The following is a 233861-nucleotide window of genomic DNA, read 5'->3' as shown; positions in this document are numbered from 1 at the left end:
TCACTAATTACATCTACACGTTTCTCCCAGTGGTGATCTAGTTTTCTTATTCTGTCATTGAAGAAGTCTAGCAGTCTTTCCTTGATCCAAGACATCACTCTGTCCTTCAGTTCATCAACCATGGTGAAATGATAACCCTTAACATCCCTATTTAATTGTGGAAAGAAGTGAAAATCACAGGACGTCAATTCTAGTGAGTACAGAGGATGTGAAGTACATTCAAATTCACAAGATTCTTGTAAATTTTAAACTTCACAAGAGCCATGATGATTAAACTTTGTCAATGCATGGCTGAGCATTATTATGATGTTGCATTTTTTTCCTGGGCGTACAACAGTGTTGTTATCAGTGACCGAACAAGACATTTATACAGTAAATAAATAAATATTCAAAATTAACAATTAAATGCTAAAACCCACAATATAAAAACACACCAAAAATGGAAAATGTCTATGATGTGTGCTAAAAGCAACATAAAACCACAATCAAATATTTCATTAATAATCTAAATAAAAATAAATAAATTACCATCTTCCATACACCTTATGGTATAAATAGCTTAAACTCACAGAGATGTTACTCCATCTTCAGGGATTTTCAGGTATGTTAATTTAATCAATAACAGTTTTTAAAATTAAACTGTTATGTTTATATAGTTGGTTGTCAAACACGACTTTACTGTCTTATTCATACAGGAATTAATTTTATTCTTGACGACCAACTATTATAAATATATAACAGTTTAATTTTAAAAACGATTATTGATTTGAATTTAAATTAACATCCCTGAAGATTGAGCAACAGCTCCAAAAGTACTAGGATTTACACTTTTTAAATTGTTGGCAAGTAGAAATTTAATTTATACAGCTTAAACTTACTATAGTAAAAATCAAATATTTGAATACAAAACGAACAGCCCTAAGAAATTGTAAAGCATTCGATAACACTGTCTCATTGCGTCCCAACATATTTTGGAAGTTAGCCCCTAGTTTAAACTACTGACACAATGCCGCCTAGCAGACACAATCCACAGGTATGTGGTGTACAGTCAGTTGGCAGTAGCAGCAAACACAAGTGGGTGCATCAGTTTTAGTCATCCGATATACATAAGCGAGCCTAGTATGCCCTATTCACAAATGGCATGAGTCAATGAGTTTTAGAATGTTAGTAGTAGGGAAATGAAACTATAACATGGCAAAACCTGTCGCTATGTGGAACATTTTGTTTTCCCATTACAATCCAGAGTACAATAAATTTCATCCATCACGTGTGCAAAAACAATATCATAAAGACTTATTTTGTACATTTTATTCTTCAAGCAGTAATTAAGTATCAAGTTCACCCCTTATATAACAGCTTAAAAAATTTCAGTATGACCGCATTTACCCAGGGAAACTGAAAATTTTGCTAGCCATAACTGATAATAAAGCATTTTTGAATGTATGTTTTTTTTCCTTACTTTAAGCTCTAGAACCAATTCCCAAATTATTTCCCTCTTCTCCTGAATCCCTCTGTGTGTGTATATATATATATATATATATATATATATATATACATGCATGTATGTGTGTGTGTACATATTGTATATATAAATTATATTCAACTTGATTCACCCAAGTACAGAATTGGATAAAATAAAATGACTCACCTTATTTTTCATACAATCTCCACAAAAGCACTTTTGTGACAACCTGCATCTTCATTTGTAGATTTTTTATAAAATATTTAGTGTTAAATTACATATTAAACTCAAAATTAAAGCATATAAAAAAATTAAAATATAAAAATTTTAAAGTAAGGTTAAAAAAATTTTTAAAGGAAGTATAAGAATGTTAAAATTATTAAAATTAAAAATGACGTATAAAAATATGATGTTAAGTATTATAAAATAAAATAAGATATAATATACTACATGTGTTTGGTCAGTCAATACTACAGTAATGAACAATTAATTAATTGTTTATAAAATATAATTATCTTAAAAAGTGCTGCTATCCTCAAACTCTGTAAATTGTTAAATCCCCTCCTATATTTATATAATATTTCTCCACAACATCTAGATTTTTATTATTATTTTTTAAATTTCCTTTCTCAATTTCCAAATTAGTGTCAATAACAGAAATAGAATGTTTATTAATGAGGTGCAGCAACATTAGATAAACCAATTTTTTTTTTTTATAGTGTCTAAAAGATTCAAGAAATTTGACTTTAAAAGATCTACTAGTCTTACCTATGTAAACATCACATAATCAACATTTTATTTTATAAATCCCAAATAAATTATACAAATTAAATGAATTAGCCTTTTTTATTGTTTTTTAAACGTTTTATTGTATGGTTATTTGTTTTATATGCATGTTTAAATTTATTATTATCATACACTTTAGTTATATTTTAAATATTCTAAATAAATGTTATCAATTTTCTGATATTTATTGGTTCTAAAGTTATTGTACTGTTAATTTGTTACATTTGTTTTTTACATATATATTTCATTTCAATTAATTCAATATATCCATTATGAATTTCAATCTGTTTTATATTATTTATTTCTGCATTTAATTTATTTTTATTATTTTGTGTGTAACTGATCACTCTATTAATCATATTTGTATATGTGTTAATCTAATGATACCAAGAATAATTTGATTTTCTATGGATTGAAGTTTATTGGCAGTGGGTTTCCTATATACTGAAGTGATAATTTGATTATTTTTATTAATTTAAATACTAACATCTAGGTAATTTATTGTTCTATTTATATCTATTTCAAAAGTATATTTAAATCTTTATAATATGAAATGAGTTTATTTAAAATTATGAGGGTTCATTATATATAATCAGATTATAAACAACAAAAACATCAACATAACAGATCCATAATGACACATGTATGATAAATGCTATGAATTATTTTATTTTCAAAATCTTATAAGTAAATTTCAGACATGATAGCTGACAAAGGAAATCCCATCGGCAAGGTATTTTCCTGAGTGTAACACTTGTCATTAAATTTAAAGTAATTTTGTTGGCATATATTCCTTATAATAATGAAGACCCTAAATTATCAATAAATTTAGGGTCTTTATGATTGTATATTAATATTATTTATTATGTGAATTGTTTTGTCAATAGGTATGCTAGGATACAAGTTACTTACATCAAAACTTACCATCCTAGTATTATCTCCAATTGTTAAGTTCAACTGGTTCAAAAGGGTATAATCTAGTATGATATCTTAAATTATTGTTACGATTAAAAATATTTTGGTATTTTGATATACCGAAATATTTTTTTTAATTTATCAGTAGGGTAGTTTATTTCTCTAAAATTATTTTCTATTAAACTTGGGTCTTGAAAAGATCGACTTTAGAAAAATAACATGTACATATATCTGCAAGTAATCCCTTTAAAAAAAATTTAATGACAGAGTTAACATTATAAAATGAAATCACATTTGTACTTCACTACTTGAAGAAATTAGAAATTTAAAAAATATAACCGTGTTAAAAATTCTAATACCACTGACAAAAAAAGAAAAGTATTGATTCTAATTTTATGTAATAACATAAGTTAACCAAATTATAGAAGCCTTATACACTATGACAGATCTTTTTCCACCCTCCTTTGTAAAATTCTAGCTCTCTCCCCACTCTATAACATGTCAATACTCCCCTTTTTTTGTAAATCCATTTAAATGTTACGTACAGCTACATATATCTTATTCTTTTCATGTTATTTCATTATTAAGTTCTTTTGTTAATTAAAAAATTAAAAACATAGTGGTGTAATTAAATAGTGTTATTCCTTTTTTAAGTAAATTTAATTTAAAAATAAAAACTTAAATCATTTAATAATGGAAGTGATATTAGATTGTTTTTTTGATAAGGTGTTTTCAGACTTAGATCGTGGTTGTTTAATGGCTAGATATAAAAGAAAACAAATGGTCGATTATTTTAGTACAGTAATCGGTGGTTGTTGTAAAGGTGAAGAAGGTTGTAATCCGCAATTAGGATGTAAAAAAGCAGTACAAGCTGCAATAAATTTTCATAATGCAACAAGAGATAATAACGGTGAAGTATGTTTATTAGGTAAATATCATAATATATTATACGTAGCGGCAAAATTATGTTATGATTTTAAATTAGAAGATAATGAAACGGTCGTAAATTTATTAAAAAATATATTTGTATGCGAACGAACATTTGAACGTTTAATGATCGGTGCTATATTTGGTACAAGAGTAACGCATTTAATATCAGGTTGGAAAAGCGATTTTAATGATCGTAAAGAATGTTTAAATGCAATCGAATATTTTTTAGATCATGCGGCAAAAGCAAAATTAATGTTTAATATAAGAGGTGAATTAAAATGTATGGCCGAAGTACCTATGGAATCATACAGTCGAGCAACTCCAGCAAAAGTTTGTATACAAGCAGGACAATCGGATGTATTATCATTATTATTAAAATACGGATCAGTACCGCATGAAAAACCAGATCACTGTGGTTTACAATTATTATTACGTCATTTACAAACATTAGCGGAAGAAGATATAGAAAAACCATTACCAATAGAACTTTTAAATTGTCTAAATATTTATATAAAAGGTCTTCCAAGAGTACCAAAAATTATAGAAGATCCCACAAGGGACGATGAACCGATTGTAGTCCATGCTGCAATTTTATCAGCTGTACCTTATGACAGAACCGGTTATTATCCACCAGATTTAAAACATCTTTGTCGATGTGTAATAAGACATAAATTAGCAATTAATGGACAACTTCCGTATGGTGCAATGCATCTTAATTTACCACCATCATTACAAGATTACATTAATCTTGAAGAGATCAAATAATAATTAAATTAATATTATTTATATATATATATATATATATATATATATATATATATATATATATTTTAATTTTTCACTGCATTATTTATCAATTTTATTTTACTTTTAAAAAGATATATTACTAATATTAATAAATAATAATATCAAAATGTTTAAGCATTTTTTTCATTTTCTTCTATTTTTACATCTCTCTTCTATTTTCTTCTCATTTTACATATGCATTATTATAAGTATATATTATTAATAAATAAGAATATAAATGAAGAATTACGTAATGACTAAGTTATTAAAAGATATCAATGATTTTTCAATAATTTAAATCGGTCAATATTCTTCAGTTTAAATGAGTTGCAAGATAAAAAGTATCATTATTTTTTACGCATATACAGTTTTATGATTTTTTATTTCATAAAGGAAGTTATTTTGGTAGTACCATAGCAAGTAGAATTCAGATAACATTTGTCGAAGATTTTTTAAACAAATAATTAAATGGTCGCAAGGGTGATTTTCAAGTTTTTTTTTGTTAAAATTTTTATAATGTAATAATACATAAGTACGAAAGTGGCCAAAAACCGCTTTGATATTCAAATTATTTTCAAATAATTTTGTAAGTAAATACTACAAACATTCCAGACAGCCTTTTTCACTATTGACAGTAATCTGTTACTGTTATTTTAATCATTACTCATTTTTATAAATGACAATTTTTCACAAGTATTTGTAGTCTTACCCATATCTTAAAAATAATAAAAAAATTAAAAAAACAAAGCTTTATTAAAAAAATAAATAAATAGAAATAAATTCGTGAAACATACTGAAAAATTTTAAATAATCTGTCTCCATTATTCAGAATTTGACTTCTTGGTGTCATCTTCAAATAAAAGGTTGGTAAATTAGTTGTTTTTAATTTGATGTAGACTAAAAAAATTTGTAACTTAAACAAACTGTAGTAATTTCTTGATATTTCTACATATGAAGTACAAACCTTACAAAAATTTTTTTTTAAATATTTAAAACACAGATACAGCGAACAAAAGAACACACATTTAAATTTTAGAGGGGGGATTGAATGTTTTAAATATTTTTTGTGCTTTTATTTTAGATTACAAATTTCCTAACGTCTTCCTCTAAAATACCTCTGAAGAAAACTGAAATTTGTTTTTTCGCAATATAATCCCACACTCTTAACAAATTCTGAATAAAAATTAATATGATTAATGCCCCATGTATAGCCAAATTTGCAGAAAATCAGTTTGGTTAATCCTGATATATAAAGCCAAAAACAACACAAAACACATATGTTTTTTGATCCAGCTGAACTAATTGACTGTAAAATGATACCCCATTTTTGAGATGATCACAATACTTTTCTATAGAGCTATTCTAGCTATGTTTGCAAGAAGGTAAAATATTATAAATCTGACTTTTAAAATGTATACTAAAAAAATATTACTTTTTCTAATCTTTCTTCTTAAATTTTTACTTTTAGAAGTCAGCTTAAAAACAAAATAATTAGCAAAAATTAATTAATATCTAATTTCTCACAAACCTAAAGAAATTTAAGTAAGAATTAAAATTACAGTGAATTTTTAAAAACTACAATAATTTTTTTAGTTACTTTGTAATATTACATTTTTATAGCCCAAAACGTACAAAAAAAATAATCATTGTATAAAAAAGCTTTAAAGAACTTAAGAGGAAAAGAGTAAGAGATTTGCTACTGAGAATAAACTACAGCTCTCTGAAATACACAAATATATATTACTTTGCTAAGTTTTCATATCAACTTTCAAAAACTTTTAATTTGAAATACAATCAATATCTGAATGATATCAAGCTACACATCTTTACACTATAATCCAATACTAAACACTTACAGTGACATAAAATTAAAAATATATTCAAATCATCTATGTTGACAACGTAATATTGTTTAAAATCATCCATTTAAATTACCTTTTTGGGAGGGAATGCAACAGGACTACTTAGGGAATTTTCTCCACAAAATAGAAAAAATAAAATAAAACAATTTTTTATTAAAGTGAAAAATAGGCTTGAACAAGCACTTGACTTTTTAAAAAAATTAAGTCGGTTAAAAATGATAAGATTTTTATTCAGTTTCAACTTATCAACATCAACATTATTATCAATCATTTCTAGTAAGATGTTACCAAAAACATAGCACAAGTTTTCAACTCTTATTAAAAAATCTTTGTAAATTCCAAAATTGAAGGTGAATAGATTTTTTTTAACTATTAAGTTTTTCAAAAATACCGACAAGTTTTAATGTGTATAAATTTTTTATTGGTTTAACAAATAAATCTACAACTTTTTTTTTATTATTGTCTTTTAATAAAAAAAGAAATTCATAAATCAACAAGAAAATAAATCAGAAATAACATATCAGTAAAAAATTTTAATTTCTGTTACTGAGAAAGGAATTAAATTTAAATATGTAAAAAAAAAAAAAACACAAAAGTTCAGCTTTGCACCATTTTCAATCTTTTACAACCTATTTTAAAAGAATACAACTAGTTCTATCAAAAAGTACGGAATGCAGTTTAGAGAAATTGTTTTTAAAACTCACTTATAAGTATCTACTGATTTATTTTGATATTTTGTGAAAATAAAAAAATATATATTTTGCCTTCAATTTCTTTTTGTTTCAATATACATTTGTATAATATTTTCCCACCATAAATTTTGTCAGAAAATTTTGTAGCTGCCTAAGTGAAGATCTTTGCTTGAATGATGTATAACATATATTCAAACCAAAGGTTTCTATAAAAATTATCAAAATTATTGCACATCTCATTCTGCCAAGCTGTTACTATCACTTATAATACTGTCTCTTGACTCTTGCACTGATATTCACACTAATTTTCAAGCAAATAAAAAATTATCTAAGATGAGACTAAGTATTTTTTTGTTTTTTTTTGTTTCTGTAGTAATTAACATAATCACGGATTCATTAATATTGATTCAAATGAAATATGAATTAGATCTACAAATATGTTTACCCAAAAAATTATACTGTGTAACAAAGATTAATTTCACAAATACAAGTATAATTTTTAAACAAAGGATGAAATAAAAAAACTCAAATTTCTCAAGCTGACTGATTTTTTTTTTATTCAATGTGGTACCTCTATCTCCACAAATATAAATCCATTCAGAAGCTATTTGGGAAAATAAAAAATATGAGATTAAAAAAAGATTAAACAATAGATTTTAAAGAGTCGATTGGTAAAGTAGTTTAGATCAGCTGTCTCACATTTGATTCCTTACTAGGGTTTCACAATTTTCACTTACTTTTTTATTGTAATTATCATGATGAAAAAAAAATATATATATATATAATTTATTTAAATTAAATTTTTTGTAGTTCATATCTCCTCTGTATGTAAAATCTAGCTAATTATATAAAATTTATTCAGTCACTACAAAGTATAGAATTAGAGAACATCTTACGTTACCTTTTTGCATTAAAGCGCTTTCAGACATAAGCCGATCTTCAGTAATGTTTTTTTTTAAATTTTACTTTTTTACATTTACACAATAGATAATATGAAACTTTAAAATTTATAGAACAAATATTTGTTGTAAGTAAAAAAAAAAATTTCTTTTTAAATTTAAAACGTTATAATATTAAAATTCCCTTTAACAAGCTATATGTATATATATATATATATATATATATATATATATGTTAATACAGTACTGTAATAATTATTTAATTTACTTAAAATTCCTTATACCAACTTAAATAATATTTTGTAAGAATGTTCCCATCAAATTCTGTCTACAGATTCATTAGGCTGAATTTACGTTTATATATATAAAAAATGTCTAAAATTTCTAATTTTTTATTATTACTTTCGTATTCAATGTTTACTTTTTCAATTATTTCTAAATTATTTTCCAAACAAGTTATATTATGTTTGTTAATTATTAAATAATGGTCTGCTACATTCGAAAAACCTATTTTTTAATTTTTAAATAAAACATTTAAAATATGATAATAATAAAATGCAATAATTGTGAAAAATATATATTGGACAAACAAATTGGATTTTTAAAGAACGTCAGAAAATAAATTAAAAAATCAATAAATTACTGCATTAACAAACAGATAGTAGCTTGTTAAAGGGAATTTTAATATTATAATATTTTAAATTAAACATTTTTTTTTTTTTTTTTACTGACTGAGCAAATATTTGTTATAATAAATTTTAAGTATCATGCTATCTATTGTGTAAATGTAAAAAAAGTAAAATTTAAAAAAATCATTATTGACGATGGGCTTATGTTCAAAAATGCTTTAATGAAATAAAAAAAGTAAGGTAAGAATGTTCTTTAATTTTGTATTTTGTGGAGTGGCTAAATAAGTTTTATATTATACAATTAATCTATATTATCATTATAATATAAAACAAAAGCATACCCAAGATTCTAACAAAAAAATATTCTAAGAATATGCCTGACAACATATTTTTAAACATATTTTAAAAAGCAAACATATTTAACGCATTTTTAAAAGCAAAGTTTACATTTTAAATTTCAGTTTTTTGCTGCTGAATATATGTTTAACATTGATTAATAAATAAATTTAAAATGGTAGTTGAATTGCCAAATCAAATATAATAATAAAAATCAAAGTGCAACAACCTCTTTCTTTTTTTTGTCTGTATTAAAAATAAACTTCAAGAAATAACAAAATTTGTTCACAAGGACATACAATTATTTTTAATAAAACTAACACTACTACTTAAAAAAAAAAAAAAAAAAAAAAATAATAAATAAAAATCTGAATCATTTGTACAAATAATTATTATTAAAACTATGCTATACAATTATTTCATACTCATGTACATAATACAATCAATTAAACCCATACATGCAGACATACATACGCACATAAAATACAAAAAAAGAATAAAATAGTTAATCCAGTAGTTGCAGAGTATTTAATTTTTCCCAACTGTAAAAACCAGCTCTTACTTGACGTCCACCAAAGAATCTTCCATTTAGATCAACAACAGCTGATGCATTAAAAAAAAATACAAAAAAAGAATATATTATTAAATTATAGAATTATTTATTTAATACTTTAAACTTTAAACACCATTATATTCTTTCTCAATAAAAATAAGCAATAATATATCCTAACGTAATTTTTCATTGTGATGTTAATTAGGCAATTCTTACGTGCAAAGAATTTTTTATGTTCAATTATTATTATTATTATTATTATTATTAATGAGACATGCAATCCTTTCCTATCACAATATTGCCATTTATAAAGTATGAAAGAATTTTAACAAGAAAAAAGTGAATTTTAACAAATAAAAATTCTAATTATGCATTGGATACATGTAAACTAGTGGTTCTAATTAAGCTTCTTTTTTTAACATCCATAATCAAACAACAAATTTCCCCTCCAGTGAAGAATTAGGCTAAGAAGTTTATCAGTAAATTGAATACTTTCATATGACACAATTTTGGAAATCTGTGATAGATGTTCTTTTGAAAACCTGTGCCAGTTTTAATCTGGCTCTTGAATTCTGAAGCAAAATCAATTTTTGACACAGCTGCCAGTAGTTGGTGAGGCAAAATTAATGAACATCAATATGTTGTATCCACCATGGCAGAAGTATCCATTTACCCTGAAATATTGAGGGCAGAATGTGTGCCCAAAATTTTGAGGCCTTCAAGTCACCTTAGTTGCATGCATGCAGGTAGATCCAAAATCACTGTTGTCTGAAATTTTATTTTAAAAAATTGCAAAACATACTGTACATATGTAATTTAATATAAGAAGAGTTAAGCAGTGATTTGCTGGTACCTTTTAGTACTTAAAATGTTAAAACTGGGAATGACTGAATCTGAAAATTTCTTTATTTTCCTCTCATCTTACTACAAATAATTTGAAAGAAGATCTTTGAAAACCTTTTTTTAGTTGCATAATGAATAAACCCAGGCCTAAATATCCATTTTAAGTAATTATTGTACTTTTTAAATAGAAAATATGTAAAGAATGTTTTTATCACATAAGATAATCTTTAAAGCAACTTCTCATGGAAATATACATGAACCTTCATCATTCAAAACAATACAGTAGATTATAAATAAAAAGAAATGATACAAACCTGTGCTTGGCTTTTGGGTTTTACTTAATATTCCTATATTGTACTGCCGTAGTGTACAAAAACTGGTCATGCTGATGATTTTACAACTACATGCATACTTAACAGAACCAATAAGAATTTTTTTCGATTTACTTAAACTGGTAGCACTGACTAAAATTACCTTACTATCAGACAAAGTTATTACTATGCTGACAAAATTAATAACAATGAGTTTTAAAAATTAAAAGCACGACCAGTAAATTATTATATATGGGTATTTTGTATAATCAGAACAATTATAATGCTCAAATATTCACCTAAGCAATTCAAATTTGTTATTACATCTATATTAAGCGTATAATCTGAAAATATCGAAAATAGGTCTAATCCACAGCTTTATTTCCATATCCTGGATTTGTGTATTTGCCATGAAATACCACAAATTATAATCAAATTTGACTGTATTGTTAATAATTATAAATTCTATCTACTACATTAACTTTTATTTTTACCTTTTATGGCAGATTCGATTCTTTTGAATTCTACAAATATTCTAACAGCTTCTTCTGGAGCTGTATCTGGTAATTCATAAATAATAACTTGTACTACATCACCATATTTTGTATTACATTCATCTTTAACTTCAGGTTCCAAATCTTGGTCAACCTCACCAGGTCCAACCATATTCTAAAAAAAAACATATACATACATATATATATATATATATATATATATATATATATATATTAAATAATTCATCATGTTGACCATTGTGCTACTAAAATTTAATATTAAATGAAATTTAAATCATCAAAATACACTAAATAAGTAAGTTAAACTTATCCAATTAATTGCAAAAATCAATTTTAAAATAAAATTGTTTTTATAATTTGTGAATATTATTTTAATGTAATTATAGAATTAAATACCAACTGAAGATGCAGGATCCAGTGAAAATTAATTCTTGGAATTAATAAAGGTAAGTTTAACTTACCTATTTACTGAGTTTCAGTGGTTTAAATTTAATTATATATATATATATATATATACATATATATATAATAGTAATTTTATTTTTAAAAATCCTAAATTAGAATAAACAATATAGTGTAGCATAAAAAGAAAACCCAATATTCGTAACACAAAAAAAATTATGTAACACCATGTCATAAACAAGTTAGTAACACATGAAACATTTTGTGCAGCAAAATCCCTTGTGATTCCAAAACACTACAGCTATCTATCATCTTTTGGCTTCAACAGTACCAGCTTACATTTTTTAAAATAGCCCACCCAAATTTCTGGTACAATCACTGAGCACAGTTTCTTGTAAATTATTACCACCACACAATTGTCTATGTATCTCAGCAACAGTCTATGCTTCCATGTGCAAAAAATTAATTACACCATGCATAAAAAATTTCACATTTTATTGACTGCTGTTTTTACCACCACTGAACAGAGTGAATGTAAAACAAGTTTATAACAAGATTACAGATAGCTGGTAGGCTACTCAGAATATGCCATCAGGTCTGCTTATATCAACTGGTTTATTTTCAACAGCCAATTGTGAATCAATTTTGTAAAGGCCTCGTATAGTTTTTAATATAATCTTGACTTAAGACATCTGATTATCACATTCACTATGGTGTTTTTGTTTCCAACTTATTTAACTAACCTTCCTAAATAATCTCTTTTTTTCATGAAATTGTATGATGAGGGATTGCTATATGTAAAAAAAAAAACACTTACAAAAAATAGTCCAATAGAAAAAAAAAACAGCATCACATAAATATAAATGATCTGTTCCTTGCAAGAACCCCAGTAAGTAACTTTGTTCTCTCTTTGTTCTCTGGGGTTACACCAAACCGTATTGAAATTAAACTTCTTTTATCTATTTTATTAAAAAATATTTAACATTTTACGAAGTTAATTAATAATAACCAATTTTTGAAGTCATCATTTTCACAAAATCACTTAAATAATAAAAAAAGATTAGTAATTATTACAATAATTCTACACAACATAAAATTAATAAAAAAAATTCAGAAATAAGTTCAAAAATAAACACATGAAACTGTATTTGAAATCTGAGAATAGAGAAGAGGAAAGTAATTTTTGTCAGAAACAAAAGAAATTATATATTCTGACGAAACTAAGATGTAATATAAAAGAATAAAATGCTTTTACAAATACAATGAAAAATACTAAAAATAAATAAAATATGGAAAAACATATTTTAAATTCTCAAAAATGTATTTTAATATAAAGTGTATTTTTTAAAACAAAATATTGCAAAAAACTACAGAAACTTATAAATTACTGTTGCTCAATGTATAATGCACCCTCAGTAAGAACTAACAACCAATAAACAAAAACCCTATTATACATATGGACCCACTTATCAAACCAAAAAAATACACACAAAGCAACAATAAATATTGATATAAATTAAAGATAATACAAACCCTAAGAAGAACAACTTTTGATGGACATTTCATAATTTCAGTAATACTAGGTTCTGGTCCAGAGCCTCCAGATCTTGGTGAATTTACTTGTGATGCGGGAGGAGGTGTACCAATTGTAGCTGGCGGAGGTGGTGGCATCATTTCTTTTTCATGTATAATACGACCGCCTCGTTTTGATGTCTTTTCTACCTGTAACGCCATTGATATACCTTGTTCCTTTTTACCAAGACCTTGACCCTCCTACAAAGAAAAATGAAAACTAAAAATTATTGTACTATAGATAATACAATAAAAAAACAAAAATGCAATATCTTAACAGTTAAAATAGCGTGTATAAAGTTTTTTTTAAATTGCATTTTAATATAATTCCTTAAACAGTTTCAAAAGCATATAAGTATATAATTATTAATAAATAATTTTTACAAAATTAAAAGCAAAACGCTACAATTTAATGTGTAAATGTAAAAAAAAAAAAAAAAGAATTATTAAAAAAAACATCACTGAAGATGGGCGTAAACCTGAAAACATTATGGGTGAAAAATTAAAGGCAAGAGTGTTCTCTAATTCTATACTTTGTGGAGGCTGAAAAAATATATTATATATATATATATATATATATATATATATATATATATATATATAAGTATTTATATTTTTTAATATTAGGAGCAGATACCTAACTTTAGTGTTTCCTGAAATCAAAATGGATCAATTTAAAGCATAATAAATTTTAATCAAACATATTTTTGTATACTCACCCGAACCTTTATATATATTAATTTTTTTAATATATTAACTGTTTCTCTAGAGCACATTCTTTTCTTCAAGATTTTACAAAAAAACTAATAGAATTTCATGTATGATACAAACATATACAGTCTAATGTCAATTCTATGCACAAAATGGAGATTAGTTTGTATCATCAACAGCACTAAGGTTATATTTTTAAAACCTTAACATACAAATAATAAACTTGAGGTATTTATGTGTAAGACAGTGACGGGAGACACCTAAATTTGCCCTATTTTTAAAGTACTGTTAATTATTGTATTTAGTTTCCTTTTGTTAATTATTAAGTTGCATATAATTTGTATATTTAACCTCATCTAATTAATGAAGTCAAATTAGACAAGGTTAGTGGTGAATGAAGCGAGCATAGGTTATATTTAGTTATGTTGATTCTGTGCACTGAGAAACCGTATGTATATCAGCATAATCTACAGTCACTAACCTCATCTAATTAACATTAAATACACAACTTATTAATAACTATAGTTATATTTAAACTAATTACAATAACTAACATACAAAATAGCAACAGAAAGAGCGAAAAACAGCACTACTTAAAACAGACGCAAATAGAGTGATTCCCCCTATTAATATGCAAGCACCAAAACCCATAAACTGATTGGTAATTTAATCAATTAAGATTAACAGTAACAAATAAAATATCAAGATATCGAACAAAATTCTTTAGTACTGCTAATAATTTTTGACAATTGCATTCTATATCATATCATACAAACAACTGAAAAATCAACAGTCCGGGAATAAATTTGAACTAGCTAAATTAGAACAACAGTCACTTATTTTTTTATTAAATGACTTTCACAATTTGCAAACTAGCTACACAAAATTAAATAGTTACATTGTGAATCTAGATGTGGCATAAGTTACAGGATAAAATACAAAAATTTCTTTATGATCCAAATCTTTTACCCATCAAACGATTAGGTTAAAATGGTTTATTAAATTCCAATTCTAGTACAATTGATTGAATTTTATGGTGAAACCAATACAGTCTCTCATTCTGCCCAGATTATAGATAGGACTGAATTAACTTTGAATGAAGAGTACCAATCTTTTAGGAAAAGATTCTGTGTTCTTTCTTTAATAAATTCTCTAACAAATTAACACTTAATTCAAATACTTAAAACTGTACCTTAAAACCATATTTAGCCATTATTTTGGCAGCAACTGAAGCACCATAAACTTTAGGTGCTGCTGCTGTTGTTGATGACGATGACGATGATGAAGATGATGATGATGGTGATGATGATACAGTATCGACTGAAGGCGATGTCGATGTTGGTTCTTGTAATGAAGGCGGAGGAGCTATTGCTGCACCAGTAATTCTAGGACGATCAACAGCAGCTGCTGCTACTGTTTCTTCTTCTTCACTATCACTATCTTTACGTCCAGCAAAACCACTTTTTCTCAACTGTCGATCATCTGGAGGCTCAAATCGTGTACTAAACATAAAATTGTCATCAGTTACAATCAGAATTTTACAAAAATTATACAAGCTGGGCCAAAGGAATGGAGATTTCTTTTCAATTTTGGAAAGACTGTAGGTGGTTTAAGTATATCTACCACCTAGTAGCTATAAAATTGTATTACAAAACTTGTGTCCGCAATCAAATTGTTCACATGGAATTTCATAGACATTTAAATCATTTTGCCATGCTCCTGTCCCAACTGCTCATTCATAGTTTGGGTATTTCCCAAACTATGAATTGTGAAGAAACATCCTCAGCACAAAGAAGTGTACTTGCCAAGGTTAAACAGCCCTAACTGCAAATGTTGAAACTTGTTTTGCAGAATCCAACACAATTCATTAATGACACAAGTCATTCCAGATCATTTATAATATTGTATACCAAGTCTGGGAAGAATATTATCAAATGATTCAAATTTTTACCAAAAAAATTGCAGTTTGTTCAAAAAACTGAAGCCTCAGGACTTGAGAAATCATGAAAATTTTTGTTGAGTTAGATAAAGCTGAAAATTAACAAAATTTTCTTCTCAATCTGTAGAAGTTAACTGAACTAAATATTTACTTAAATGGTTTTGTTAATGAACAAAATTTCTGATACTTTGTTAGGATATTCAAAAAAGCTTCAGGAGCAAGCTTTCAGTTTGATGTTATATCTCATTCCAGACCATCATTGGGTTATATTTCTTTGAAAATGAGAATGTTCATGCAACAACTGTTACTCCCAACTTGATAAATTTATAAAACAATCAAGACTTTTTTTTAAATTTAAACAGATAAATAAGAAATATTTATCTAAAATATTCTGAGACATATGCTATGCACAAACAATTAAAAAAAGAAAAAAAAGAAAATCACAATAATATTTAACTTACTTATCTCTTGATCTCTGCCTTTCTTCCCTTCTCCTTTTCCTTTCTTCATCTTCTCTTTCCTTTTCTCTTTCTCTTATTTCTCTTAAATCTACAAAACAAATATTCATTTAATTTACTATTAAATTATTGTTACATTATCCACTACAAAAAGGTATTGGCTTTGAAGATATACACAAGAAACATATGGAAAGTAATATTCATTTTACAATAAGACAATAACAAAAAGAGTCATATATTATTCATAACAAATACAGTTGTATAAAGTTAAATGTATGATCTATACTTATGTAAACCAAAAGTACAGCACTTTTCTAACAATCATGAGATTCTCTGTAGTTTTAATGAAAATTCTTCACTACAAAAATACCTTGAAAAAATATAATTCAATGTCATAAACCATTTTGGATAACTTAAGAACTGTAACAGTAATTTTAATAAATACCATACAAAAAACAACCATTCGAAAGCATTTTAAAATACTTAAATGGCAGATAAATTTCTGTTATATACATTAATTCTCATCTATATAATATCTAAATGAAGTTGTGGAATGTTGGAAATGCACTCTTATCAAGAAACCAGACAAAACCTCCACATAGCTTTATGAAATTTTCTCTAATTACTACAAGTTTTTTTTTCAAATAAATTTCAATATAAAACAAAATCAAAAAATAATTATGTCTTTTTAATATAAAACTTAATTTATTCCATTAAATTCAATACGACTTTATTTCTTCTAAAAAATATACAATTCTTTAAAGCAAATGACTGGCTGCATATGTTTCATTACATATGCAAAACAGATTAACAATAATAATTAATATAATAAAATAAAATATAAATGCTTGGAACAAAAATTATTAACTTTACTGATATTACAACAAAAAATAAAATATTTAAAACAAAAACTACTGTGACCATTTCTAATTTTTTCAATTTTCATTGTAAAAAAATTTATTCTGAAAACTTTAAATGTTTTTTTTTTTCTTAAACTACATGCCTTATGCCTTATACTAGTTCTCTATATAATCTCCATATGAATTAAGACATTTATCATAGCGATACACCAGCTTCAATATACCCTCATCATAATCTGCTGCTGCCAGTCCATTTACTCACTGATTAATAACAGCTTTTTTAAGTTCATCGTCACCCACAAACTGCTTACAGCTCAAAAATTCTTTCAATTTCCCAAACAAGCATGGCAGTCCAAATGGCTGTGGCTTGACCTTTGTCGGCCTGGTTAGTGATTAAGGATGATGCCATTCACTTAACTGCCGTTTTCTCTCTGGCGTGTAATACGAAATTCATGTTTCATTGCCGGTAACAATTGAATTAAGGAACTCATCACCTTTTTCTGTGTAGCGCATCAAAAATTCCAAAGCAGATCCCATTTGGATTTTTTGTGACATTCTGTTAAGACGTGCGGCACCCAACGTGCACAAACCTTTCTGAAGCCTAAATGGTCATTAACAATGAGACCAATAACAGCTCTGAAACATCAGGAAAAAGAAGGGCCAGGTCAGAAATTATTGAGTGACGATCTTTTCTGATTTCATCATCGACGTGTTTCAACAAGTCCCCGGTGATTAATGAGGGCCTACCCGACCGTTCTTCATCATGCACATTTATTCTGTTATTTCTAAACCTTTTACACCATTTTTGGACGTTTCTTTCATTCATTACATTATTACCATACAGAGCAACCAAATGCCTATTAATTTCAGCCGGCTTAACGTTGAACCGCCTAAAACATATGACTCCACATATTTCACAGTCGGCGGCAACATCGATTTTCCTATCCATTTTATAATGTAATAAGTCAAAAGTAATCAAAAATACTACAACATGACAACTTACAGACATCAATGCAGTGTGTACATTACTAGTGTGGCCATGAACAATACAGGTTCGCCAACCTTAAGGAGAGAAATTTCTCAGCGATCTTTACTTTAGAGATATCCCTCATCATTATATCAGATAGATCATTGATAGAACTAAACTTCTGATACACTTTATGAATTTAAAAAAATTACAATTGCACCATACTTGTTAACTGCACAAAAAACCACTGTCTTTCTAGCTTAAAGTCACACCTTACTTTATTTACTACAAACTTTGTAAGTATGAGTAAAACATATTAAAAAACATATACAGTACAACAGAATCACACCAAACCAAAAATAATTATTGTTAATTTGTATTATAAACTTTACTTTTATCAAAATTAATAAGATAATATTTTAAAAAATGAATTATAATTCATTTTTATTCCCTTTAATTTAAGTCCCCAAAGTACAAGTCTGCCCATTTTTTGTAAGTACTAAATTATTAAAAAACATCAATTAAAAGCCATTTGATAAGATTATTACAACTTAGAAAAAGACAAATTTAATGATACTCTTAAAAATGTATCACAAAACAAAAACGTATCTTTGAAGAATATTTCAAGATATAAGTCTTACAATTTTAATTTTAACTTACATATATCTTTAAACAATTTTCACAACTTAACTTGATATAACATTTACAAAATATAGTTTAAGTTATATGTCAATGTAACTCTTCAAAGACAGCCTTTTTTTCACTAAATTTTTCCTTTTCAACATACATCCAATGTAATATTTTAATTATTTTTTATTAATAAGCACTTACCTTATACTAGTTTGGTATTTTAAACATAACTGAATTACTTCTAATTTTTAAAATATAGTTGGACAAGTGTTTCAATAATAAAATTTCACAACTGAAATTAATTATAATATTAAAAAAGCTAAGTAGATACGTTGATAATTGTCTTTTTAAGTATTGGGAAATTCAAAAACTATTGAAAGAAATTCGCAGCAAGGATCAAGGAAATTATATACCTACAATGATATAGGTAGGTTATGATAAGTAGGTTCCTGAAGTTTTTTCTTTTTTTTTATGTTGGATGATGAAAAGTGTCAAATAATTCTGACAATTTTTTTTTTAAATTGCTGATATAGTTCACAATTTTGTTTTTTTTTTCAAATTGTCACAAACCAAATGTAATTTCTACAAAAACCAAGACAAGTAATATATCTATATCATGAAGATCCATACAACTGTTTTGGAGATACATAGGCATAAATAGTCAAATACACTATCCTAATTTGTCGTGAATATAAAAGTTTTTAAGATTTGAATAAACAAAGAGCTATTATCCTACAATATAATATCTACATATCTACAAACAAATACAATACTCCACCACAAGTAAACCAAAAAACAATTATGCAATTTTGCATACAAGCTGAAAAAGAAATAACTATAAATACAAAAAAGGATTTTTCTAAGTCGCAAGGGACTGTAATACAGTTGAGACAAATAACAACTATGGTAGACTTCCACCACACAGAAAAAAAGATTAAGTACAAATAATTTTTTATAAACGTTAAAAAATACATAGACTTTGTGATCAAAAAATTAAAAAAACATCTTAATTTTTATCAAAAAGGATTTACTTATTCTTCTGTATTGATATTGTCTCCTTCAAAGTAGTCCTCCAGAAAAGCAAACACACTTATGCCAGTTAACTTCAAGCTACACACTTATGTTTCTTCCAATCCTCAGAACATCAAAACATTTGTGTAAAGCATTTTCTGGTACAGCTTTAGAATCACACAGTGATTTTTTTTTATTATTTCATTTATCACCACAAATAATTGTCTTTTTAATGTTCACTTAATCAGTGGGAAAAATAGAAAAAATAACAGGATGCCATGTCTAAAAAAATCATGATTATAACATCAATATGGTATTATTTTTGGGTAAAATTATTATAAACTAATAGTGAAGTGGGAACTGGAGTGTTATCAGCTCCTGAGTTCACTCGGCTCTGTACAATACACACAACACCTGATGGTTCACTTGGCTGCGTCTATATTATATAAGCTGGCTCTGCATTAGAATCAGTCAGTTTTCTTCCAATAGCCTTCATGGACTCAATGTAACATTACATATAAAATTACAAAAAAATAATAAATATGTTACATATTTAAATAAAAATAATTAAATATAAATTACAAAGGTTTATTTATTCATTAACCAGCAATGGATTACAATAATTACATCTAATCAAGGTACAACACCAAGATGACGATTATTTGACATGTGCAAAATTCAAGAATTGTTTGCCCAAATTTATGATAATTTTCTTTGGATTGCTTCACATAAAATATGTAAAACTGCTAATAGTGTTTGTTGATCATACGATCTTATGGTAAGAATTAATAAAGAAAGGATGACACCATTGTAATTGAAAAAACAATAACAAAAAACTTAACATTTGATTGAACTTGGTGTGTTTTGTTTTGGTCTTGCTTCTTTAGGAAGCGTTTATCAGATGACTGAACCTTTGTTTCAATATTTTAATCATACATCCCATATTTTGTCACTGTTATGTCAGTTAATGATAGTTCTACAATGTTTTTGCGATGTTGCTTTTGTTGAAAATTCAAGTTTTTAAATAAATTTTCCTGCTAATCATTTCATACCCAAAATGTCAATCAAAATTGTTTTACAAGACCCCCATAAGAGATTACTACACTTCTGCAACTCTAATTGTGATTTGATGATTAGTGAACACAATATCCTTTATTTTATCTACATTTTCATCAGCTAGTGATATTTAAGGACATTAAGACTTTTTGTCATGTTCAACATCTTCATAGCACCTTGAAACTGTTTATACCATTTGTAATCCTTGGTGTCAACATAACATCCTCATCAAAACCCTAACTAATAATATCTTCACTACTTTACTGTACTTTTAATGCAAAATTTCACAAAAAATTAAATTTAGAGTAAATAAAGTGGATTACTTAGGAGTAAAGTATTTATTAAATATTTCGAGAAATAAAAAAATGGAGAATTTCACTGAACCAGTTACATGACTGATAAATAAAATAAACTGTCCTATATGTAAAATTAAATAATAAGTAAAAATAATCCTTGCATAACACAATAGTTAATAAAATTTTTAAATACCTTTAACAACTTTTTCATAATCATTTGGCCACATTGGATCATATTCAACGCCATCAAAGTTCCAATCTAAATCCTTTGCAGTAATATTACCCTGGTGACCAAATCCATAATTTCCACCTCGACCATCCTTTAGGTAATTTAAGATAAAATTATTCACATCTATTTAAACTGACTTTTTTTTTTAGTTAAAATATGTTATTTTTTGCATTACTAGAATAAAATTTCTTAAGTAACTACATCTTAGAAACAGTAACTGAAGAATTATTACCTGCACTAGCAAACATCTTTTGCTAATCTTACAATATATTTCAAAAGAATATTTTTATTGATGTTTAAACCGTTCCATCGCATATATGCATACATTTCATGCTGCTTCTAGTTGAGTTTAAGTAATAAAATTTCTCTTACTTGTTCACTTCTTAAGAAAGTACATAATGATACACTTAAAATTGGAACTTACTATAGAAGAAAATAAAAAAAATTTTCTGACTATCATATACAGTCTAATTATACCTTTTAATCTATCAAAAACAAATTTAATCCAAATGAAAATCACTTTTTATGCAAACAGTAAAATCTCAGACATTCAGACTTCTCAAAACTGAGTACACTCATAATCAGAAATAATAAAAATAAAAAATATAATAACAATATTTTGTAATATCTGTTTCCTTTTGTGCTTTAGTAAGAATGAAAATTGGTAATATAAACTTTCACTTTCTCATAAAAACAAACACAAAATTCAATATGGTTTTATTATTTTAAAAACTTTAAAAATTGTCAGAAAATATCATTAAATACAAAAAAAATGTACTATAGTGTATAAGCTGTGTCCATATAGGGAATAAACATACCTAATTTATCATCAACTTGACAAGTTTGTTATAAGGTTTGTCATTTATTTATAGGCGTACAATAAAATATGAATCCTTATCAGAGTTTTGTATTGTTTTTATATATTTTTAATAAACTATAATGGATTTAATGATAAAAATTCATTTTGTTTAAAGTTATTTTAAATACTGTAGGTTAAGTTTGACATAAGTTTATAACATTTTTTTTTTATGAAAAATGTTATTTTAAAACAGTCAGTCAAAGAATATAAGTGGATGATAACTTGCTAAAATTTATCCACATCTTCAAATTTACATTTAAAATTAAGCAAAGTAAAACACAAATAAAATATAAAAAATATAACCATGGTTTGTAATACTTTTGAACTCCATGATAAAAAAGAAATTCTTTAGCTTTATTTTCCAAAGTGAAGGTTAACCTAAACTAAACTGCGAACATGAATTATGGTTAAATATAACAAGATATGGAAATACTTAAATTATTACTTTCTAAAATATTATTTCTTTTAAACAGAACTAAAACTTATGTAAGGTATAAAATAAATACGTAGCTTTTCATTCATGAATTATCAAATAAGCTCAAAACTTGTTTGAAAAATTTCATAGAAATTTTCTATATTTTGTTCTAATTACAACCACATAACAAGAAAAAAATTACATCCATCAGGAAATATGGTAACATCAATCAGGCAGTAAACAGTTTTTAAGTTAACATATTTTACCTCTACCTAGTAACAAAATAATACTCTTCCAATAATCTAGAAATCCTCAATATTAATGCATTACAACAAATTGTAATAACATACCTTAGGAAATGGGAATGAACTGTTAGAATTAGAGTCATCGTCATCCTTTTTTGATTTTAAATCTATAACTGGAGCTAATGTATTCGCTTTACGAATCTGTTCTCGTCTTGGCTGCAAAAAAAAACACAGAATAAATAAAACAAAATATCAAAATTGTATTAATAATAATTAACAAACTAGCAATTTATCAGGTTAGAAATTTGGATTTCCACATTCGCCAAATACATGTATAGACGTAATAATTATAAACATAACACCTTAATAACAGCATATTATAATTAAAAAAAAAAAAACGGTGCAGCTGAGGGGCAATTACAAAGTATTAAAAACAAGCAACTTAAATATAAGTTCATAAGTAATCTAAATGTTTACCACTTTAAGCGAAAAACTATCTCACCTGAGTCTGTGAAGCTTTTTTAAGTTGCAACTGTGATTGAAAAAGTTTTATTCCAGACGACCATCCTGCTACATGATCCGATTTCTGCTTTATGGCATCAAAGTCGTCATATAACGACATTTTGAACTGTGAATAATACAATTACTTAAAACGTAACCTCAAATAGTAAACACCACATTTGCTGTAACATGCTGACCAACATCATAATATACATAACCGTTAGCATCCAAAAGATTTTTAAAAGTACGTTATTATTGTACGTAACAAAACTTTAAAAATACGTGTTGTAATAGATGAGAAATGTGTTTTCAGTAAGGATAGATAAAATTGTTTTATCACATAATATTCAATTTAAAAAAGTAAATACTAATTGAAATATAAAATTCGACCACCCAATAAAAATATTAACTCTCGAATATAAATTTTTACTTATAATGCAGAGTATTTCACTTTTAACTCGAGAATAAACAATAAATACATAATTATATAAATGTTTTATTTTCATAACAGTCATATATGGCACCTCTAGCGCAATAACAATTGTTTCTTATTCTCATAAAAACTCTAATTGTGCCACAGCTTGTATAGTTGTAATTGTAAATAATAGTAATTATACCAATAAATGTTTGCTGCACTGTGTTAAACTACGATGGATGCTGTACATTAGCAATTGTTTCACAACATAACCTAGTTTGGAACATTACGATCAGTTGATAAACTATTTAAAGATTTTTTACTTTGATAGGGCTTTAGATTTATTATACTGATTATCATGGCAAGTTTTTTGTTAAGTGAAGGTGAAAAAATGTTTATTCTACATGGTGTTGAGGTAGTTTTTTTTCAAAAAAGTTATCCCTAAAATGTATTAGTTTTATATCAGACCATCAAAAATAACCAAAGAAATATAGACACTGATATCTAAAATTACAATTTTTCCAGTATTAAAATTAATTCGTTATCCATGTTTGTTATATTTTGTATGGTTATTTAAATTTCAACTACATATACATTAAGGTTAAAATGCAACGAAAGTTTTATGGTGTGTTTTATAACATCATTGTACATGAAGATAAAGTTATCAAAACTTACTTTTGCACGCAAACCAGCTACACTTTTAATGCATAATATTTTATTTAAGATAAATGTTCAAACTCTTAAATTAATATATATGTATTACATTTATTAGCAGTTTTCTTGCCTTTTTTCAAATAACATAAATTTATAAAATTTGTTCTTTTGTTGTAATTTGTTATTTTGTTCTGTTCAAGTATCATAATGTTATCCTTTCTCATTGCCATCTATATTGGATTATAAGAATTTTTTATTATTAATAAACTTGGGTTAAATTTTTCAGGATGATTTTAGAAGTGATGGTCGTTCTCTGCGTGATTATAGACCTATGGAATTGGAAACCAACATTGTTAGTCATGCAAGTGGTTCAGCACGTTTAAGACTTGCAAACACAGATATTTTAGTTGGAATCAAAACAGAAATTGATGTTCCTTATCCAGAAACTCCTCATCTAGGAAAAATAGAATTTTTTGTTGATTGGTAGGAGAAAAAATACTTAATATTAAATAATCTAATATAATTTTCTATCACTAAATTTAAAAAGATACAGTATCATTGTAAGAGATTTTATTTTTTACAACCAAAATTTTATTTCGAGACAGCAATCATTTGGTTTGATTCCATTAAACATTTATCTGTTAATTTAATCTAAGCAAAATGTACAGTAAAAATACTGAGGAACGATTTTTTTTTTTATTTATTATGTAAACAAAATATTAATTTTTTACTTACATTCTTCAAATAATGTAAGAGATGCTTTGTGGAATTGATAGTTGAAGAATTGTAACTAGATTATATGGTGATGTTAAGTTACATTATAATGAAATAAAATAATTATTGTACAAATAGGTTTTATTCTCACTAAACTTATCTAATAGTAAACAAACCATTATTTATCAGAAATGTTAGAAAGTAATAATACCAATACATCCATTCAGTATTAATAATAACAATATCCAGCACTTAGTACATTATGTCAGCAGTTGTGTTTTACTGGTAGACAGCATCATTTTTTTTTTTTTTAATTTATAATAATTATAAATAATGAAATATTGCAGTATGAAAGCACTGACCACATCATTCTGCATTATATTTATATTTATCCGTGATCTACAGTATAAAATAGCTAAAAAATCTCCATAATTAGTACCTGTTGTTTAAATTAATACTTGTGATGGTAGCATATTCTTGTTCCACTTCCAACATTTATTTATACAAATAGCATTCATTTATGTAATGTATATGTGACATCTTATTTCATTTCAAAGTGTACATCATTGAACAATGTATAAATGCCAGATTTTACTTTAAAAAATTTACTGTCAGCTGATTAATGTTGCTTGCAGTACAGTAAAAAAAAAAAAGTTGGAAGGCAGAGGTAGATTTCACCAGTGGTAAGTAGATGATAAAAAAGATTTCCTCCTTAAAGTTAAGAAAAACTTAAGATTTACTCAATACAACAATGGTTGCATGTGAAAAATTTCACATGTTTAGCATATGACAAGCCCATCTTCAGTTCCACCAAAATTTTGGTCATCCCTTGCCGTACAGTTGGTCATATCAAAAATTGTTTCAGACAAAACTTTTAGGTAATGTTTAGAGGACTAAAAACCACTTTAAATCGATTCGATACTGTGCCTATTAAGGGAGGAGTTATGATATTTTTTTGTCTTTGAAACCCCATTTCCACCCCCTGGGCCAATGGTTGGTGATATAAAAAAACTACTCAGATAAGTTTTAGGCACTTATCCAAAGAATAGTAGGAACTTTAAACGAATTCAATATTTTACTTAAGAAAGTTATAGTAATATTTTGTTTTTTGAAAACCCCCATTACCATCCCAATGGTTTGATTTTGCTCATTAACAAACTCGATTGAGATTTTGGGTTGTTGTATTTTATGTGTCAGTTTAAAAATGATTGACGCAAAATTACAGCAGTTATCATGTCCACAAGAATAAATATATTTATATATATAAAATATATATATAAACTGTTGAACTGACAGTGTTTTTGGGGTCTGGGGGATTTGAAACTGAAAGATATGTCAAAATTTTCCAGAAGTCAAATCATTGTACCTATTACAATAGGTAGCTTTCTTATGAAATCTACCTAAAAGTTTATGAATTGCCTTTTCTATTGAGGGTTATGTTAGTTCATATGGTTGCTAATCTATTGATAAGTTATATCAGTATTTAGCAAATACATAGTAATACAAGGAAATCTGTTCAGTAAATATCATTATTGTAGAATGTTAGTTATGGAATTTGAAAATGCAAAATTTTTTTATAAACACTTCCAAAAATATTGCCAACAACATGCTAGTGAAGAAATACTTTATACCACTTACTGCTCCATTCAGCGTAACATTTCTGGAGTATTCATTTTGTCTCCAACTTGACATCAATGGATTCTTTGCTTGAATCAACTGAAAAGCAAATTATAAAAAGATACTGATTAAGAAAATTATAGAGGAAAAATTAGCTGAAAGAAGGTTTCAGGAATGTTGTCAAAAACATTATCAGTATTGTAAAAAGAAATTATTGGAGGGAAATATAACGTATAACTTTTTAATGTGCATAATTTATGTAAAATGTAGGGACACTTTTTCGAAGTTACCCTGTAAAAATCTTATACTTCTTGCAGGTATTTTTATTAACAACTCTAGTACATCTAAACTCATTGTTACACAACATTATAAAGATAATTTAAATGTTTGGCTTTACTCCCTCACTTAAACAACTCCCATCCCACATTTCAAAATCTAATTAACAGAGCCGTACAAGATTAAATAATCTTGTCGTTATTCATAATTTGAAAACAAAATGACCATTAATTTATCAATTATATTCCCAAGTTATTTACTCTTGGTTAAAAACATTATGATCACAAACTTTAAATAATTTCTGCAAATATAAAATACATCTCAAGCTTAAGGACTTATGTTAGATTTACAGTAAAGTCATTTCTCTTATTTTTATTACAGTTCAGCAAATGCAACTCCAGCATTTGAAGGAAGAGGAGGTGAAGAATTGGGTTTAGAGATCAGTAACGGTTTAAGTCAAGGATACAATTCATTTTTATTAGAACAGTTGTGTATATTTAAAGGACAACAGTGTTGGAAATTATATGTCGATATTTTAATATTAGAATGCGGTGGTAATTTATATGATGCTATTTCATTAGCTGTAAAAGCAGCATTACATTCAACGCAAGTACCAAGCGTATCAGGAACACTATTAGATGGTGGTACTGTTGATCTAATATTATCAGATGATCCATTTAATTCTCAGAAATTAGATGTTTCTAAAGCACCTGTTATGGTCACACTTTGTAAGGTAAATATAGTACTGTTAATTTTTATTATTAAATAAAATAAGTATTACAAAGAATAATTAATGAATCGGCACGTATATATATATATATATAAAAGAATGCACTGATATTAGCTTAAAATTCAAGACTGTGGAGCCAGTCTTAATGATTCTTTTGTCAATTTTTTTACTAAGTTTTGAGGCTGGTGGGAATTTATTTAGATAATTCTGATTTTAGATGAACAAGAAGATTTAAACAGCAAGTGTCATATTTTAGTATCACTTAGCTTATAATAATAATATTTTGGTTCCTGACTAAATCATTTCTTTAAAAGATAGGTATATATTTTCAGTGAGTGAAATATAGAAAAAAAGGATTTAATTTTATTCTGGTATTTATTTTATTGAAATTAGGTAATGTTCTAAAAATATACAACTTTAGAAAATTGGGTTATGTTATTATTTTCATAAATAGCTAATTGACAATTTTTTTTTCAAATACTGTTATACAGTTCCCATTTCAATCAAAGTTAAATCTGATAATGTTAGAATACATTTTATTCTTGTATTATCATTCATTGACTTTGTGTAGAACTAAAACAGAAATCTTATCTGTAATAAAAAAATTAATTCAGTTGATAATAAACATGTAAAATAAATAGTGTAATGGAAGCTACTCATTGTTTTCCGTACAGCAGAAGGAAAATATACATAGAAATATTCAGTTAATTCATATCTGTTTATCCAGTTACAATTATCATAAAATTTAATAAATTTATTAATTCTTAGATTGCTGATCCTGCCTTGCAGAACCACATAATAAAAAAATGTATAAGTAGTATTATATAAATTGATAGAAATAAATGTATTCATTTTTAATTTTATTAACTACTGAATAAATTTTACTAATTTCATTGCTATTCTGTAGGATTCTGAAAGTCTCTTTGTATCAATCATTTCAAGTGAGATATTTCAAATATACACAAAAATTTATTCTGTATAATTAGACAAAACAAAAAATGATATTTATTATAATTAGTTTATAACTTAAAAATAAATAACATATATTTTATGACTTTAAAATGAAAGTACAAATAAAATGTCAAAATTCAATTTTTAGCTAGATTAAGGGAGAAATTCATAGTCATAATAAAATTAAAATATTTTTTATTATTTTTTTTTTTATGTAAAACTCACTTTAACCATTTTAAAGAATTTGTTTTTGTTCTAATTAATTTTATTTCTAAAATCCACTTTAATCACAATTTTTTTTAAAATTATTTTTAATCAACATAAAAAAATCATGTGTAATAACATGACAAATAAATAAAAACTAAAAAGCAAAGAACATAATATGAAAGACACACATTAGTTTTTTTTCAGTGTAGTTAACTGTATTGTTTTTTTTTTTTAATAGATCGGCGACAATTTTGTTGTAGATCCAACAGCAGAAGAAGAAATGTGTAGTGTTGCTAGTATGGTTGTATCTGTATTAGAAGATGGTTTTGTAACTTCAGCCTTTAAAACTGGTTCTGGATCTGTACATCCTGAAACTTTAAAAGATACATTAAAGGTATTTTAAAAATAATATTTTAGAATCCTCTTGATTTTTATCAAAATTTAAAAAAGAGTATGTATGGTTTGAGTCACGGATTGTTTTCACTAATCTTTGTTTCTTTTTCTCCCTGTTATCCCCTTTATAATCCCTTTCTATTGTGTGTTTTTTTTTTTTTTTTATATATATATATATATATATCACTATTGCAAAATTATTATTTTTATTCAGTTTTGTGTGTGTGAGTGTGTATGTGTGCACGCGCACAGATAGTAGCACTGTATGGAAAAGAAACATGGACCATTGGGAGGAAAAATAATGGAAAAAAGACTAGAAGTTCTAGACATGTAAACACGAAGAAGATAAATTGAAAAGAAAAGAGAAGAACAAGAAAAATTGAAAAAGAAAAAAGAAGTTAAAAAGTGAAAAACAGAGTAATATAATTAAAGTAATAAAACCAGAAAAAGAAACCGTATAGAGTAGGGCTTAAAAAAAGAGCAGTGACTGAAAGAGACTGAGTGATTACTAGGGATGAGCAGGTAATTTTCCTGCATGTATTCAAAGTGAATGGTATATTATACATAAAGAAACTAAAAATATATCTTAATGACTTTAATCGGATAAATAATGTATTTATTTATTTGTTATTTCTTTTAATATTTATGGATTAAATTTTAAAACAAGATTTGCATTACTTTTCATACAAAACAGGTCAAAGTCACCTACCTATCCCTGGATTTATTGTAAACGGCAAAATTAGTATCTAATATGAATAAAACCACGTTTTTTAATATCAGATTTCCTTTAGTTAATTTACCTGCAGTTTGGTTAGCTATATGCATTTATGTACATTTTTAAATTTTCCCCCTAAAATCACAGAGTTAATTACTGATGTTTAATTTATAAATTTTTCTTATTTAATTTTATAAAACTGTACACTTTTGTGCATTTGTAGAATATTAATGCTTGTTTTGTTGGCTCTAACTATTTTGCTTTTTCTATGTTTAAAATAACTCTAATATATTATTTTACTGAAATTAATGTTTTTAGCATTCATATTATTCCTCTAAATTATATTTAAATTTTATTAAATAAACCACCTAGTACAGAATATTGAGAAAAGACAAATCTTACCTTAATTATCTCAATATTCTGCACTAGTGATTTATTTAATAGAATTTAAATATTCTCTCATATTCCTAAATTCAGACTAATTAATTTGATTTCTAAATATTCATTAAAGAAGAATTTAGGAAAAAATATTTTGATTTGCAAAATGATATTATTTAAAATTTTTTTACATATCCAATTAAATTTACTGTTTTATACATATAAATAAATAGTAAATAACACGAAGGTTCTTGTGGTAGAAGAGAAAGATTAGAAGAAAGAAGAAGATATACTGGAAGAAAGATAGAAAGAAAGATTTATTTTTTTTAAATTAAATATAGGTTTTGTTAATCTGCACTCAAAAGTAGTCTAGCTTATTTGTGGGAGAGAACAGTCAATTTTTTTGGCTAAATTTGTGGTATTTTTTAATAGAAAGTATTCCTAGGTCACACAAATTTGAAAACTTTTTAAACAGTATGTTGCTCTTCTTTACCATGCTATTTATTTAACACTATTCTAAATGAAAACTTTTGTATTACGTAATTTTTATTTTAATACAGTATAGCATATAAGAATAATTTAATATCATCAACAAATACTTTAGAATCAGTTTATTTATCTTATTTCTATCAGCTAAATTACATAATCATGCCTTTTGTTTTAAGAAATGAATTTTATAATACGTAAAAAATGCCAACCTCTATCAGGATCTAGAACCTTCAGGATGAAAAGTAGATATGCTTCCATTCTGACATGAAATCAGTAAAGATGGAATTTAATTTAATTTAACAGTATAACATAAGTAAAACAAACTTAAAATACATAATTCATATAAGACAAGTTTGTGTAGACTAATATATTTTCTGAAGTGAGGTGGTTAATGTATATAAATCAATGTGTATTTTTTAATTCTATTATTTTGTTACAGATTGGAAAAACTATTGGTGATACGTTAAATAAAGAATTAAATAAAGTTTTACTAGCAGAAAAAGAGTTGGGTACTAAACGACAACTTTTTGGTTTTCTCAGATAATTATGTTTTTTCATTGTATTTATAAAAATTCATTCCAGATTATTTTTTTAATTTTTTAATGTACTGATTAAATAAATATGTTTTGTTCATTTAATATAGTGTTTTTTATTTCTTATTTTATCTTTTTTCTTATTTTTTACTGTAAACTTAACTTGATTCATTAGTTTATTTCTTGCACTATTCCTCTGAATTCCTTATTAGCTTATTAGACTCCATTTTATAAATTTGAAATTCCATTTCACTTGTATCAAGCTAAATATCTGACAGTTTGTTTAAACTGGATAAACTTTCCTCTCACTGGATTATTCTGAATAATTCATTAATTTGGATCATGTGCTAGAATACATCACAAATTACTTAGGTGTATGAAATTTTTTACAACCTTAGATAACGAAAGTATATTACACAATATTATTAGTAGAAAGAACTACTTCCTGTTAATTAAGTTGTACAGTTAAGAATGTTTCATAAAAAATAAAAAAGCTTTGCTTTTCGTGTACTGAAAAAGGAAATATATATCCCAACTTTAAAACTTTCATCAGTATTACATTTCAATGATGTTGATTAAATATTAGACAATTTAAAATTGAAAATATGTTTAAATATTATTTGTCAATATAAACAATGTACAGCAGAAATTTTTACGTGACAATTTCCAATATCATTTCATATTTCAAACAACAACAAAATAGGATTAAATACAAATTATATCAATGCAGTTTTATTTTACTAGAATAAATAAATCTAATAATTTTAGGATTAACATAGTGTCTGAATTTAATGTAAAAAAAATTTTTTTTATTTGACTTTATTAGATATCTTTTGCCATTTGTCTGACTAGATGGTTTATTTTTTTAATACTAATCAGAAACATAGATCAAATATTAGAAAGTCCTGGACTATACTTTACAGTAACTGCATTTTACAACAAAGCTGTATGGAATTTTAAAAGCAATTAATTGTAAACAGTGTTGTATATTGTTTAATCAGTATATTTAATTCTCTATAATCTTACGTTATCACCAGTCTGCTAGAACTGATAAATTTGTTAATGTATTTAAATAAAATTTTCTATGTACCTCAGTTGAATCTATGAAAACTAGAAAAGTGCTCAATCAGGCTTTTTTAACTGATTCCTTTAGACAAAAAAAAATCATAGTACTTACTGCCACATCATACAAAACTATTGGTTAGAATCAAGAATACAAATACATTAAAATAGTATCTGATAATGAAGTGTAACTATCTGCAAATGAAATATTTAATATACTTCATTACACTTGTAATTTATAAATGTGATCACATAATTTTTTTCAAAATTGTACTAAACCTTTATGACAAATTAATTACTTGATAGAATTGTAGATAATATTTCTGATACATTGATTTAACTTATATTGGTATCATTTAAAAGAATAAATATATCATTAGATTAAATGCAGAATTTTGAGACTGGTGTAATGTTAATACAGGATAAAGATTACTCAGGTCAGCCAACCACCAACAAAATAATGGAAAATGTAGAAAAAATTTGGGAATCCATCTGTAAGACCATTATGGTCTTACAGATAAATTCCAACTTTGATTATAACCAGCTTTGTACGGTTATAATCTACCAGTCAACGTTTACACCTTGGCTTTTTCCTTATTAGAAGCTCCAGTTTGTTGAAATGTTCTACAAACTTCAAAAGATTGCTAATGACAATCCAGACTTCATCTTAGAAACAAGGTTAATATTTCAAAAGAGTGCTGTGTTTTTTAAATAATATAAGATTGTATATATTTTTTTTTTTAATTTGTGAGAAAATTTTCCAATACCACCTCATGTTTTGCATCTTGAATATATTTTTACTCTGTTAAATTGTCTTACAAATTTTACATAAGTTAACTTAAACCTATTTTTTGAGATTAACTAAGCATAGCTATGCATCCATGCTCTTTCAGTGAATGCATTAAATTATATTCAAATATTGTTAATTAGAAAGTAACAAAATAAAAACATATCTCAAATATTTTACTTTATTTTTTTATTTTATTCATTTTTTTTCTTCACTTATAATATTACAATTATTATTTACAGATGAGAATCACTAAAAGATATCATGAATAAAAACAATTGGAGTAATAAAAAAAAATATTTTATCCATGATTAGTTCGATGTAATAATAAAATACATACTACATCTATTTAAATAAATGTAAATAATAAAAATAAAAAAGGTGATCAGAAAGTCATGCATTGCAAATAACCTAAAAGTAATATTAGGTTTTATGACTTTTTGATCACCCTTGATTGATAAAAAGATGAAAGGTTAGGTATTTTCCTTACACCTTATAAAAAATAAAATAAACTTAAAAACTTAAAATTGATTTATAAATAATAGAATATAAATTAATCTTATAGGATTTGTTTTATTTTCTTCAGTAATGCATAAACAATTTTTCTTTTTTAATAAAACTTAATTTATAGATATGTATAAAGAAAAAACAAGAGAATAATTAATATTCTACATCAAATATAATTTTTCTGTTAAATTGCTTTTTTATTATTATTATCACATCATTGTTCAAGCTCTTCATCAAGGCAAAATTGCCTTGAAGAAGAGAAAACTCAAACCAATAGATCATACTGAAAAATAAAAATTGCTAGTTTTTTTTAGGTTAACTCTCAATCAAATATTATTAAATACGAAATCGTGATTGAAATAAAAGAAAATTATTAGGCAATTTTCAGAAAATTACCTCCTGTAAAATAGTATTGTAAAGGAAGGTTATAATGATATTAGCCAAAGTCATGCTTAATTAATTAATATCTTAAGTTCACCAAAGTTTAAAGTTTGCTTCTTTTGAATTTATATTAATGTAAGGTGTTGATGTATAATAGTGATTAATGAACAGTTGATGCCATTTAATTAAACAAAAACACCAAAAATGTACATCTATTGTAAAGTATTTTAAACCACCAAAATACGAAGTGTAAGTTCATTACCTATTATTATCATCAAAAACATTTTTCTTTAGAAGTGTTGCTCTATATATAAATATACTGCATATATATATATATATAATCCAACAAAATTAATACAAATATTCAATTCAAAACCTATGTATTACTCTGAACACAGTTAAAATTTGGTAACTCTGACTATTAAGGAGAAAGGTCATTACAAACTACTAAAATTATTAATTAGTGAAACTGAGACACTCAGTGGACAATCTTTGTCCAAAATGTAAGAGAAAGCAAGTAAAGCAAGTTATTTAATGCAACTCAAAACTGATTAACTCTTATTCTAGCAATGAATATAGAAACAAGTTTAACACAAAACTTATCAAAAGCAGGGATGTGCAATTACTTATAATATTAACACAACAAAAAAAAAATACTGGACCTATAACCAAAATTCAGTTGAACTTTAAAACTTTTAAGTTGAAATTTCTCTTAATAAAATTTTATATTCAACGTATAGCAATACTTATTTTAGTCAAAATAAACCTTGAAGAAAAAACAAATAAAAATATCATTTATTTATTACTGCACTAAAAAAAAAAAATTCACTTAAAATATTCACTAATTCTTATAACTTGACAATTATATTTGAATTACTGTAATAAAAGATAACTATAGCATTGTTATAACAAATAAAATTTTAACTTCAGGCATCAATTACAATTACTCAGTCTTTTCTTTTTTTATGAGAAATGAATCTTATAGCATGTGAAATAATACCGAGCTTGATCAGTAATCAGATTTAGAATCTTCCAGATGAAAGATAGAGGTACTTGCCATTCCACCACACAAATCGGTACATGATGCATAATTTTTAAAACGTGTAAGTAAATAATACCAAATTTTTGTCTTAATTCCCTGACTAAACTCAATAATTTCCAAAAATTTTTTTAATTCAAAATAAGATTGAAATGTTTATATTTTTCTTCACAGTCTATATCAAATGTCTCACAAATTTAGATTCTAAACCAAATTAAGAAAGGAAAATTTTAATCTGAAGTCACAAGGATTTTACTGTAGTAGTTGTGTTTTCCACCAAATGTCAAAATAATAACATATATTGCTGAAAAAATATAGAATGGCTAGTTGTAACCATTACAATCTATCAACAAATTTCTATTACATAAAAATCCAGCCAGTTATAAATTACAATAATTTAATTTATCTCATTTATTGTTATTTTTAGAATCGTTTATTAACCAATGTTTTCAGAATTAAATTTACAACGCTGAACAAATTAAAAAAGCTTGTAAAACCAAACAGTTAAATATTTATATGATAAATCCTGTAACTTAAAATATTACAACTGTTAGTAAAAAGGACGAAACCAGATTTAATGTAAGAGCAATACAAGTAAAGTATTCTGGAAATCAGTGAATGTAAGTCAAATGAAAAAATGTTTGATAATAGAATTTAGAGTATTTCTGCTAAAATAAGCTACAATTAAATATTATTTCACAGGTTTAAGTTTGATAAAAAAAATAAAATAAAATGAAACAGACCACAAAGCCAGCAAAATTAAAGGTAATAAAAATATAGAAGTAATGTTCTTTTATACCTAATCAATATCCTTTACACTTTCAACAGGTGTTGAAATAATTTAACAAAGAGAATTTATGCACATTATTTAAGATCAGGTTTTAAATTAATTTTTAACATCCAGTATTTTTGTAAAGTATTACTTATATGACAATGTTTGAACCATTTGTCAATAGTAGGATTTATCTACTAGAGATATCAGCATAATGGACTCTGTTAAAAAATAATTAAACCATTTATCTATGAAAATATGAAGAAGTATAGCATACTTATTAATTTTAAAAAATAACTGCATAATACCCTCTACTTTGTTCTTAATGATAAGTTTTTTAATTAAGAAATTACTTTCTGTATAATAATACAAGCAAATTTTTAAATTGTATGAGAAATAAATATTTCCAATGTCACTTTCCTATTAGATTGATGGCATACAGAAGCACTGAAGGGTACTCGCTTTGACCTTTTAATTTGATATTAACGGACTTTTATGTGAAGGGTACTCTAAAGTTATATGCAATTCTCGTGATTTATAGAAAAGGAAGCATACTGAAAGTTATAAGACATAAAATTGACAATGGTTAATGCTCATATTATGGTAAAAACAATATAGCATATTTCTTGCTTTACTATACATAATTATCAGCAATGTATGTTCATCATTTTGAACATTTTTAACTTTTGGATAACCAGAATAATAACCATACAATTTATTTGTTAAGATATAGGCTAACAAATTATTTGCACAGGTTTTATTACAATATTTTATACATACAGAAATTAAGATTACAACAAGAAATAATTCAAAAAACTACAAGATTCAAATAATAATAAATTAGCAAACTAGGAATGTATCATTTAATTCTTTAAATGATACATTCTTCTGAATAAAGAGAAAACAGTAGAAATATGAGTAAATTACAGAAAGAGCTAATAATAGCTAATAATGATAATAATAAAAACCATAACAAGGATCACAGTGGTAAAAGAAATTGATTTTTATCAAAATAAAAGTACAAGAAAATAATAAAGTAAATAAATTATCTCATTCTACAAAAACAAAAAATGAGATTTAAAGAAACACCTTATCAAATGCTGTTTCAGAAAAATATAACATTTATTACGAAACCTAACCATTAAATACAATGATTTACAGCATTTCAGTGTAGTGAGAAACTACATATTTATATATAATGATGAATGAAGGAAATACAGCATTTTAAATATTACATCATTCCAGAACTGGGCAGTGGAGTTGCATGATCGTCCATAACAAATTTCAAGATAATAAAACAGAAATAATTTCAGTAATTTCTAAATTCTAAATAAAAAAAAAACAGTTGATTTTTGTGTAACTATAGAATTAAATACCAACTGAAGAAGTGGGACCTGCAAAAATCGATTCTTGGTATTAGTTTGGTAAGTTTAACCTATCTGTTAACCGTGTTTTGGTGGTTTAAATTTTCATTTAATACTAAATTTAATTAGCACAGGTGTCAGTATGTTAATGAATAATTTGAATTTTCAAAAAAAATAAAAAAATAAATATATATATATACAAACTAGCATAACCGGAAATGCTTCGCTATTGCTAGACTTGAGTATATATATAGATTAAATGAACACAATTGAAAGTTTGATAAAACATTAACAAAATGAATATTATGGGACTTCACAAAATGTAACCTTTCCCTTTTACCCTTTTCTCTTCCTCTATTCCCTTTGCCCCCTTTTCCCATTTTAATTTTTACCATATCAATTTTCCCTTTCCCCAATTTCCTGTTTATATTTTCCCCCATTTTCCCTTTTCCACCCATTCCCCATTTCCTTTTCCCGTTTTTCTTTTTTTCATTTTCCTCTTCCTCCCTTATACATTTTTGATTTTTCCTTTTCTGATTTTACCCTTTCTCCCCTTTTCCCCCCTCACGTAAATCGGTCCAGTAGTTTTTTAGTCTATAGCAAACATACATAATGGAAACATTGAATTGGAATCATAAAATATTTAGTATAGCATGTGTTGATTTTATGTCCAACAGATAGCACTGTTTTTCAAAAAAAGCATGTTTTTACCTGTCACAGGTGTGACATCTTAGGTATATAAATAGTAAGTATATAAAAACATAAAACGTATTTGAATGCAATGTTGTGTCAAAATTTCAAAGCAATCAGTGAAGAACTTTTGGAAATTTAAGATATTTAACTAACAAACTTTTACATTTTTATTAATACAGATATAAAAACTACTTTTTAATGTAGTAATTAATACTTAAAAAATTTTAAATGGCTCAATTTTTTAATTAATCAAAATTTTTCTACAAAGATCTTTTGTAGTTAAATGGCTCCTTCCTTTACAATATACTGTTGTTGAGACAACTGTTCTGTATAAATTAGTACGTTTTTGAAGTATGTCAAGTGTTACATTCTATCTATGTTGTGTTTGTTTATTTAATATGCTTTTCTCCCCAATTTTGGTTCCAATTTCATATTGTTTGAACATACAAAAAATTGTATTAGTATTATGTAATATAAGTAATATATTAATAGTTATTTACAAAAAATATTATTAAAAGAACAAAGAACAAAGTAATGATATATATATATATATATATCATTACACACTTAAGGGATTCCATATATTTTTAAAAATGGTGTTGTTAGAATACCTCGCAAAGTTAGGTCCTGATAACTAGCTTCAAAAAACAATTAACGAAATAAAAGATTACCGTTAATCTGAAAATGAATCATTAATTCATTTTAAACTTTTATCACAATTCATCGTTGTTGTTCAATGTATTTATAATATAATCATTCTTTTCTGTTAAGAATCTTTTTAATATTATACTAATTTTATTCATTGAGTTTATTCCTCAAAATACAGATCTAAAAATAAAATAATAAAAATAAAAAAAATAAAGCATATGTCGAATTTAACTAAGTATATATAACTTTTAAATTAAAAAATATTGGTCAGAAAAATTATTAATATATTTGAAAATATTTTATTTTAGAATTCAATACTTTAAATTTTTATGAAACAAAAATAAATATATTAGTTTACATTCACATTTATAAACTGTAACTAAAAATTTAAGAAATACATATCCAAATGTACATATAAATTATTACTATTTTATTATATTACTATTAATGCACCACTTCCATATAATTTAAGACATATAGAAATGGCACGACAATATATTACACAATATATATATATATATTATATTAAAAAAATAAACATTATTGTATAAAATTAAAATAAAATGAATTATTATTTTTAATAATTAGTAAAAATAATAATAAAAAAATAAAAAATCACAGGTTAACGTAATTATGATGTAATAACATAAATAAAATTTATATATATATACTTTTTTTAAAATATATACATCATTCGTCTTAACATTACAATAATTACTACATACATCCAATCACCTTAATTTTATTATATATATATATTTTAAAATAAAATAATAATTAATATTATTATGATAATTACATAAATTAATTTATATGGTAATTTAAATTATAATACATAACCAAATTTATATTAACTAAAATTATTAAAAAAAATCATTGCACGTACATTCGATGTGATAAAATATTTTATTTTGTAATTAAAATTCGAGATAGAAATTAAATACTAATGAAAATATATATTTATATAATACAATATTAATCGTAAACTATTATAAAATAACAACAATGTATTTAAAATAAATTTATGAACAAAAATTAAATTAAATAATTACTAACAATTATAATTAAATATTTATAGAATAAAATCATCTATTATATACAAAAAACTTTATCGTATCCTGGTACATTTAAGTGTATATTCAATACACATATACCAATATATGCATTTACATCCTATGCGGCAAAAATAACTGAAAAATCAGCTGTTCAAACACCTAACCTATTTTTATCAATGTAACATTACTAGTACAATATCTTCCTTTGACAACATCTTAATTAGTGATGTTTTTCAACACTATTATTATTTCTAATTCAACTATTTACTATACATTTTAATGCTATTTTCAGAAACATCATGTATTAATTACATTAAATATAATTTGATTTCTTATATTATCGAATGTAGAAATTTTAGTACCATGTTTGTTTAATAGGTTGTTCCAATTTCACTTACAATATTACATTATAAAATAAATATTTTGTTAATATTTATTTCGTACAAATTACAATTTATTAATCAGTTCATTTAAACAAAAAATAAAATATTATAGCTAGTACTGTAAATTTATTTTACGTTACTATTAAAGCCTATTCATTGCTGTAATGTTTTAGTTTTCATGAGTAATAAACAATACATCAGACTAGGACCACTTTGAAGAATTAAATTGTTCAAGAATTAGTTGGATTTAAAATAATTTAATTATGTTTGTTATTTTACATTAAGTTGATAGGCCCACTTTAAATTACTAAAGCAATTAAATTATATCTTTAGAAAGAATCAGTCATTCTTCAACTATAAATAAACTATATAATTTGTTTTTTCATCACAAGTATAATTTTAAACCAGATGAGGAGGATCCAGTAATATAACATCAAGAAAATGGAACTGTTTGGAGTAATTTAAATTAGAATTAATTTAATAAAGTTAATGAACCCTTAATTTTTTAAAGAAAGGTTGAAAAAACAAATAACATAATACTCGTTGGAAAAAAGCAGCTTATTTTGTTTATAACAATTTGTGTATCAGAACTTGATATATGTATTAATTTGAATTATTCTTCACCAAACCTGTTTCTTTGCCATAATGTTAACAGAATTTCAATTTATTTAAATATTATAACTGAGACTATAAATCAGTGAACAAGAGTTAATATACAATTAAAAACCTAATTCTCCTTCAAATTAGCTTTTGTGATAAGAATATTGTCACTGAGAAAATTAAAACTTACTATTAGAAAATTGTAGTTTTTCTTTTTAGTTTTATATAGTTAATTTTATGTTTAATTTATCAATTTTCAAAATGGTCCCACCAAATTTGTAAACATATATAACAATTAAGACAACCTAATTTTATTCACGTAATAAAAGCATGTATGCTATTTTTTATTTGACAATCTCCCTGTAGTACAGTGCAAGTACAATCAGTATAACTGCTTTATTTGGATAAATGATAAACTTTGTTACATTATATTTATTAAATATATGTGAATTTCTTTATACCATATTAATTCATAAATTTTAAAAGCAAATATTTTAACAACTGCGAAGGATTACAAACTTACGTCAACTTGCTTCTTCATGGCAATCAATAGAATATATAATAACTCATTCATAGGATAATAAATAAATTTTCTTGATTATCAGGATAAAAATAATATTTGAATTATCCTATTTCTGAACATAGAAAATTTATTACCAGATTTGTTTTAAAATTATTCTAATTTCTCTTACTGTATTCTGCTAATATAAAATAAATCTTTTGTTAACATATTTCATAAACTTCAATTTACAAGATACTATTTTTGTCATTCTTCACAGTTAAAATAATAAGTCTAATTACTTTAATAATATCCAAAAAATAATGGCAATTAAAGTATACATAGTAAATATTTTATTTAATGAATGCTTTATTTCTTACTATCTGTTTTTACAAAACAGATAGTAAGAATATTCATAAAGATAATTTATTAAAAAATAAATCTGTTTATCTTTTTTCGTTAGCATTACACATTTCTAAATTAATCTAGATTATATGAAAACTTTATTTTGCAGTATAATAAGTTAATCTTTAAATAATAATTAACACAAATTATTGATTCATTCATATTTATAATAATGGACAGACTACTGAAATTCCAAGTTGTGCTCACTTTAAGTAATCATCAAAATAAAGAAAGAAGGGGAAGGTGAAAGAGGACCTTGAACCTTTTCAAATTTTAAAAAAAAGTCCAGTTTTAGCTGATTTTATTATTATTATTATTTAAAGTCGACAAAGTAACTACTATTTTAATGTAATCATACCAATTCAAATTTGTTGAAAATTACATAATTTCTGTTAAATAAAAAAAAGAAAACAAATCCATTATTATAATTTGTTTATTTATTTGTTAAAAGCCTTAAATTCATGCCTCATAATTAAATAAAGAAATAATTCATATAAGGTTACAGAGACGTAAACTAGGAATAAACTTTTATAAGAGAAAGTCAATGAAAAACAATTAAAGGTTTCGATTATAGACAAGACTATAAACTAACTTGATCTACTCCCATCTCTGACTTCTCTCTCAGAGTTGATTATTTCCTTTGCTCTTACTTTCCAAAGAGAGAAGATTTATTCCTTCCTTCCTTAGATGAATGTCAAGAAAATTAGTCAACTACAGCTTCTTTTTCATCTGTGACATCATGTTGGTAGGCATGTTGGCATGATGACTTTTCGATAGCTAGTAGAATAGTTGCATCTTTATTATAAATCTGTGGGATGTAACTTCCCAAATATCCTCTCAAGGCATCATAAAAACGATTTGAAACTTAAGAACCAAGCTTGGTAAAGCCAAATCTGTTATCTCTTAAAAATATAATCTAATTGCTTAAAACAAAGTACATATATCATCTAAGTAGTTTACAATAACGATTTAGATTATTAATTGTGGTAAAAAAAACAGTAGTGCAAAAAAGCAAGTTTTAGAAGACCAGTTAAACTGAAGTAATTTCTTAATGTGTGTGTATATATATATGTTTTTTTTTCATTACTGCATTATGAATTACACTCAATGAAAAAAATTAAAAATGTTAATGAAAAAGATAAATTTGAAATTAGTGGAAAAATGTAATAAGATTTTGGTGGAAAAATTAACTGGAGAATATTTTCCTTAAATGAATCACATATTTTGAAAATTGTGCACACCAATATGATTTGAACATTTTTTACCATATGAATAATGCAAAGCTTGAATGGAATTCAAACCCAAGTCTTTCTAGATAAAAGGCTATGGTGCTACTGCCCTGCAGCAAAGTCAAGGTCAGTTAGGAAGGAATTCTTCATCATTACAATAGCTGATATTTATTTTCATAAAATAGCTAATATTATTTTTCAGCAGAATAGTACTTGGTTAAAGGTAAAGTATGGTAATTGAAATCGATTTTCGTCTTGTACCTTTTCTTTTAGTGACGATGAAGAAATGTAACAAAGTTATCTTAAAGTTACACAAAGACTTGCTCTTACATAAATCAATATAAATATAAATAAATAAATCAACATGAAGATTTTTATCAGGAAATAAAAAAGTTGATAATAGATTTTGATATATTAGACTACGCAGATGATAATGTGTATAAGTTGTCTTAAATTAATGAGAATAAGGATAAGCATCAGTGAGGTGATGCGAGAGTTCATAGGCATTACAAGTAAAGCTTTATTTCAATTCCGTAGAAAATTATAATCAAAAAAAGAAGGATAAGTTGATAATTAGAAAAATTAAAGTGATTAAGAAGTATGCTGTTGAGAATTAGATAATCATCAAAGGATTAGGTATTTAAGTTAAAAGAGAAGATAAATCATATGAGCCTGATCAAGAGCCATATAATCATTAAGTTTACTATATAGATAAAAATAAGAAAGCGCTTTAGCTTGAGGATAATACTGATTAGGATTATATGTACATATGGTATAAGAATATTTGTTTGAATTGTTTATCTATCTCATATGTACAGCATAGCTAACGATACAATATTTATTTTAACAAGCTATAGTCCATTTAAAGTGAATTTTACTTTGGCTTGAACCTAAAGGTTCAAGAAACCTTCAAGATTTCCCTGTTCAATTGAATGTAAGGATGTACCTTTAGTAAAAGCAAGTAGAGAGAAATTTCAAAATCAGTTTCAAAATTCTATAGACAGAAGACTTTTTATCTTAGTTTTCGCTAAAACAACCTTATGATTATTAAAGAGTATTTGGATAGATTATATTATTTTTAGTGTGGGAGAAGCTGAAAAAAGAATTTTGTATCTACTTATGTAAGTACATGTACTTTCTCATTTAAAATTTATTAGTTCTTTCTTTGTTGTAAAATGAATCTAAGAATATTATATGAATAATTGTACTCAGTTTAATTCATTTTTGATTATAATATTGTAATATATTACCCGCATTACAAAACAACATATTAAATTAAAATTATTTACTAAACTAAAGAAGTTCTTTTACATATTATAAAAAAGTTTTCTTTAATCCATATAAGTATAAAATCTTTTGACATAACAAAAATATTTGTAATCAAGACAGCATGAAGCTCTTGTACCCAAGTAGAGATTAAAAATAGTTACTGTATTTTTTGCAGATGGCATAATATATTTATTATAAAATACACATATGTTTATGAATTTTTAACTTTTTTTTATTAATATTCTTCTGTAAGTATTATAAACAGTATTTTTCTGATCACTGAAGAACTCTATTACCAATTATATAATAATGATTAATATAAAAAAAAATTACAACATAATGTAATTAAATAATTTATTCAAGAACGCATAAGCAGCAAACGGATTAGAATTTATAAATTGAAAAGATGTAACTTTTGTACATTCACAATATTCTAACAATCACAAAATCTGCATTCAAATTTTCTGATAACAAATTGATGATTAACATATGAGCTTGTCATTATTTTATTTTAATTTTAAAATAACTGAATATAATACATACTTAAGAATTTATCACAGTATAAATACAAGGATATCATAAATTCCTCTGAAAGATGTTAGACAATGTAATAATAATTTACCACTGAATAGCATCTTTGTTTTTTAATTTATAAGCTAACTATTGATCAAAGTTACAATTGTAACAAAAACTATTTACTATTTATTGTATGTCATAATAAAGAACCATCATGATTCAAATGGCAGTGTATGACTGTAGTAATTATATTTCTGTTAAATTAAATAACAAAAGTCATTTTTATTGATTAAAAAAAAAAAAATCAAAGTAATTTATTATTATTGCTATGTTGTTGTATCCTCAGTTTTTATTACATGCGATGATCCTGATGTATTTATCGCTGATTCATTTGAATTTGATTCTGTTTTTGAATTTTCTTGATGTGTCCACATATTTAATTGTAATTTCATATCTTGTTGATTGTTGATATTATTATTATTATTACTGGATAATAAATTAGAGCTGCTTTTGCTTAAATCTGTAGGTTGAACATCATCGTTGTTATCACACTCTTTTGGTTCATTTTTTATATACAACTGTTGTTGTTGTTGTTGCTGTTGCTGTTGTTGTTGAGGAATTTGTTGTCTTAATAATGACATGTTTTTAATACTTCTTAATTCACTAGGGTTCCGAAGAAATCTATATAAAAAAAGGAAATAGAGAAAAAGTTAGATATTAAAAAATATTGATTATAATAAACTAAATTATATAATTCTCTTTTCTTTAAAAAATTATAGTCTGTATAGTTACCCATAACTGTACAATAATGGTATAATAATTATATAATACAATTCATTAATTTCTGTTTCAAATTCAGAAATGGAAAACATCAATTTCCATTTGTGTTACTGTCAAAAGATAATATTGTATTTTTAATTAAGTAAAAATAGTTATGCACAACAGATTTGTACATGTTTGACTGTACCCATGCAGCCAATTACAAAGTTCTTAAAAATCAACAATTATAGAGTAAGAGTCAGTAATTTTATTTATCTATTTGATTTTATATATATATTTTTTTATAGCTGTTTTGTAGTGTGACTGAATTTAATTTCTCCATTATACAATTTAACAAATAATGAGACAGTTTGATGAAAAAATAAATATCATTTAAGTATCAATGCAATTCAAAAGCATACACATATGCAATAGCACATGATTACACTAATCATGTTATGAAAGGCAGTATCATGTTGTTTTACTGTTTTACATTAACAGTATTGTACAAGCAACAAATATAATCAAAATCAATTTCAAACTAACAAAAAGTGCATCTGAGACTGTGCAATTGATATATCAAATAAGTTGTACACGATATCATAAAAAATAACAAAGCAAAAACTACTCGGAATTATTTAAAATTTGAATATAAAATATAGGATACATTCAACTACCTTGATCATCTCCATCAGAAGCAACCCCTCTGAGAGTTGAACACATCCTCCATGCTTCCTTTCTTACCAACCACCTACCAACTGGACTCCATCTCATCATCTCAGAAATCTTTCATTCCTCATCTATGTTGAATTGATGAGTTAGAAACTTCATTTCATAATCCTGTATTTTGGTGATGCCCCTTCATTTCATAACTGACAATTCTGTCGCATACGTAATGAAACAATACTTACATATTCTCCGCAATAGCTCATTCCATGCTTCTCTGAAATTTTTCTTCACACATCCAGTTTATGTTTGAACATTTTTCTTTTATCATTCCATCTCTAATGTTTTTGGCCACCTTCCTCAGTATATCATCCAAAACAGCAATGAATAGCAAAGATGAGACTGCACTAACATATTTCAGAGTATATCTCTGTTTTAATTATACAACCTGAATTTTTTTCTCCTACCTTTACACAATTAACATTTCTTTCAAACATCTGCTTAACTGTTTCTACAGTTTTTCCTCCTATTCCCTTTCTTTTTAATGTCTTCCATACTTTTATAAGTATGACATCAACTTTCCAGAAATGACATCAACAAATCCTTTCATTACTCATAAAGGTTTTCTTAAAGTTGTCTTACTGTAAATACAATATCAATGTCAGAAACCATCCTATTCTTTGAGCCTTCCTTCTATTCTTGCTTGAATCCTGCTCCCCAGTATTTTTATAAATAATTTCATGCAATAACACACTTGTTGAAACTATCCTTTCAAACTCTCTCTTGGGAAAGAATTCTAAATTCCTTGTAATCACAATGAAAATGCCTACATATTATACAATTCTGACTGAATCAGTTGATTTCATCTATGATAGTTTTCTAAAGTAAATATTATATAAACCTTTCTATAAATCTTAGCTTGCCTATTAGAGTAGTATGACGACTTAGTTAAAAAAATACTTACTGATAACAGTGACGTTCTCCCTGAACCTTTCTTAAAATATTTACTCTATAATAATAACGTAATGCTCTAGACATTTTATCATAATTCATTGACAGATGATTTTTTTGTATGCCCCAAAGTTTTGCCAAACCAGGAGGATCTACTATCTTAAACACACCAACTTCTCTGTTTTTCCATGCAATATATGCAGTATATCGTTGTTGAGAATCATTCAGTAATTGTTGAAGAAAATCCCATAATAGTCTGCCATCTGTAACAGTATGTTCAGAATTATATTTAATATTCTATTTTATTATAGTTCAGATGAAGTAAAACAGTTAAAATGCTAAACAGTGTTCATTTGATTAATATTAAGTTGAAAGTTTTTAAAAAGTGGATTTTTAAATAAGTAGAAGATGAGTTATTCCTTTAGGAGTCACCTTTTGAGAACTATGGAGATCTTGAGGAAAAATAGACAAACAAAAGTAAGAGCTGGAAAGTATCTATTCATTTTAGGTAAAACATCCTCTCTCAAGTAATTTTCCTTCACTTAAGGGAGTAAAAAAAGGATGCAAACCAATTTTTCAAAACAGGCATCGTGCTTTAGTAGAATTGTAGTCCCAAAACTTATCAGGAGTGTTTAATCAATGATACAATGATAATTACTTTAAATTTAATAATTTTCTTTAAAACCACACCTGCAAGGGTAAAACAAGTTTATTTCGTAATCTTCACTCTTCTGAATTTAATATGATAGAAACCTAAAATTTATCACTCATTACGACTCCTATATTCTATTAAGATACATCTAGGTTTCTTCTTTTAAAACTTCCATAACAGGGTGAAGAACATTAAAAGTAAATTTTATATTCTGTATTCCAACTGTCAAATAAACTAACAGTTGGTTCAAAACATAAATTTAACAACATCTGGGAAAGATTGGATTCCACTTTTATCACAAAAAGGGTGAAATAGAATATCTGGACAATATTTCTAATACTTGAATAAAAATTAAGCAGTTTTATAAAGTTCTTTATAAACTTATTTACAGAATTTCCTTAAACCATTAATAAAAAGATAGAACTGGATAAAAGAGCTTATTATTTCTAGAATATATTCTAAAAGTGCTGGAAATGTAACAAAAAGCATCAAGTGAAATACAAAACTTTAACATCAAATATCTTCATTCAGTTCATGTATACCATTCACATGAAATTTCAAATTGATTTTATTAAAACAAAGTTGTATATTTATTTCTAAGTACAAACACTTTTTTGCTCAAAAGGGCAAAAACATAAAAAAACACTCCTATTTGAACATATAGAAAAGGTTTTTCATTAAGTAAATTTGTCAATTTTCAACATTATTTTAATAATACTACATTAAATATGTATTTTTAAAATACTTCACAGATTTTTCTTTCAGTAGTTTTTTGTACTGACTTAGTATAATTAAGAAAATATATGGGATTTCCAAATATAAAAGGAAAAAAATTAGTAAACCTTGAATAATTCATTGAAATATATTTATGTTTTAGTTCATGGAAGTATATATAAGACTTATCTTTGAACCTTTATTCTTTTTATTTTTTAACGTATTATTTTTCTTTAATAACTAATTTCTAGTTAACATATATACATATTGTATATATTTCTTTTAATATGACCTTGCAGAAACAAAAGTAGCAGTACCTAACCTAACTGTTTTATTATTATTATTACAATATATATTACATACAGTTGTACATAACTGTAAGCAACTGCATTGCGATTTTTGCTTAAAATTTCATGATAGGTCAAGGTTAAATTCTTACATATCATCTAATAATTCCAACTGATTTAATTTATTTTTCTCCTCCCTATGAATTTAACATATCCTGTATTCCATAAGAAGTATTAGCAAATATTTATTTGTTTAAATATTTAAACAAAGCAAATAATGAATTTTGTTCCTAATTGTTTAAAAATAACCACTGCTGGTAATGAAGTACAAAAAGATACAATCTCATCTGTTTTTATACCTTGATGATTAATAAAAATTACAACAGGAACAAAAATTTTTTACCTTAATTCATGATTATACAAAAAATTCAGTCTGGTACTGAGATATTATTGTCTTAAACTAGACATCTTAATCCTTCCTAATATAACATAATTTTTATTCACTTGCTTGAGACTTGGACCAAAAAAATTATTATTTTCCATATCTGGATGGTTGAATGATAATTTATTCTTAAATCCTAACAATGTTTACATTCCAGTTTATATTCTTAATAAATTATTGCAGCAAAGCCAATCATAGAATGTAAATAATTAATGTAATAAAAAAAATTTAAACAATTATCAGAAATAATTAAAATGTGAAAAAACCATTATTACTTGAATTCGTTTCTGTTATTGGTTCAGACAAATTAAACTGTGCCACTTTTTGTACTGGTGAATGTGGTGGTGTATTAGTAGATGCTGAATTTTGTTTCAATACTGAAGTTGGTGATAAATCATTTCTTCTATATACTGGTGAACTTGGAACTGGTGAATGTCCATATGAATTTGGAGAATGTTCTGATGGACTGTGTATATCTGATTCGTAATCAGTTCTGAGCATGTTATGAGCTGTAAAAAAAGAAAAGAAAACTATATAATTACATCAAGATATAGTTTTTTTTAAATATTAGTTTTATCTGATATAAATAAATTATGATCCAAAACAATAGTGATGTTCAAATATTTAAAATGAATACTACAATAAGGATGATAAAAAAAGCACAGACAGATCTTTAAAATGCATACCTTGCTTATTTAACGTTATAGGAAATATAATAAATTCGAAAATAATAGAACTGAATATTTGATTGAAATTGCGACAGATGTAGATAACTTTAAACTTGCATTAAAAAAAACTAAATATGTAGTTTCAAATATTTTATTAGACCAGATACATAATATTTGTAGAATAAAACTTTAAAGGAATTATTTTATAAAATTAAAATTCTTTTCAAATATTTAGTATCATGAAAAAAGATTATTAACTGTCAGACTTTAAAAAAGATGTAATGACTTACCACATCTAAAGAAAAGTTTATATACCTAATGTTACATTACTTCAGTGATCTGCAGAAACTAGTTTATTAAAAGCTGTTTCATTTCTTCAGTTTTCTAACCAATTGTTTCACAATCAGCTTTAAAAGACACTCCTCTAAATCTGAAAAAATGTAACCTCATGGAAACAAAGAACCTACCCCATATGGAAAAAGAACAAAATATTATTTACAAAAGAATCTAAATAAATTAATAAATAATTAAAAACAATAAATTTAATTATTAATAAAATTTATTAAGCGAAAAATGAAGATACTTGTAGGAAGGTTAGAAAGTTATAGGAAAAGAAAAGTAAAAAAAAAAAAAAAATTAATAAATCGTAAAATAAAAAAATTTAAACCTATAGTAAAACTAACATTTTAACTGAATTTACTGGTAAGCGATAAGAAAAAAAAATAAAAAAGAATTAATATAAGGAAAAAATCTCAGGTGAATTACACTATAAACATAAAACCACATGAAGATAGAAAAATCAACCCCTAGCAATCTGCATCATGAATAATTTTTCAGGACAAAAAATATTAAAATATACTGAAAGAGTTATGAAATATTTATACTTTTCCTGAAAATTTAGTTTAAATAAGGAAAACACTATTTGATACCAGAATATGAACATTTTTAGGTTTTCTATCAAATATGTAGGGAATCTTGGAGAGCTGCATTAAACCAGTCAAATGACTGAAGACAAAAAAAAAAACAACAAATAAGTTATGTATAGGTTTCTCAAATTTCCCATTTTATATATAATCTGAAATAATGCCACATTATAATATATATATATATATATATATATATATATATAGATATGAAAGAATTGGGAATTTCCCTGACTGACCTACAGAATAAAACTGGAAAAATTACAAAGCTAAAAGATAAAAGTATTAGATTTAAACAAAAGACAGACAAACGACAAAATACAACGAAGAGGGTGTTTACGGATGAAGAAAAGAAAGCAAGATCTGAACGGATGAAGAAATACTGGGCAGCTTGAAAGAGTAAAATAACACGCTTTTCTCAGAAAAGATCCAACTAAAATTGACTTAAGTGGTCCCATGTTGGCCGTAAAAGCATAATAATAATAATATATATGTACACTGAATTTTATTTTAGACTGTTCTTTTTCCTCATGAATACTTTTCTATTATAAAATTATTACTTTTAACTTCTAAGGGCAAAAACGATTAGAAATATAATTTGAATTAAAGGATCATCTATAAACATAAACTCCAAAACATGTTTTTATTCAAACAACAGCAACATAGCTTATTGTACATAGCTTCAATAAATACTAATGACAACAATAATAATATTTTGACTGGTTTGATGCACCTCTCAATTCCTTTCTATTTTGTTCCAATCTCCTCTTAATCACAACAAATCTCTTTAAGTTCCACATCATCAGTAACCTTACTGGTTACTGATGATCTAATTTTTAATTTCTGCAACTCTTTAAATCCCCTACATATCCTTGTTTAACTAAATCTACTAACTCTCTATATATGTGCTTTTTTATAAGAATTCATCTTTTTTTTTTTTGTAATTCAACATTGCAAAACTTCTTTATTTTATATTGTATAAATCTAACTAATTTTTAATGTTCTATTGTTACACAGTATCTAATCTTTGTTTTTATGGTTTTATTGTTTTATAAATGTATATAACTCTCCACATCACACAAATGTTATTAAGAAAGAGAATTATCTTAAACTTTTGCCGATAATTTAGTGAAAATTGCCTACAGGTGATAAAATGGATTCATATTTTTTTCTAACTAAAAAACAGATATATTTAAATTTTATCAATGTTATACAAACTAATTTTAAGAAATTCAGGTTTAGTTATACAAAACAATAAGCAAACCTAACTTTATAAAATTTGTAGTTACTTTTCCCCTTTACAGACTGGTTAAAGAGGAGTGGAGACTGTTTGAACTGTCATTTATTTCTGAATGCCAGACAATTTCAAAGACGGTCCTTTAGGTATTCTTAAACCATTTTGGATAAATGTTTCACTTCTAGAGGAAACGCTATTTTTATTTCTACATATATTTAATCTAATCAGTAACATTTATGGATAAAAATGCCACTCATTTTCTGAGTAGGCTAAGCGTCCATTCATTAACAAGTTTAAGGAGGGTTCTTACACATTCCTAGCGTTTTCCTTTTTTTTTTCTTAATGAATTAATTCACCACAAAAGCTTTGAAGCTTGTTTATGGGAATATAGAAATTGAATTATGTAGCAAATGAAAAATTCTATGCCTTACTGGAATTTGAACCCAGGACCCCTCATGAAAGGCTGAGATGATACAATTCTGCCATGGAGATCGACATACTTATTATTTATCTCATACCACAAATTCCTCTGATTGCCCTTTCACATAACCTAACCCTTTTCATTATCTTTGACTCTGTCTTTCTTTTTTTTAATGTTATTTTTCAACAGTAAGGTTTTAAATTAAGGATGTGACAGTCAGAGAATCCTTGTTGTATGTACAAGGGAGAGGGTATCCAGTAACCAAGTTACACATTCCCTCTCAGATGGATGTGCAATTGACCTCACATCCTCTGTGCATGTCTTTCTAGTCTGAAAGTTCTACTAATCCCTCCTAAAATGTAAATAATTGTGAGTCGGATCCTAGTGACAATATTAAAAATAACAATCATAATAATACAAAATATTTCTAATTATTTTTTCCACTATTTTCTCTTCAAGAAAATTGTTTCATTAATGAACAAAGAGAATTAATATTTAAAATAATATTATTTTAGTAATATATTTTAATTTCATTAAATCATACAATTTTTCAACATTATAAATATTTGTCCAAGTGATGTAAATGCCAGTATAAAATTAACCTTCATTTGTCTGAGTGATTGTGTTGTGGTTATTTACTAACGTGTTTTCTAATTTTTATGAACTTATGCATTGATATTCCTTACTATTATAAAGAAATATGTGTGTGTAAATTTTATATAAAATCTTCTATTTCAAAATGATGCCAGTATTCTTCTTATATAGGATGTAATGAAGAGATATGATGTGGAAGAAGATGCCATCGCTACAAATATAATGAACATCTGGTCTCCCTTCTACTCCTGACATCATCCATTATTCTAATTTATGTCTCAGTGGCTACATAAGATAATTCACTTGCTTCACATTTTATTTCATCTTTAACCTAAAATTTGTTGTCAATACCAAGCTGTTTTTACTGCACAACATCATGCCATCTCAGAACTTTTACACTGGTTTTCAGATTAAAAAAAATGACGTATAATAGAGGTATATAGTAGAGGTAATAGGTATAATAGAGGTAATATAATAGAGCCTCAGCAGTCATCAGTCAATGATATTTAATATTCTAGAAAAATAATAATTGTATTTTCCAGTTTTAAATCCTCACAAATCATTTACAATTGACAACTATTCCATTTAATGCTTTATTTTTAAGGGCACATTACAATGGAATAAAATTTGTTAAGAGTTGAATTTATTCAGTAAAGAAATAAGTAACCACATTATTAAGTTTCAAAAAATGAAATTGGCAGCATTGTTGCTGAACTTTCCCAATAATATAAATGCATAGAAATTATATAAATGCGTAGAAATTAAAATATAATCCTTAACTTAGTTATTAATTTGAAAATTATTTTTAACTTTTATGACTGTAAACAATATCTATTTTATTATTTACTCAGAAAAAAAAATAATATTGTATAATAATTTGTAAAACAAAATCTAAAATTAGTAAAATCTCAATTTTGTTCAAAGGCTTTCATAAAAAAATTCTTAAAAACAATAATTTGAAATATTTTTCAAAAATATAATTAAAAACATTTTAAAATTTAATCTGAAGATTTTTCTACTCTCAAAACAACATCTCATTTAGAAAAAATATAATGAAACAAAAATTTCAACCTTTTTAGCTGAAAGAGTAAAAAAATTAAAAATTTTACAGAATTCTTTCTGGAAGTAAGAATTATTAACCCTAAAAGTCTGCTGAGATTTAAATAATGTTTGCTCTTTATTTGACTTAATATTTACAAAATATATTTTTAAAATAAAAATGTAACAGTTTGTTAATCCTGAATTTTTGATAAAGATAGAAAATTTTCCCCGACCTGATAATAAATATTTTAGAATAAAATGAAAAGTATTAAGTTCATAAGATTAAACAGATAAATTATATGAATAACATTTTTAGGGTTAGAGGTAAGTTTTGACAAATCATTTTTTTTTAAAGACCCAATTCTATTAAATCCAATGATGTTTTTGATATTATATTTTTTGACCTAGAAGAATAAAAATGTAGAAGCAACACGTTTTTTTTTACACAAAAAAAAATCTGATAAAATATTGCATGAATTTCTAAGTACAATTTATAAGTATAACTTGATGAAAGTACAAATCTTATAGAATAAAATATAATTTTTATGAAAGTAATGAAAAAATCTTTTTATTTTGGGTCCTGAATATAATGTAGGTATCAAAGCTATGTTAATTTTGATAGCCCTTTAAGTGACATAAAAAAAGTTTAAATAAAAATTAAAAGACTTAAGAGCCAAAAAACAAAAATCAGATTATATATTTTTTAGACATGGGGAATAAATTTTAAGAAACTTTTTTAAAAATATTTGTATATAGGTTAAGCTTAATAAATTTGATTAAATAAAGTTTTCTCTAAAATAAAAGAGTAACTTTGTAAAACTTTGTAAAAGGAAAAGAACAATTTCAAAAAGCTTTTCTGGATATTAGTTCTATGGTTTATAATTTTTTAAAAATTAATGATAATCTATAAATGAAATATAAACACTCAATTTTTTTTTTAAAATACCAAAAACAGAAAAAAGAAAAGAACAAAAACATGCAGTTCAATTTTAAGAGGTGGGATTGATTTTTGAAAAAACATTTTTGGATTATTTATCTATGCATTGTAGGTAACGAATAAAGTTTTCTCTAAAATGCCTTTTAAGAAAATTAAAATTAGTTTTTTCATGATATCCCTTCATCCCTCTTAACAAATTATGGAAAAAATTAACATGATCAACGCTCCATATATTGAAATATTTAAGACAAATTTTAAAAAAATCAAATGTTCAGTCCTAATAAATAAGACCAAAAGCAGTGTGACATACATTCATACATGTTGGTTTGGTCTAGGTGAACATGTTAGACCCTAAAGCCCATCGGGCCGGTCTCGTGGTTAACTCATCATTGCAAATCAGCTGATTTTGAAGTCGAGAGTTCTAAGGTTCAAATCCTAGTAAAGGTAGGATTCCTACTTTTATACAGATCTTTACACTCATACATATCATTTACACTCATACATATCATCCTCTAAGTTAATACCTTATGATGGTTTCGGAAGCTAAACAGAAAAAGAGTTAGACCCTAAAACGTAAAGATTTGCGAAAAACCCTATACTCCATTTTTGACATGATCACCATACTCTCCCCTTTAATATAGCTATTCTAGCTATATTCTAGATGTTCTAGAACATCCTATATATATATATATATATATATATATATATATATATATATATATATATATATATATATATATATATATATACAGTCATAGGGAAAGTAAAAGATATTTACTTAAAATTTTGACCTATTTAATTGTATAAAATACATACCCTTATTTTACAATATTTTATACAACAAGGGATGAAATGGTAATAAAAATTAATTAAAAAAAGAGAGATCATAACAATAAAAAACAGTATTTATTTTAGTTAAAACTACTTCTGAAAATCATTTGTGCATTGGGAAAAAAACTGGAAAACTAATTTTTAAAATAGCTAAACTAAAACTTAATGTCAGCTCCATAAGAAAAACATATTTTCTGATGTTTTATTTAATTCATAATAATCATTTTTCTTCTACAATGTTATTATTGACATTACAAAACTTTTTTTTTTAATAATGCTGTCGTTATGTATTATAAAACCTTTCAGTATTAATAAAAGAAAAAATTTAGAATTTATTAATAACATAAAGAAAAAATATTTAAAATACTTACAGTACTGATGAGGATTCTCATGATTTGGGCTCACAGATTGTGGTGCAGGGCTGACAGTCACTTGAGGTACAATAGAAGCAATGGTAACTGATTTATTAGAAACTTGACTCGATTTAGAATTAGAACTTGGTAAATTATTATTATTTATATTACAGTTATTATTGTTATTATTATTATTAGACACACTTGATTTACCATTAGGTACCGCACTAAGCGTAACAGAAAAACTAACAGGTGGTGGAGGAGGAGGTGGAGCTGATTGTGGAGGAGGTGGGTGTGGTTGATGGTGAGGGTGTGGTGGAACATTTGCTAAATGTGGTGATGTACCTAAAGGAGAACCCGGAATAGAATCTGTTGTAAGAATCGGAGGCCAGTGATGTCGTGGGAAATGTGCTGTTAACGGACTATGATTGATTTCATGTAACGATGAATCACGAACTAACATTTGAAGTACATTATGAAGAACATCTCCGGAACCTGGACTACGTTCGGCTAAGTCAGCTTTTGTTAATAAACATAAAGCTTTACCTAAAACAAATAGAAAATAGTTTATTATTAATAAATTCTTTAATTATTTGATAGACATATTATTATAACGTATAATCAAAAGCCCAATATTTTAAAAGAAAATTTCTCTTTTTGGAATTTTTAAGTACAGTAGAAATCTGTTTAACCAGATCAAAAAATAGGTTAAAGAGAGGTATTTATGATATAAATTCAGAAAATGTATAATTAAACAGTGAACAAAATACATCTGTAATTTGTTTCTTTACATTTCTAACCTGAAAACATTTTCTTTTGTTTCCAGGTTTGAAATGTAAACATATTCACAGTTAATTTGCTCTAAACAGATTTGGTTGACTGTATTTGTGATTATTTTTACAATATAACAATGTAATGTGTGTAGCTTTCCTTCACCATTTAAAGCGATCTATTACATTTTTTGATTGATTGATCAGTTTAAAAGTATCTAGTGCAACTTTCTTAATACAGGGTCAATAATCAGCTACATCCCAATCAGTTGTTCAATTAGTATTATCATCAATTCAAATGGGATCAGTGTGGTCATCCTTGTATATATGCATACTTTTCTTAATTTATTAGTCTAACACATTTTACCAATTTGTTAATTTTATTTTATTTTGTTGTTATAATATAGTTAGTTTAATCTGTAATTTATTATAAATCAGTGATTATAGGCAAAAAACAACATATTTGTATTTCAGTCAAGAAGAAGATTATACAACATTTTTCAAAGTTAACGGAGAACGTTTTTAAAAAAGATTTTGCATCCAATTTAAACATCAGAACATTATCAATATAAGACTATAAAATCTAAAGAAAATTAAGTCGACATTCAATAAAAATATTCAGTTAATTAATATTTTAACAGAAAACATTAAAATTAATTAAATATGAACAATGAAATAAATCCATTTATGTTTATTTTTTATTAAACAATAAAAGCAATTTATTATACTTTTAGGATTAATTTTTCACGATAAATCTAAGTTAATAGTATTGATTTTTAATTATAATATTATATTGTGTATGATTAAATAGATGGAAAGCACATTATAGCATAAAAAAATTTATTGATTGAAAAATGGTCCTAACAGTTTATCAAGCAACTGTTGGATGACATAGCAAGTATAAACACTAATGGACATAGCATATCGTGATATGAATATCTTTTCAAGAAGTAGTAAAAATAAGTTAATTACCTCTAATAGAGAATAGCTTAATTTTTAAATCCCGCCGTTTACTGTAAAGGAAGAATAATCTGCTTTTGGATATAAATTAAGTAGAGAGAGTTACTATTATAGGTTGCAGTAATATGTGAACCTGTAGAAACTCCTTTAATGCTTATTGGAAATTAAACAAAAATCTGAGAACAATCAAAAATATTTTGTAAATCACTCATACTTTTGAATTATAGATGTCAAATAAGTGGCTGGTTATACAAAAAGAATTTAAGCACAGTTTAATGGAGAGTTTAACAGGTACAGTTATGAATCATTATGACCTGGATATTTAGTTATTATTATAATTGTATAAATAATAATTTTTAATGCAGCGCTTATTAATTATGTAACTTAATTTTTCATGGTTTTTTCCAAAAGGTACGCTAACCTGGAAATTGATCAGCACACAAAATTCTAGTTAAATGGAGTTCTACTTCATGAACTGAAGCCAAACAGATTACTATTATTTAAATTTTATGTTAAGCATAAATGTAACATGCTTTAAAAAATATAATGGATATAACATTTGATGGAGTAAAAAAAAAAATATATAAAAATATATTGTTAATTGACTAACACGTACCATTCATTTGAAACTTCTCCATATTAAATTGAGGTAAATCAAATTCATATTGACACCATTGAAGAAATGAAGCAACACTTTCTCTTGACCACTGGCGGGGATCAGTCCCTGAAACAAAAAATAAAACCAAAAATATATTTAAAAAATTGGTTAACATGGATATTTTAATATTGTATTTTAGAAGGCAGTTTTATTACACAGGCCTCCAGCCATATGCTTACTGTATTGTAATCAACCAGGAAACAACAAATTTTTAAAATATATAAAAAAACAATATCATCTAACATAATCTTTATTATTATTATTATTTTTTTTTTTAATAATATCAAGAGAATATTTTATTCAAATAAATTTAAAAAAAATTAATAAATATTCATTCTGATTGATACATAAAATACATTATACAGACCAGATCAGACAAGAATATATAAGCTAAGCTGCTCCACAGATAAATAAGGCAACTGCTCTAGAATTTGCATAGATGGATTAAGGGAAACTTTGGTAAAACCTTGATCAGACCAGAATAACAAAATACACAATCATAAAATAAAAAATAGAGGTGATTTAAGTTTATATTAACAATTTAATAACATTAAAAAATGTTAAAGTAAATACATGAAGGTACTATGTATTAAAAAAAAAACTACAACATAAATACAAACAAGAAAATAAACAAGAAATAAATATTAAAAAAACACAACTGCCGAAAAGAAACATTGCTAACAAATACTGTTCTTTTTGATCTGTTTTGGTTCCATCTGATTTTGTATTATAGCAGTAAATATCCCGTTTGAATTTTGAAAATCAGAAGATTGGTTGCGAAGACATAAAACGTTTCTGAAGAACCGTCATCTGTTAAATCGAAAAAAGTGCACCTGATGCATGCCAAAAAGTTAGCCTTCAACCTACTAACAAATACCTCATTTGAATTTTCAAATTTGGAAGATTGTTTGCAGAGATATTCTAAGAGCACACCATTGCACTTCCCAAAACAGCACCTCAGGGGCACCCTGTTTGTTACCAGTTGATGGTGATGATTGGTCTAGCTCCTCGCATGAGGTGCTTGCATCACCTCATCACTAGCCTCACACGTAATCCCCGTGGGAAAACACATTATTATTAAACAGAATTTTTTTAAATCCATTTATATTATTTTGTTTTATTTAATGTAAATTTAATTCTATTATTTTTTTAATATTATTCATTCGATTGATTCTAATAATTTAGTTCAAACTCAGCTGAAACAGTGATAGAGGTTTACAGTACACAGTTCATTAATTCAATTCATTAAAGTTTGTGCTTCAACCGGAAAATCTCCACTACTCTATACATATACATACTTATATAGCATATGACACTTCCAGTAACATAAGGATTTCAAGACGGGATCATACATATAAATTGATTCAGCTGTTGAGCTGCTTCAGTGGAACAAACATACACCCTAAATACATTACACTCACTCCTTTTTGGGCAGCCGTGTAAAAATACTATTTTCTTGAACTACAGGTGCCAAACAATGATCTGACATTCGATTTTTATCTTGTAAACTGTGACTGACTTTTGAGGGTGTGCCAAGAGATGTTATTATACTTCAGGCAGGAGTATGTATATATAGGCATAATAAAATTTTAATATTGATGAACAATTTTATAAAGTGACTTCAAAACAAAAATAATTATAAAAATTAATTTAACGAGTAAATAGAGGGATCTTGAGAATAATGAATTGTTAATATTAGATTATGTTGACTGCATACAGTAAAGATTAAACCATTCCATTATCAGCTATGTTACTGGTAGTAATTTATAATTAATTTTATTGCCAATTTAGTTAATTTTTTAAAATTTTAATTTATGTTTATATTTTATAATTTTTTTTTTTGATGATGGGGAACTTCTTGAGAGCATAATGCATATCCTTATTTCTCATTATACTACATCTGGCGATCCAGTATGCATTTTAATACATATTATAACTATTTCCAATACAGTGATATATGATGTTGATAAATTAATTTATGGAAACATGTGCATTCATGAAGACCTTAATACTATAAAATATTGAACACAAACAAATAGATATAACAGAACACTCACTCATACACTCCAAAAGAAAAGAAATAAAAATATAAATAAATCCAACAAAAAAATACACCACATTAACATACATATAAACATTCTAGGAACAATCTTTTTTTTTAAATTGGATACATTAATATTTAGAATAACAATTAAAAATGTATCATTATATACAGACACAATCACCAGGTAAGTACAATATCACAGGAACGTATGATAAACTATTCTGAATGAATGATATATTACGTTGGTCAAACAGGATGTGTTTTTAATGAAAAGTACAATTAAATAATAGCCCAACACAGCAACACAGAGTCAAAATTTGCTAATTGTCACATAAATAAAATTCCACCTACATTAACGATAACCTTTATATTCTACAGATATAAAAAACACATCACACATCTACATTTGGAATGAACACTCGCAAATATATTTTGAAATCTAATTGCAAATTCATAAATCAAATTATTAATTCATAAAAAAAACAAATTATTTAATCATAAATAAATTAATTATCAATTAAAATCTTTTAAAATCAATTAAAATTGTTATAACGTAAACTTACATATTGTCAAGTCCATCTCTTCCTAAATACTTCAGGTAATATCATCAAAAGTTCTAATTTTATACATAAATCTGATTGAAAACTATACTAAATTTTAGAATTTAATCAATATTTCAGATATTTAGAAATATAAAAAGTGTTACCATTTTGAACACCTAATGTTTTCATTATTATTTTTCCAACTGCATAATAAGTAAAATGGAGAAAAAAACATTTATTCCTTTCTAATTGTTTAAAATTATAATTATTTATAACAGAATTAACATAATTTGGCCAATTGATAGAATTCTTTTCATGATTTTTACCAGACTGAATTTATTTTTTAATTTTCCCAGCAGTTATTGTAATGAAAGTAGTACCTTCCATCTTTTCAGTTTCCTTAAAGTAAAAGGTTCACAAGTACCTTTATACATTTTTACATTAATCACAAATCATCAAAATTAGAATTTTATAGCGTATGAAAATGCCATGCCTGACTGGGATTCAAACCTGAAATTTCCAGATGAAAGGCCGAGAATTAACATTGCACCATGGAGATTGGCGATTACTCAAATAGATCTTCGATATTTCATTAAAATGTCCTTTTATTCTGGATTATAGTGTAGCATTAATTGAGTCACAAAATGAGTTAGGCTATTATTATTTTGAGTCATAATTTGTTTATTTTTCAGTTTTTATTAGTTGATTTATCCTTTTTAATACAATTCTTATCTCACTTATGTACAAAAGAATTGAAATTAGACAAATAGGCTGCATCTTTGATTTAAATATGAATATTTAGCTTAAGTATGTCACGACACTCAATATGTGTATCTTAAAGAAGGTTTGTTATCAAGAGATTTTTTTTAAGTTACAAGAGTTGGATTTTAAGACAAATGGGTTCTCTGATATGTCTAACTTTTCCACTGAGTCCAGAACATTGACTGACATCAACTTCATCCAAAACCTTACCTTTTAACAAATATATTGACATGATTTTTTTATTACAACCTGATATGTATCATCAAACAAAATAATTAAACTTTTAAATCATTCAGAATTCTTAGACCTTTCAACACTATAGCACCAAGTTTGTCTGTATTCATTTATTGCAGAATGAAATTATTTGTGTGCTTTTTTACCTCAACTATTTCTTTGATCAGATTGTCTTTTAGTTTTTTCCCCAGCCAGCACATGTGTCTCCCTCTGGAAAGGGGAGCGCACTGCTTCCTCCAAACACTAGGGCCCCCGGAAGGTGTATTCCTGTTAGGCTGAAAGGTGCTAGCACCAACAGGACTTCAGGAGACGGACTGAGAAGGAATCACATCAGGAGTACGAAGCTCATTTGCGCCTAGACTCCCATGATCAGCCCTGTCAATTATTTCTCACCAGTCTAAAGGACCAGAATACCAACTTTGTCTATACATAAAACAAGAAAAATCTATAACTGCCTCTAAATAAATAATGTCCCGCTCAATAAATGAAAGACACAGCAGAAAGGGACATTTGTCCAGGCTCTGTGAACAGTAGGGAGACAATAAACTCCCACTATCCTTGCGTTCCATTCCATTCTGTTCTTTTAGTTTTCAGCATCAATAATCAGTTTCATTGTTTTACAACTTTTCTTCTTTCAATTAATTCAAAATTTTATCTTTACCAGCCTCACAATCATCATATGAAATTCAAAACTCTTCTAAAATATAACATTTTTACAATCAATCTTCATTAAAAATAAATTAAAAACTTCATTCCATTCATGAAATAAAAATAAACAAACAGAAACGCTACATGAAAGTATTATACATAATAATTTAATAATAGCCATGCATTATTTTTAATAGCCTATGATAATATTTATTAATAAAAAGTTAGAAAAAATACACTTTTAAATAGGAAAATTTCAATGACAACTAAACACTGAAAGCATAATGCTGAATACCAATTGATTCAATGTGTTGTTAATGATATAAAAAGAAAAAATATTTTACTATGGAAAAAGTTACATCATAATTTAGAATTTAAGTATTTTTGTGATGTTGTAAGTTTCTTTTAAATTCAGGATCAGATTTAATCGATTAAGGTAAACTGACAATAAATTAATTCTCTTTTACATTAATAATCAATAAGTCTAATGGAAACCGCAGATGTTGGTGAAACATAATAAAAACATAATAGAATTACCATATATGTATAATTTAAATTTCATTTGGTATGACTCATTTATTTTTATCTATAGACTTCTGAGATTAATTATATTTATGAATTATTCATAACCAAAAGCACATCAATCCATGTAGGAATATTTCTTTAATAGTGCAGAACAAAGAAATAAAAACTATAAAAAATAAACGTGTCATGTTTTTATAACTTTTCATTATTAATTTGAACTTCTACCTATTTTCTTTGTTTGTTAAACGAATTAAATTCTACAATTTAATTGAAGTGTATATAGAAATATTATATTACAGTAGTCAAGAATAAATTTGAAAACTGATCAAATTAATGCAAGAGTAATTTTTCATATCACTGAGAATTAAATTTATTACATGTAATTAGAATTTAATAATTAGATTAAACTTACAACATTAAATAGTTTCAATAACTCAAGTTTGCACTTTTTATTTATTTATTAGTATGGCCTTGTATATAAGTATACAATGTTCATTTCAATTATACCGCTTTTAAAACTCTGAAACTGTAAGAGTTAAATAAAACTTTAAATGAAAAACTTCACTAATTTTCCCTGAGCATTAAAAATACAGATTTGGGATTCTCCAAACCGCTTCCATTTTTCCAACATGGCTGCCAAATTTATTTTTCCTAAGTAAATTCATAAATTCAAGAGCTACACTGAATTTCCAGTTGAACATATATATGCTGAAATTCTTGACCTAGGTTGATTTAAGTAAAAATATCAGTAAAAAAGTTTTAAAACTGTTTTCTCCTGAAACTGCTAAAAAGAATAGGGGTTGCTATTTTAAAAAGAATTAAGTTGGCTGCAATATAGAGACGTGGAAATGAATTGAAGAATACCAATACTGTATTTTTAATGCTTAAGAGGAAAATAAGTAAAGTTCTGTTTTATTTATTTTTTAAGTTTTTAGAATTTTTCAGTACAGGGACGTATACAGCTCAAAACAGAAGGGGGGATAACTTTCTGAATTTAACTTCTTTCATGGTAGAAACTTCTTTCATGGAAATGTCACATGTGGCATTCGCATCAGTGGCATTTTGACTGCAAGACGTCTTGAGGCTTATTAAAGATAACTTCTGGTAAAGTCCCTAAGGGCTAAGTACAGAAGGGATGGTGTAGGGGATTGGATCCATCACACGGCAGGTGTCTTCGCCTTCAGGATCAAGATTTTAATTATTATTATTATTTTTAATGTAACTACACTTTTAAAAATTTAAATAAAAGCACCAGACACACGTTTCACTTTTAAAACTAAACTGTTGCAAACCCTTATGCGTGTTTTATACTGCTGAGAGCATACGTGTTCAAACGGATCATATACAAGTTCGAACATTACGCACTCACAGTGAATATTACGCAAGGAGACTAAATTACAAGAAGCACGTACATATCACGCTGGTTACTGTAAATTGCTCATGTTTATACACTTCTTACATGCATGTTCATACCTGTCGCTATCAATGCAGATAAGTAGTTTTAACTAGGTTTCATTGGGGGGGAGGTTGCAAATATTATATACTTGGTAAATACCTTTTGGAATATTCCTGTCATATTGTGAAATGAGAATGACGAGACTCTTCTAGAAAACTGTTGCTGCAATTAAGATGGCGCCGGCATGTAACAGTAATTCTTAAATCTTTTCATAGATGGTGTGAATGTAATTACATAGCTTCTTTTAAAATTTTGTTTAATTTTTTGATTTTTAAATGTTTTTTTTTAACATTTGTTATATATATTTTTTCCTTCTTGGAAGGGAGGACAGCTGCCCCCCTTGTTGTTAATATTGTTAAAAACCTGATAACTAGTAAAAAGAAATTTCTGAAATAGGTATTTCTCAAGAATCTTCTCAAATCTGGTTTTTAGAGTAAAGTGAAGAACAAATAGGTTTTCCATTACCTTCACTTGAACCAAATTTATAAAGCACTATATCAGGCATTCCAAGATTACCAAAACACAAATAATAATCAGCTTACTAGCGAAAACCCTCATTTGGTTCATCACAGGAAGTACCGGAATAATAAACATCATTACTCAAAGAGAAAAGAATTCTGATCAGTGAACTTGCAACTCAGAAATATTAAATTCTTAAGAAAGTCTGGAATGTTAGTATGAAATAATAAATTATAAGAACAGAAGGTCCTTTATTACTGATTATACAGTGTGGTGAGTCACACAGTTTCATGGAAAAAGAAATAAATAAATATATATATATATATATATATATATATATTCAAAGAGCAACTTAAACACTTATTATAACCATCAAATACAAGTTGATCAGGTAAGGAGCAAATTTTAATTTCCAAATATAGTTTAAAATGCAACATTATAATAAAACCCACTTCGATAATCTGCTCAAACAGCTGCACCCTTTCACCTTATTTTATTATTACGTTTGTAGTTAATCAGATTACAAAACAAAAAGAACCAAACTTAAATGTGGTAAATTTCAGAATATAAAATACTGACTTCTGATTGTATCTAATATAAAAGAAATTTTAAAAATAAATCAAAATCTTTTCAATTCTTTTAAAAGCTACTGAAAATTCTCCAACTCTTCATAAAATTATAAATTTTGTTATTATTTTAATTTTAATTTTTCTGTTTATAAAGAGTAAGAAACATATTACTGAAAAAAGTATAATCATACAACATACAAATATTAAGCATTTAAATTTTCTAATTTTTAAAATACAAAACAGTATGATTTCCAAATGTGCTTTTTAGCCCATCAGGCTAGTCTAGCGGTAAACTCGTCACCATTAACCAATTGTTTAACAGATGATTTTCGAAGTCAAAGTTTTTGGGAATCAAATCCTAGAAAAAGTTAGTTACTTTTATAGAGATTTGAATACTAGACCGTGGATACAGGTGTACTTTGGTGGTTGGGGCTTAATTAACCATATATCTCAGGAATGGTCAGCATGAGTTTGTGTAAGACTACACCACATTTACATGTTCACATACCATCTTCAACTCTCGGGTCATGGGGGGGGGGGTGTGCTTATTGTTCACTAGTTGAATAGATTGCACAACGTACTCATTAGGAATAACAATAATAAAAATATGTTTTTTAGAAAATATAGAAATTTTCTTAAATAATTAAATAACTCTCAAATATTTTTTTTATTTTATATAAATAATAATATTATTATTACCGGATATACCCTAATAAAAATTCTTGTTACGAAGCTAGAACAATATATAAATACATATAATTAAAAAAAGAATAAAAATAAATAAATTTAAGAAAACAGTGAAGCAAAAAATAAGAACGTAACATAATCAGGAAAAACAAAATATCAGGAAAAATGAGGTTAAGTAAGAAAAGAAGCAGGAAGTGCATAAACGTGTAGGAGGTGTGGGAAGACGAGAGAAGGGGAAATGATTCAGGCGAGTTATGTTATGTATTGAATTAAAAAGTTACGTAATAAATAAATAATACATAACATTTCTAACGTTCGCGTATAACGCAATTTCCTTAATTACCTATACCATATATAGTTAATAAGTATTTATATAAAATACAATTTCGGTTATGTATATGTATGCTAATTTGCGCGCGCACGTGCGTGTGTGTATGTATTCATGCACGTAACAGAGTACTAGTGTATAAAAAATATTTTCATGCAAAAATTTAGTTAACAATTACCGGTAAATTTAATGCGTAATGTAGGTTATTGCTTTAATTAAAAGTTTTTTTTTTTTTTTGTAAAACTGAAATGAAAATAAATTTCACAGTAAAATGTGTTACAATTTTTATTTGTAGCATCTTACAATTTATAAAATATCAACCGAGTACATAGTTATAAACTGAAAAATATGTTTTTTTTAACATAACAAGTGAATACTTGTTATATTATTATATATCGATATAACGTATATATATCGATATATATGCGAAATATATATCGAAACTTTGGGAAAATTTAGTACTTTTTAACCAGATCCGGATTTCCTGACGAAAATCGCAAATATCTCGAAAACGGTCAGTCCTAGTCCTAGCGCTCTGAAAAATTTTTTCGACCCCCTACCCGACAACTTCCAGTAGTACCCGACGGATAATATTTCCAAGTGCCCCCGGGGCGCCGTTCGTAAATTGAGGATGGAGCCACCCTAATATCTCGGCAACCGCTCGTCCGATTTTCGCGATTCAAACGGCGTATGTATCAGCAGGTCGAGCGCTAACTGTTTAACGCATCGGGTACACTCTTGATCGACCGGATTTTGGTTATCCGGAAATTAAATCGTCTAGCCCTATATTTTGATTGCACTCATTCACCGTAAAACGTACCGATCCGATCTTTCGCTAAATACGCTCAAACCTGTGCGCTAGCAAAGCCGTTGAGTATAAAATTATTAAGACTACAAAGTAAAAAAATAGAAAATGTATAAAAAAAGATTTTTAAAACACCAGGAAACTGGACACCAGTCCAGTCAGAATGAGTATTTCACTCCCGTACCTGTGAAATAAGTTTTTTGTTGAAAATCACAAAATGGCCTTCAGAAGGAAAACAAAGTAAAATAGGACTTATGTCGATATGAACGTTTTTGCTCATTTTGGTGTCCTAAATCAGCTCCTGGAGTTCGGCGAATACGTTTCCGAACACATATATATTTACGAGTTTGTATATATATATATATTTTTTAATTTTAAGTTTTATTTCATATCGGTCAACGAGAAGTGTTAAACAATTAAAATTTTTCTCTTTGTATTAAATGTTTACATCAGTTTCAAATTGGGATGTACTTAATATTTCTATATGATTAAACAAAAAAGATTTTTGTTAAATTACAAACGGTAAATTATTTTTGGTAATACGAGTAAAGTTAGCAAAATACTTTTACTTTTCTAAATAAATAAAATATTTTCAAAATATTATATTATATTAACAATTAAGATTAAAAATAACTTACTAAATAAAATTTAATTAACAATTAATCTATTTTCTGATAAAAACTATAAAGTATTGTTAGGTTATACCTGGCCGCGGGCACTGCGCTCCCGTATCTGATGGCGTCCGCAGGTAGTAAGTATAAGGGGTATGCATGTGTGCCTGGTTAGTTTATGATGTAAGTTTGCTGTAATGATATTATGATGTAATGTTTTTGATTTACGAGTATAATTTTTTTTATGATGTTTATATTGTTGTTTTCTTGAGTTTTTCTTCCTTGTATTTTTTTTATATATTGTGTGACTTTTAGCTTTGTATGTAGTTTCATAATCTGTTTTCTATATGTTGATGTATCATGTTTGCTATTGGTTTGCTGTGACTGATGTGTTTGGTTGATATTCCTATTACGATGCGATTACACTATGAGTGTGTGAGTGGGCATGTAACCCCCTTCCAGAAGGAATGCTTCGCTAGCGGTTCCAAGAAGGGTGGTAGCCAGGAGTGGAGGTTTAGTCGGTAGTGCGCAGGCTTACATACGCATATTAATAACATCTTGCGGCACCTGTTAGCAAGCCCGACACTGCTTAGGCGTCCGTAAATGGGATTCCCCTCCACTTTAACAAAAAAAAATAAAGCCAGATGGTAACAATAATTGTTATTTTGGCTTCTCTTATTTATCGGAAATTATAATTCTAGTCGAAAAACAATACACAGTAAAACAACGTATCACATCGTTAACGCATAGATACATCATTACATATCATCGTATTGCGTAATTCTGAGAAAGATAAAATTCGCAGATATTGTAATCTTTTCCTGCTCGGATAATGGATTTAAGGAATAAATAAATTCACAGCGGTAAATAACTTCAAGGAAAACGAGTCTATAAGAGATGTATATACGTATGTCTAAGCGTGCTCGTGAAGTTGAAAGTATTATTGTATTTCGTAAGAGTGACGCTGAAGACAAATAAAAAATTCCACGATGTTTGAAAAGAGGCACTGTAAAGACTAAAATATTCAGTCGATACAAGAACTGAAGCCGGTAGGTGATAGGAAGTATTGTAAAATTATTGAATCGATGCTTGAAAACAAAGCAGTCTATAATTAATTTTGTAAGAAGATTCTTTTCAATGATAAAGCCTGTTTTAAAACAAGGCAATTAATCCACAAAGTACCACTATTTGGTTTAGTTTATGGATTTTCGAGGACCTAATTTTTTGAAAACGATAATAAGCGCGCTTAAGGTAAACAAGTACCTTACTACCGTATGTTGTTAAATTAATTTTTTCTGTCCGGTTAATTATATATATATATATATGTATAGTATATGTATACGTATGTATATATATGTATAGTATTTGACTAAATTATATGATTTTTAACGATTAGTGATTCCATTAAGACAGAGCGACCCCCAAAAAACTTGGAAAACGTTCAAAAACAGAATTCTTTCACGAAATGGTGAAGTCAACCGACCTAAATATCATCGATTTTATATCACCAGATTATTTCTTTGTGCTTACGTGAAAAATAAGTTACATATAAATAATCGAAAAACAGTTCATTAGCTCAAAAATAAGGTATGATGTCTAATTCATATGATTAAACCCAAAGGCGGCTCTTAGCTAAAATTAGTGGGGGTGTTGCTCCAGAAAATGCTTTTTCTGGGCCTTTCAAGGCCGTGGTTAAAGTTTTATATAAAATAAAAGAACCGAAAAAAAATTAATCAAACAGAATAGCTGAAAGCAGAACAATACTCTAATTCTACACTTTATCACATTCAAGAATGCGGTACACTTTTTAAGCACATTGCGCTTAAAAACCGTATTCTGTTTAACCGAATAAATAATAAAATGTCAATACAGATAATATTTTTTAGAATTATTTGTTAATAACTTAATAAAATGTTCGCTTAAAAACACTATAGACCAACGGTGCTTAATTTAAATTTCTACGTACAAAGAAACAAATTAATAATTAGTTTTTACCAATTTCTTTCTATTTCGCCCTTCCAGCGTGTTTTTTGACAGATTTGGCGATCAAAGAGCCCTTGCTGTCCGCCATCTTCTGATTACTACTGTAATCAGAAGATGGCTTCATATTCCTTTCGCCGACTAAACTAGAAAAGGGAACGAACGAGGAACGTTTCATACACACGTGCGGAGTAAAAAAAAAATACCTTCCACCAGCACGCAAGGGTTGGCACTGCGGGAGCGACAGTGCTCTCTCTACCTCGCAGTCTCGCGTGCAGCTTCCTATGTGTGCATGCGCACAACTGCTAAACACCATGCTGCTAGAACTGTGAAGCGCACACTTCCATACAAAGAGTTTTTGGGGGATGGCTACTCACATTAAGTTCAAGGATTATATATTGTGCAAGTATAAAGAAAAAAGGACTCATATTAAATGTTATCGATAATATCAAATGTAAATAAGGGGTGCTGCAGTTCCACAGCGCCTATACGCGAGCCGTCACTGATTAAACCATAATTATGTTCTGAGGTAATTGAAATTGTCGATAAAAAATGTCTTTGAGTAGAAATGGCCGAGGTGTCCATTCGCCAAAATTTGTTTTTTTACATAATTCTAATCGGTCAATCTATTGGCTGAAATAATTTTTTTTAAATTTATTACATTAAAAGTAAGTTCAAATAGTTTTTAAAACAAAATACAAACCTAAAGTACTAGGTAATTGATATCTCAGATCCATTTGAGAAGGTACTGTTGATAATGGATATCTCCACAATAAATCCGAACGGAAACTTAATCTTCCCACCCCAGCGGCGGTGGTCGCAGGCAAAACTTCCATTCTAAAACAGACAAAACAGTAATTTTATTTTATTTTATTTAATAGTATATATAAATAAATAAAAATATAATTTATATTTAAAAAAAGACAGATCAAAATACAATTTTTAAAAGATCTAAAAAAAAATCTGTTAGGCTAAATATTATTACATTACTCCACCGACCTCCGTGGTGTAAAGGTAGTACCTTTATTTTTCATTCGAAAGGTTCTGGCTTCGAATCCCGGTCAGACATGGCATTTTCATGATCATATCATCAATTCTATCAAATCTATAATAAAGTAATTATAATTTTGTGTCTCTTTTCCTTTTTGAATAAAAAAAAGTTACGGTTGAGTAATTTCATTTATATACCGGTGATTCAGAAGGGAAATAATTTGGAAACTGATTCTAGAGATTGAAATAAAGAAAAGACGTTGATATAAAACATATGTCTGAAAACGCTTTCTTATAAAGTTAGGGCTAGCAAAACATTTCGCCCGGAATTCAGTTCCCCCGGTGAAATGAGGTCGTAATGAAATTTTTACAGCGTTATATTCCGGGGGGGGGGGAGGGGATATTTTTTGACCTGAAAGATCAAATAGAACAGATTACTGAACTGTATCTCCCATAGTTTTCTTCTTATCCAACATAAATCGGTGAACGAAAAACAAGTTTTTTTTTTAGGTTTGAAGTACAATAAGTTTAAATTAATTTTGTTTAACGTTGCTCGTTGGTATGTGTAATATATAGAATTATAATTTATAAACGATTAGGCGTAGGATGTTGAAATTTTGGATTTAGGGCTGTTGTAACATCTAGTTGTGCACTTACCCATGTGACTGCAATCGACTGGACCAAAAGTGTACAAAAAAGACCAAAATCCAAAATATTTGAATTTTGGACTTTTTCAACCGCAGTAATAAGCTTTCCTTTTCAACGTTATATCATAAGTTGGACTTATTTTCATCAACCAGAGTTACAACCAAAAGAAAATTCATGAAATATTGGGATATTATAAGGGGAAGTCACATCGGTTCGAATCAGACTTCATCTCCTTTTTCTTACTTTTTTTCTAATTTAAATATATTGATTTATTAATAAATTATCTACCTCATTGTAAAAAAATGTTTACGATAAATAAAAATTTAATAATAAAAATAAAAAATTATATATGAAAAGATATCAGAAGTTATTAATGAAATAAAGTTTTATTACTGTTCATTTAAAAAAAATGTGCAAATGTAATTTAATAGGCGTACAAGTAAGTCATCTGATGTCCACATCAGATTTGGTGAAACATCTGATTATTCGTTGTTATTTTCATTTTGTTGATGGTTACATCATAATAATTTAAAAAAACATAGTATTAGATACATATAAGAATTACATTTATTTAAAGAGTAATAAAGGAACTTTTACTCTAGCCTAATATTTCTGGTAAGATTGTTAAATTAATAATTGTATAAATATTTAATGTTAATAAAAACTAATATTTTAACAGTTGTCTAACTGTCCACTTTATTAAAGAATTGGAGGATCGTACCTCGCTTTCAAATGCAATAAGTTTAAATGAAGTACAACAAAAATATGTATATGTAAATTAATAGGCGTACAAGGAAGTTATGTGGTGTCCACATCAGTTTTTTCATTCAGGTATTTAAAATGCAATTTTTTTCGGATGCTTCAAGTTGCGATGATATTAATTTTACCCAATAGCAGAGGTCTTGGTTGTTTACTGTTACTTCATAGTGTCGTGGTCTCTACAACAGATTATCCATATATATTAATGACCTTGCTTGGCTCACTCAATTAAGTTACACATTTGTTAATTAATTTACTCTAATTAGTTGATACTTTTTTCTCTCTTAATCGATTAATTTTTTTTATCGTTTAATTAAACTCATTAATTAAATAATTATTAAAATACATAATTGTATAAAATTATTTATAAAAATATAGACAAATGAATAAAATATTTATGGTAAATACAATAACGCAATAGTGTAATTCAAGATGTTAAGAAGTATACAAAGGAGGTGTATGACGTCACAACTCACTACGCTGATTAACAATTTCCGGCCAATTGCAGGAGGTTGTCGTAACATCATCCGGCAAAATTACACCCGGCCGGAAACAATCATATAAATAATAACAATAAAATAACATAACATCAACAAGTATACTGTTTAACAAAAGAAAATACAAAATTTAATTTACAACTGTTAACTTAGTTTTACTTTAAGAAATTTTTTGCTCTTAAATTTTTATTGTATTTTACGATAACATTTTGTACTTCAGTTTTTATTGTTATGACCTATTTAAACTAAATTATCTAAGTAGAAAAGAAAAGGGGTCATATTATGCCTCTTAATTCTTGTTTTTATTTGTATATTGTATTAAGTCGAAAAATTTGAACCATTTTGATAATATCGGAGTTGCCCCGATAATTATTAATTATTTATCAAAGAACTTAAAATATTTTATAAATTAATTAATTATTATTGTCGTGTTCGACGTCTATTCATGTTTTCTTTTCTCTTTCAAGCTCTCTTTTAAGCAGATTAAATACTTAATTTTTTATTAAATTTTACTATGTTTTGTTATTTTTAAAGAACGCCATTTTTTTTTTTTTATGAACTGTTACACCGACATTATTACGTTTAGTATGGCTCGACAACCAATTAATAGGCCCTTTAATACCAGAACAACGTTCACGGGGAGAAATTATTTGCAAATTTTAACCAATGAATTTTTTAGAGCGCTTGATAATTTCAATATACAATATTTTTTAGAGCGAAACGAATTTAAATATACTAGCGATTTGATGGAATACCAACACATTTCACGAATGAAGTAAGACAATTCTTAGTTGAAAAGTTTACTGGTAAATGGGTTGGATGTTGAAGATCAGTAAATTGGCCATTCGATCACCCCCTTAGATAAAATACAAGGTATATAAGAAAAATATAGTCACATGTGATAAATTGATCGCTCGCATCATCAATGTTGCTGCCCTCATCGAGAAACGCAAAGATATTATTATGTTGGCGACAGAAAATGTTACGAAACAAGTCGAAAAAATGGATCGAAGCCGATGCTGAAATGTTCGAACATTTATTGTAAATTAATATAGTATAAACTACAGTGAATATCTTTTTTAAAGGAAATTAAAATTATTTTAATTTTTAAAAGGTCTAAATTTATTGTACTAAAAAAACTTTTAAAATTTATGACAATTTTTTTATTAAAGTATTGTTTTTAATAATAAAAGTTGATTTTAGGTAGATTTCATAAGAAAGCTATCTATTGTAATGATTCGACTTACGGAAAATTTCGACATATCTTATATATATATATATATATATATATATATATATATATTTCATTTTCTTGTGGACATAACCGCCGTAATTTTGCGCCATCACTTTCAAATTGTTCCTTAAGAATAACTCGTCTCAAAATCTCGGTCGAGTTTGTTAACGGCCAAAAATCGGACCATGGGGTGGAAATGGAAGGGCTTATTCGAAAAAAATAAAATATCGCTATAACTTTCTTCTTGAGTAAAATATCAATTTCGTTTTAAGTTCCTACTATTTTTTTGGATAAGGGTCTAAAACTTACGTAAGTAAAGGTTTTTGATATCACCGACCATTGGCTTAGCGGGTTGAAAAAATGGGGTTTTAAAGACAAAAAATATCCTACCTCCCTTAACAAGCACAGTATCGAATCGGTTTAAAGTGGTTATTAGTCTTCTAAAGATTACCTAAAACTTTTGTCTAAAACAATATTTGATATGACAAGGGATGACCAAAATGGAATTGTAAGAAGATGGGGCTTATCGTATGGTAAACATGTGAAACTCTTTTCGCATGCAACCATGTCGTATTGAGTAAATTTGAAATTTTTCTTAACTTTAAGGTGGAGACCATTATTATCCCCTACTTAGCACAGGTGAAATCTACCTCCGCCTTGCGGAGTACCGAAAGAGATTTAAATTTTTTTTTTCTTAGGCTTTATTACATCATTTTTCTAATAATAATTTCTCTACAAGTTTTCCTAATAGAATTTATACATTTACTAGTCATTTAACAAAGTTATTGTATATAGAATTACAATTTATAAAACCGCTTACCAACATTTATCAGTATTAATACAAGTTCTAGCGCTTTCAGAAAATTATTTCCATCTTCAGGAACGTACGGTTGTTAGTTATGTATGTAAAATAATATTTACTTCACATATTAATTAAGTTACTTGTATAAATATAACAACTGATCGTCAAAATGATTAAAATTCGATCGACTATTAAAAATGATAAATTGCTATATTTATACAAGTATTGTTTTAATTATATAACTTAATTAATACGAGAAGTAAATATTATTACATACATAACTAACTACCGTACTTTCCTGAAGATGAAAATAATTTTCTAAGAGCGTTAGAACGTGTATTACTACTGATAATTGTTGGTAAGCGGTTTTATAAATTATAATTCTATATATTACACATACCAACGGGCAATGTTAAACAAAATTAATCTAAAGTTATTGTATTTCAAACCTAAAAAAAAAAACTTGTTTTTCGTACCGATTTACGTTGGATAGCAAGAAAACTATGGGAGACACAGTTCAGTGATCTATTCTGTTTGATCTTTCAGGTCAAAAAATATAATCATGAAGTTTACCTCTCCCTTATATAACGTTTTAAAAATTTCAGTATGACCTCATTTAACCGGGGGAACTTAAATCCAGGCGAAATATACAGTCTTGTACAGACTCAGGCCGACCATTCCTAAGACGTGTAGTTAATTGAACCCCAACCACCAAATTATACCGCTATCCACTATCTAACATTCAAATCCGTATAAAAGCAACTAACCATTACAAGGATTTCAACCTGAGAACCTTTGAATTCGTAACCAGCAGTTAAACAACTGATTTGTAAACTAATGTCTGAGTTATTCATTAGATATAATTTTAAATATTATAAATTATAAATTTAAAAAAAAAAAATAAATCTATTATTTTCCTAAGTCAATCATCATGTTAAAATTGTATTTGTTCATTAATCATATTTTTTTAATAAAAAGACTACTCATTGAGCATCAAAAAGGACTGAATTTATGACAAAATTGTTACCGGGAAACCGATTCCCAGATATTTTGAAGTACGTTTCGTAGATGATTACGTATATGTTTTTAATTCTCAACTGATGGGAGTTTTTTTTTTTAGATAAAACTTTTGATAGAGATAGTTGTCATTTGTTTTATTTTGATGGCATTTTTTTTTTCATTTCAGATCAGTGAGCGTTGGCAAATGATCATGAAAAACTGACGCCGCAACAACGTTTACAAATTGCGGATATATTTCCAAAACCAATGTTCTATTCGCCAAACTTATATAGAACTTCGTCATTTTTATAGTGCACATAATCGTCCATCAGAGCAAATTATTCGTCGAACCTTTGATAAATTTCGAAAAACATTTACTCTGGTCAATGAAAAACCAACAAAAAGACAAAGATCTGTAACTACAGACGAAAATATCGTTGCTGTCAGTAATATTTTTCAAGAAGATCCGAATGTGTCCATCCACTATATGGAAAATTTTACGTTAAAATCTTGGTGTACACCCATACAAGATGTAATTGGTGTAAGAAGTGAAGCCTCAAGTCTACAATAAGCGTCGTTTGTTTGGTGAATGGTACCTAACTCAAGTGGAAACCGATAAGATAGTAAGACATATCCTCAGGAAATATACAAGACTCAACTGCATCCTGTAAAATGCACCGTATGGTGCGGGTTACATACTGGAGGCATCGTCGGTGCTTATTTCTTTAAAAATGAGGTTGGAGCGCATGCTACTATCAATGGAGATCGTTACAGATCAATGATCAGTGATGTATTTGTTTAAAAATTTGCACGACATCGACCTGCAACAGTTTTGGTTTCAACTGCTACCGAAACAATCGATTAATTGAAACAATAATCTAACGACAAAATTATTTCACGAAATGGTCCACTAATTGACCTCCAAGATCATGTGACCTAACGCCTGTGGATTATTTTCTTTAGGGATATATAGCGTCTCTGGTTTATGCTGATAAACCAGCAACAATTGACACTTTGGAAGCAAACGTAACTCGTGTTATTAACGAAATACGACTTCAATTACTTGAAAATGTCGTTCAAAATTGGACTGATCGAATCCGGTTAATCAAAGTTAGTCGTGGTGGACATATGCCGGGAATTATTTTCAAAAATTAAATGTTTTTTCAGATAAAAACAAAATTGGCTTCAAGCTTATCTTTTTATGTGTTTTATTTCAATTCAAAGTTCTATCACTCTAAAAAAAAAAACACCCATTAGATATAACAATAGTTTGTGGAAAATATTTTTTTTTCTTTTTTTTCTTATAAAATGAAAATCACTGGAGCAATGATAATACATTCGATAGAAAAGTTATAGAAAATTGCAAAACCTGTAAAATGAGACAATGCGTTTTGATTCAAAATTTAAAAACGATTTGTTAACAGGCTCACAAGACATAAAGATGGATCACGGAGAATGTTTTCCACTTTATTTTGCTTTATAGTTTTTTTTATAATTTAAACTTAAGTTGTTCTGGAGCTTTTTGTAAGCCGGTACAGATACTCAATAAATAAACATCTGAAGAAAAAGCAGTTTTCTAGCAACATATAATTAGCTAAGCTGGTCCACACAAAATTATGTCTTAGTTATCAAAAAGAATCCTGAGATAACGCCTTTGTTCCGGTCAATTTATCTCGATGTACGATCTTTCTGTAAATACAGGATGATTCAAAGAAACGAGAAATTTTGAAAGTTTTATTGGTAGCCGTGGGCGATTGGTACCACTAGATAAGTGGCGCCAGCCTCTCTAACCTAATCTGCCATCTAGTTGTCATGGATCCTTGGAGTTGTGCGCAACGAGCATAGCATTTGCTATCAAAGCGTTTTACAAAAACAATGACAGTGTGGAGGGAGCGCGTAGAGAATTTCGTCGTCATTTTAATCTGGGACGGCACGATCGTGTTCCATCAGCACATGCAATTAAAACACGGATATCTAATTTTGAGGAAACCGGTTCGGCAATGAAAAAGAATCCTCCAGGCCGTGAGCGAACGGCCCGTACATCACAGAATGTTCAAACTTTACAAGATACTGTCACACGAAGTCCACATCGGTCAATCCCTCGTCTCTCAGCATCTTTACAGTTGCATAGTTCAAGTGTTAGAAGAATGTTAGTGAAGGACTTCCATCCATACAAGTTGCAGATCGTCCAGGAACTGAAACCGAACGATGCAGTTGTGCGAGCACAATTCTGTAATGTAATGCTTCAGGAGATAAATGATAACGAAGAGTTTGTTCACGAACTGTGGATGTCAGACGAAGCGCATTTCCACCTCAGTGGATTTGTTAACAAGCAAAATTTCAGATACCGGGCACAAGAAAATCCTACGCAGCTACACCAGCGTCCGTTGCACAGCCAGAAAGTGACCGTGTGGTGTGCTATGTCATTTTACGGTGTTATAAGCCCTTATTTTTTTGAGGATGACAACGGTCTTGCGATTAGTGACGTCGGCTCGTTACGTAGCCGTGCTTGAAACCTTTGTTGTGGAACAACAAAAGATTTCCACCGGATTCTTAACACAGCCTGGTTTCGACAAGACGGAGCAACGTCACGTACTGCACGAATATCGATGGCAGCTGTACGCCGATTGTTTCGTTTCACGAAACGGTGACATTAGATGGCCTCCCAGATCGCCTGATCTCTCAGCTTGCGATTATTTTTTGCGAGGTCACCTTAAAAGCAAAGCGTTCCACAGTAGACCTGCTACAACGGAAGAACTGAAGGCAAAGATCCGAGAAGCGATTGCGGAAATTTCAGTCGAGATGTTACGACAAACCGTGAACAATTTAACGAAGAGACTTCGTGAGTGTTTACGTAGAAGAGGAGGTCACCTGGCAGATGTCATCTTTAAAAAATAAACTAAAATGTATGTATCCTAAAATGGCAACATTTGTACAATTATATGAAATAAAATTCATTTTCTAAAAAAAAATTTTCATTAACGTTATTTAATTTTTTTAATTTCCCGTTTCTTTGAATCATCCTGTATATCATCCTTTTTTCACCATTCCTTGCTTTTCCTATTATTCTTGATCCTTTTTTCCCCTGGTAGTTTTCTTTAGGGTTTTGCTAGAAGTCCTTGTTAAGGATACCTCTGATTAATTACATTTTTGCTATCTTAACAGGAGGATGTCTCTGATAATAGACTTGCACAGTGGATACATAAAAAACCCAACTGAAGACTTAACTGCTCATATAATAAAGCGAGCCCTCGTAATTTATTGTAATATAATAACCAGGTATCGATTAAAATTGTTGGCCTTAATCCTAAAAGTAACATTACTTTTATGACAATTATTTCAAAAAAATCTTACTTTTAAAACACCTAACCTTTTTTGAGTAAAAAACAAATAAATATTTTATTTATTCTTTTCTATAGATGTCTTAATGTAATTTAATAAAAATCGACTGGAAAATGTAGGGTCATCCGTCGCTTTTTTTTAATAAAAAACCTACATATTCAAAACGGAATGAAAAAAAAATGTAATCTATAATTGTTATAAACATAAATTTATAACTAAAATTACATGAAAAAGAACTTAAGATTGGTCATTGACCGGTTAAGGAACAGATGAAGGTTAATTCTCCGAACTCTTCCAACGATTCTCCTCTATTCAGGAACCGCAAGAGAGGAAATACCGACTGGTTTGAAGGAATTAATACTAAAGAGAAAAAAGGTAAAGAATACACGCGCACGCACACACACGTACACGTACAAGGAGAAAGAGAGAGAGTGAGAGAAATGTGTAAGGTTTAAGGGCGATGAAGTAAATCTATTGGGTTGCTCATTTCTTGTTACATACTACATACACAAGCATGCGCCCACAACACACACACACAAATGATCAACCAGTTACCGTCATACCATAGGTATTTCCTCTTTTAGAATATCCACGCATTTATAATAACACCTACTACAGAACAAGGCATCTTCGTTTTGTTATATTCATTTAATATAATTATTAGAAAATAAAAATGACTATGGGGCACTGCTTGACCTTTTTATTTAAATTTTGAAAAACCCTATAAAAATACTGCTCGTAAAAAAAATACGATTCATAATAAACGCAAAGGCGATATACCTGAAAATTAACGGAAGTGGACCTAAGTTTGTATGGTGAACGGAAATACAGAATATTTGTTTATCCTAATATTTCAATTAAGTTTCTTAATTTTTAAAATGAAAATATTTTTAATATCAGAGTGACATCAATATTTGTATATAATTATACTATAAAAATGTTATATATAATAATGATAATGGTAAAAGAGCTTACAACAAAGTTTTAATATTTTCAGGAATCGGTTAGTTATACAGTAGAAAAATAATGAAACATGAAAATAAACCATAAAAGGTTTTAAAAAATTCAAAAAAAATATTTTTAAACTTTTGGGGATGGGTTTCCCACCCAATATTGTCCCAAAGTATTTATTGCCGATCACAGGAAGACAAGAAAAAAAATTGGTTAAAAAATATGCAAAAGGATAATTTTTCCGATTTTTTGCAGAAGAGGAAATTTTGGGGCAAATTTCCCCTTCTGCCCCTTTTTTCCCAAAAAATTTTACCAATTTTTTGTTTAAAACGGTAAAATGTACGCATGTATTTAGCTTAATATAAAGTGAGTTACGTATCAAAATTTTGATAAAATTTACTCCAAAAAAACAATCTACTAACCTCCTCGAAATATAGACCCGAAAATCTTACCGACAAATTGCTCCCCATATACACGAGTACCGGTACAACATTTCATCAATATCTTTTTATCCAATAAAAGTTATTAAGCTTCAAACACGCCAATACAATTTTTACACCCGCTTTTTTTGGGGACCCTGGATCATGAAACTTCCATATATGGAAAAAAATTCATACCCTATATTTTTCTTATCGATCTCTATTTCTCGACGTTTCATGACCTAAGGACCCCGACCAGCTAAAAAACGTAGGGTGGTAATGTTTGTAAGTGTATTGGAGTGTTTGAAGCTTAATACCTTTTATCTGGATAAACTGATTCTGATGAAATTTTGCTCAGAATTGTATATATGAGGCTATTTGTGAAAATTTGGGATTGAATAACGTCAGAGAATGGGATAGACAGTTTCTTTGGGGTCAATTTTCTCAAAATTTTGCAAACATAACCCCACTTTATATTAAGTTACGTACATGCGTGCATAATTATCTTACAATTTAAAAAAGATTTTCCCCCAAATTCTCCCTTTTCCAAAAATCAAAAAGCTATCTATTTATTTATGGTGCATATTTCTTAACTGAATTTTTTTGTCTTTCTAAGCATAGCAGTAGTGCAAGGGGTCAAAAAAAACATTTTGGAAGAATATTGGAGGTAGGGAGCCGATCAAAGTTTAAAAATACCAATTTACGTACAAAGAAGTATTGTTTGTAATCACGAAAAATTCAGATTTCAACGAAAATATACATTTTGACCATCCCTGAATCCATTTTGACCAGTTTCGGTGTGACGTCTGTATCTCGCATAACTAAAAAACGATTAGCCGTATAATGTTGAAATTTTTTATTTAGGACTGTTGTAACATCTAGTTGTGCACCTCCCCTTTTGACTGCAATCAACTGGACCAAAAATTTGAATTTTGGACTTTTTCTTAACTGCAGTAATAAACCCTCAATGAGAAATTTTCAACGATATATTATAAGCGGTGTACTTATTTCCATTAGTTCCGGAGTTATAGCCAAATGAAATTTTAATTAATGAAGTATTTGGATCTTACAAGGGGAAGGCACATCGATTCGAATCCGACTTCATATACACATATTTTTTATTTTTAACTTTTTTTTTAATTGAAATATATTGATTTATTAATTAATTACTAACCTCTGATTGTAAAAAAAGTTTTACAATAAATAATAATTCAATAATGACAAAAATATATGAAAAAATGAAACAAAAAATATGTAATTTAATAGGCTTACAAGGAAGTCATGTAGTGTCCACATAAAATTTTTGAAAATCTAAAACAATTGTTTAATTTATTAAAATTTTTAATAATAATCATAATAATATAATTTCATCATAATTCAACGCCACAATAAAAAAAAATCTTATGCAACTTTTTATTGGTCGTACATTTTTTCAGCAGAATCTTTTTTAATTTCTTTCATTAAGCATAGTAAATGTAAATAAATCACATAAATTTCTTGGGAGGTGATTTTGAAGACGAGAAAGCAGAAAATTAAGAAATATCACTTTTTTGAAATTTTTTCATATATCATTATTTTTCCATTACTCAAAAATAAATAAATAACCAATGCCAGAAAAGTATAACAACTTTGTTAGTATTTTTTTTTAAATTACTTTAAATTATAATCAGCTTGACTAAAAATCCCAGTTTACAACATTATTATATTTCATATCACGATAAAACAGCTATTTATTCGGAATTTTTTTCGTCAAAATTAAAACTTTTTTATAAATAGTATTGAAACCCAGTTTATTATTAACAATTTTTTTTAAGTCAGAGACTTAAAAATATTTAGGATAATTTTTTTCCTACCTCCAGGAACCAGACCCCCAATTAAGCATGAACACGGTTCCGGGAAGTGCCTTTGTCTCTAGTCGCCAGACGAGGGAAACGCCAGGCCCGGCTATGCCGTTCCCGACCTGCATCACCCAGCAACCGGGGCTCGGTCCTTTGTGCTTCGGGGACACCCCCAGAGGGACGGCCCCGCCGGGACTAAGTCTTTTAGCTCAGGGGCTCGAGAGTCCCCGCACTTCACACCACCGTCCACACGTGCAAGCACGGGCTAACGGTAGTTCCGTACAGAGCTGTCCCTCACCCCCTCGTTTTCCGATATTCCAGTTGCAGTATTCCCGTCACAGTGTCGAAGTCCACTGATCTTCGTAACATTGTTCCAACGATGGTCCCGACCTCGAGACGCCGGCAGTACAGTACAGCGTTCCTCGTCCCACCGCGGGCACTGGAATATCACGTGTTCCGGCGTGTCTAGCTCCCGATAGTGCGGGCAGAAGGGGTCTTCAGCTCTTCTTCGTCGATACAGGTATGAACGAAAGACCCCATGGCCGGTCAGAAATTGTGTCAGCCAGAATCCAAGTTCGCCAAACTTCCTCTCGGCCCACGGCTCAATGTGCGCGATCAAACCATGCGTCCACCTCCCTTTCGTGGATGCATCCCACCTGGCTTGCCAATCTCTGTAGATAGTTGTGTAGGCATTGTTTTTAGACACTCAGATTTAGGATAATTTATGAATAAATTTCTCAACTTATGATATTAGAGGCGGAGTTAAGCACACCCTTAGAAGAGACAAAATAAAAATTTTAAATTGCAGTAACCGGTTTACGACAAATTTTGAAAAATAATAAAAATGGTGTAAAGAAAACGTAGTTACGATTTTAATTAAATATAAAATATAAAAAAGTGTTAATTACAGGAAAAAAATAAAAATTTATAAGATTTTCAAAATTATTTTCACTCTGGTATGGAAATCTCATTATTCTTAATGGGTATGTTACTTTCAGAAGTAATTCGTATTTTACTTCAAGTAGCCTACAATTGTTTTAATTATCGCGCCAAAAATCGTTTTTTAAATAATTTTTTCTTCTTTTCTTATTTCTGTGATCCATAAATTAGAAATTATTTACAATTATTAAGCAATTAAGTATTAAGTATACTTAATTATTAAGTATTAAGCAATTATTTAATAACTCTGAGTGACTATTACAGAGACTATTCAAAATAATAATATTAGATACACATATATTTCAAAAGAATATTTTTTAAATTAAATTTTAAAACGATATACAAAGAAAAACTGAAAAGTATTCAGATTTTTTGAAATCGTATAATTTAGTAATACTTTCAAGCCACAATAGTGTTTTAATTAATGAACGCTCAATGAACTGATAATAAAGAAACCAAAGTTGAAGCAATTTTCTTTTTTTTTGAACGACAATTCAGTTTAACACAATAGTGTATATGTGTGTGTGTGCGCGCGCGCGCAGCTTCCAGTATAAGACTGATTGTTTAATTTTAAGTATTATTAAGATGGTAAAAAGTCTTTACGATGTTTTAATAAATAATTTTTGTTTTAATTGCAGGAGACAAAGTTCATTTTTATCAGATATTCTAAATTAATTTTACTTATATATATGTATATATATATATATATATATATATATATAAACATAACATAGCCCATCAAAATTACAACAATCTGAGTAGTATATTTTCTAAATTAAAATCGCCGATAGAAAAAAATCAAGCCAACGTAGTATAGAGCATTCCATGTAAAGATTTTAATTCTGTGTGCAATTGGACAAACATCTCAATACCTTAAAAAAAGAATAGAAGCCCGTAAATATAGAAAAAAGGAAGTGACAGCGCTCACAAAACATACAATAGAACACAAACATTCGTTTGATTTCAACAGCACCAAAATATTAGACAAAGAACAAAATACACATAAAAGGACCACTCTAGAAATGATATACATCAAGGAAAATAAAAAAACGTTGAATAATAGAACGGACATAGCCGGATTAAGCAACATATATGTTAATTTAATTTTTTTTTAAATCGTTTATTTATATAAAGAAATTAATGTTTAATGTTTGTAATTTTAGAAAAAAAAGTGCATTGTAAAGGTTTCAATACACAGGAAATAGCAATCACGTAATATAAAGATACATATAATTAATTATCTGAAGATAAGAAGTGTGAATAAGGGATCTATTGCAATAAGGCTGGGGACAAAACATTGTTATCTAGGATGGGTAGATCAGTTAATTTCTTAGTATGCAAGAGAATTCATTACGATGGGTATTGTCACCTGAAGAAGCTTAGAGAAATTCAAGTGAAACGTAGTGAATTTAATTTGTAAGTTAGTATAGTTGATTGGTTAACCCAAGAAATTAATAAAGATAACACTCTTAAGTAAAATATTATTTAATTCTATCAATCAAGAGGAAAATAAACTTAAATAAATTGCATTTAAGTTAATATAAATACACACACAAAAAAAAAAACAGCTTTTCTCCAGAATTTCTTTCTTCACATGAAAAATGTTATATAATTTAGCAATTTAGCACAAAAGTGGGTATGTATGTACATATAATTAATTTTTTCCATTATTTTTCATCGTATTTAACTGAAAGAATCTGTTTCATTAATTTCTAATTGTAGAATTTAAAAACACTATTTAAAAAACGCGTTATTGACGCACGCATCTCAGTTTAATTAATTTTTTTTAAATAACTGAAATATTATTAAAAATATTTTATAACATAAAGATTTTATAATCTACAAAATATTTTCCTTATATTATAATTATTAAAAAATGTGTTTATGTATATACATATAAATATATATATATATATATATATATATATAAAATCTGACGATAACGTTAACTTCAAAAACAGGTTCTTGTTGTATTTTGAAATGTGTTAAACATTAATTAACCTCACGATTTCTAGTGAAGACGTAGCAAAAGCAGTAATTTTTTTAACGTTATATAACACAATCATTTTTTTAATGATTAATTAACCCAAGCTTGAACCTTATGCCGTGGGAATATGAAATTGAAATTTGGTAGTGGATAAAAATATTATGCCGTATCGGAATTTGAACCTGGAATCTTCGGACAAAAGGCCAAACGCTAGCATTCCCCCGCAGAGAACGGCAAAGTAAATAATAAATATGTTATCAAAAAAAGCTTATTTAGCTTAAATATATATATAAAATTTAGCCATAGTCGTGTCCGATCCTTGGCGATTCCAATTCCTTGGAATTTCCTGGCAGGTATTACGGGTGGCTTGCAATTGCCTTTCCAAAGTAGTTAACTGAAACCCAGCCACCAAAAAACAACGGTATCCACAACCTGGAACTCGAATCCAAAGCAACAAGGACTCGAACCTTAGAACTCTCGACTTCAAAAATCAGCTGATTTTGGGATGACGAGTTTACCCGTTAGACTAACCCGGCGGATTATACATATTCAATAAAGTTATCTACCCTGAGGCAGTTCCTTCCTGTCTATTTTCTTTTATTTCTAGCTAAACGTTCGAGTTCTTGATTTATCTCATTTCCTTCTTAGTCTGTATATAATTTTAATCTTCTCCGGTCGGTTTCTGTAATATTATATTAACGTTTAAATCGAACATTTTATAACGCAATCGGATGTAAAAAGGGAAATTCAGTTAGGTATAAGAAATATAATTTTTTTAACAAAAAGAAGTAATGATGATGTTAATGTAGCTATACTCTCGACCACGTCTAATCCAATGATTAATTTGTAACTAATTAATTTATTTATATCCATTTTATTTATATATAAAAAATAAATGAATTCATGCCTTAATAATAAATTTTACCTCGAAAAAATGTCTAATCTTGAAAAAATAATAATTCTCTGGTTGACCAACCAAGCTTTATAATTTTATTACATAAAGATAAAATTATTTTTAAAAGCATATTTAAAAAAGAAAATCATCAATTATATTTACTTAGTAAAAGATTAAAAAATATAATAAACTGACCCCTGAATACGATTACCAGCAGAGATTTATCAATATTTCATCATCCGAATAAAGTCCTTTAATTATTCGCCATGATTTTTTATAAATAACCGACTGCAAAACTCAGGATAAATTGATTCCTGGAAATAAGAAAAAACTTATTTTTATATCCTTGTTTTAATATATAGAACTATTCAGATTATAAACTAAATAAATAATTTAGATAAATTAAAAAATATTATTCTGTAAATGAATAATTATCTAATTTAATATACCATGAAAAAAATATAAAATTTTTTTTGGGATTATTTATATATCCATTTTAGGTATCGCATTTTCTTTCATAAAGTTTTCTTTAAAATGCTCTGAAGAAAATCAAATTGTTTTTTCGCTATATCCCCCCTGCCCATTATGAATTAAAAAATAATAATAATATGATCAATGTCCCATACATAGAAATATTTGAACCAAATTTGAAGGAAATCTATTCAGGAAATCTTGGGATATAAAATCAAAAGTAGTGCGATACACATACATATATTTTTTTGGTCTAAATGAACTAATTGACCATAAATTGTAAAATGTGAAAAAACCCCGATATCCCATTTTTGAATCGATCACGGTACTTTACCGGTTCATATAGCTTTTCTAGTTATATTCGCTAGGAAATTAATATACCAAAATAGGGAATTTGTAAAAACGGGCTTTTAATAAATAAAAAAAGGGATTAAAACTTTTAAAAAATGTACGTCTCACATTCATTCTTTTACAACCTTTTTAGAAAATATGGTACAACTGTTTTAAAAATCAAGTGGAGAGTTCCAGCGTTCAAGTCCTAGTACGGTCAGTTATTTTTACACGGATTTGAATACTACATCGTGGATACCGATGTTCTTTGGTGGTTGGGTTTCAATTAACCACACACCTGAGGAATGGTCGAACTGAGAATATACAAGACTACACTTCATCATATATACACTCATACACATCATTCTCTGAAGTATTATGTGAAAGGTAATTACCGGAGGCTAAACAGAAAAAAGAAAAGTAAAACTAACTAGCCCTTAATTTGGAACTGATATTAAAACATCAACCTTTAAGAGGATTTTTTAAATCGGTTTTATTACAATCGATTAATTCATTAATAAGTCAACAAAAAACCATTCCGTTATGAAATAGACTAAAAAATAAAAAAAACCCATTAGAAAATATTGCAATTTTAAAAAGATTCTAACTTGATAAAAATATGAAAAAGTATATATAGAAACAACTTTAAATAATTGCCACCGAGTTTGATCTGCAACTCTAGAGTAACGATTTTAGAATAAAAGAAAATAATTTATATTTATTTATAAGTTTTCCAACAAATTTCCTTAAATTTTTCCATGAAGTTTTATCACACAAGATATAGCGTTCACAAACAATGTAAGAAACTTTCAGGACATGTTCACGGGTAAAAATAAAAAAGAAAGTTCATATAAACATAAATAACGGAAATACTTCTTTATCGAGTGCTGGCTGGCGATAGATTTCACCACGATTTCTGTACCTTGTGTAAAATTAAGCCATATTACAATTTTTGGGACCCAAATTAAGGGATATATTAAATGATTTTATATAAAATCTGTCCGGAAAAATTGAAAATAAAATAAGTCCTAACTGTATTTTTAGTAGTTTGCGAGAAATCTGGAATAAAAGAAAAAAGAATTTGAGTCGAAAAACACACTATTTTCTTTGGCGTAAAATAACTGTAAAATGGATAATAAATACCTAAAAAAATCTAGTTAAACAAAACTTATAGAAAATTTGATTTTGAGGAAGTTAAATGGTACGAATAAAATCCAAAGAAATTAATACAAACGTAAGAATTTCGAAGAATTTAAAAAAAGTGTGGTAACTTTTAACTAAATAAAGACAGTTTTAGATAAAACAAGAGATAAATATTAAAAACTAAAAATTACGACTGTGAAAAAAAAAACATGGCTGCTTAATATAATTTAAAAATTAAACAGCGGGTGACAATTTTGTATATAGTATAATTCTTTTTCACATTTTTATATTTAAACAACATATATATATATATATATATATATATTTAATTGTTACTAATTCATAAGATTTTTTGTTAAATTTGTTTTGTTTTTTTTTGTCTTCAGTCATTTGACTGGTTTGATGCAGCTCTCCAAGATTCCCTATCTAGTGCTAGTCGTTTCATTTCAGTATACCCTCTACATCCTACATCCCTAACAATTTGTTTTACATATTCCAAACGTGGCCTGCCTACACAATTTTTTACTTCTATCTGTCCTTTCAATATTAAAGCGACTATTCCAGGATGCCTTAGTATGTGGCCTATAAGTCTGTCTCTTCTTTTAACTATATTTTTCCAAACGCTTCTTTCTTCATCTATTTGCCGCAATACCTCTTCATTTGTCACTTTATCCACCCATCTGATTTTTAACATTCTCCTATAGCACCACATATCAAAAGCTTCTAATCTTTTCTTCTCAGATATTCCGATCGTCTAAGTTTCACTTCCATATAAAGCGACACTCCAAACATACACTTTCAAAAATCTTTTCCTGACATTTAAATTAATTTTTGATGTAAACAAATTATATTTCTTACTGAAGGCTCGTTTAGCTTGTGCTATTCGGCATTTTATATCGCTCCTGCTTCGTCCATCTTTAGTAATTAAATTTGTTATTAATAAAAAATGATTTTTTTGTTTTTAATAGGCTTTATTTAATAAATTTTCAAGAAAAAGAGTTTCTACACGTTTTGATAATAACATTTACGAATTTATTAGTCATTTAACTAATTTATTATACTTCAAACCTAAACAAATGTTTTTCGTCACCGAATATTTCTGTTTTACATTAGATATTATGAAAAGTACGGAAAATACCGTTCTGGGACCTGTTAAATTCAAATTTTCAGGTCAAAACACAAGAAACCATCAATGTTACACCTAATATATTGAAATTTCACCGGGGAAACTGAAATCCGCGAGAATCTTTTCGCTAGTCGTGACTCGATAACAAAGCATTTTCGGACACATGCTTGAATAAACTGTTTTCCTTACTTCAAGCTTTGGAATCAGTTTCTACATTATTTCCCTTCCTTTTAAATCACCTGCTATATATTTATATATATATATATATATATATATTATATTATTATTATGCTTTTACGGCCAACATGGGACCACTTAAGTCAATTTTAGTTGGATCTTTTCTGAGAAAAGCGTGTTATTTTACTCTTCCGAGCTACCCAGTATTTCTTCATCCGTTCAGATCTTGCTTTATTTTCTTCATCCGTAAACACCCTCTTCGTTGTATTTTGTCGTTCGTCTGTCTTTTGTTTAAATCTAATGCTTTTGTCTTTTAGCTTTATAATTTTTCCAGTTTTATTCTGTAGGTCAGTCAGGGAAATTCCCAATTCTTTCATATCTTCTCTAATTTCTTTGATCCATCCTACTTCTAGCGGTCGGAACCAGAGCTTTTCAATGATATTTCTTGACGGTCTTGTTTCCGGTGTCCTTATGAGATGACCAAAGAAAGAGATTCTTTTTTTCCGCGTAGTATCAGTAACAGGCTCTATTTCTCGATACACCACCTCATTTGGCACAATCCACCATCGGCCTTTTTTTTGGTGTTTTTTATCGATACACGTTCTGACAATTCTCCTCTCTATTTTCAGAATTTTTTCAATTCGGTTTTTCTGAGTGATTTTGAAAAGGGTCTCGCTTCCGTAGGTGACTTCTGGCTGAACTACAGTTTTATAATGTTTAAGTTTTGTTTTAGCAGAAAGGCATTTTTTGTTATATGTTGACCGAGTTAATTTTTGGGATTTAATCATTTTATTTGTCCTGTTTTGCCATGTCACTTTTTCATTTAAATTATAAGTTATTATTTCCCCTAGATATTTAAATTGTTTTACTATTTTAATTTGCTGATTGTTTACCGTAATGCGCTCTATTACCAGAGGATCTATGGCCATTAGTTCAGTTTTTTCGAAAGAGATATGAAGCTCTATCTTTTGTGCTAGGTTTTGAAGGCTCATGATTTGTGTTTTGGCTTCTTGAATATTATTTGCTAAAAGAGCGAGGTCATCTGCAAATCCTAGGCAATTTAGTGTGATGGAGTTTTTCTTAGTACCCATTTTTATATTTTTGGGATTTATTTCGTACCATTTTCTCATGACATATATATATATATATATATATATATAGCCTATGACACTCCCGGTAACACACATCTAACTCAGTTCAGCCGTTAAGCTGCTACGGTGGAACAAACATACATACATATATATATATATATATATATATATATATATATATATATATATATATATATATATATATATATTATATTATATTATATATCATATATATCATATATTATATATATAAAATATTATATTTTATATATATACATATACATACACCCTCTCAAAAACGATTAGCCGTCGGATGTTGAAATTTGGGATTTAGGACTGTTGTAACCCTAATCAAATTAGTGAATCAATTTATTTCAGTTATAGTGAATCAATTTCACATATAACTTCTGATTTTTTCATATTTTCTTTTTGTTATTATTGATTTATTATTTATTGTAACTTTTTTTATAATCATAGGTTAATAATAATTAATAAATCAATATATTTAAATTAAAAAAAAAAGGTTAAAAAAAGGAAATGAATTCGAATTCGCACCGATGTGCCTTCCCCTTGTAAGATCAAAATATTTCATTAAAATTTTATTTGACTGTAACTTTGAAACCAATGAAAGTAGGTACCATTTATGTAATATGGTTGAAAAACTCTCAATTAGGGCTTATTACTGCAGTTAAGAAAAAGTCCAAAATCCAAATTTTTTGAATTCTTTTTTTGGGTGTTTTTCACTTGTTTCGACGTGAAATGCCGAAACAAGTCAAAATGGATATTTCCGTTGAAATCTGAAAACCGAAATTTTTCGCGATCACAATGCTTCCTATACTTCGTACAAGTAAGTAAAAATTGTTAATTACGAAAATGTATTTCGATATTTTTTTTTTAATCAATTCTTAAAAGGGTAAAATTGATTAAAAAAATTTATATTACAAAACTGCTGGAATAATTTAAGTTGTCCGTAATATATATATATATATATATATATATATATATATATATATACGAGGTGCAACAATAAAGTATTGAGACTGATTTTTCTTTGCAAGATATGGCAACCCTGCAGTTTGCGTAGGCACAACATCTTTGACCTCGGTCTATAAGCTACTTCTAGTCCAAGCGGCACATTGATGCAACTGCTCAGTCGTGAGTGGTGCTGTAATAAGTGAACACGTGTTTGTATCTCTCGTCACAGAAATGAAACCGCAAAATATTGCGCGACGGTATGCCATTTCTTTTTTCGTCAAATCGGGTGAAAACGCGACGGCAACTTACGGTAAGCTTCAGAAGGCTTTCGGAGAGGAGGTTATGTCAAGAGCTCAAGTTTTTCGGCGGCATAAAATTTTTAGCGAAGGCAGAACGAATGTTGAAGATGAAGACCGCAGTGGACGACTACCAACGTCACGGACAGGTGTCAACTTGACCAGGGTGCTTGAAATAGTACTATATGATCGAAGATTATCCGTGAAAATGAGCGCAGAAGAACTCAACATCGATCGAGAAACGGTTCGTCTAATATTAACTGAAGATCTTGGTACGAGAAAGATTTGTGCAAAAATGGTCCCCAAAAATCTCACACAACAACAGCGAGAAACACGGAAAAATGTGGCAGCCGATCTGTTAGAGCAAACGGAAATCGATCCAGATTTGTTGAGCCGTGTTATCACCGGTGATGAAGGTTGGTTTTTTCAATACGATCCAGAGACAAAACGGCAAAGTTCGCGATGGTGCTCAAAAGGATCACCCAGACCAAAAAAAGCTCGCATGTCAAAGTCAAAAGTGAAAAGCACACTTGTGTGCTTCTTCGATTCCACGGGAATTTTTCATAAAGGGTGGGTGCCTCTTGGACAAACAGTTAACCAATATTTCTACAAAGAAATTTTAGAGAGAATTCGTAAACGAGTTCTTCGTGTCCGCGCCAACATCGCTGATAATTTTATTCTGCATCACGATAATGCGCCATCCCATATGGCTTTGTCAGTACAGCAATTTTTAACCTCAAAACAAATTTCAGTACTACCATAGCCACCTTATTCACCAAATATCGCTCCGTGCGACCTTTTTCTATTTCCAAGAGTCAAAATGCCGGTCAAGGGACACCGTTTTCAAACAACACAAGATGTCCAAAAAGCTGTGATGAGGGTCTTGGAGGATATTACAGAAGATGAGTTCCAGAAATGTTACCATCAATGGCAGAAGCGCTGGAATAAGTGCGTGCAGTCAGAGAGCAACTACTTTGAAGGAGACAACACTAAACACGACTAAAACGGTAAGCAACATTTTTTTTTCACATCAGTCTCATTACTTTATTGTCGCACCTCGTATATATATATATATATATATATATATATATATATATATATATATATATATATATATATAATATAAATATGTTTCTTAACATGGCGTTGAAATATTTATTTCTAAAACGGATTTTAGAAAAAAATAAGTGTAAATTACTTTTATTTTAAATATTTAAGCATAAAAAATTAAATCCATACTAGAATTAAATATCTGTCTATGCGAAAAACAAGTACTTCAACTAACATCGATCATTTTTTTTTTCAATCAGAGTCTTACGGTTATATTACAAGAAATATTCATTGTATCGAAATATAATCTAAAAAAAAAACTGCATACATTTACATGTATACGAGAACTTGTGTAAATCTTCACTCCAATCGTTTTTTTACAGTTTCCTTTTTTCCCATTTTTTACAAAAAGAATAAATAACAAAAATAATTTAAAACGTTTGTCAAAATGTACAAAAAAATAAGGGCTACACGGGAAACTGTACTTCATTTAGGATGTTAGGGAGAATGCATAACTAAAACTTTCAAGGCAGCCCAAATTAAAAAAGTAATTTACCGTCCGTCCATCATAATGAAAATTCTTTGGATTTTTTTTTTTTTTTAATAATAATAAAAAAGAGAAAAACGATCTTATTAACAGTGATGAAATTAACATCAATAAAATAAATTCAACATACATTTTGTGCGTATTGCTCGCGTTCATTGTTCAGTAAAATAATTTACAAAAAAAATAAAGTTAATGTAAAGCAAAAGTCTAAAATAGAATACAAATAAAATTATAGAATACAAATAATAAATAGAATACAAATTTTTACTATTTATTCAGTTATTAATATGTATTTAAATTTATAAACACTGTTATTTACCATTCCAGTTAAATTCTATACTTACTAAATCAGTATGTAAAACTAATATTCTGGTAGGAAATATTTCCTGCAGAATTGTAATTACTAAATCATAAATAACTGTGATTTTAGAACGGATTTAAAAATCTAAATCTATGATTAATCATAAAAGATATATCTTCTACAATTAGACTTAAAAACGTTAACTGAAACTGAAATAAAAAGAAAAGTTTGTGCTTCAGGAATTAACAAAATGTTTTAAAAAAATAGTGCAATTTTTTTTTTTAATTTCTAGATTTTTAAGATTGATGAAAAATTAAAAAAATAGATTACAAATCTTTAATTTGACAACTTAAAAAATATGAAATTTATGAACTAAAAAAAAGAAAATTATTTAATATTTTACTGTACGTTGGTTTTATTTTTTTAGGTTTTTTTTAGATATACAAAAACAATTGCTAAAATTTTTTTAAAAATTTGAAAAATGTAAACTGAGAAACGAGTGGTATATTAATTACAAAACAAAGAAAATCAATTTTTATAAAGAACCTAATACAGTGTGAAGTAAGGGTTTTGGAATGTAAAAGCGGTTGTCTCTGTCTTTAAGAATTGAATTTTCTTTCATTTTCAAACTTAAAACACATAAATTATATTAATTTATATATATATATTATTGTATAATATTAAATACTAGGCAATAATAGTGACAATAAAAAAATCTGATGTGGACACCACATGACTTCCTTTTACGCCTATTAAATTACACATGCACAATTTTAAAATGAAAAGTACATAAAATTTTATTTCATTAATAACGTCTGATATTTTTCATACCTTTTTTTATTGTTATTATTAAATTATTATTTATAGTAAAATTTATTTTTCAATCAGAAGTATTAATAATAAATCAATATACTTAAATTAAAGAAAAAAACTTAAAAAAATATATGTATATGAAGTCGGATTTGAATCGATGTGCCTCCCCGTGTAAAATTCAAATATTTCATTAATTAAAATTTCATTTGGCCATAACTCTGGAACCAATGAAAGTAAGTACCACTTATGATATATCGTTGAAAAGCTCTCAATAAGGACTAAATACTGGAGTTAAGAAAAAGTCCAAAATCCAATTTTGTTGGATTTTTGGACACCTTTGATCCAGTCGGTTGCAATCAATAAGGGAGGTGCATAACTAGATGTTAAAACAGTCCTAAATCCAAGATTTCAACATCCTACGGCTAACCGATTTTTATTTATGCGAGATACATACGTGTAGATGTGACGCCAGAACTAGTCAAAATGGATTCAGGGATGGTCGAAATAGATATTTCTGTTGAAATCTGAAAATCGTAATTTTTCCCGATCGCAATACTTTCTTTATTTCGTACAAGGAAGTAAAAAATAAAAATAATATTTTTAAATATTTACGTACACGATAAATTTTTTCGTTTTTAAATCTTCCGTTTATATTATATAGAAAACATGGGACTAATAGAGAAACAGTAAAAAAAAGAATCATCAAACTAGGTCTATTTGATGAGGTGTATGGTTTGAACATACGTCAGAAAAAACATGAATGTGTCGAATTGATGTCTGCCAACATTTATTTAAATCAATTAAAAATGTTATAAAATGTGAGACCTAGTGTTGAAATTACTTATAAATGATATACCAAATTAAAAAAAAAAAAATACAAAATAATAAAAGCTGAAAATTTTATTCTGTTTATTATAACTTTACTTCTTTTTGGTACTAAATAGTCACAAAAATTAGCATTATGATAAAAGAAATTCAGACAATTATCTATTATACATAAGCATAATAGATAGACAAAAGTATTACAACCTGCTGTTTAATATCATTATAAAGCTGTTTCAGACAGATACGAAAACCTTTTATGATGTTTTATTGGTAAATTTTTTTTGACGTTTCAGATGGGATTAAGTTTACTTTTAGAAAGGGGTAATTTAAAATTTTAGACAGCAACACATCCGTTGAGAATCTAGTTACATTTGTAATATGTAAATTTAATTTTTCATTTAAAAAATTTGTTGAATTTATTACGGTAGAAACTTTTTACTGTGGAGTAATGTTCTCTACAAAAAACAAAAGCTGACTAAGTTGTAGGACTTTCCGGTCACACGGCTAAAGCCGCGTTCCGAGAAAGTCCAACTGTGGATTATTTCTGATGCACGGCTTACATACACAGCTTAATTTAAAATATTTATCATTTTATTTAAATACAATATTTTTTCGTTTATTTAATTTAACAATTCTAACTAAAGCGCCCGCTCATTCCGTATTTAATTCGCACGGGTGCGGCGGTACAAGCGGCGACGATCGGCACTAACTAAACTAATGTAATTTCATAACTTACATAGAACAAATTTCGCTTGTGCGGTCGACCCGGCGATCGAATTCGAGACTCAGCTAGACCGAATTATTTATTTACACTTTAAATATTATTCATTTATTTAATTCTACCGCTCACCAGTGACGTCACAACATAGCAGTCGACTACAAAATCATTTTTGGGGGTGGGGATGCGATTTTGCAAAATATTTTTGTTGAAAATAATGTTATTATTTAAACGTTAACGAACGTGTCTAAGAAAGATTTGCTCTACAGTCTCGTCCCCTTGACCTTTTAAGCTGAAAATTTAATGACATCAATGTCCCACATATATAGAAATAATCTGATCAAGTTCGGTCAAAATCGGTCCGGTTTTTCAAGAGATATAAGGTAATTTAGAGGTTAACACCGAACACACACACGCACATATGAACATTAACACTTGGAAAATTTCGATCCGGTTTTTTGGGATCTTTAATGGGTCAAAATGCCACGATCCGGTGAAAATCGCATATGCTCAAATTTGTTCGATTACAATACTTTCCCGTCTAGAGCTATAGCTCTGCAATAGCGCTATTTAGACAGGAAAGTAAAAATCATCCAAACAGGATAAATAATAATAAAACTTGAAAATAATATTAAAAAAAAAATTACCTACAGATTGATCGAAGTATTTTCACTTACGTTGTTGATCAACATTTTCATACCCATTAATATTTCTAGTAAAAATACGTTGCATGTAACTACAAAAAATTAAATTCACTGTACACCTAATTAAAATTAGTCCATAATTGAAAAAAAAAATTAAAACATTAATTAGACTAATGGAGAACAAAATGTATAACATTTTAAGTACGATTATAAATACAATTAATAATAAAAATAATTATACATTTTCTAACCTTAAATTTTATTAGAATTAATTAATTATTGCGTAAAATAATGAAGAGATAAACTAGATAAGTCGAAAATAATTTTAAAAAAACTAAAAATATATATATATTAAAAAAAAGAGAAAAAAAAACAATAAGTTACTCAGTTGTCACTTCCTGCATTATCGATTAGTATAATAACTATAACGCTATAGCTTTAAAACACTACTGACTGTGTCTTCCGGGTTTGGCAGCTTGAAGGCCAGCACTGTATTTCTTGTATTGTACAGTACAGTCCGTATTAAATATAACTAGACCTCTCTTCATCCGTTTTTTTTCTTTTAAATAAATTTAATAGTTATAATACAATCAAGTTATCCTTATATATATATATATATATATAAAGTACCTTCAAATTTAACTAAATTATTGTTTAAAAAACATTTAAAAAATAACAATTCAGTCATCCATTATGTAAAAAAACTCATTAATAATTAATACAGAATAAATTATTTATTACAACTAAATAAGTTATGATTTATTCAAATGAATGCTTATCCAAATTTTTATAATTCGAATATTTTATTATTTTTTCATTTTAATATTATTATTACGAGCGTAACAAATACTACTTATAATATTTCTTCAATTTTTTTACCCTAGACCCACATCAATAATATAATTATTTAAAATAACACGTGTAAACGTAGAGAGAATTATAATAAAAAATATATATTTATATTTTGTTTTTACATAAATAACGTAAGATTATAAAGCAAAATTCATATCGTTCTGAAAATGTTTTCAAGTATTATTAAAAATTTTGGATATTAATAAATTAAAAATAGCAGTAAATCATTATTTCATAACCTTTTTTATGAAGTAGATAAAATTTACAGCGTTTTAAAAATTTCGAATTTAATTTCTTTTTCTTTCGATTATAAAAAAATTATAAATATTTATAGGAATAACCTGTATTTAAATGAAACTCAAGAAACTAAAAATAAAATCATCCTCAAGTACTTCTATATTTTTTTTAAAAAATATCTTAGATTTTAATGAATAAAAAAATCGTAAAAAAATAAAAAGGAAAAAGGATTAACAAGCTATAGAGTTTTAAAATAAAAGAACTTATACGCATAACGTTTTTACTTGTACGAATTAGAGGAAATATTGAGATCGAGAAAAATTTCGGTTTTCAGATTTCAACGGAAATATTAATTTTGACTAGTTTCGGCGTGACGTCTGTACGTACTTACGTATGTATCTTGAATAACTCAAAAAACGACTACCCGTAGGATGTTGAAATTTTGGATTTAGGACTGCTGTAACATCTAGTTGCGCAGCTCCCATTGTATTGCAATCGACTGGACTAAAAGTGTCCGAAATCCAAAAAATTGGATTTTGGACTTTTTCTTAACTATAGTAATAAGCCCTCATCGAGAGCTTTTTAACGATGTTTCATAAGTGGTACTTATTTTCATCGGTTCCAGGGTTACAGCCAAATAAAATTTTAATCAATAAAATATTTGGATCTTACAAGGGGAAGGGACATCGATTCGAATTCGACTTCACTTCTTTTTTTTGTAACTTTTTTTTATAATTTAAATATATTGATTTATTAATAATTATTAACCTTCAATAGTAAAAAAGTTTTACGATAAATAATAATTCAATAATAAAGATAAAAAAAAACATGAAACATTAGAAGTTATTAATGAAACAAAATTTTATGTACTGTACTTCATTTAAAAAAAATGTAAATATGTAATTTAATAGGCGTACAAGGAAGTCGTGAGGTATCCACATCAGATTTTTTTTTTTTTTTATTTGGACATGCTTCCGGTTTAACAAATATATAGATTCAACAACTAATAAGAGAATTAATTAATATTTTTTAAACACTGCATCAAATTCGAAATAAATTTACGAATTTAATCCTTCTATGATTAAATGATTAATTATTCTGATAAATAGGCTCGTTCAATCGTTTATTTGATGAGGATAGTTCAAGTGTGAAGAATTTGTAATTTCTTACTATCACTGAAAAAAAAAAAAAATATATATATATATTACATGTAATTATAATAATACATATATAAAATATATAATAATATATGAGTAACTGCTCGTATAATAAATATAATGATATACAGATTTAAATAAACAAAATTGTGTTACAATGGAAACAATATCAAAATTATACAATGTAATAACGTTTCAAAGAATTATAAAATGAATTATTTATATTTATTTTATATTTAAAAAAAAATTATTATTAGTTTCCATAACTTTTAATTAATTACGACGAAAATAATTTCTATAATAACATGATGATTTTTTCGAAATTATGAAGATAAGAGTCTTTATAATTGAAGTCTAACATTTTGTTTATAACTTCTCATAAAATGCAACCTATACTTCAGCAGTTAGTTTTTTTCATTATTAAGGTAAAAATATACTGATACATTGCCGTTAATTGAATAATAATGATCAACCAAAAAAAAATGTAATTCATTTCAATTAAAATTAAGTATAACTTAATTGTACATTTTATTACAAAACATTAGTGCCGTAGGCACGTCCTCAGCAGCTAGGCCCTCCAGGCGGGCTGTCCTGGCGGACGGCGTCACGGATGGGATCCGTGACCAAAATTGCCCTCAAAGTTGTCCAAAATTCATTACCTCTTGTATAAAAATATTTTTTATTGAATTATGAGAAGCGATATAATGAAAGTTAAATTAGAAATTTAACTCTAGAAATTGATACTAACGAATCGGGATTTTCAGTTAGTGATCGGTACATTCCGGTGTTAAACTAAGGGTGACGGGTACACACAAACAGACCCGCATACAAATGCCCTTTAGTAGGGTAGGATATCTTAAAAAGCAGCTGATCTCTAATTTTTTTGTGCTTTTTTTGGTTTCAAAATTTATTTACAATCTGTTACATTTAACCTTTTTTTTTAACTCCCTTCCCTCAAGGCTCGACCCACTATCCCGTATAACACGGCCTTGAGGGTGCCAGTTGCCTCTACACCCCTGGGAGACCATGCCAGACCCGGATATGGCATTCCTGACAGCACCCTCCTGCGGCTGGGTCTCGGTCTTTTAATAAGGGACTGCCTCTAATCCGGGGTCCTCTACCGGGGCCGCAGACCGGGTGTGGGTCTTTCTTCTCCCCGCCTAAGAACCCCAGGAGTCCCCGTTCAATTACTGAAGATGGGAAGCCAGAGCATCCCACCCCTCCCTGCCCTTACGCTAACACCTTTCACATATCTCCCGCTTGTTCCAGGGTCTTCTTTCGGATGATGTTCCCTATTACCTTACTGACTATTGACGAGTTCCTTTCACCGTGAAGCATTAACTCCACTATTTTAATCTTGAGTAAATCGGATCGCACTCGCTATCACAGAATAAGAAGTTCCCAATGAAACTCCGACAAAATGACATACTATTATTACAAAGAATTTTTTAGTTTTATGGCAAGCAGCACATACATTAATAAGTAATTATAAACAACATTTAACACCTAAAAGAAGAACAGTTGTAAGCAAAAAAAAGCAGTCATAAATAGGAAGAAAAACGATTGAACAATAAGAAGAGTAAGGAAAGAATATGCAATAAATTTGAAAATAAAGAACGAAGAGATAATGCACAGCATTTGCGGCTGAAATTACACTTTTAAAACACTATTAAGGTCTAGAACGTATATCCCCTATTAAAAAGGGCCAACGTATACAGTGGATTATTTCTTATTTGAAAGGACACATTGATGTGTTGTTTTATATATTTACCCTTTACTGTGGTAAACAATGTGAAGGTATTACCTGCAGATCTGAACCCGCATTCCAGTGGATTTGGCATGTAGATGTGTAACAATGTATTTGGCTCATTAAAGAAGGTAATTTCGTCTTTGAACAAACGGAGTATTTTCAATTTTATTCAAAAAGGGAATCTTTCTAAAAAAAAACCTCTTTTTATGTGCAGTTTTATAAAAAAAATACTGATAAACTTGTAATTACATATATATCAATTTGTCTCGTATTTATCAGCCATGTACTGAAAAAAAAAAAAAAATAAATAACTTTACCGCTTATTTTTCTTAATAAGTTTAGCACGGTTTGCTTTATCATGAGAATTGATACTTCAGTTTTGGGCACTTTTTTTTATTTGTTTAACTTCCGAGTCCCCGTTAGGTATTGTTTTAGAAGATGAGATGAATGATTTGTAGCGTGTGTGAAAATGCTATACCTGACCGGGATTCGAATCTGGGACCTCCGGATGAAAGGCTGAGACTCTACCACTTGCGCCACAGAGGCCGGCATGATTGCAGAACTAGAACCAGTTTTGGTTATGCCGCTTAACAAGCATACTTAATACGTTACCTGTAATCAAATTTATTTACAGAATCATTTATAAAAAATGAAAAGAATAATAAAAAGTAACTTCAATAAATTATTTTTTTAATTTTTTTTTTAAGAACGAGGCTGACCAATGCGGAACATAGTTCTAATATAGATAGGCTTACCATTTTTATAAAACTTCACATAAAAAGGAGGATTTTTTTTTTAGAGATTCCCTTTTTTGAATAAAGTTTAAAATATTCCATATATTCATGAAGGAATTTTTTTTTTTGTAACTTAAAGCTAATTTTAATGGTAATTAATAGTTCTCGAGATTTTAAATTTTTTTACATAAACTAATATGAAATTCTTTTTTAACATTTTTAATAAAATTCAGTATCATAGTAAATGTCGATTTTATTAACTTTCTAGTTAATTTTATTCTTGTAACTAATTAACTCAGTCTCAGTTACCGAGACTAATACGCTAATCGCATGGATAGTACTCCAATAAATGATAAAGATAATATCTCTGTTACCATAATGCGAAACGTCTAGGCTTTATTGTTAGAGTAAAAAAGCTCGCCACATATTAAATTGATTTCTTTTGCCAAAAATTAAAAGGCTGTTTTGCTTTGAATCATATTAATAAGATAACTACTCATCGGTATTAAATATTTATTGCGCTTGCATATAATATATTTCCGTCTGAAATATAAAATAATCTATCCCCACCCCCGTTTATCTACTCATCTCTCTGAAATATAATTAGATTACAATCTTTAAAATATCAATGTTTCTCATATATAGAAATATCAGAAGACAAATTTTAATTTTTTTGATCCAATCACGAATTTCTAACCGAAATATATTACACCGACACATAATTATATAAATATGAAAAAAACCGGATATATTTCAAATTCTTTTAGCATTTTTCGACGTTTTATGACTCCCCCCCCCTTTAAATTCAATGGCCGAGGACAATATTCCTGCGGTCGGCTATAATACAAGATTAAACGTTCTGGGACTGGAAAATTTACACGTGTACCTCTGGTTCCTAAATAAAATAATGTATAAACAAAATACATATATATAGTTAAAATTATAACAATAGTAGTAATATTAATAATAATAATAATAATAATATTTTTGACGCTTCCGTAGCACACTTTAAAAACGTATTTTTACACTTGTTTAATGATAAGAAGTTTATATCTTATTGTAATAATGTTTTATACAAGTTTTTATCAATAAAATATGAACTTTCCTGCTGGATATATATATATATATATATATATATATATATATGTGTATGTGTGTGTGTGTGTGTTTTTGTGTTTGTAAATATAGTAATATACTATCGGAAATGACCAGTGGTTTTTATTTTATAAATATCTATAACCGAAAATTACAATTTTATCTACAACTAAATACAAAAACCACAGAGAGCATTATTGTTTAATAATATATATACATATTTCATAAAATTTTGTAATATCCGGTGTAAAATTGATGTTACTGAACTCGTGACTTTAAAAAAATGGCAAATTTTTTTAAGATTCCATAAATAAATTATTAAATTAATTAACAAATTAGATGTAATAATTAAAATATTATAAAAATAATAATTCATCAAAAGTTAGGCTACAAGTATGAAATAAAATGAAGCAACATATTTAAATTAGGTTAAAAATTTCTTCGTCAGCTATTTTTAAGCTTATACAATGAATTAATCATTAAAAAAATTGTATAAATAAATTTTACCATATATTAATAAAACGGTATTATATTAATACAGAGCCGAATAAATAACAAATAAAAAAAACAATAGTATAACAATGGAAAACTCTTTTATATGTAGCTACCAATAACAAAATTCTTAAAATATATTAAAAAAACATGAGATATTGATTAATTCTAAAAAGGATATATATCAATTTTTAATACTTTCCAACTGTAACACTAGAAAAACGTATCGCAACTATCGATTAAATTTTCACTCTAATCCTCATATTTATTTGTAAGTTTTTTAAATTTTATGTTGCTCTGACTCTTAAAGGTTTTTTATTACATTCCCGACAAATGTAGTTAAAATATTAAAGGGAAGAATATGCTGATAATATCAAAAATAAAGGATCGGTTTTTTCTTTCCAAATCTTTACGTTTTAGGGTCCAACTAGTTCATCTAGACCAAAAATACATATGTAATATGTAAATATAGTCTGTCTGTCGCGGTACTTTAGGCAGGAAAGACCAAACCGATTTTCTTTAAATTTGGCTCATATATTTAAAAAACGGGACATTGATCAGATTAATTTTTTTTTGAAAATTTGTTAAGGGAGTGGGGGGATACCCCGAACAAATCGATTTCGATTTTCTTCAGAGGCATTTTACGAAAAAATTTATTAAAGAATATTTGTTATCTACAATAGATATATGTATAAATATCCAAAAAAAGTTTTTTTTTTAATCGATCCTTATTTCTTAAAAATTGACATATATGTTGTTCTTTGTTCTATCTCCCTCTGGTTTAAATATTTTTCAAAAATTCTGTATCGTAAAAATTCGATAAATTTTTACCTGTTATATTATTATTATTAATAATAATAATAGAAATTATTATTAATTACTTTTAATTCAATTAGTGAAGGAAGTGAAAACAGGCAAAAAAATTGTTAATTTTGAAATAATATAAAATAAATTCTTTAAAATTTGTAGACATTTTTGAACTTTCCAAAATGTTAATATTAAAATTTTTAAACTTGTTACTCAAAAAGTTATACGAGTGGGAGGAGTATCCAGCATTTTGAAAAACGTTATTAACTTGAAAAAAAAAAGTTCAGTTTGCAAAAGTTGACTAAAATATTCACTATTTGGACAGCATTATAATTTTAATTTCATCGTATTCAATTGTTTTCTCTTTTTCCAATTTTTTTTCTTAATCATTTTATTGTAGCCATTTCTTTCTTTCTTCCAAACAATGAATCTTAATTCATTGGATTTTTTTAATTTTTCTGTACTTGATTTACTCTTTTTTCTGTTTTTTCTTTAATGTTTTTCAATCTACATTTGTCCATACTTTAGAAAAATTCTCATAAAACATGATTTTTTTTTTATTAAATCTGTTAGTTATTCGGTTTTTTTTTAAATTTCAGAATTATTTTTTTACTATTTAGATTTTTTCTGTTTTGTAAGTCCTAGAATTGAAAAAAAAATTGATTTTAATAATTAAAAAAATAATTTTATATTCACTATTAATTAATAAAAGATTGACACAATTAATATTTATTTAATTTTATATCATATTTAATACGTATATTTTATGATTATTCTATTTTTTTTTTTTTTTTTTGTATACGCTCCGGGACAACCGTTAGGTATTCAGAGGATGAGTTGATTGATTTTTAGCGTGTGTGAAAATGCCATGCCTGACCGGGATTCGAACCCGAGACCTCCGGACGAAAGGCCGAGACGCTACCACTCGCGCCAGGGAGACCAGACCGGCCTCCCTGGCGCGATTATCCTATCTTATGATAGGATAATCATAAGACCTTTGATTATCCTATTAAGCATCTATAATTACACTTCTATAAAGTAAGGAATATTTTGCTAAAATTTTTTTTATTTTATTTCGTTTTTTTTTTAATTATATCTTTAGAATTTAGGCAAATTGATACTGTAAATTATTATTTTTAAACACTCATACTTTAATTCTGTGTGTGTGTGTGTGTGTGTGTGTGTGTGTGTGTGTGTGTGTGTGTGTGTGTGTGTGTGTGTGTGTGTGTGTGTGTGTTCGTGCGAGCGTCTGAGTGACATAGACAGTTACAGCTATTAATGAAAATTAAACCAATCATTTGAGCGTACAGTTAAAATGGTTTCTAAACATGATATATATTAATTCTCAATTCATTATATTTTTATTATGTGTAATTTTTAAAGGGTATGACGTTTAAATTTTTTAATTATTTATTCAATAGTTTCCACTTACCAACAATTTTTAATAATAATGTTCGAGCGCTTTCGGATTATTAATCCATCCTCAGGAACACTGATGTATTACACATTATAATTATTTACATCACGTATCATTAATTATACTAAATTGAATTTTATAAAAATATAAATATAACAATTGATCGTCAAAAGGTAAAATAAAGTTAATGTTATCTGTCAAGTCACTAGGAAGATCTCAATTGTTTAATAAAATTCGTTAAAATTTTTAATTATTATTAATAAAAAAAGATTTTTTATTAATAAAATCTAATTAATATTTTTATTTATCTTGTTTATTTTTGTAAATTCAAATTGTAGCAGTTTTTAAAACGTTAATAAATCTTATTTAAATAACAAATTTTCAGTTTTATTTACTTCACTTTATTTTTTTATAAAAACCTGGACTTTTATTATTGAGCTAGTCGCTGTCATGAACAGAATGAAAATATTTCTTGCATAGACATTCGTTGTACTTCGGTAAACTGAAAAATATTATTCGTTCATTGGAAAATTATTTTTTTAATGATTTATATCTTATTTCCAGCAACCTATTTGATTATGACATCTAACACGTACACTTTACGGATGATTTAAAAAGAAGATAATAATTTTAAAAGCGTATAAAAATTTATTTAGATAACTTATAGATTCGACTGAGGTCTCATTTCATAACAAAACACATCATGTTTTGACTCACCGAGTTCATTAGTACCGAATTTGCCCACCAGCGATATCACCATATTGTTAAAATGGATAAATTTACTGCAACGTAACGTGCTCGCTGTGCGTTTTGGTTTCACGATTTGCAGTCAGCAACTGCAGTTCAATATAATTTTGCAGAGAATACGGTAGGAAGCCTCCTTATAAGCATACAATTTACTCTTGGCACCAAACTTTCGTTGAGACAGGTTGTTCTTGTTCGTTCTTCTTCCAGGAGGCAATCGTAAACGGTATGATCAATCCGAACGTGCGTCAAAATTTTCTAATTTCTCAGTTAGACGATGATGACAAAGATGTACACCATTAATATAAAGAAGACGGGGCATCACCTCACTACCGCCTAGAAATCCGAGATTTTCTTGATACCTGATTTCCAAGACGGCGGATTGGTCATGAAGATCCAATTGTACGACCACCGCGCTCCTCAGATTTGGCCTCGCTATATTTTTTCTTGTGAGGTTTTACTAAAATCGAGTTTATATATACCTTTACCTGCCGATGTTGTTGATTTAAGACTTCGAATTAACGTCGCAGCTACAGAGATAACGCTCGACTTACTGGCTACAGTCTGGAATGAAATGGACTTCAAGTGGCATGTATGTCGCATTCCAAAAGTAAGCATATCGAAAAAATGAATGTTGGATGACAAATTTGATCTATTTCTCTATGAAGTGAGACCTAAACGATGAATCTATAAGTTATCTCAATAAGTCTTTATATGCTTTTAAAGTTGTAAAGCCCTTTTTGAAGCATCCAGTATTAAAAAAAATGGCTACTAAATTGTAATTCAATTCTTTTTAAATAAACCAATAAAATTTGAAATTATTCATATTTTAAGAATATACTTATTCATCTTTATTGTATTAATCCAAAAAAATTTTTAATAATTTACAAAAATTGGTCGTCAACATAATGTTTTGCACTTCTTTAAATGACGAAGGTCATTCAATAATTGAAGATACAAACAGCAATGAAGGTAAAACAGTTGGTAAGAAGGTTATGATACTTTCAGTACAGTAAATAGGTAACCTTTTGATGACTTTCGATCAGCTGTTTAAGTAAAATTATTATTTTTAAAACTTCAAATTTTTTTTTTTTTTACGATGTCGAGTGTTCTTTCTTTTTTTTTTTGTTTAACCTTCCGGACCACTGTTAGGTACTGCATCTGAGGATGAGATGAATGATTTGTAGCGTGTGTAAAAATGCCATGCCTGACAGGGATTCGAACCCGGAACCTCCAGATGAAAGGCCGAGACGCTACCACTCGCGCCACGGAGGCCGGCCAATGAGACCGGAAGCGAACCCTCTTGAACTTTGCGATTTAGTTGAACAGGACCTTTTGTTTTCTGAAGGTAGAAAATCGTTTAAAATTTTTTCTCGTATGACTAATACGGAACAAAGTTGTATAAACCTCAGAGATTTTTACAAGCGGAAAGAAAAATTTTAAAACGATCGAACTTCAATCAGTGACGAATACTGTTCTGGATGTCCGTATGAAGTTCAATCCAGAAATTGAAACTTTCATAGAATCTCTCTTACAGGAAAACCAACCGATTACGATCAATATATAGCTGAAAAAATTATTCATAACATTTTCACCGATAAGCTCAAGTACTGTAAAAGATCAACATGGTTTTCAAAAGAGGTTGACAAATCACCATAAGGAGACAAGACTTTGCATAAAACAGAGCTAAAACAATGGTATTATCAGAAAGGTAATGCTTTCTTGTACAGTATTCTAACCCGTGATGAGATATGAATTTACGATTATGAACCGTAATCAAAACGTCAGAGGCATGAAGTTGAAGTACACGAGTTTATTTGTAAAGGAAAAATTCTGAACTTGACCATGAGGAGGAAAAATCATAATGACAATTTTTTGGGGATGAAAAAGGCCCGACTTTTGTCGCTTTACTATATCAGGGAACAATAAACAGCGCATATTACTGTGGTAAGCTTATCGACAAAATGAAGCTAACAGTTTGAAAAACCCCCTGGATTTTAGCGGAATGGTACCAACCACTCTACTTCACGACAACGCCCGGCCTCACATAGCTCTTGAGGGACATCGAAAAATTGCATCGTCCTGACTTGGTCCCATGAAATTTCCACTTGTTTGATCCACTCAGGTGGTGCTACGTGTTAAAAAAATTGAATGACAATGACGATGTCAAAGAAAATGTGGTAAATTGGCTCCGACATCAAGACAAAGATTTCTTTGCAGTAAGTACAAATAAAAAAGCTGATTCAGAAATCTGACAAGTATATTAATAAAAACACTTGTATAAATTTTCAAAATTGACAATTTATTTTATACAAAATACTATATTCCAATGGAATCATCTTCAGTAGTACAACATAAAAAAAATTAGCATTAATAATCTACCATTTTTTAAATACGAAAAAGGAGAACATGTAGCTTCTGCGAAAATCTACATGTTACTGAGGGCAGCCGTATTAATATTACAGGAGATTAGTTTAAGAATGGAAATAAACATCACGTTGATTTAATATACCTTTTTATCTCCAGATTAATTAATTTCAATTATTGAATGACCCTTTTATTTCATAACTTCATTCCAAAAAATAGATATCCATAAAGCAGGTTGGATAAAGTGACAAATGAAGAGGTATTGCGGCAAATAGATGAAGAAAGAAGCATTTGGAAAAATATAGTTAAAAGAAGAGACAGACTTATAGGCCACATACTAAGGCATCCTGGAATAGTCGCTTTAATATTGGAAGGACAGGTAGAAGGGAAAAATTGTGTAGGTAGGCCACGTTTGGAATACGTAAAACAAATTGTTAGGGATGTAGGATGTAGGGTATACTGAAATGAAACGACTAGCACTAGATAGGGAATCTTGGAGAGCTGCATCAAACCAGTCAAATGACTGAAGACAAGTAAAAGCAGGTTGGAAGTTTTTAGTGATTCCTTTTTTGTTTAGAAGACAAATAGTCTAACTTCCATCTTTTGTGTTATTTTTCTTTCGATCTCCATCCCAAATAAATCACATTAAAAAAAATGGAAATCAATTAAATTGGAAATTTATCCGTGTACAGAATTATAAATGAGTGAAAATTTCAAAAGAAGAAGTACACATGAATATGACAGTATTTAGTTGTTATTATTGTAAAATATAAAATAGTGCAAACAGTTTAGGAAAAGTAAATTTTATAACAGGAAATTGTGTTCCATATAAATCAAAGGAACAAGGGTCTATTAACAGTATCTTTTTTTCTCAAAAAAGAAATATAATTTAGATTTGCATTCTTTGTGAAGGCATATACAAACAGATAAACCTGTTCTTTAATCATTAATTCTATATTTTTAGATATTAACCTAATTTACATAAAGTAGAATTCATTTCTGATTAAATCAATAATGAAAAATGTGATGTGGACATCACACGACTTCCTTGTACGTCTATTAAATTACAGATACACATTTTTTTACAATGAGAGGTTATTAAATATTAATAAATCAAAATATTTAAATTAAAAAAAGTTAGTTAAAAAGATTTATTTACAATCAAGGTTAATAATTAATTATTACTATTAAATTATTATGTAAATTAAAAAAAAAGTTAAATACGAATTAAAAAAAAGAAATGAAGTCTGATTCGAACCGATGTGCCTTCCCTTATACGATTCAAATATTTCATTAATTAAAATTTTATTTATAACTCTGGAATCAATGAAAGGACCACTTATAATAAATATATCGATGAAAATCTCTCAATGAGGTTACAACTGCAGTTAAAAGAAAAAGTCCAAAATCCAATTTTTTTGGATTTTGGGCTGTTTTTAACACTTTTGGTCCAATCGATTGCAATCAAAAGAGGAAGTGCACAACTAGACGTTACAACAGTCCTAAATCTAAAATTTCAATTTCAAATCAATTTCAATTTTTTTTCTTTTGGTTAATCGTTTTGAGTTATGCAATATACATACGTACGTACAGAAACTAGTCAAAATAGATATTTCCGTTGAAATCTGAAAACCGAAATTTTTCCCGATCAAAATACTTTCTCTACTTCGTACAAGGAAGTAAAAAAGAATTTGGATTTCCATCCTTCGTGAAGGCATATATACAGATAAACCTGTTATTTAATAAATTAATTATTTAATATTTGAATATTATCCATAGTTTACACATAGTAGAATTCCTTTATGATAACATCAATAATGAAAAAAAAAGTTTAATTTTGTATACTTTCCCTTTTATTTTAAATAATTAATTTTTTTTCCAATACGTATAATCGTAGTAAAAAAATTAATTTATAATTAGTACAGTAATAATTACACAGTTTAATTCATTTCTGCAATTGTATTTTAATTTTATAGTAATCCGTTCTTTTTTCAAATAATTATAAATTAAAATTAATTATTAGTTGTTATATGTTGTATAAAATTTAATTATATTCGATACATAGAAGGAAAAAATCTATTTAAAAGTATTTATTAATAATTTAATCATTTATCCTTGATTAAAGAATATTTATAATTAATTTTTATTAATAATTAATCAATTTATAAAATGAAAAAATCCGTTAAATAATATACAAGTAAAACAGAAAAACAAACAAGTTACATATTTTCGTTTTCCGGAAAGAGTAACAATTCGTTATTAGTTCAAATTTAATATAATTGTAAGTTTTCATGCTCCGATTATATAGGTGCGTGCGTGAGTGAACGTTTATGTGAGTATATGAAATTTAAATACAATAGGTCAAGATTTTTTTAGGCGATATATTGTATAGACCGGAACTCTCTTCACACAGTGTTTGAGTAGTATGTAACTCGGCAAGACGAAACGTTGTGTTTGTCTGTTTCCGCCTTCAAAAGTCAAGGTCACAATTAACTGCTGATCCGTTATTAAATATAAATAACGTATTTTTTTCTTTTACTAAATACATCCTGCTTAAAAAAATCATTATAATAATTATACATTAAAAAATTGTACGATTATTTTTCTTTTACATATACTACAAAAATATAAAATGGATTTATTGAAAATAAAAAGAATATATAATTATTAAAATCACAATAAATATCAAAATGATTATTTTGTTTTTTTTTTTTATTCTATGTTCATACATGTAAATAAATTTTTTTGAAGATAAATTTCTTATAATTCCATCAATTTATTAATATAATGTATATAAATAAAAATGTAAATGTTCGTTTGTTCAAAATCTGAAATCTCCGAAAGTCATTCACCGACTGCTTTGAAATTTTGACACTACGTTTCATTCGAATACGCGCGTAATTTTATATACCTAAGATGTCACACCTGTGACAGGTAAAACATGCTTTTTTTGAAAAACAGCGTTATTTCATGGACGTGAAAGCAACACACGCTATACTAAATATTTTACGATTTCATTTCAATGTTTCCGTTAAGTGTGTCCGCTATAGACTAAAAAACTACAGGACCGATTTACGTGCGGGGAAAAAAAGGAAAGGGAAAAATCGGAAGAGGGTAAGAAGGGAAAATGGAAAAAACTGGGAAAAGGAAATGGAAAATGAGAAAAAGGAAAAGGGGAAAGAGGAAGGGTAGAAGGAAAACAAGGGAAATAATAATGGGGGAAAAGGAAAAGGGGGAGGAGGAAGGATAGAAGGAAAACAAGGGAACAAATAATGGGGAAAGAGAAATAGGGAGGAAGACGAATAATAGTGAAAGGGGGAAACGGAAAGTGAATATGGTAAAAATTAAAATGGGATAAGGAAAAATGAAAGGTTAAATTTTGTGAAGTTCCGTAATGTTCATTTTATTAATGTTTTATCAAACTTTCAGTTGTATTAATTTTATCTATATATATATTTGAGTAAAATTCAATATTAAGAGCTAGTCATATCGACTTATATATGTGTCATTCTATCTCTCTCTCTCGCTCTCTATGGGTGTGTTCATGCTTTATCTCCCTGGACAGATCTTTTAAAGTATTGAATAGAATAATGCCAACTGAAGACAAACATAAATTTACGTAATTCGATTTTTATTTAGAAAACATGCATAAAAATATGTCTCTGATTATAATCCATATCAAGAACACAACCTGAAGCAGAACCCTTGTATAATGTCTCCAAAATTCCTTTATTTTCAGCTATTTAAGTTTTGCGTACTAGTTTGCTCCCACTTTCTTAAGTTGTTTAATAAAACATAAAACTGATAAAAAAAGCTGACAACACAGTTGTAGGATTTTCCCTTACGCGCCTTTTTCCTGATGCACGGCTTACACACACATCTTAATTAAAAATATTTATCACTTTATTTAAATATAATTTTTTTTTATTTTATTCAATAAACGGGCGATCGAATTCGAAACCCAGCGAGACGAGTTAATTTACTGACGTACAACAGCTGTACGTCAGTGCTACACTAGCACTCCTTGCGGTGATAGGGGGTAATATTGATGCAGTACACCCACTTAGCCACTAGTTTAGAGCATTTTTTAGTTTATTAAGTTTTGTTTTTTATTTTATTTGTGAATACGTATAAAAACTTTCCTTAATAATCCAGTGAAACAGCAAGCAAAATCAGAGATAAGTTTTTTAATCTACACGTGCGTTAAAGTATTCTCACGTATTTATTTTGTTTTTACATCTTAGATAAAAATCTTTCCATCTTTATTCAAATTCAATTCACCGATTACTTACTTTAATATTTAGATTTGTTAAAATATATATATATATAAAGTAGGGGAAGGAAATCAGAAGTGTTTTACCAGTATAGCTAGTATTATAAAACTAGCGTTATTTTAATACGGTGCGCCAAGAGAACACAATTTCCGGTTGATAGTATTGATTGTGAAAATCGAAACTCACGCATGACTTTTCACAAGCTTTTTATGACGTCAGAAATAATCCGGAAGTAGAAGTCGGATGATGATGACGAGGGAAGTAACAAAAACGGAAAGGGGGGTTGAAAAGCGGTAGGCGGTGAAGTACAGGGGTAGATCTATTTCCGGTTGTGCGGAAACGGAAGCAGCAAAGGCGGGTGAGTCGCGGAACGAACGAAGGAGTGGCGCCAACCTATATACCACCCAGGAAATTAAAACTGAAACTGCAAAGCACAGCACTGAAAATTCATCCGTTATTTTATATATATATATATATATATATATATATATCACATTTTTCTTTCTCTTTCATTTTGTTTCTACGGCTTTATTATTATTATTATTTCAGTCATATAACTTTTTAAAATAAATATTAGTTAAACACGATACGTGGGCGAGTTAATTATATGAAATATTAAAAAATTAAATACATACACGTATTTAAATATGTAGAATATGATATTTCACTTAATGCTCACATTTAGTTATTTGACACATTAAATATTATAAAGTGAGCTTTTTATTTAATTACTTCATATCTAGCTTTAATTTTAACGTTTAATTATACCTTCTAACAAAATGGTAATTAGAGGAGAAAAATAAAAAAAAAACAAATTAAATAAAACAAAAAAGTAAAAGTGTAAATTATTAAATCAGTTTTTACCTAATAAAAAAAAAATCTGATGTGAGCATCACATGACTTCCTTGTACTCCTATTAAATTACATATACATATTTTTAAAAGTACATATAGTTTTATTTCATTAATAACTTCTGATATTTTTTCATATTCTTTTTATTTTTTATTATTATTATATTTATCGTAAAATATATTTTTTTTTTACTATCAGAGGTTAATAATTATTAATAAATCAATATATTTAAATTAAAAAAAAAAAAGTTAAAAATAGGAAATAAATTCTGATTCGAACCGATGTGCCTTCCTCTTCGAAGATCCAAATATTTCATTAATTAAAATTTCATTTGGCTATAACTCTTGAACCAATGAATATAAGTACCATTTATGATATATGGTTGAAAAGCTCTCAATGAGGGCTTATTATTAAGTAAAAGTCAAAATACCGATTTATTTCTATTTTGGGGTTTTTTGACACTTTTGGTCCAGCCGATTGCAATCAAAAGGGAGGCGCACAACTAGATGTTATAACAGTCCAAAATTCAAAATTTCAACATTCTACGGCTAATCGTTTTTGAGTTATGCGTGAGATATACGCACATACGTACGTACGTACGTACAGATATCATGCCGAAACTAGTCAAATTGGATTCAGGGATGGTCAAAATAGATATTTCCGTTGAAATCTGAAAACCGAAATTTTTCGCGATCACAATTCTTTATTTACTTCATACAAGGAAGTAAAAAAATATATAAAAATTCCTTCAAATTTTATTCCCTTATTTAAAATTTTTAATTTAATTCCTTAAATTTAGGAAATAGCTTTTATTAAAATACACCCCCCAACATTAAAACAGATCAGAAAAATTATTTCCAAAGGATGATTTTTTCTATAATTTTTAATGATAATATTTAAATCATTAAATGGTCATTTAGGTTTACATTTTAAGTTATTTTTTTATTAGGAATGGTTTCCATGAAAACCATTCCTAATATTTGTCAGAAAAGCAAATAAATATTAAAACGAAAAATAATAAAAAAGGTTAATTTATAAATAATCAGCATTTAACAAAACACTATAAAAGAATTATTTTATCAGGATTTTTTAAAATAAAAATAATAAATAAAAGTAAAAAAATATTTAAAAAAAAATATTTTTAGTTTAATTTGATCAAAATAGAAAGAAAAAATTTACCTTAAAAACATCTAAACCATTTAACCTGAAATTTAAATTGGCCACTTCGACTTAATGCACTCATCTTAAACAGATAACCTAGGAGGTGTTTTATCAAATTTAAGGGTCTAACAAATCTGGCTTCTCTAAATGAATTAAAAATAATAAACTCGGTTATTAATAAATGAAATCAAGCCCAAAATTATCAAAATGCAAATATTAGCGATTTATTTAAAAATTGGTTGGCTAACTCACTTCAAAACTCTAATGAAAAAATCCATTTCGGCACGCCAGAAGGCGGAGATAGATTTTACCGGTACGGCATAAAAAAGAATTCCACCTTAATGCTAACAAAAACTTCAAATTTACTCAATATACGTGAAAAAAGTTTCATATATTTAGCATACGACAAGCTCCACTGTTCTTACAATTCCAGCAACATTTTGGTTATTCCTTCCCGTAAGGATTGGTCATATCAAAAATTGTTTCAGAAAAAAACTCAGGTAATGTTTAGAGGACTAACGACCATTTTAAACCGATTCGATATTGCATCTAATATGGGAGGTATGATTCCTTTATTGTCTTTGAAACCTCATTTTTTCAACCTCCTGGGCTAATGATTGGTGATATTAACAAAACTTTACTTAGATCAGTTTTAGGCCCTTATCCAAAGAATAGTAGGAATTTTAAACGAATTCGATATTTTACTTAATAAGAAAATTATAGCGATATTTTGTTTTTTCCAAAAAATCCCCCTGCCCGTTTCCACCACCACGGACCAATTTCGCTCATTAATGAACTCGATCGAGATTTTTGGTGTTTGTATTTTATGTATCAATTTGAAAATGATTGGCGCAAAATTACGGTAGTTATCGTGTCCACAAGAAAGTGAATATATATATATATATATATATAAATGTACATATATACTTTTGAGCTGACGGTGGTTTTTTGGGGTATGGGGGATGTGAAACGCGAAGATATGTCGAAATTCTCCAAAAGTCGAAGCTTTCTTATGAAATCTACTTAAAATCGAGGGTAGACGCTTATTTAATTTCCTGATCACTTTTCCTTAACTTAAGGATATTTAGTAATTTTACTATTTACATTTTTATTTTTTTTAAATTAGGAAAAGATAAGCAAAAAAAGCTTTATTTTGATTACTTTTTAAATCTAATACAAATTTACATCCGTGTGATATATACCAAATATATATATAGAAATATGTACAGTGAATTAAGGATAATCAGACCACAACTGGACAGAGACCTTGTGAGCCTATTAAACAGCTGACCCTATTAAGCGATTTTAATGAAAGATGAGAAGATATAAACAAATATCGTACAGTACAGTACGTACATATATTAAGAATTTCCATTGTAATACAGTGTTAAAGTAATATAAACAAAATTAAACTACAAATTTATAAAATGTTTTTATAATCTTATATTATTAATATAAAACAAAGTTTTATAAACATAATAGAGGTTCAAATCAAAATAATTAGCTCCTTATATGGTTAAGAAAATAAATAAATGTGTACTTTACCGGGTTAAACCTCTCGAAAATAGTCTTCTGCTTTGCTCTGATATTTCCCTTTCAATAAGTTCTACAAATTTGGTACAGACTAGTAGTTCTGCTAGCTGTCTCCCTTCACTGCCTTCATGCATAAAATACTGCTGAAGTCCGGAATGAATATTTTTTTAAATTTGTGTAGATACGCGCTTGACTTCAGGGTTTTATTCATCATCTTCAACTTCTTATTATAACGCTATTTCCGGTTTTATTTTCATCGAAGAATTCTACGTTTTCGTCGATTTTTGAGAACTCTTTTAAATTTCAAACATGCCGCTTCAAAAAAATGTGTTATCATTGTCGACTTTTAAAACACATTTGACAAAGCAATTTCTGATTGTTGTACTTTTTACTTCTTCCTAACTATAGGTTATGAATTGAATATTCTGTAATAAACTTATATGTACACTGACAACTGTGATGGAAACCACTACTTTCCTAACCTACTTCAAAGAATTATTTACTCTGCAGATCAGTACATACAAAATTTTTCTCCTAGTGGTTAAAGAGAAGTTACCTTCCTCCCTGTAGTATTTAAGTATTGGTTAAACGACTTATATTACTAGTTAAAATTTTGTTATAGTACGAATAAATTAAATAATAAGAAAGGGAATCCGACAAGGATGTTCCCTATCTCCATTACTTTTTAATCTTTACATGGAACTAGCAGTTAATGATGATATAAAAATAATTTATATTCGGAGTAACAGTAGAAGGTGAAAAGATAAAGATGCTACGATTTGCTGATGATATAGTAATTCTAGCCGAAAGTAAACAGGATTTAGAAGAAACAATGAACGGCATAGATGAAGTCCTACGCAAGAACTATCGCATGAAAATAAACAAGAACAAAACAAAAGTAATGAAATGTAGTAGAAATAACAAAGATGGACCGCTGAATGTGAAAATAGGAGGAGAAAAGATTATGGAGGTAGAAGAATTTTATTATTTGGGAAGTAGAATTACTAAAGATGGACGAAGCAGGAGCGATATAAAATGCCGAATAGCACAAGCTAAACGAGCCTTCAGTAAAGAATATAATTTGTTTACATCAAAAATTAATTTAAATGCCAGGAAAAGATTTTTGAAAGTGTATGTTTGGAGTGTCGCTTTATATGGAAGTGAAACTTGGACGATCGGAGTATCCGAGAAGAAAAGATTAGAAGCTTTTGAAATGCGGTGCTATAGGAGAATGTTAAAAATCAGATGGGTGGATAAAGTGACAAATGAAGAGGTATTGCGGCAAATAGATGAAGAAAGAAGAATTTGGAAAAATATAGTTAAAAGAAGAGACATACTTATAGGCCACATACTAAGGCATCCTGGAATAGTCGCTTTAATATTGGAAGGACAGGTAGAAGGGAAAAATTGTGTAGGCAGGCCGCGTTTGGAATATGTAAAACAAATTGTTAGGGATGTAGGATGTATAGGGTATACTGAAATGAAACGACTAGCACTAGATAGGGAATCTTGGAGAGCTGCATCAAACCAGTCAAATGACTGAAGACAAAAAAAAAAAACGAATAAATTGAAGAAAAATACGAACTAGTGGGGATCTTATAAGCGGTACTTTGGGCCGTTAATGCGGCTTAATTTTACATGAATTTTACAAATACATTTCTATTTTTATAAAATTTCCACAATTAAACGTCTCCCCCGAATAACCAGCGGTCCTGTTAACTAGAATTCACTGTGTATATTAATTTTTATGCAATATCCATTTTAATTAAAAATTTCTATTTTTAAAATAGGTACATATATGTACGTAATACAAGTACATAATAATTTCAAAAATAAAATTAAAAAAATCTTTATAAAAATAAAAAAAATAACTATAATAAAGATAAAAATTACGTGATATTTAAAGAAAAAAAAAAGATTTTAGAATAATAGCAGCAGAAAGAAGAAATAAACTGTGACGATCACGTAATAACAAAGCCTATACTGCAATCACAATGCTGCTCCAGGTGATCATTTTCTTGCGAAATTTACTAAATTATCCATACATCTATGACGAAATAATGATTTCTTTTGTAATTATTAACAAACCAAATTTTGTAACTCAATTTATCAAAACAAATAAAACGTTTTTTTTTCTTCAGCGAATGTAGTTAGAATAACTATTATATTAAAGGAAAAAGTTTAAATGCCTAAAATGTTTAATTTAGAAACAAATAAAAAAATGAAAAATGAAAAACAGAATCAATAAACTCCGATTGCATAGAAACTAACATTGCCGACATACTAAAAGAAGTACATCTCAATAAAGACAAAATTTAGACACTACAGCACAGTAACATGACCAGAAGTAACCTATGCGTGCGAAACACTATTCAATCATAGAAGCAAAAACAAAACAGAAGAACTCCAGAAAGTAAAAAGAAGAATTCTAAGAACAATTACACTGATCAACAATGATTTTGTTAAATGAGAATAGGGTGTTCGACAAGGGTGTTCTTTTTAATCTTTACATGGAACTAGCAGTTAATAACGTTAAACAACAATTTAGATTCGGAGTAACAGTACAAGGTGAAAAGATAAAGATGCTACGATTTGCTGATGATATAGTTATTCTAGCCGAGAGTAAAAAGGATTTAGAAGAAACAACGAACGGCATAGATGAAGTCCTACGCAAGAACTATCGCGTGAAAATAAACAAGAACAAAACAAAAGTAATGAAATGTAGTAGAAATAACAAAGATGGACCACTGAATGTGAAAATAGGAGGAGAAAAGATTACGGAGGTAGAAAAATTTTGTTATTTGGGAAGTAGAATTACTAAAGATGGACGAAGCAGGAGCGATATAAAATGTCGAATAGCACAAGCTAAACGAACCTTCAGTAAAAAATATAATTTGTTTACATCAAAAATTAATTTAAATGTCAGGAAAAGATTTTTGAAAGTGTGTGTTTGGAGTGTCGCTTTATATGGAAGTGAAACTTGGACGATCGCAGTATCTGAGTAGAAAAGGTTAGAAGCTTTTGAAATGCGGTGCTATAGGAGAACGTTAAAAATCAGAAGGGTGGATAAAGTGACAAATGAAGAGGTATTGCGACAAATAGATGAAGAAAGAAGCATTTGCAAAAATATAGTTAAAAGAAGAGACATACTTATAGGCCACATACTAAGGCATCCTGGAATAGTCGCTTTAATATTGGAAGGACAGGTAGAAGGAAAAAATTGTGTAGGCAGGCCGCGTTTGGAATACGTAAAACAAATTGTTAGGGATGTAGGATGTAGAGGGTATACTGAAATGAAACGACTAGCAGTAGATAGGGAATCTTGGAGAGCTGCATCAAACCAGTGAAATGACTGAAGACGAAAAAAAATATATAGGCTAACTACAAAAGACTACAGCAAAGCTGTAGCAGGGAAAGTATTGTAATCGGTCCAATTTAGGCATATGCGGTTTTCACTGGATCTTGCCGTTTTAACACCTAAATAACCCAAAAAACGGGTTGGAAATTTTCTGGATTTTAATGTTCGTATGTACGCGCGCGCGTGTTCGGTGTGTCACACGTTGTCTCCAGAACTATTGGACCGAATTTGACCAAACTTGAATCAGATTACTTCTGTATATGGGACATTCATGCCATTAAATTTTCAATTTAAATGGTCAGGGGGGTGTAGAGCCAAGGTCACCCTAAGTATCTCGATATTACGTCTAATTAAAGTCTTACTTTTCTTAATCACATTTGTTAACGATTAAAAAATAATACTTACAAAAGAATTTTTCTCAAAATTACTCGCACACCTCAAAAAATGCTCTAAATTAGCGGCTAAGTGGGTATACTATGTCAATACAAGAACACTAGTGTAGCACTGACGTACAGTTGTAAAAAAATATTGTATTTAAAAAAATTATTTTAAATTGTTTGTGTAAGCCATGCATCAGAAAAAAAACTGCGTAGCAGGAAAGTCTTATCGGTGTGTGGTCAGCTTTTTTAAATATTTTTACACAATTGTATTTTAAATTTATTTATTTTTTTTGTTATGGATCACTTCTTTGTAAATAAATTTGTCGTAAACATTCCCTACGAAATAAGAAAGCTCTTAAAATAAAATTAAAAAAATTAATTTGAAAATTTGGAATTTTGATGTTTAAATCTTTTTTTGGTATTTTATCGACATAGCCGGGAAGGTCATCCAACATTTTGCTAGCTTGTATATATATATATATATATATATTATAAGTAAAAACACGATTTTTTTCCATATCTTATTATTTATTTTGTCGTACTAAGAAATACTTTGTTGTAACCGGGATATCGTATAAAATATGTAATATAAAAAAATGAATTGACAATCATTAAAAATGACTTGCGGGGTTAGCAAGTATTGTACCGGTATATTCTGTTGTACAGCTTCTATTAACCGTTATACTGTAATAGTAAATACACACACAGCAACATATATATGTATATGTAGTTATTTAACCGCAAGTCTTCCGTCTATTCATTGTCGGCAATGTCAGGAGGACATGGAGATGTAAAGAGTAATATTTGATGATGATTACCTCTAGAGCTGATGATGATGATGACGACGCTGAACTAAGATATAGGCCACTTCCTGCATTTCATTTCCTGGTCTTTTAGACTCGTTCGTGAGTACATCATTGTATTACGGTATTTATATTTTATCTTCTGTAATGTATACGTATAAAATAAATTATCAATAATAAAATGAAAACAAATATTTTCTTTTTATTACTGACCGGCCCGTTATTGTTGTGGTAATTATCACTACAGTACTATATTATTATATTAATGAGATAAATTTATTTAAAAAATGACTAGTAATTATAAAATTATTAATTTTATTATCGTTTATTTAAAATAAAATAAAAAATCCCTTTCGGCACGCCGGAAGGCGGAGGAGGTAGATTTCACCGGTGCTAAGTAGGGGATAAAAACTATTTCCACCGTAAGTTAAAAAAACTTTAAATTTACTCGACACGACAATGGTCGAATGTGAAAAAAGTTTCACGTATTTAACATACGACAAGCCCCCTTCTTAGAATTCCAGCAACATTTTGATCATCCCTTGCAGTAAAGTTTGCTCAAAAAAATTATTTCAGACAAAAGTTTTAGGTAATGTTTAGAGGACTAATTATCACTTTAAATCATTGGTTCTCAAACTTTTTCGCCCACCGCCCACATTGAGAATCAAAACTTATCTAGCGCCCCCAAAATTTTTAAACTTACCATCTGTTAAAAATAATAACTGCAATTGCTGTTTTTAAGAAGCGCTCTTAAAAATAGAAATTGCAATTATTGTTTTAAACGTGGCATAACCTATTTCCGAGTTGAAACTTGCATTTTACTGTAGGATATTTTACAAAATATAAGGAAAATATAATTATTTTTGCCTTTTTTTTATCAGCCATCACCTTCCTAGACCGCCTGAACACCCCCAATTTTCTGTGGGTCTTCTACCGCCCCTCTGAAGGCCTCCAGCCCCCGTAAGTGGGCGTTATTGCCCACTTTGAGAAAGAACGTTTTAAACCGATTCGATATTGTGCCTATGAAGGGAGGTATGATTTTTTTTGTCTTCGAAACCCCATTTTTTCCACCCCCTGGAGCGATGGTTGGTGATATCAAAAAACTTTATTTAGATAAGTTTTAGGCCCTTAAACAAAGAATAGTAGGAACTTTGAATGAATTCGATATTTTACTTAATAAGAAACTTATAGCGATATTTTGTTTTTTCGAAAAAGCTCTCCCATTTCCACCCCCATGATCTGATTTTGGCCGTTAATGAACTCGATCGAGATTTTGGGACGAGTTATTTATAAGGTACAATTTGAAAGTTATTGGCGCAAAATTACGGCAGTCATCGTATTCGTAAGAAAGTGAAATATATAGAAATAAATGTATGTATAAACTTTTGAATTGAGAGTGGTTTTGGGGTCCGGGGGATGTGAAATGCGAAGATATGTCGAAATTTTCCGGAAATTGAATCATGGTACTCATTACAATAGGTAGCTTTCTTATGAAATCTACCTAAAAATTGAGGGTGGTCTTATTTTCTTCTTTTTTTTTGTAGGTAAATCAATGTGTCACGTCAATGTGTCACAAGAAAAAAATTCTAAAGGTATGAATCCTTTACAATTAAAATTTTTCGCAGTTAGGCAGATAGGTTTGCTAATATTTGAAACGATATTTTAAACTAACTTTATATGTATTACTATTAGATAGAAACGCATGATTTTTTTTGTTTCATCAAAATTATTATTTTATTTTTATGCATATACTCGTGTGTGTATTTTTTTCTTTTTTTTTTTTTTAAGGCGCTAAGGACCACTAGTAAGAATAATTCAAGTATTTTTTGCCGATCTTCTTAGCTTTCACTTTCTCCCAATATTTAGTCATTCTTAATGATCTTTACGATCCTCATCTGAATAAACCCTTTTTATATAATTAAAAGTTCTTACTTTAAAGTCGGTATTCGAATCTTTAATAATAAATTTTAATTTTTCGGATTTATTAAGTAAATATTCGTAAGTCAAATTTAATTCTTGCATGTCTTCTTTAATTTCTTTGATCCATAATGGTGGATTTTTTAAAGACCAAAATCGATCGATAATTCTCTTAGTAATCCTATCCTGTGGTAATCTTAACGAGTGTGCGCAGAAAGAAATTCGCTTTTTTTCATAATATCAATTAAGGATACCAAGTTTTCGTACAGAAATTTATTAGGCTATTATCTGTACTGATTTTCGTGTTTATATTTTTTGTTTATGCAGGTTCTAAGAATCCTGCGTTCAACTTTAAGCAAAGGTTCAGTCCTATTTTTCTGATTTAATCTAAATAAAGTCTCGCTCGCGTAAGTAATTACCGGTTTAATCGCAGTTGTAATGTCTAATTTTAGTGTTAATCGAGAGCGATTTTTTTTTTGTTGTATTTTTGGTTACTTGTAGCACTTTAAATAATTTATTAAGTCTTTCGGTCCAATTTTGTTTTTCGTTACAATTACAAGTAATGATCTCTCCAAGATATTTAAATTTTTCTACAAGTTCTACTTTGTTCCCATTAATATTCACAGAATTAATAACTAAAGGATCTATAGCCATCATTTTAGTCTTTTCGTAAGAAATTTTAAGTCCAATTTTATTCGCAAGTTCTTCTATACTTGTTATTTGTATTCTGGCTTCTGCGATACTATTAGCTAATAAAGCTAGGTCGTCGGCAAATCCTAGGCAATTTAAATTTAAATTTATATATATATAACAATCATATATATATAACCATATATATATATATATATATATATATATATAACAGCTAGCAAAGTATTGAATGATTTTCCCGGTTATCAAAAAAGAAAATCTGATGTGAACACCACATGATTTCCTTGTAACCTATTAAATTACATGTACACAGTTTTTTAAAATGAAAAACACATAAAATTTTATTTCAGTAATAACTTCTGATATGTTTTGTTTTTTTATTGTTATTATTAAATCATTATTTATCGTAAAACTTTTTTACAATCAGAGATTAATAATTACTAATATATCAATTTATTTAAACGAAAATAAAAAAGTCAAAAAAAAAGAAAGGGAGATGAAGTCTGATTCGAACCGATGTGCCTCTCCTAACATCTAAATATTTCATTAATTAAACTTTTATTAATAATGTTAACTTTTATGAAAGTAATGAAAAAAATCCCTTCTCATTTTGGATTCCAAATGTAATTTATGAACTAAAGTTAATTTAATTTTAATAGTCCTTTAAGTGATGAAGTAAAATACAAAAATAATAAATAAATAAATAAATAAAAATTAAAAGAGTAAAAAAAAGCAGATATATATTTTTAGAGGTGGGAATAAATTTTAAGAAAACTTTTTGTAAAAATATTCATATATAGCGTTAAGCTTAACAAATTTCCTTAAGATAGGTTTCCTCTAAATCTTCCACCCCTACAATAGAGACTAAAATTATTAAAAAAACATTTTTCTGCATTACAGGTCCGAGGTCTATATTTAATTTAAAAAAAAAAAAAAACATTGTAGACATTTGATAGCTGTACACACCAAGTTTAAACTTTCAAAAATTTTTGGAAAAATATTTAAACCGAAGTGAGATAGAACAAAAGAACGAAAATCATATATTTCAATTTTAAAATTTATTTTTTGTAAAAAATGTTGGATTATTTATATATGCGTATTTATATATTTGTAGGTAACAAATTTGCTTTAATACACTTTCCGATAAAATTCTTCTGAAGAAAATCAAAACTGATTTTTTTAAGATATCCCATACAACCTTAAGGAATTATTAAAAAAATTAATATGATCGATGCCCCGTATATAGAAATACTTGAGCCAAATTTTGAAGAAAATCGGTTCGGTCAATTTCTAGATATAACCCAAAAACAATGCGACATCGTACGTACATTCATAAGTATATTTGGTCTAGATGAACTAGTTGGACCCTAAAACGTAAAGATTTGCAAATGATCCGATACCCCATTTTTTGCATGATCACCATACTTTCCCCTTTAATATAACTATTCTACTATATTCGCCGGGAAATAAATAAATATATGTATATGCATATATTTGCCGGCACTTCTAGCCAGAACCTGGACGCTCGGAACTCAGGTTAGCCCAGACAAATCCAGGAGCCAACTCAGGGGTTCCTCGAAGCCACCCGGGACCAAAGGGCCTACCCCATGTCAGAGCTCGCCATTCTGATATGTGTGTCCACTATAGACTAAAAAACTACTGGACCGATCTGCGTGCAGGGAAAAAGGGAGAAAGAGAAAAATCGGAAAAGGGAAAATCGAAAACGGTAAAAGGGAAGAAGGGGAGAGGGAAATAAGGGAAAGAGACATTGGAAGGAAAGGGAAATGGGAAAATGGGGGAAAGGGAATATGGTAAAATGAAAATAGGGAAAAGGAAAACAAGGAAAAGGGAGAAAGGGAACGGCTTAATTTTATGAAGTTCCGTAATGTTCATTTTGTTATTGTTTTATCAAACTTTCAATTGTGTTCATTTAATCTATATATATATATATATATATATATATATATATGTATATATATACTCAAATCTAGCATCTTTTTACTTTCCCGTTTAGATAGCGGTACAGCAGAGCTGTAGCTCTAATAGGTAAATCATTGTAATCGGTCCAGTTTGGGCATATGCGGTTTTCAGAGGATTTTAACGTTTTGACAACTACAGAACCCAAAAATTTGGATGGAAATTTGCCGGATATTAATGCTCATATGTGTGTTCGGTGTTGGCCTCTAAATCACCTTATAACTAAAAAACTACTGGACCGATTTTGACCAAACTTGGTCAGATTAATTCTATATATGGGGCATTGATGCTATTAAATTTTCAACGTAAAAGGTCAAGGGATTGATGCTGTAGAGCAAGATCACCCTTAATATCTCAAGATTTCGCCTAATTAATAGTCATATTTTTCTTAGGTATATTTAAAAATAACAATATTTGCAAACTCGCACTCGCTTCCTAAAAAATGCTGTTGTAGTCGACTGCTATGTTATGACGTCAGATGAAAGCGGTAGAAGTAAATAAATTAATAATATTTAAAGTGTAAAAAAGTAAGTTTAGTTAGTTCTGATCGCTAGTATCGCCACATACCCGCGAATTAAATGCGCGCGCGTTTTAGTTAGAATCAATTAATTAAATGAACAAAAAAATATATTTAAATCAAATAATAAATATTTTAAATTAAGTTTTGTGTGTGTAAGCCGTATATCAGAAACAACCCACAATTATCAGGCATTTTTAAATTTTGCCCAAAATTTAACTTCATCAATTTCCCATACATGGACATTTTGTTTTTTTCTGTTTTGCGCCCCGTTTTTTTTTTTTTTTTTTTGTTATTTCATGTAGATTTATATAAAATATTATGATATAATATCGTTTTAATAATCATATTAATGTCGTTGATAAATAATTTTGTAAAACTGTTACCTGTATTGGCCTGTACGACATACAAATAAGATATGGTATTATCTATTTGTAAGCGATGTTAATATCTCGTTGTTCTTTCCACAAAAATTAATATCGCGTTATTTGAAGTATTGCTTAGGGGTTAATTTTAGTTAAGTGTGTAAAATATGGTAGATGTGTGTGATAAATATTTAGCATAGTTTTTAAAAGTACTATATAGGTTACTTTCTTCCGTACAACAAGATTTCTTTTTGGATAACCTAATTACGAAATAAGTGAAAGTTTTCATTTTGTTAATATTCTACTATTGTATGTTTCTTTGAGAAGTTAAAGCGATGTTACGTTAATTGCCGTACGTTGAAAAACCGTTTTAAAACGTTACGGTTGACACGACTATACAGAGTGTTTCTAAAATGGTTGGCTGGCTATACTTTTTCGGATTCAACTTGTAAAACTAAACAAAAAATATCCTTAGGAAAAATGGCAATTTTTCCTTCGTTCTCCCGCTGTCTGCCATTTTGTTATTTTTATATAAAAATTTATATCAAGTTCGGATAGAAGAATCACAATTATATTTTGTAAGCGTCTTTGTAATAAAGTTTTAAAATTATAAAAAAATCAGGAGTTAAATAGCTTCGAAAATTACAAAATGGCGGCCATCTGTATTTTTCAATCCGTTATATCTCCATAAATATAAGTTTTATTAAAATGTACGTTATGCTAAAATATTAAGCCTTTTATTTCAAAGAAAATGAAATTCTATTTTTTTAAATCGGTTAACAAATAGCCGAGTTATAGCAGAAAATTGATGTAATTTTGTGTCTGTTTTCATGTCCTCCACTTTATGTTCAATTCAATTAAATATTAATTATGTTCATTTATTGTTAATTTTAGTATTGCAAATTAGTATCAAGTTAAGTGATAATTTTTTCACAATAATAGACCTAATAATTAAAAAAATTAAACTACCTGTGATATCTTACGGTAATTTTTGTAAACAATAGGTATATTGTTATATTAAAAATAAACGGTTAACAATTGTTAAAAATTGTAAGAGATCTTCAAAGTGTCCACCATTAGAAATTACACAAGTCTCCAGTCTTTTTTGAGTGATTGTCTTAACCGTTCATAAATTTCGGGAGTATTCATAACTTCTTGAAACCCATTTTGGATCCTTTGTTGAAGATCCTCAATGTTGAGTATTGGAGTTGAATAAAGAATATGTTTCAAATGACCCCAAGGATAGAAGTCAAGAAGATTTAAGTCAGGTGATCGGGCAGGCCAGCCAGGGCGTAGCCTATCCATTTTTCATTGAAAGTTTCATGCCGGAAATCTGATACCGACTGACTGAAATGTGCTACAGCTCCATCGTGGTGAAACCACAGATTTCCTCTTACTTGTAGAGGTAGGTTTACCAAAAATGTGGAGGGTTTTCGGTCGAATTAGCAAAATAATTTTCTCCGCTTAAATGATTTGGTAAAATGACAGGACCCAAAATATACTCATTAAAAATACCTAACCATATGTTCAGGGAAAATCTTTGTTGGTGGCTACTTTGGAAGGTACCTAGATGATTCTCGTCGCTCCAGATACGTTGTTTTTGATAGTTCTGAACACCAATCCTGTTAACCCACCGGGTTTGTCTAGTGGTGAACGCGTCTTTCCAAATCAGCTGATTTGGAAGTCGACAGTTCTAGCGTTAAAGTCCTAGTAAAGTCAGTTATTTTTACACGGATTTGAATACTAGATCGTGGATACCGGTGTTCTTTGGTGGTCGGGATTCAATTAACCACACATCTTAGGAATGGTCAAATGAGACTGTACAAGACTACACTTCATTAACATACATACATACATATCATCCTCATTCATCCTCTGAAGTATTATCTGAAAGGTAGTTACCAGAGGCTAAACAGGAAAAAAGAAGAACACCAATCCTGTTGAAAGAAGCTTCATTTTTACATCGTTAACATGATCAGCAGTAATTGTCGCTGTGTAAAATTATTGAAACGTGAAAAATTAATCTCAATTGTTTTATTGTTATGCAATATTAAACTTTATTGTGAGAAAATTATTACTTAATTTGATACTAATATACAATACTAGAATTAACAATAAATAGGAACAATATTTAATGGAATTGAACGTAAAGTGGAGGATATGAAAACAGACACAAAATTGCAACATCAATTTTCTGCCATAACTCGGCTATTTGTTAACCGATTTAAAAAAATGAAATGTCATTTTGTTCAAAATAAAACGCTTAAAATTTTATTATGAACATACATTTGATAAAATATATATTTATGAAGATATAACGGATTGAAAAATAAACATGGCTGCCATTTTGTAATTTGCGAAGATATTTAAGTCCTGATTTTTTGCTAATTTTAAAACTTTATTACTTCATTTACTTATAACTTTATTACCAAATATTAATGTGATTCCTCTATATAAACTTGAGATATACATTTTTATATAAAAATAATAAAATGGCGAACATAAGGAGAACGAAGGAGAAATTGTAATTTTTCCTAAGGATATTTTTTGTTTAGTTTTACTAATAGGAACCGAAAAAGTATAGCCAACCCACCAATTTAGAAACATTTTGTATAAGCCAAAGTTGTACTGCTTTACTGTAAACTCGAAATGTTGCAATGGAAAAGTGCTAGTGTTTTGTTAAAATAAATTCCAAAATAGCGAATATGTGGAAAAAACAATTCATAATAAATAGTGAGTAAAAAAAGTGCCGGTATATAACAGAAACGATCCGACATTTTTTGACCCATTTTTGAAAAATTTATGTAAATCCAGTCCGGAAATATTAATCAAAATATAGACTAACTTACAACTTCCGGAAATTTCTATATTTTTGTTTTTGGTGTAAGGAAGGATTTTGAAACATCGATATTTATTAAAAAAAACAAAAAAAAACAGTTTCTAAAATGTTGACCTAATTATTTTCCTATTGGAGCTACAGGCGGGTAGCAAAAATATCAATGATTCTTTTACAACAATAATATGATGAGCAAAAAATATTTTCAAAATAAAAGAAATTATATTTTAATCATTATTTAAGATGTTATTAAATATTGCATTAAAAATATTATATTTTGAACAAATAAAAATCTTATAAAAAAAAATTAGTTACAGCATTTTAAATTATTGCACATTAAAATTTTCACATCCTCAGTTCAATTCTTCTTTTTATTTTATTACGTAGATAAAAAAAAATATCAACCGTAAAACTTAGTTAAATATTAAAAAATCTTGTAACCACCGGTATCTGTTATTAATAATATTTTAACGTAATCATTGTATGAACTGTTACATCTTGTTAAGTTGTATTCTACTATTATTATTATTATAAAATTTTATAAAACGAAAAGTTATATAAATGATTACTTTATTTTGTAATTTAATTGCTATTTGGTTAGATATTTTGTTATTATTGTGGTTACATTTATATTTTATAAAAATATTAGCATTTGCTTAAAATAATACTGTTATTTCTTTTTAATATACGAATTATGAACTTAATATATAATCATTTATTAAAAACTGTTTTCGTAAGGAAATAAAAAAAAACAAACTGTATTTTTAGTTAAACGGATTTGGCAACCTTACAATTATTTTTTCTTTATTTTCATTTAAAAGAAAATTGTTATAATTGCAAAATGATAAAGAGCAAAGATTATATTTTTTATTAAATTTTTACCATATATTAAATTATATATATATATTTTTTTTTAATTAAATATGAAAAAATATAATAAATATGATTTTTTTTTTTTTTTAATAACTGATGTAAGGTTTATTTCAATGGCATTTTAATATAACTACAAATGATTCACAGTAATAATAAATGTATTGAATAAGTTTGAATAAGTAAATAGTTTGAGTTAATAGTTATTAAAAAAAGTCCACAAAGTACATTCATTTCAACCTTGAAATTATTTTCACTGTTGCCGCAGTGGTTCATAGTTTCTGGATTTTTAGTTTTATTTAATATGTAGGTATGTCTCACGATACTGTAATAGTGTTCGTATCCTACCCTACTAAAGGACATTTGTATGTGTGTGTGTGTGTGTGTGTGTGTGTGTGTGTGTGTGTGTGTGTGTGTGTGTGTGTGTGTGTGTGTGTGTGTGTGTGTGCCCATCCCCCCCTTAGCTTAGCACCGGAATGTACCGATCACTAGCGGAAAATCCCGATTCGTTAGAACATGTCTCGTGGTGGCAGGTGTATACTTGTTATATTATTATATATCGATATATCGCATATATATTAATAATATATTGTTTTATTTGTCATTGTTTTTCTTCACAAAATAATGAACTATAACGAAAACGTAGGTAACGGAATGTTCCGATCACTAGCGGAAAATACATATTCGTTAGTATGTCTCGTGGTGGCAGGTGTAAACATGTTATGTTATTATATATCGATATATCGCATGTATATCGATATATATACTAATAATATATTTTTTTATTTGACATTGTTTTTCTTCACAAAATAATGAATTATAACGAAAAAGTAGGTAACGGAATATACCGATCACTAACGGAAAACTCCGATTCGTTAGTATCAATTTTCTAAAGTTAAATTTCTAATTTAACTTTCGTCATTACAATTTTCATCATTTAAAAAAAAAAAAAAAAACATTTTTACACAAGAGATAATCAATTTTAGACACCTAATAATCCTATTCCAAGACGCCGCCCGCTAGGACAACTCGCCTGGAGGGCCTAGTTGCAGAGGGAGTGTGCCCTAGGCACGCCCTCCGCAGCTACTTTTCAACTAAATGGGATATTTTAAAAAAGCTTAACTGAAATCTCTTGAAAACATTAATTTTTTTTCATCTGATGCACGCTAGAGTTGAATACCTTACGTCAGGATAGGTTTATAGATTATTTTGGGTTTTCGGTCTTTGAAATAAAGAGGCTTAAATACGGAATTTCTTCAACTAATCTTATTTAAATACAAATTTTATTGTAGATTTAATGATAAAATTTGAGAACATTTTATTGAACGTGCCATACCACAGCAAAAGTAACAAATGTTTTGTTAATAGAAAAATAAATGCGCATATAGAAAATATAACAGGGGCTATAATATTTTCCTGTGGCACCCCAGCAAGAATTAATTTTAATGCTCATTTTTTATACCTCATAATGAAATATCTACAATTAAGACAATATTTAATGAGCTTTTTTTTATGAAATCTACCTAAAAGTTGCTTCTCATTTTGGGTCTGAAATAATATATAAATACCAAAGCTACTTTTATGTTAAGTCGTTCATGTAATTTTTTATTTAATAATAACAATTGAAAAAGTTAAGAGCCAATAAAAAAAAACCGAATATATGTTGTTTTTTTAGAGGTGGGGGATAAATTTTTATAAAAATATTCATGCATCGGTTAGCTTTAACAAATTTAGTTACGGAATTTTTTTTCTAAATCTGACGATAACGGTTAATAAAGGAACGTAAAAATTTTCAAAAGACGTTTCTGTACATTAGATATTCTGTACAGCAGATATTCATTTATAACTATGTATATATGAAGTTTGAAATAATTATTGAAAAAATATTTAAATCGAAGGGAGATAGAACAAAAAAAAACAATTTTTAGAGTTGGGGGTTGATAATTAAACATTTTTTTGGGGATTATTTATATAAAAAATTCATTGTAGGTAATAAATTTGATTTAATAGAATGTTCTCTAAAATGCCGCTGAAGAAAAAGGAAATTTTTTTCGCGATGTCCCCCACCACCCCTTAACGAATATTGAAAAAATTAATATGATCAATGAATGCCCAATGTATAGAAGTATTTGAGTCAAATTTGAAGAAAATCCGTTCAGTCAATTCTGAAATATAAAGCCCAAAGCAGTGCAACACACATACATATGTTTTATTTTATCTAGATAAACAATTTATACCGTAAAATGAAAAGATGTGCAAAAACCCAATACCCCATTTTTAACATGATCACCATACTTTTCCCTTTAATACAACTATTCCAGCTATTTTAAAGGGAAAGTAATAGCTTGTCAGTTGTTATTAAAACATAAATGGTCAAGTTGACAGACGTTAAACATTTCTTTATCATAAAATCGTTTAAAAATTAATCTATTATAGATAATTACTTAGTAAACTAAGTAAGGTTCTATAAATTTCCGAAATTTGGTTTATCATAATTATTGTATACATGTAGGAATAGTAAAGTTTCTACCTTTAATCTGAAGGTTCTGGGTTCGAATCACAATCAGGCATTTCTTTTTTCATGCACAATAAAATCCTTATCATCCATAATAGTAACTATCATTTAATGACACCAGCCTTGTTTGTTAGTGTACGAATAAGATATTATTTTAATTAGTAGTTATGTTTAAATAATTTTTTCGGCTAATGTTCTGGTATTTTTAAATGAGAATAGAGTATTATCAGAGTACACATAAAATATGATGAATGAAAAAAATATCTTCAAAACCAGTTTGTAAATCAATTCAGTTATTTTTTTTTTTAATTCTGATGTAGACACCACACGACTTCCTTGTACGCCTATTAAATTACATTACACCTTTTTTTTTAAATTAAAAGAACATAAAATTTTATTTCATTAATAACTTCTGATATTTTTTCATATTCTTTTTTTTATTGAATTATTATTTATCTTAATAATTTTTTATACAATCAGAGGTTAATAATTATTAATAAATCAATATATTTATATTAAAAAAAAAATAAAGTTAATAAAAGTGGAGATGAAGTCTGAATTGAACCAATGTGCCTTCCCCTGTAAGATCCGAATATTTCATTAATTAAAATATTTGATTTGGCTATAACTCTGGAACTAATGAAAATAAGTACCATTTATGATATATCTTTGAAAACCTCTCAATAAGGGCTTATTACTGCAGTTAAAGAAAAGTCCAAAATTCACATCTTTTGGAATTTTGGATACTTTTAGTCTGGTCGATTGCAATCAAAAGTGGAGGTCACAACTAGATGAACAGTGGTAAATCCAAAACTTCAACTCGTCTTTGAGTTATGCGAGATACATACGTACGTACAGACGTCACGCCGAAACTAGTAAAAATTGATTCTGGGATGATCGAAATGAATATTTCCGTTAAAATCTGAAAACCGAAATTTTTCACTATCACAATACTTCGTATAAGGAAATAAAAACGAGACCGCCAAGAAAATTTTCTCAATAAAATAAAAAAATATTGAAATTCATAAGTAAACCGTTTTTCTATTAATTATAATTTATTTCAATAGATTAATACGCATACACTATATTATTTAAAAATAAATATAAAATTTATCTAATTTAATAACCGAATAATTAATCTTATATTCAAATATAAATGGTTATAATATAGTGACTAAATCAATTTTCCTGCTTTCACATTTGTGTGATAGTTACGAACAGCCAGTCATTACAGCCTACAACTGCCGTAACTCAAGCTACGAGTACAACTTAAGTAGGATAACTCCTATCAATTAATTACGTAATTCACTTTGAAAAATTACATAATTTTTAAACATATATCTTTTTAATAAATACTATATTTAAAAAATAGTAATAAATCACTGATTTTTTCCGGCTTACATGTATGTATAACACGATTATAATTATTATTATTGCTAGCGTCTGCCCTTTTCATTTGAAAGATTCTGGGATCGAATCCCAGATACGGTATGACATTTTTCACACGCTACAAAAATAATTATCACTTTCAACTCAAAGAAAAAACCAATTGTAATTGTGCAGTCGGGCTGAAGTTAATTAAGACTACATAAAAAAATAATTATTCAATCTTCCTTATATTCATTGTTTAAATTAAATTTAAAAAAGTAGTTTTTGTTTAACGGAATTAATTTTTCCTTGCTTTTCATTAACTCACAATATATTTTTTTTTATGTTTGTCCTCAAATCAACTTGCATCCTTAATTTAACATATTTCTTGAACTTGCCAGTTGATGAAATTTTTCACAATTACTAAGGTCGGGTGACAATACAATATTCTACCATTACTTTTGAAAATCCTCCCGTATGGGGGTAAATTAAGGGTGCGGGTGTAAAATATTGCAAAATCTGTAAAACGGCTATGCGGAGTTTTTGGAATTATAGATGACAAATCCGACAGCTATTTAACATACAAAAACGAAAAAAAAACTTGGTACGGGAGTTTCTGTGGTATCGAATTAGTGTTTTTGTAGTTCATAATTTCGTAACCTTGTATAGTAAATGTTTGATTGAAAATTTATTTGATATTTTATAGATATATTAATTATTTTAATATATGATGTTATCTTTTGAAATCTAAATTAACCTACTAATTAAACTCGTGCAATGTATGATAATAATTTGATTAAAGTATGACTAAAAAGTATAAAGCAAGAAGTTTTTAAAAATTTTTGTAATATATCATGAATAAATAGGTTTTCCAATAAAGATCTGGATGAACGGTTGTATTGGAGAATTTCGGGATTGTTCCTTAAGGATCATCGATTCTATTTTTGGATGGCTTTTTAATCTGACGACAAAAAAATTTTACGGCACGCGCGCGCGCACACACACACACACACATATATATATAAGCTGGTGGACGCAAAACCACTGATCCCTAATTTACTGTTCCCATCTCGATAAGAATGACCATTCTCCCAAGAGATTGTGAACGGGAAGTGTACGTCCTACCTGAAAAGAACATTAAGCTTTCTTTGGGGTAGTTTTGTTTATCTAGGAAACTACGTTTCCTTCTAAGGTAAATTATCCTTTCTTACCAACCACCCTTTTTCCTGAAACCTTTATTTCAATTCCTTTTTATCGGTTCTGCGGGTGTAGCGTATGGGTCTAATTCTTTTTCATCCGTGTTAAAATATCACGAATTGTAAAACCAATATGTTTCTTAGTATAATCTGATAGAAAAGATTGTTTGTGAATCAAACTAAGTGACTTTTTATTTTCTGTTCGGTAGCTGTACAATAAATCGAATCTTGTAATCTCTTTGTATATTTGTATTTTAAAAAAAAAATACAATAAATCTGTTAAGTTAATTTTTTTTTAATTTAATCAATCGAATTATATGATAAGATGTCATTTCTAATTTTATATCCCAGGCGTGAATCACCGATAAAAAATTCTGAAAAATATTATATAAAATGTTTTTTAGATTTATTGTGCATTCAGGTCGTTCAATAAAATTACATTCCAAGAATAAATAACTATTTTTTATTATTATTGTACCAGATATTCTAATTTTTATGAAAATTCGTCTTTCGCATCGTACAAATAACAAAACAACATTTTTCTTAGAAGGAAATTGAATATCGATAAAATTCTCTATTTAATTAAAAAGAAAATTCCGCAGAATTTTAGTGTAATGATTCTACATTTTTTTGTATTTTTTTCTTTATTTATTCAAATAAATATAATTTTAAAGAAAAATTTCCTAGAACAGTTCATTGTATAAATAGTAAAATTAGGATAATAATTACAAATGACAAACCGGCTGTTTGTTCCATTAAATCCTCTTCTATGTTTCTAATATCTTTTCGGGAAAGATATACTGCAAAACGTTTTATACGTGATATTTTTCAATACCATCCAGTTAATTTTACTTAATTATTTGTATTTTACTTACTGAAAAATTTACACTTATTATCAGAAACGTCATATATACTATTTACGCTTCTGGTAACTTGTATTATCTATTATATCTAGAGACTTTTGTTTCAAAATCTTTCATTACTAAAAGTTGTGTTTTAATAATTTTGAAATGATATATAAATTTAGAAATAAATTTCTAAATTATTTATAAATTTTGAAATATATATATTTAGATGATAACCTTTGAAAATATAATAGTAATTAATATATATCCTAACTATATGTATTTAATAAAAGCGATTGTACTATTCTTTATAAAAAGAAAAACATCACTCTTTCTAAAAACGTAGTAAATAAAACATAAGCCCATCTGTATAAACAATCGGTTTTAGCAGTTTGTATTATACCTTAAAAGATTGTAAAACGAAATAAAAATCTCAATATTTTAGTATACGTATTTCTCAAAATATTAATTTAAAACTGAAAAGTTATAATAAACTACGTTAATAAATTTTAAGCATTTTTAAGGAAAAATTCATAAGGTTTTATTTCCATTACGGTTTTAAAATTGTAATCATATTATGATTCCTTTTTTAAAATCAACTTTTTCAAAAAAAAAAAAAAATTATTTTATTTTGATATCATCTATATATATATATATATATATATATATATATATATAAAACTGAAAATTTGTTTGTTCCGTATAGGCGAATGGTATATGCGTTTCTGTACCATTCATCCGATTGCAATGAAATTTTGGTGAATTGTGCGCACGCCCGCGAAGGTTTCTGAATTAATTTGGACCCGTAAGGTGGCGCTGGGGTCGAGATATTTCGAAAAATTGTATTTATGGTCAGATTTGGCACCAATTCAGAATATATATTAGTTACGTGAAAAGAACTATGTTTGTAAAAGATGGACCCGTTATGTGGTACTGGGTTTGAGATATTTTGAAAAATTGCATTTTGGTTTAATTTAACTCATATTCAGAATCTGTTACATGGAAAAAAATTCCTTTGAAGGTATAAGGTTTTATTTCCACTAATGCGGTATTAAAGTTATAATCATATAATGATTTCTTTTTTAAAATCAACTTTTCAAAAAAAATAACATAAAATTACAAAAATCAAATTTTTAAATTTAATCATATGATAAGGTATCATTTCGAAATTACTCGTATATTGCAGGTGTTAATCATCGATAAAAAATTCTGAAAAATTTTATATAAAAAGTTTTTTTAATCATATTTAATTTAATATGCATTGAAATCGTTCAATAAAATTTAGCTCATCTTCAGAATATATATTAGTTTCTTCCTGTTTAGCCTCCGGGAATTATCATCAGGTATTACTTCAGTTACCCACCGGGTTGGTCTAGTGGTGAACGCGTCTTCCCAAATCAGCTGATTTGGAAGTCGAGAGTTCCAGCGTTCAAGTCCTAGTAAAGCCAGCTATTTTTACACGGACTTGAATACTAGATCGTGGATACCGGTGTTCTTTGGTGGTTGGGTTTCAATTCACCACACATCTGAGAAATGGTCGAACTGAGAATGTACAAGACTACACTTCATTCACATCATCCTCTGAAGTATTATCTAAACGGTAGTTACCGGAGGCTAAACAGGAAAAACAAAGATATTACTTCAGAGGATGAATAAGGATGATATTTATCAGTTTAAATGAAGTGTAGATTTGTAGAGTCTCAATTCGACCATTTCTGAGATGTGCGGTTAATTGACACCCAACCACCAAAGAACACCGGTATCCACGACCTAGTATTCAAATCCATGTAAACGTAACTGCCTTTACTGGGACTTGAACGCTGGAACTCTCGACTTCCGAATCAGCTGATATGGGAAGACGTATTCACCAGTAGACCAACCCGGTGGGTTAAAAAAAAAAAAAATATATATATATATATTGGTTAGGTGATAAAGAAAAATTTTTGCAAAAACTATATCCGCTAGGTGTCGAGATATTTACGAAACAAATAAACAGATTTTCTTCTTCTATATATATATATATATATATTATAAAAGGCAATATTCGTATGTTAGTCCGATATGGAATAAAAAACTACTGAACCGATTTACGCGCGGGTTTTTGCAAAATGGTCTGCGTTGTCCAGAGAAGTTTTAAAATTATTGAAATCCTTGATCTGACTAGTATAAATAAAATTAGGGGTATTTTGAACTGACTACTGTGTTTAGAGAGTAGTTTGAATTAAATGCTGTAGGTAGTGCTCTTTTGAGAATTGGATTTATTTACATTCTGACTTTTATAAAGGGAAAGGTTAAATTTTGTGAAATTCCGTAATGTTTTGTATGTTTCCTAATGTTCAGTATTAACTGTGATGATTTTGCAGCCGTATTTCTTTTCGTTAAAAAGTTATTTTCCACCGACGAGTGTGTTTAGACAGTGATTTAAATTAAACCTATTGGATTAAACTACCGATAGGTAGTGCTGTTGTTTTGCCAATTGAATTTATTTACATTTTGACTTTTATAAAATGAAAGGTTAAATTTTGTGAAGTTCCGTAATATTCAGTTTTTTAATTCTAGTTTTTTTAATTTTAGTTCTATCAAACTTTCAATTGTATTCATTTAATCTATACTCAAATTTAGCAATAGCGAAGCAATGCCGGGTCTGTTAGTTTTTTAATAAATTAAAAAACATGTACAACTAAATTATTTTTTACAATGCCCCAACCACCTTTAAATTTGAATTTCATTCCTATTTTTCATCAAACGTTTTTTTCTATCTGTTACTATTTACAATTTTTACCTCATAGGGGATCATAAGAGGTCTCTGACGGAACCCCTCATTAACGCATACAACGGTCCAAATAAAGTTCAATACTAAACATAGCACTAGAAATAAATCACAGAAGAAAAAAATAAAAACAATGCTATCAATATCAGTATATGAAAACAACACTATAAATAAAATAAATATTCCTCGGTAATAGAAGTAGCTGTAAATTGCAGGCTATCAAAGTGACAGACTCATCCTGTGTTCCCACTCCTACGTTCCTTCTCTAGGTCACTCCTCTGGTTATATCTCCCGGGTCCAGCACGTGGAAACGTTTCAGTCGCCTGATGTCATCATTATTATCCAATAAATTTACTGCCAGACAATTTACATCTTTGTCTAACCTCTGAATGTACCGTGAAATAGATTTTCGGATCTCAGAAGGCAGTCCAATATTGTCATGAACTTTTGTACTTCTAACAAATCAACGGCGCTTCTGTTATAATCCTAACAAATTTATTTTGGAATTTTTTAATTATTTCAACATTGCTGTTACTCGTCGTACCCCGTAGCTGATCGCATACGTCCAAATAGGTTTAACGATAAACGAGACTGAGAATCAGAGGAACTTATCGGAAAAAAAGATTTTTCCATATTCATACGTAATTTTCTTTTTATCTGTAAATATTAAAAGATTATTTTAATTTTTTTATTTACATATTTTTATTATAGTTATACATTTATAAATAATAATTAGTTCTTCTAAGAGGCCAAAGATTTGCAGATGTTCCTCTGGTTCTGAACTACGGATATAAAGATATATCGATTCAAAGAATTTAAATCTATTTTCAATATAAAACTACGTGTGTATAAATATTTAATTTTTATTTCCTTTTATGAAGTAAAGGAAGTATTGTGATCGCGAAAAATTTCGGTTTTCAGATTTCAACTGAAATATTCATTTTGACCATCCCTGAATCCAATTCGACTAGTTTCGGCGTGAAGTCTGTATGTACGTATCTCGCATAACTCATAAACGATTAGCCGTACGATATTGAAATTTTGTATTTAGAATTGTTGTGAACCTCTCCTTTCGTATGCAATCGACTGAACCAAAAGTATCCATAAAGCCTCAAATGCAAAAAGATATGGATTTTGGAATTTTTCTTAACTGCAGTAATAAGCTCTCATTGAGAGATTTTCAACAATATATGATACGTGGTACTTATTTTCGTTGGTTCCAGAGTTATAACCGAATGAAATTTTAATTAATGAAATATTTGGATCATTCAAGGGGAATCAGACTTCATCTCCATTTTTTTAAACTTTTTCTTTAATTTAAATACATTGATTTATTAAGAATTATTAAGCTCTGATTTTAAACAATTTTTTACGATAAATAATAATTCAATAAAATAAATTTTAAAAAAATATGAAAAAATATCAGATGTTATTCACGAAATAAAACTATGTATACTTTTAAAAATGTGTATATTTAATTTAATAGGCATACAAGGAAATCACGGTGGTGTTTACATCGGAATTTTTAACCAAGATTTTAATAATTTCTTAAGCAAAGGATTTCAAAGTGTGGATGGAAAGGTAAGACACCAATAACTTCCCCTTTATATCTTAAAACAAGTCGAGAAGTTTGGTTTCATTGAAAACACCGATTAAATACTTCGTTGAAAGTATTATTACTTTTAAATAGTTTATTAAAACTGATCATATGTGTATATATATATATATATATATATATATATATATATATATAAAACAACAAAAATTCACCCTTAAAAATTGCAGAATACAGTTAACATTTACCGCCCTCAAAGATAACTTCAGTAACTTCCCAGTCAGTAGAGGAAACCCGATAAAAATTGAACCAATGACCAACACACATTCACCTTTCAATATCGCAGAATACACTTAGTACTGACCGCCCTCAAAGATTACTTCAGTAACGACCCAATCAGAAGAGGAAACCCGATAAAAATTGAACCAATGACCAGCACACATTCACCCTTCAATATCGCAGAATATTCTTAACATTGAGCGCCGTGTTACATTATTTCAGTATATATATATATATATATATATATATATATATATATATATATATGCACGTAAGTATATAATTAATAAAAATAAGATAGATAATTAGAAATTTGGTAAGAAATATAAAGAAAAGTAATTTTGGATAAATTTATTAGTACTGTAATATCCTAAGGTACACATCACATCAACAGCGACTGAAATTCAGGCAACGTAGAAATTGATGAAATTTCTAGTCGATAAGGAACAACAGAGTTAGCCTGTTTCTTGGCAATAGCCAAATTGGAACACTTGTGTTATTGAAATTGGTACTTGTGTTATTGAAATTGGTATTTAAAACCGGACCTGTCTGTAGAGGAACACAATTATATATGTGCTTACCTTCGTACGCGTCGTGTACTCAAACAGCTATATATCCATAAATACAAGATTATGTGACAAAGTTTTTGGATCATGGAACTTCAAACGCTGAGAAATACAGAAGTTTAAATTTTTATTTTCCTAATATATAGTCAACGTACATATTAGGAAAATCTGTTCCACTAGAAATAGTAAGCAACCTCACATGGCCCTAGGGATGTCGCTCTGGCTATTCTAGTTCGGAGACAAGAGCGCCCGGATTATTTCGCAGGGGCTGTTTACATCCCATGTGGATAAGGTCTGGCCCCTGCGTGACTAGAAGGGGAGGGTTTTTCACGGGTGAGAACCCCACACTTGCCGTGGCCTTGCGGCGACTGGCAGAGCTTTTTCCTCCCCTATGAAAAAAAAAACAAACAAACCCACGGCCCAATAAGATGAGAATAATATGTATTACATGTAAATGAGATGTTATTTTACACAGATTCAGGCCGACCCTTCCTGAAACGTTTGGTTAATTGAACCCCAGCCATCAAAATACAACGACATTCACTGTCTAGTATTCAAATCCGTATAAAAGTATCTAACTTTTACCAGGATTTGAACCTTCGATTTCGTTAATTAGCTGTTTGCAAACGATAAGTTAAAATGATCCGAAGGACTAGAAGTTTAAATGGTTATACGTTTTCCACCGATAAGAAAAACAAAAATAATTTAAAAAAAAGGTATTTTGAATAATATTTTATTTAAATCAATCCCATCTATATCTAACTATAAAATTTTTCTCCTTTTAATTGAAGCAGTATATATACATACTTGTTACAGTGTAGATGCAATTATTTGTTATTTTACACAACCTAACCTAGTCATTTTTATAACTACGACATGTCTATAAAGAATGTAATATATACAAACGGAACCAGTAATATTTTTTTTTGTTTACAGTAATGATATTCATTATTCTACCTGTCCTTTAATAAATAGAACAAAGGTGTTACTATTAGGTTGAACATAATTAATATGTCAATAGGCTTGGCGTACTCGTAAAATCATATGTTCAACTTAAGCGAAGAAGGCAACAAGAAAACTACTTTATTTATAACTTTCTCTAATAAGCCTGACATGGTTCTTGTTATTATTAATTAGGCTATATATTATTGGGAATTTTTGACATCTATTTCATGTAAAATTCCCGGTTATGGGATTTATTGTATATATACATCCAGGAAAAATTAATCTGAGCATATATATATAAATAAAAAATACTGTAATTTTATCAAAAGACGGAATAATTAAAAAGTACAAAAAATAAATAAAGTTCTAGGAAAATATTTAAAAAACGGTTAGACTATTAAAGAAAGGAAATAACCTATACTAGTCGAGTAATATAATCGTTCGGTTAGTATAAAGCTTAAAAATTCGTACTATTAAACTATTTTAAGGAAAATATCTAGGGCAGTTTATTTTATTTATCGATCACTTTCTTTTAACCTACGCATTTCATTGAAAATTTTCTTTAAAAACAAAATGATAGGAAAATTAATCAAAATTATTATTTTTAATTACTTTTAATTAAAATGCAAGTTTATCCTCAAATTGCAAAATACAAAAGAAAGATTTTTTTTAATACGGTTTATTAAAGACCGAATAACTAATTAATCATTTACCATTAAACTAAACCAAGTTAGATATTTTTCAATTAATATTTTTCATGATACCAAAGAAAGCAGGAGCAGATAAATGTGAAGAATACAGAACAATTAGTTTAACTAGTCATGCATCAAAAATCTTAACTAGAATTCTATAAAGAAGTGTTAGGAGAACACCAATTTGGTTTCAGGAAAAGTATAGGGACAAGGGAAGCAATTTTAGGCCTCAAATTAATAGTAGAAGGAAGATTAAAGAAAAACAAACCAACATACTTGGCGTTTATAGACCTAGAAAAGGCATTCCATAACGTAGACTGGAATAAAATGTTCAGCATTTTAAAAAAATTAGGGTTCAAATACAGAGATAGAAGAACAATTGCTAACATGTACAGGAACCAAACAGCAACAGTAACAATTGAAGAACATAAGAAAGAAGCCGTAATAAGAAAGGGAGTCCGACAAGGATGTTCCCTATCTCCGTTACTTTTTAATCTTTACATGGAACTAGCAGTTAATGATGTTAAAGAACAATTTAGATTCGGAGTAACAGTACAAGGTGAAAAGATAAAGATGCTACGAGTTGCTGATGATGTAGTAATTCTAGCCGAAAGTAAAAAGGATTTAGAAGAAACAATGAACGGCATAGATGAAGTCCTACGCAAGAACTATCGCGTGAAAATAAACAAGAACAAAACAAAAGTAATGAAATGTAGTAGAAATAACAAAGATGGACCACTGAATGTGAAAATAGGAGGAGAAAAGATTATGGAGGTAGAAGAATTTTGTTATTTGGGAAGTAGAATTACTAAAGATGGAAGAAGCAGGAGCGATATAAAATGCCGAATAGCACAAGCTAAACGAGCCTTCAGTAAGAAATATAATTTGTTTATATCAAAAATTAATTTAAATGTCAGGAAAATATTTTTGAAAGTGTATGTTTGGAGTGTCGCTTTATATGGAAGTGAAACTTGGACGATCGGAGTATCTGAGAAGTAAAGATTAGAAGCTTTTGAAATGCAGTGCTACAGGAGAATGTTAAAAATCAGATGGGTGGATAAAGTGACAAATGAAGAGGTATTGCGGCAAATAGATGAAGAAAGAAGCATTGGGAAAAATATAGTTAAAAGAGACAGACTTATAGGCCACATACTAAGGCATGTTGGAATAGTCGCTTTAAGATTGGAAGGACAGGTAGAAGTAAAAAAATTGTGTAGGCAGGCCACGTTTGGAATATGTAAAACAAATTGTTAGAGATGTAGGATGTAGAGGGTATACTGAAATGAAACGACTAGCACTAGATAGGGAATCTTGGAGAGCTGCATCAAACCAGTCAAATGACTGAAGACAAAAAAAAAGAAAATTAGTACAGGAATTAGAAAATTATTTTTAAAAAATGTTACACTTATGAAAGCAAAATATAAAAAATCAAGAAAGGCTAAAAAAAATAAATAGAAATTATTTTTTTGTAATTTAAAACAATTATATTAAATATGAAATAAATGGATTGATCATTTTTAATACAAATTACAAAAAGAAACTTATTAAATCATGTCCGGATAGTAGTTAAATTAATTTGGTAATTGAATGGATAAACAAATAATTGAATATGAAGAATAGAGTAAATATTTTATGATAAAACATTATATATTTGCGTAGAATAGTAAACAATGAAGGTTTATATTAAACAAATTTTAAATAACTCATTGATGGATCCATAAAAAAAAACTACGAGGAACGGCTGATAAATTTTGCACACTAGCGTGTTACGCGGAGACAAAAGTTACAATCGAGTTGGGCGTAACAGCATATGATAGTTAAAATTCCCTTCTACAAACTTGCGATAATGGATTAAATCCGTTTACCGGTTTGTTTTCAGTAGCAGTTAAAATGGAGTCGAATACAACCAATATGTCAACACGGTTAAAACAGCGCGCAGTGATCAAATTTTTAACAACAGAAAAATGTGAATTTTACAAATATTTTTCATAGTTTAAAAGAGGTGTACGGTAGTGAAATTGTTGACAGGAGTACTGTGAATAGGTAGGTGTCGAAATTTCGCGAATGTGAAGCCGGTAAAGCGACAATTGAGGACGTACCTCACAACGGGCGACCGGTTTCTGTGACAACGAGAAACATCGAAAGCAGGTGGATAATTTGCTTCAAAGTGACCGGCGAATCACCTGGCAATGTATCGTTATTCAGTTAGGCATATCTAAAGAAGGAGTAGGCCATATTATAGAGCAGTTTTGTTACCTTAAAATCTGTGCACGATGGTTACCGCGTAAACTCTCAGATGGCTCTCCGCAAGCTGAAGTTCGAGCCTATTCCGCATCCGCCATACTCGCCGGATTTGGCTCCGTGCGACTTCCACTTCTTCCCTCAACTCAAGAGGATCTTAAAGGTAATCATTACAACACCGACCATGAGGTGAAGGAAGATGTGGCCATTTGGATCCGAGAAAGATCGCCAGAATTTTCCAGTGACGGAATGAAAAAACCTGTCATACGTTGGGAAACGTGTATCAGTGTAAACGGGTATTATATTGAAAAATAAATACTGCATTTTGTAGCAAGGTATTGTACTTTTATTCATTTTTTATTTCATTCCAATATCTCTTTTTATTACCATGCTACGCATGTTATGTGTAAAATTTATCAGCCGAGCTTCGTATAAACCTTTTATTCATTTTTAAAATCATTTTAATAAAAACTTAAAAAATTAAATAAAATTAATAATAATAATTTAAATAAATTAAATTACCTTTGTAAGTTGGAGAAATTATTATATATTTCGTAGAAATAAAAATGAAAATTCCGTACCTGAAACAATAAAAAAAATTAATTTATTAAATTCAGAGACTCTTACTTAAGTAATATGAAATCAGTTGATCCCTAATGCAACCTGGTTGCATCCTTTTTGGTAATCATAGAAATCCTATGTGTTATATTCATACACCATACACTTTAATCATCAAAATACGTAATACTAATATCATCTTTACGTACCTTTAAACCTATATATATATATATATACTGGCTAGAAGGCTCCGGCGCTGAATTCCCAGGACCCAGGTGAACCCTGTGTAGCCGCCATTCCAATCTAACCAGAGGGCTCCGCTCCTTAGAACCCCACCGTTACCCTTACGGTTGTGAGAATAATACTGATAAATAACAATTAAAATATTCAGAATTTATAGAAATCTAAAAAAGAAACTAAATTACAAACGACAGAATAGTGGTAACTATTATTTTTTTTTTTTTTAATCTCCGGGACCACCGTTACGTATTGCTTCAGAGGATGAGATGAATGATTTTAGCGTGCGTGAAAAATGCCATGCCTGACCGGGATTCGAACCCGGGACCTCCGGATGAAAGGCCGAGACGCTACCACTAGTAGTAAATATGGAAACCGAAGAAGTACACACTTTACTAAATTCTTATAAACACTTTTTATTAAACTCTTTCAACAAAAAATTCATAACTTTTTTCTATTATCATGGTAAAAGAAATATAAAAATGAAGTAAAAGGATTATTTTTTTTTTTTAATGAATATCTTTAATTCACAATTTTACCCCCAAAGGGGCTTAGGTCTTGATCTATGGCTTAAAACCTTCCCTGTGATGATATGAATGTATTCTGCAAATTTGAAAGCAATCGGTCGATTGGTTCTGAACCAAAAAAACAGATAAATTTTCGCGGTTTTATACTATATATATATATATATATATATATATATATATATAAAGTATATTTTTGTTATTGCTGAATTATAGAGGTTGATTCAAGTTTTTTTTATAATATATTTATCAACTAGATCGATATTACTTGTCTGAGAATGTTTTCAGGCGTGTAAAATAAATAACAACACAACATGTAATAAATAAGCGTGATAGTTAAAAAAAAAAAAAAAAAAAATTAAAAAAACACTGGCACAATGCGTTATAATAGGTTTAATATAAAATTTATAAACGGGTGTAGATTATGCTAATATTATGTATTTATGTGTGTATAATTTATGCGGTTATTTAGATAGATTAGGTTTTGAGTTTTTGCATAATTCATCTGACTAAAGGTATACTAAATAAAATATATATTTAGAAATAAGACGTTCGGTTATAGTTTGCAATAATGTAATCAGTAACACTTAAAGATCGTCTACCAGGAAGAGATTGGAGATATTATGAAAAGGAATGGTTAGTTCGCCCGCTCCGCTCCGTTCAAGACATTCAAGTCGGTCGAAGGCGGTAGAATACATAGTACGTTGCGTAAGAGAAAATATTGGAGGAAGCGGTAGTCCCACAGTCTCTTAGTCTCGTTGTCTTATATAACCTATGACCTTAATTCGCTCGCGCGAGCGGCAAAAGCGAACCGGTGGATAATATTGTATCGCATACTGTATACAACCGACAAGTCTAATAGAAGTAATACAAGCATCGACCGTACAAAACCGGTGCTGAGCTAGTGACTTTGTTATTATTACAACAAAGAAAGAACTCTAGTAATCGCGCAAGCGCAAATGCGTATAAAGTTGAGTAAATGAACTATACCGTTCTAAAATTATTACTCTTTTTTTTTTTTAATTCTCCCACTCTTAGACCAATCCTTATTTTACTCTCTGCATAATACATAACTTCCCGGAGCACAGTCGTCATACTTCCTTGTCCTGATTTGTACATCAATTAAACTCAAGTATTGCGACAACCAGCCTATGTAATTTTCATTAAAAAAAACCTATATATATATATATATATATATATATAAGGAAATTAAATCATCTATTTACTTTTCAACATATGTAATTTTTTTTTCTTTTATTAATCAACTACAGCCGCATACCTAAATCAACCATTTTTTTTATACGAAAGAATATTGGAAAAATTTACTTTTAATTTAAGGAAATAAATAAACTTTTCAAATTATAAATTATTTTAATCTACTATAATTAAAAATAATATATTACCTACGAATAAAATTATGTTTCAAACGTAATCTAATATGTAATTAATGGAAAATTTACTACACGAAAGCCTAAAACCTGTATGTGTGAAAAAAATAATACAGTACATGAATTTTTATATAGGTAGAAAGGTAGATAATTGTACTCGATATAAAAATTGTGACGATCTTTGCAGAATAAAAAAAATATTTTTTTAATAACAGTACATGAAATTTGTAGTAAGTGAAAAATACTTAACCTGACACAAAGATTTGAACACAGAATCTTACGGATTCTATTAGTCCCTCACAGAGACATGGTTAATATTTTAATGAAACATAATAAGTAGATAATTTAATTAGGTAAGCATATTATAATTTTTTTTTTGCGGAGGAAAGTGGAAATTCATTTATGCACGGAGTGTCGGGCTCCCGCTGATGTTATTATCCAATCACTATCAGACTACCGACTGAAACCAACCCCCTTTCTACCAGGACTTCACCCGGAACCGTTTAACACATTACTTCCGGCCGTGTCCTCCTATACTAACCTGAGAAGGCCCTACCTAATTTTCAGGATTATCCAGGTCACCCTTTTTGGTCCTGAGAATGTTGCCGACGAATCGGGTTACACTCTCCCATCTGAGCATCATGTAACCACGTTGAGGGGGCTCTAGTGTCCCTCGATCTGTCGCCCATCGAGCACATTTGATAGAGGTGTGCTCAGCGTCGTCCCGTACGCCGGGGCAATAGAGGCAGTTGGGGGACAGCGCTTTCTCTATGAAACGGAGGTAAGCGCGTCTCCGTTAAAAAATGGGTCATATAGTACTCCACCGCTCCATGCCGTACTCCATCCACGGTCTGACCAGAGGGATAAGCCTTGCGGTCCATCGTCCTCTGGTCTCTTGCCATGGAGAAAAGTGGGAATGTAGTCGGCAATGGTCTCCCGGTCTTCGCCTCCTGTAGGTCACCTGGCGTTCCCTTCTCAAAATAGTAAAGGTTATGACGCCGGCGATCATCAGTACTGCAGGCTCGGAAACCGTCCGATACGCGGAAGCGACTCGCAAGGTTGCGGTGAGTTGCACCTGCGTGTCGCAGTTCCTAATCTCCTGTCTCTTCCAGCTCTTAATGCCTGGGCGCATACTTCCGACTCGTACAACAGGATGGAATGCACCGTGGACATCAGCAATCGTCATCTCCTGGCCTTCGGTCCGCCGACATTCGCCATAAGCCGGCTGAAAGCAGTGACGACTCTCGTAGCTTAGTCGGCGAAATAATATTAATTATAGCAAAAAAAAAAAAAAAATAATAACTATTAGGAATAAATTATTATTGAAGTAACTTTAATGGAAATTGGAAATATGTGACCAATAATACTAAAAAAATAAAATGGTACAGAGTATGAAAATAATTTTAAAATATTTGACCGTATTATTTTTTGTACGCTTTTAGGTAGATTTCATAAGAAAGCCACCTTCTGTTACGGGTATCATGATTCGACTTCCAACAAATTTAGACATATCTTCCCGTTTCATATCCCCCAGACCCCAAAACCACCGTCAGCTCAAACGTTTATATATACATTTATATATACCTATATATTTCACTTTCTTGTGGTCACGATAACTGCCGGAATTTTTCGCCAATCACTTTCAAATTGTTCCTTAAAAATAACTCCTCTCAAAATCTCAGTCGAGTTTGTTAACGACCAAAATTGGACCATGGGAATGGAAATGGAGGGGCTTTTTCGAGAAAAAAAATATCCCTTTAACTTTCTTATTAAGTAAAATATCGAATTCGTTTAAAGTTCCTACTATTCTTTAAATAAGGGCCTAAAACTTATATAAGTAATTTTTTTTGATATCACCAACAACTGGCCCAGGGGGGTGAAAAAATGGGATTTCGAAAACAAAAAAGAATTATACCTTCCTTAATAGGCATAGTATCGAATCGGTTTAAAATAGTGTTAGTTCGCTAAACATTACCTAAAATTTTTGTCTGTAACAATTTTTGATATAACCGACCCTTACGGCAAGGGATAAACAAAATGTTGCCGGAATTGTAAAAAGATGTGGCTTGTATGCTAAACATGTGAAACTTTTTTTTACATACAACCATTTACTCGTATTGAGTAAATTTGAAGTAAGGTGGAAATCTTTTTTATCCCCTACTTAGCACTGGTGAAATCTACCTCCGTTCTCCGGCATGACGAAAGGGATCTTTTTACATACATACATGTATACAAACAAACAACAAAAAACTCATAAATTACTTTTTTGGATGATTAATTTATCTTATATTCTCGAGAATGGATAGACATTTTAGCTTCATTTTAAATAAAATAATTTTAATTTTTTTTATTACTTGATTTTTCAATAAATAATGAACCACAATTTAAAAAAAATAGTATTAAAAAGTAAAAAATAACAAAAGTGCAATTTGTTTTTTAAATTATACGTAGTTATAATATGTGGTTTAAATAAATTATAAACTACATACATTTATTATACGTAGTTTAAATTACATGTAGTTTCAAAAGTCAGCGCTACAAAAAAAATAAACAAAAATTACCTTCCCCATAATTCAGCACCGACTCAAAAAATATAGATTTAAATGAAAAGTTAATCAGTATTTTTTTCCGGCCTTCTTTGGATCTCGTTTATATAATTTTTTTTCCAAAAACTTCCTAATTATCTTTGCTTATTTTCTTCATCCTTCGCTTCTTTTGAGATTTTTCTTTTAGGTTTTATTTCTTCTTAAAAATTAGATTTCTCTTTTGTATACAAAATTTGTACTTATCTTTAGTTTTCCTCAATTTATTTTTACACGACTGCCTAAAAAGAAGTGTAATGTATTTAGATGTATGTATGTACGTTTGTTCCACCGTAGCAGCTTAACGGCTGAACCGATTAAATAGTTAAATAGGAAGTTAACAATCATTTTGACAAATAAAAGATACATTTAAAAATTTCAAATTAAGTTATTTTTCTCATTAGATCTTTTATTTATCATTTATTACCAGGGGATGTACTTTAATAACATTTTTTGTTTTAAAATTTGGGTATTCGGAATTTATGGAATACTGGGTAATTCAGCTTACGTATTCTATATATATATATAAATATATATATATATATAAACACAACAAACGCAATCAAATTTTTACCCATGTTTCTTGACATGACTAAGAAGGTCTCCAGATATGTTTCATTACGAGAAAAAAGATATATACGAGTAAGTAATGGAGATTTGCTGGTTGAAGCACATACTTTAATGAATTGTGAACTGTGGGTCTTTACCATTGTGTAAGCTGGGTTGTAATTGAATATTTCGAATCAATCGATCGAATAAGTAATATTACAAAAATAATAGAATTAAATTTACCTTTAATAAAAAATATTAAATAAATTCATAAAATTTCTCTTTAATGATCATAGGCTTCCCGTGGAGACTGCGTATGAGGCTAGAGTGGTGAGATATGCGAGCAACTTGTGGGAGGCTAGACGAATCATCACCAACTGGTAACAAACGGGTTGTACCTAGGGCGCTGCTTTGGAAGGTGCAACGGGATGGTCTTATAATATCTCTACAAATAATCGTTCGATTTTCAAAATCAAACCGTGTATTTGTTAATAGATTGAAGGCTGACTTTTGCATGCATCCCAGGTACACTCTCGATCTAACAGATCACGTTATTCGGAAATGTATATATATATAAAGTTTTTTTCTGTTTGTTTGTTATCCCATCACGCGAGAACCAACCGACCGATAACTTCCAAATTTGCAGGATACATTCGTGTTATCCCAAGAAAGGTTTTTTTAAGCCATCGAACCAAGGCTCTAGGCCTCTTGAAGGTTAAAATATTAAAAATATTAATTAAGGAATAAATAGATTAATCCTTTTACTTCATTATTATATTTCTGCCAGCTTGGCAAAGAAATAAGTTATGAATTTTTCGTCGTCAAGGTTGTTATACTTTAGTTATTATTTTATATTTTGTAATTTAGTTTCTTTTTCAGGTTTCTATAAAGCCTGAATACTTTAATTGTTATTTATCAGTATTATTCTCACAATCGCGAAGGTAAGTACAGTACAGGGATTAATTTTTTTAATTTTTTTCAAATTTTTCATTAAAAAAACAAAAATGGCGGAGAGAAAGAAAACGAAGGGAAAACGTTTTTGTTCATTATGACAAGTAGAATCCGAAAATGTATAGCCAGCCCACTATTTTTGTTTCATTCTGTATAATTTTATTTCAATAAATAAATATTTATTAATTTATCATGTATATTCTTAGTGCATCAAAATGCTAAAATTCTCGGACAGTAGTAATTTTTAGACGAAATCTGATCCCTGGGCTTTTACTGTGTTATTTTTAGTAAACCAGTAAATATGTTTTGTTTTGCGTAATTTAAGATTTGTTAAGTTATTAGTAATTTATCTAAAATAATTCGATTCTATTTTATTCATCCAGATTAAATATAAAGGTAATTATATTTTCACATATTTTTTTTTTTAAGTAATCTATATCAAATTATTTTAAACGTTATATTTCATTTTTATGAAATTTTGAAAACATGTCTATCGATGTCACGTACATGATATGTACGTACGTACATTTCGCATAAATCAAAAATGATTAGCCATAGCCCACCTGGTTGGTGTAGTGGTGAACGCGTCTTCCCAAATCAGCTGATTTGGAAGTCAAGAGTTCCAGCGTTCAAGTCCTTGTAAAGCCAGTTATTTTTACACGGATTTGAATACTAGATCGTGGATACCGGTGGTCGTTGGGTTTCAATTAACTACACATCTCAGGAACGGTCGAACTGAGAATGTACAAGACTACACTTCATTTACACTCATACATATCATCCTCATTCATCCTCTGAAGTATTATCTAAAACGGTAGTTACCGGAGGCTAAACAGGAAAAAAAACAAAAAAAAAAACGATTAGCCGTAGGATGTTGAAATGTTCGATTTAGGATTGTTGTAACATCTAATTGTGCACCTCCCCTTTTGATTGCAATCTACTGAACCAAAAGTGTCCAAAAAAACCCAAAATATAAAACATTTGGATTTTGGACTTTTTTAACTAATAAGCCCTCATTGAAAGCTTTTCAACGATATATATATATATATATATATATATATATATATATATATATAAAAAGCTATATATATATATATATAAGTGGTACTTATTTTCATCGGTTCCAGAGTTATAGCCAAATAAAATTTTAATTAATGAAATATTTGGATCTTAGAAGGGAAAGACACATCGGTTTGAATTCTACTTCGTTTCATTTTTTTTAACTTTTTTTAAAATTTAAATATATTGATTTATTAATAATTATTGACCTCTGATTGAAAAAAAATTATGAAAAAAAATCAGATCTCATTAGTGAAATAAAAATTTATATACTTTTAATTTAAATTCAAAAATTATTACAGAGGTTAATTAATAAATCAGTATATTTAAATATAAAAAAAAAAAAAAAGGTTAAAAAAATATACGTATATGAGGTCGGATTCGAATCGATGTGTTTATGGTTACGGATCCCACACGTTCTCACTGACACTACATATCTACTTGAGCGACGTGAAACAAAAGTAATATATAAACTAATATAAAATGCTGATACGAACAAAAAAATAAAATGTGATGCAATGTGGTGTTCACCAAAATGCAATTGTGTAATTGTCCACTTTATTAAATAATTGGAGAATCGTATCTCACTTTCAAACGAAAAACATTTAAATGTAGTTCAGCAAAAAATGTGTATATGTAATTTAATAGTCGTACAAGGAAGTAATATGGTGTCCAGATCAGATTTTTTTCTTAAATTAAGATTTATTTGTAATTATAAGGAAAAATATATAAATTTATTTTTTATACATATAAAAAAGGTACTAATAACACCTATTATTAAAAAAACAGTACAAAGAATTCTCTTTATGGTAAACATGCCAAGAAAATTTGGCAAAATATCAACTCTGTGTATTGTACTAAAACCGAACGACTCGTATGAACAAACACTCGCGCGCGAACACATATAAAATACACGTATTTGTATATAAACACGTGTGTCATAATAACAACAACATCAGTAGCAGTAGCAATAATAAAACCAAGAGTTGTTCCGTTCTGTCTGTTAACTGTTTTAAAATTAACACGAACGTGCATTGCCGTGAGAACATTATACTCTCACAATGATACAACCAAAACAAGAGGTAACATAAAGTTATATTTCGTCACAACTAAAAAACATCTGTTATAACGTTTTAACAGACAGTTATTATTGAAAATAAATAATTTCGTATTTCTAATGAAATATAATTTGAAAAATCATTACGTAATAATATTACAGACGAAATATATTCAAGGAATAGAATAAAAATTGATTCTCGAATTTATTACGAATTAAAAAATATTTCTTTAAATCGGTAATAATCCACATTAATACATGAAAAATAATTATTTAGCGTAATAATTATGACGTAACTATTTGAAGGAAAAATAAAGAAATTAAGAGTCTTATTTCGAAAGCGAACACATTTCCTAATTACTATTACTTGTAGGCTACAATACAAAAAAAAAAAAGAAATCTTACTTATATTCACTGTTATGGAGGCTAAAACAAGACGATCTAATCAAACAAGGCTCTGTCGATGTTACATTGCCGCTATATGAATTCGCATAAAGTCTAGCGTAGATCTTGATGTACCGTATTCCTTGCCGTTTAATCTTTTTGCTACCCATAGACTATACATTGTTTGTAAGCAGCCTGGTATCTCGAAAATTTAACGAGTGATTAACAATTAAATGTGTAAAATTTTAACTTCGCCAACAACCAGAAATTATATCATCCCAGGTCCAACACACTCCTTTGTAACACTTAATATCGCGTCGAAAGACACGTGGTCGGGAACAACATATACGAAATATTTTTTTTACTTTCTCTAAACATCTAGTGAAAACACTCACTGCTCAAGGTAAACTGGCTCTAATTTGTATTTTCGCCGTAAAAAAAAAGTTTTGTAATCTATCCGCGTCAACTGAGCATTTTAAACTACGATTTGTAATATTGTTATTTTAAAGTTGTCATCGGATCGGGAAAAATTTCGGTTTTCATATTTCCATTTTGACCTTCACCTGAATCCATCTTGACTAGTTTCGGTGTGACGCTTGTACACGTATGTATGTGTCTCGTATAACTCAAAATAGATTACTCGTTGGATTTTGAAATAATGGATTTAAAACTGGTGTAACATCTAGTTGTGCACCTCCCCTTTTGATTGCAATCAAAAGTTTCAAAAAAATCCAAAAATTTTGGATTTTGGAGTTTTCCTGAACTGTAGTAAGCCCTCGTTGAGAGCTTTTCAACGATATATCATGTGGTACATATTTTCATTGGTTCCAGAGATATAGCTAAATAAATTTTAATTAATGAAATATTTGGATCTTACAAGGGGAAGGCACATCGGTTCGAATCCAACTTCATCTCCTTTTTTTACCTTTTTTTTTTAAATTTAAATATATTAATAATTATTAACCTCTGATTGTAAAAATGTTTTACAATAAATAATAATTCAATAATAACAATAAAAAAAAAATGAAAAAATATCAGAAGTTATTAATGAAATAAAATTTTATATGCTTTTCATTTAAAAAATATATATGTAATTTAATAGGCGTACAAGGAAGTTATATGGTGTCCACATCAGATTTTTTAGTTACTAATAACTGTATATAAATATAAACACGTGATTGTTATAATAGTTAATTTATTAACAAATCGGCGTGTATGAAATAAAAAAAAATGATCTGAAACCCCGTTTTTATATCCGGAAATCTCAATCTATTTATTTTAAGTAATCCTATTTTTATATACATTCATTTATAAATAATGTATATTTTATATACACACATGTAATACTAATAAATATATAAAAATTATTTCAAATATAATATTATTTTTAAATATTATTATTTTAAAATAATTAGTTTTTAAAAACAAAAAAAAATTAATTTTCATCTAAGCAATTTACATCAATTTTATAATCTCATGAAAATTTATCATTTAACATAACTTTTAAAAATGTTACATTGCGGGCAATTATATAAACATGCAATTATCATTAATAGAAGAAATATTATTTATGAGATTAACAGTAGTAGTACAATTACGTGAGTAGCACAATAGAAAAGATTTTTTTTATCAGTATTTAAAGTTATATAATTATAATTTTTTTTTAATGCAAAATCTTACAAGCGGTTAAGTTAGATGCTCCACTTAGCTTCAATTACGTAGTGGAACAACATTATTATACCATACAACCCTCATTTATAATGAATATTTTACGACTAAAAAACTTTTACTTCTAAAAAACAATAAAATAAAATTTAAAAATAAATAGATCAAACACACTTTTAAAATAAAAAGCTGAATTCATTTAATTCAGCAGTAATATAAAAAAAAAAAAAAAAAAAACTAATATTTTGTGCAGAATTCAGAAAATTAAAAAGTTAAAAGATTAAAAAAACTATTTTTTTTCGTTTTTGACAAGTTGCAGGGCGTGCCTAGGACACAACTCCGGAACTAGGCCCTCCGGGCGGGTTGCCCTAGCGGGCCAAGTCTCGAAATGGGATTATTAGGTGTTCAAAATTGATTACCTCTTGTGTAAAAATATTTTTTTTTTTTTTTTAAAGTGAAACTGATATAACGAACGTTAAATTATAAATTGATACTAACGAATCGGGATTTTCCGTTAGTGATCGGTATATTCCGGATCTGCCTACGGTTTTGATTATAGTTCATTATTTTATGAAGAAAAACAATCACGTAAAAAATATTTAAAAAACTTTTAAAACACCACACTTAAATTAAACGCACTAGAAGGTAAAAAAAATAATTTTAGGACGGTATTTAAGAATGGATTTCACAACAAACTTTGCTATGTAAGATTATGTAAAAGTCATAGCTTCAAATTAAAAATTTTATGTTTTTGCCAATTTTTTCTTATGCGTGTGGGCGTCTTTAGGCCATTCATCACGCATACGAAAAAATTGTCAAAAACATCCAACTTTAATCTGAAGCTATTACTTTACATAAGGTTACATTTTACCATCAAAGCTTGTTGTCAAATCCATTCTGAGATACCGTCATAAAATTATTTTTTACATTTTACTGCGTTTAATTTAAGAATGATATATAATAATTTTTTTTTTACATATTTTTTACTTTTTAGTTTTCATAAGTTTATACTTTACAGCTGGGCTAACGCACAGATTTCAGCGTATTTAGCGAAAGATCGGATCGGTACGTTTTACGGTGGGTGAGTGCAATCAAAATATAGGGCTAAACGATTTAATTTCCGGATAATCGAGATCCGGTCGATCGAGAGTGTACCCGATGAGTAAACAGTTAGCGCTCGACTAGCTGATACATACGTCGTTTAAATCGTGAAAATCGGACCAGCGGTTGCCGAGATATTACGGTGACTCCCCATCGCCCCCTGCCCAATTTCCGAACGGTGCGACGGGGACACTTGAAAATGTTATTATCCGAGGGGTACTACTGAGAGCGGATAGGGTGTCAACGAGGGAGGTCGAAACAGTTTTTCAGAGCGCTAGGACTGACCGTTTTCAACATATTTACGATTTTCGTCCGAAAATTCGAATCCGGTTAAAGAGTAGTAAATTTTCCCAAACCTTCGATTTATATTTCGCATATATATCGATATATATATACGTTATATCGATATATAATAATATAACAAGTATACACCTGACTACAACGAGACATGTACTAACGAATCGGGTTTTTCCGCTAGTGATCGGTACATTCCGGTGCTAAGCTAAGGGGGACTCACACACATACAAATGCCGTTAGTAGGATAAAATTTAAAATGACGAATAAGCGTTTAAAAGTTACTGTTCTTAAAGATACCACCACTATCTAAGCATAAATTAAGGTTCTCCGCATGCTAGTAGTTATCTATGCTCTTCCTGAGTGGTCCCAGATTCTCTATGTGAGACCACTTTTATTCAATTTCATACATCAAAAACCATAAGAAAGCTCCAAATTAATTCTTCATTCAGTACCCCCAAGAATTTTAGTACGGTTGAATTTCAGAGGGAGCAGAAAGCAGGACTAAATGTTTACCGAGCCGAAACTCTCCAACGAACTGTTTTCTGATCTATGTTTTTTAATTATCTTTTTTCTTATTTTTGGCAATAGAATCATCTGCCAAAAGATTGCCTTACAATTTGCAACCATAATTATCTATTTGTAACCATCCTCTTAACCGTTGTAACTTATTGGAAGAGGCAATGCAACATTTGCAAGGCAACTACGAGTTAACCATATTATGACGTCATTTAAGCTACCAACATATGACACAATGTGTCCCTATGTGTTAATCATGTGTATATAAAATTACTAAAAAATAGTGTATATAAAAAAGAATAACCCTTTTTTAAAAATCTTGTCCAACCACGCATGAGCCCTGTTTTCTGCAATGAAATTTACACCAATTGAAATGGGCATTCAACAGTTTCAATTACCTCCAGATTGGAATACCGATTCAAACGTACGCTAACCTCAGTCGTAAACAATAAGCTGTACATTCAATAGAAGGTGTTTTGTGTTCTACAATTTAGCAAGACAAAGCTGGTAATAACGATTCAACGTGAGTTTTGAAAATTTTCAGATTGATCCACCATCGACTAAAAACATTGGTCGCTGATATATACAATTTGAAGAATTGTTAAAGTAAGTGGAAAAGTCCAGGGCGACCACGCGCTATAGAAGAAAATGGCCAATGAATTGTTGCTTTAAAACTAAGCCTAAAGATGTTTATTCGTCGCGCTTGCGATCCCTCATATGACTGGTGTGGGTTCAGACGACGCTTGCATTTCATATATATATATATATATATATATATATATATTTTACACATATATACATGTGGGAAAAAGGTCAGCAACTTTCCCTTCACGTAAATTAAAATTCAGTAAAATGTGGGAAATTTGTGGTTTTGTAGTTGGTAGTAAATAATCAGCTGATATAATTACAATTTAATTATACATCTATATTGTTAACAGTTGCGGTCATATATACAAAACAAAAACAAGTTTTATGCTTCAGTGCATGTAAGAAAATAATAATTATACTTCTTTAATTCATGAAGATCTCCAACGTCGGATTTCGTAATTTTCCACAACTGATCCATCAAGATTTGTATAACCTGATATTTTCTTAGCTATTAAGTAAGACGATAGATTCTAGATTCTTACTAGACCAATTTTCAGTGCTGAAGCAAGATTTCATTTGCGTGGTAAAGTTTTACGTCAGTGTTCACATATGGGAATTTGAGAATCCGCACGAGAGTCTACAACAGGAGCGAGATTCAGCAAAACTTAATATTTTTTATGGATACCATTTACAAAAATTTACGACCCTTTATTATTTTGAAGGGAACAAAGTATCAGAGCATTCTTATCTTTAAATGTTGCAATTTTCGCTTTTTCCAAGAGTAAATGGAGACAAGAATTCGTTTTTCTTGGGCCCCACCATATTGGCATAACCGTTTTCATTAGTCTCTGGATGAAACCTTGCCTCAACGCCGGATAGGGCATACAGGAGTCCTATCCAGAGTCCTGTGCCATGTACAAATTGCACTACACTCGGCTCCTTCTTTCTTTCTTTTTCTGTTTAGTCTCCGGAACCACCGTAAGGTATTACTTCAGAGGATGATACGTATGAATGTAAATGAAGTATAGTCTTGTACAGTCTCAGGTCGACCGTTCCTGAGATGTTTGGTTAATTGAAACCCAACCACCAAAGAACACCGGTATCCACGATCTAGTATTCAAATCCGTAAAAAATTAACTGCCTTTAATAGGATTTAAATCTTAGAACTCTCGACTTTGGCCCGTTTTCACTCGGCCCCTGAGATCCCCAAACATTACAACTTTTGATTTTTTCTTGTGGGAGAATATAAAACAAAGTGTTTATGTTCCACCATTACATACTGATTTCAATGAGATGAAAACCAAGGTCACGGTTGCAGTAACTTCTACAACAGAAGACTGTAACGCGTTGAGGAAGAATTATTCCTGATGTTATCCGTGCAGCAGATGGAGGGCAATAGAATATTTATAACTTCTTAACTGAAATTTTAAACATTTTTGAATAATATGTAATTTTTCTTGTAATTGTAACACTTTTTTATTATGAAATATATGTGTTTGAAATTGGGTCATTCTTTTTTATACATCCTGTATCAGACTATTTCAAATATAAATAGCCGATTTCAAGAATTTTTTTAAATTTTCTTTAAACTGAAGTTATTATATTAAGTGTTATGGATTAATAGTTTATTTTTAAACTGAATAAAATTGTATACAATACTTTAAAACAAATTTTGGGTAAAGCACTTTAAATCTTATATATATATATATATTTCTTGTGTGAGTGTGTGAATTCCTCCTAAACGGCTGGACTGATTTTGATGAAATTTTTTGTGTGTGTTCAAGGGGATTCGAGAATGATTTAGATTCACAATTTGGTCCACTGGAAAATGTTTTTTTAAATTAATTTATTTATAAGTAGTTGTTGATTTTGGAATGTTTTACATTGGATCCGGCAGACTGCGCTACCATCGCAGTATCGAATATTCAATAATATTCTATTTTAATTTTAGTTTGTCCCGACAGTTGGTGCTGCGATCAAATTGAGAAAAATATTTCGTAAATTTGTGTTATTATTGTGATACAAAAAATCGCGAGAAAACAGTTTTTTAATAAATAAGAGGCTAATAAATCAGATGGAAATGTAAACAAAGGAAAACCAATCAGATCAATTCAAGATGGCCGCTGTCAAACACAACGACCTATCACAAAGAGCCCGTAAATCACAACTGATTAAGTAACAAGCAGGCAGCACTGCGATCGCGTTTAGAATTGTGCGCGTATTTTGAAATATTATATTATATTATTATTTATTGAAATAACGTTTTAAAGTGTAATTAAAAAATATGCATTGTGCAAATTTGTAAGGTGCAGTATTGAAGTGAGTACCTTACATGATTTTTCATGAATTTTAATGATGCACGTATACACGTGCATTCAATTACAATCAACTTAACCTACAAATTTAAATTGTCAGTTCTCATTTGATTCTATGCAACTTATGAAGTATTGAACGGCTCTTTGAAAATAAAAATTTAAGTTTGTAAAATAAATTATAACATTTATAAAATTAAAATATAAGTTACTTATAACATAGTTTAAAGTATATTTAAAAAATTGAATTTATAATGTTTTAGCCGATTAATTTTATAAAAAGTTTTCTAAAATTTCTAAAATTATCTAAAATTTGGTAAAATAGATGTTAAAATAAAGAATGAGAAAAATGATAAAAATTTCTACTAAAATTTTAACTACCTTGCTTTTTTACAGCGCTTTAATTTTTTTATTAATTGATTAATTAAGCTGTTACATGATTATGAGACATCAAAATTATTAAATAAAAAAAAAAATATGTAGGAGGTACTTTTTTAGAATGATGTTAAGTGAAAATTAGCAGTAATGTGGATGAAAATTGATTAATTACACTAATTATTAATTTTACGACGTTTCGATTTTTTAATTCAATTTTCATCGCACATCTCAATATTTAGTGAAAATAAATATTAACCGTACTACACATAATTAATAGATAAACCCATTACAATAATACAACAATCACAAACTGATAATATCATACTAATAGTCATTTTAATGAAATTTAGAACACATTCCTGCTAATTTTAACTTAATTAAGTTACTTATATTTATGTGTGTGCATTTATTACAGAATAATGCCGCGTCAGGACAACGTCTGTCGGGTCCGCTAGTATATATATAAAACATAGAACTTTTAGTTCATTTGGAAATACGTCAAAATAGTTCATTACAAACAATACTACGACTACATTTATAAATAAAAAATAGATTAAATTTTTATAAAGTTAAGTATTTACATCTGCTTTAGTCCAGGAATAACAATTTGCAATCTTCATAAACTAAGAAAGAGAAAGTTTATTCTTACATTTAGAACAGGTAAAAATATCATAAGCATAAATGCCTTATATTTTTTTCGAAACATTTAATTACGTTGAACTGAGAAAAATTTCGTAATTTCAGTTTTACATCTACATTTTTTTTTTATTCAGACTGTACCAGATATTGAGAAATTAATTAAAAAAATATATATAAATATTTTACACATACATGTGGGATAAAGGTCAGCAACTTTCCCTACACGTAAATTAAAATTCAGTAAAATGTGGGAAATTTGTGGTATTGCAGTTGGTACTAAATAATCAGCTGATATAATTACTACTTAATTATACATCTATATTGACAACAATAGCGGTTATATATATTCAAATCAAAAACAAGTTTTATGCTGCAGTGTATGTAAGAAAATAATAATGATACTTCTTTAATTCATGAAGATCTCCACGTAGGATTTCGTAATTCTCCATAACGGATCCATCAAGATTTGCATAAGCGGAATTTAAAATTTTTTAAACGATTAAGTTTCTAAACGATCAGTAGGTCTACAACTAATTACACCTTAGAAAAAAATCAACTTATAACAAAAATATTAGTAAAGAGCTTTCAATAGGAAAAAAGCTTAGATTAGGCTGAATATACCAAAAATTAGTTTAAAAGATTTTAAAGGAATTGAACACTGGCGACTCGTAGCTAAAATTAATGGAGGTGCAGCTCCAGTAAACGTTTTTCTGGACCTTTACAAAGCATGGTTAAAATTTTCTGTAAAATAAAAGAACCGAAAAAAATTAATCAAATAGAATAACTGGAAGCAAGATCATAATGTAATTCTACACTTTATTACATTCAAGAATATGGTACACGGTTTTTAAGCACATTATGTTAAAAAAAAACCGTATTCGGTTTAACCAAATAAATCATAAAAAATCAATATAGATAATATTTTTTTGGTATTAATAAAATATCCGCTTAAAAAGACTCTACTCCAACGGTGCTTAATTTAAATTTCTACGGGCACAGAAACAAATATATAATAAGTTTTTACTAATTACCTTCTCTTTCGCCCTTTGAGCGTGTTTTTTGGACACATTTGGAAATCAAAGACCCCTTACGATCCGCCATCATTATTGAAAAAACAACTAAGTCCCTTTCATATTCCTTCCACCGACTAAACTAGAAAAGGGAACGAACAAGGAACTTTCCATACACACGCGGAGTAAAAGAAAAACTACCTTCCACCAGCAGGCCAGGTCGGCACTGCGGGAGCAACAGTGCTCTTTCTCCTTCGCAAGCCTCGCGTGCAACTTCCAATGTACGCATGCGCACAACAGCCAAACACCACGCCGCTGGAACTGTGAAGCGCACAGTTCCGCACAAAGATTTTTGTATATTTTTTCATAAACTGGGGGGATGGTTACTGATATTAAGATTAAGAATTATATATTGTACAAGTATAAAGAAAGAATAAAATAAAAAAGGATTCATTATATTAAATGTTATCGATATTATCAAGTGGAAATGTAGGTGCTGCAGTTTTTCCACAATGCCTGTACGCGAACCGCCACTGGAATTGAAATTTAAATGTTTTCGATTAAGATTACTACATAGAGATAGTTTTGACCGACGAGAGGAATTTTCTTAGGAATTTATTATTAGTTATAATAAAGCAGATCCTCATTTTGCTAGCTGTATGATATAATCTGATGATTCACGCTTCAAATTAAATGACGTAATAAATTGTCATATTTTTGTTTATTGTTCTAATAAAATAGTTACGCATAAATATCAAGATGGGATTAAATATATACTTGGATCTGATGTTTAAGATGAAATCCTAAAAAAATTTTGGAAAAATATTTGTTCAATATATGTACAATATGCGATTCATTTGTTAAGTTTTTTAAAGTTTTTGTTAACATCGAGCTATTAAACGACTCTTTATTTAACATTGGTCGTATCTATGTTTGATAATAAAATTTGGAAACTTGTATTAATGATTTTTAAGTTAGAAACGTGGAATATTTATTGGTTATCACTTTGATGTGTTATAATGCTTCTTTACGATTATTCTTTCTCAGGAGGAATTGTTTTACACACTAAAAATTCAATTGATCTTATAAATTGGGTAAGACGTTTATTGGATAAAATGTGTAATGCAGTGCTTAAACGCTACCACAGTGTAGAAGGAATACACTTTGAACGCTGCATCTAATATTTCCGTACGCGTAACAATAATAAGAAAGAAGCTGTAATTAAAAAAACGGAATCCGACAAGGATGTTCCCTATCCCCGTTATTATTTTTTTTTTAATCTTTACATACAACTACCAGTTAATGATGTTAAAGAACAATTTAGATCCGGAGTAACAGTACAAGGTGAAAATATGAAGATGCTACGATTTGCTGATGATATAGTAATTCTAGTTGAGAGTAAAAAAGATTTAGAAGAAACAAGAACGGCATGAATGAGTCCTTCGCAAGAACTACCGCATGAAAATAAACAATAACAAAAAGAAAGTAACGAAATATAGTAGAAAAAATCTAGATTGAACACTAAATAAAAAAAATAGGAAGAGAAAAGATTACGGAGGTAGAAGAATTTTGTTATTTGGGAAGTAGAATAAATAATGAATGACGAAGCAGGAGTGATATAAAATACCGAATAGGACAGGCGAAACGAGCCTTCAATCAGAAATATAATTTTTTTACATCAAAAATTAATTTAACTATCAGAAAACATTTTTGAAAGTTTATGTTTGGAGCGTAGCTTTATATGGAAGTGAAACTTGGACGATCGGAGTACCTGAGAAGAAAATATTAGAAGCTTTTGAAATGCGGTGCTATAGGAGAATGTTAAAAATCAAATGGATAGATAAAATGACAAATGAAGAGGCATTGCGGCAAATTGATGAAGAAAGAAACATTTGGAAAAATATAGTTAAAGGAAGAGACAAACTTACAGGCCACATATTAAGGCATCCTGGAATAGTCGCTTTAATATTGGAAGGATAGGTAGAAGGGAAAAATTGTGCAGGCAGGCGACGTTTGAAATATGTAAAATAAATCGTTATTAATGTAGGATGTACGGGGTATACCGAAATGAAACGACTGGCACTAGATAGGGAATCTTGGAGAGCTGCATTAAACCAGTCATATGACAAGAAAAAAAAATTAAAAAAATTTTTACTTTTTAATTTTTTGGAAAATATAGCTAAAATAGGTACATTAAAGGAGAAAGTATGGTAATTAATCTTAAAAATGAGTTATCAAGTTTTTTTTACAAATTTTGACGTTTTAGGGTCCAACTACTTCATTTACACATAACATACATATTTATACGAGTACATATGTGTGTCCCATTCCTTTTGGTTATATCTCAGGACTGATTGAACCGATTTTCATAAAATTTGACTAACATATTTCGAAATATGGACATTGATAATTTTTTTTTTTTTCAAAAATTCGTTAAGGGGGTGGGATGATAACGTTAAAAAACAATTTTGATTATCTTCACAGCCATTTTAAATAAAACGATATTAAAGCACATTTTTTTACTTACAATGCATATATATATATATATATATGTAAATAACCCAAAAACAATATTTTTAAAACCAACCCCCACTTAATAAAATTTAAATATGTTTTCCTTCTTTTAATATAATTCCTTTCAATTTAAATATTTAAAAAAATTTTTTGAAAATTTATACTTTCAAAGAATGTCTTTTTCTCTCTCACTCACTCTCCCTCTTTCTCTCTCCTTCTACCTCTATCTCTCTCTCTTTTTAAGTTTAGCCTCCGGAACAACCGTAAGGTATTACTTCAAAGGATGAATGAGGATGTAATGTATGAATGTAAATGAAATATATATAGTCTTCTACAGTCTCAGGTCGACCATTCCTGAAATGTATTGTTAATTGAAACCCATCCACCAAAGAATACCGGTATCCACAAACCGGTATTCAAATCCGTATAAAATTAATTCAGATTTGAATTTTAGAAATCTCGATTTCGAAAAGAGATGATCTGTTCAAAGAATTTCTACAGTTTTTAGGTAGATTTCATAAGAAAGCTACCTATTGTAATGGGTACCATGATTCCACTTCAAGAAAATTTCGACATATCTTCGCGTTTCACATACCCCAGACACCAAACCACCGTCATTTCAAAAGTTTATATATACATTTATACATATCTGTATATTACACACACACACACACACACACACACACACACACACACACACACACACACACACACACACACACACACACACACACACACACACACACACACACACACACACACACACACACACACACACACACACACACACACACACACACACACACACACACACACACACACACACACACACACACACACACACACACACACACACACACACACACACACACACACACACACACACACACACACATACTTATCACTTTCTTTTGGACACGATAACTACCGTCATTTTGCACCAATAATTTTCAAATTGGTAATAAAATATAACGACCCAAAATTATTATCGAGTTTGTTAACGGGCAAAATCGGACCACGGGTATGGAAATGGGAGGGATTTTTCGAAAAAATAAAATATCGCTATAACTTTCCTATTAAGTAAACTTATCGAATTCGTTTAAGTTCCTACAATCTTTGGATAAGGGCCTAAAACTTATCTACGTAAAGTGTTTTGATATTACCAACCACTGGCCCAAGGGGTGGAAAAAAATGGGGTTTCGAAGACAAAATGGGCACTCCTAAATTGGCACAGTATCGAATCGGTTTAAAGTGGTCTACACTTTTGTCTGAAACAATTTTTGATATGACCAACCCTTACATCAAAGAATGATCAAAATTTTTCTTAAATTGTAAGAAGATGGGGCTTGTCGTATGCTAAACATGTGAGACTTTTTTCATAGCAACCGTTGTCTTATTGAGTAAATTTGAAATTTTTCTTAACTTTAAGGTGGAAATCATTTTTATCCCGTACTCAGCATCGGTGAAATCTATCTCCACCTTCCGGCGTGCCAAAAGGAATTTTTTTTAATTATACAAGCTTGAATTGAAATGCAGAAATGTTTCAAAGAAAATTTTATTTTTCTTATTTTATACTCTATTGAATGGCGTGATAGATTTAAAGAAAACTTTATTACTCAAATGTCTTAAGCTTAACCTATATATGAATTTTTTTTAGAAACATTTTTGTTAAAATTTATTTCCCCACTTCCAAATATATATATATATACATATACATATTTAGAAGTATATATTCGGTTTGTTTTTTTGGCTAAAGTCATTTAATTTCTTAATAATAGCCGGGGAAGTCGTGCAATACTTTCCCAGCTTTTTATTTATTTATTTATTTATTAATAACTGGAGAAACTGATTAGTAGTCCACCAGGTAACGGTGTGCGTGAATGTGTGTACACATATATATATATATATATATATATATATATACAATAGTAATAAAAATATTGTTAGTTTTTTACATTTAGTTTATACGTATTTGAAGGATAAATCCCTACTATTATATAAGAACAACAAAAAAAGAAAAAAAATATTAATGCAATTCATTTCCGCATAATAATAGTAATAAAAAAGAACCCATCTTACCACATATTGCTTTGTCAATAGTTTTATGCGGGAGTTATATAGGCAAACGAATAACACAATATTCAATCAAGTGAAAGGTATTATTGCACAATTTCAAAGTCTACTTCACCGGTACATAGCAACTTATCTTTATTTACGTTCTGATGAAATAAATAGAAGGTTGTATACCTGTATTATATGTCTATAGAATGGACTATGAGAAAACCCACAATATTTTTCACATAAATATTTTATTTATATCTTTAATCAGAAGTAATACAATTTTTTTTTTTTTTAATTACTTATTTTTTTAATACAACTTTAAATAATTTCAATACTTAAAAATAGTAAAATAGATTTTACTTTTGTAATAAAAAACAAAACAATTTAAGTTTTTAGATATTTTTTTTTAGTTCAAAATCTCATTTTTATTTTAAGCTTGGATTTGGCAAGAAATATTTGATAATTTTACAGATTCAGATGTCGATCCGAACATCAAATTTTATTTAATAATTCTAGCAGCAGGTGATATTAATGTATAGGTATATAATGGTATACACCATTATGCATTTTTTTTATACAAAAAATTTTAAATTAACATTAAATACATTTTTTCAACATAACAAAAAATTAAAAAGGTATACACCGTTATGCCGGCCTCCGCGGCGCGAGTGGTAGCGTCTCGGCCTGTCATCCGGAGGTCCCGGGTTCGAATCCCGGTTATGCATGACATTTTCACGCACGCTACAAATGATTCATCTCATCCTCCGAATCAATACGTAAAGGTGGACCCGGAGGTTAAGAAGGTATACACCATTAAAAAATTATACTAGATGTTTTATGAAATTATTTTTCCAGAATTTTTTTCTGTTAAAAACATTAGAAATATTATTTCTATACAGTTAGAAAATAGTCAGAAATATTATTTTAAAAAACAAAAGAAAAATTATATTAATTGTATAATAAGCCGACCGGGCTAGTGTAGTGGTTAACTCGCCGTTGTAAATAAGTCATTTAACTGTTGATATTCGAAGTCGAAGGTTCTGAGGTTCAAATCCTAGTAAAGGTTAGTTATTTTTTATACGTATTTGAATTCTAGACAGTGGATACAGGTGTGCTTTGGTAATTGGGGTTCAATTAACCACAGATCTCAGGAATGGTCGGCCAGTGTCTGTACAAAACTACATCTCATTTACATGTCATACATATTATCGTCTCATTGGTCCGTTGTAGGAGGAGGTTTGCCTATTATTCACTAGTTGAACAGGTTGCAATGTACACGTTACAGATAAAGAAAGCTATCGGTATCATAACTAAAAATGAATTTTCATTACTGGGTAGAGAACATCATTACTATCAGAGAAAACATCTAGTTGTACCTCAGTTGCTATTATATGCACCATAGTCATAAAAAAGGAATCCATCGGTTTGGTCTAGTGGTGAACGCGTCTTCCTAAATCAGCTGATTTGAAAGTCGAGAGTTCCAGCGTTCAAGTCCTAGAGTAAAGTCAGTTATTTTTACACGGATTTGAATACTAGATCGTGGATACCGGTGTTCTTTGGTGGTTGGGTTTCAATTAACCACACATTTTAGGAATGGTCAAACTGAGACTGTACAAGATTACATTTCACTTACACTCATACATATCAACCTCTGAAGTAATATCTGAACGGTAATTCCCGGAGGCTAAACAGGAACATAAAGAAAGTCATAATAAAGGGGTATTGATAAATTAAATCAACAAATTAATTACTTAAATTGTATTGCTTTTTATGCAAAAAATTAATTATAACTTATTCTTTAAAAAGTATTCTGAAAATTTTTAAATTAAAGATATAACATTTATTTTACATATCCACCAGTTCAAAAATAACAGATTATAACACAACAAATAAACCCGAAAAATCTTTTTTTAAAGATTAAAACCGTAATAAAGTAGAAAAAAAAGGAGAAAAAAATATTTTAGGACCCAAAAAAATGAGAACGAAACATGGAAATTAAAAAATAATTCCGAAATAGAAAAATTAAAAATTTTCTGATTGATAAGAAAAAAAAATTTATTTTTAAAAGGAAATATTCGAATTATTTAATAAACCTGAATTAACTTAGTTCTCAGAAGCTAGATAAGATGAATAGAAAATGAGATCTCTTAAGTGGAAATTCAATATAAGGAAAATTTTAAGGGAAAAAAGCACAAGAATTAAAATCTAGCAGACGGAAAAAGGAAAGACATCAACAGTGAAACAATGAAGGAATATTAAAAAAAGAAGAAAATTTAAGGTGAAATAAAAATTGTAATTAGGTCCTTACTATCCGAATCGAAAAAAAATTGTATGAAGTTTACTAATATAAAAAATTTTAAGTAAGCACACCCACCTCTCTTTTTCTGTTCAGCCTCCAGAACCACCGTAAGGTATTACTACAGAGGATAAAGGAGAATGATATGTATAGAATGTAGATGAAGTGCAGTCTTGTACAGTCCAGGTCGACCACTCCTGAGAAATGTGGTTAACACCCAACCACCAAAGAACACCGGTACCCACGATCTATTATTAAAATTCGCGTAAAAATAACTGACTTTACTAGGATTTAAACCTTAGAACTCTCGACTTCAAAATCAGATGATTTGAGATGTCGAGTTAACCGATTAGCCCAGGTGGGCTAAGTAAACTACCCCTAAAAATATTTAATGTGTTTAATTTTATTTATTTTTAAAATAAATAATGTTATTTAATATATCTATTTATTTTTTCTTTTACTTCATTAAGCTTTCTTGAACTTTCTATTTGTTATTTTTTTCATTAAACTATTCAGCAGAAATCATAGTTTATATTTTATAATTATATCTTTACTTTCTTGTATGAAGTAAAGAAAGTACTATAATCGCGAAAAATTTCCGTTTTCAGATTTCAACACAAATATCCATTTTGATCACCCATGAATCCATTTTCAGCGTGACGTCTGTACTTACGTATGTATCTCACATAACTCAAAAACAATTAACCGTAGGATGTTGAAATTTTGGATTTAGGACTGTTGTAAGATGTAATTATGTACTTTTAATTTTTTATGTACTTTTTTTTAATTTTATGTACTTTTTATTTATAAAAAATATGTGTTAATATAATTTAATAGGCGTACAAGGATGTCATTGTCCACATCAGATTTTAATTTATTTTTACTTCCATGTACGTACATCCATTTTAATTAGTTTCGGCGTGACGTCTGTTCGTACGTATGCATATACGTACATATGTATCTCGCGTAACTAAAAAACGATTAGCTGTAGAATGTTGAAATTTTGGATTTAAGACTGTTGTAACATTTAGTTGCGCATCTCCCCTTTTGATTGCAATTGACTGGACCAAAAGTGTCCAAAAAAGCCCAAAATCAAAAAAAATCTTGATTTTGGAATTTTTCTTAACTGCAGTAATAAGCCCTCATTGAGAACGTTTCAACGATATGTCATAAGTAGTACTTATTTTCATTGGTTCCAGAGTTATAACTAAATAGAATTTTAATTAATGAGCTATTTGGATCTTACAAGGGGAAGGCACATCTGTTTGAATCAGACTTAATCTGCTTTTTTTAACTTTTTTTTTTTAATTTAAATATATTGTTTTATTAATAATTATTAACCACTGATTATAAACATTTTTACAATAAATAATATTCCAATAATAATAAGAACAAAAAATTATCAGAAGTTATTAATCAAATAAAATTTTATTTACTTTTCATTTTAAAAAAAAATGTATATATGTAATTTTATAGGTGTACAAGGAAGTCATGTAGTGTCTACATCAGTTTTCTGTATAACGATTTATTAAATCTTTTGGTGAAAATTTTCACTAAATGTTCAGCGATATTCAATAAAAATAGGGATTTATTTACCACAAAAAAAAATTTTATTCAAATTATCTACTACTAGCCAATCAGGACACGCTGCGTTCACCCTCCCGTTTCTGGAACAACACTGTGTTTTTTAACCCCATGCTTGTGAGAATAATAATACTGATAAATAACAATTAAATCTTATTCAATTTATAAAAATTATCAGCGTATTGTAATTTTTTCAAAGCCACAGTTTGGTCACCACAGGACTCAAAAATCTGAGTGATCTGAACTATGCGGGTTTCAGAATAGTCCACATTATCTTAAAACGTATAATTATAGGTGAATATTCGTCCTTCGTACGGATAAAAAAGTATTTTGCGCGATTCTTAGCGTTACCCTAATAAAATCACGAGGCGATCATATGTAGGTACTATTTTTTTTTTTTTTTTTTTTTTTTTTTTTTTACTCCTTGTACGAAGTAAAAGAAGTATTGCAATCGTGAAAAATTTCGGTTTTCAGATTTTTAACGGAAATATCCACTTTGACCATCCCTGAATCCATTTTGACTAGTTTCGGCGTGACGTCTGTACGTACAAATGTATCTCGCATAACTCAAAAACGATTAGCCGTACGATGTTAAAATTTTGGATTTAGGGCTGTTCTAACATCTAGCTGTGCACCTCCCCTTTTGATTGCAATCGGCTGGACCAAAACTATCCACAGAAGCCCAAAATTAAAAAAAAATTGATTTCGGACTTTATCTTAACTGTAATATAAGCGCTCATTGAGCTTTTCAACGATGTATCATAAGTGGTAGTTATTTTCATTGGTTCTAGAGTTATAGCCAAACAAAATTTTAATTAATGAGGAAGGCTCATCGGTTCGAATTCGACTTCATCTCCTTTTTTATTAAATTTAAATATGTTGATTTATTAATAATTATTATCCTCTGATTGCAAAAAATATGTATATGTAATTTAATATGCGTACAAGGAAGTAATGTGGTGTACACATCAGATATAATTTTTTTTTTTTTTTTTAGATTTTTTAACCGGTGGCGGTTGCAGGCAGTCACATTGCACACAGAAACAGGTAATGGCTGTGTTTGTTAAACTGCCCCGCCGTACACCGTTGCACATTTCAAGCTACCTTTCTCGATAAATGAAAGAAATATCAAAAATGAGGTTTTTTTTAATAGAAAATTAATTTTAAATATTTTTGAATTCGACTTGACCAACGGTTTGCCCACAGTGAAATAGAATATCGGCAAGGAATGTAATCCGGTTGTTATCGCAAGCCATTAAAATAGCCACCATTTTGAAACGGTGAAACATTTTGTAACGGCATTAGTCTTATGTTCTTTCCAGGTATAAAAACGATGTTTATGCAAAATTTTAGGTTAATCAGTCGAGTAGTTTTTGCGTGAAAATGTAACGGACTCAAACACCACTAGATTTCTAAATAAATACATGAAATTAAATATGACAGTTTAAAATTAAAGTTCGTGAAACCGTTAACATATTAGACATATATTAATTTGCATGCCTGCTTAAAAAAGTAAAAATAGGTTGTTTGTTTAATTCATCATTTTAATATTAATAAACTTATATTACTGTATATATAAATACTTATCAAGTAATATATGACATGAAAGCCCTTGAATAAAAGAAAAATAATAATAATGATTACAAAGACGTCTATGATTGATCATCTATACTTACATAAGTGCGTAGGGCATACACAAAGCTTGTACCAACAAATAAATTTTGTAAAAACGATTTATCTAAAGGGACGACCTTCCGAGGTATGACCAGAACATTTTTTTTTAACTATTTACTTATTCATAACAAGACTACGTCGAAGTAATTGAATATATTATGATAAAAGTTACATTGAAATCAATACAACCATTGCCAGGCTGTGGTATACAAACAAGAGTATAACAAGAGTATAAAGTAGAATAAATTAAAAAGGAAATAGAAAAATGCATAAAACCGCATTGCAACCGATCGTCTATGAATTATAATTATAAAATTATTTTAAAATAACAGAATATCAAAGTCATAATTAATTTTATATATATATAGGATGAACGAGAAATAATAATTTGGGAATTGATTTTAGAGTTTGAAATAAGGAAAAACTCATATAAACATATTTCTAAAAACGCTTTGTTATAGAGTTACGACTAGCGAAACATTTCACCTGGATTTCAGTTCTCCTGGTGAAATGAGGTCACACTGATATTTTTAAGAGATTATATAAAATATAACTTGATGTTCTCTTATGTTCTTTTGACCTGAAAAATCGAATAAAACAGTTCCCAGAACTGTACCTTCTATAGTTTTTTTTTTATATCCAAAGTAATACAGAAAGATTCGGTAACGAAAAACATTTTCTTTTTTTAAGTTTAAAATGGAACTAGCAGTTTATGATGTTAAAGAACAATTTAGATTCGGAGTAACAGTACAAGGTGAAAAGATAAAGATGCTACGATTTGCTGATGATATAGTAATTCTAGCCGAGAGTAAAAACGATTTAGAAGAAACAATGAACGGCATAGATGAAGTCCTACGCAAGAACTCCCGCGTGAAAATAAACAAGAACAAAACAAAAGTAATGAAATGTAGTAGAAATAACAAAGATGGACCACCTAATTTGAAAATAGGAGGAGAAAAGATTATGGAGGTAGAAGAATTTTGTTATTTGGGAAGTAGAATTACTAAAGATGGACGAAGCAGGAGCGATATAAAATGCCGAATAGCACAAGCTAAACGAGCCTTCAGTAAGAAATATAATTTGTTTACATCAAAAATTAATTTAAATGTCAGGAAAAGATTTTTGAAAGTATATGTTTGGAGTGTCGCTTTATATGGAAGTGAAACTTGGACAGTCGGAGTATCTGAGAAGAAAAGATTAGAAGCTTTTGAAATGCGGTGCTATAGGAGAATGTTAAAAATCAGACGGGTGGATAAAGTGACAAATGAAGAGGTATTGCGGAAAATAGATGAAGAAAGAAGCATTTGGAAAAATATAGTTAAAAGAAGAGACAGACTTATAGGCCACATACTAAGGCATCCTGGAATAGTCGCTTTGATATTGGAAGGACAGGTAGAAGGAAAAAATTGTGTAGGCAGGCCACGTTTGGAATATGTAAAACAAATTGTTAGGGATGTAGGATGTAGAGGGTATACTGAAATGAAACGACTAGCACTAGATAGGGAATCTTGGAGAGCTGCATCAAACCAGTCAAATGACTGAAGATAGAAAAAGTAAAAAAAAGTTTAAAGTACCATAACTTTGTTAAATGACTGACAAATGCGTAAATTTTATTATCAAAACTTGTAGAAAATTTAATTCTGAGATAATGAATATAATAAAGTTTAGGAAAACAAAAAAATCAACTTATATAATTAAAAACTAAACAAAAAAAAACTATGAACTCGCAATTCATTTAGCTTTTTGAAAAATTGAATTACGTTCAATGTACTTCAAAAAAGTACTCATTGTGGTTTAGACTGTATTAATTTAAAATAAATCTTCGAAAATTCCACCGTCGAAATCCATGCTTTTTTTTAGCTCGTTTCCTTTCATTTTCTACTGCCAAATTTGTTTTCATTATTCCTTACTCCCTTGGGCCGGACATACAATCAAGTAAAGCTCAGCCCAGGAGAGCCGTCCTTCAACTCTAAGAGGTTGTCCCCACCTACCGGCAGTACGTCCGATATGGTAGTTCAGCCTCCCCCGGTGGATCTTTTTTATCACCTGCCTCTAATCTCCGAGCAGAGATGTATCAGACCCGAGTATGCCGTTCCCGGGCTCCTCTCCGGAGACCGGGTCTCGATCTATACTCTTTAATACCTTACGCCTCTAACCACTGAACAGAAAGAATCGGGCTTTACTAAGTCGCTCCCGGCCCCCCAATCCAGTAGCGCCGGGTCTGGGTCTTTTATTTTGCCCCATCCCAGCCTAAGGATCCCAGTCCCCGATCGATCATCGTAACCGACACACCTCGGCATGCCGGCTCTCACGACCGGGACTATCCGCCCTTCCCAAACTCTAAAATCCATACCGGCGCCCCTCCTCGACATTATTCCGTAGCATTTTAGCGGCAAACGAATTAAAAGCCCTCCAATTTTCATCTGATGTCAAAATAAAACGTATTAAAATCTCTGGCTGGAGCCTATCCAGTCCAGCCTGGGTACATAAAACGCGTGCACACGCGCACGCACGCACACACACACGCACACATACATACATACATACATATATATATATATATATATATATATATATATATATATATACACACACACACACACTAGATTCATTTACAATCATAAACATAATCTTCATTCATCCTCTGAAGTAATACCTTACGGTGGTTCCGGAGGCTAAACAGAAAAATAAAAAAATATTGAAATTTTACTATAAAATTTATAGAGAATTTAATTCTGAGAAAATCAGGTCATAAACCATCAAATTTTTTCCTAATTTAATTTAAAAAAATTTATTATAATTTTATTTTACCCTTGGTTTCGAAATCAGGGCGAAATTTTTCACAATAACTCCAAAACGAAGCATTTTTGGATCTATGGTTACATGAAAATTTTTTCTTTATTTTCACTTTTAGAACATATACTGAAAAAAAAATATTAATATAAAAATATATTAATATAAATAAAATATATAATATAAAAAAATATTAATATAAAAAATAAAAATATTTTTTTTAATTTAAAAAAATATTAAACACTACAAAATAAACCTGTTAATGAACGTGTTGGCTAGATCAATTAGATAATAACTGTGCGTAACTTTTAGGATATTTTTCTAATCCCTTCATAGTTTAGGGTAAAATAATCGTAAAAATTTAATATATTTATTTTCCCTCTGTTTCTTCGATCTCAAATAAAACCTTTTAAAACTTTAAATTAAATTATTACGAAATAATTCCTTGAATGAATAATATGTGGTTTTCTAAAAGATAAAGAATAAAAAAGCAATATATATATATATTAATTGAGAATGTAAAATACAATTTTGTTGATATTAAAAATTAATGTATGAAATAAAGTAATAGAGAAGAGAATTAAACAGGTTAAATAAATTAATTTTTTTACATTAAATCAAAATTTTGATTTTACTATTAATTTTTTAAAAAGGAGTTTGGAAAGTAATTAAAGAAGAAAAAATTAAAAAAGTTTAAAAATATAGCATTATTTACAGTAACAAATTTTTTATTTGAAAAATTATAAATGCAATTGAAAACTTAATTCTTCATTGAAACTGGTTTTATGAATATTAAATATGAAGTATCGATACTTATCTATGTAAAGTAAGAAAGTTTTATTTAATATTACATCATATAAACCACGTAAAAACTTACATAAAATCAATCAATCTTTAACGATAATTTATATTTTTATAAATAGTTTGTTTAACCAGAAATTTTTTATTATAATTATCATTTCTATTATAATAATTTTATTATTAGAGCACTTATAATATACTTTGATTTTTTTTTTACTTTCGCTTTTCAAAAAAAAAAAATATATATACAGAGTGATTCATGAAGAATGTAACAAACTATCAGGACACGTTTTACTGGTGAAAATAGAGAAGAAAATTTATTTGAAACAAATTCGTAAACGCTTCATTAGAAAGCATCGGCTGGCGAAAAATTTGCTTTGATTTTTGCACCTTCAGTAAAATTAAACCGCTGTAATTTTGGGACGAAAATGAAGGAATAAATTTATTAGTTTTATATGTAATCTGACCTGAAAAATTGAAAAAAATTGGTCCAGAACTGAATTGTTAGTAGTTTTCGAGATATTTGGGACAAAAGACAAAAGATTGGGATCGAAATATTATGTTTGGTATAAAATACATTTGTTAAATGGGTAATAGACACATAGATGTTTAAAATCAAAAAATTAAAAAGAACTTGAGTTACTAGAATTCTCAGTGCTGGACAAGTAATCAAAAAATAACCTAATTTTTGAAATACGAAATCTATCAAAAACGTTTTGTCCGTTGGACACAGTCCAGTATAGCGGAAGGCATTTTCTACAGTTTAATTGTATGTTGGTTTTATTGTTTGTGTTTTTTATTTACTTATTTTTTTTTTAAATATTTAATTCTTTTGTTTTGTAATATCGAAAATTATTTTCGTTTATACCCAGTTAAAATCCGCCAAATTTTGATATAAATTTAATAAACTTCGAAATTCTTATCTTTATATTTAGTTCCTGAAGACTTTATCCCTATCATTTTACTCAGAATCAAATTTTCTACAAGTTTTGTTTTAATCTAACGTGATTCAAAAAGGAATTTATAACTTTAAAACCGTATAAAATTCATTGAGATAACTTACAGATTCGGCTGAGGTCTTATTTCATAGAAAAACACATCAAGGTTGTCATCGAACATTCACAATGGTTCGATATAGCTTCCATTTATAAAGCGACATATATCCAACTTGAAGTCGATTTCATTCCAAATTGTAGCCAAAAAGTCAGGCGTTACCTCTGCAGCTGCGGCGTTAATTCGAAGTCTTAGCACAATAAGATCAACAGGCAGAGACGGTACATAACCCGATTTTCAATGAAACCTCACAAGAAAAAATCTAGCAAGGTCAAATTTGAGGAGCAAGGTGGCCATGCAATTGGACCTTCACGATCGATCAACCGACCTGGGAGTCCAGTATCAAGAAGATCTCGTACTTCTAGACGGTAGGGAGGTGGTGCCCCGTCTTGCTGATGGTACTGGCACCCGTCTTGGTCATCATCGTCTAACTGAGGAATTAGGAAATTTTGATGCGTGTCCAGATAAACGATACCATTTACGGTTGCCTCCTGGAAGAAGAATGAGCCGTACAATCTTTGTTTGCTTCGGGCACAAAAAAGATTGACCTTAGAGCTATCACGAATGTGCTGCAAAGTTTCCAACGCGGGTCGTACATTTAAATCGGTTCATCGGTTAAGCTACTACGCTGGAACATACATCTTAAACATATTACACTTTTTTTTGGGGGCAGTCGTATAAAAATGAACAGTCAAAATATTTATTAAAATTTAATCTAATTATATTTACATTTGATTACATTTTTTTTTAAATGTTCAGGTGTTTTACTACAGAAGTACTTTTTTTACGTACTAGAAACAAGAGATATAAATTTAAAAAAACACGACTGTAAAAAAACATTGCTAACAAATATTGCTCTTTAATATAGGAAAATTAATGAGGTTGCCAGTGAAAATTTTGTATATAGTATTTTTATAGTATAATTTTTTTAAGCACACATATATATATCTAGCCTATGACAATCCCGGTAACGTAAGGATTCCAGCGCGGGATCATACATTTAAATCGGTCCAGCCGTTGAGCTGCTACGGTGGAACAAACATATATACACCCTAAACACATTACACTTCTTTTTGGGCAGTCTTGTAAAAAGGCGGGCCTAGAAGTATTATGACTTTATTTATTGTGTAATTTTAGATATATTATACTCTTGATGATGGCGTAAATAGACGAAATTTTCAATATTTTTGTTTTATTTTTTTATAATAATTTGTTAATAACAAGGGGTTTTTCGTTTTATTATTATTTTTAATAGGAAAAAAGCGGGCCTGTGACCATCCATAAAAATATTACATGGTTTGTGTTTTATTACGCACGATTTTTTTAAATGTCTTTTGTCAGTTGTTATTAAATACCGTTCATGAATTTAGCGTACTAATAACACCAAAATCGTTTACAACAAAAGCTTCAAAATCCTGAACATTTTAAGCTGTTTTATTGATTTGTGATTTTTTAACGCAGCTCGTAACCCCAATGTTTTCCTTCTTATCTTCAAAACACAAATAATTTTTGATAAATTGATCGTATCAAGAAATTTAAATCGTTGAAATTAATGAATTTTTCGTGCGCTGTGCACAGCCGCCCGGCGCACCACAATTGGTCCCTTCTACGCCAATAGCAGCTAAAATAAAAATGTACATACAACAAATAGACAAACACATACGCTATCTTTTTTATAATGAGTGAAACCCGAATAAATGAATGCTCGGTTTATAAAGATCTGATGCTGAAGAAATTACTTCATTTATAATACGCGAAATTCGTAACCAGTTTGTTCCAAATATTGAAGTATTATTCTTCATAGTTTTTCAAGCAGATCTGTTCACTCGTATACTACAAAATTTTTTACTTTATCGGTTAACTTTTCCTTTTTATTAAGATATGAAAGCTTTACAATAAATCTTACAGATATGGGGTACACTATGTTTATTTCGTTACGAATTCATTATTATTAAAATGAAATTATCATGACCAGATAATTTTAATTACAGGGGGAAAAGAATCAATATTCTTCAGACAACCAGCGAATTATCTTTCATATCTGAAAAAGTAATAAATATAAATTCAAGTTGAACTCCCCTATCGCGATAAATATTTTACCAAAACTCATCAAAGGAAATAAATTATTAAAAAATCTGATATGGACATCACGACTTCCTTGTACGCATATTAAATTACATATACACATTTTTTTGAAACAAGAAAATTCCCAAATTTCGAATAAAAGAATTTTTAATTTTAGGGACTTCCTATTCTATGGAGAATGTTTACGAAAAATTTATTTATAAAAAAGTGACCCCCCCTAACAAACAAAAAAAAACCCTTTTGGCACGCCGGAAGGCGGAGGTAGATTTTACCAGTGCTAAATAAGGAATAAAAAAGATTTTCACCTTAAAGTTAAGAAAAACCTTCAAATTTACTCAATACGACAATGGTTGCATGTGAAAAAATTTCATATATTTAGCATACGACAACCGCCACTTCTTACAATTCCACCAACATTTTGGTCATCCCTTGCCGTAAAGGTTAGTCATATCAAAAATTGTTACAGACAAAATGTTTAGGTAATGTTTAGAGGACTAACGATCACTTTAAACCGTTTCGATACTGTTCCTATTAAGGGTGGTATGATTTTTTTTTGTCTTCGAAACCCCATTTTTTCCATTCCCTGGGTCAATGGTTGGTGATATCAAAAAACTTTATTTAGATAACTTTTAGGCCCTTACCCAAATAATAGTAGGAATTTTAAATGAATTCGATATTTTACCTTATAAGAAAGTTATAGGGATATTTTGTTTTTTTCGAAAAACCCCTCATTTCCACCCCAATGGTCCGATTTTGCCCATTAACGAACTTGACCGAAATTTTTGTCGGTATATTTTTTGTATCAATTTGAAAGTGATTGGCGCAAAATTACGGCAGTTATCGATGAAATATATATATTTGAACTGACGGTGGTTTTGGTGTCTGGGGGATGTGAAACGCGAAGATATGTCAAAATTTTTCGGAAGTCGAATCATGGTACCTATTACAATAGGTAGCTTTATTATTAAATTTATCTTAAAGAGTTAATTTAAAAATACTGCAAAAAATAAAATATAATTTTTATGAAAGTAATGAAAAAAATTCTTCTCATTTTGGGTCTGGAACATAATATAAGTGCCAAAATTAATTAATTTTAATAACTTTAAGTGATGAAGAATATAAAAAAATTTTAATAATAAAAATTAAAAGAGTCACAGCGAAATATATTTTATATATATTTTGCTAAAATAATTCGCAAGAAAGATTTTTCCAAAAATATTCATGTTTAGGTTAGGCTTAACAAATCTGCTTTAGTTTTCTGTAAACCTAGCGCTAACTTTAATTTAATAAAGGTTAAATAGGAAGAAAATTTTCAAAAGTCTTTCTACATTTTAGGTCCGGGGTCTATGATTTAAAAAAATGTATTTCTTGATTGTTCTACATATGATGTATGAACCCTCAAAAAATATTTGAAAAATATTTAAATCCAAGAGAGATAGAGCAAAAGAACAGAAAACACATATCTTAATTGTAAGAGATGGAAGCCGGCTTCCGTGGTACGAGTGGTTCGGCCATTCATCCGGCGATACCGAGTTCGAATCCGATCAGGCATGTCATTTTCATACGCTACTTGTCACTCGTCTCATCCTCTGAAGCAATACCTAACGGTGGGTCCGGAGGTTAAAAAAAAAGAGGTTAAGAAGAGATTTTTTTTTATTTTTAGGATTATTTACGTAAGCATTATAGGTAATAAATTTGCTTTGATAAGGTTTTCTCTAAAAATTCCTTTGATGAAAATCGATATTGTATTTTTGGCGATATCGCCCACCTCTTAATGAATTTTCAAAAAATATTAATATGATGATCAATGTCCCGTGTGTAGAAATATTTTAAGGGTTTTAGGTTATATTACGTGTAGGTGAACTTGTTGGATCCCAGAAAAGATTTACAAAAAAACTTGATACCCCATTTTTCATATGATCACCATTTATTACTTTTAATTTAGTTATTCTAGCTATATTAGCCGAGGAAATAGTTCAATTTTCTTTTCAAAATTTAATGTGTTGAATTATATATAAATATATCTAATGGAACGTAATTTAGGCAGCAACTTAAAATATTACTACGCAATTAATATTGATATAATATACGAACGATATCGACCTAACGGGTATTGACATTTTTCCATTTTAAGTTAATATTGATACGAATTGAGAAATTTTAAAATTATTAATTTTTTAAGAAAAATTATTTCTAAATCAATCACATAAAGAAGTATATAATTTTAAGGAATGTAAGCATATGCCTATTACACTGATCCAGTTTGAGCCTTGACTAAACAATTATTGAAGAAGAGGGGAAAAGAATATGTAATGAATCAAATAATCGTATACATTACATATATATATATATATACAAATAATATAAACTAAAAACTCAACGCCCAATATAACATCCTACTTCCGACAATTATAAAACCAAACCAACTGTTTGTCACATATATACATTATATTATATATAAGATAAGTTTGGAGTCCGGAATTAAGCAGTAACAGTTAAAGATATGATATTATACAATAAAAACCAACCGGAAATGATCAAATCTAAAGGAAGTAGTATGACTTGTATATATATATTTGTATGTATGTAATATCAAATCTAAACATAAGGGCGGAAGTGGTGAATACTTACATAGAAACCTACACACCCGTTTTACCTTCATAATACTGTACTATTATTATTATTATTATTATTATAAACATGCTGTATAATATTCCTTCTTATTGACAAAATAAAAAGTTGATTCATCAATCAATCGTTATAATTCTATTTATCGATTAATTCACTTTTATTAACATTGATAAATCCTTTTACGAAAAGATCTATATTAAGATGACGAAATTAATGTTAATTTATGAGGAAAGTACTGTAAAATTTTAATATTACAAACAGAGATCAGGATTTGTTCCTTTTCACAGCTTTACTTTTACAATCTTACCATCTATTATACTCCATTTATAGTAACTTGTTTTTACCGAGGATATATTTTTTAATATTTGTTTTTTTTTTTTTGAAGGTAGCTGAATTACATAACAAATTCTGTTCGTATATCGCGGTGAATAAAATATATGCAAAAATATGCTTAACAACATGACTGCCTCAAAATTCCATTTGGGGTCTTACCTAGTGATAATAACAGGCAATATAAAACAAATTTAATTTTTCCTTTTTTAACGCATAGGTCAGACCCTTAACACAGATTCAATGACACAATATTTAGACAATTGGATGGGTTTGTTTAAATTAATTTACGAAACACTACCACCACAAAAAGAGATAAACTAACTCTTGCCAGATTTTTAGGATCTTCGGCGTTATCATATCAACAGCTTCAACAATTCTCTGTTTTAAATCTCTAAATATCGAACTTTTCTTTGGAACATACAACTTTTAATAAATTTCCAACCAAAGGAATGATATCTGAAGATCTAATAGACCATGCCGTTGGGGACCTACTCGTCCGACCCAGTATCCGGGGGAAAGTTTTCTTCTAGAATATGATAATATTTCGATAAAAGCGTGTTGGTGCACCATCTTATCGGAAATTGAAGCTTACAGGAATCTGAGCGGCATCAAAGATCTCAAGCATGTTGAGGTATATGTGTCCTGTCGCACTGGGGGTGCATGAAAAAAGAACCGATGACACTGTTATTGTGTAGATCTATCCTGACACTGATTTTCTGTATGTCCTTTTCATTTTTTATTACTGTATGGAGGTTTTCAGTACCCCAAATTCGACATCAGTGTCTGTTAACTTTCCCGCAGGCATGAAAGGTAGACTCATCACTAAGTACAACAGGATTGTTTTCGAACGGTGAATTACCTCTGCGGCAAACTGATATCCTAAGTGACGATCGTTTGGTTTAATGCGATGAAAGCGTTGTAACTTGTACTCTCACAAACGAAGCCGCTTATTAACAATGTCGTGAACAGTGTCACGAGGAATCTGCAGTTCGTTATTATTAACCGTTAAAATTAGTGGGGATGCTGCTCCAGAAATGTTTTTCTGGGCTTTTCAAGACCATGGTTAAAATTGTTTGTAAAATAAAAGAACCGAAAAAATGAATCAAATAGAATAACTGGAGGCAGGATAATAATCTAATTCTACAGTTTATCACATTCAAGAATAATCACATTCACGGTTTTTAGGTGCATGACGTTTAAAAACCTTATTCGGCTTAACCGAATAAATAATTATGTGTCAATTCAGATAATATTTTTTAGTATTGTTAGATAATAACTTAATAAAATGTCCGCTTAAAACCATTATAGTCCAACGGTGCTTAATTTAAATTTATATGTACACAGAAACAAATAAATGATTAGGTTTACCTAATTACCTTCTCTTTCGCTCCAGCATGTTTTTTGACAGATTTGGCGATCAAAGAGCCCTTGCTTTCTGCCATCTTCTGATCGCTACTGAAAAAACAACTAAACCGCTTTCATATTCCTTCCACCGACTAAACTAGAAAAGTAAATGAAAAAGGAACGTTCCATACACATGCGGAGTAGAAAAAAAAAACGACCTTCCACCAGCATGCCAGGGTCGGCACTGCGGCAGCGACAGTGCTCTCTCTCTTCTTCACAGCCTTGCGTGCAGCTTCTTATGTGCACATGCGCCAACAGCCAAACACCACGGCGATGGAACTGTGAAACGCACAGTTCCATAGAAAGATTTTTGTATCTTTTTCATAAAATGTAGAATGACTCAGTAGCCATCCCACATCCTTAAGCTTAATATCAGTAAATTAAGCTTAATATCCTTAAGCTTAATATCAGTATATTAAGCTTAAGGTTTATATATTTTTCAAGTATAAAGAAATAATTAAAGAGAAAAGGACTCAGTATATTACATTTTACCGATAATATCAAGTGGTTATAGGGAGTGCTGCAGTTCCACAGTGCCTGTACTCAAGCCGCTACTGCCGCTAATTGACTTTACAGGACTGATATCGCATTCACGTCCACAGTCTCGTCATTAACTGAAACTTTTGTATGATTTCCAATTTCTGAAACCAGGCTTCCAATTTCTCTTAAAGTCGTATCCCACCGACGAATACTTTTGGAATAATGAGGATCGATATTCCATTCAGTCTGTGCGCATGTAATTGATTGAAACTCCGCAAACCAAAGAACGCACTTAACCGTCTGTTGTGAGATTCACATCTCGACTGATTGCAATTGCATTGTGTGTTGGCTTGCCCCCGCATGCGTATTTCGCTGGCCTTGATAGTACACAGAACAAATTTTGGAAATATTTCCTATCGATTGAGCATCGTTTAAGAAATTACGACTGGTTTTCTAACTTTAGTTTATTACTTTTGGTTACTTTTGCCCGGACAGAGTCTGTACATTTAAATATTTTAAACTCAGAAGGAATATACGTACGTTAATCTAAATGCACTCTGCAACAAATATGGACTCTGTTTTTTCCTCTAGGTTTATAGCACCATAAGCGAGATTAAATTTCCTTATTGATAAATAGCTTATAATTTAATATTTACAAATAATTGAGGATCTTCCATTCTCAGAAATATATAGTATAAGGAAAAAGCCAAGTGAATACAAACAGATCCACACAGTGTTCTTAAAAGATATATTAATATTTTATTACAAATTTGCTTGTATTACAAAATCAAATGTAATATGATTTTATACATATTCCTAACGTGTACGTTGCAATCTCTTCAAATAGTGGACAATAAGCAACCTCATCGTGACTCAATGAAATGAGGATGATATGTGTGACGTGTAGATGAGGTGTAATACAGACTCAGGCCGACCATTTCTAAGATTTTTGGTTAATTCAACCCCAACCGACAAATTACACCGGTATATTGCCTAGTACTTAAATCCGTTATAAGTAACTGGTTTTTACAAGGACCTCAGAACCCTCGACTTCGAAAATCAGCTGTTAAACAAGTGACTTGGGGCGACGGGTTTAATACTAACGGCCCACGGGGCTGTTAGACAAGCCCGAAAATTTTTCAGATCGTTAAACATTTTTCAATATTTTAATTTTTATTATATAAAGAAAAGTGCTTCAATTTTACTCTGAAACAAAGAAATATAAATATTTTTCTGATCGTTTGCTTTTTAGATAAAAATGTAATCTTTAATTTTCTTTTAAAAAGAATATATATATATTTATATATTAGGTTTTAATTGGAAATAGTTTAACATAAAATAAAATATTAAAACAATTCTAGCAGTAATTTAATACAGGAACGAATTATAAATACAAATAAAAATTAAATCATTTTGGTAATTAAATTATTATTATCTTTGTTTAATTTATATAAAACTGAGAACATTTTCCCTTCAAGTTTATTGTTTTGAATTAAATGTTAAGAATCGTATATAACTTATTATATTTAACCAAATAAATTAAAATAATGTTTTAAAACTAAAAAAAAATAAGTTTTTTCTGAACTAGAAAGAATAATGCTATTGTACGTAAAAGTAGGCTATAAGAGGGCTGAACTTATGTTCACTCGCTTGACAACCATTGTGGGGCTTCGTCGTTACAGACTTCCTATACGTTCAAGTACGTTTGATTCAATGAGAAAGTAGATACTAAGCAATTATTTAGTTGCTATCTTAAATAATAATTGCAAAAAAAAAAAGAAAAAAATAGTAACTACTTTCAAAATATATTTTGAAAGAATAAAGCAAAAGAAAAAAAGAGACTACAATAAATATAGTCATTTTATTCGAAAATGAAGCTTAATAAATAGCAAACAAAAAAATATATAATTATACTACGTACTCAACTTACCCCTGCTCAAAAAAGTACTTTATATATCCCCCCCTTACTTTTTACAATTAATCTTTTAGGTAGATTTCATAAGAAAATTACCTATTGTAATGGGTACCATAATTCAACTTCCGGAAAATTTCAATATATTTTCGCGTATCACATCACCCAGATCCCAAAAACCACCGTCAACTCAAAACGTTATATATATATTTCACTCTCTTGTGAACACGATAACTGCCGTAATTTTGCGCCAATCACTTTTAAATTGATACAGAAAATCTAATGACCCAAGATCTCGATCGAATTCGTTAATGGAAAAAATCAGTCCGTGGGAGTGGAATTAAGAGGGCTTTTTCGAAAAAACAAAAAAAATCGCTATAACTTTCTTATTAAGTAAAACATCGAATTCGTTTAAAGTTCCTACTATTCTTTGGATAAGGTCTAGAACTTATTTCAGTAAAGTTTTTTGTTATCACCAACCATTGGCCCAGGAGGTGAAAAAAAGGAGTTTCGAAAACATAAAAAATCATACGTCCCTTAATAGGTGCAGTATCGAATCGGTTTAAAGTGGTCGTTAGTCCTCTAAACATTACCTAAAACTTTTGTCTGAAACAATTTTTTATATGACCAACCCTTTCGGTAAGGGATGATCAAACGTTTGCTGGGATTGTAAGAAGATGGGGATTGTCGTATGCTAAACATGTGAAATTTTTTTTTTACATGTACCATTGTCGTATTCACTAAATTTGAAGTTTTTCTTAACATTAAGATAGAAATCTTTTTTATCCCCTACGTCCCCGTTCCGGCGTGCCGAAAGGAATTTTTTTCAATCCAGATAAGACAAAAGATTCAAATTAAATTTCACAAAAATTAAATTCACTTTTTATTATCTGTAATAAAGATGTCAATAAAATCGCTTCCGCAATTCAATAATTAAAATCGGTTTCCGTATTATATACTCACGAACATTCTATAAAAATATACATCCTCTAAATAAATTAATCCTAATTTAACCTAACTTGTTTAAATTATTACGAAAAAGATAATAATAAAACTGGTTCCGCAATTCTTGTGAATTCCATACCATATATAGACTTGTTCTTTTCGATATAGTAAAATGCATTATAAAACTATATCAATTTTATCACATGCTGTCGAGAAGAAACACATCCAGACCATTTTTATTTTCTCGGTGAATTTAGCTAGAATAGCTGTATTATAGGGGAAAGTATGACGACCATGTCAAAAATGGGGTATCGGGTTTTCTGCAAACCTTTTTAGGGCCTAACTACCTGTAGTTCATTTAACCAAAATACACGCGTATTTAAGGGTGAATGTACGTTACCGAGTGTTTTTACAAAATTTGGCTTAAATAACTCTCTCCTCTCTCTCTCTCTCTCTCTCTCTATATATATATATATATATATATATATATATATGGAAATTGAACATATTAGCTTCTTCAAAATTCGTTACACGAGTAGGGAAAATAGCGTATTTTGAATTTTTTTCAGAGGCATCTTAGGTAGTTCTTTACTAAAGCAAATTTCTTACGAACAATGCATATATAATTATCCAAAAATAACGTTTTCAAAAAAAAAATCAACCGCTTCCCCCCCGTCTTAAAATAGAAATATATCTTTTCTGTTCTTTAGCTCTATCATCCTCTTAGGTTTAAACATTTTACAAGAAATTTTTGAAAGTTTATACTTTATATATAAAGTTCACAAGAAATATCTACAATTTTTTTTTTTTTAATTATATTCCCCGGACGTAAAATGTAGAAAAGATTTTTGAAAATTTTTTTTTCTTAATCAAAAATCTTAACTAGAATTCTATACAGAAGAATTGAGAGGAGAGTGGAAGAAGTGTTAGGAGAAGACCAATTTGGTTCTAGGAAAAGTATAGGGACAAGGGAAGCAATTTTAGGCCTCAAATTAATAGTAGAAGGAAGATTAAAGAAAAACAAACCAACATACTTGGCGTTTATAGACCTAGAAAAGGCATTCCATAACGTAGACTGGAATAAAATGTTCAGTATTTTAAAAAAATTAGGGTTCAAATACAGAGATAGAAGAACAATTGCTAACATGTACAAGAACCAAACAGCAACAGTAACAATCGAAGAACATAAGAAAGAAGCCGTAATAAGAAAGGGAGTCCGACAAGGATGTTCCCTATCTCCGTTACTTTTTAATCTTTACATGGAACTAACAGTTAATGATGTTAAAGAACAATTTAGATTCGGAGTAGCAGTACAAGGTGAAAAGATAAAGATGCTACGATTTGCTGATGATATAGTAATTCTAGCCGAGAGTAAAAACGATTTAGAAGAAACAATGAACGGCATAGATGAAGTCCTACGCAAGAACTATCGCGTGAAAATAAACAAGAACAAAACAAAAGTAATGAAATGTAGTAGAAATAACAAAGATGGACCACCGAATTTGAAAATAGGAGGAGAAAAGATTATGGAGGTAGAAGAATTTTGTTATTTGGGAAGTAGAATTACTAAAGATGGACGAAGCAGGAGCGATATAAAATGCCGAATAGCACAAGCGAAACGAGCCTTCAGTAAGAAATATAATTTGTTTACATCAAAAATTAATTTAAATGTCAGGAAAAGATTGTTGAAAGTGTATGTTTGGAGTGTCGCTTTATATGGAAGTGAAACTTGGACGATCGGAGTATCTGAGAAGAAAAGATTAGAAGCTTTTGAAATGCGGTGCTATAGGAGAATGTTAAAAATCAGATGGGTGGATAAAGCGACAAATGAAGAGGTATTGCGGCAAATAGATGAAGAAAGTAGCATTTGGAAAAATATAGTTAAAAGAAGAGACAGACTTATAGGCCACATACTAAGGCATCCTGGAATAGTCGCTTTAATATTGGAAGGACAGGTAGAAGGAAAAAATTGTGTAGGCAGGCCACGTTTGGAATATGTAAAACAAATTGTTAGGGATGTAGGATGTAGATGGTATACTGAAATGAAACGACTAGCACTAGATAGGGAATCTTGGAGAGCTGCATCAAACCAGTCAAATGACTAAAGACAAAAAAAAATTCTATATTCATTGGAGGGGATATTAGATTTAGAAAAAACGTTTTCATAAACAAATTTTTTACGGTTAACCTACACATGAATTTTTTATTTATTTATTTAAAATTTATTCACCACCTTTAAGTGTATACAGTTTTCATATATTATCCAAAGCATTATGTCTTAATAAAAATACCTGATGTGGACACTACATGACTTCCTTGTACGCCTATTAAATTATATTTTTTCCGTAATTTTTATTGAATTATTATTTATTGTAATTTTTTTTTTACAATCACAGGTTAATAATTATTAATAAATCAATATTTTAAATTAAAAAAAAAAGGAAATGAAATAGGATTCTCGCCGATGTGCCTGCCCCTTGTAAAATCCAAATATTTCATTAATTAACGTTTTATTTGGCTATAATTCTGGAACCAATGAAAATAAATACCACTTATGATATATCGTTGAAAAGTTCTCAATGAGGGCTAATTACTACAATTAAGAAAAAGTCAAAAATTTAAAGTTTGGGTTTTTTTTTGGACACGTTTGTTCCAGTCGATTACAATCAAAAGGGGAGGTGCACAACTAGATGTTACAACAGTTCTAAATCCAAAATTTCAACATTCTACAGCTAATTGTTTTTGAGTTACGCGAGAGACATACGTACGTACACGCCGTTCGTACGTATGAGTGACGTCTCTCATACGCCGAAACTAGTTAAAATGGATGTACGTACAAGGAAATAATAATAAATAAAAATCTGACGTGAACAATGACTTCCTTGTACACCTATTAGATTATATTAACACATTTTTTTTTTTTTAATGAAAAGCACATAAAATTTTATTTCAATATAAACTTCCGACATTTTTTAATTGTTTTTTTTTATTGAATTATTATTCATCGTAAAAGTTTTTTTACAATAAAAGGTTAATAATTATTAATAAATCAATATATTTTAATTATAAAAAAGGATACGAAGTCTGATTCGAACCGATGTGCCTTCTCCTAAGATTCAAATATTTTATTAATTAAAATTTTATTTGGCTATAACTCAGGAACCAATGAAAATAAGTACCACTTATGATACATCGATGAAAAGCTCTCAATGAGTGCTTATTACTGCAGTTAAGAAAAAGTCCAAAATCCAGCACACTGTATACAAAGCTGGACACCGCAGAGAATTTATCACTGTCTTCTAGCATTACTCCAATGACATTGCCTACGTCTATCTGACCAGAAATCGCAATACATATTCTTCTTCCTTTTTCCCACCTAACGCATTGGAAAAAGACATGTTCAGCTGTGTCCCTTTGACCACAATATTGGCAGTCTGGTTTATCTACATTTGTTCTACCGAACAGGCAGGCTCGGAATGAGCCGTGGCCGGTCAGGAATTGAGTGAGCCAATAATTCAGCTCACCAAATCCCCTCCCAATCCACGGCCCGATCTCACGTATTAAACGCCGGGTCCATTCGCCTTTTCGTGAGGTGGCCCACCTTGTCTCCCACTCTTCTATTAACTCGCGTTACGCGTCTTCCTTATTCATCCCTTCATCAATTTTTACCCGAGCTCGAGCCATCTGCAGTATAGATAACACCCCAGTAATTACAAACAACGCTTCAGTAAACACCGACGATTAGGCACATGCTATTCGTAACGCTATTTTTCGTATTTTTTATACTTCCTCTAAGCACCTCCTGTCACTTCTCAAAGTTGTTTGGCGGTTGGGTTTCAATTAACCACACATCTCAGAAATGGTCGATCTGAGACTGTACAAGAGTACACTTCACTTACACTCATATATATCATCCTCTTAAGTAATACCTGACGTTGATTCCCGGAGGCTAAACAGGAAAAAAAATTACTCTAGTACCTACACTAATGTTTTAAAAAAATCAACGCAAATTACGTTGTTTTGTTCATTTTTTATTAAACCCTAAAATGTGCTGAATAATGTGTTATATGCTGTTTTCTAGGGCTAAAATCTTTTAAATTTTATTATTTATTTTGTTTTCTTTTGTATTTTTTTTCATTACTTAAAGGGTTATTAAAATTAAAGTGACTTTGGCATCTACATGTATATCGTATTCCGGACTAAAAATGAGAAGTTATTTCTTTCATTACTTTTATAAAAGTTATAGTTTATTTCTTCAATATTTTTAAACCTCTTTTAAATTTTTTTTCGTTAGGAATTACTTCTTTATAAATAATTTTCTTAATTTTATCCCCACTGAGTAAAGAACTCCTAAAATTAAAAATATTTTTTATTCGACACTTGGAAATTTTGATACTTAAATCTCATTTTGGTAATCCATGATTTGACCAGCGTAAGTAGAAAAGACATGCAATACTTTTCCACCTTTTTTTAAATATATCACAATATCTCTCATTAATAACAAGCTTGATTTTTTTTTTTTATTACTAGTAAACAACAGTTTACAGATACTAGTAGTAAATAAATAAATCAAAAATGGACGAAATTAAATAAAACAAATCGAAACTTGAATAGTAAAAATAAAAATAGACATGGTAAAATTTAGACACGTACGAACTAACATACACACGCGTCAATTTAAATAATTTACTTAATGATTTGATGAAAAACAGTTAGCAGAAGTCATATAGTTTATTAAAATACTAGTTTACTGAATAAAATACACTGTACTCCCATCAAGCCAAGTATTAATAGATAGTTTCATATATATAAAACATACAATTTTTTCTTCTAAGCTATGTTTCATTAAATAACAGCTGACATAATATCCAATCAACAATAGATATTTAAATATGGATATATAATGAAATAAAAAAAATTGACAAAACAGTTGCTTCTGATGCACGGCTTACACACGCATTCATACAAAACTTAATTTAAAATATTTATCATTTTATTTAAGTATTATATTTTTTCGTTTATATAATTCAATGATTATAACAAAAGCGCGCGCGCATACCATATTTAATTCGCGCGGGTGTGACGGTACTAGCGGTGAAGGTCGACTTACATGGAACAAATTTCGGTTATACGGTCGGCAGACTGGTGTAACAGCGAGACTTAACGCACCAGGTACCTAGTCAACCGGGCAATCGTGTTCGAGATCCAGCCAGACCGTGTTACTTTTTTTACACTTTAAATATTATTCATTTATTTAATTCTACCGCTCACTTGTGACGTCATTACATTGCGGACAACTACAAAAGCATTTTTTGGAAGAGGTGCGATTTTGAATTTTTTTTTTGCAATTATTGTTACTTTTTAATTGTTAATAAATGTGTTTAAGAAAAACAAGGACCTTAGGCGAAATCTCGAGATGCTGTGGGTGACCTTACTCTACAGTCTCACCCCCTTGGCCTTTTAAATTGAAAATTTAACGGCATCAATGCCCCACATATAAATGTAATCTGACTAAGTTTAGTCACAATCGGTTATGTAGTTCTAGAGATATAAGGTGATTTAGACATCAATAATGAACACACACGTACATACGAGCATTAAAATCCGGAAAATTTCCATTCGGTTTTTTGGGTTCCTCAGGTGTCAAAACGTCAAGATCCGGTGAAAACCGCATTTTCCCAATCTGGACCGATTATAATATTTTCCCTTCTAGAGCTATAGTGTATCCAGATGGGAAAGTAACGCAAGATATAATTCTCTACGAAAGATATTTACATAAAATATTTCCCTAAATCATATTTAATATATCCATTGCACATATGCGATTTGTCATAATCTTTAGGTTGCAAGCGACTTCGCATGATTCATAAATCACTTCCTTATATAGCATGTCTATTTTCAAGAATAGTAAGCGTACTTTGCTAAGTTTACTAAAGAAACTGATGAGTGAAGTAGTTTCCCTTTATCTCCTTCATTAAGGAAAATATACAATTGCATAACATCTTCGCTTAGCTTATTGAAATGAGATAGGTAATAAATCTTGCATGTGATAACACCAGCCTGTCAGCAATTAAGTCCCCCGATCGAAATTTTCATAATTTCAATAATATTCTATTTTATTATTCTATTTCCGATATTATTAAATTATTATAATTTATTACTTGACAACATTAACAAAATTATTCCATTTGAGATCGTGTCAAGTTATTTAATTTTATTTGAGAGGAAATGAAAACTGGTTTTTTAATCTAGTGTTACTCATTTCAAGAATTTTTGGCATAACTTTGTTATTTACGAACATATTTTAATAAGTAAGATGTCATTTTCCTTGTCACAAATCGCTTAACATGTTTTTTTTTTTTTAATATCATAACATTTCCATCGCGAAAATATTAATTAAAAGGTTTATATGACGGCCATTTTGAAGTAAATTGAGAGATCAGGATCATTATTTTTACACAAATAAACCTCTAAGTACCCTAGAAGTATACGAAATTTCAACTAGATGCAATTAACCATTCCTCAGAAATAAATTTTAAAAATATAAAACGGCGGATAGCCGGTAAACTAAGTGTTTCCGAATATACTATAATAACGACCAGTATAACGGATCATGGTAACGTATTTCTTCCAATTAAAAAAAAAGAGAAAGAAATAATGAAAAGAAAAATCCAGAAGGAATTAAACGGGATCTTTTTTTTTGGAGTAACGGGTCCGTTTAACAATCTGTTGTTTGTAATACAGAACAAAGGAACCTCCAAAAGCTGCTGTTCCGACAAGAAGGGTTACCGGACCGGAATAAAAATCAATAGAAAAATATAAAGGCGCAAACGATGAAAATTATTATGCTTCAACAATTAAAGAGATGAAGCGGGTACTGGTTCTGCAGGCTAGCAGGTATAAATACTGCCGGGAACCGGTAGACAGAGTCAGTAGTTCGGCGAGGCCGTGTTCGTCGCAGTCGTGATAACGAGCGATAACAGTCAGTAGTTCTGCGAGGCCGTGTTCGGCGCAGTCATGATAACAAGCAATAAGAGTGATTAATTCGCAAACCTGAGTCCGACACGGTTGCAGTGACAGTGATAACAGTAAGCGCGTCACAAGCATTCCTTTGTGAACAGTAGATGATTACAAGAAGTTTTTCGATGAGTTATTTGTAATTAGGGGTAAAATTGGCAGCATCATATTCATTCATAAAGTGTAGAGTAGTTCTTTTATGACTTTGAATTGTATGACCTTTAGACTTTTCTACTGTTATCTTGTTGTTAATGCAATACTAAGTTCTAGCGGACATTATAAAGTTTTTAGTAAATTGGACTGTATAATGGTTTTTATAATTTAATTGACTTTAAATAAATCCTGTCCGTTTTATTTGAATTTATATTATGTATGTTATATATACGTATTGTCATTATTACTATAATTATTTATTTTGTTTATATGCTTTTAGAGTAATCAATAGTATATGAAAGAAATTTTTATGTTTGTTAGTCTCTCAATATCCTTGTCAAACCGCGAACACACGACAATATGTTGATAAAAAGTTTTTTCATCATTACTTTAAGAAACAGCAACTACGAACAATTTATCTTCTACTTCAGATGCTTTAAGTATAAAGTAGCATATTAATCCATCATTTTTTTTACTGTAAAACTGCAAACCTTTAATTTAGTAAATGGGAATATTTCCCTTAATTAATTTTTTTAGGTTTTCAAAACGTATAGCATATAATACAAAAAAAAATTGAATAAAGGCTACAAGTTTTAATTAATATTATAATAATTTCGATTAAAATTTATTAAACAACAATTTTTAAAAATAAGTTATCAAAATCAGTGAACTGCAAAGCTTTAAAAAGCTAAATGAAAAAAACAAATCCATTTTATTAATTGGTTAATAGTAATGATAATAATAATAATTAATTTTTTTTTTTTTTTTGACGTTAAGCAACGCAGTTAATAATAAAGAATGTAGACCGGTTCAAGGAAGAGAACATAATAAAATATCAGAGAATCATTGAAGGAATTTCCTGGAACATGATTCGGACGGAAATTATTTAATAGTATATAAAAGTAGAAATAATGTTGTAGGTAGATAAAAATATTCTATATAAAATAGAAAGGAAATATTGCATAAACCATAATGTATAAGTAACTTTCTTATATACAAAATTAAATTTACGCCTAGTTATTAAATAAAATAAAATAGTATTATTTCGCCTACCAGTTTAATTTTTTTTTTAAATAATAATAATAATAATAATAGTGATAAAAAAGTTTTTAACATATAAAAGAGCTTTTATCAATCAGTCATAAACGCGTCGCGACGACCTCGTCTTCACATCAAGGTTATCAAATACATATGTATGTGAATATTAGTCTACCATTAAAAAAACTACAGAATAAGTATTTTTAAATTAAATATAATAAACTGAAACAAGTAAACTTAACAATATTCTTCCGCAATAAACATTTACCCAAACAAAATTACATAAAAAATACGGAAATTTCATTCTGAAATTTATATATCCGAAATTAATATGTATTTAAAAAAATCATATCCATTGCCTCCCCCCCCCCCCTTCAAACATCACAATTCATTTGAACATAATTAAAAGTTGAATTTTTTTTTTAATTTATCATCAAATTTAATTATATTACTTTCAATAAAATACCATCGTTAGGTATACCAGTCTTAATAAAAAAAAAATGCTGACAAAATATTCTGACATTTTCGGCTACGCTGGTCAAATAAAAATTACCAAATAAGATTTAAATATTAAAATTCGCAAATTTTAAATAAAAATATTTTTTTATTTTAGGGGCTTCCTTATTGTATGGGGGAAATTTAGGAAATATTTGTTTATAAAAAAGTAATGATGGCTAAAAAAAATTAGTTAATTTAAAAGAGAATATATGGAAGTGAAACTTGGACAATCGGAGTATCTGAGAAGAAAAGATTAAAAGCTTTTGAAATGCGGTGCTATAGGAGAATGTTAAAAATCAGACGGGTGGATAAAGTGACAAATGAAGAGGTATTGCGCCAAATAGATGAAGAAAGAAGCATTTGGAAAAATATAGTTAAAAGAAGAGACAGACTTATAGGCCAGATACTAAGGCATCCTGGAATAGTCGCTTTAATATTGGAAGGACAAGTAGAAGGAAAAAATTGTGTAGGCAGACCACTTTTGGAATATGAAAAACAAATTGTTAGGGATGTAGGATGTAGAGGGTATACTGAAATGAAACGACTAGCACTAGATAGGGAATCTTGGAGAGCTGCATCCAACCAGTCAAATGACTGAAGACAAAAAAAAGAAAAGAGAATTGTTTAAAAATATTTAAAGAAGTATAACTTTCCGAAAGTAAAAAAAAATTTGCTCATCCTATTTTTTTATTATTTCCGGGACCCCACCATTAGGCATGCTTCAGAGGATGAGATGAATGATTCGTACCGTGTGTGAAAATGCCATGCCCGATAGAAATTCGAACCCGGGACCTCCGGATGAAAAGCCGAGACGCCACCACGGAGGCCGGCCTTTATTTTGGGTCCGAAATATAATACAGATGGTTACATTAATTTTAAGAGACCTTTAAGTGATGAAGAAAAATATAAAAAAGCTGACAACATAGTAGGATTTTCCCATCACGCGGCTTTTTTCTGATGCAGGACTTACCCACATAACTTAATTTAAAATATTCATAATTTCATTTAAATATAACATTTTTTGTTTATTTAATTCAATGATTAACTAAAGCGCCCGCGCATAACGTATTTCATTTGCGTGGGCGTGACGGTACTATCGGCAAAAATCGACTTACATGGAACAAATTTCGCTTTTACGGTCGGCAAACTGGTATAGCCGCGACACTTAACGTACCAGGTTCCAGGTACTTTCTTTTTCCTGTTTAGCCTCCGGTAACTACCGTTTAGATAATTCTTCAGAGGATGAATGAGGATGATATGTATTAGTGTAAATGAAATGCAGTCTTGTACATTCTCAGTTCGACCGTTCCTGAGATGTGTGGTTAATTGAAACCCAACCACCAAAGAACACCGGTATCCACGATATAGTATTCAAATTCGTGTAAAAATACCTGCTTTTACTAGGACCTGAACGCTGGAACTCTCGACTTCCAGGTACTAAGTTCCAAGTACTTAACGCATCAGGTACTAGTGGCCACTTTAGATATTTTTTACGCTTTAAATATTATTCATTTAATAGCAGATTTATGCTTCACTATTGCTAGATTTCAGTATATTCATTTAATATATATATATTATGTGAATAAAATTTAAAGTTTGATAAAACATTAAAAAACTGAACATTACGGAACTTCACAGAATTAACCTTTCACTTCATAAAAATCAGAATGTAAATAAATGCAATTGGCAAAACAACAACACTACCTACCGGATTTAATTCAAATCACTCTCTAAACACAGTAGTCGGTGGAAAATAACTTTTTAACTGGCCGCAAAATCATCACAATTAATACTGAAAATTAAAAAACTTACATAACATTACGGAATTTCACAAAATTTAATCTTTCACTTTATAAAGTCAGAATGTAAATAAATCCAATTGTCAAAACAGCACTACCTATCGGATTTCATTCAAACTACTTTCTAAACACACCAGTCGGTTCAAAATACCAATAACTTTCTTTCTACTTTTCAGATCGAGGATTTCAATAACTTTAAACCTTCTCCGGACAATGCTAACCATTTTGCAAAAAACCATGATTAGATAGGTCCAATAGTATTTTAGTCTATAGCGCACACACATACGAACATTGCCTTTTTTTATATATATACACACAGAAGAAGAAAGTCTGTTCATTTGTTTGTTTCGTAAATATCTTAACACTGGCGCCACCTAGCGGGTTCATTTTTCGCAAAAATATTTATTTTCACGTAACTATTAGATATTCTGAATATGAGCTAATCGGGCGATAAATACAATTTTTTGGAATAGCTCCATCCCAGAGCCACCTAGCGGGTCCAAACTAATTCAGAAACTTTCGTGGGCGTGCGCACAACTCTTTTTGTTAACTTGTGGACTTTTTAACTTGTTAAACTGTTAACATTTAACTTGTTAACTGCAGTAATAAGCCCTCATTAAGGGCTTTCAACGATATATCACAAGCGGTACTTATTTTCATCGGTTCCAAAGTTATAGCCAAATAATATTTTAATTAATGAAATGTTTGGATGTTACAAGGCGAAGGCACTTCGGTTCGAATTCAACTTCATTTCCTTTTTTTTAACTTTTTTATTTATTTAAATATATTGAGTTATTAACAATTATTAACTTCTGATTGTAAAATTAAGTTTTACAATTAAAAAAATATACATATAAAAATATCAGAAGTTACTAATGAAATAAAATTTTATGTACTTATCATTTCAAAAAAAAAAAAAGTGTAATTTAGTAGGCGTACAAGGAAGTGACGTGTATCCACATCAGATTTTTTAGTGTAGGTGAACTAGTTCGATCGTAAAACGTAAAGATTTGCAAAAAAAACCCGATATACCCATTTTTGACATAATTACCATACTTTATCCTTTTATACAGCTATTCCAGTTATTTTCACCGGGAAAGTAAAATTCAAAAAAGAAATTATTGATATGTTTGAGTGTATATGTTTAATAAATATTTAAAACAAATATTACTTAAAATAAAAAAAATTATTTGAAATAAATATTTTATTCCCATCAATCGGTGTGCAATCATAGATTACAAATCGATTGTCAGGAATAGATAGGTATTTATTCCACGGTTAAAATAAACGAAACTGCCCCAGTACTTTGCCTGGATGAATCAAAGAGAAATCGTGAAGATCCTTGATCAAAGGAACAGCATCACAATTTTCTTTTTGAGAGGAAGAAGGAAATTAATACTAATTTGTTCCACTGATATTATACTACTATATTATTCCTTCCTATTTTGTTAAAATCTTTAAGCTTTAGGATAATTAATACATCCTATTGTTCTCGGCTATTTATTTATGATAAATGCTAAATCTTAATTAATTTCCTTTTTAGTTTTAAACACACAAAAAAGATAAGTCCATGTATGTAACTTACATAGTAAATGGGTATTCTTTGATATTACCCATAACCTCAATGATCGTATACGAATAGTCATAACTGGTAAAATCGTTCTTAAAAATAACAAGCATCACATGCCATATTTACAAAAATAGTGAGGAATGGGGTGATTTCCCGCATCTTTCTACAATGAACCAAATATATTTGTGCGTATCAGAATTAGAAATATATTTAGATACAAATAATATTCAACACTTTTAAGGAAATAAACTTATTCTCAGAGTAGATATTATTCTGTGATAATTTCTCTGAAAGGAATGTTCAGTATATACACAGTTCTTATTAGTAACAGAATATATTTATCCTGTTCTGTTACCTTTATTCTGTTCTCTGATAAGAGCGAAATTATAATAAACATTATTACTTTCAGAGAAAGTAGTTTTGATTAGTTAATTTTCAATTTATTTCTTAGTTTTTTTTTTATTTTGTTTTAATTGCTTTTCAGTAAGTAACTTCTCAGCCTATATTCTGTTCTTTGATAAGAGCGAAATTATAATAAACATTATTACTTTCAGAGAAAGTAGTTTTGATTAGTTAATTTTCACTTTCTTTCTTTGTTTTGTTTTTTAATTACTTTTAAGTAAGTAACAGCTCAGATTTTTTTATATCCGTCGTAGCCGTAAGAAAAACTGTTGAAAAACAGATGACATGTAAATGAGGTGGTAAAGTCTTGCAGACTTTAAAAATATATCTAAAGACTAAAAAAATAATTTTTCAGTTCTTATTTTTAAAGTTATAATCTTATTAACCTGGTAGATTTTATCTGACATTGATTTCAAAAATTTAAATTATAAAAAGAATTTTAAAATTATTATTTTTATCATTTAACGTAACATTTTGTGTGTTTTTAAGAAAAAAACTTTTTTTTTCATATTTAAAATACTAATATCCTTATAAAAAAAAAAAAAAAACACAATCTGTATGAAAGCTTAGAATCAATAAAAAATAAAAAAAGTACACAAATAAATATTAGAAAAGGAATGTAGAGAAAAAACTGAAAAAAAATGCGGAAACATATATTAATTCTTTACCCAAAGTAGTCCTAGGAATTTTTTTTGAATTCTTTCTTTTTTTTAATTTTCATGTTAAAAAATAAAAAAATATATAAAAAAGTTTGGGCATATATTAAAGGAAACATTACAACGATAAAAAGACTTATAGTAGATCTTATAGTCTACATAACTTTTTATTTAAAAAATTTCCCTTAAATTAAAAAAAAAAACTATTTTTTTCGAAGATAATTCAATACATACGCTTGAAGTTTGTGTAAAAAATATGGAATGAAAACATTTTAGTGAATAAAAAATTGTTATGTTTGACCAGGATTCGAACGCGGAACCTTCAAAAATTAGCACACCGCCATTGAAATGAGTAAACTTTATCGACTTCACAATAGGAATTTCCTTTATAAATCATCTAAATCGGTATATAAATTAAAGTAAAAATTGAATATATATAAAATGATCCAAAAAGAACTTCACAAATTAAAAAGCATATAAAAATTAATTTAGTTAACTTATAGATTCGGTTGAGGTCTCATTTCATAGCAAAACACATCATGTTTTGCTATTTGTTAATACCGAATTCGGCCACCAGCGCTGTTACCAGTATCGTTAAAAATGTATACATTTACCAGCACAGAACTTGCTCTCTGTTTTAGTTTCACGATATGCAGTTAGTAACAGCAATTCAACGTAATTTTCGTAGAGAATACGGTAGGGAGCCTGCTTATAGGCTTACAATTTACTCTTGGCACCAAACCTTCTTCAGACAGGTTGTTCTGTTAAACATAAAAAATTACCAGGACGCCCACGCGTCCCTTAAGCTGTTGTGGAACAACTCAGAGAAAGGTTTGCAGATAGTCCGAAAAAATCTACTCGACATGCGTCACGTGAAACTGGCATTACACAAACGACTCTTTAGCGTATATGCGTAAACGATTGCACTTGAAACCATAAAAACTAACCGTGGTTCAACAGATTACAGATGACGATAAAAGTACTCGGCATCAGTCTTGTATGAAAATGACGGATAGAATTGCAGGAAACGATACATTTTTAGACTAAGTAATTATTAGTAATGAGTCAACGTTTCACATCAGCGGCAAGGTGAACACTCATAACTGCTGAATATGGGGTAGCGAAACTTTGCAGCACATTCGTGATAGCCCTAAAGGTCAATATTTTTTATGCCCGAACAAACAAAGACTTTATGTCCCGTTTTTCTTCGTTAATCGTAAACGGTATCGTTTATCTGAACGTGCTTCAAAATTTTCTAATACCTAAATTAGACGATGATAATTAAGATGGGCGCCACCTCACTCCTCAGATTAACCCCGTTAAATTTTTTCCTATGAGTTTTCCTTAAAGGTCGGGTTTATGTACCGGTTTTGCCTGCTGATCTTGTTGAACTAAGACTTCGAATAAACGCTGCTGCTGCAGAGGTAACGTCCGATTTGCTGGCTACATTCTGGAATGAAATCGACTTCAGGTGGGATGTAAGTCGCGTTACAACTGGAATCCATATCGAATCAAAGTGAATATTGGGTGACAAACTTGATGTGTTTTTCTCTCAAATGAGACCTAAATCGAATCTGTAAGTTAGGTAAATAAATTTTTATATGCTTTTAAAAAATTACTATTTGAATCGCCCGGTATTAAAAATGTATAGACCCATTTATTGAAAAAATGAAAATATCAACATTAAAATAAAAAATATACCAAATATTTATCAATAAAAAATCTGATGTGGACACAACATGACTTCTCTGTACGCCTATTAAATTACATATACACGTTTTTTTTTAAATGTATATATACATAAAATGTTATTTCTTTAATAACTTGTGATATTTATTTATTTTTTTTATTATTATTATTGTTGAATTATTATTTATTGTAATTTTTTTTTAAATTAGCGGTTAATAATTACTAATCAATATATTTAAATTAAAAAAAAACTTAAAAAAAAGGAGATGAAGTCGGATTTGAATCGATGTGCCCTTCCTTTGTAAGATAAAAATATTTCATTAATTAAAATTTTATTTGGCAAAAATTTTTTTTTTTATCAGAAATCTTAACTATAATTTTATACTGAAGAATTGAGAGGAGAGTGGAAGAAGTGTTAGGAGAAGACCAATTTGGTTCTAGGAAAAGTATAGGGACAAGGGAAGCAATTTTAGGCCTCAAATTAATAGTAGAAGGAAGATTAAACAAAAACAAACCAACATACTTGGCGTTTATAGACCTAGAAAAGGCTTTCGATAACGTAGACTGGAATAAAATGTTCAGCATTTTAAAAAAATTAGGGTTCAAATACAGAGATAGAAGAACAATTGCTAACATGTACAGGAACCAAACAGCAACAATAACAATTGAAGAACATAAGAAAGAAGCCCTAATAAGAAAGGGAGTCCGACAAGGATGTTCCCTATCTCCGTTACTTTTTAATCTTTACATGGAACTAGCGGTTAATGATGTTAAAGAACAATTTAGATTCGGAGTAACAGTACAAGGTGAAAAGATAAAGATGCTACGATTTGCTGATGATATAGTAATTCTAGCCGAGAGTAAAAAGGATTTAGAAGAAACAATGAACGGCATAGATGAAGTCCTACGCGAGCATGAAAATAAACAAGAACAAAACAAAAGTAATGAAATGTAGTAGAAATAACAAAGATGGACCACTGAATGTGAAAATAGGAGGAGAAAAGATTATGGAGGTAGAAGAATTTTGTTATTTGGGAAGTAAAATTACTAAAGATGGACGAAGCAGGAACGATATAAAATGCCGAATAGCACAAGCTAAACGAGCCTTCAGTAAGAAATATAATTTGTTTACATCAAAAATTAATTTAAATGTCAGGAAAAGATTTTTGAAAGTGTATGTTTGGAGTGTCGCTTTATATGGAAGTGAAACTTGGACAATCGGAGTATCTGAGAAGAAAAGATTAGAAGCTTTTGAAATGCGGTGCTATAGGAGAATGTTAAAAATCAGACGGGTGGATAAAGTGACAAATGAAGAGGTATTGCGGCAAATAGATGAAGAAAGAAGCATTTGGAAGAATATAGTTAAAAGAAGAGACAGACTTATAGGCCACATACTAAGGCATCCTGGAATAGTCGCTTTAATATTGGAAGGACAGGTAGAAGGGAAAAATTGTGTAGGCAGGCCACGTTTGGAGTATGTAAAACAAATTGTTGGGGATGTTGGATGTAGAGGGTATACTGAAATGAAACGACTAGCACTAGATAGGGAATCTTGGAGAGCTGCATCAAACCAGTCAAATGACTGAAGACAAAAAAAAAAAAAAAAAAAACAAATTTGGCTATAACTGTGGAACAAATGAAAATAAGTACCACTTATAATATATGGTTGTAATGCTCTCAATGAGGGCTTATTACTACAGTTAAGAAAAAACCAAAATCATTTTTTTTTTTTAATTTTGTGCTTTTTTGAACACTTTTGATCCAGTCTATTGCAATCAAAAGGGGAGGTGTATAACTAGATGTTACAACAATCCTAAATCCAAAATTTCAACATCATACCACTAATCGTTTTTGAATTATGCGTACAGACGTTACGACAAAACTAGTCAAAATGGATTCAGGGATGGTCAAAGTGGATATTTCCGTTGAAATCTGAAAACCAACATTTTTCGCGATCATAATACTTCCTTTACTTCGTACAAGGAAGTAAAAAGCCGTATGATGAATCAATAGGCGCTAAAGAATGCATCTTAATAACTTCATAAAAAAAATATTGGTTCTCTTCTTGGTAGGTATTGAAATAATAAAAAGGCATGTGTAAATGTAAATTTTATTAACACCATCCATTGTCTTACATTTAGAATAAATGTTGGAAGTGGCCGCCATCTTCTTGAATACAAGCTTAAATTATTTTTACAGCGTTTCTTGCAACTTTTTTCAAAGTTTGTGGCTGGATATTTAATATAGCTTGTTCAATATTGACTTTCAATCGTTCAAGTGTTCGTGGTTTGTCGCTGTAGGCTTTTTCTTTGAGGTAACCCCGTAGAAAAAAATCCGCCGCAGTCAAATCTGAAGATCTTGGTGGCCACAATCCTCGACCGATAACACGATTACCGAAGAATTCCTCGACGAAATCAGAAGTTGAATCTGCGTAGCGCGATGTCGCACCGTCATGTTGTAGCCGGCAGTGTCTGTCTTCCTCTTCCAAGAGTGCGATGAACCGAAATAAAATATCCTGATATCGTTCTGCATTAATGGTGTACTCGAAAAAATAGGACCGATTATTTTCTTCCGCGAGATCGCGCATCACACGCCCAACATCTGCGGGTGGAATTGTTTTTCGTGATAAACGTGGGGATTTTCAGCGCTCCAAATTTTACTGTTTTGGCCGTTTACGTAGCCATCCAAATGAAACCGTGCTTCATCTGTGAAAAATAACGAATCCATAACATTAATTCCCTTGCGTAGAAATCGACGGAACCGTTGACAATATTGTAGCCGTTTTTGTTTGTCGGGCTCAAGAAGTCGATGAACCGTTTGAATGCGATAAAGTCGTAATTGTAATCGTTTGGTCGTCCGATTAACAGTCGATTTAGACAAACTAATTTCAGCAGACAAATGTCCGATCGATTTATTTGGCGAGGCTAGTAATCGGTCTTTGATTTCAGCGACTGTATCTGTATTCAACTCCGACGCAGATCTTTTGTGTTCCTTGTTGTTAGCAGAACCGGTCTCTATAAATTTTGCGACTAACCTTAATACTGATGTATTGTTATGAGCCGGTTTATCTGGGTACTTATGGCGAAACAAATCTTGCACCGCAACCGCTGATTTTGTAGTGAAGTACGACTCAACAATGAAAACACGTTCATCTAGCGAAAACACCATCTTGTCTCTAGCGATACACTGAACGTTATGATCGCATTGTTGTTACTATCGGTAGTGTTCTACTGCGTCGCCGCGATGTTCAGATGTTGGACGAGTTCATTCCAGTAACGAGTAGGGGAGTAAGCTTGACTTTTGAAATTTCATGGATGAGTGATTGATGGGTTGCGTTTTATATGGGACACTCTGTATTAACTCTTATTTAAATATCAATTTTTTCCATATAAATACCAAATTCAAGGTTAACAAATGATTAATTGATTGTTGTTTAATTTACGAACATAGATTTAAGTTTTAAGTAGAATACGTGTACTTTATTTTTTTTTTTGAATTTATTTAACTTGTTTTAAATTAATAAAAGTTATTTAAAGTCTTACGCTAATGTTATATTGTTAAATTTTACGGAAGAGTTTTTTATTCCAATCACGTTAATATTTTCCCATGCTAATGAGAAAATTATTTATTTCCTACTCTAGATTTTATTAATCATAATAAAGAAAAAAACATAAAGATATTACATCACATATTAAAATTCACAAAAGTTCTACTAAAAATAATTGAAAATAACGTGAGAGTAAGAAAGAGACAATGAGAGACAGAGATAGAAGGGAAGAGATTTTATAATTAATAATTACATGATTATTTTATATAATTAATTAATTCTAAAATAATCTTACTTCCATATAAAATAATGTAACCAGATAAATTAAAATATAAAATACGATAAAAGAAAAAAGTAAGAATAAATTAGCAAAAATTAAAAAAACTGGTTTCACAAAAAATAAATAAAACGCATGGTAGAATCTTGCTTTAACAAAAGTAACATTCGCTTTATATAATAGAAATCAGTTGTAAACCATCCACAAAAGATTAAAATTCAAGATCCATTTAACAACATCATAAAATAATAAAAATAAAAAACTTTAAAACAATACGTTGCAATTTTAAGTAATCTTAATTGTAATACACTATTCCTATTTTTTTTTAAGGCTTTTATTTACAGTCGCATCAACAATTACAGTCATTAGCGACTAAAGTAATATTATCATGTAGTGTTACTTAAAACAATAAAGAAACAGGAAGAATAAACGTAGACAAATAACAACAACAAATACAAACTAAAATAAAAAAAATCAAACAAAAACCACTAAATCGTATTCTTCATTCCATTGTAGGAGAGGAATCGCAACAAAAGTGTTATACCTTCTTTCTGGTTTAATAGATATTTCATATCTGAAACCAGATCTAAGTTTTGTTACATGGTTCCAAAGATCGGGCAATCAAAGAGCAGCAGATGGTGCACGGTCCATTTGACCATTCAAGCCTCACAGATCTTCTGAGGAGAACCAAATAGATGAATGTGGGTAAGCCTGGTGTGTCCAGTCCTAAGTTGAGTTAAGATTACTTGGTCTCTTCTGTTGCTCGGGAAAAGAGTTAAAGGGATAATTAATATTTTTGTAACAATATTACAAAAATTTTTCAAAATGTTTAAAAACTTGCTTTATACTTTTTAGTGATATTTCAGTTAAATTATTATCATTCATTAAATTAATTTAATTTGGATTTCAAAAGATAACATCATATATTGAAATTTACAATATATTTATAAAATATCCATCAAATTTGCAATCAAACATTTACTATACGAAGTAACGAAATAGTGAAGTTTTTATTTCATTTACTTAATTAACTATCACAATTTTCGACAAATTGTTTTATAAAAATTTCTCATTCGATCCATCTCTGATAATGCAACATTACTGCAAGATTTTTTTCATATTAATTAGGAGTTGTACATTTCTTCGATCCAAAGTTCATCGAGAAAGCTAACTTGGCTAAGGCCGACATACGCTGTTGTTCAGACCAAACTGTTATAATCCCGACCTTCAGTACCGTGGCGTTACCACAAGAGAAATCACAGTCGTGTACCGGCTCGCAAAAATAAAATCAGTGATTATCAGGCAAACAAATAAAACACCAGTCTATCATACAAATTCTCTAAATGACAAAGCATACGTAAGTGATGTGTGAACATTTTTTAGAAATCGGAAATGTTTTGAAAGAACACATATTAGGTAGGCAAAAAATAAGTGCCGAAAACACGGAAAAATTTAACGTCTAATTTTCCAACTAGGTCCAAAAGGTTCGTAGTGTTAGACATCGACTAAACAACCTAAAAGCACTGTCCATGATGTTGTTTGCAATCGATTGAAATTTAGTGTCGATTTGGAGTTTGGAATCGATTGGAATTTGGTTTAATCTCCTGCAGTTACTTCATGAGATTAAACTTAACGATAATCCGCTAAGAATTAAATTTAAAACGACTAAATTAGATTTAGTTTCTATTGAAGAAAACTACCTGCAACTTTTTTTATTTTCTGATTAAAACACATTTCATTTTCATCGAATCGTAAATCTCAAAACTGTCGAGAATGGAGTAACAAAATCCATACAAATCTGTGGAATTCGTCTGCAACTGTCCGAAAGTGTATGTCTGGTGTGGTATAATGGTAATTTAATTTTTCAGCAATTTTTGTTTTCCATGATCATACTATTCTGTAATAGTCCCTTCATATCATGAAGTTGTGCCGGCTACGATCAAAAGTAGTTTCCCAGAATCCACAGAACCCACTATCGGTTGGTCACCGAGAAATGACGATTTGACGCATATAATTTCTTTTTTTGGGGCTACGTAAAAGATATCGTATACCGATAAAATCATCCAGTCACTTGAACATCTAGGCCAAAGAATAACAGTAGACGTAGAATCGATTCCTGTAGACAAGCTTGTCAGAGTGAGAAATCAAGTGAATTATCGGTTGAGGTTTCAGGGCTATTAATAATACTCATATTGAGTAACATTAAAAAGTAAAAAAGAGTTAAGACTATTACTTTCATTTCATAAAAAAAATTAATTTTTAATTCGGTAACTTTAATTTAAAACGGAAAAGTTCTTTTCGGATACCTGGTACTATTAAGTAAGTTTAATTTGGAATTCACATGTTGACTTTTAATAAATTACGACAATACATCTAATGAAAAAGTAAATGGAATAAACTTTTCATTAAAAGAAATAAAGAAATCGATTTTTTTTCGATAAAATATTATCGATAACCTAGTAACCGTAAATCTGAAAATCACTTTAAAAAAATTTGATGTGGACACCACGTGACTTCCTTGTACGCCTATTAAAATATATATATACATTTTTTAAAGGAAAAGTACATAAAATTTTATTTCACTAATTACTTCTCATTTTTTTCATATATTTTTTTAAATTATTACTGAATTATTATTTACAAAAGTTTTTTTTTAATAATTTTTAATAAATATTTAAATCTATTATTAATAAATCAATATATTTAAATAAAAAAATAAAAATCTAAAAAAAAAGGAAATGTAGTCCGATTCGAACCTATATGCCTTCCCCTTGTAAGATTCAGATATTTCATTAATTAAAATTTTATTTGGCTCTAACTCTGGAACCAATGATAATAAGTACCACTTATATAGTTGAAAAGTTCTCAATGAGAGCTTATTACTGCAGTTAAGAAAAAGCCAAAATCCATTTTTTTTTATTTCGAGCTTTTTGGACACTTTTGGCCCAGTCGATTACAATCAACAGGGAAGTTGCAACAACTAAATGTGACAACAATCCTAAATCCAAAATTTCGACATCCTACGGCTAATCGTTTTCGAGTTATGGGAGATACATACGTACGTACAAACGTCACGCCGAAACAAGTCAAAATAGATTCAGGGATGGTCAAAATTGATATTTCCGTTGAAATCTGTAAACCGAAATTGTTTGCGATAAAAATAATTCCTTTACTTTGTACAAGGAAGTAAAAAAGGTAAAGAAAGATTAAATAATACAATTATATAGTTCTAGCACGTTCTATTGACAACAATCGGATCTTTCAAATCGGTTGTTTACCAGCTAATTTTCGAAATCAAGAGTTCTGAAGTTCGAATCCTAGCAAAAAATTATTTGTTTTTGTACGAATTTGAATACTAGGCAACGGATAACGATGCACTTTGGTGGTTGGCGTTCAATTAACCACACCTCTCAGGAATAATCGGCCTAAATCCGTACAAGACTACATCTCATTTACATATACATATCATCCTCATTTCAATGAGCCGTTACTTATTGTTTACTAGTTGAACAGATTACAACGTGCACATTAGGAAAATTAAAAAAAATCGATATTATTTTACGTAATACAAAAAAATTTATTTTAGTTTTTCACTTCTTTGTACGAAGTAAAGAAAGTATTGTAATCACAAAAAATTTCGGTTTGTAGATTTCAACGGAAATATACATTTTGACCATCCCTGAATCCATTTTGACTAGTTTCGGCATAACGTCTGTACATTTGTATGCATCTCCCATAACTCAAAAACGATTTTGAAATTAGTAGGATGTTGAAATTTTGGATTTAAGACTGTTTTAACATCTAGTTGTGCACCTCCTCTTTTGACTGCAATCAACTAGACTAAAAGTGTGCAAAATTCCAAAAGATGTGAATTTTGGACGTTTTCTTAATTGCAGCAGTAAGCCCTCACTGAGAGCTTTCACTTATTTTCATTGGTTCCAGAGTTATTGCCAAATAAAAGTTTAATTAATAAAATATTTGGATCTTGCAGGGGAAGGCACATCGGTTCGAATCAGATTTCATCTCCACTTTTTTAATTTTTTTTTTTAATATAAATATATTGATTTATGAATAATTCTTAACCTCTGATTGTAAAAAAAAAAATTACAATAAATAATAATTCAGTAATAACAATAGAAAAAAAATAATAAAAGAATAGCACAAGTTATTAATGAAATAAAATTTTATGTACTTTTCATTTAAAAAAAATGTGTATATGTAATTTAACAGGCGTACAAGGAAGTCATGTGGTGTCCACATCAGATTTTTTATTTTTATTTAAAATACGAATAACCCTAAAAAAAAACCGTATGAAAAAAGGGTGTCTTTAAAAAAGGTGAAAAGGAAGAAACCTGAGCCTTAACAAAAATACTCGAATAAAAAGAAACTATTTGAAGTGACATCATCATCAAACATGAAAAGCTCTCTGGAATGAATTATTTTTTTATTTTACGCTTTTTGTTCAATTCTTTATTTTTTCGCTCAAAAATAGATTTTATGTTAGAATTATTTAAGATATATATATATATATATATATATATATATATACACATATACAAATAAATAATAGCTAGGGTATACATCGCAGGTAAACTACGCTAATAATAGTAATCCAATATCAAGCAATGATAATGATAAAAGAGTAAATGATAAGCAATTTATTGTGTTTATATTTGAGTTGTTGACGTAAGATCGATTATCAATAATGATTCTTAGGAAATATGGGTGTTATATAGCGCCAAAAAGGACCCTTAAAGTACTACTCCTGTAGACGAAGTTATATGTTGTTATATTTCGCTACATTTCTTAAGTTACATTACTCCTTTCTTATAAACCACTTTTTTTCTTTTATATTTGATTCTTTACTTCCCGATTGTATTACGCGATATTTGGTAAGAAACTCAACGGAATAGTATTGAAGATATAGAGACCCATTTACGTTACAGATCTTTCGTGCAGTTAGGTAGAGGGAGAGATATCTATAAGCGCATCCAGAAACTCCGATTTCTTATCCGATGGTTGTATAAAAAAGTAAACCTGAGGTAAAGCAGGCATTGTTATCTCTCATAATATAAATATACTACCCGAATCTAAATTTTATGTAACTTTAGTATGAAGAAAATGAACGAGGTAAACAAGTGTGACGTATAACTAACATTATTACTATTCATATTAAAAACATTATTAATTTCTTTTTATTAACAGTACATAAAAAAAAGGATGAAATTTCAATCGGTAATCTAGATGACTTATTTAATTTGGTTAATAGCACAATTACATAAATACAACTATAATAAGATATTACTATAATAAATGCAGTCTACTACTTAAAGATTAAAGATTCAAATGATATCCTGTATAAAATGTTGTAGGAAAAAACATAAAAAAGAATTGATATTTCTTTGTTTCTTTTAAAATTTTAAAAATAGATTTTACATTAAATTCGTTTTAAATATTTTATAATATACAAATAAGGAAATAAAAATGACCAATCTTATCATTTAGTTATTTTTTAAAAAAATCAAATTATTTTTCTATATATAAATATATCTTAATATAAGAAAAAAAGCTTTCAATTGTTGTTTTTTATTCTTTTTGAATAATTAAATTATTTTTGCCTGATTTCATTTCCTTTAATTGTGAATAATATTTTCGTAATGAATTCTTTTTAAAAGAGGAAGTGTATAACTGCTATAGAAGTAAAAGCAATAGTAATATATATATATATATATATATATATATATATATATATATATATATATATATATATATATTTAATAATAGGGTATATGTACGTATGAATAAATAAAACATAGAATTGAAGGTCACCAGGTTAGATTTCCCGCACCGCTTATATTAGTATTTATTAATTCCACAATAAAGAGGAAATACAATGTGTAAATTGTATATACAACTACACAATTATAACACTAGCAATTTTTTTATTTTTAGGAAAAATTTTTATTACTATTATTCGATTAATATTTATAATAATAATAATAATAATAAGCTTGTATAATTTTTTTTTAATTTATAAATAACTCCTTATGAACTAATTAAGATTTTTAAACAACCAAATATTAGTTTGTAATAATTAATCATTATTAACTGGTGGTTTGTTAGCGTCTCGACCTTTCATCCGTAAGTTTCCGGTAGAAACAAACAGACTTTAAACAAACAAACTTTAGAACAAATAGTACGCGATAAATACAAATTACAGCAAATAATTGATTAAACTAATGCAAAACCAATGAAACATTTCAAAAGCAAAATAACGAAAAATTTTATAACAATTACGTAAAAACAGCAAACGAAGGGTTGTGTAGTGTATATACGGATTGACTTTCGAAGAATTTAACAAATTTCAGGACGTGTTCAACTGGTGAAAATAAAGAAAACAGTTCGTATAATACATAGGTTCCGAAACACTTCCTTAGAAAGTATCGGCTGGCGAAATATTTCGCCCTGATTTCTGCGCCTTTGGTAAAATTAAGCTTGGCTGTAATTATTCAGACCCAGATTAATGGAGAGTGGTTTTATATGATGATATATGACCTAAAAAAATGAAAAAAAAAATTTTTCGAGAAATATGGGGTAAAAAAGATGAAATGAGGTGGACAAAAGACTAGGGTCGAAAAACATACTATTTTTGTTTTTGGCGTAGAATAACTTTATTAAATGGGTAATAAATACAAAAAAAAAATTTTTAACAAAAATTGTAGAGAATTTTATTCGGAATAAAGTCCGTAGAAACTAAACACTAACATAAGAATTCCAAAATTTGTTAAAAATAAAACATCAAATTATGGCAGATTTTAACTAGGTATTAAACAAACAAAATTTTCTACATTACAAATTTTTTTTTTTTTTGTCTTCCGTCATTTGACTGGTTTGATGCAGCTCTACAAGATTCCCTATCTAGTGCTAGTCGTTTCATTTCGGTATACCTCCTACATCCAACATCCCTAAAAATTTATTTTACATATTCGATACGTTGCCTGTCTGCACAATTTTTTTCTTCTACTTGTCCCTCCAGTATTAAAGCGACTATTCCAGGATGCCTTAGTATGTGGCCTATAAGTCTGTCTCTTCTTTTAACTATATTTTTCCAAATGCTTCTTTCTTCATCTATTTGCCGCAATACCTCTTCATTTGTCACTTTATCCACCCGTCTGATTTTTAACATTCTCCTATAGCACCGCATTTCAAAAGGTTCTAATCTTTTCTTCTCAGATACTCCGATCGTCAAAGTTTCACTTCCATATAAAGCGACACTCCAAACATATACTTTCAAACATATACATTACAAAAAAAAAATATTATTTTATAAAAATAGCAAATAGAAACACAGACATTAAAACCAACTTATAAACAAAATGTGTAAACGTTTGAAAAAAATAAATAAATTTCGAATAAAAAATTATTTTTGAATTTTGAAAAATTCTTTCTAAAGCATAAAAAATTCATGAGAATAAAATTTTCATTTAGTACAATCTTCGTCCAACTCGTTCTATTCATCAATCCTTTAAATTTCCCATTCGACGCTTTAATAATACCAATATCATATATTTTTTTAAAAAATTACCATACCAAATTTGAAGATTTTTAGCCCGGCCAATCCCGTGTTATTTATCCAAATATACACACGAATTAATCAAAATTTAAAAAGCTTACTTGAACCTCAGAATGGGATTTTATTTCAAGACGGGCAACAGGCTTCTTGCTACCTATGATGCAATATTGCGGTTCACTAACTCCTCTTTCAACGTCCTATTAGCAGTCTCAAAAATTTATCTCCGATTATTTGTCTGTTTATACCGCGTAAAACTTTATTTCAAAAATACTTCAATAAAATTCCCTTAAGTTGTACATATATTATGCGCATAACTATTAACAGTCTAGGCTATCAGAATCAAACAAAGATACTTATAACAATTGTCATATTCATATATTTCGAAGGAATAAAAACATCACGTGCCAGGCTCACTAAGAATTATTATTTCTTCACCGACCGAATCTGCAGTTGTATATCAACATACTAAACCTATTGAAATACACTGATATTCAGCAGTAAAAGTGTAGCATAACAAGGAATAAATGATAAGCACCATTACTTTTAGAGAAAGCTCTTATGCTAAATGAATTTTGTACCTCCAGTGCTTTACATATGTTAAAATTATAAAGCAAATAAAACAATTGAACAGCACACATACAATCGTTTTTACCGTGAAATCATTGGAAAATCTATAACAATTCGAAAAAACTTTTGACAGTCAAAAGATTCAATCGTTATTGAATAGCACCACTTTATTTACGGTTATTAATCAAAGACAATATTTGGGTGAACAAATTCAGAAATTTTTTTTTTTTTTCATATAAAAAAGTGAGTTTTCGAAAACAAAAAATCATATTTATGAACGTGTACGGATAAATTTTTCTAACAAGAAATACAAAAAATAATAATAATTTGATTTTACAAATTAAAAATTGAAAAATATTGTCCAGATTAGAGAAATATGTAATCGATACTGATATAAATAGTATATCATATATAAATATCATTAGTAAAGTTGACCAAGCTTTTTTATTAATTAAAAATATCTGATGTGGACATGACTTCCTTGTACGCCTATTAAATTACATATACACATTTTTTATTATTATTATTGAATTATAATTTATTGTAATTTGTTTTTTTTTTTATAATCAGAGGTTTTTTCCTGTTTATCCTCCGGTAATTACCGTTCAGACAATACATCAGAGTATGAATGAGTACGAGTGTAAATGAAGTGTAGTCTTGTACAGTCTCAGTTCGACCGTTCCTCAGATGTGTGGTTAATTGAAACCAAACCAGCGAAGAACACCGGTATCCACGATCTAGTATTCAAATCCGTATAAAAATAAATGACTTTACTAGGACTTGAACGCTGGAACATTCGACTTGCAAATCTGCTGATTTCGGAGGCCGCGTTCACCACTAGACAAACCGGGTGGCTTTACAAACAGAGGTTAATAATTATTAATAAATCAATATATTTAAATTTAAAAAAAAGTTTTAAAAAAAGATGAAGTCGGATTCAAATGGATGTCCCTTGTAAGATCCAAATATTTCATTAATTAAAGTTTTACTTGGCTATAATTCTTGAACCAATGAAAATAAGTACCATTTATGATATATCGTTGAAAAGTTCTCAATGAGTGATTACTACTGCAGTTAAGAAAAAGTTCAAAATCCAATTTCTTTGGATTTTGAACTTTTTTGGATTTATTTGGTTCAGTCGATTGCAATCAAAAGAGAAGGTGCACAACTAGATATTATAAAAGTCCTAAATCCAAAATTTCAACATCCTACGGCTAATCTAGTTTGAGTTATGCGAGATATACATACGTACGTATAGACGTCACGCCGAAATTAGTCAAAATTGATTCACGGATGGTCAAAATGCATATTTCCGTTGAAATCTAAAAAAACCGAAATTTTTCGCGATCATAATACAAGGAAGTAAAAAGGATTGATTTATGAATAGTTTATTGTTCGAAACTGGATGAAAACAACTGCGTTAATGCGTTTAAGGTGTCAAAACAATAAATTTCGCCCAAAAATTATTGTAAGCAATTTTTTTATCAGACATTGTAAAATTTTTGTTTTAGGTGATTAAAAATTCTTCAAACAAATAAACATAGTTAGTGACGTTTTTATACAACTTTATTGCCTGTTAAAGCAGGAAAACATTTGTTGGAAAACAATGATTCATATAATGTACGTACCCTTTAAACACTTATCTTACATAAAAGGTATGACGTCATACATTTCATTTTGAGCTGTAAAGCTGATATGTTACTTCTATATACAATCATGTTACTATGAATATAGTTCAGTTTTTTTTCTGGTAATTATACCACTATGATAGTGAAATAGTAAGAAATATAATGATATAATTTTAGCGGAACGATAATTCATATAATTTGTTTACCTCACTGTGAAGCATGAACTTGTAGATAAATGATGTCATTTTTTTTTTTTAATTTGGAAGTATAAAATTTGTATTCGAGACTCTTTGGAGATTTCATTATACATTCAATTCGCTTAGTCTGACGGTTTAATGAACTCTTGATTTAACACTTCATATTTGACTGTCTAACTATCCTAACCAAACCTCTTATAGAGTTAAACGACATATATTTTTATTCCGAGTTTTTTATAACAATAAATATACTGAACAAGTTTTAAAATAAGCTGGCACAGTGCAGCACGACGTTACAATACCTTGTTTTTCATTCAAAAACTTCAAAAATTAAAGGTCTTACTTTTATTTTATAATTTCATCTTATTTAAAAGAGAATTGTTCAAATTATTGAAAAAATAACGTATAACTTTTACGAAAGTAATGAAAAAAATCAATCTCATTTTCGATCTGGAAAAGAATATAGGTAAAAAATTTATTTTTATTTTAGTAGTCCTTGAGTGATAAGGAAAATACAAAAAAAAAATTAAAGAGTTAGAGCCAAAAAACATAATATATATTTTAAGAAAAAGCGGTGAAGAATAAATTTTAAGAAAACTTTCAAAGAATATTCATTCATACATAAGTAAAGTTTCTCTAAATCAAAAACCTTATCTGCATTTTAGATTCGCGGAGCTATAATTTTAAAAAAATTGTACAGATATTTCTTGATAACTCTATATATGAAGTATAAACTTTAAAAAACGTTTTGAAGAATCTTTAAACCGAAGTAAGGCAGAACAAAAACATGTATTTCAATTTTAAAGTGGGAGTTGAGTTTTTGAAAAAAGGTTTTTTTGAATTATTTACGAGGGATATCTCTAAAATAAAGACCGCTGGGAAATTTCTCTCCTTAAGGTTGGCGAACTTGACGTTCATGGTCACGCCAGTAATGTGCATTGTTGTCTGTAAGTTGTCGCGTTGTAGTATCTTTGATTACGTGGGAGTAATTACGTAATAAAATGAATAGGAAAATCGATGTTGCCGCCGACTCTGAAATACGTGGAGTCATACGTTTATTTTAAACCATCGAAACGTTAAGCCGGCTGAAATTCATAGGCAGTCGGTCGATGTATACGGTGATAATGTAATGAATGAAAGAATCGTCCGAAAATGGTGTGAAAGGTATAGAAATAATAGAATTAATGTGAATGATGAAGAACGTTCGGGGAGGAACTCGATAATCACCGAGAACTTGTTGAAACGCGTCGATGATGAAATCAGAAAAGATCGTCGCTCAACGATATCCGACCTGACCTTTCTTCTCCTAATGTTTCAAGAGCTGTTATCGGTCGCATTGTTCATGACCGTTTAGGTTTCAGAAATGGTTTGTGCACGTCGGGTGCCGCACGTCTTAACTAGACGTCTCAAAAAATCCGATCAGCTTTGGAATTTTTGATGCGCTTCGCAGGAAAAATCATGAGTTTCTTAATTCAATTATTACCGGCGATGAAACGTGGATTTCGTATTACTCGCGTGAGAAAACGGCAGTGAAGTGAATGACGTCATCCTCAAACACCAAGCAGATTGACAAAGGTCAAGGCACAGCTATTTGGGCGCAAACTGATGGCCACAATCTTTTGGGATCGGTTTGGAAAGCAGCTGCTGATTGATCTCATGCCGCATGGAACGACTGTAAATGCAGAAGCCTACTGCAAAACTCTATATAAATTACGGCGCGCCATTCAAAATCGGCGACGTGGACGACTGACCGACGGCGTCGTCCTGCTCTACGATAATGCACGTCCACATGTTGCGGGTCCGACACGTGATTTACTGAGAAAATTTAGATCGGTAATTTACGACCACCCACCATGTAGTACGGACTTAGCTCCTTATCATTACTTTTTATTTGGGAAATCGAAAGAATTTTTGAGCGGTAAGCAATTTGTGGGTGACAATGAACTTAAAAATGCTGTTAATCAGAGGCTAAATGGACTAGCGCCAGAAGAATACGACGATGGTACATTGAAGCTGGTGTATCGCACCGATAAATGTCTTAATTCATGTGACGATTATGTAGAGAAGTAGTATAAGGTATGTAGTTTAAGAGAAATAAAAAATATTTATAAAGTTTTCAGAATGATTTTTTGTTACAATGAGACGGTCTTTACTTTAGAGATAATCTCTCGTATATATGAATTGTACGGTACGTAACAAATTTTCTTTAATAAAGTTTTCTCTAAAATGCCTGTGAAAAAAATCGAAATTGGTTTTTTCAAGACATCCCCCACTCCCTTCACAAATTTGAAAAAAAAAATTAATACGATCAATTCCTCATGTATAGAAATATTTTAGCCAAATTTGAATAAAATTGTTTCGGTCAATCTAGGATTGACCGAAAATTCAAAAAGGCCAAAAGCAATGAACCACAGCCAAAGTTACAACGCTGTAAAGTTACTAGTAAACATTTGGTTATATGAACAGATAATTTATATTAGGTATTAATATTTTTAGTCCATTGTTGCTACGTGAGACGTAAACAAACTTTTCGTAAAACGAGTTTTTGTTGTGCGTTATGAAAATGAGTGATACTAATTATGATCAACGTTGTGCATTTAAGTTTTGTGTGCTCAGTCTTTTTGGGCGAATTGAAACCGATCCTGATTTTCTAAAAAAAAAGTTATTACTGGTGATGAATCTTGGATACTTGGTACAACCCAGAAACAAAACGCCAGAGCAAGGAGTGGCACACTTCAAACTCACCACGTCTCACAAAAGCAAAAATGAGCAAATCAAAACCACGGTAATCTGTTCTTCGATAGTAATGGTATTGTCCATAAAGAGTTTTTGCCTACAGGATAAACTGCAGATCAATATGTTTACCGAGAAATTCTTGAAAGATTGCGGAAAAGAGTTGCTCGCGCGAGACCAGCCATCAAAGACAACTGGATATTGCATCATGAAAATGCACCTTGTCACACTCCACTTCCGATTAAAGAGTTTTTGGCAAAGAAAAACATTCCTGTAGTTCCTCAACCACCTTATTCACCTGACTTGAGTCCCTGAGGCTTTTTCCTGTTTCCTACTTTAAAAAAATACCTTAAAGGACACCGTTTTGGAAGAGTAGAAAACATAAAAAAAAATGTAACCGACCGTCTGAAGGATATTCCGGTTTCTGAGTTCCAACACTACTATGAAGAGTGGGAAAACCAATTGAGGCATTGCGTGTCTTCCCAAGGGAATTATTTCGGATTTGATAGAGTCCATGTGTAATTGGATTGTAAATTAAAACTTTTCCGTAACCAATCTCAGTACTTTATTTACAGACCTCGTATATGTACTTACGTACTCACTTAGATACACACAAACGTGTGTGTTTTTAGTCTAGATGGACTCTAGTACTTAAAGATATGCATGAAACACAATACATCGTTCATACTTTCCCCTTTAATGTAGCTATTCTAATTATATTCCCCGGGAAAGTAAAAATAGAAGAAATTATATTTTAAAATTACACATTTATTTTCTTTGTTAATACATTTTTTTTTTCATTAAAAATACACAATTCCTTTATATCTTACTCTAAAATTTAAGATTAAAATTAGAAACTAATGATTTAAATAAAGCTCATAGTTCCGTATCGTATGATATTTCTTAAATCTCAAGATATTTAGCAAAAGTTTGGGCTCTCAGCTCGTACGCAGGTGATCTGTTTTTGAGTAATTACAGAAGTAGTAGCTTATTCCCATAGATTTACCATACCAACCGACCGGGTTGATCTAGTGGTGAAAGCGTTTTCGCAAATCAGCTGATTTCGAAGTCAAGAGTTCCAACGTTCAAATCCTAGTAAAGGCAGTTACTTTTATACGGATTTGAATATACGGCCTTGAGGGTGTTAGTTGCATCTATTCCCCTGAGAGGCCATGCCAAACCCGGCTATGACGTTCCTGATAGCAACCCCCAGTGGCTGGGTCTCTGTCTTTTAATGAGCGCCTGTCTCTAATCCGGGGTCCCCTACCGGGGCCCCAGACCGGGTCTCGGTCTTTCTTTTCGCCACCTAAAAGGACCCCAGGTTTTCCCGTTAATCATTGAAGGTTCAGGAGGTCCCACCCTGAACGGGGCTGTCCTCCCTGCCTTAATGCTAATACCCCTCACCGATCTTCCAGGGTCTTCTTTCGGATGATGTTCCCTATTACCTTACTGACTACTGATTAGTTCCGCTCACCATGAAGCATTATCTCCACTATATTATCTGCGGTAACCTCTCCCAACCGCGTCCTAATTATCATCCTGTCTTCCTCCCACCTTGGGCACTGGAAGACATTCTTTGGTCGTTGAGTTTCAATTAACCACACTTCTCAGGAGTGGTCGACCTGAGACTGTACAAGACTATACTTCATTTACGCTCACACATATCGTCCTCATTCATCCTCTGAAGTAATACCTGACGGTGATTCCCGAAGTCTAAACAGGGAAAAGAATATTTACAATACTAGGGAGTGTTAATAAAAAACCAAAAACATTATTGTAGCGGGGAAAATTATCGATAAGCAATTTTTTTTTTTTTTTTTTTTTATAAATGACGTGATTGGGAATCGAATTATCAACTTACCGCATGGAAAGACAACAGCTAATCAACACCACTCATTCTAATGCCCCTGAACAAGAATTCATCTTTTAAAATACTACTACTAACCAAAACAAAGGTTTATCTTCAATAATTCTAATCGAACACGAATAATAACATTATTTTGAATAAATATCAGAATTTTTTTTAAATTAAAATAATTGTTAATATGAATGAGACAAAAAGTGGAAAATATGTGATTAAAAATATTTATAAATTGCATAAAAGTCCCCGTACATACGAGAATAGAATTAAAGTTCCCATTAAAAAAAAATTCCTGATTAGCAATTTATTAATATTTAATGTGCCTACAAAATATTATTTTTTATTATCATTTTTAATTAAGGTTAAATCTAAAATTAAAAAAAAAATAATAATTTTCTGAATATATACGATAATATCTAACGATATCCGCCAAAACCGGTTTTCCCTGAAAAAGGAAATAAAAATTTATATAAAAAATATATTATAATAATAAATATTAGAGATAGATAGATAATATAAGTATTTGCAGCGTAAATTGTATTTAACTTCAAACTAAAAAAAAAAAAAAAAAAATCCGGTATGACGTAAATATAAATATTCTATTAATAGTTTATAGATCGTTTGATTTCTCAAGAAGCCCAAATATGAGAGTTTAAGACTATATAGTGAAACAAAGCAAGATGTAAAGAGGAATAGGTAAATAGTTAATAACTTTATTTTACGGATCTCGATGGCAGAGCCTTTTCCATCCAAAAAATTTAATAACAATAATAATTCTTTATTCCATAATACATATACAAAAAAGAATGTTTTTACAATATACAGTAACACTATGATAACTGAAAAATATAAAATTAACATTAATAAACTAATTTACAAAATTTATCTTAAGTTAATTAAAATCACAGTATCCTTAATTTTGTTTTTAATTACTACTACATTTAAACTAATTTAATTAATTAAACGTAGCGTTAAATGAATTTTCATTAAAAAATTTTAATTCTTAAAAATTAACATTAAATTCTTAAAAAAAAAAAAATCTAAAAACAAAAAACACAGTTTAAGAGACTAACAAAAAAACTTAAATTTATGCTTTATTATTTATTACCGTTAATTATTTAAAAAATAAAGTAAATGTACTAAAGATAGGTGCCTCCTTAGCGCATAGCTGTGTTAAGGTCACCATCAGTTCTTAAATTAATCAGTTGAGACGGATGCTAACAAGTTTCCCTAATAAAAAAACACAAAGATTCATTTAATAATTATTTATAACCTAAGAAAATTACACATAATAGAACCTTACCTTCAATGTTTACACGATTACTTGACGACTTATTTAACACTTACTTATTCATTAACTTAATTACGATTATTCAATGACTAATAAATTAGTGTCAATCAAAGAAAAATGAAAAATTTAGTTTGTTAATTGAAAAAGAAATTGAATATCCTAATAAATTATAATAAAACTTCTTACATTTCAAACACCACAAATTTTTATTATTATATTTCAACGGTGAAGTCTTTAAAATATAATAATCAAGAAATAATCCAAACATCGATGAGACAATTTTTATTTAAAAAAAAAAGAAATGAACATCTCATATATTTATAATTACTAATCTTTCAAGGTCGAGCTTCTTTTTATATTAAATGACTTTAACAAACTCATATATTATGCAAAAAAATAATAAAAATATAATCTAATCAAAACTATATATTGTATATTAAGTTAAAATAATGATATTTTAGGTTGTTGGAAAGTTGTTGAAATAAATATCTCTTTACACACCTGCTTGAGATTCCACCTGTTGCAGCGTAGTGGTTTTATAGCAGGGGTGAATATAATAACACACTCCCTTCCTGTCAAATACAGACAAGTTACACGCTGTTTATATAAGATTAGTTAATTTTAAATGTAATATAACGTTATCGCAATGTATCATATAATTACTTTTTTTATGATGTATTTGTTACTATGTACTACAAAAAAAAAAAATTATATATATATATATTCCTACATAGTATACGGAACGACCAAATGCGAAATATTATCATAATTTGTTTTATTTATAATTTTAAAACCGTGTTATTTAATAATTTAAATCTTTTCTTGTTTTCTTTAAGTACTTTCTTTTCCTGTTTAGCCTTCGGGAATTACCATTCAGGTATTACTTCAGAGGATGATATCTGTGTGTAAATGAAGTGTAGTTTTGTACAGTCTCAGTTCGACCATTCCTCAAATGTGTTGTTAATTGAAACCCAACCACCGAAGAACACCGGTATCCACAATATAGTATTCAAATCCGTATAAAAATAACTGCCTTTACTAAGACTTGAACGCTGGAACTTTCGATTTCCAAATCAACTGATTCGGGAAGACGCTTTCACCACTATACCAACCCGGTGGGTTTTCTTTAAGTACTACAATCCCCATCGCGGCTTCACCGACCGCTGTATGAGTATAAAACATCAAAAACGGGAAATAGTTTTTTTTTTATAATTATTTGTGGGCTTGAGTTATCGCTACTCACAATTAATAAGGTAAAATAAAATATTTCCGTAAGGAATCAAATTTTTAAGGAAATCAAAGGAAGTTCAAGTTGTTCAAGAACAACTTTGTTTCCAACACTGTAGTAAAATCCAGGAATTTCATCATTCCATTTTTTTGCCATCGCCATGGTGGGATATTTTAATCATGTTACCTATTAAAATATTTTCCAAATCTCAGTCTGATAATTAAATGCTGATTTAAGACCTATCATATTTCTTAAAAGTTTAACTCGATTTTGAACCCAGTTTCTCTGAACTCTTATGTCTTTTAACTCTGGGATAGATTCATGTTGTCTACGGTCATAAATTCTGGTAGCCATAGAATTCCTTCTTCCTATCAGTTACCTCGCCGACCTAGGAGTTATGAAAATATTAATACCGAATTGTAAGTTGAATCTATGCCAATTAAGTGTGTGGCTTACCCTAATGAAAATTTTTAGTTCAGGATATTAAAAATTCCTTTCGGCCCGTCGGAAGGCGGAGGTAGATTTTTACCGGTGCCAAGTAGGGGATAAAAAAGATATCCACCTTAAAGTTAAGAAAAACTTCAAATTTACTCAATACGACAATGGTTGTATGTGAAAAAAAGTTTCACGTGTTTAGCAAACGACAAGCCTCATCTTATAACTGCAGCAATATTTTGGTCGTACTTTGACGTAAAGGTTGGTCATATTAAAAATTGTTTCAGACAAAAGTTTTAGATAATGTTTAGAGGACTAACGACCACTATAAACCGATTCGATACAGTGCCTATTTAGAAGGTGTGATTTTTTCGTCTTCGAAATCCCATTTTTTCCATCCCTTGGGCCAGTGCTCGGTGACATCAAAACACTTTACTTAGATAAGATTTAGGCCCCTTACACAAAGAATAGTAGGAACTTTAAATTTTACTTAATAGGAAAGTTATAACGATATTTTGCTTTTTCAAAAACGACAAAGTCCCCCCATTATCACCACCATGGTCCGATTTTGCCCATTAACGAACTCGACCGAGTTTTTCGGTCGTTATATTTTACGTATCAATTTGAAAGTAGTTGACGCAAAATTACCGCAGTTATTGTGTCCACAGGAAAGTGAAATATATATATATATATATATATATATATATATATATATATATATATATATATATATATAAACTTTTGAACTGATAGTGGTTTTGGGGTCTGGGGGATGTGAAACGCGAAGATATGTCGAAATTTTCCGGAAGTCGAATCATGGTATACATTAGAATAGGTAACTTTCTTATGAAATCTACCGAGTGCTACTTTGCTTGCGCGAGGTTGAGTTCTCGAGGGCAGTTTATGCAATGGCATTAAATTTAGTGAGACACATAATAACTGTCTTCAAGAACTTGACATCGATATTCAATATTCCTCAAACCATCAAAGCTTTGTTGAATATATATAAATAGACGACAAACTCTTTCATTGTATTATCAAACTAATTTTTTTTTTTTACATATATTACGATAATAATACAAATTAATCTTTTATAGGCAACGACATTAAATTTGGTAAATCGCATAACTTTGTTAAAAAGTCGTTATTGATATAGACAATGATCTGTTTAAACATTTGAAATCTATATATATATATATATAGATATATATATAATCGATAGACGACAGTAAATTATAAAATAAAATTCTGGGTTATTCTTTTATACGGTTTTTTCACAATTAATTTCGTAGTGAGATTGATGAGGTTTGAGCCGAGGTAGACATTCCGAGAGTCATATGAGATCTACAGTTAAAATTTCGGAATGACTAATTCAGTAGTTTTCGTTGTTTATCGAGAACAAAAAATGTATATATATAAAAGGTTTTACTTAAATAAATTTTCATCAGTTAAAAATAGGAAAGTTAAACTTTACCAGAAAAAAATCACCACAAAACGATCTATTTTTTGATAAGAGACTACTAATTAGGATTCACTGTAAACCAATTTTGAAATTAAATGTGAAAAATAGTAAACGTCTGCCATTTTGGTAGATTAATACAGCTCGAAATTTTTTATTTTGAGATTTTTGTTTTTCAATTCCCATTAAAAGGATTTTTGTCACAACCCTTCCCTTGTTTATTTAATTTTTTTTAGATGCCGGCCATGGGTGCTCCCAGTTTGTTGATTATTATAATTTTTTTTTATTATTATTATTTATATCTGCAGTGAAGGTAATAAATTTGCTTTCATAAATTTTTTTTCTAAAATTCCTTTGAAGAAAATAGAAACTGGATTTTTCGCGATATCCCCCTTAACGAATTTTAAAAAAAATAATATTACAGCCCTATGTATAGAAATATATAAGGGAAATCTGAAGAAAATTGGTTCCGCCAATCCTGAGATATACGGCAAAAAATAGTGCGGATATATATTTTATTTTTTGGTCTAGATATGATATTATTATTTGCCTGTATTAATGCAAAAATATTAATTAATAAATATTAATATTGGATATTAATAAAAACTTTAAAAAAATATTTTGCAATTTCAATTTCATTATTTTTTCTATCGGTATTTTAAAAGGAGAATTTATTATATTTACAGCAAATTTTAATTATAACAAGTATATATATATATATATATATATAGAGAGAGAGAGAGAGAGAGAGAGAGCGAGAGAATGAGTCTTACATCCCCTCTTTACAATAACATTCCAAACATAATGAGAAACAGGAAAGATCAGATCAAACCGACACAAAAAAAAGGAAACTCTGAAGGGTCAGGCTGATAAACTGTCTTCTTTCTTATATATATAAAACAACTCGGCGACACCTGACATATAACAGAGTGCATTTTTGTTCCGTTCATTATTTATCTATTTTTTACAAAGGCAAACCGCTTTTTATGGAATGTGTTCCTAACGCTTTATGGATCTGTTACACTAAACATATGTATATAACAAAGAGTAAGTTATATATATATAAATACCCCGCCGGGTTAATTTAGTGGTTAAACTCGTCATTGCAAAAATTCGAAGTCGAAAGTTCTAAGGTTCCAGTCTTGTAAAGGCAGTTGATTTCATACGGATTTGAATGTTAGACAGTGGATACCGGTGTTCTTTGGTGGTTGGGTTTCCGTTAACTACACGTCTCAGGAGTGGTCAACCTGAGTCTGTTCCAGACTACGTGTTTAACGGTATATTGACATTTACGTTGCAGCTACGTCAGTCCTGGGCAAGCCAGTAGCGGTAATTGCATTTGCCTATACACACTCACACAAACCCAGACCCGGCAGTAACTGAAAAACTGGTTGGAGAAAACAACACACATATATATATATATATATATATATATCATGCTTCTATGTATTACTTACCTCTGATATTAATAGACTCTATAGTTGATGTATTTTCAAAAGCAATTTACTGCATTAATTTTTTCTAAATAATATTACAACAAAATTATTGGAAAAGCTACAATAGAGAGTGTAGAATAATAAATTTTCAGCAAGTAGATACGTAATTTATGCATAGTGATTCACGAAAAATATAGTAAACTTTCTGGACATGTTCTAATAATAAATGTATAGAAGAAATGTCGTATAAACATAGGTTCAGAAACGCTTTATTACAGAATGTCAGTTAGAGAAGGATTTCGCTTCCCTAGTTTCTGCTCGATTTTCGCAATTCACCCCCTCCCAAAAAAATATTTTAATCAATCGGCCAATAATCGATGTATTTTTAATATCCAGTAAGAATTAGGTGGGAATATGAATTTTTCAAAATAAAACATCAAAACTGGCAGTTTTTCAATCCTCCCCCTCCCCCCAACCGAAAGTTTGCAATTATTTCATCTGGATTTAATAGAAAATAGCAAGAAATATTGATATTAACAATAACCAGGTTGGAGAAATAACCCAACAACCAGATATAACCATTCATACAACCATTTATATTTATTTTATAAATATAATCTTTCTTTCTTTTTCCTGTTTAACTTCCGATAATTACAGTTCAGATAATACTTCAGAGGATGATATGTATGAGTGTAAATGAAGTGTAGTCTTGTACAGTCTCAGTTCGACCACTCCAGAGATGTGTGGTTAATTGAAACCCAACCACCAAAGAACACCGGTGTCCACGATCTAGTATTCAAATCCATGTAAAAATAACTGACTTTACTAGGACTTGAACGCTGTAACTCTCGACTTCCAAATAAGCTGATTTGGGAAGACGCTTTCAACCCGGTGGGTTTTATAAATATAATTTAACCAAACTTAACTTACGCTTCGTTCGCTAACCTTACTAATAAACAGTAGTGTTTTCAATATTTAAATAATAAATTTAGTAATTATTGCTGCATTTTTTTTTTAAATGCCATGCCTGACCGGGATTCGAACGCGGTACCTCCAAATGAAAGGCCGTGACGTTACCACTCGCGCCTCGGAAATGATTTTTTTTCCGTTTAGCCTGCGGGAATCACAGTCAGATATTACTTCAAAGGATGATATGTAGGAGTGTAAGTGCACAGTCTCAGGTCGACCATTTCTGAGATGTGTGGTTAATTGAAACCCAACCATCAAAGAACACCGGTATCCAAGATCTAGTATTCAAATCCTTATAAAAGTGTAAGTGCCTTTACTAGGATTTGAAGGTTGGAACTCTTATTATTTATATAATTGGAATTATTTATTATTTAAATAATCAATAAATGACTTAATTAGTCGAAGTTAGCGAGCAAAGCGAGCGTAGGTTAAGTTTGGTTATTATATTTATAATTTATATCTATAATTATAAGCAATAATGCTTATATTTTTAATATGTAAAATATGTTAATATGGGGAATGTTTAAAATGACCGGTATAAAAGAGCATATTAGTGTGTGCTATTGGTTTATTTCACCAACCGGGTTATTGTTAATATCAATATTTCCTGCTATTTTGAAACATGCATATTCCCACCTAATTCTTATTGGATATTAAAAATATATCGATTTTTGGCCCATTGGTTAAAAAAATTAAGTGTTTTTTTGAAGGGGAGAATTCCAAAAAAACATCTTTTTTAAACTTTAATCGGCTTCCATACCTCTCAATATTGACCCAAAATTATTTTATTTATTTGCACTATTACTATGCTAAGAAAACATAAAAATATCAGTTTAAAAATATGCAGATTGATTTTTTCGATTTTTTGAGAAGGGAAAATTTAGGGGTCATTTTTTTTTAACATAAACATGCATATACGTACTGAGCTTAATCGATATAAAGTATTTATGTTTACAAAGTTTTGAGAAAATTGACCAGAAAAAACTACCTACTCCTACCGTCAGGGAATATTGACCCAAAACTTTACCAACAAATTGCCCCACATACACGAGTCTCTGTACAAGATTCAAATCAAATTCGGAACATCCAGTAAAAAGTTGTAAAGCTTCAAATACGCCAAAACACACCCATATGTACGTGGGGTGTACAGTACCCCGCCACCAGTTTTTTTTAGGGAGGTCCCTGGGTCATGAAATTTCAAGATATGAAAAAACCATATCCCATTATTTGACAAATTAGCATATTTTCCTTCTTGCAGCATAGATCTAGATCAGAGCATCTCTAGATATGCTATGCTAGAACTATAATATCAGGAAAGTAAAAACGTTAAAAACGACATCCTTTCAAAAAGAAATTAAAAAATAAAACATTTGAAGTAAAAATATTTCGATCTATACTTCTGGTTATTTTGATAACCTAAATAACGGGACCGTTTAATATTTATCATAGATAGTTACAACAGTTTTCTACAGTACTTCTTAAATAATAGTTCAATAATAACAAATTTTAAAATTAAAATTTGGGTAATGTTATTACCTCGGAACGATAATTTGTTTGATACGAGACCATTAAATAGGTTTTATTATAGATGCACGTTTGAAATCAGCTGTAAAAAAAATTAAATGGCTGCCTTTTAGGTTAGGATTGTCGAGTCCGAAATTTTTTACGCCAAAATTTTGTTTTCAATGTCGTTTAAACGGATGTATCAGATCATTATCCTTTCCGTTTAATAATTTTGAGTTAGGCTTTCTTTGAACCCCGTGGTGTGATTTCTTATAAAGAAAATACCCGGTTTCGAGATAGAATTATTTACTCTTTGTTAATAAATACATAAACGCGCGCCCGCAAGCACACACACCACACACACACACATAAGATAATCTAAATAAAAATTATCAATTTATATTAATGAAATTTTCGTACGGTGTAAATAATGTAAATCCGTTCGACGTTAATGAAATGATTTTATAAAGTACCGCTAAGTCACTGCTTATCAATAAACCATTTCCATTCCCCTTATACTTTATAACTTATCAAACAAATAATTAAACTAGTTATAAATAAAAAAATTAAATTAAAAAAAAATATGAAAACATTCGCTTATTTTGGAAAGATTAAAATTTGACTAACCAATCAGAAGGTTATTTAAACGTTTTACTGTACAGCCAATTAAAAAAAGCCTTGTTTTTGTAAATCTCAATAACTATTAAAATATTTGGCGACTATGTTTGCATCTTTTTTTTAGACAGTAACCGGAAATTATACTCGAGGCCTTTATTGTAACAACCAAGAAAGCATCCGTTTGTACAAACAAAATAGTAAAATTTTTATGGTCGCTCAGGTTTTAAATTATTCAACCATAAATCTTTGAATTTAAAAAAAAATGATTAAGCAGTTAATATAATTATTAATGCATAACAATAATTAAACGAGTATGACATAATATTGCTGTACGCGAAAAAATCAATGAAAAAACAATTTGAAGCGCTGTTTGGTAAATATTTACAAATTTAAGTGCGCATTAAATAGGCGCTGAAAAAATTTAGGTTTATCTGATATTTAAAAATGTAGCATCACTTTTTAGATTATGTAACATATTCTCCGTCTGAGCGCAGGAAGATGCTCTTAATTTATTGCATTCCGCTGAAAAGGGCATATTAATTTCCCGTTTTAGTCTTTTTTTAACAGCGTTAACTGATGTGAAGCATTCTTAGGTATAAGAGATATTTGTCAGTTTACTTTCTCTGAGAGTAATGATGTTAAATATACAGTCAGAACTTGTGATTAACTTACTGAAAGTGTGACTAATAGGGCTGCATATCGCTTATCTTTTTCATAGTGTTATTAAACTTTATAAAAAAAAAAAACACAACGGAAAACTACTCTACTTTTCACCATATGTACTGACTCCGGCTATAGGATATTTGTTACATATATGAACCGGCTGTCACACTTTAATGAACGACTGGTAGCTTATGCGAGTTCACCTACATTCTTTGGGGTTTTGGTAAACGATTTATTTACATAAAAATATAAAATCTAAAGAAAAAAACAATCAATAAATTGTTTATCAATTAAATTCCAAAATTTTTAAATACCCATTGATTTTTTCGTTTATAAATTAATAAAAATTCCATAAATTACCGGAAGTATACTGTACATATTTAAGTGTCATTTAAAAGTTTTAAGCAACCTGACACGATTACGTCACTATCAAAAACTGCATATTCATCTTCAAAAATAACAAGTATTACATATCGATCTTATTACGGAACGCGATGAATAAAGTGGTTTACAATCGACACCTATATTATATTCGTTAGAGGAAAATTGAATGTATAATAAAGATCATTACTATTAGAGAAAGTAACCAAAACAAATGTATCTTGTTCCTCAGGTCACTGTCAAAAGAAAGATTAGAACGGTGTAAAATAACAAATTAAATAAAAAGAATCAAATAAATTTCATGTAAAAGGAATTTCACAGTTAAAAAACATATCAATGATGTCCAAATACAAAGTAAATTTTCAAAAAAAATTTTACAATTCAAAAAGAAATTGTAACTACTTATTAAAATATAATTTTATAAACTTTTACAACAGGTAAAATCTTCTGTCTATAGAAAAAGGAATAGATTTTACACGTAAAAATATAAAAACCAATTTCTGTTATTCGTAATTAAAAAAAGGGAAAATCTATTAGGGTACACAAATTAACAAGAAGTAATTAAAAATTAACACATACCTTTAAAAACAACAACGTTGGATTTAAACAGATGTTTCTTGTTATAAATAATCCATACAGGCTTAAAATAATTAAAACACAAGTCACAAATATCCAAAAAAAAAGGTAAAATATAAACGAGGAAAATATACGACGGCACACAAGAAAACTAATCAAATAAACAAATCTACTAACTGTTCGTTAACGATGTATTTGTACTTTGTTTTTAAGTAAACCTATAATTAAACAAAATTAAAATAACGAAATACAATTATTTTAGTCCGAAATAATCTCATTATGTTAACACAAAGAAATATTTAGCACAATTGAAATGAATAAATAACGATAAAAAAAAATCTAATGAAATGTAAAGAGTAGGTTATGTCGTCCGATTTTGGTGTTATTGAAAACCGGGAACGACACCTGAAGTTACACTGATTGTCTATGTTGCGAGAATCTAGCTGATTACAATGTTGCCAACGTACTTCATCCTAAAATTCCCTTTATTAATAATAAATTCCCGTTTCACCTATTTCTTTCCTCTATTGTAGTTTTTTTTCTTAATTAAGTATCTTGTATAAGAATAATTAAACGAACTACTATTACTACTTTGTAATCTGTTATTCACAGAATTAAGGAACTGGTTTATTTATTAGATTTTTTTTGATTTTTTTAATATGTATAAAAATTATTTTTAAATATCTTCTTTTGTTTAATATTAAATTAAAATTTTAACGTTACCTGTTTAATTTTTATGGCTTCGGGAGTTTTTTTTTACAAAGTCACGTGGCACTGTAGTATTGTATTGGAATACTGCACTACTGAATTAATAATCAGGAAGTACAGCATTTGCATCCAGGGTTCGCCTATTATAAAATATGTATAGACAAATCTTATTTATATATATACACATATATTATTATATAGACATACGCACGCACAAACAACCAACTCACACCCACAATTTATTTAAAAATTTTATCAGCTTATTTTAACCGATTGTTTTTTGTTGTTTTTTTAAAGAAAATTTATTATAAAAATTTTGATTAAATAAATCCGAAATAAGATCCGGAAGACAAAAAAAAATCGGATGTTATTTATACTTTTTATTTATTAATTTTTACGACCTCGGATGTGATCAAAATTTGAGATTTGAGAACTTTAATAACTTCCCGATTAATTCGAGTATACTATGTCTACAACATCGAAGCAACTAGCCAGATAGTTTTAATTTCAAATACTTTTTCAGAAAAAATTATGAAAACTTTTGTAGTTAGATTGGACGTTAATGTCTATTTTTTATTAATAAAGACAAATGAAAAATTTATTGTTTTAATATTATGTTTTCGTTAAATATCAAAAGTAAACAATAAATTCAATTTTTACATAATTTTATTTTATTTTAATGTACAATTTCGTACGTCAATAATTTATTTTTGTTTATTTGTTTTACATGTATTTTAACGATAGATTAAAAATAAATAATAAAAAAAATCATGCACATTTCACGACAATAGAATCATCTGAAACTAACTCCAGAAACCAGCACAAAAAAAAAACATTTCAATTCTTTAAATTAAAACGTTTTAAGACAGATCTTATAAAAACTGCCGTCCTTAATTTTGTTCTACTTCAAAATAGTTACAATCTAAAAATTTTTTTTTAAACCGGTTTTTATTTTTTTTTTTAAAGTTGATTTTATTATATATTTTACTTTCCCCTCTAGATAGCACTACATCAGAGATACAGCTCTACAAGGAAAAGTATTGTAATCAGACCAATTTGGGCATATGCGATTTTCACCGGATCTTGACGTTTTGACACCTAAGGAACCAAAAAAACCGGATGGAAATTTTCCGCATATTAATGTTCGGCATATCTACGTATATTCGGCGTTGGCCTCTAAATAACCTTATATCTCCAGAACTACTGGACTGATTTTGACCAAACTTGATCTGACTACTTCTATATTTTCAGGTATCGATGACGTTACATTTTCAACTTAAAAGGTCAAGTGGGTGAAGCTGTAGAGCCAGGTCACTCACAGTATCTCGAGATTTCGTCTAATTAAGGTCATATTAGGTATAGTTCGTAATACGCCGACCTATGTGACGCAAGGGGTAGCGTCGCGGCCTTTCATCCGGAGGTCCCGGGTTCGAATCCCGATCAGGCATGACACTTTCACACAATCTACAAATTATTCATCTCATCTTCTGAAGCAATACCTAACGGCAATCCCGGAGGTTAAACAAAAAAAAAAAAAAAAATGTAAAATGGGTACCATGATTCGACTTCCGGAAAATTTCGATATATCTTCGCGTTTCACATCCTCCAGACCCCAAAACCACTGTCAGTTCAAAAGTT

The 233861-nt window shown here is 29.0% G+C and overlaps 4 protein-coding genes across 4 annotated transcripts; 2 read left to right on the top strand and 2 right to left on the bottom strand.

The window, feature by feature from the left end:
- Positions 1-3828: 3828 nt before the first annotated feature.
- On the top strand, positions 3829-4858 carry stops (SOCS domain-containing protein stops). The gene has a single exon (XM_075378885.1). It carries the CDS (start codon positions 3857-3859, stop codon positions 4856-4858), a length of 1002 nt encoding a protein of 333 aa, XP_075235000.1. The 5' UTR covers positions 3829-3856.
- Positions 4859-9670: 4812 nt separating this feature from the next.
- On the bottom strand, positions 9671-23857 carry Spf45 (splicing factor 45). Its single transcript, XM_075378691.1, has 8 exons — positions 23672-23857; positions 23275-23385; positions 21615-21741; positions 16605-16692; positions 15397-15706; positions 13455-13694; positions 11499-11673; positions 9671-9900 (listed from the first exon to the last, which is right to left on the bottom strand). The coding sequence occupies exons 1-8, from the start codon at positions 23789-23791 to the stop codon at positions 9803-9805; spliced, it is 1269 nt and encodes a 422-aa protein (XP_075234806.1). The 5' UTR covers positions 23792-23857; the 3' UTR covers positions 9671-9802.
- A 441-nt stretch (positions 23858-24298) lies between these two features.
- Rrp42 (exosome complex component Rrp42) lies at positions 24299-31847 on the top strand. Its single transcript, XM_075378813.1, has 5 exons — positions 24299-24500; positions 25026-25222; positions 27728-28079; positions 29473-29628; positions 31649-31847. Exons 1-5 carry the CDS (start codon positions 24444-24446, stop codon positions 31751-31753), a joined length of 867 nt encoding a protein of 288 aa, XP_075234928.1. The 5' UTR covers positions 24299-24443; the 3' UTR covers positions 31754-31847.
- A 13304-nt stretch (positions 31848-45151) lies between these two features.
- Positions 45152-231906, bottom strand: LOC142332270 (ets DNA-binding protein pokkuri-like). Its single transcript, XM_075378597.1, has 7 exons — positions 231519-231906; positions 71169-71302; positions 58774-58881; positions 56446-56973; positions 49698-49931; positions 47341-47590; positions 45152-45632 (listed from the first exon to the last, which is right to left on the bottom strand). The coding sequence occupies exons 2-7, from the start codon at positions 71299-71301 to the stop codon at positions 45278-45280; spliced, it is 1608 nt and encodes a 535-aa protein (XP_075234712.1). The 5' UTR covers position 71302; positions 231519-231906; the 3' UTR covers positions 45152-45277.
- Positions 231907-233861: the final 1955 nt, after the last annotated feature.

The sequence above is a fragment of the Lycorma delicatula genome, chromosome 11 (assembly GCF_047948215.1).
Source record: "Lycorma delicatula isolate Av1 chromosome 11, ASM4794821v1, whole genome shotgun sequence".
Classification (NCBI taxonomy): domain Eukaryota; kingdom Metazoa; phylum Arthropoda; class Insecta; order Hemiptera; family Fulgoridae; genus Lycorma; species Lycorma delicatula.
Note: the sequence above shows the minus strand (reverse complement) of the source record. Positions and strands in the feature narration are given on the sequence as shown.

Excerpts from the sequence above, each read along its gene's own strand:
- Rrp42 (XM_075378813.1), top strand. The coding sequence starts at position 24,444 with ATGGCAAGTTTTTTGTTAAGTGAAGGTGAAAAAATGTTTATTCTACAT. Across the intron at positions 24,501-25,025 it reads TTATTCTACATGGTGTTGAG|GATGATTTTAGAAGTGATGG; the intron begins GTAGTTTTTTTT and ends TAAATTTTTCAG. Across the intron at positions 29,629-31,648 it reads CTTTAAAAGATACATTAAAG|ATTGGAAAAACTATTGGTGA; the intron begins GTATTTTAAAAA and ends ATTTTGTTACAG.
- LOC142332270 (XM_075378597.1), bottom strand. The coding sequence starts at position 71,301 with ATGGAAGTTTTGCCTGCGACCACCGCCGCTGGGGTGGGAAGATTAAGT. Across the intron at positions 58,882-71,168 it reads TCAATTACCTAGTACTTTAG|GGACTGATCCCCGCCAGTGG; the intron begins GTTTGTATTTTG and ends TTTTTGTTTCAG. Across the intron at positions 56,974-58,773 it reads GGAGAAGTTTCAAATGAATG|GTAAAGCTTTATGTTTATTA; the intron begins GTACGTGTTAGT and ends TATTTGTTTTAG.
- Spf45 (XM_075378691.1), bottom strand. The coding sequence starts at position 23,791 with ATGTCGTTATATGACGACTTTGATGCCATAAAGCAGAAATCGGATCAT. Across the intron at positions 21,742-23,274 it reads GTTCATTCCCATTTCCTAAG|GATGGTCGAGGTGGAAATTA; the intron begins GTATGTTATTAC and ends AATTACCTAAAG. Across the intron at positions 15,707-16,604 it reads AGGCAGAGATCAAGAGATAA|TACACGATTTGAGCCTCCAG; the intron begins GTAAGTTAAATA and ends TTTTATGTTTAG.
- stops (XM_075378885.1), top strand. The coding sequence starts at position 3,857 with ATGGAAGTGATATTAGATTGTTTTTTTGATAAGGTGTTTTCAGACTTA.